At 42.7% G+C, this 288358-nt stretch overlaps 1 protein-coding gene and 1 long non-coding RNA gene across 8 annotated transcripts; one reads left to right on the top strand and one right to left on the bottom strand.

Moving 5' to 3' along the window:
• Positions 1-235: 235 nt before the first annotated feature.
• On the bottom strand, positions 236-37314 carry LOC112544788 (uncharacterized). Of its 2 annotated transcripts, XR_003088115.2 has the most exons (4): positions 37178-37314; positions 36626-36721; positions 7450-7507; positions 236-1078 (listed from the first exon to the last, which is right to left on the bottom strand). It is a non-coding gene; the product is annotated as an uncharacterized LOC112544788 (long non-coding RNA). The 2 variants fall into 2 exon arrangements; XR_012905141.1 differs by lacking the exon at positions 7450-7507.
• A 12-nt stretch (positions 37315-37326) lies between these two features.
• HNMT (histamine N-methyltransferase) lies at positions 37327-136399 on the top strand. 6 transcript variants are annotated; one of them, XM_025181642.2, is made up of 9 exons: positions 37327-37476; positions 40000-40112; positions 41655-41778; positions 42855-43001; positions 48302-48354; positions 58146-58253; positions 63082-63212; positions 66233-66326; positions 135760-136399. In XM_025181642.2, the coding sequence occupies exons 4-9, from the start codon at positions 42865-42867 to the stop codon at positions 135870-135872; spliced, it is 636 nt and encodes a 211-aa protein (XP_025037427.1). In that variant the 5' UTR covers positions 37327-37476; positions 40000-40112; positions 41655-41778; positions 42855-42864; the 3' UTR covers positions 135873-136399. The 6 variants fall into 6 exon arrangements, with proteins under 6 accessions (XP_025037427.1, XP_075789422.1, XP_006117106.2 ...); XM_075933307.1 differs by lacking the exon at positions 135760-136399 and adding an exon at positions 70519-72604 and having other exon boundaries at positions 37329-37476; positions 41650-41778; XM_006117044.4 differs by lacking the exon at positions 135760-136399 and adding an exon at positions 70519-72604 and having other exon boundaries at positions 37329-37476; positions 42793-43001.
• Positions 136400-288358: the final 151959 nt, after the last annotated feature.

Genomic DNA, 288358 nt, shown 5'->3' on the forward strand with positions numbered 1-288358 from the left:
TGCCAGGACTGCCAAGGCCCTGTACATGAGGTAGTGGGACCACCTGAGGCAGGCGCCACTCCTGAGTCAGGTGCCACATAAGCTAGCCCCATCGCTGAGCCTCTACTCTCCTCTTCTCTCTTCCTCCCCCCTCCTCCTCACTCCCAGGTTCTTTCCCCAGTCCCTCCCCAGTTACAATTACTCCAGTTAAACAAAAAATAGATTTGCTTGGTTCAAAGCAAAAGGTCTGGTTTATTTTATCAAAGGAGAAGGGGAGGAGGAAGGGTGCCAGGGAAGGCAGGAGTGTGGAAGAAAAGGCACAGAGGGGCAATGCACAGGCCCATTGTGGGGAGGCACAGAGGAGAACCTTATCGGTGTTCTTGTCTGAAATTCTCCCTCAGGGCCTCCTGGATGTGCATAGCCCCCTACTAGGCCTGCTGGATGGCAGCCATGCATAGCTGCTCAAATGATCTGCCAAGCTGCTAGGCCTCTGCCTCCCACCCGGGAAGGAATGTCTCCCCCTCATTCTCACAAACATTGTGAAGGACACAGCAGGCTGCCACCACTTGGGGGACATTCTGCTCACTGAGGCCCAGGAGGGTTAGGAGGCACCAGAACCTCCCTTTGAGATGCCCAAAGATGCCCTCTACCACAATGAAGGCCCTGCTGAGCCTGGTGTTGAACCATTCCTTGATTTGGTGAAGGTGTCCTGTGTAGGGCTTCATAAGCCACGGGAGCAGAGAGTAGGCAGCATCCCCCACGAAGCACATCGGCATGTCCATGTCCCTGACCCTGATGGTGCGGTTGGAGAAAAAAGTGCCAGCTTGCATTTTTTGGAAGAGGCTGGAGTTCCTGAAGATGCAGGCATCATGAGCCTTCCCTGACCACCCGTGATGTCAGTGAACTGACCTCATTGGTCCACAATGGCCTGCAAGACCATGGAAAAGTACCCCTTCCAGTTCATGTAGTCGGCTGCTCAGTGGTCAGGGTACTGCTGAGGATGTGGGTGCTGTCAATGGCCTCCACCACAACTGAGGAAACCCATATCACTCTGGAGGATGATCTGGCAGAGCAGGATGGTGCTGATGGCCCTCACCACCTGCAGAACATAAGAACGGCCATACTAGGTCAGACCAAAGGTCCATACAGCCCAGTATCCTGTCTGTGGACAGTGGCCAATGCCATGTGCCCCAGAGGGAGTGAATCGAACAGGTAATGATCAAGCGATCTCTCTCCTGCCATCCATCTTCACCCTCTGACAAACAGAGGCTAGGGACACCATTCCTTACCCATACTGGCTAATAGCCATTTATGGACTTAACCTCCATGAATTTATCTAGTTCTCTTTTAAGCCCTGTTATAGTCCTAGCCTTCACAACCTCCTCAGGCAAGGAGTTCCACAGCTTGACTATGCACTCTGGGAAGAAGAACTTCCTTTTGTTTGTTTTAAACATGCTGCCCATTAGTTTCATTTGGTGGCCCCTAGTTCTTATATTATGGGATATGGGAAATAACTTTTCCTTATTCACTTTCTCCACACCACTCATGATTTTATATACCTCTATCATATCCCCCCTTAGTGTCCTCTTTTCCAAGCTGAAAAGTTCTTTATTTTGATAGCCTCTCTAATCTCCCTTAGCATTTCATAGTAACTATTACTGTCCTGATCAGGTGGTCGATAATAGATCCCTACTGTTATATTCTTATTAGAGCAGGGAATTACTATTCACAGCGATTCTATGGAACATGTTGTTTCATTTAAGATTTTTACTTCATTTGATTCTCCACTCCCTCACCCGCATGACCTGTTTTGTACCCCGGAATGATTGTGTCCCATTGAGTGTCCTCACTCCACCAGGTTTCTGTGATGCCTGTTATATTAGTATCCTCCTTTAACACGAGGCACGCTAGTTCACCCATCTTATTTTTTAGACTTCTAGCATTTGTGTACAAGCACTTTAAAAACTTGTCACTGTTTATTTGTCTGCACTTTTCTGATGTGGAGACAAACAGGGAAGGGGGACTGTGCCACATGAGCAACATGTGGAGAAAAAAGAAGAGGAACCCTGCAATGAGCTGGGGGTTCAGATTCTGCAGTGCCATGAGAGCAGCCTACAAAAACTGCACCACGAGGTACAGCATGAGGTTCAGGAGCTGGAGACTCCTTGGCAGCAGGACTTGCTCCATGGTGGGCATGCTGTAGTGTCTGTAAAGGAAACCAGAGCAGGCAGTGAGAAGGCTTTGCTGTCCCTCAAGGAGGTAGGCAAAACAGAGGAGCCTTAGTCATGACTGTACAGGCGGGTCCTTTTAAGCACACGTCTCAGATAGCTTCAGGAAATAGCTACGGGAAGTAACTACTTTCCTGATGTCCTTCTCAAAGTGCTTCTGGGAGGGCTTTGAATATGATTGAGGCGCCAATCAGTGTAGATGCTCTGTTTTGAAATAGCTCAGCGCTATTTTGATGGGTATCTGCAGTGTAGCCATGCTATTTCTAAATAAGGGTATGTCTACACTACCCCCCTAGTTCGAACTAGGGGGGTAATGTATGCATACCGAACTTGCTAATGAAGCCCGGGATTTGAATTTCCCGGGCTTCATTAGCATAAAGCCAGCTCCGCCATTTTTAAAAGCCGGCTTGTTCGAACCCCGTGCCGCGCGGCTACACGCGGCACGGGCTAGATAGTTCGGACTATGTAGTTATTCCGAACTATCTGTATTCCTCTGGGCAGCGCTGTTGCCTCCCGCTATGGTGCTTGGCTGACTTCTGCGCCACTCAGTTGGGCCACCACGTGGGAGCAAGCGGCGCAAATGGCCTCTCTCTCTCTTCTCCTCCTATTGCCTCGCCCTTGCTCTGGCTCAGCTCTTGTCCACCTCCTGCCTCTCTCTCTGTCTCTCTCTTTCTCTTCTCCCCCTCCCACCTCTCACCCCTGAGCTGCATGGGGAGTGCGGACCCCAAACGGCCGCTTGCGCTGCTTACTTCTGCGCAGCGGCCTGGCTGAGCAGCACAGAAGTCAGCCGAGCACCACGGCGGGAGGCAACAGCGCTGCCCAGAGGAAACAGCCAGCGTTTCAGCGTTACAGAGTCACAGACATTGGGCTACTATAAATATGATGTATAACGCTGCTATGTAGACATATCCTGTGTTCTTACTGTTTTCTCCCTTATAGGTCCAAAAGTCTTTCTTTAAGGACCTAAAATGGGAGTGGCAAGTAGAATTACCCATCCCCTCAGTGTTGAGGGGTTCCATACACCTACTTTGGTTAATTAACTTCTGGGTTTCATATCAACTGTTTTTAACAAGCATCATTTCGTTAGCCCTTGGATTATATTAATGGCACCTTTTTGGTGTAGACTAATCTAATTTAGCTGCCTGGCACTTTTACATTTCTTTATAACATTCTTTACTGAAAATAACTTGTCCTATTTTCCACGGTAAATTTCTAAGCAAGCAAACTTAAAAACCAATTCTCACAATAGCATCCTGCAGCTTAATGGATTTCACAGCCTCAAGTTAGGTGCCCAATGAATGGGGAGAGTTAGCCCCTCCTCCCCCCAAAGAGACTCCCAAAAGTAGTGTTCCCCGTAAGTAGAGTGCTTTCGTGCAACTGCTCAGGAAAGATTCAAATGCTGCCTAGCTGATTAGCAGAGCACCCACAGCTGGGTTTTGTTTCTATTCATGCCTCGGTGCACATAAACAAATTTATTCCATGCATGAATGGAAAAAAATCTGCACATGGATGGAAAACATTAGAGGGAACATTGCCCAAAGCCACTTATTGGGGAGTTTCCTAAGCTAGGCAGTAGACAATGCCAAGGAAAGTGGTTATGAGCTAAACTGGCTCTGCAGAGGGAGATAGGTGCCTATCTCCAGACCAAGGAAGGCACCTCCTTCCTTTTAGAACTGACAGTCATATATCCTTTCTCTCCTGGTGTTAGGTGCCTAAACCAGGTCAGATCTGTCTCATACAAACAGACCGTGGTGGCTCTCTTTCCTGCCCTCCCTTACCTTCCCCTCCCCCTGCGCTGTACCCTAGGCTATGTCTAGACTGCAGGCTTCTTTCAGAAGAACCTTTTTTTGGAAGAGATCTTCCAAAAAAACTTCTTCTGAAAGAGAGCGTCCACACACAAAAGTGCATTGAAAAAGCGATCGGCTTTTTCAAAAGTTAGCGTCCACACAGAATGGATGCTATCTCACGTGTAAACTTTGATTACTATGGACAGAATGGCCACCAGCACACTTCTGCTTTTTTCTCTTTCCTATTCTTTCAAAAGAACTCCCTTTTCCCCATCCACACATGCCTTTTTCCAAAAGAGCTCTTTCGGAAAAAGGTTTCTTCCTCATAGAAAGAGGATTACCAACTCCAGAAAAACCCCTCTGTCCTTTTGATTTATTTTCAGAAGAATGCAATTGCAGTGAGGACATAACTCAGGTTTTGTTGGAAAACTGGCCGTTTTTTTAAATAAACTCTGTAGCAGGGTTTCCCAACCTATGGATTGAGACCCAAATATGGGTCGCCATTACATTTCAAAAGGGTCACCAAGTGTCTCCCCAGGTGGCTTGGCCCTCCGTCTTCCCCCTGTTTTTGAATTGCCTTGGATCACCAAGTCTTCCTGAATTGTCAAAATGGGACCCATCTGGAAAAGGCTGGGAACTGCTGCTCCTTAGGGTAGCCATATCCCTAGTGACTAGAACAATCATTTGGAAAGGGGGAAACACAAGTTCAATCTCCAGTCTACCTAGTTTGGTGGAAGGACTCAAAACAAGGTTTTTTACCTCCCAGGTGAGTACCTAACCACTAAGCTACAGGGTATTCTGGATTGTTGGTGCACCTCTGTCCTATTGAAGCTTCTCCACTTTTCATGAATTACTTAAATAGTCAATAGGGACACAGAAAAAGAGAGAGGGTGGCTCTGTAGCCCAGTGGTTAGGGGAATACCCATTTTGTGACTCCCATAGAGGGTTAGGCATGATTTAGGTCCTGAGCAGCTCAGCAGAATCAAGAGGACTAAGATTTCTGCAAGGTCAGCAGTTTTTGACACAATGGGGACTCTGGACACTTATTGGTTTATGCAGAAGCTGCCCAATGGTTTTGTGAAGGCCAGTGGTGCTTAAACATTGGACTTAAGTACCCAAATCCCTCCTGTGAGTTGAGCCTCAGTACTATAAAATACAGAGAAATAAGATCCTAAGAGCCAAGGTAAACTTTCCAAAATCATCTCAGCTTTTGGGTATTTTAACAACCAAATTCAAATCAAAATCCTTTGTCTGCTCTCCCCAGGCCTAACTTGATCTCCAAGTCTAGGAAGGAGGCACAGCCTTCCCAAATAGCAGTGACCTTCCATATACAGTTTTGATGTTCAGACCTGAATACTAATGCTACGTCTATACTATGATCCTCTTCCGCAATAGGAAATGCAAATGGAGTGCTCATTTGCATACATTGTGCTCTCATTTGCATTTCCTCCTCTGATCCTTTTTGCACAAGAGGTTTTTGTGCAAAAAAGTGCTGTGTAGATGGCTCCTTTTTGTGCAAAAACCCCCTTCTGCAAAAGAGCCATTCGTTCTCATTTTTTGAGGAAGAACGGCTCTTGTGCAAAAGGGGGGTTTTGTGCAAAAAGGAGCCATCTACACAGCGCTTTTTTGCACAAAAACGTCTTGCGCAAAAGGGATCCGAGGAGAAAATGCAAGTGAGAGCGCGACATATGCAAATGAGCGCTCCATTTGCATTTCTTCTTGTGGAAGAGGATTGTAGTATAGACGTAGCCTAAGTGTGTGCCATAGTTTCACAGCGTTTAGAGCCTATACAGTGTTGCAACAGTGCCAGTGCTGTGTGTCTAGTTTTGTCCACATTTCATTCCAAAAGTCTTTTTCCTCCGTTATTTTTCTCTCACCTGTGAAAGTTCCCATCTGAATGAGCTTGATGTACAGAGCACCAACCCAGGATGGGTATCTTATTTTTGAAAAATCAGGGATAGGGGTATGGCACAAATCTCACTGATTTTTAATAACAGGAGAAGCAATTGTTCATTTTTTCTCATACCTCTGATCTCAAAAATACCATTGTTTATCAAGCTAAACTTAGGCAGCCCAATAGTCTTTATTGTGGAAAAGTGCCCTTGTATTGAATATATTTGGAACACAATGTGAAACAAATAAGCTATTTTGTTCCTTTAGCACTGAAATTGTGTGTATATGGCTGGCAGCTGTTAAGTCCATATGGTCAAGAATACACAAAACTCATAAGGTAAATGTCCTCCAATATGAATTTGCACCACAGACTGTTATTGCTCTCCTGAAGGTGGTGATGACTTTTCAGAAGGATCATATGCATGTTTATAAGTATCCAAATAAGTTTAATGCAGTAGTCCATTGCTATGGCAAAGCACTGTTATGGTATGTTGGCATAATACCCCATGTGTAAATATCCTGGGTGAACAGAATGTACATACTTTCATGGGCCAAGTTCTGTCACCCCTTTTGGTTGCTTTGTGGACCAACCCCATTTGAAGATTCTCCCTTGCATGGAGGCATCTGAGAGGAGCATGAAGCCATCATAGATGCTCATGTGACACTGACATAACATAGGAGGCTTGGAGAACAGAGGTGTAGCAGTGGTGTCCCTTATGCATTGGTGAACTCCCTGAAGTCAGCCAGAACCCTCGCCTCCTCCCTCCCCACCTCCCGAGACTGTGGTGGCAGCCAATGCAAAATTGATGCAGCTTTGAGGCTTCTCCTGTCTGTGGCAGAGTGACTTAGCAGAAGCTGGCCAGCACTTATAACTGGGGATGAGGGAAATGTAAAAGTGGCTTTAAATGACCATTGTCCCCTTGCTCCCTCATAGGAGTGCATAGATGGAATCAAGCATCTGAATTCAATTCTTTCATATAATTCTATTAGAAGACTTATCCTAGGTTGCTTGGGGCTGGTGGTAGGGAGGGTGCAAGAGTCAGGGCTTTGGGAGGAGGGAGCGCTTGGGATAAGGGATGGATGGTTCAGTGCAGGAGGTGGGGGGTGGCCACCAGCTTCCCTCTGGGGCCAGCCTTGGGCTGCACACCCTGCCACTGCCTGGGCTGCGCACCCTGGCTGCCAGCTTTTCCCTGGGTCTAGCCAAAGGGGGAGGCCCCATTCACCAGCCATCGGCTTCTCTCTGGGGCTGGCCTGAATCCAGGCAAGGCCACACACCCTGGCCCTGGTTTCACTTTGGGGCCACATACCCTGGCCACCAGCTTCTCCCCAGGTGCTGCTGGCTAGCAGTTGGGGGGTTCTTGCTGCCCCTTGTGGTCATTTTTCTCTTGTGCTTACTGCCCCTCCTTGTGGTCATGATTGAGTATAACTGTCCCTGCTCCCACACCCCTCTCTTTCTGGTTGATATGAAACAATTACATTCCACGCACATCCCAAACCCTGGCCTTGCTTTAAAGCATGATAAGAGGAAGCTGCATATCAAATATGGTGGTCTTGGCTCTTACCATTTCGGAGTTGTTCTTGAATAAACCGACTCACAGATGGATGGACAGACGCACATTTCTAAAATATACAGATAGGGCTACTGTTATTGTGTGAGTAACTTGAAAGATTGGTCACAAAGTGATAATGGTAAGGAAAATTGGAAGGAAAGTTCCATCACAGGCTTAATTTGGCCTTAGAAATCAGAGTGTGATATGACATCTGTATATAACAGCATGAGATAGCAATTAAAATTTAGGGGTTCAAATTCACCTTGCACATATCTTATCACTATTATTTTTAAATTGGTCTAATATCTGTCTAGGGCACCCAACACTGCAGAATATAAGATGCACAGCCTTGCAACAATTTTTCAAGTGCCGTACACTGGGAAATGTTAAATGCTTGCAGTCTCATGTATTTTTGTGTGTGTTTCCCATGTCATGCAATGTAATGTGACAACATGGTCTTATGAAATAGATGTATTATATCAGAAATTACAAGAGCTGACCAGGCTGGATGGATAGAGGGTTACTATAGAAACTTTTGCTCTCTGGAGATTTGGAATCACATCCTTAATAAGTTTGGTTGCCTTATCTGTGTCCCTAGTGGATACTTATCCACATCACGAAACCACTACACAATCTGGCATGATTGATAGTCCGTGCTCAGGAGATGCCTAGAAATAGCTTAGTAGGAATGCAAACTGAGCTGCCTAGCTTGGGAAGAGAGAAGTACGTGCCAGCACTATGCTTCGCTCTAGGCGGTGAGTGCTTTTAGCCCCACATTTCTCTTAGTGCCAGCCTCACCCCTAAGAAATAAGGTGAAACTCTCAGTAAAATCCCCACAGACCCATGAAAGCTCTTGACACAGAGTTTAAGTGCTGTAGGTGACCCTATGCACCATGGGGATTTTACCTTCTAGCAGAAAAGGCATGCCTACATGTGCCCAATAGGTTGGGGTGAATTCCACCTGTGTAGCTGTTCCTTTTGTTTCATTAGCAATGCAGTGCTGTAGGGGAGAGGTCTGTGTTCAGTGCTCTGTATCATAGACCGAGGCCTAGAGTCTGACAGCTGATAGAATCACTGAGGACTCAGAAACACAAACTAAGTCCAGACTAAGTCCCCCCTGAAATCTTTTCTCTCAAGTTCCACTTGTCATACCAGTGGGGCTGACAAATGCCAGGACCCTGAGCTAGGGAGGGGTGGGACTTAGCAGCCCCAGAAGGGGCAGGCCTTGGGTGGAAGGGGTGTGACTGTGAGCGCAGGCCATTTTGAATCACCAAGCCCTGGGGTAGTTGCCTCCAGTGTCTCCCCATCGGAGGGCCTGCATCATACTATACCTCTTACTGATCCCTTAATTTAAGGGGCTTCTTCATTTTCATCTTCATTTTAGCCCAAAGTTACTGTTATTTCACAGAGGCATGGTGCCTATCTATGACTGTTAAAAATAACTTACATGAGAAATGCAAGGTCGTAACACGGATTAGAGAAAGTCATGAAGGCTCAAGACATGAGTGCCACAGCATTTTATATTTCCTGCATGATTCATTTTTGTGCCCCGCATTCCTGGCCTTTGTCTCATTATGCCCACATTTAGGCCTTGGGAGCTTGAAAGGTTATGTAGCTAGTATATTTTTTAGCTGGATGTTGGGGTACAGTGAGTCTTGGAAGTTTGTAAGCCAATGTCTCTGGATAGCAAGTGGAATGTAGCCTGCCCTTGAGACTCCTGTACTTTTCAGCTTCTCTGCATGAAAAGAAACACTATTTAGAATCCCCGACACTGCAGCATTAGATTAAATCAGTCTCAGCCCATTACTTTAAATAATCAATACCCATAAGTGCCATGATGCTGTCTCTTGCTTCACTGTGAAAGCTGACTAGTTAGTGGAGTAAACACATAACGATAGTTTTCATAGATTAATTTTAGGAAAATTAAGCATTCAGTGTTATGATACTTTGTTCTCTCAGCACCCCCAGCACAAATACAGACTGGGTCAAAGATCAGAGAGTGAATAAAGCAAATTTTTACCAAAGATTTTCACTGTCACTTTTACGATAAACCCGGGAAGCCTTATATATCTATTCCACATGCCACAGCTGTCTCACTGGTATGTGCATAATGTTCCCTCACACTCTGTAGTGATCATCTCAGATACCACCTCCTAGCACAGAGACACGCAGCTGTGTTTGCAGAGTAACTGAAAGTTTCTATTCATTGCTCAGGGTCAAGCAAATCCTAAAGACAAGTCAAATAATCTGCAATACAAACCCAAAGCCAGACCCTTGCTTCTGATCTAATCTACCTCACGTTCCATCAGACTGTCGGGCTACACATAATAGTGCCAAACATTATCATTTTTTGAGGTTTACCGGATCTTTAGAAAAAGCACCCCATTTTCAAAATAACCACATCTAGACTGCGGTTTCAATTTCAAAATAGTGCTTTTTTGAAAGAGCGCCATTACGTCATTATGCAAATGAAGCACGGGATATTTAAATCCAGGCTTCATTTGCACTTTTGAAGTGCATCCCTCTGCCGTCAGAGGGATGTAGTCTAAACATAGCCTTAGAGAGCTACTGTAGTGCAACAAAAATAATTGCTCAACGGTCTTATTGCAACAGCTCGGAGCTCTGTGCAGTGGGGTGATGGTCATGAGGTACTAGCCTGAAGCCTGCTCACAGACTAATGAATGTTATAATCAATTGTTATTGGTGCCAGGCAAAATGTTTCTGTTATCAAACAGATGTTATCTGATTGTTGTTAAATGCCACCTACTGTACTTTAAATTCACTGATGTCCGCTTCACTCCCAAGAATTCACATAATTAACAGCACCATTGACAGAAGAAGAACATTTCCTAAAAAGCTCTCAGGGACCAATAAATCCAGTATAGGTATTTAATTTTACAACTTCTTATGGGGGTTCTGAGTATTATGGAGGGGAGGAATCTCTCAATATGGCTCTTATTCAGACAATCGCATGCTAGGGAGGAGACTACCACCAGCAAAAAGTGCCCCTAGAACAAGCACTATATCTTAGCAAAGGTATGGGAAGAAAGATGGGGCTCTACTCCACAAACATCTTTGAATCCTGAGAGCCCTCATCTGTTTTGTACAAGAAGTGGTTATTCAAGTGAAACACAGCACTCTTAGAGACATCTTCTAAGCCAGAGAACCCACTTGAGACGCCTTTCCATGCCTGGTATCAAGATGTCTCTTGGGCGGTTATGAAGCAAAATGCACTTCCAGTTTACAAGTGCTGAAAAGACCTTGTAGCAGAGGATAGTTGTGATTGTATCTTATTGACTGAGAGCCACCCTGAGCTCTATGACGGTGCTATATTTTTTTCCATAGACAGAGGATTCAAAACAAAAAACACCGGATCTAATCATCTTCCTGGCAGGGGCATAGCTGTGTGTGGGCTGAGTGGGAGATAGCCTACCCACTTTGTATCCAGTCTTCCCGACCAGCTCTCCTCATGCCCCAGCTCTTGCACTGCTCCTCCAGCCTGCTCTGGGCTCCAACTGAGGAGCAAGATCAACATGTCGGAGCTTACCCCACTCTGCCAGGCACTCCAGCCAGCGAGCAGCGATCGCCCCACTCCATCTGCCCATCAAGCTCTCCAGCTAGGGCATGGAAGGAGCAGGGATAGAACCCATGTTTGGACCCCACTCCTGGGCTACAATGCTGGGCAGGTGTGCAGAAAAGGGCAAGCCCCTGTTCATGAACCTTGCTCATGAACACCCCAGGGCGTCCACATACACCCCCCCCCAGCTGGTTGGGGGCAGGCAGCCTAATATCTCCTGCCCCAACCCTTCTTTCCCTCCGTACCTCATTATTACCCACCTACCTGTCCCCTTTTAGCTATGCCATTGCTTCATAGTCTATGGACAGCTCTCCATTAGAAGGAATATAGATTTTACTTCCCTGCTTCTCCTTGTACTCTCAATTCACTGTAGTTGTAGAGTCTGGAACAATCATATAGCTACTGTAGAAAAAATGAATAGTCTTGCAGTACCTTAAAGACTAACAAAACATGCAGATGGTATCGTGAGCTTTTGTGGGCACAACCACTAAAGTGCAGGAAAGAAAACCCCATTGTTCAAAGTTCCAACTGCAACAGCTTAGAGCTCTGTGCAATGGGAAGATGTTCATGAGACACTGGCCTGAAGACTGCAGTAAGTAGAACTATCCATGACCTCCCAAGCTATGCAAGCTGCACAATGTCACAAAGCCTGGCTCTGCAAAAAGCCAGCGTGCTGTGGAACCCTCAGGATCAAAAAGCTGTGTGTGGAAGTCCTGGGACTGACCAGGAAGTATAGAATTCACAGAGATGAACTCTCCTCTTTCCATTTACTAAGTATGGAATGTAAATAGGATCTAAGATAAATAGAATAATATACCAGCATATGAACAAGAAACCCATGTGTTTATTTTAAGAAGGCTGCTGCCATAAATTAACAGTCCAAGTACTAGGCAAAGCCTGTACTTTGGCAAAGCCTGTTCCTACTAGGCAAAGCCATGAAGATTGCCAATACACAGCAATCAGCATGCCAGAAGTCTCAATTCAGATCACATCCATATGTGTATAGCAAACAGGATTTTCTTCCTTTCTAGACAGCAGGGCTACGTCTAGACTACATCCCTTTTTCGGAAAAGGGATGTAAATTAGACGCATCGCAATTGCTAATGAAGCGGGGATTTAAATCTCCCCCACTTCATTAGCATAAAAATGGCTGCTGCTTTTTTTCCGCACGGAGCTTTGTCGGAAAAAAGCGCCAGTCTAGACGCTGATCTTGCGGAAAATAAAGCCTTTTCCGAAAGATCCCTTATCCCTTAGTGGGGGAGATTTAAATCCTCGTTTCATTAGCAATTGCGATACGTCTAATTTACATCCCTTTTCTGAAACAGGGATGTAGTCTAGACGTAGCCCAGGACTTTGGGTGGATAGAATGCTTGGGAAGAACTGGCCTTCAAACAGGCCTCATTCACAGCCCAGCAGGGCCACACAACTATAGATTAGAGTCCTAGTAGTTTTTCATTTTTTTAAAATATCTCATTGCACAGAAGAGAGTATGGGAAGGGTGGGAGCAGGCAAAAGCACTGATTACCATTTTAAGAAACAAAAGAGTTGTACATCCATAGGCCTTTCTTGTTCTCAATTGGCCAACAGGTTCTCTTAAAGGTTACTCAGGGAATATTAGCTATCAGTTGACCTCTCTGGGTATGTCTACACTACCCCGCTAGTTCGAACTAGCGGGGTAATGTATGCATACCGAACTTGCTAATGAAGCCCGGGATTTGAATTTCCCGGGCTTCATTAGCATAAAGCCGGCGCCGCCATTTTTAAAAGCCGGCTAGTGCGAACCCCGTGCCGCGCGGCTACACGCGGCACGGGCTAGATAGTTCGAACTACGTAGCCATTCCGAACTATCTGTACTCCTCGTTCCACAAGGCAGCTGCGCGGCACGGGGTTCGCACTAGCCGGCTTTTAAAAATGGCGGCACCAGCTTTATGCTAATGAAGCCCGGGAAATTCAAATCCTGGGCTTCATTAGCAAGTTCGGTATGCATACATTACCCCGCTAGTTCGAACTAGCGGGGTAGTGTAGACATACCCTCTGTTCCTGTCTGAGCAGAGTAAATATCTGGCTTGGTGTGGTAGCTCTGTTTTACAAGGAACGATGCAACTGCAGTGAAAAATTGAGTCTTCCAAATCTACAAGCTCTTATGGTAAGTCTTGTCTTAATTTTTCCACCATTGCAAAATATTTTTTCTGTAATTTCAGATTATTTCCTTCTATTTGCCAAGAGATAACAAAAACTTGTGAAAAGCAAAAATTCCTTTGGAATGGCAAAAAAACTAGAGAGAGGCCTGGCAAACCAAATGTGGGACATGGCTATTTGATTGTGTGCACCTCAAAATGCTCCCTAATCCAATCATCTACATTAAACCTCAAACCACAGTTCTATTAAGATTACTTGAGAGAGGGTGTAAATTGCGTATTTTATTTCGATCTTATTTCAAAATAGCTTCTTTAGTAATTTCCCACTATCTACATAGCACCAGATTTTAAAATAACCCTCTATTCTGAAACCTCTATTCGTGGAATGAGGTTTACAGGGACATCAGAATAGCAACCCTGAAATAAAGGGCTTGCTGTTAAGATATGGGATACCTATTTCAAGATACTCCAGTATCCTGAAATAGCCTTGCAGTGTAGACATAGCGAGAGAGAGCAGAAAAATAATTTTTCCTTGACTCTTCTTTCTCTCCATTTACCTCTCTTCTTCTACCCATTGTCCTTTTTCCTTCTTGGTGATTGTAAAACAGTGACACTGATCTTTGCTTAAAATGAGCAGATCTAACTTGGAAAACCAGGGCCAGATCCCAAGCTGCTTGAAATCCACACACTAAATGCACATACCTTAGTTTGGAAGGTATGTACTCAACCTTATTATTAGTAGAAACACCAAGTGGAATTAGTACCCCTTTGTGGTATGCACTGTATAGTCATATTATAAAAGGCAGTCTGCCATTTACCATCTAAATAGGAGACAAGGCAAAATAAGGACTATCATCTCCATTTTAGCGATAGGAAAATGGAGGCAAACAAATGTAGGTAATTTGCCTAAAGGTGACACTGGAATTCTGTGGCAGAGCCAGGAAGTAACTTCAGTGCCCCTGAGTCCCAGTTTTGTTCCTTAACCTCCATTTCACCTTCTCTTCCTATCCTGTGTGGTGATAGTATAGCTACATTTTATGGGCTTCACATTTTGACTTATTTCTAGGTGACATTCATGGTAAAAACAGATCCCAAATCGCAGATGAGGGATTAACTCAATGTGCTGTATTTGTCTTGTGGTTCTTCCTCTTGTAAAATATTTCCCTATCAAGTTTTTTTCTCTCTCTCTGCACTGTGCTACTAATACATTTAGCTCTCTCCCACTTTCTCTGAGTGCCTTTGTCTTGGAGTTTTGAGAAGGGGAATCTCTTAACTGAGAACTACTGTGAGATGAATCTAAAAACACATTGCCAAAGTTGTTGCTTACACACACGTTCATCAACAATAAAGCATCCAGGAAGAATTCTACATATCCTGAATTCATAAGGAGTCAACAGATTCCGGGCTAAAACTTTGGATAGTGCCTACATCAGCTGTGGCAGTGCATGTGGCAAGTTATGATGGTGAAAATGCACTGGATCTCAATTTCAATAGCTTTGCAATTTGTGTGGTCACTGAGGAGATGACCACACTGAAAAAAAAATTGTCATGTTGAGTCTGAAAGCCCAGATCAATTGTCTTGGGTGCACAGGGCTCAGGTTGCAATGCTGAAACTAGCAATGCAGAAATTCCCTGGGGCTAGAGCCGGCTCTGAAACCTGGCCCAGGGGGAGAAGCTTGGAGACCAGGTGCAAGGAGGGATGTCTACACTGCTATTGTTATCCCTGCAGCCAGGGCTGGCTCAAGGCCTGTGCAGTCAGTTCCCCTGCAAATGGCCCCATGTTTTATTATTGGGCCCACCCAACCAGGCAGCACGTCCTACCTGAGGTATGCCCTGAAGCTGTGGGCTGGGCATGATGGTGGTGCTCCTCACACCCCGACTGGGTCTCCAACCCACAGGAGAAGAGGAGGAGGTTGCTGTGGGTGCCAGTGGTGAGGGCGCCCTGAGTATCTCAGCTCCCCAAGCTACCAGCCCCAGTCCATGGCGACTGTGGCGTCTGTGGAACGTGCCATGTGCGGCCATTTGCAGCCTGAGCCACAGTGCCCCATTTGAATTAGGCCCACAAATAATCACGCCAACTCTGCCCACAGACAAGTCCCACAGGCCCTACAATCTCCATGGACTCTGAGACTCGGTGCTGCCGGTTTTTCATTGCTGTGCAGATATTCCCTAAGCATCTGTCTAGTCTAGAGTTTGGCTATGCCTATAGCACAGCTGATGCTGGCATAACCTGTCACTCAGGGGTATGAAGAAACCACTCCTCACAAGTGACTTAAATTACCCTGACAAAAGTGCACAGTGCTATGTCTCCTGCCCACACAGCATCTGCCATGGAGGCAGCTGTTTTATGCCAATAGGGGAGCTCATTTCTGTCAGCATACAGGTATCTTCACCAGCCATACTGCAGCAGGACTGCCATAGGGATACAGTTGCACCACTGCAGCCCTGTAGTTGCAGACATGCCTGTTGTGACTGTTTTAACTTGAACTAATTAATTGGCAGTTAACAAACATGACAGTGCATGCTAATTTAGATACTACAAAAACCTTTGCCCCCTCTGGAATATCTAGATTGGCATTCACTACGGGCTTTATCCCTTAGAGAAATGAGAATCACAGGCCACCAGGTCAGTACACGTGCTCAAAGGTTACAATTTTCATTCATAACATCAATTTGTCACAGTGGGGCTTGTACCTGTTCTAGCTTAGCCATGCATGTGTGTATGCCGCTATGAAGTACAAGTGCTGTGACGTTCCGTTGAAAATTTACTCCAAGGGACTTGCTCAAGGTCACATGGGAAATCAGTTAAGGAACAGGAGCCAGGGAAAGAGTCCAGGTCTCTTGGCCCTGTGCTTTAACTCTCAGCAAAATTAACTGTATGGCGTTTAACATATACTGATAATAGCAAGGCACTAATTTATATTTTTTAACTAGCTGTGACATGGCTGATACTGTTCTAGGGAATCAGACCTTCTCACCTGACATTTGCAGGCAAACAACTACATTGCAGCTGTGAACCGACCTGCCACACACTCACGCACTCACCTTTGCCTCAGAGAGTTTGGAAGAACTAACCATGATATCTTTGGAGTAACCAGACCGCCATTTATGTAATCAAGAAAGTAGCTGTGATTTTAACTACCTGAAATACAAAGCCTACATGTATGATAGTGGTAGAAATGTAGCCGTGTTAGTCTGGTATAGCTGAAACAAAAAACAGGAGTGACTTAACAAGAGAAGTTGGGTATTGTAGTAACTTTGGAAGGATATGATGCTTGCAAAAATCAATGATATATGCAGAATGTCTACAATGGCAAACACTGGACTGATGTGAGAGATAGTCATGTTATAAAAAATTATAAAAATCAAGACCAGGAATTCAAAGAATGACTGATTGGAAAATGCTGATTTCTATAGATGGCATAAAGCCACTTTCTTATAGTATCATTTGCTGGCAAGCCAGTGTTATCATTTATTCCACATTCAGACATTCATTACAGCTCCTGTTTTCATATGCTCATAGCTTTCTGAAAAATTCTCCTTTTCAAAGAAAATCTTACGTTCTTGGCCTCAGTCCACATGTGCCGTTAGACTAAATGCCATTCATTCTTTGTGACTGCTGGTTAAAAAGAAGGGAAAAGAAAACATTTTTAGTCTAGAAAAGCTTTTAAAACATTTTGAATACATTATTCAAAAAGGGGTGAACGTTGCAAATGTGAACTTGTGTTAAAGCTACTGTAGCTTCTAGACTCACTTCCAATTAAAAAAAACAGAGTTATATAAAAATTGACTGTAGTACTTTACAGCTATATTATACTACTGATAGGATGATCTATGTACATACTACCAATAAGTGATAGCTATGGAGGTTTGTGTTTGAGCTGATATGTCATTGTGAAATTCTGTATGTGTGGACACTTTTATAGAAGTACACAGTGAAATCAATTGTGAAACTAGTGTTTTAGGGAATTGGTTTTAATCTGACCTTATCTAGGGAAGCAATTTAAGCTCTTTAGATGACTGACCCTAAATTTGTACTTAGTATTTTTCTTATTGTGAAAAATGAACATCACTGGGGATGGGTTTCACTCTTTTGAGATGCAGTGTCACTTGCAGGTTCTTAGGACTATAAAATTTGGATTTCCATAAAAATGACCAATAGTGCATCTATCCAAGTATCCTGTCTTCCGAGAATAGCCAAGGCCAGGTGCTTCAGAGGGAATAAATAGAACAGGCAGTGATCATGTTTCAGATACTACATCACGATATTTGTATAACATATATTCCCTAGATTTAAAAAAAATATATTTGTGAACATATTAGTAATTTCAGGATTTTATAAAATCTTATTTTTGTTTGTTTGACATTATAAATATGTTTGGCGCGCGCGCACACACACACAAATTGGCTGTGTGCCTTTAAATCTTCATCTATTAAAGACTGCCTTTTGTTTCTTTTAGACTTCAACTCCTACTCATTCTTGAGAGGCAGAGGGTTAAGCAGAGGGCTGCAGTGAGAACACCAGATGGACAACAGGCTGCTGCAAAGTCTGGGCCATGTGCACCACGTCTATGAGGTGGCCCCCCGGGCACTCTTACAGGCACATTTTTGGAGCCTGAAGTGGTAAGCCATCTTGAATTAACTATTATCTTTTTTTATTCTTTCTAGTGATATTATGTGCATTCAGCTACTCGGGAAACACGTGTAAGTTTATTTGTCCTCTGTTGCCCATTGGTCAGAACAGCGGCTGATGGTACAAGTTACAGCTGTGACTGGGAGTGAAATGAAGACCTGTGGTATCACTAATATTGAGAAGGAGATATCGTACTTATTTCCATCTGAGCACTGTGAGAGTTATGGGTAGATGTGGAAAATGAGGAAGGTATGCAACTGCATTATATGAATTTTAACAGCTGACTTGGAATTGATCGGGGCTGAGTTAATTTGTTCAGCAAAGGCAGAGGCCCTCTAAACTTTTGTTCATGGCAAGAACTGAGCTTGAATTAGGGCCATTTCAAAGGTTCTGGAGGGGCTCCCTCCCCACATTCCTAGCACTTTGCCAAACCTGGAAGTAGAAATATGGAAATAGCAACAGAGACTGGACACATATTTCCAGCCATGCCCAGAAGCAGAGGGGCAGGCCTCATGGATATCTCATGGGAGTGGTATGCCTAGCCTAGTTTTGAGACCCTTGCATCTGGATACATTTCCAAATTCCTAGCCAATTCTCCTCTCTCACTGGTATAAAAAGCCATTCTAATTCCACTGATGTCACTAGTATCAATGGGAAGAAAATCAAGGCTATTGGATGCTTATCTAAATGAAACCTGATCTCCCACCCTCCTGGGATGCACAGTCTTCAGTGCAGCTCTCACAGAGTGATTAAAGGTTAGCAAACATGCCTGAGACTAATAAACTCAAGGAGCTCCATCTATTTAATTTATCAAAGGGAAGGTTATGGACTGATTTGATCACAGTCTGTAAGTACCTACATGGGGAACAGAAATGTGATAACAGAGAGCTCTTCAATCTAATAGACAAAGGTATAACAATTTCCAATGGATGTACCTGTTAAAGCTAGACAAATCAGGCTAGAAATAAGATTCGGGGGGGGGGGGGGGGGGTTAACAGTGAAGGTCAATAACCATTGGAGCAATTTACCAAGGGTTGTCATGGTTTCTCCATCACTGAGCATTTTAAAGCCAAGATTGGATGTTTTTTTTTAAAGAGATTCTCTTGTTGCACCAGGAATTAATTCTGGGGAGTATTATGGCCTGGGTTATACAGAAGGCCAGACTAAATGATCACAATGGCTTTATAATCTGTGCATTCTATAATGTGTGGATTTCCTTATATTCCCCACCCACATGGGAGAAGGAATGGGAGAGCCTGGCAGGACTCTAGAACAGGGCCCACTCAGCAGCATGTATATGTGACCCACACACCTAGGCTATGTCTACACTCGCAGCTTCTTGCGTGAGAAATATGCAAATGAGGCTAAGCGTGGAATATCGCCGAGCCTCATTTGCATACCTAATGCACCGCCATTTTTGCAGAAGAGGCTCTTGCGCCAAAAGGAGCTGTCTACACTGCCCCTTCTTGTGCAAGAAAAACCCTCTTGCACAAGGGTAGAGGCTCCTATACTCCACTTCAAAGGTCCGAGGTTCAAATCCGCCTAGTGGCAGTTACATATACATGCATTTGTGTGTGTAGGTCTCCAAGAAGTTTGGCCTTCTACACTCAGGACTGCTGATTTCCCTTATTTTGTGCACCTCTCCCTTCTCCGCTCTTGGCATATTGCTTTCTGCAGAGGAAATGAGGCAGAATCGGCTTTGTAAATAGCTTGTGAAGACAGCAAAGTGGACTAAAACACTTAAAAATCTAAATGTCCTATGGTGAACACAGTGTAGGGGAGGGGCTAAAGCCCATCAGGGTTCCTGATCCTAACCCTGAGGACAGATCAGAAAAAGGCCTTGGTATTCATATACTCAGCAACTGCTTTATTTACATATAGGGTTTTTAATCATCGGAGCACAAGAGAATCGCACTGATAGGCATGAATTTACTTCACAACACTTCTGTGAGCTAGCAAAGTAGTATTATCCCAGTTTCATAGACGGGATCAGTAAGGCAGGGGTAGGTTACAGGACTTGCCAAGGTCACAGAAGAAGACAGTGGGAGAGCCAGGCATGGAACCTAGATCTGAGAAGTCCTAGTACAGTGCTTAACCACACAAATTCAGCATAAGTGCAGTTGTCCTCTTACACCAGTATAATTCAAAGTAACTCCTACAGTCTAAAACCAGTGTGAGGGGAGAACTGGGCACAATAATAACTTGTCTTTTTGCCAGTTTACACATTATTCTCTCACTGTAAAGGGAAATAATATCTAAACCCAATAGCTTCTTGCCCTTTTTATGCCTGTCAACTTAAAGATATTTAAACAAGTTTTGTCAAGAGAAAATTCCCTTCCAGGCTGAGACAATTTTGTATGCTGAGATTCAGCCCTGAATGAATTGTTATGGGTAACTGGAATACCCCTAATATGTGGTGTTATAATGACTCTAGTGCATGTATGAATGATATTGCCAGAGCCTCTCTGGGCCCCTAGGCAAGGTGTATGGGGGGGGAGGGTGGACCTGCTCCATGCACCTGGAAGGGGCAGGGTCACAAGCAGAAGAGGCAGTGCTGGGTCATGCGTCCTCCAGCCCTCAAAACCGTCCGGAGCATGCTGCACAGTGATTTAAAGGGGCCCAGCATTCTGGCCACTGCTGCCGTAGCCCCAGACTCTTTTGAATTGCCATGCCCCGGGTCAATTGCTCCCTTCACCTCTTCCCCCATCAGCATGCCTGCTGCTATAATAAGAAAGAAGCCAACTTGAGAAGCCATCACATAACCTCATAATGAGTTCTGAAATACTAAGGAAGCTACTAAGAGCACAAAATATTAACATTTCCAGTAAAGAGATGTAGAGGGAAGCAAAATGTAGCACAGAAATGACTGGAATCAAATTGACAGAAGATGTCAATGCAACTTTCTTGGGATAGTTAGTCAATGAGTGAATATGCCTGCTTAGAAAGATGGTGTTCAAATTCCTGTATTTTATTTTTAAAATATGGCTTCTAATACGATTTATATGATGCAATCTAATTAGCCAGTAATTAGATGAGGCACAGAAATTGCTGGCTGTGAATGTATAGGTATGGGAAGGTCAGTGAATTTCTGAACCTGAAAGATTTGTTGCAGGCAACGTCAGATGTGACAACCTATGAAAGGAAAATATTTTGACATACACGGCTTGTGGCTCTCCCTGGCTTTACATCTCATGTAGTCATGTAAAGCTTGTCAACGTGAGTGCTAAAGGATGTCATTCTAATCCAGTACACCTTCACACCAACTTTGCTACGGTGCGGCTGACTACTCATGGTGCAAGGTGATGCAGATAGAAGCCTGAGGAGTCAGGGGAAGAGAGTATTTATTGCCTGTAAAAGAATTGAACAGATGTTATCTGCAGAGCCTGAGCAAAATAATATACTTTTACTGAGTCTGATAATAGCTTGAAGAATCTAGCCGAGAGCTGTTAGTGATATGGGCCATGCACAGTAACAGGACTGTTAACACATTTAAACAAAGGCATTCAGAATACACATCAAGTGACATATTTTAGCATAAATCTTAATATTACAGAGTGGATTGAGAGAAAGTGAGTACCTGATGATGTACTGGTATCAATCTGTTAGCTGCATCACTTTGAGAAGGCTGCAAAAACTCTTCACAGGTGATGAAGCCATATGTGAGTTATATGTGCTGATAAAAATGTAAAACAATTGGGCACTTTCAGGCATTTTGATAAGATGTACATTTCACTGCTAAACTATTAGAGCAGTTCAAAAGGATTATTAGTGCTCTTTTGTGAGCATGTGTACATATACCTGAAACAGTGGCTTTCATACCATTAGTTCAGCTCTGCAGGCATCAAAAGAAGAGGATTATACAGATACTTTGTAGCAATCTCCTAAAACGATCTAAACTATCTTTTTCTATGCAGAATTTTTGTTACTCCTTTAAGTGTTAGTACCTGGGTAAGAAATTAAAGTCTCGTGTCTTTAGAAAAGAGAGGAAATCTCAACTCCGACTTTGTTAGAAAGGAGCCATTTCTAGTCCTTATGCTCCATGAGATAGATATTCTGGGCTAAATCCTTTGCTGTGCCTTTTATGCTCCCCAGTCCAAGGACTAGTCCCCCAATGTGGGTTAAAGCAGGCTTTAGGCTTAAAGTTGCTTCCTAGATTGTATTCTGTGCTCCATAGCTGCAGATGGAGATCTGAGCTATTTTTGCTTGATTCGTTACGGCCATAAATTCTGTAGAACAGTAGCATTAAAACCAGTCAGGTCTATAGCAATCAAATTCTGCAGGACTTTTCCATCAGTTCTGTGTATTTGTACCCTTTTAGTTGTCAATTGCAAACATTAGTGAAATGTGAATTTCAGACTGCAAGTCAAGATGTGTTTAATCAAGACAGAATTTTTGTCTTAATCTGTTTTAGGGGGAGGTAAGAAGTAGTTTATGGGAGCTAGGTCAGTCAGACTGGGAAGAGAGCATTTGATGTGCTTTACCAGTCACAAATCACAAATTTAGAATGCTGTTCACAATCCTCAGCTCAAATAGACTCATAAAACTATTTGTATAATGATTTTTAATAAGGAACAAATGTAGTGATCTATTCATGGGTAACACACAAAGGGATAGAGTTAGACATATTTATTGAATAAACTGTTCACAATGAAAAAATGAATCAGATCTGAGTCTGGCCACGTATTATTCAATATAGCATGATTCTTTTGCATAAGAGTAGGGCTGTCAGCACTGGCATATTGAAATTCTCTGAAGATCAGCAATATAATTGATCAACCTAAATTTCCCATGATGCAGTGTGCTTTTTCACTGGCTATCGAAACGGCTGGTTGGGGTCTCTGTGAGCTGTTAAGCAGTTGCTACACTCTATCCTGGCAGTGGCTCTGTTCCAGTAGTGGGGGAAGTGGTGATTTCGGGTCTGGGGGCATGAGACAGAGTAAAAGATGAAGCCAGTGCTGTCCATTTATTTTCACTATTTTAGCAGATCTGAAATCTGCTGAAGTAAATTGAAATCAGTCTTCTTTTTATTCTGTGCTGAGGCTAGCAGTGCTGCTTCCCAATGTCCCCCCTCTGAGGGAGGCCTCAGCATGTGGCTCAGAAATGAGCTTACAGAGCAAGTGCAGCAGCAGCGGCAGCTGGGGTGAGTGCAGGAAAGCGTGCTGGTTGACAGGAAGTTAGGGCTCTCCCTCAGTGCTGACCAGCATAAAAATTAATAACCACAATCCAAGTTCAGTTAAGTGCCCCAAAATCCCATATGCTGCATTTGTGGGGGGTACTGTGAATTCTGTGACATACTGGGAGCCTTCCAACTGAAAGGCATTGCCTAAATGCAAAATAAATTAGAAAAATATATAAATTGCACATTGGAAAAAATAATTCCAACTATACGTCCGATATGATGGGGGCTACATTAGCTACAATTACTCAAGAGAGAAGATCTTGGAGTCATTGTGGATAGTTCTCTGATAACATCCATTCAGTGTGCAGTGGCAATCAAAAAAGCAAATAGAATGTTAGGAACGAATAGAGAATAAGACAGAAAATATCTTAATGCCTCTATATAAAACCATGGTACACCCACATCTTGAATACTGCGTACAGATGTGGGCTCCTCATCTCAAAAAAGATATATTGGCATTGGAAAAAGTTCAGAAAAGGGCAACAAAAATGATTAGGAGTTTGCAACAGGTTCCATATGAAGAGAGATTAAAAAGACTTGGACATTTCATCTTAGAAAAGAGGAGACTAAGGGGGGGATATGATAGAGTTCTATAAAATCATGGTTGCTGTAGAGAAAATGAATAAGGAAAAGTTATTTACTTATTCCCACAATATAAGAAGTAGGGGTCACCAAATGAAATTAATAGGCAGCAGGTTTAAAACAAACAAAAGAAAGTTTTTCTTCACTCAGCGCACAGTCAGATTGTAGAAATCCTTGCCAGAGGATGTGGGGAAGGCTAGGACTTTAACAAGGTTCAAAAAAGAGCTAGATAGATTCATGGAGGTTAGGTCCATCAATGGCTATTAGCCAGGATGGGCAGTAATGGTGTCCTTACTCTCTGTTTGTCTGTAAATGGTTGAAAGGAGAGGGCTCACATGAGGATTACCTGTTATGTTCTCTCCCTCTGGGGCATCTGGTTTTGGCCACTGTCAGAAGACAGGATACTGGGCTGGATGGACTATTGATCTGACCCAGTATGGCCGTTCTTATGTTCTTATATATTAATGGCACTAAAAGAGTTGCACAGGAGTCTATACTGGGACCAGTACTATTCAACATATTCATAAATGGTCTGGGAAAAGAGGTAAACAGTGAGATGGCAAAATCTGCAGATGATCCAAAATTACACAGGATAGTTAAGTTCAAAGTAGGCTGAGAAGAGCTACAGAGGGATTTCACAAAACTGGATATCTGGGCAACAAAATGGCAGCTGAAATTCAATGTTGATAAGTACAAAGTGCATACTGGAAAACATAATCCCAATTATACACAAAAGGACAGGGTCTAAATTAGTTGTTACCACTCAAGAAAGAGAGTCATTATGGATAGTTCTCTGAAAACATCCACTCAATGTGTGGGGTCAGTGAAAAAAGCAAACAGAATGTTGGGAATCATTAAAAAAGGGAAAGATAATAAGACAAAGAATAACGCATTGCCTCTCTATAAATCTGTGGTATACTCACAGCTTGATCGCTTCATGCAGATGTGGTCACCCCATCTGAGAAAAGTTATATTGGAACTGGGAAAGATTATGTAAAGGACAATACCAATTATTAGGGAAATAGAACAGCTTCCTTATCAAGAGAGGTAGATGAGATTGAGACATTTCAGCTTGAAAGTCTTGAGCAAGTCTTGAGACTCTTCAGCTTGAAAAAAAGAGATGACTAAGGAAGGATATGATAGAGGTCTATAAAATCATGACTGGTGTGGAGAAAGTAACTAAGGAAAAGTTATTTACTCTTCTCATAACATTAGGGCTGTGTCTACATTGGCACCCTTTTCCGTAAAAGGGATGCTACTGAGACACTTCAGAATTGCAAATGCCGCAGGGGATTTAAATATCCCCTGCGGCATTTGCATGAACATGGATGCTGCTTTTTTCCGGCTCGGGGTTTTGCCGGAGAAAAGCTCCAGTCTAGACGGAATCTTGCGGAAAATAAGCCCTTTTCCGGAAGATCCCTTATTCCTACTTGAAAGTACTTTCAAAAGTACTTGAAAGTAGGCATAAGGGATCTTGAAAGTACTTTCAAATGGAATTAATAGGCAATAGGTTTAAAACAAACAGAAGGAAGTACTTCACACAATGCACGCTCAATCTGTGGAATTCTTTGCCAGAGGATGTTGTGAAGGCCAAAACTGTAACAGGGTTCAGAAAAGAATTAGGTGACTTGTCCATCTATTAGCCAAGATGGTGTTCTTAGCCTCTCTTTACCAGAAGCTGGGAATGAATAGCAGGGGATAGATCACTTGATGATTACCTGTTCTGTCTATTCCCTCTAAGGCATTGAAGACAGGATACAGGAGTAGATGAACCTTTGGTCTGCGCCTGTATGATCATTCTTATATTCTTATATATCAAACAACATAGTTCAAAATTAAAGTGATCCATATTGTAAAGAAAGCAGTAAAAATGATGTGCAATGAAGAATTTAAAGGGCCTAATTTTTAAAGTAATCTTGACATGGTCTTACTTTTTAGGATGCAGGAAGAAAAGAGATCCACAACTTCATCTGAAATTGCACGGGTATGATTATTTGTGAGTGCTGGAAATCTAGCTACCTCACCTACAAATGCAGATAGAAATATAAATGCAATCCTATTTGCACCTACAAAGAACGGTGTCTGCAAAACCACACACAAAAGTATTTGTGGGTAACAAAACAATTAGACTGAAATTTTAAAAAATTAGCCCAAAATCTTTCACTGATAGGTTAGAATTAAATACCAGCTCACTGCTAATCTGTTATAGGGCAAACTGTACTAGTCTAAGGAGCATGTAGTGATGAGCAGGGAGGAAAAAACTTCAGGAGCAGTCTGTGTCTGCATAGAGACACCTGCTGTGTCCAGGTGCACATCAGCTGGAACTGCATTGCCAAAATGATCCATTTTGGCTGGCTTGGGTTACATATCACTCTATTTGAATGCAGAAGTAATAAAATGGTTTTATCCTTATTATATGCATCAAGAGCTGCATAACTACTTAGCATGCCCTGACTCAGAGGAGGGTCATCTTCAACTGAACCTCACTTGCTAAGCAGAGTGCAGGGGTGCCAAATGACAGTGGCTGGGGACATGTGCACCTACCTGGACATGTGGACTCTCTCCAAAACATCCTAAACACCATTAGACCTGCCTGTTTCTAGCGTTTAGTGATAGCTGCTTAGATTTCTTTCTCGATAATCCCTAGAGCTGCCATGACTGCCGGGCAAGTGTAGGAGCTAAGCCTCAGATCTTGCGCGAGTTCAGTGAACAGAGATGGTGCTGGTTGTGAGACTTCCCGCTACTTGCTGAAATGACTGAGGGCTAAAACTTCCGAATGTGATATCATGGGAGGAGCAAGTAGAGGCAGCGAAGGAGCGGGGGCCACTGGGCCAGCGGCAGCAGCTGCAAGCCAGTTGTAGTAGGAGTAGCTGAGGCATTGCTCAATTCCTCCTGGAGTGGGAGGTGAAACCAATGACTGCACCTCTCACCACTGGGTCTTCACTAACCAAGGACTGCCAAGCAGGGCCGGCCCACAACACTTTGGCACCTGAGGTGGGGAACTCAAACGATGACCCTATGCCCCCTCGCTGCACCAGCAGCAGACACAATTTTCTACACTCTGGGTCCTAGTGGTGTCCCCCCCCCCACACACACACACAGTCTGGCACCTGAGGCGGCTGCCTCAGTTCATCTCATGGTAAGGCCAGCCCTGCTGCCAAGTGTGTGTGAGGTGCAGTGGAGGCAGAGGGGGGTGTTCCGCTAAATGGCCATTCATTCATTGGACTTTCCCCCCCACAGGGTGGGAAACTGAGGCAAAGGCCACTGCTCAACATGCTGTGGGGTCTGGTTTGCTTATGGTCCTATGTTGTTGTAATGCTCCCCAAATTAATGCTGGGTTCTCTTTTCCTTTCATTAAGAGTTATCTTTATTATACACAGACTCAATGCCGATGAGTAGGCAATACTGCCACACTTAGAGTATGTCTACACTGCGTCCAAGGAATGCATTTGCTCTTCTGCTTTATTTTGTGGAAGAGCAAACACGCTCTTTCAGGGAGCCCTGGATCCCTTGTTCTATGAGGGCTAAGGGCTCTGCCAAAAGAAGAGGCTTTTCCACCATTTGGCCCCTTCTAGACTGGGCCAAATGATGGAAAAGCCTCTTCCGGAGAAGTGATCGGAAAAAAAAATTATGCAAATTGTGGAACGTTTTCCGAAAAAAGCCTAAAGTGTAGACCTAGCCTGAGGTGCCCCAGGGTGATGTTAGGTTTTCTGAGATCACTGGGTAGGGTTGGCTCTATTTTGTATTGTTGGGAGGAATCCAGATATTAAACCTGGTCTTTGTTGCTGCCAGAAGGGTTATTCTAATACCATGTTGATCTTGGTCTTATTCAGTAAACTATCTATCTAAAATAGAATGGTGAGGACCAATTTAATAAATGAGCTGCTGGAATTAAAACAGTTGAACCCTTCTGAGAGAGTGCACATATGTACAAAACTTGGAAAATTTCCATTTTAATAAAAAGAACCTGGGAGAAGCATGATCAATAACCTGTCTGTTTTGCAATGGACATTTCAGTTGTCCTGTAAAATGAGATTTTGCTAGCCTAATACAGAACTCTTGTTATCAAGTGTGGCTTATATCAGAGTGCTTTATTAGAAGAGAGCAGAAGTAATTTTGCAAACATTAAACAGGGTCTAGTTTCTCCTTTTATCAGACTAATAGAATAAGATTAAATCAGATTGGAGGGAAGTCAAATGAACGGATCTAACTGTGGGCAGAAATGTCTGGTCTCATCTATGAATGCTTTTGAGTTTGGCAACATGCTAGAAATATCCACGTATGGCCTTTGTTCTAATGCCTTTGTTCTAAACACCATCTCTTGGAAGATCTTCATCCCTTCGTAGTGTCCTTTTTTGTTGTTGGTTTTATTAACATACTCAGGACATTGCACAAGACATCTTCTTCCTGCTTCCATAGCTCAATCTTTTCTCTGAAGCAACACAGATTTCAGTTCCTCACTGATGGGATGTTTTTCAGACTAAGTGGAAGTGTCACTTTAGCTTGATGCAAATGTCCAATGAGCTAATCCAAGACTGAGTAATTCCAAGATAAATTCACTATCACACCTCATTTTGCTTGTGATCACTCTTCCTTTTCACAGGTAACTAATAGTTGATCCCAAATGTCCTACTTGTATTCTGGCTTTTTGTTAACTGCTCAGTACTTGGATAGCACTTTTCATCTCTGAAGCACTTTACAATGTTAACTAATGAATTAATCCTCAGAACACTCCTAAAAGGTTGGTAAATAAGTTTATGCTTTTGTCCACATTTTACAAATGGGAGTAGGGAGGCATAGCAGTTAATGATAAGCCTAGGTGTACAGAGAGACTCATCATTAGAGCTCTGAGAACAATCCCAGTCACAACAACACTGTCGCAGAGTATGAGTTACTGAATCAGCAATCAGAGGTTCTTGGGCAGCTGCTGGAAAAACTGTACAGAGTGACATGAAACGTGGCCTATCTTAATAAAGGGCAATCTCTTGCATTCCAGATACCTTTTGGGAACATAGGGCTTCACCTTCTATAGTTACACATCCCCTCCCTTTCTCCGCAGGAAAAACTTACATGTTTGGAAGGGAATTACTACAGTCAAAAAAACTTTAGTTAGTATGATTTGCAGCAAAAGTCAATGTGGCACAGTTGGGAGCAACCTGCTGATGTTAGCTTCTTTCTAGTTGTGCCTTACCCAGTAATCCAATGCCCTGGTGCTCGTCCTACTTAGCTCTTACTCGGTAACTTTTCCCCTTCTACTTGTTTGCAAGCCCCAAATATACTGCATCTTGAATTTTAAAAAAAGGAATATTAAGACTCAGCAGCTGAAATTAAAAAAAAAAAAACTGGGAACATTGTCTGATCAGCTGTGTTGCTTTCATTTTCTTCTCTGACTAGAGGATTTACAATAACCCCTCAATTATTATAGCTTGACAGGCTTATTGTGAAACACATAGAACTCAGAAAAAAATTAAATAAAGCTACTTTGCAAAGGATATTGTGTAAGTGCATAGGGGAAAATATACCATTCCTCTCCCCCCCAGCAGCTGTGATAGCTGCCATTTCTTCATATTTGTACTTTTAGCAATGCAAACTTTGTTTCTGTAACAGGGTATTGTGTGTGGATTTTTTTTTCATAATTGCATATGCTTTATAAACATCAGGATTCATATAGAGGTAGAAATTTAACATTGGAATTTTTTTAATTTACAGTGTATGATAAAATACAGAATATAAAAATAAAAAATTAAGTAATGATACTGATCCTAAAATGTGGGATTTACAGTTTTCTTCATGCCTGTAATTATTTTTTCTTTCCTTTTTCTTAAGGTTAAAACAAAATTTTGGGGAATCTTTTAGCCTGTTCCCTCATGTTCATTTCAGCACCAAGCCCTATGCCTGCCTAACACCCTTCTCTGGACCAAAGGGGAGGATGTGCTGTGATGCTATAAAGATCTTCACTGGTTAATAGGTTAATAAATCTAGCATGCGCAGAAGTGATATTCAATTGCTTTTAAAAGTCTAAGAGTTATATCTACCATCCCCCAGATAAGGCAAACTGTTCATTCTCACTGAGGACTATGTCCAGGCCAAATTGCAAGCTTCAGCCACTTTTAATGGTCCTTAGTATGACCATGACTACACTACAAGATAAGTTTGAATTTACTAAGGTCAATTTTTTAGCACCCAATTTTGTAAAGTTGAAGGTGCATGTTTGCAGTGTGTGCAAGACTTCAATATAGTTAGAAATACCATGTTCCCAGTATGGTGGCTCCCATTGACTTTAGGTAGCTATCCCACACTGCCTGCGCCCCTTTGCATTCTGTGTTATGCTCTGAGGGCATGCTGGAACCCAAACTGTGCATGTTGTCAGCAGTCCTCCCACCCCCACAATGGCAAACAGTTAATTTGCACCTTTTCATCTCTTGCTAGTTATCCACGCAGATGCCATAGCAGCATAAGCATGGACCCCATTGTGTATCTTATTCATCATCAAACCTTTATGATGACGGTGTCAACCTTGGTATGCCTAATGTTGGAGTATGTCCAGAGTAGATCTAAGGTTTGTTGGAACAAGGAAGCATCTCAGCATGCCATGAACATACTTTTCTGTGAAGCATTTGAGTTGAGCAAATTGCAAATGGTGCCAGCATTTGATCCACTCCATTCTGGTGCCATGAGACAAGTACAGATCAGTGGGACCGCACTGTGATGAAGTTATGGGATTAGAAGTTTTCCGCACCCTGAAAGAATATACAAGAGTTGAAAGTCATGTCCAAACTAGTTATCACGGGGCACCATGGGACACCTCTTGGAGGTCAAGAACACCAACTTCCACAGCATTGCGTCTGCATTACCAAAAAGACAACCATGCATCATTGAATTTACTTCTCATGAAAGCAGGAATACAGAAATAGACTTTAATGGCCAAATTTTCATTGTTTAGAAAATTGACTTAATGTGGCTAAGTTCAACCTCAACTCCCAGTGTAGACTATTTTGTAACAGAAAGATTTTTTTTTAGACTCCTAAAATGTAAATGTGGCTAAAAGGTTTTTGATCAAACTTGTTAAAATAATTAATCTTGCAGTAGAGAAAACTTGGACCATTTAAACTGAAAATGTGAATATTTTGTAGTTATGAATGCTTGAACTCAAGAGTGACGTTGACACTGGGTACATTTTTTTTTTACATAATTGTCTAAATCAGCGGTTCTCAGCCACTAGTAGGACCAGCATTATACTTGCTTGGGCTCGGGGCAGAAAGCCAAAGTCCCTTTGCATAGTGCTGAATTCGGGGGGGAGGGGAGGGACTTTGAGCCCCTCCAGTTGGGGGTTGAATTTGAAGCCTGAGCAGGGTTCCTGTGGCGTGGGCCTGTTTGTTGCCCCCTAATGCTGGCCCTGGTTTTTATATGCAGAAAAATAGTTGCGCCACAGGTGGGCTGTGGAGTTTTTATAGCATGTTGGGAGGAGGAAGGGGAGCAAAAAGTAAAAGGTTGAGAACCCCTCGTCTAAATCACATAGAAGCCTAATGTCAATGAAACTTTTAACAGACACTTTAAAAATATTACCCTCTGTTTATAACCTTAAACCAGCACATGGTATAATAGTGGAAAGAAATGCTAGACTATAACCATTACTTGATAGGCTTTATAAAAGCAAAAAGTAAACAATATTGTATGGGACCATGAGCATACACGACAAATACCACAGCAAACTGCTTTTAATTTCCCTGGGGCAATATTTCTTATATTATTACTGGCAGGTTTCTTCTGTTTTTCATCTGACCTTTTATTAGCTCACTACTAGATGGCTATGTCTAACTGTATCTGCTGCAATAGTAGTTTTTGTGTGCAATGCCATGTCTAACTTGGGAGACACCGTGAATAAACTCGGTTGAGGAAGTGAGGGGAAAATAGATTGTACGGTGCGCATACAGATTTGCCATTGCTATACGGTTGTGAACTGATGTCCCTAGTGACTTAGTTTGACTATTTAAAACCCACCCACCCACATCTGGGGGCTTGGGAAAATGTTGAGTAACAATTATTTTCATTAAAAGGGAAGATGGTACTGGATTGGGTTTGGATTTCTGTCCTCCCTCTGTTCCCCTCAAGTGTGGCTGGTCAAATCTGAGATTAGTCCATGTGGGGAGGAAGACGAGAGTAGTATTCAGTCAGGACCTGGCTTAAGTCCCAATTTCACCATCACCATCTTCTACTGAAGTTCTGGGGTGCTCAGATTTGGATCACTTCTAAATAAATCATACAAAAATAAAATTAAGGGGAGAGAAAACAATGAGTCCTGAGTAAAAGTGTTGAGCCTTCCTAGTTGTAATGATTCCAGAGCTCTATGGATGGGGCGGGGGGGGTGAACCTAGGTCCGGGGGAGGCAAGACCCCAGACCCAACCCCTTCTGCTGGAGACCCTTGTCTATCACCCAGGGTCCCATGGGAGCCAAGCTCCCTCAGTGTAGGGGAAGCACCCTAGCCCACCCCACCCACCAGCAGAAAATGCACGGCTCCAGCCTTCCCACCCTGGGAGCCTAGGGAAGGAGGGTAACACAGGGCCTCAGAGGGGCTGAAGCCTGGGCAACTTTGGGAGACAAGGGACCAGGCTGAAGGGGAGGGTTGGGAGCACAGGATGGAAAGGCCAGCATGGAAATTTGGGAAGGCATTGCCTTCCTCTACCTTCGATACCTACCACCCATGGCATGGAGGGGGCTCTGCCTGTACTGCTTCTGAATTGTGGATGATTTTATGAGATTATGGTGCCAAGAATCACTTCTGTGGATCCCCGGAATTTATGAAATTACAGTGTCAAAAATAGCTTCTGTGGATCCCCAGGAATTAACATTGTTGTGTCACTTCTCCGCCAGGCCAGAAGGAGATGATGGTGAGCGATTCTCCAGCATTCAATGAGTGTCTAGTCAAAGTAAAGCACCTTGTGGCAATGGGTTTGTTCTAGGTGAGAGAAGATACCTCCTCTTCTTTTCTGGAGGATTTGGGAGCAATGAAAAGGTATCAAAAGGCAGAACAAAAGAAGCAGGTGACCACCTCACCAGCATGAGTCTATACATGGATTTACTGGGGAGAGAAGATAGGTGGGGATGGAGAGCCATTTTGCACTGGATTAAGATGAAGCAGGATGCTGCAGGGCAAAGTTGCCAACCATCAGTGAATTTAAGGACAGTCCATAAAAAAGAACTAAAATTGGACCTATCTATATGTAGCTCATCAGAGCTCATGGAGGGGCTCTTTCCCATCTGGATCAGTGGGTGGCCACTCCGCCTCAGCTCACGCGTCCCTGTAGTCTAGGTCTCGGGCCTTTGTGTTCAGCCCACTTCAATGGTTAATAAGCCAGTTTAGGTAGTTAGAAGCCCAGGCCATGGTTCAGGGTGGGGCAGTATACAAACAGTCCCAAGATACACAGTGAATAGTCCAGGCGCTCAAGCAAGGCAGAGCAGCAGAAAAACAGTGAGGCCCTGGTTCAGGTGGGGTGGCAAAATAAACAGTCAATGGCCCAGCCCTGGTTCAGGGTGGTGCAGTAATACAAACAGTCACGGGATATAGTTTGTAGCCCAGGCCCTGGTTCAGGGCGGGGTGGCAAAACAAACAATGGCCCCGGTTCAGGGCAGAGCAGTAACACAGGAAAGCCCAGGCCCGGTGCAGGGCAGGGAAGCAATACAGTTAGTCCCTACAGTTAGCAGTTCACACTAATGATCGGATCTCCTTGTTCAGGTGGAGATCCGGCAAACACAGGCATTTGGCCTGAAGTGGTGGAGAGGGAGAGACTGCTAGCCCGGGATTGGGTGACAGGGGGACGCAGGCCCACCCACTCTACTGCATGCCAGCCCAGGGCCCTAACAGCAGCAGAGCAGTTTGGTGCTGTGTCAGCAGGGATCCTTCCTGCAACATGCTGACCCTGGCTCTGACCCAGCCAAACGATGGGCTAATCCCTGGGCTAGTTCCATTCTCCCCCTCTGCGCATACCTGGTTTTCCGGCAGGTCTGCTGGGGTGTTGGGGCTTGATAGCTTTGGCAGAGGTCCCAGTGGTCCAGGCCAGTCCTCAGGCTCCCAGCTGAGGAGCACAGGGCAGGCATCTGGTTCTCCTGGTGTCTGGGGCCTGACTGAGTTCCTGGGCTGGCTTTTTATAGACCTAGCCACATCTGCTGACTTCCGGTCAGATGAACACAAGGGCTCATGGAGGGCCCCCCCCCTTCCAGGTCAGTGGGCAACTACTCTTCCTCACTACACTAAAATACATAAAAATATTTAGATATCAGTTAAAATCACTGAGCTTTGCCACGGAGCTGAGATATCCTCCCCCTGCCTTGGCCCTGGTGTAAGCCCTACACCATGGTGCAGCTCCAGGAAATCTACAATTCCCAGGGCAGGGGCAGAGAGGGGAATTCACCTGCCAGGGGTTCCTGCCGACATGCTGCTGGCTGATAGGGGCTGCTCTACTCTGCCTTTGAACTCTTCTTAAGCGTCACTAGTGTCAGCACAGCTGCAACTTTTGGTGGGTGTGCATGCAGCACACACCCCTGCAGGGCCCTCCATGGTTGGAAGAAAGGAAACAAGGTACAATGAGCTGGGTGTAGTAGCCTCCCACAGGATCCCTGCTATAAATCACAGCAGGGCAGTCGTAAGAACATAAGAATAGCCATACTGAATCAGACCATCTAGCCTAGTGTCCTGTCTGCCGATACTGGCCAGTACCAAGTGCCCCAGAGGGAGGCAATGCAATAGGTAATCCTCATGTAAGCCCTCTTTCATCCATTTACAGAAAGACAAGAGGCTAGGGACACCATTTCTACCCATCCTGGCTAATAACCATTGATGGACCTAACCTCTATGAATCTAACTAGCTCTTTTTTGAACCCTGTTAAAGTCCTGGCCTTCAGCACATCCTCTGGCAAGGAGTTCCACAGGCTGACTATGCACTGAGTGAAGAAAAACTTTCTTTTGTTTGTTTTAAAGCTGTTGCCTATTAATTCAATTTAAATGTAAGAAATAAACCATTCTCTCCTATGCTGGAAGGATTATATCCTGTCAAAAATGGGACCTGGAAAAATTATTAAAGCACTGGTTGACAGTGTGCCTGATGGAATGTATGATCACAAACTGGAGAACCTGAAGGATGCTGATGTGGCTACTACGTAAGTTAAGCTAGCATAATAACAGTGTTGTTGTGATGTATGAATAAAACCACGCAATATTGTTCACTTTTGTCCTCTTGAGCCATTTTTATGTAAGATTATGTAAGATTGCGTCCCTAAAAAAGTTTGGCTTTCTTTTTTTTTTCTAGATTGTCCATTAAAATAATTTTCAGCAGTTGACAAGTTGGTTGCAGGGGCTGGGTAGGGTGGACCCTGCCTGCATGCCAAAGGAGAGATGATCCCAAGGGAGGGTGACATTGCATTTAGGATGTTGTATTGTTGTATGATCTATAGATTCTATACGGTTGGTGCTTTCTCTTGTAGAGCAGAGGCATTAGAATTGGCGCAAAAAACAGCCTATCAGCACATGCTAAGCATTCACAATGACCATATTGACCCTGAGAGAGTTCAAATGTGAACCAGAAGCATCACACCTTTCAGGGAGTGTTCTAGGAGAAAGGGAGGGTGGTTTATGTGGTGGGGAGTCTGAAGAGTCTGTGTTGGACTCAGAGAGGATAGGCAGATGCACAGCAGGTTCCAATGCTCACAGAAGGGTCTGCTGTCTGGGAGGGGGCCTATGGACCCCATTGAGGGTTCAGATGCATCATACATATAGGGGGATCCAGAGCAGAGAGGCTAGGATTCCCTTCAGAGCATCCTGGTCGGGGGCCAAGAAGAAGAACTTGCTAGGATGTGTGATAGCCATGTGTAATGATGGGCAGGGGTTCAAATGAACCGCCTTATGTAATTTTTGCCAGTACTTACGCAGGCAGATTTGTATGGAAGCATACAGGGATCTGAGTACGACTGATTGAGGCTCTGAAGATGGCATTGTAGGAGATGTCAGTAGCTTTCCTATGGTTTAATTGCGTAATATTCTGGCATGTCCAATATGTACAAGGTTATTACAGTGATGAAATACAGCATTCTGTTTGAAAAGTAGGAGCAGTATCTTATTAAAACTACTGCTCTTAATTACATTTCTGTTTAAAGGATAAAGGTCAAATTCTACAGTTACACTAATGGAAATCTGAATTACTCCAGATTTACATGTAACCCTTCTGCCAGGTAGAGCCAGCAGCAGCCAGAGCTGGGATCAATATCTAGGAGTTTCTCTCCATCCATCCAACAGAACTGGCTCAATACCGCCACCCCCCCCACCCGCCGTAACCTAGGAATCCCCACTCGCAAGCACAGAGTCTGAGTGTAGAAAAAAACCCTTTTAATAAAAAGTGAGGGAAATAACGTGGCATTAATTTGGGAAAGACCACAAACAAAGTTAATAAACAAAACCATGAGGAAAAGCTCCACCGAAAGCAGGTTGGGCAATGTCCTTTTCCATCTCAGGTTCTTAAGTCCAGCAAGTAAATGGCCCCTTCACATGCCCAACCCTTCTCTGCATCCCACTCACAGTTGCTGCCCTTTGTCAGGACAGACCCAGAGCTCAGAGGTTCATCCACAGAGTTCACTTCCCAGCCTGAGCGGGGAGGTAAAGTATCTTAGGGTATGTCTACACTAGCCACCCTAGTTTGAACTAGGGTGGCTAATGTAGTCATTCGAACTTGCAAATGAAGCCCGGGATTAAAATATCCCAGGCTTTATTTGCATGTTCCTGGGCGCCGCCATTTCCCTGCCCACGGCTAATTCAAACTACCTAGCCCGTGCCGCGTGTAGCCTAGTTCGACCTAGGGTGGCTAGTATATACATACCCTCACTCACTCTGCTGGTCACTCACCTTATGCCTGTTCACGGCTTTCTGCCACTGCCCTGCTGGCCATTCGACTCACCTTTCTGCAGCTGGCCACTCATTACACTACTGCATTGCCACCCTGTTGACTGCTCATCATGCTGCCACCGCTCTACCAGCTACTCGTCATGCCACCTCCACTTTGCTGGCCACTCGTCACAACTCTCTGCAACTGACCTGTTGGCTCTCAGTCACCATCTGCTGCCATCCAGTTCTTGGCTGTGGTTTCTGCCCATCCATCTCAAATGATTCCAGCTCCCAGTGATTTCAACTCTGAGTAAACAGGGTAGTAAAAACACAACTTTAACACAGTTAACGTAAGAAGAGAGACAGCTAATAATGCCTGTTTAGCTCTCTTCTTTGAATGAGGGGAGGGGGAGGTCAAGCTAGTCCAAGCAGGGGAAACCAGATAGATTTCATACCAGAATTACCTTCCCTCACCCCTTACCTCTATGGAGCTCTGAAAAGTCAAGCCCTTGCATTTGCAAGATTCTTTCTGCTAACTGAGCCCTTTCACTTGGAACAATGTAGCACAGTTCTACTTTTCTGTATTTCCACAAAACTACAAACATTGGTAACCATATTTTAGCTATTCCTACATTCAGTGCAAATATACCTGGTATTAGGGCACACATTAAGTTGATTACTATGAGCAAAATACCACTTCATCTGAGAAATATCTATCACATGTAAGTAAAGCAGGAGCAAACTGTAATTACATAGACACACCCAAGATTTGTCTCCCATTCCAGATAGCTGTAACGGAAGCATTACTTCAGATCCTACTTATATCCACAAATGAAACAGCAGAATTTGATTCACCATTGTAAACTGCATTAAAGGTTGTGTTGCTTCATTCCTGATCAGGAATACTGTAATGGCATTATGCCAAAACCTGATTCTATGGGTGGGGACATAAACTGCCTGTAAGAAACAAGCTGATTGAATTCAGAGTCCATTTCCTGAACATTGTAACACTCAAAGAAACTGAAAGGAGACGGCCCTCTTAAGGCACAGACTTTATACATGTAAGTACAAATACTCTCAGGAAAGGCATAGTATTTTTCATTAAAATTTTCTCAAAAGGGAAGGCTAATGTCTTCCATATTTTGGTAGCATTCAGCAATACTCAATAAACCTCAAGCAATAAATGCTTTCCTGCATTTTACAATGCATTTCCTGCATTGTTTGAGGAGTGTTTCCTTTGCTTACTGATTTCATTTGAAGAGTTTAAAAGGTTTTACTGTATGTCTCAATGAGGGTCTAATTCACACCAGTACATTTAAAGTAACATCAATTACATTCACGTAAATGAGACTCAGGGCCAGAGTTTACAAAAACCAATTAAACATGTTCAGGATAATTTTTGATGATCAGTTAGTGTGACTTGTCCAAATGAGCATTGTTATCATTAGTGGTCTGTTTTATAGAATTGATTTCTTCTTCTTCTTTCCCTACTTGTAAGCTAACGGATTGCAGATCAAAATGCAATCAATCAGTAAAATGAACGAGATAAATTCCTTAAGCTGCATCTCATCTGAAATGAATTTATTCTGTTCTTATCACTGTGTATGTACAAATTAAATCACAGCAACTAGTATGGTTATTAAACAAATAAAAAACCTTGACTATTTAGATGCTAAACCATTAAAAGATTAACAACTGTAGTCTATTTTTAAATGAGTGAATGTTGTAAAATGTTTTAATGCCAAAGGGTATGCACCTCTGTTATTTCATTTACACTACAGAATAGGCTGTTGGACCGAGCAAAGGAATGTGTAAACATGGAATGTACCACTCTTTCTTATGGGGGGTATTCAGGGTGTTTCATAACGTATGGACATTCAAATATTACTTTGCTTTCTTACTAACGTATCGAGTTCTGACAACATTTTAATGTGTCTATTTTGAAATCTTTCCTAGTTTTCTGATTTGGTTGGAGGATTTCAGTGCTGAGCCTCTAAGAAAGAAAATAATTGTCAGTGAAACTGATCCATTTGTGAGTCCGTATGTCTGGATATGTGGCACACTGAACAGTTTTATAGTTCCCAGTGCGTAAATGCATTTTATTCTGCATTTATTCGCTGCAAATTTCACTTGAGTGCACCAAATACATACTGAATTGTTGGCCTGAGGGCTGGTAATTCATATAATAGAGTCAATTTAGCTTCAATTTGTTAGTCTGTCTTTCTAATACATAGGCAAGATTACAGCTCTTATCTAACAAAAACAGGCTCATTAAAATAATCCCCAGCAACATTGAACAGAGACTAGGTGCTTCACAGCTGTAATTTTATTATGTGAGGGCCAGATTTTGGAGCCCCTATTCACACCTGTGACCCCTTAAACACATGATCAGACCTTTTGTTTTCTGTGAGACTGAATAAGGTCACGTCAACACAGCACATCGACACAGCTACGTCAATTGCGTAGCTTAAGTTGAAATAGCTTATTTCAGCTTTTGGCCCTGTCTACACAGCAGGAAGTCGAAGAAAGAACACAGCATAGACATGCTCTTTGTTATTTCAGAATAATGTCAGTTATTCTGAAAAAATGCTGCTGTGTAGACATACTGTTAGTGCTGACCAGGGCTAGGTCCAAACTACATCCCTCTGTTAGCAGAGGGATGTAAATGAAGCACTTCAAAAGTGCAAATGAAGCGGGGATTTAAATATCCTGTGTTTCATTTGTAGAATCGCATCATGGTACTGTTTCGAACAAGCACCATTTCGAAACTGAAACCTCAGTTTAGACGGAATACTTTCAGGAGTATAGGATCTTTCGAAAGGTGCCCCGTTGTCGAATAAAAGTGTCTAAACTGTGGTTTCAGTTTCAAAATAGCGTTTGTTTGAAACAGCACCATGATGCAATTATGCAAATGACGCACGGAATATTTAAATCCCTGCTTCATTTTCACTTTCAAAGTGCTTCAATTACATCCCTCTGCCGACAGAGGGGTGTAGTTTAGAAGTAGCCCAGGGTGAGTAAGAGCTCCACAGTATTGTCCTGACTATACTTATTTAACGGTTTTCTCTGAATACTATTGGGGTACTTGAAAGATTCAAGAGCCATTTCAGATGGATTGAGCTATTTGTCCTGTGTCTAGGTAACTTCCATGTGCAGGGACAAATTCTTAGACCCTGAGAAAAACTCAGTTACTTTCAACAGTTTCTGGTGTCACTGATCCATATGCGTGTCTTTAACTGAGATCAGAATCTAGCCCAAAATACTTTACCCACCTAGGTATGCTGAACGTATAGTCATTGGTGGAGTTGGTCCAGCTCTTACACAACTGACAGACTTGTTACCTCAAATACACTTACCTTGCCCTATGCAAGATGCAAGGGCATCATTTCCAAAAATAAGTGCAAAATGTTGTGATGAATCTGACATAGGTGAATGAATGTAGCCATAGGGTAGTAGGAAGAAGATCTTTTGTCCAGAGTGGGTTGGTGAGGTAAAGGGTCTTGAGGTGAACTGGACTTGAAGGAGACTAGAGCATGAAGAGTTGGGCAGCTGTCTGAATTTTTGCATTTTGTTTTCTAAATTAGCTACCAGTCAAGCGGAAGTGCAGCAGAAACTATGTGGGAACCACCATTTCAGCATGGATAAACAGAACCCAGAGATGCCCATACAACAGATGTGAACATTAAGTATCCTGAAGGTCATTTGCGCAATTATTACTGGTGGAGGAATGGACCAAGAGCTGTCAGCCAGGGTTTTAGGCCTTTGGACTTTCTCCGAAGGTTTAAAACTATCCCAAAGACTACATTATGATTGTTAATTTAAACTGTTTAAGCTAATTATCCTAAGGAATTTGGGATCTAATTAACCATCCTTTCATTTGAGCGGTTTGCCTGAATGCTTATTGTGGGGGACCAAAAAATGGCTGAATGGGCCTTGCAGTTTAAGTACCATAAATGTTTGTTCACTATTTCTGAAAGAGTGCCTGTCCCACAACACCTGTGAAACCCTATCATTACTGTCCAATCAGAATGGTAGCTTTTTACAGTTACTGGGGTCTAGTGAACATGGCTCTCCAAGCTATCAGACATGGAGAGTCAAGACCTTTGTCTGTTTTCTCCATGGCTTGCTAGGGACTGTCAGTGAATACAGTTTATGGTGATGGTCTTTACTAGTCCATTGGGGACTGAAGTGAGACCAACAAGCCTATTTCACCTCAACCATTCAACAGCAATAACACATCCAAATATATATTGAAATTTCAAGACAGGCCTCAGTTGTGGGGAGCTGGCAGCTTTGGGGATACCAAGTGAAGTTAATAATATTTTTTGAAAGAAGCCCCATTGTCTGTGGCAATTGCTGGTTTACCCAGGGAACAACAATTTAGCATTCCAAGAAAAATCTGGATATATTTAAAAACTGGCTTCTATTCCTGTTGATGAACTAGAGGTAGGCACTGAATGAGGCCAGAAAGGGTGACGTGGCAAACCCCAAGAGAAAACCACAAACAGAGCAATAGGGAGAGCGTCTGCCTTCTCTCTGGTGAAGTACTGGGGCTGTGAAGGTACTATAAAGGGCCAGGGACAATTCACCACTGCAAATTCACAGCATGGTGCCACTGCAAGCACAGAAACAGATCCATGGTCTTTAAGATAAGGGAGTGGAGAGAAATCTGGCCCATAAATTCCAGCAGGGCAGGGTTGGGGTTCCTATTCTTTAGAGTGCAAACCACTCGAAAGCTCTCCACAGGGTGCCAGATCAACAGCACTGGGGAACAGGGTGGAGCAATCTCCCCTTAGACGTGCTCTGCTGGACACTTCCCTTCCAAAATACCCTCAGATCACAGCGGCACAAGTTGCTATAGACCACTTATGCAGAAACAACATAGGTTTCTCTGTGCTGTGGGATCTTCCTGTGGAAGTTCCAGGCTTGCTCCCGGCCACCCAGCTCCTGGAGACAAGTAGTACATCACTCCTCTCTGATGTGTGCTCCAGCAGCTTTGAGAACAAAATGGCTGATGAACTGCCAAAAATACAGTCTGGGGAAATGTAATAGCACAGCACCCTGAAAAGAAGAGAATCCCAGTTTCACAGCACATTCACTAGCTGAACCTCTAACTTCATCCAACAAAGATTTACTTAATACAAATTCTGCTAACACCCTGCAGATCGGCGGGCCCAACACATAGAAACACCCAGCTTAAAACTCTGCATTTTGCTTTTCCCTTTTATGCTGAGTGAAGGTAACAGAGTCTACTCTGTTGAAGCCCATGGGCTGCTATAGTGGTTGCATGGCAACCAAGTCCAGGAAATACGGCACTGAAGCTCTTCAGCTGGCTGCTCTCATTCTAGAGCTCATAAGACAAGGTGGGTAACTGATTTGACTTTGTTTAACTGTTCTGTTTGGGGGGAATTCAGCTCAGGGAATTAGAGAAAGGTTTAAACAACATGTAGGCAAATGACTCCACAGCCGGATAATGGAGCAAAGAATTGCGGGCCAACTGGAAAAAGGGTCAAGCATCTATTCGGTTCCATTTGATCACAGACATAAACCTATTCATCCTGTGTATTTTGCCATAATATTCCCCACCACACAAAGGAGCAGAAGAGGAGCAAGAAAGCAATATATATTAGTTAAAACATAGAACTAAGGTCTCAATTCCTACATTTTCCACTGACTCTCTGTGTGACTTTGCCAGGTCCTCTTTTTATGTGTCTCCATTTTTTCAGTTGTAAAATGGGGTTAAAACTACTTGCTCTGTTAGTAGCTCATATGATTTTTGTGAGACTTAATTAACCAATGTTTGAATAAAAGATGCTACATAAATAAAATGTTGTTTATTAGATTGTTGTACTTTTCACTAATCTATCTGTAAAAATACTGCTACTCAGAGGCATCTATAAAAATACCAAATGGTAGAAAGCAAGAAATAACAACTCCTAGATTCTCTGGGAATTTATACCTTGCTTCCTTACAATCTCCACATTCAAATACTATTATTTAGATACTTACCCTGCCTTGCAAGTATCCTGTGTAGATTTTAATTGAATCCTAAACCACTACTGTGATAAAATGGTGACATTTTGTCAATGGAGACTATGCATGATTTGTAACTGTTACTCAAACCTGAACCAGGCTGATTATTGTAGAATAGTGTCATGCACTTCGTAAGGGAAGCTCCTGGCATAGTACTGTTTCTAATCAAAAACCACAGGCCAAAGGTCTCCGAACAAAGTCCAGCAATAAGGTAGTTATACTGATTATACAAGCAAGCACATTGTCAGTGTTCATACAAGATACCGCACTGGTATGGCATTCTGAAGCAGTCACATGTTGAGGAACTTTTAACTGTAGTCTTTGTGTGTTTGATTTATTACTAGGCTGAAGAAAGTAAAAAAAAGGGGAGGAAAAAATCTACCCCATTTTTTCGTGTATTCCACAGAAAACCAAATATGGCATCTTCTATGAGGAGCTTGCTCTCCGACCACAGCCGATATGTGGAATCTTTTCGTCTGTTCCTTGAGAACTCGACGGAGCACCAATGTATGCTGGAATTCATTGACAGGAAGCTGCCGGGCATAATATCGAGGTAACAGAGTTAGATGTTTTATCAGAAGGACAAACCCTTGATACAATTCTGCACAAGTGATGAATGCATGCTTTGGACTGGGCTTGCAAGGGCTACCTGAGAGTTATAGAATGCCCCCTTTTTTCCCTCCTCCCCCTCTGTAGATCTTTGATAGTGTTTCAGTTAAAGATTTCATTGAGACACTCCAGTAAAAGGTCTCTCTTTGGGTGCATCTACATAGCACCCTTACCTCAAAATAAGCTAAGCAATTTGCACTGTGCAAATTGCATCATTGCTTATTTCGAAGTGATTTCTAAATAAAGTGTTATTCCAAAATGACCCCTCGTGGAACGAAGGTCGTAGGGATGCCAGAATAGCGCTGTTTCAAAATAACACTCTGCTTTAAAGATGCAGAATAGCTATTTTGGTATACTTCCGGTATCCCAAAATAGTTCCACAATGTAGACATAGACTTTGTGATGGCATCTGACTAGCATGGAAATAGATTTAATTATTTTATTGTATGCAAATATACCTTAGATTTAATAAACCCTAATGTATAAAAAGGAGATTAACAAACTGCATAGGATTTTAATTATTTTATTTAAAGTTTTATACTTTAAAAAAGCAACATTTTCACTGTAATTTAACATTCTTTCTGGCTTTCATACAATCCATCTACTCGTCAAATAACCCTACCGACCACATTCCTTTTGTGGGGAGGAGTAATTGCCTCACTATTTGGACAGATCAGTGTGTTTTCCTGGAGTAGGGGTCTGGACATGAGAAGACCTAAGGTGAAATCCTGAATACATGGAAATCAATAGGAGCAGGATTTTTAGCCCTGGTTTATGTTTCCATCTTGGCCTTGTAATTGGATTTCAAACAAGTTAATCTCTCTGGGTGCTTCAGTTTCCCCATCTGTAAAATATAAATATTTTTACAAAGTACTTTAAACACTAAAAGTGCTTTTATATTATACATGCAAAAGGCAGCTGGTTGAAATTTTTCCAGCAGAAGTTTTCAGTTCTCTTGACTCAGCATTTTCCAGTGGAAATGTTCCACAGAAATGTGTTGATTCCATCAACTTTCCTGCCAATCTGCTCAATTCCCTGGCTTCCTGGCTGCCTGCCTGGCACAGAGGGGTACCCGCACTTGCCAGCAGGCTGGCTTCCCAGCTGTTCAAGCAGGCCAAGGAGCTGGAAACCCCAACAACCCATGCAGTGGGCAGCTGGCAAGTCCAGGAAGTGAGAATGTTTTGTTGTTTCTGGAACAATTCTTTTGGAATTTCAGTTCCAGGAAAAAAAACTAGTTTTCATCCTGATTTTGGAAATCTCATTTTCAAAACCTCAAAATTCTTCACGGGGTAGAAGTTCCATTTCCTGGCCAGGCTCTGATTCTCAAAGTTCATTCTCCTGCAGACAGAAGGAATGGCAGGGATCATGCTTCAGGACCATTTTGGTTGTCAGCCCTCTGGCCCATAACCCAAGAGACAAGAGTGCTGTTATGATGGTTCTCAGGGTACACAGGGCTGTGACTCACGTTCTTACCCGCTTTCCCCCCACCTCCCTCTCAGTGACAGCTTCCTAACATTACCATCCTTCTAGCCACTCAAGTGCTCTTATCTGGGCTATGCCTGCCCTTACATGTTTCCTTGCAGGGTAACAATATGTGCGCACTTAGACCCAGAGCCCTTTTAAAGCTCCCCCTGTTATATCCAGGCCTACTCACTGGCTACTCACAAAAATACCAGGTCTGCTGTCCCCCATGAATCACATACACACCAGGCTGTAAGATTCAGCTCTTGTCCTGAACTTGTAATACCATGTCAGTTAGGTATATTTTTAGTGTAAACAAGAACAAGTTTATTCTCAAAGATTCAAGTGATAAGGAGTAAAATATTAGAAACAAAACATTATATGTAAAACAATCATAATAGGTTTTCTAGAAACTAATAGATTAAACTCCTGTTAAAGAAGTTTTCCTTCAGGGTCTTTTGCCGCTTTACAAGCAAGGTTAGCTGAAATCCTTTTTTCATGAATGTGAACACACTGCCTATTCACTTCCAGGATGAGAGACTTCTTTGCCTGTTTATACTGCCAAATTCAGTATCTGGCTTCCAGTGCTTGTTATTCTGTGTGCTGCTTCCCTGTTTGCTTCACATCTCTTGGTGGGCATCCTACCAGACTTGATTTCCATACTGGCAGAGAGAGAAAGAGAGAGGTGAATAAACATTTCTTATTGGACAGAAGGCCTGTTTTTTCACCTCAACTGATACTCTCATACTTTCCTAGGGTATGTCTACACTACAGTGCTATTTCGAATAAACTTAATTCGAAATAGTTCATTTGAATTAAGCTAATTCGAATTAATGCATGTACACACAAAAACTATTTTGAAATAGCATTTTGTTATTTCGAAATGGTGCGTCCACACTGAGTGGACCCTGAACCGAAGTTAAGGCTGGCCAGAACCAGTGCCAGCAGGGCATCATATTAGGACTTAGTGTGTGGGGCTGCTGCCTGAGGCTAACTGAGCTTCATGCTTAAAGGGACCCTACCCCCACTATGGACAGACAGTTCTCAGGGTTCCCTGCTTCCTTGTCTACCTTGATGAGGGACAGCAAAGCAGTCCTGTCTTGGAGTGCCCTGAGTGCCCGCACTTGGGACACTACAGTTCTCGGCCACATGGAGCCAGAGCTGCCTTTGGGCATGCCGGTGCATATCGGTGCACTTGCTGCAGGCTGCCATCCCGGGGGGTCCATTGGGGGGCTGTCAGGATCCAGGAGGCCCTGCGGGAGAGAATCCACCCCAAGAGCCCTCAGAGACACCCTGGTCCTCCCCACCGGGGGCTTGTGCCCCATTCCACCCTCACGTCCTTCCACTTACCCCTCCCTAACTCTCCTTCCTGATGTCAAACAAAAGACACGTATGTTCAAAAATAGAAACTGGGTTTATTGAACAAAACTGGGGGGAGGGAATGAACCTTTGGGGAGACTGGGGAAAGAAGGTGGGAGAAGGGAAGAGAGAGGGTGGGAGAGGGGAGGGGGAAACCTGGGAAGAGGGAGCTGGAAGGGGGAAGCAAGGGGAAGAAAGGGAAAGGGAAGCTCAGGGCCCAGGGTTGGGGGTCTCACCGGACCAACTTGATTTTCATGCAAACCTACTCCTGGGTTTGCATGTGGCCTTTGGTGACCAGGCTGGCAGCAATCCTGCCATAGACGGTCTGTCTAGTGCAGAGATCATGGACATTGGGGGCATCTCCCCCAAACCTGAATAAGGTCCATGATCTCCACCCTGGTCCTGGAAGGCGCCCACCTTCTCTGGCCCCTGGCAAGCTCCTGGGAGCTTGCAGACTGCTCCTGGGGAGTGGTGAAGGGTTGGTTGCCAGTGGCTTGCGGGCTCATGTTTTGGGGCTACTGGGTCAGGGGCCCCGGTGTTCACTGCTGACTCTGGGCTGGCAGGCTTGGAGCTGGCACAGGCACTGTGGCCAGAGTCTACACCTTTTATGGCTCCGGGGCTGGGGGAGAGGAGTTTTCCTGGTTGTGCCCAGAGTGGCCACCAGGGCTCCCTGGGAAGGGCTGGAGGCCCCCTATTTCGAATTAAGTGTCTACACAGCACTTAATTTGAAAAAGCTATTTCGAATTTGGCGTTACTGCTCGTAGAATGAGGTTTAACTTTGCAGTGTAGACATATCCATAGAGAGTCTAAGACTCTATCTTCAGTGTGTATCTTTATACACAACTCCTTGCATAGTATTTGTTTGTACATTTAGCAATGATGACAATGACCAAAGTGACCCACCTTACATTTCAGACCTCACAGACATTCCCCATTGAACCAGAATGTACATGTCAGGATCAATATTCTGCAGTGACTCCCTCACTAGGTGTCATTAAAGGGTTCTTAGGTCACACCTCCCCTCTTACAATGCAGTAGGATCAGCCACATAGCTCTAAAAAGAGGTAAAACCCTGGTCCTCTTGATGTAATTGATTCCTCACTGATTTTAACACAGAAAGAATGTCACCCCTGTATATTAATAACCTCCTTCTAGCTAATGTAAAAGGTGTACTGCTTTATTATTTTACATCTCTCTGCAGCATTTATCACTGCAGATCATTCTCTGCTCTGCCGCCTTCTCTCTTGGTGGCTCTGAATCTGCTGGTTTCTTGTGCCTCGGTTTCCCATCTGTAAAACTGTGCCATCAGTTTCCCAGTAGACCATCTGTAAAACTGACCGCCTTCGTAAAGGGCTTTGAAAGCTAGAGATAAAAAATACCATACAAGATTTAGGTATTAGTATTTTTATTCAGTGGATTTACACAAGTATAAATGGAAGCAGAACATAGACCTGTGTGTATATGTGCTTTGTTTACATACAATAAAACAAAGCTCATGCTCTGAATAACTCGTACACCAGAGCTGTGATCTGATGGAATCAAGTGCAATTCAACATATACATAAACAGATATTCTGATATCCATATTATGTGTCTGTTGAGAAAGTTTTGCATAAATTTGAGGACATACTCCCCTTTAAGCACAGGTTGGACTGCCGTGGTCCAGCACCCTTGGGACCAGCCAGTCCTAAACAAGGAAATTTGCTGGACCAGCAGAGGTTCCCTGTCACCAGCCTCCCAGGCACCTGCTGACTCTGCTTCTGGCCCGAGCCAGCCCCCACTGCCTTCAGCAGGCTGTGCTGGCCAATTCCCCTGCTATGGGGCTCTCCCCATACTGTGGGACTCCCCACGCTGCCTGAGCCCCCTGCCATGCTCCTGGCTGCACTGCTGGTGGCTCGTACAGAGCTGCTCCCTGTAGCGATGTGGTACCAGCAGAACCCTAAGTTCTCCCTAAGTAGCACATTCCTACAGGGAGCAGCTCTATATAAACCACCGGAGGTCTTCGCACCATGGGACTCCCTGCACCACCTGAGCCCCTCCCGTGGGACTCCTGGCTGCACCACCAGAGCTCCTTTCACTGGTAGACCCTCTGCCGTGGAGCGCCGTATGCCACCAGAGTCCCCTGCTGCAGGGCTCCCCGCCACAACACGTGATTCCCCGCACCACCTGAGCCCTCTGGTGCTGAGTTCCCAGTGTTGCCTGAGCCCCATTGATGGATGGATGAATGACTGATTAAACAGAGGGCATAGATCCTTAGCCTGACTCTATGCCTGCCATGTACATTTCTGGCTCTATATTAGTATAAAGACACACATTATCTGTGTACAGTTTCATTGTGGGGTGTGAGAGTGACTTGCTAAGGGTGTTGAATCTGTTCACTATTGAATATGTAGCCTAAAATATGCAAACCTATTTTTGTTTTCAGCATCGGAAAAGGAAAATCTGCGATCAATATTCTAAGTGTAGGTGGAGGTTCAGGTACTGTAAAACCTTGCTGCTTTCAATATATTTATTTTTCCTGTGGGTGGCAAATGACCAATAAGAATCAGCACTGTGGGTGGGAGGACCATTCCTTGAAAAATAGGTTCAGATCCAAACTTGGCTCACTAGTAGATACAAGCCTGATGATCTTGGCCACTGTCCACAAAGCAAAAGTATTTTGCAGCTGCCAGTCTGTACTCAGAATAAATCCACAGGAATAGCAGAGCATATAAACAGGCTTATCAAAGTTATCTTCATAAAGCAATCTATAGCAACTGGCTGATTACTCAGCTCAAAGAGTGTTACTACTTAGGGTACATCTAAACTACACCCCTCTGTTGGCAGAGGGATATAAATTAGACATATCAAAAGTGCAAATGAAGCTGGGATTTAAGTATCCTGCATTTCATTTGCATAATGGCGGCTGCCGCTTTTTTTTGAAAAGGGGCTTTTAGGGAAAAACCCGGCAGTTTAGACGGGGCATTTTTGTCAGAAATACCCCATTTTGAAAGATCCTGTACTTCTCATTGAGGATCCTGTACTCCTTGGACTACAAGTCTCTTTCGAAAAAGTCTTTTACGAAAGACACTTTCAAAAAAGCCTCTTTTGAAAAAGAGCGTCTAGACTACAAGCAGATTTTTCGAAAAAGGGAGCCGCTTTTTTGAAAAAGAGTCTAGACACTGTCTTTCAAAAAAGGCATAGTTTGCCTTCAATAGCACCTTTTTTCGAAAGAACATGGCTGCAGTCTGGACGCAAGTGAAGTTTTTTCGAAAAAAGGCTAATTTAAAAAAAAAAAACCTGTAATCTAGACACAACCCTTTTTGAGGAGTACAGGATCTTTCGAAATGGGGCATTTCTGTCAAAAATGCCCCGTCTAAACTGCCAGTTTTTTTCTAAAAGCCCCGTTTTAAAAAAAAGTGGCAGCCACCATTATGCAAATGAAGCACGAGATATTTAAATCCCAGCTTCATTTGCGCTTTCGATGTGTCTAATTTACATCCCTTTGCTGTCAGAGGGGTGTAGTTTAGACACGGCCTTTGAGACCTGTTCCTGCTCACCTTTACTCACTTGAATAATGGCTTGTCAGTATGCAGGGAAATCCTCTGCAGCCCAAATTGTCCCTTTACACACTGCCACCCCCATTCCCATTCCACCCGTGGATCTTCACAGAGCCCTGCAGAGATTCTGTGAGACTGAGGAGTGAAGGGAGACTATGTTCCAGTTGAATTAGCCCCTGCACTCCCCAAATTCTAAGGGCCTGGCCTCACCACTCAGTGTAAAGCAGAACTCTTGTTGATTGGCTGAGTAAGGAGTGAATACAAAGCAAGCAAGGATTTGAGATTGAGCTCTATGCCTGCCATATACATCTATGGTTCTGGCAGGTACTAATTAGTATTTTTAGATAAGAAGAGAAAGGGAAAAGGAAAGAAACCAACTCTGTAAATTCTCTTACTCTTCTGTATCTCGTCCACCTTCATAAACATAATGGGGGACAGTGTTTGATCCTAGCATGTGTACCCATACCTAGTATATGTGTCTAAGCATTGTACCAGAAACTGCCTCCTGCCCCCTTGGGTGTCTCTCAAAAGAAATCTCTCCCTGAGCTCCTTCTGTGGCTCTATTCTCTACTCAGGACTATGCCTAGCTGGCTGAAGTTAGCCCAGAGTGTTGACACCCCAAAACCATTTCACATTGCTGTCCTAGCTACCCTAATTTTTTAATCTTGCCAAGCTCATAAAATCCCATGAACCTGCGCATAAATTTGTCTCTCCTGTAATGCATTCAGTTTTACTGTACTTCTGTGCACTACCTACACATGACTCATACTTTCCAGATCTTTAAGTGACAGGGACTGAGCGGATCACAAGTAAAAATAAACAGACCTATTCCTTCCTGATACATAAACACCCCTGCATATGAATCCTTTGTTTCCATGTCACATTACATTACAAGTTCATATGAATGGGCACTGACTATGCTCACCAAAAAGATTGGTTCTGAAGAATCCCTTTGCTTTAAAAGTTATAACCACATCCACATGCATCTTTGAATCCCCATTTGCTGATGGGATATTGTGGCAGGGCCAGACACCCTGAGCTGGGTCACACAAGGTTTTTTCCCCATCATTCCACACTATTGTTGCAACCAATACTGATCCACTAGTGGTAGTGATACTAAGGGTTTGTCAAGGTATTGAGAGCCACCATCTTTTCAGCCACTGTGGTTTCTTGCTGTACTGGGTGGTATTGAAAACATGAAGGTACATATGTAGATAAATAGTGCTAATGGAATAGGGAATAACCTTCCTATATGACATAATACCTCCTAAATACTGCTTACGTAAGTCTCCTCCCTTAATATTCACGCCCCATAGTTGTAGTCTTCCCATTAAACTCTATTATATCAATATCTTTATAGAAAGCCTTAATGTAATTTAAATGCTTTAGTCATGTCATGTCAATCTTTCCTTATAAGTAAGACTAACCATGTGAAAACACCAAGGGTATGTCTACACTACAAAGTTAATTCGAACTAACAGACATTAGTTCGAATTAACTTTGATAGGCGCTACACATACAAACCGCTAGTTCGAACTTAATTTGAACTAGCGGAGCGCTTAATTCGAACTAGGTAAACCTCATTCCACGAGGACTAACGCCTAGTTCGAATTAAGCAGTTCGAATTAAGGGCTGTGTAGCCACTTAATTCGAACTAGTGGGAGGCTAGCCCTCCCCAGCTTTCCCTGGTGACCACTCTGGGCACCACCAGAGAAACTCGTCTGCCCCCCTCCCGGCCCCGGAGCCCTTAAAGGGGCACAGGCTGGCTACGGTGCCTGTGCCAGGTGCAAGCCTGCCAGCACACAGCCAGCAGACCCTGCACCTGGCACGGCTTGAGCCAGCCACCCGCTACCACCCAGCCCTCCCCCTCTTCCCGGGACCAGGCTGGCGGCTCCCAGGAGCCTGCCCGGGTCCGCAAGAGGCGGGCGCCCACCTGGTCTAGTGCAGACATCGTGGACCTCATCCACGACCTCCGCACTAGGCACAGGAAAGTAGCCGTCTAGGGCAGGATAGCTGCCAGCCTGGCCACCCAGGAGCAGGTTTGCATGAAAATCAGGGTGGTCCAGTGAGACCCCTGACCCTGAGCCCTGAGCTTAGAATGTCCGTACTGGGTCAGACCAAAGGTCTATCTAGCCCAGTAGCCTGTCTGCCGACAGCGGCCAACACTAGGGACCCTGGAAGGGATGGACCAAAACAATGACCAAGCCATTTGACTTGTGCCATCCATCTCCAGTCTTCCACAAACAGAGGCCAGGGGCACCATTTCTACCCCCTGGCTAATACCACTCCATGGACCCAGCCTCCATGAATTTATCTAACTTCTCTTTAAACTCTGTTCTAGTTGTAGCCTTCACAGCCTCCTGCAGCAAGGAGTTCTACAGGTTGACTATTTGCTTTGTGAAGAAGAACTTTCTGTTATTAGTTTGAAGCCTGCTACCCATTCATTTCATTTGGTGTCCTCTAGTCCTTCTTTATGGGAACTAATGAAGAACTTTTCTTTATGCACCCTTTCCACGCCACTCATGCTTTTATAGACCTCTGTCATATCCCCCCTCAGTCTCCTCTTTTCTAAGCTGAAAAGTCCCAGTCTCTTTAGCCTCTCTTCATATGGGACCTGTTCCAAACCCCTGATCATTTTAGCTGCCCTCCCCTCTCCCACCCTCTCTCTTCCCCTCTCCCACCTCCTTTTCCCAGTCTCCCCGAGTTTTGTTCAATAAAGAGAGTTTCCATTTTTGAACACACGTGTGCTTTTGTACATCAGGAAGGGGGGCTAGGGAGGGGTAAGTGGAAGGAGGTGAGGGAGGAATGGGGTACGAGCCCCCAATGGGGAGGGCTGGAGTGGCTCTGCGGGCTCCTCGGAGTGGAAACTCTCCTGAAGCCCCTTGATTGACCCCCCTCCGGATTGCAGCCTGCACTAGTTCGAATTAGCTTAGTTCGAATTAACTAATTCGAATTAAGTTAGTTCATATTAGTGCTGTAGTGTTGACATGCCCCAAGTTACTAGTTATTACCTACACAGGGAGATAGAGATGGGGCTTTTATTTCTAATGCCAGGTGTACACTTACCCAGAGATCCATGCTCTGGATATCGATGTTCCAGGGTTCGATTTAGCAAGTCTAGTAAGGACATCCATGGGGTCACAAGGAATAAGGGAAGATGATGGGAGAGTCATCCCTCCCACAATGAGAATGACGCAGATATTTGACTTAAGATAAGTCAACTCCAGCTGCGCTATTCTTGTAGCTGGACTTACGTATCATAAGTCAACTTTCTGCTCGAGGGTAGACCTGGATAAAACAAGGGGGATTTTTTTTGCCAAAAAGAGTCTTGTTTCTCACAGGATCATTTCAGTCAGTTAATGGGGCACATAACCATCTCATCAGGGTGACGCAGCTCAGTGTGACAGACAGGGTTTCAATAAAGAGGCAATTGTTCATTTGACCATAACTGAAAATCTTGGACTCTCATTGGCCCTGAGAATGGATTAAAATCATATGCTACACTCAAGAAAACTCATTCACTCAGCTACAGTTGTACTTTAAGAATAAGTTGATTTCTGGTTTGCTGAGATTTCATTCTCCTCCTTCTCCCTCCCACTTTTCTGGAGTGTTTGTGAACCAATAAGGAAGATTCAGCTGTTCATTATTTTAATGGGCTTGCACCATTTTCATTTATAAGTATGCTGTAGCCTGAGTCTGAGGTCCATATTCAGACCAGTATGAAACTATAACCCCCCCACCATCAGAGTTCAGGAAAGATTGTGCTTCCTGGGGACTCGTCCCTTCCTGGGATCTCCAACATGCAATGGAGTACGATTGTTACTGGTCCTTGGTGCAGAAAGTACAGGTGAGAAGATGATTCCATGCACTCATCCTGTTTCTCTCATCTCTTGTGCACTCCCACTAAGGCCAGCCATTCAATATAACTGTTCAGGCCCATTATGCCAGATGATCGAGAAAATCTGCTGTTGACTACAGCTAATGTCTTATTAAGTTTCCGCTTCCGTGCACAACTTCCTAATATTGCTGTACCTGTAAAAAACATAAAAGGCATCAACTGTGCTGTAAACTATCCCTTTATTTAAATTTTTAATTAGAAACTTGATGGTGAACATTGTGATAGCCTTTAAAAGGTAATTGTATTAGAGAGTTTCAATACTTCCAATAGACTAATTGCCAAATTGTTGATAATGCAAGCTGCCACATATTTGACTATAAAATGCCTCAGGACACCTGTTTGCAAATAAAAGAACTAACTAAAGTTAATTAAGGCTGTAGATAAAGTCATGGCTGAAAGTTTTTGTTTGTGTGTTAGTCTGTTTGTTTCAAAACAATGTAAGGTCCGTGTGGCCATGGCAGAGTGGAAATGAATATGTTAACTAATCAAAATATGGACAGGTAAAATGCAGACTCTTCTTTTACTGAGACCGGCACAGCCTTTCCAAAGGTATAATTCATTGTACATAAATTTGATACAGAAAATGGATTCTGTAGTAGTTAACAATTCCATGTTCTCAGATTTTCCCACAGCAGACTGTGAACAAATTAATTTGTTCTGATCTTCAATAAAAAGCAACTTTTGTGGTAACAGCAAAACCACAGCTATTTGTTCCTTCTGAAATTCTGTTTCTCTTTCTTGAAAGAACATGAATGCCAGGTAAACATTTGTTTTTAAAAAGATACAGTAAAACTCCAATAGTCCGGCATCCAATAGTCTGGCACTCCTGATAGTCCGGCATCAAAATGGCAAGAGCCTAGTGAGTGAGCTTCAGCAAAAAATGAGTCACAAGGCAACAGCGGCAGCAGCTGAACTGAGCAAAAAGGGTAAAAAAGGCTTAAAAAAACTAAACCATTACAGTATACTGTATACAGTATGTACAATAAAAAGGGTTAAAAACACTTTATATACAGTATATAATGTATACAGTATGGCTACGTCTACACTGGCATGATTTTCCGGCAATGCTTTTAACGGAAAAGTTTTCCATTAAAAGCATTTTCGGAAAAGCGCGTCTAGATTGGCAGGACGATTTTCTGGAAAAGCACTTTTTCCGGAAAAGCGTCCGTGGCCAATCTAGACGCGCTTTTCCGCAAAAAAGCCGCGATCGTCATTTTCGCGTTCAGGATTTTTTTGCGGAAAACACTACAGTGCTGTCTACACTGGTCCTTTTCCGGAACAATTTTCCGGAAAAAGACTTTTGCCCGAACGGGAGCAGCATAGTTATTCCGGAATAGCACTGATGATTTTACATTAGATCGTCAGTGCTTTTCCGGAAATTCAAGCGGCCAGTGTAGACAGCTGGCAAGTTTTTCCGGAAAAGCGGCTGATTTTCTGGAATAACTTGCCAGTGTAGACCCAGCCTGTATATATAACCAGCTTATAGTACCTCCTGATAGTCCGGCATATCTGATAATCTGGCACCACCTAGATCCCATAGGTTCTGGATTATCGGAAGGCTACTGTACTTAGTTCTGAAAAGATTAAACGGTTCCTCATGTTTCTATGTACCTTTAATAGGGTCTCACTCACACACGAGTAATAGTGCAAGTTTTCATAGAATCATGGAATACTAGAACTGAAAGGGACTTCGTGAGGTCATCAAGTCCAGTCCCCTACCCTCATGGCAGGACCAAATACTGTCTAGACCATCCCTGATAGACATTTATCTAACCTGCTCTTAAATATCTCCAGAGATGGGGATTCCACAACCTCCCTGGGCAATTTTTTCCAGTGTTTAACCACTCTGACAGTTAGAATTTTTTCCTAATGTCCAACCTAAACCTCCCTTGCTGCAGTTTAAGCCCATTGCTTCTTGTTCTAGCCTCAGAGGCCAAGATGAACAAGTTTTCTCCCTCCTCCTTATGACACCCTTTTAGATACCTGAAAACAGCTATAATGTCCCCCCTCAGTCTTCTCTTTTTAAACTAAACAAACCCAATTCCTTCAGCCTTCCCTCATAGGTCATGTTCTCTAGACCTTTAATCATTCTCGTTGCTCTTCTCTGGACCCTCTCCAATCTTTCTTGAAATGCGGTGCCCAGAACTGGACGCAATACTCCAATTGAGGCCTAACCAGAGCAGAGTAGAGCGGAAGAATGTCTTGCTCACAACACACCTGTTAATACATCCCAGAATCATGTTTGCTTTCTTTGCAACAGCATCACACTGCTGACTCATATTTAACTTGTGGTCCACTATAACCCCTAGATCCCTTTCTGCCATACTCCTTCCCAGACCGTCGCTTCCCATTCTGTATGTGTGAAACTGATTGTTCCTTCCTAAGTGGAGCACTTTGCATTTGTCTTTATTAAACTTCATCCTATTTCTGTCAGACCATTTCTCCAGGTCATTTCTCCAGGTCATTTGTCCAGGTCATTTTGAATTATGACCCTATCCTCCAGATTAGTCGCAATCCCTCCCAATTTAGTATCATCTGCAAACTTAATAAGGGTACTTTCTATACCAATATCTAAATCGTTGATGAAGATATTGAACAGAACCGGTCCCAAAACAGACCCCTGTGGAACCGTACTTGTTATGCCTTTCCAGCAGGATTGTGAACCATTAATAACTACTCTCTGAGTACGGTTATCCAGACAGTTATGCACCCACCTTATAGTAGCCCCATCTAAGTTGTATTTACCTAGTTTATTGATAAGAATATCATGCGAGACCGTATCAAACACCTTACTAAAGTCTAGGTATACCACATCTACCGCTTCTCCCTTATCCACAAGACTTGTTATCCTACTAAAGAAAGCTATCAGTTTGGTTTGACATGATTTGTTCTTTACAAATCCATGCTGCTTGGTCCCTATCACCTTGCCACTTTCCAAGTGTTTACAGATGATTTCCTGAATTACCTGCTCCATTATCTTCCCTGGCACAAAAGTTAAAGTAACTGGTCTATAGTTTGTGTATACTTACAAACTGTAGAGGCAATAGTAGGACTGGAAACAAGACCTGGATTTCTTCATATCTTCAGTGGTATGAGAAGAAGGATGGTCTAGGGATTAGGACACTAGACTGGGACATAGTGACCTGAATTCAGTTCCCTATTCTTTTGCCAATTTCCTGTGTGACCTTAGACAATTCAGTGCCTCAGATCCCAATCTGTAAAATGGGCATAATAATACTTTCCTACCTCACAGCGTGTCATGAGATTAGATAAAATGAAGCATGGATAATGGGAATCCTAAGTACTACGTGTTCAAAAACTAACAAAAAACAACAATCCAAGCTGGTGGGGAGGAGGGCAGGGAATGAGCATGGGAAGAGGACATTCTAAAATACATTTGTATCTCTTCAACTTACCAGTTCACCACAGATACCCATTTTTGCCTAAGTACAGTGAAAGCTTTGTCAACGAGTATTGCCCCAAAACACAATACCTCCGCCTCTTCAGGGGTGCACACCTGAATCCCACCTGTCCAGCTGGCTGTTGCAGGGCTTCTGACAGCTAGCACTACCAGCTGATGCAATAGCAGGTGCCTATTTCTCCCTCAGCCTGCCTTGAACTGCTGGGAGCCAGACCTGCTGGTAGCAGGAGGAAGCAGAGCAATAAGCTCTGTTATCCAGTACATTCAATTAACTGGCAAGCCCCATTCCTCATGAGTGCCAGATAACAAAGCTTTCATTGCACATTAATGCTTCTTGACTCCACTTACCCAGTTGGAAGTCCATTGCAAATATTCACCACCCTTCCATAAATTCTTCTTGCATACATTCCATTATCTTCTATCTCATCCCATAGTTCTACTCTTGTCAACAAAATTACACTTTAACATAATTTAAATACTTCAGTCTTGTCTTTTTTTCATGACTAAGTTCAGCTGCTCCATAGAAATAAGACCCTCTATTTAATTGTTCATTTTAGTTTTCCTCTGTTTTCACTCTGTCTACCACAATGGAATGGTTATACAAATAAGGTGACCAACACTGGACACTAAAACTCTACAGCCAGTACAGTTCAAACAATGCCTTTATAAAGTATTCAGCGCAGTGTTCTTGGATTCCTTTGCCATGCAAACTAACATCCTATTTTGTTGCTTTCCTGCTGCTATATATTGGGCTAGGAATTTATATGTTAGGTCTAACAATAAAATCACTACAGCAGATTTGAATGATCCCTTGTGTATAGAGAGTCAGTGCTGTTACATTTGCTTTACACGGTAAACACATACACACAATATTCAGCTTAGTCAGTCACAGAAAGAGCAAAGCACTTTAAGCACCAAAAAAGAAAATGGAGATTTACTTCAGCTTTCAAATTAATCTTATTTTTTCTTTGCTCCTCATGTGTCTCATTAGCCAATTAACCTTTGGGACAAAATCCTCCTAATTTACTCTCCAAATTAAAACATAAAAGACTTTGTAAATAGCCTTGTGAAATGCAAATGGAGGAATGTTGTGATGGCTTTGGGACTTGCTAGTAGGATACACAGGTTCTTACTTCTGGTTCATTGGATTGACACCAGCCTGAGTTAGTATTGACTAGAAATGCCCTAGATTTGCAGTGTGGATCCAGAGCTAGACCCAATATGTGGAAGCCTACACTGTGTGAACTTGTGTGATACCTGTCCAGTACATAAACAGTGGATTTAATCACCAAGGTAGTTGATCTGAGACCTATATTAAAGTTAGGGATTTGGGGAAGGATGATTGCTAGTAGAATGCTCACATTTATCCTTGAGCTAATCTTTTTTATTGTGTCTCATATTTGTGTCCCAGGTGAAATTGACCTTCAGATTCTCTCAAAAGTACAGGCCAAATATCCAGGAGTTGCCATTAACAATGAGGTGATAGAACCAAGCAATGAACAAATCCTCAGCTACAAAGGTATCTGAACTAGCAAATGCATTTAACAAAGTTGACTACGGGCTAGCATGTTATCTTTATATGGCTTTTTGTTCCAGTTTCACCTTAAAAAGAGAAAAAATGTTTCTATATTCATTTAAGATTGTTAATTTGTCAGCTATATTGCAGGCTCCTGCCTTCTTAGCAGTGTCTTAGGAACTGATCCTGCAAAGAGCTCTGCATGAAGAAACCCTATAACTACACAGATGCCTTTGCAATATCCCACTCTTATGATACGTCTAGACTACATGGTTCCGTCGATGGAGCCATGTAGATTTGTTTGTTCGGCAAAGGGAAATGAAGCCGCGATTTAAATAATCGCGGCTTCATTTAAATTTAAATGGCTGCCCCGCTCTGCCGATCAGCTGTTTGTCGGCAGATCAAGGCAGTCTGGACTCTCCCCTGTCGACATGAAAGCCCTTTATCGACCTCCCCGGTAAGCCTCATCCTATGAGACATAACGGGGAGGTCGATAAAGGGCTTTCAGGTCAGTGTGGGAGCGTCTAGACTAGCGCGCTGAGCCGACAAACAGCTGATCAGCTGTTTGTCGGCTCAGCGCGGCAGCCATTTAAATTTAAATGAAGCCGCGATTATTTAAATAATCGCGGCTTCATTTCCCTCTGCCGATCAGCCTAATCTACATGGCTCCATCGGTGGAGCCATGTAGTTTAGACACACCCTTATCACAGTTTTTATCAGTATGTACGTTGTTATAATGTTGTCTGGAGTCACATCACCTTAAATTGTTAAGTGGTCAGATTTCATAAACTAGACAAGGTCCAGTGACTGGATGGGAAAGCTGTAAATAAAACCTTGACGTTTTAGAAGGCGTTTGTGATTTAGTGATATGGTGCTCTTTCCTAAGACGGTACTGACTCAGTGTCCCAGAATGGCATTGAGGGGTCTTCTTAAGGTTGTGTTTAATAATAATGCCAAGAATTATTTAAGTGATTTGCAAATATTAACTAACTAACCCTTATAATACGCTATGGAATTAAGTATAGTCCTTACAAATTAGATAGCTGAGGCATGGAGACTATTTAGCTTGCCCAACACACAGAGGTGGTGTACAAGGTGGAATTCAAAATATCTTTGCTTAGAACATCCCTCTATCCATAAGCCCCAGAACTTCGTTGATTGTTTTGTGAAAAAATGCCCTGGCATGCCTAATACAGTGTGAGTATTTAGCTTTTGTACCTGGCCAAGTTTAAATTAAATTATTTCATTTTGATTTCCAATCTTAATCAGTTATGTACAGTCAAACAACTACTGGGTTCCATCCATAGGTGGCTATACATATTTTGCTAATGGGTGAACCAGTTCCTACATATGGATTGCACGCATTTGGGAGAAGAGACGGCCAGCTTTGCACCACATGGGTGCAGACTGCTACCAGATCAAAATGTGTAAGTGACTACCCAAACTGTAAGGCAGTGGAGAATCAGGCTCTGCGTCTTCCTCATAGAGAATGCTGGAATGTGTAGGATGCCCTCAAAGAAGACACGGTTTTCTTCCATCTAAAAAGGCTAACATTGAATATGACTGTCTCGCTGCTGTTAAAACCCACAGCTGGCCTGTGCCAACTGACTTGCGCTTGTTGGATTTGGGCTACACAACTGTCTAATTGCAGTGTAGATGTTTGAACTCGGGTTGGAGCCTGGATTTTAGGACCTACAAGTTGGGAAAATCCCAGAGATTGAGCTGGAACTTAAGCCCAAATATCAACACTGCAATTAAACCTTAACCTAAGCCTGAGCCTGGTGAGCCTGAATCAGCTGGCCTGGGCCAGCCATAAGTGCCAATTGCAATGTAGATATACCCTTAGGCTACGTCTAGACTGGCCCCTTCTCCGGAAGAGGCATGCAAAGCAGGCAAGTCAGAATAGGGTAATCCGCGGGGGATTTAAATATCCCCCGTGGGATTTAAATAAACATGGCCGCCGCTTTTTTTCCGGCTTGGGGAAAAGCCGGAAAAGAGCATCTAGACTGGCGCGATCCTCCGGAATAAAGCCCTTTTCCGGAGGATCTCTTATTCCTAACTTGCAAGTAGGAATAAGAGATCCTCCGGAAAAGGGCTTTATTCGGGAGGATCGCACCAGTCTAGATGCTCTTTTCCGGCTTTTCCCCAAGCCGGAAAAAAAGCGGCGGCCATGTTTATTTAAATCCCGCGGGGGATATTTAAATCCCCCGCGGATTTCCCTATTCTGACTTGCCTGCTTTGCATGCCTCTTCTGGAGAAGGGGCCAGTCTAGACGTAGCCTTAGAGGACATCTTTAAAAATACAGCATTCCTAACATGAAAGAACTTGGAGAGAAAGTGGATGAGATAATACTTTTTATTGAACCACCTTCTGTTGGTTAAGAGAGACAGACAAGCAGGTGACCTGAAGAAGCACTCAGGAGATGCTCCAAAAGTTTGTCTCTCTCAACAACAAAAGTTGATCCAACAAAAAATGATATCACTTCAGCTATCTTGTCTCTAATATCTTGGGACCAACACAACTACAACAATGCTGCATACAGAAACTTGTGCAGTCTGAAATGCTCTCCAGGAAATCCTAGAGACATCGCCATTATTTACCTCAGTGAGTAAGTTCATCACCTGGAGAAACCTCAAGACACTTGCAGGAAGCACACCATTTTTTCACTAGCTGGCTCTATCACCAACAGCTTTCTGTTCATTATAAAAAGTAGTGTATAGTACATGTAAGGACATAAGCACAAAATATAGTGGATAGGCAACCTTTAGTAAAAAATAGTCTATCTTAGAGCTGTAGTGCAAGCTTACCCATTAACTATTAGCTTGCCCAGAGTTAGACTAGTGATGGTTGAACAGTGAATGATTGGACAGTTTGCTTTGGGTATGCATCCAATAGTTCTGATCCTTCTGTCAACTCTCATAACTGTCTGAATTTTTGGGAGAAGCACAGTGCATAAGACGGCTTTCATGTAATTTTTGTGTATTTTGTGACCATTTCTAATCTCTAGCCAGTTAACTGGCTGTATAATCATCTTTGGGGCACTTTTACAGGAAAGGTAATAAGGAAAAAATTAGTTGTTACATTTATGCTTAAAATTCTTAAATTAAAAATGAAATTCTAAACTGGATTTCTAACTAAAATTCTGTTGATTTATAAGGGATAACCATTTACACAACACATATTAACCTAGGTTTTTAGCTTTATTCTCTCTTCCTGGAGAATTGGTAATGCACTCTGTTTGGTAATTCAGAAGTCACAACCTTGTCTGCTATTCATTCTCTGGGATAGACAAGTTAGTCCTCTAAATTAATCCACATGAGTCCATTACCCTAGATGAACTTGTGTCTTTGCTGTGATTCCAAGTAAGTCTCCACCTAGATTGCAATGACTGACAGTCCCTCTGTGGAGGAATTCTAGAGTGGCTACTTTCTGAGTTTGCTTATCAGTATACAACCATTGAACATTGTGGGTCTGATTCTAGTTTACACATTAAAGGTCCTTTGTACTGCCAAGAACCTTGTATGTCCAGCTTCAGTTCAAGCTACAAGAATTGTTCTCTCTTCTGAAACCAAGAAGAGGACCCTAGCAGAGAACTGCCATGCAAATCTGGGATAAACTAGGAAACGAATCAATAGAACTTTGCAGAACTGCTAAAGGGAATGTTTGGGTTTCAGATGAATTTTTAGGTGGAGACTTCTATTTTATCCAAACCAGTTTGACTTTTCTGGATTTTTACATAAAGGAACTACACTGTCTGGGTTAGCCAGTAATCCAGTTTTGTTAATGTCTCCTTGCAGATTGTCTAGTTATGAAATTGAACCAGATTGTACCAGATTTGTGATGGTGATAGGGATTGCTGCCAGATGGTTGATGAGTTTAAAATAGCAAATTAGATTTGAACTGTGGGCATGGAGGCCAATAACTGGTAAATGGAAGAGACAGAGTAACAGCAGCAGCAGTAGCATCCAAGAATGGTGGCTCATCTCCACAAGTAAAGGAGAGAAATACAAGTACTGTTGGAGCATTTCTCATCTATTCTGCACAGATATATCATCATCTAATCCGTCAGAGAGAAATACTCAGTTTAGCAGTGTGAAAGTGCTGATTTTAACAAACTATCCTGAATAAGTGTTGCACATTTTAGTCTGAGTTTACCACCGGGATACTGCTACTGTAGGCTGATATAACTACTCACAGTACTGTAGTTATACATAAAACAGGATTACTGCAGTGGTGACTCTTGAATCAGAGGGAACCCTCTTTAAACACACTTCCCTCTTCCTAATATTCACTCTTCGTACACACATTAAAACAATGCTGCAAATATTTCTTTTATCACTCTTCTGTAATTAGTATCACTGTAAAATACCCTCTTTTTCTTTCACTGGTAAATATAAGACCCTGAACAAAAGGCCTGGCTCTGAACACACTTATAATTTAGATCAGTTGGGGTGAGGACCTAAACGTTTCCCCTTTCTGTAATGAATCAGACTAAAGCATGGGTCTAGGATTTTGAGGAAGTTGCACCCAGATGAAGCTATCAAATTTTTACTCATCTCTACAGAAAAGTCTCCACAGCTAAGAGAACCCAGTGCAAGTCTTGCACAGCATCAGCTCCCATTTGTACTTCATCTCATAAAGGTCTGACCAATCACTCTCCCACTGGGCTTATTTATTACCTTTATTTTTTCATGTACTATCGGCTTAATTTTTAATATCCTTTTATTCCATTAACAATGATGCCAATGTGTCATGTTCAACAATTCTGAATGGAATTTGTTTCCATATTTGCAATTGAGATCAACTAGACACTATCCTCTCTGTGTTTTAGAACGTGTCGCTAAGACTTCAAAGCTTGAGAACATAAAGTTTACCTGGCATAAGGAGACGTCGTCTGAATATGAAAGTCGAATCAAGGAGAAAAAAGAGTTTAAGAAATGGGAATTCATTCACATGATACAGGTAAAAATTATGCAGAGTAAATGTTGAGGATCCAGCTCTAAACAGTATGCCTTTAAGGTATGTGACCTCACAGTGCAATTTAATCTGGAGAAGGGTGAGTTTATTTCTTTATAATTCTTTAAAGTACTTAAAGCATAACTGAGCTGCAGAAATGAAAACTAAGGAACATCAAGGCCTCTTTAGTGCCCAATAGCCTCATTACTCAGGCTAAGGGTGGCAATCAAAGAAATAAATGGTAGCTAATGTTTTTTAAAAATTTCCTCTCTGTGAAATTCTCTTTGTACTTCTATTTTCACTGAAGTTATCATAGACTGTGTCATCACTGTTTAAAATGTGTGTATTTCCCCCCTTAGGGTAACTAATATGGGATCTAATCCAAGGTAAAAACACAGTGGTGACAAGGCACCACAATCAGTTAAACTGGGTGAGGTAAGCACTGTATCCTCGCTTGAGCTTGACCTTACTTGATGGTCAAATTGCAGTGCCTTATCTCCACTGTATTTTTACCTTGGAATAGCTCATCTATATTAGTCATTAGTAACTTCTTATTATATTAGATAAAAGACAAGGTGCTAGGGAAGATAAAGCCCAAGAATGATTAGTGATGTCACATGAAGAGATGTGTGTGAACCAGACATTGCCATAAGAATCTTGGGGATCTTAAAAACATTACATTAAACACTTCCGTGATGAAATCACCACACAACCTGGTTAGTGGTGTCATTCAGAAAATTACAGAACCTTAACACCATTTTCCTGGAGTGTGAACTATTACACAGAGGTTCATTTGAGGGGCAACTTTTATTAAATAAAATGCCTAACCTGTACTACTTCTGTGGCAGTCAAGTGAAATTTTACTGCTGATTTCAGTGGGAGCAAAGTTGGACCCAAAGTGTGTTGGCACCTACTTTGTTTTCTAAGCACGGTAATTAGATAAGTAAGAAGGAAAAAGCAGGCCTTTTAGGTTGTCAGTGCTTCTACACTGATGCCCTAGCAGACATACTGAGAATGAGATAGAATCAAAGAATACTAGAACTGGAAGGGACCTCGAGATATCAACTCCAGTCCTCTGCCCTCACAACAGGACCAAGAACCATCTAGATCATCCCTGATAGACATCTGTCCAACCTTCTCATAAATATCTCCAGTGATGGAGATTCCACAACCTCCCTAGGCAGTTGATTCCAGTGTTTAACTACTCTGACCCTCCCTTGCTACAATTTAAGCTCATTGCTTCTTGTCCTATCCTCAGAGGCCAAGGAGAACAATTTTTTCCCTTCTCCTTGTAACACCCCTATAGATACTTGAAAACTGCTATCATGTCCCCTCCCCATCTTCTCTTTTCTAAACTAAACAAGACCAGTTCTTTCAGTCTTCCCTCATAAGTGATGTTTTCTAGACCTTGAATCATGTTTGTTGCTCTTCTTTGGACCTTCTCCAATTTCTTCACATTTCTTGAAATGTAGTGCTCGGAACTGGACACTATATTCAAACTAGAACATAAGAATGGCCATACTGGGTCAGACCAAAGGTCCATAGCCCAGTATCCTATCTGCTGACAGTGCCCCAGAGGGAGTGAACCGAACAGGTAATGATAAAGCGATCTCTCTCCTGCCATCCATCTCCACCCTCTGACAAACAGAGGCTAGAGACACCATTCCTTACCCATCCTGGCTAATAGGCATTAATGGACTTAACCTCTGTGAATTTATCTAGTTATCTTTTAAGCCCTGTTATAGTTCTAGCCTTCACAACCTCCTCAGGCAAGGAGTTCCACAGGTGTGTGTGTGAAGAAGAACTTCCTTTTATTTATTTTAAACCTTCTGCCCATTAATTTCACTTGATGGCCCCTAGTTCTTATATTATGGGAACAAGTAAATAACTTTTCCTTATTCACTTTCTCCACACCATTCATGATTTTATATGCCTCTATCATATCCCCCCTTAATCTCCTCTTTTCCAAGATGAAAAGTCCCAATCTCTTTAATCTCTCCTCATATGGGACCCGTTCCAAACCCCTAGTCACAGCAGAGTAAACTCCCCACACTGTGATGGAGATCTCTCAGGTGAGCAGAAATGCTACAGTACTCATAAAGTCTGATCCCGAAGTCACTCTGTGTATTGTACATAACTTACATTATTCTGGACACATCCTATTTTTATTGGCTAGAAATGGTGTCACCAGTAAAACTTTCAGCAATTATATAGAAGTTCTTGTTTTGTTTTTTTTAAAAAGATATTCAATGCAAACCTGAACAAAACACTTTGGGCAAGATCATCACTTGCCCAACACACCTAGGTAAGGTGAAAGAGGGCATAGGACATCCCCTCACTCCTCTGTCCAGGGTACCCATATTGCTGCTGAATGAGAGCAGCCACTTCCTCTCATGCAAATGCATGGGACGTGGGAAGAGTTTATACACTGCACTCCCCCACATCATGTTGGCCCTCAGAGTTGAGTTGGAGCTGGTAACTTCCTCCTCTGCACCAAGTTAAGGGCTGTGGCAGCTTACTTACTGGAGCAAAGGGGGGACCAGGGACTAAATTGTGGATCTAAGCAACTAACTGATGCCTCTTTCTCAGGGCTTGTAGTAAACCCACTTGAGTTATTTATGAGCCAACTTTTAGGGTTGCTAACAGTCCCTTATTTCAAGGCATTTTTTTCCATCTCTATACAACATAACAGGAGTTGCTGAAAGCTGCTCCTGCCAACATAGATATTGCCGCTTGCCAGGGCTGGAGTAATGAAACTGACAGAGCTCTCTCCCATCCGCTTAGAGTGGCCACATTGAAAACTGCAGTAGTGCAGCTTCATTGGTGCTGTAAGCTCTCTAGTGTAGCTACAGCATCAGTTTCCTCTTAGGGGCACCCTCCCATGGCTGCTTCCACTGTCTGCTCATTTTCTGCCTGCTTTCTGGCTTCACACAGGGGCTGCTCACACCTCTGCATTTGCCATCAGTCTCTAAGGAAAGCTCTCAGGCTTGGAGTATTTGCTTTAAAATATTTCTTTTCCTTTCCAGATGCTCTACTATGTAAAAGATATCCCTGCGACTATTCAATACTTTCACAGTCTCCTGGAAGCTAAAGCTAAGCTGCTCATTATTCTCGTCTCAGGTAGGTGATTTTAAGTGGGTTCTTTCCACACTCAGTCCAGAACTGAATGCACATCTCTGAGGTCTGTGCAAGTTCATGTGTGCATGCATGTATGTTCATTACAGACCAGTTCTCCATTACTTTAATTTCTGTCCTGTAGATCTTAAGCTTCTAGCTTAGTGAACTATCAGCCCACAAGACAGGCATTTATGGGGGGGAGGGGGGAGCTTCTGTGTGTATATGAGATCTGTGTTTTATATACAGTAGACTGTATGGCTATGTCTACACTTCAGGCTTGTTGCACAAGAACAGCTGTTCTTGTGCAAAAACTTGCTGGGTGCCTAGACTTGCACGCACATTCTTGCGCAAGTAAATTTACAGTACAGCGTCACAAAACAGGGCTTCTTACGGAAGAGATATTCCTCTTCCCATGAGGAATAATTCGTCTTGCGCAAGAGCTCTTCCACAAGAAGGCAGTGTAGACAAGCAACATGAATTTCTTGTACAAGAAACCCCTATGGCTAAAATGGCCACCAGAACTTTCTTGCACAAGAGAGCGTCCACACTGCCATGGACGCGCTTGCGCAAAAGCACATCTCTTGAGCAAAAGCACAAGGCAGTGTGGACGCGCTCTTGTGGAAGACCTTTTGCACAAGAACTCTGGTGCAAAACAGTTCTTGAGCAAGAAGCCTGCAGTGTAGACGTAGCCTATATGTCAAAGCCCACAAAAACAGAGTTTTTTGAAATGCACAAATCAGAATCTTGGAAACGTTGTCAATTTTTTTTCTCTCTGACCACAACGTCTCTCTTTGCAATACCTTCTATGAAACCAACAAGGATCATGATAAACTCATAATAGACAGACAATGAACCAAACAGGCTTGATCCTGACACCCTTACTCAAGTGAATCATGCGACTGATATCAAGGAAGCTATGCATGCATTAGGATGAAGCAGAGAGACTGGTAACTCCTAGATACATGTGGCATTAAGTAAACAGCAGCAGTGGTGCTCTATTGTGCCATATAACAGGTGTTGGTGGACATATGGTCTATTTTCCCCTTTAACTGCCCATTTCCTTAATATCATCATTTTGTGGAAAAATCTCATCTGCAGAATTAGATTGGCCATTTCACATAGAAAATACCGTATGATCGATTCAGTAGCAATCTGGTAACATAGAATAAATTAGAATTCTACAGTACGGTGACATAAGATGAATATGAATATGTTAGTGTTACCATGACTGGAGTCTAACATAACTCTCTGGGAAATTTTCCCACATAGGTATATGGGATTTTATGATGCTAGGATATAGTAAGATGTAATCAATGCTAAGACATGTAAATATTAATCTACGATTGCTTCAGCAGGGCCCCTAGGCAGCTAACTACCTTTGAGGAACTGGACCTCTTTAGATTTGAGCAAACTTGTAATATATATTTTAAAGAATGGTGCTCATCCCTTTTTGTGTTTGAGAAAATTGTGTTTTTACAGACAATACAGAAATTCACTGTTCAAAATTGTTTGTGAAACATTTTTGGCTGGTAGCTTGTTAGCAAGCTGTTCCATGTAAGTATTCCATATTTAAAATTACAATAGTTTTGATTATGCACACAAGTAACACGTTTCAGCCCCCTGATTCCGTAAGAATAGCTCTTGAAATCAGGTTCCGTGCAGATACTCACGAATTTAAATTTGAAATTTCTTGTCCATGAATGTTCTGGGATATTTACTTGACTCCCTTCAAGTTGCAAGTGAACATGTTCACTAGAACATTCATGGGAGGCAGACACAAAATGGGGGCTGAACACAGTCAAAAGAAACTTTTACAAATTTGAACTAATTGCAGAAGATATTTGCAGTCCTCATACATTGTTGCAGTTTTGTTCATGGTCTAATTCCTTATTGAATTTCTCTTTGAAAATGCAACTCATAATTCACAATTGCATGAGTCAATCCACATCCATAATTAGTACTATTAGGCCTACACTACCCTCATAAAAATCAATCTAACTTACCTAGCTTCAATTACGTGAAGAATGTAACTGAAGTCGACGTATTTAGAGCTACACATTGGCTATATTGTGCTGTGTCAGCGAGCGAGTGTCTCCCATTGATTCCTTTACACTTCTCAAAAAGGTGGAAAACACAAATGGATGGGAGAGTGTTCTCTATCTATTTAGCATGTCTTCACCAGACCCACTAAATCTCCAGCTGCTGCATTGATTACAGCTATGTCGATCTGCCAGCATGTGTAGACTGCCCTCAGAAAACTATGTGCATGGTAACGATTGATGTTTCTGCAATCTGAGTTATGTCACACAATTTTTGATAGGCCAGTCCTCTAGCCTAAGTCAGAACAAGAGTCTCTAGGGTGGAATTACAAAACTAGAGTGGCCTGTTACTCCAGAGAGGCAAACTGGTGGCAAGGAAAGGAAGAACAGAGAAGAGCAGAAAACAATGGAACCAACAAGGAAAAGAAAAAAACTGAATCAGAGGCAGCTTAGAATAGCAGAGAATAATAATAATAATAATAATAATAAAAAAAAAACTAAGGGAAGGAGAAGAACTAGAGAGGGAATGAAACAGATAAGGAATGGTGAGATGGGAAAGTTACAGGACAATAAATAGGCAAAAGCATTTATAAAAAGGTCACCCCAGGAAGGTTTCAATTTTCCCCACTCTGTATGTTTTGAGAGACCGGGAGAACTACAAGAGCTAAACTGTAATTTTTTTAATCGCAAATCAAAAAGCCCCCATTCCATTTACATTATCTTGAAAACAACAGTAGTGCCATATGTTGCACCTACAGAGAGCTATTAGAATAATGCTTCACTCAGGTAGGGTATAATTGCACAGCTCAGAAATGGCACCAAGTCACTGAACACTGAAAGCAGCAACTTTTCTGCAATTAGTGTTCTACACTCATTTTCAAACAGGTGAAAAAATATCATCAGAGTCTCCTCTAAAGCACTGGAGTATTTATTATACTGTACGTAACTTCACCGATAAAGCCAGTTTTTGAGAATGGTTTATTAGTTAAGGGAGTTTAGAGTCCTGTCTCTCAGCAGGTCTTCAATTAGACCTGTATTTACTTCCAGCCCACCTACTCAGGGTAGTGTCATCCTTTTTATAAATGATTTACACTGGAAATGCTGAATCATGGAATTGAGACTAGAGAGAAGAAAGAAATCAGTCCTGCATTGTCTTCGGCTTCCCTGGCTGTTCTTTTTCTAATGTCCACTGTCTTGGTACCTTGTTCATTGAAAGTAGGTTGTTGCTGTAAAAATGTATGTATGTACAAACTTGTGATCACTATGGGCCATCCTGTGGCTCGTCCTTACATGCATGTGCAGGATTGGGGAAGGCTATAGGAGCCTTTCCTCCCTTCCCCTTATACAGTCTGAATAAGACCCAGCCAAAATTGCAGGACCCAATTTATCTGTCTACCCTGCAAAGGGGAAGTGGGCAAGGACCAGCCTTTGTCCCCTGCCTGCCCATATAATGGGACTGAAGGGATGTAGCAGCAGCCATACTCACACTGTACCGTAAGCAGCTCCAAGGAAGAATTTTGCCCTAGCCATAAATGGTGTGGTTCTGCACAATCCTTTACTCTGGGCTCTCAACAACTTGTACAGCCTAACCCTATAAATATCAGATACAACCCAACATTTAAAAGCCTTAACATTAATGGATAATCCTTATATTTTTTCAGACACAAGTCTTCTAGATAGCCCTAGTAAGGACCCAATCCTGCCTCGTAGCAGTTTTGTCATTGATAGTAGTAGCAACAGGATCAGGCCTTTAATGAATTTTTGCATAAGGAGGTTCCCAGCTGAATCCTCCCTGAGGCCTCACAAGCTGCCTTGTGAGTGGGGATTTTGCGGGTGAATCCATCCTATGCTTTCCTTCAAGCCCCACTGTGCATTGATAAAAGGGAAGCAGAGTCAAGGGGTGTAGATCTCTGTGTTCTGCATTTTTCCTTTCTCCTCCCTCACCCCCCCATTACCACCAAGACTGCATTGGCTCCACTGTGGTTCCACCCATTTAGTTTTCAATATAGCATCTGTGCTCCCATGTCCTGAGCTGTATCTCCTAGGCTGGGCCTCTGAAAGGTTCAGCTCAGAGTTGGGACTATAATGCTTAGAATAATACATCTGAAACTAAATACTCTTCTTTTTAAGAGGTTTTAATATGATTTCTCTGCCAGGAACCAGCGGCTGGGCACAGCTGTGGAAGAAATATGGACCTCGCTTACCTCTAAATGATCTTTGCTTATATGTTTCATCTGCTGACATCAAAGAGCAACTTGATATAATAGGGCTGAAGTATCAGATCTATGAACTTCCATCCACTATGGACATAACCAGTTGTTTTATTGCAGGAAACAAAGAGGGGGAGCTGCTGTTGGATTTTTTGACAGAAACCTGCTATTTTAGTAAAACTGCTCCTCTTGATCTGAAAAATGAAATAATGGAAGAACTCAAAAAACCTGAATGCAGCGAAGAAAAAGGTGGAAAGGTTTTCTTTAATAACAGCTTGAGTGCAATAGTGATAGAACCATGACTAAGTTCTCCTGGATTTCTCAGTCCAAAAACAAGTGCTCCCATACAAATAGCTAACCACTTAAATATCTGTATGTGTTTCATACGCTGAAAATTAAGCTTACTGGAGTATGTCCTTAGAAACAGGAAATTATTATTAATAGCTATGATTACAAATGCACACTAACACTACTAATCCTTCAAAAATATATTAATACATAACTGGTTATTTAGCAAGTTATACTTTATTATATGGCAGTTCTATAATCAGCATATATGTAACTGGCACCATTAATCAAAGCCACTCAAATACAAAACAATACATTTCTGATGGATGGGTAAGGAGTAACAATGACCTTGGACTGCTTTCATTATGATTTAAATATACTATCCAGCCACAACATTTCTTTAAAATTAAGTCTGTTTGGAAATCCCCAGTACCATCCCTCAGTGTAGCTTACAAAACTCTTCCCCTATCACTATTGATCCTGGGGTTGGTTCCTCTGCTACTGATGCGGTTTTCAAGTTGTTATGAAAATGTCTCAAAACAACATATTTCTGGTTATCTTTGGCAGGCATTAGTTGCAAGGGTCTGCTGCCCTCTAGTAGGCAACACCATCTCATACCACTGCTCTCCTGTTCATGAATTTCCACACTTAGGGTGTGTCTAGACTACTGAGTTTTGTCGACAAAAGTGGACTTTTGTCGACAAAACTACACCAGCGTCTACACTACCGCTGAGTTCTGTCGACATAACGTCGACAGAACTCAGCAGTTTTGTCGACGCTGGTAAACCTCATTTTACGAGGCATAACACCTTCTGTCGACAGAGTTCTGTCGACAGAAGGTGTTATTGCCTGTAGGGTTGCGTCTAGACTACAGGGTTTTGTCGACAAAGAAGCTTGCTTTGTCGACAGAACTGAATGTGTCTAGACGCTCTATGTCGACAGAAGTTTTATCGACAGTATCTGTCGACAAAACTTCTGTCGACAAAACCCTGTAGTCTAGACGTACCCTTATTGGCTATGTCTAGACTACATCCCTTTTTTGGAAAAGGGATGTAAATTAGACATATCGCAATTGCTAATGAAGGAGGGATTTAAATCTTCCGTACTTCATTAGCATAAAAATGGCTGCCACTTATTTTTGGCACAGAGCTTTGTCGGAGAAAAGCGCCAGTCTAGACGCTGATCTTTCAAAAAATAAAGCCTATTTTGAAAGATCCCTTATCCCTTATTTCATAAGGCAGCCATTTTTATGCTAATGAAGTGCGGGAGATTTAAATCCCCGCTTCATTAGCAATTGCGATACATCTAATTTACGTCCCTTTTCCGAAAAAGGGATGTAGTCTAGACGTAGCCATTTTGTTTCACTTGTAACTTCCCTTCCCTATGACTCTGAGGCATATACACAACTGATTCTGGAGAGGAAAAGCTGTAGTCCATTTCTCAAAATGAAGAAGCTCCATGGGCAATGGCAGTTGTAACTTCTATGCACGCAAGCTGCATTGACTCATTATATTGGATGCCCAGATCTCTGAAGCAGTGGATCAGAGAGTACGGTAGCCTGCACCTTCTCCATAGGGATGAGTTGCTGCTGATCTTTTAAATTAAAACCGTCTCTCATATTTACATTTTCACTTTTCCTTATTTGTTTTTATGTGTTTTTACTCTTGTGTAACAAAGACTGTGTGTGTGTGGTGTCCTCCATAACTCACAAAATGTAAAAATAAAACTTAAAAGCCCAAACAGATTTGACCTCAGTGGGGTTCTTCTTGTTTTCAACAAAGGTGCACCAGGACTGGTTCTGGCCTAATGGCAGCTACGTTATAAGCTATTCATCAAGAAGGGGCTTTTTTTTTTTTTTTTGAAGTTGTCTGAAGACATAGAGCCATGTCTGACTTGAAATACATCTACAAGGAAGCTAAGAAAATGCTTCCCAGCTCGGGCAGACAGACATGCACTAGTTCTGCTTAAGGTAGCCAGGGCTGGCCTTACCATGAGGCGAACTGAGGCAGCTGCCTCAGGTGCCAGACTGTGGGAGGGCACCACTAGGACCCAGAGTGTAGAAAATTGTGTCTGCTGCTAGTACATATGTATTCTCTCTGCAGTACCATGAGAGGAGTAGACCAGGAAGAGGACAGAATTGAGACCTTTCAAAGTTTTGGCCCATGTGGGCATGGGGGTGTCATTTGAGCTCCCCGACTTAGGTGCCAAAATGTTGTGGATCAGCCCTGATGGTAGCAGGCTAAAAATAGCCGTGTAGCCCAGGCACAGAGGCTGAATATGTATCTGGGGGGTTGGGCAAGTTTGTATGCCGAGGCCAAATCACTGCCTAACTCCCCTCATCTGCACGGCTATACAGGGCTTCCAATGGGGGAGGAAAGCGGCAACTGCCCCAGGGCCCATCAATTCAAAAGGGGTTGAGACTCCCAGCCACCACTATCACAACAGCTGTACTGTCCACAGCCCTGGGCCCTTTAAATTGCTGCCAAAATCCTGCCCGGCATGGGCCAGGCAGAACCGAAGTCTGGTTGGAGAAGACTAGCCCCCAGCCTTGTCCCTTCTGGAGCCCAGAGCTGGGGTGTCCCTCCTTGCTCAGGGGCCTGATTCTGTCAGCAGTCCTGCTGCTATGTTTGTATTTTTAGCTCAAGCACACTCCTGGCTATAGTATAGACATATCCTGGAGGACTTTTCCATGCTTCCCAATGCTGACAAAGTGATTTCATCCTAAATCCCGTCCCTGAACATCACTGTCTTCACTTCAGTAGTTGATTAATTTATTTTGCTAAATGATTTCATGGTTTCACTAGCTACTGTGCTATATAAGGCATGGTGCTTAGTGGAATACAATATAGTTGCATGAGTGAATTTAATAGCTTGAATACTCTGTTCATTCAGTGAGGCAGGTGAACTTGATTCAATATTGAAATGGTTTACAGTAGATAATGTTTTAGCTGCAAAATGGGATCTTTAATTTTGTATATACAGCCAATTCAATATAGCTATATCAAATATTTGAGGTGATGGGCGATTTAGTAGGAAGTGTATCAGGCATTAACAGCAATTTATAGTCATGTCGGTGTGAATTGTTTTACATCTATACATCTAGTGATCAAATATTAATCCTAGTGTATTTTAGAATGTGCCTACTCTATTTCTCAGCTGCTGGACTGAACAGAGACTACTACCAGTTTTATATAGCAGAATGTACACAAGATGCTGGTGTTAGCAGATCTAAATATATCCCACAACACTATGACATGCTAAAAGAGGGGGGGAAGGAAATCTCCCCTTGAGAAACAATGCAGAATGCATTGCTAATGTACAATAGTTGAAAGATTTAAGCCAGTTGTCATCTGTTATCGGTGGTATGTCCACTTCAGTGATACATTAGGTGGAACTCGTGTGTGAAAAAGTACTTCCTTTTGTTTGCTTTACACTTGCTGCCTAGTAATTTCATTGGGTGACCTCTAATTTGTTGAGGAGCTTCAGGGGGTAGCCGAGTATGTGAAGAGTAAATGATGTTTCCCTGTTCACTTTCTCCAACCAGTTCTAGATTTTATAATCTCTTTCATAGCCCTCCTTACTTCTTTCTTCTCTAAGATGAAATGTCCATCTTTTTCATCTCTCCTGTCCCATCCCCCCTCACCATTTGCATTGCCCCTCTTTGCAGCAAGTGGTTTTTTGTTTTTTTTTAGATGCAATACTGAAACCAATAAGATGGGAATGAAAGAGAAGGGGTTAAGACAAAGCAGAAGAGAAGAAGAGGTTAATGAACTAAGTTTTTTCTTAAGGGAGTACTCCAGATGACATGGCCTTTTCCTGTTTTGGTTGGCTGGTTGGTTGGTGGGTTTTTTTGTTTGTTTGTTTGTTTGTTTGTTTTTGTTAAAGTACTTCCAGAAGAACTCTAGGGCTACATCTAGATTGCAGCCTTTTTCCACAAAAGCTTATGTAAATGAAGTGCAGAGTAGAATATTGCGCTTCATTTGCAGAATTAATTAGGGGTCATTTTTGTGAAAGAAGCTTTTGCGCAAAAAGGAGCTGTGTTGACGGCTCCTTTTTGCACAAAAACCCCCTCTTGTGCAAGAGCCATTCTTTCTCATTTTTCCAGGAAGAACGGCTCTCGCGCAAGAAGGAGGTTTTGCACAAAAAGGAGCTGTCTACATAGCTCCTTTTTGAGCAAAAGCCTCTTGTGCAAAAACGGATGCTAATTAATTATGCAAATGAAGCACGGTGATAGTCTACTCTGCACTTCATTTACATAAGCTTTTGTGAAAAAAGGCTGCAGTCTAGATGTAGCCTATGTGTAAACTGATCTGTAGGCACAGGTTTGGAGAGAGGCACAAAGTCCAGTCTGTTGAGTGTATGCCAGCCAGATTGTATGTATCTGGCAGGGTAACAGGCTTTGTTGATGAGGGAAGGGGTAGATGTGGTATATTTCACTGGCTTCTAATTTTCCCCAGGGGTACTTCACCCCCACTCCACTCTTTCCACCAAGCCTCCACTCCTGTCCTGCCTTGTCCCACCTCTTCCTGCCCCAACTCCACCCCAGACTCCAGCCTCACCCCACCTCTTCCTGGCACTATTACACTCCCACCTGACCTCTTTCCCACCTCTTCCCACCCTCTCCCCCAAGCGCACCCCATCCTTGATCATCTTCCTCCCTTGATGCCTGCTGCATCCCACAGAACATCCACTTCACAGTGTTGAGGAGGCATGGGGAAAGAGAGGGAAGAGCTGATTGCCAGGGACCACTGGCAAGTGTGAGTGTGGGTGGAGAAGGTGCTGCAGAAGGTGCTAAGCACCCACTCATTTTTTCTTCGTGGGTGCTCCAGGGCTAGAACACCCATGGAGTCATCATCTCTAGTATATTTTGACTTTAGTTCAATTTTTACACTGTCTTGCATGACCATCTCATAAACAAACAATGGACATACCACCTCCTTGGTGCTCCTACAGGGCAAGTACATAATTAATTGGAAAAATCATTCCACGAGAGTAGTTATCTGTGCTTCACAGCTAAGCTGAATGGGCATATCAAGTAGGGTCCCACAGGAACTAGTTTTGGGTCTGGTTCTGTTCAATAGCTTCATTGATGATTTAGATAATGGCATAGAGAGGTCATAATAGATTACAAACTAAATAGGAGTCAATGGTGTAACACTGTTACCAAGAAAAGTAAACATTATTCTGGAACGTATTAGCAGGGGAGCCAATAGCCTGCCCGGGCCTCTGGGCAGCGAGGCGGGGAGGAGGGGCAGATCTGCACTCCTGGAAAGGCTAGGGCCTCATGCAGAAGGGGTGAGGTTGGGGGCAGCCAACCTTCCATGCCACCCGGAGGTGGTGTGCTCCCCGCCCCCCGCAACTCTCAGAGCTGCATGGAACATGGGGCATGGCCCTCCAGCGACAATTTAAAGGGGCCGGGGCTCCAGCTGCTGCTGCCCCAGTAGCTCTGAATGACTGGGCCCCAAGGCAACTGCCCTCTTTTGCCCCCCTTTTGTCAGGTCAGTGATTAGCAGGACTTTTGTAAGCAAGACACACGAAGTAATTCTTCTGCAGTATTCTGCAACACTTAAACCTCAACTGGAATACTGTGTCCAGTGCTGGGAACCACACTTCAAGCAGGATGTGAACAAATTAAAGAAAGTCCAGAGGGGAGCAACAAAAATGAATAAAAATTTAGACCTATAAGGAAAGATTGAAAAACTGGGATTGTTTAATCTGCAGAAGAGAAGACTATAAAGGGGCACAATAGTTTTCAAGTACACAAAAGGTTGTTACAAAAATAATGAAAATTGACTTTCTTCAGACTCTTGAGGATAGAAGCAGCAATGGGTTTAAGTTGCAGCAAGGGAGGTTTAAGTTGGACATTAAGAAAAACGTCTTGTCGGGATAGTTAAGCACTGGAATAAACTGCCTACAGAGGTTGTGGAGTCACCATCATTGGATATTTTTAAGAGTGGACTAGACAAATGCCTATCATTTCAGACGGATAGTCTGTCATTGGAAAAACTTAAAAAACAATAAATAGTCTAGCAGCACCTTAGAGACTAACAAAACATGTAGTCTATCATGAGCTTTTGTGGGCACAACCAACTTCTTCAGATAACTGGAGTTATTAAAGGTCCAGTTTCTAAATAAATAGAGGATGGGAGAAAAGAGTGAAGGAAAAAGAAGGATAAAGAAAAGTGAAAAAAAGGGGAAAGAAATAGTCAATTAGGGTATGTCTACACTAGCCCCCTAGATCGATCTAGCGAGGCTAATGAGGGTGACCGGAATTGCAAATCAAGCCCGGGATTTAAATACCCCACGTTTGATTTGCATGTTCCTGGCTGGTCGTCATTTTAGAAATTGACTAGCCCTAAGTAACTGCCCGCATCTACATGCGGCAGCGAAACAGGATTCCGGAATAAAGCTCTAAATCGAATCAGGTGGTATTCCTCGTGGAATGAGGTTTACCACCTAATTCGATTTAGGGGCTTTATTCTGGAATCCCGTTTCACTGCTACATGTAGATGAAGGCAGTTACTTCGGGCTAGTCAATTTCTAAAATGGTGACCAGCCGGGAACATGCAAATAAAGTGTGGGATATTTAAATCCCGGGCTTGATTTGCAATTCCGGTCACCCTCATTAGCCTCCCTAGATTGATCTAGGGGGCTAGTGTAGACGTACCCTTAGAGTGTCCATGCTACATGAAGATAAAGAAGGTAGTAATTGTTCTTAAGTATCCATTGTTTGGTTTTTTAAGTCATTAGGATATGGAATGTAGCAGGCCATCCAGCCAGTCTTTATTCATACCTCTGTTAGGAATCAAGCTTGTAAATGAAGTTAAGTTCTAAAGGTTCTCTTCTGTCCTATGATTCTATGGAACTCTGATGGATTTGTTGAAGCAGCAGAGAACTGATCCCTTTGACAGACTCTGTGGAGTTCCGTTCCTCCCACAAACACAACAGAAGGGCCTATGCTGCCTCTTGCCCCCCAAAGCCTCCCTGTTTGCCCCCTCTTCACTCACCCTAATGATCAGGAAAAGGGGTGGAGAGCAGTGGCCCCTTTCAATTCCTACATCCACCTGAAAAGGATGCGACAACTTTCTTTTCTTCAAGAGACAAGGAAGGAGTGTGTTTTGTACAATCTTGCCTTTTTTCTTTGGTTCTTACTTGGCAGCAGAATTTACTCAAAAAGAAAGGACTCTCTAGGATGGGTCACTTAACGCTAAGAAAATTCCTTGCAAACAGGAATACAGTTTCTGGCATGTTCCATTTATTGAGGAGATTTCAGGGTTTGTTTGTTTTTAAATATAGAGTACATTACATTATTAAACTTCCATCTATATTTCCAATCACCTCTGTTAACAGGAACAAGTGAGATTAGACCCATTGAGCATAAAGGGGACTGTGATGGGGTGTACCAACCCCACACTGGAGCTGACAGAGTTACCTTGTCCCTGCTGGCTGAGAGGGCCCTACCCCACAGCCCTGCTGTACATGCTCCAACAGGAGACTGACTTTAAAGGCTTCCGGAGCAACTCAGTGTGGGCTGACTGCTAAAAGGGAAGGAGGTGCTGAGGGAACTCCAAGGGAGGAAGTGCAGCTGGACCAAACAGTGGCCGCTGGGCCGAGAGGGGTTACAAGAGAAGCTGCAGGACAAATACTGCTGGAAGAGAAAGGAACCCAGGTTGGGACTTGCTGTTTCGCTAAAGTTGGAAGTGATTTTTCATGCCTCTCAAACTACATCCCATTTCTGCCTAGAGGCAGACAAGTGGGGCCATTAATTGGGCAGCAGAATAGTACTGTTTTATTACACACAAGACGACATCCCGCCACTTGAGATTTATGAGGAAATGTTAACTTAGCTGAGTTCCGTTCTCTGCCATGTCTAATTGTTTGCCTTGGGAATAGAATAGATTGTACCAAAGGACAGGTATTTTTTTCCAGAATAGCTTTGCAGAGGAAGATTCTCCTGCACTTTCTTCTGTTTACACTCTCACTTTGGCTTAAACAAGTTTGCAGAGTAGGCCCTGATCCCTTTCTTACGCACACAAATCATAAGCACGTCCACGTCAGTCAAAGTAGCTACACGAGTGCAAAACTTAGTATCACAGAACAGACTAATAGAAGATTAGGGATGGAAGAGACCTCAGGAGGTCGTCTAGCCCGAACCCCTGCTCAAAGCAGGAGTACCTCAATTTTGTAAATCCAAGGGGAAACAGACCCCTCCGTTATCTATATACCTAGAAGAAAGGGGACCGACAATCTTGCTGGGCCTCTGAGCAAGGTGCGGGGGGAAGAGGGAATGTTGTTGCACATCCAGAAATGGTGGGCTCTGAGGCAGAAGGGGCAGGGCTGGGTCAACCAGCCCTCAGTGCCCCCCCCCCCCCCCAGAAGTGCATCATGTGGGTCTCCAGCAGTTATTTAAAGAGCACAGGGCTCTGGCCACTGCCAATGCTGCAGATGCAGATGCAGTGCTGATGGTCAGGAGCCCTGGGCCCTTTGAATCTCTGGGCACTGGGGCAGTTGCCCTGTGTCCCCCTCATCGAGGTTGGCGGGCCTGCCTAGAAGGCACAAACTTGCACTCCCATTTATTTGGCCAAGTACATTTTTCGGAAACTAAAAGCAAATATTTCCAGCCAAGTGTAGCTTGATACGTCTTTCTAGCAGGTTCCTCTCTGATTGGCTGTGGCTCTGCTGAAGCATTTTGGTTAAATAGCCAGATTTCTCCCCACCTTCCAGAGTTTATGCGTTTAATCCCAGAAAGGGTAAGAGTTAGTGGAATTTCTTTCTCATAATATTGGCAAAATGGCCAACTGTCGGGCCCCCTCCGGCCAATAACCAGGCTTGGGGTATTTGTGCTGTATGATGTGATCATTCCCAGAAATGGCTCCTACCACAGGTTTGGTTTTTGGTAAGAAGGATGTTACTGGGTGGCAGTAGCTCCAAAGGAACTTGTACTGATTGAGCAAGACATAGGGAAAGAGCAAAAAGGCTGGTTCCAAATTATCCTTCCTTCCAGCTGTATTTGGCCTCCAAAACACTGCTCCTGCTTAAAGGGACCTCAGCTCCCACAAATTGGCTCAGTTCCATTCCAAATCTATTTGTCTGAGCATCCTCATGTCTGTCACTTTAGAATATTTTCATGTATAATTTAAGCATGCTAGTTAATTACAGCTGCAATTTGAACAACTGCGTTTGCATCTGAGATGCTATCGTCATTTTCACAACATTCACGTAATTCATGCTTGCAGCTCATGATGAGATTTTTAATGTCATTACACATAGGGCAAAGTCTTCATATTAATAAAAATACAAATGCGAAAATGAAATGGATTAATATCTAATTTTATATCTTCATTTACATGATGTGCAAAATTATCTTAAATATTTGTTATGGATGAAGCAGCTTTCTACCAATTTAGGCTTTTTCATACTGGAGAATGTTAACATAAATTGTATCATAAATCATTGCCTTGTAGAGTACCAGAAGGCGCATATAAAAACCCATATCTTTACTGCACATATTTCCCATTAACCATAATCTATTAGTAATTGAAGTTCATTACAAATTCTTGTAGACTTTATTGCTATCATGCTGCATGACATACTGAACCTGGCTTGCATAACAAGTCGTCCTTGCTGGGAAATATCCTATTAACAATGACAGTGCATTTGTCATAGTGATAATAAACCCAAGAGCTGCCTGTAGATCATAAATTATTGCAGCGCCATTTGCACTGCTGTAGTTTAAAGTTTTGTCAGCACTTCCGTTTTAAAGCCCTGTTTTTCAGGAAGTTCTGACGCAACTGTAAAAATATACAACAAGCTGAAGTGTAGCTTTCAACGTCTCAGCCTTGATGCATTGGACGTTTGTGTTTTTGAGAGATTTGGTTCATTCACAATTAAGTTCCACAAGGCAAGGCCTAGCAGTTATGTTATAGAAATACAAAAGGAAAAAAAAGTTACATCTTAATTGATTCTATTGGAAAACATGAAAATTGACAAGCAATGGCCTTATTAGCATTAAAAATAAAGCAGGAAGAGGGTTGTTGCATGACTGGATGAATGATCACAGGATTAGCATAAAAAATATTGAGTTCTAAGACCAGCTATGACATGAGATTGCAGCTCAGCCCAAAATTAATCCTATAATTATTTGTCCTTTGTAATGTGGGTAAATATTATTATCCCAATTGTACAGATGGAAACAGAAGCAGTCACCTTTATTCCTATACAATGCTTTGAACATACAAAGCTCTAAATAGGCAATAAGTATTAAAATGTTACCAAGGAGTTATGACGAGTAAATATTACTTATAGCCAAAAGTAGAAATGGCATGGGATCCAAATCTTATTTTACTTCATAACAGATTACTTCAATCTGAATGCATCTAACATATTTCAGAAGAACCACTTGTCTAACTAGCTAAATTGATAGCTATGTTTAAAATATTATAGGATGAAATATTGCCCCCCACTGAAATTAATGGCAAATTCCCCGAGTCCAAAAATGCTAGAATTTCACCCCATGCCTACAGTGTGTATATAGTCTTAAATTACAATACATATCTAGATGGGCTACATAACAGAGCTGATACTAACAATCTTTCATGTATATAGCATTTTGCATCTTATTGTCCCAAATGCTTTAAAACACACACACACACACTTCCTCTACTGCTGAGATACAATAATCTCTGGGGTCAAAATTAGCATCTGTTTAATGGTTCGCAGTACCATTATACAACAATTTATGGTAGGAAATGTAGAATTCTGTAAGCAGTTGAAAATGAGGAAGCTTAAACAAGGAGACTGTAATTACTCAAATTGGAATTTCACCAGGACACTGGAGTTAACACCTCTCCTCACCCATCCATTTTGGGGCAATAGCAGGAGTCAGTTAATATAGCATATTTTGACTTTCAGAAAGTCTTTGACAAGGTCCTTTAGAAAAGGCTTTTAAGCAAAGCATGATGTCATGGGATAAGAGGGAAGGTCCTCTCATGAATCAGTAACTGGTTAAAAGATACAAAACAGAGGGTAGGTCAGTTTTCATAGTAGAGAAAGGTAAATGGTGGGGCCCTAAGAATTGATACTAGAACCAATGCTATTCAATAACATGTTCTGGAAGAGGGGTGAACAGTTAGGTGAAAACATTTGCAGATACAAAATTACTCTAGGATAGTTTAGTCCCAAGAAGATTGTGAAGAGTTAAAAAGGGACCTCATAATATTCGGTAACAAAAATATATATTATAAAATGTAATCCCAACAATCTGTATAAAAAGAAGGGATCTAAATTAGCTGTTACCCTCAAGAAAGGTCTTAAAGTCATCATAGATAGTTCTCTGAAAACATGTGGTTAACAGAGTACAGCAGTAGTCAAAAAAATCAACAGAATGTACTCCAGAGGTCTTTATTTAGATTGGCAAAGCTAATGAGGTCACCGTTTTGCCAAGTCAGGCTGAGGTTTTACACAATATTTAGAAATTAGGACAAATAACCACAGATATCGCTATCCACTTAATAGACTTGAGACCGGATTTACAATTATGCTCCAGACTATTTGTATTGCCCTGAGCAAAGGTCATGGCAAAGTTCTGTAGATAACATTGGAACTTATGCCAGTTGTGCATCAAAGGATCCATTTGCCAGTAGTGTATGTTAGAGCAGCCTCTGGGATGCTCCGACTAATGCTGTGTCTGTAGCTGGCATAAACTAATCCATAGGTTCAGGGAACCACAACTGGTTGCCCAATATCTCTTCTGCTGAGCAGGACATCCCATCTCCTGTGCCTCTCTGTTGAGAAGTTTATATAAGAAACAGTCTCTCTCATCATATGCAACAGGCGACAAAACAAATGGGCTCTGCTCATTTCCCACCCATGTCCATATACATGTCAATGGAGCAAGGATAAGGTCAAGGGCCCATCTTGCCCATCGGGCTGAGTTCTGCACATATGTATCATTATAGTGTTCATAGCATGTTAATGCAAAATTATACATTTTATGCAATTTAATATTCATTTATAAAACCCATAATAAGATAAGATCCTTAAATTAATTTTAATATGCTTCATGTTTTGTCAGATTCTGGTGTAGTTCAGGGCTCTTTCCTGAGAGAACCGATGAGGACTAGAACCGAATTTTTGATTTTTCAAATGCCATAGAACTCAAATGCATGGTCATGATACATGATGCATCATGAGAGATGATAGCTAGCTTCAAGGCTCTAGTATTGTCCATCCTGTAATTTGGGAGGGGATGAAAGTGTTTCTCTAATAGGTTGAGTATATTATCTTAAAGGAATATATATATATGTATATAATAGCTTGTTGACGCTTTTTCAAAGGATTTAGAAAGTTGGAATAAATTCCAATGGAAACGGATTTGTGGTTAGAGTCGGTGATGTCCAATGCAATTTATCTCCTGGCTATATAGATTACATTTTATAGAGAAAGGCAGACAGATATATGTGATTAGATGGAATGGATTCAGCTCAAAGGCTAGAACTTAGTTCCACAGATGCTGATAGCAAAACACACATTCGCATCACTGATACCAAAATTTGATCTATTATTATTTTCGTTTGAAATATGAATTTCTATCTAAGAACAAAAAACAGTTTAATTTGACATTAAAAAACCAGTAGGCTTGTTTGCTGTTTTATTCTAATTGACATGTTTTGATCTTTCTGCTTCTATATTTAATATTATGCTATTTTTAAACTGTAAATTATAAAATATTTTATTAGCTTAAAACAATTTTAATAAGCTGTAGTCAGGCAGCTAGAAAGTAACCTTTACTACATAACACACTATTTTCAAATTAACAAAACAATTATTTATTTTGTACGCTTCAAACCCATACTTCAGAATCTACTTTTCATACTAAATCGGTCTGTCTGTGAAAGACAAACTGTCTAATGCATAGAGTGTTTACCTACACATGGCAAAAAGATGTGCTACATTAACTTCAAATTCTATAATATGACTAGCTGCTTTCTTTTAGTCTCATTGCTAAAAAGTGATGGATATCTGTTCTCCCGCATTGCTTTCTTCTCATATCTCTTTGTCCTGGTCATATAATCGATCATAGATTTTTCTATCACATTTCATGTCATATTAGAATAGTGGACATGACTTGCTCAGAACAAACTGTATCAAAATGTACCAAACTAAACTAAATAGTTGAGCTGCACTAAAAATTATTTTGAACAGGTTTATGAAGAAAAGTAATAAGCTTTTATTTTTAAGTAGATTGGATAGGCATATGCTAGACACTGACATCAGCTCTGCTATATAAAAAGGGAAATATTTGCATATCATATTCCCAATATAGAAAGAAATCACTGATTCAGAATCAAAGGAAATAAGACATGCTACTTGCACATATATTTTATCTGAGAAGGATTCAAGCAATTTTTCCATGCCATCCTTTGTTGTGCGGTTCTTGTCCATGTCCTTCCATGAATCCTCCATTCCGGATCCACCCAATTGCTGGAGGCCTTCTTCTTGTTCTTGTTATGTCTTGTGGATACACAGAAGCAAAGGAGAGTGAAGCATGATTCTTTAAAAAACAACAACAAAAAAATCAAACCATGGACAGAGACAAACATATGTGGGACAGGAATAACATTAGTGTATTCATACTTAGGAAAGAAGCATAAACTTTGGTGGCAAAAAAGAGTATGAACAACAATCCTTAGTACAAGGAGTCCTGGACTTGTGATGTCCGACTTACATCAGATGCCACTTATGATCCTTTTCAATTGATTGCCCATTTCACCTCTACAAAGCTCATTTCGCTGTTATGACGAAAGTTTGTAGGGAGAACAGCATATATCCCTGGCTGAGGCTCAGCCAATCACTGATTTCATAGTTCAAGCTTTCTGACTGGCTTTCTGATTGGCTTCCAGCCCCAAGCTCGCCGAATCAAAAACAAGAATCAGGGCTACTTAGCAACAAACTACCCTGACCATGGAAGCCAATGAGACAAATGACTGCAAGGCACCCCCTCTACCTCTGTTCTGGAAAGCTGAGGCATATGTGATTTTATAATGTTTATTTGAATGTTGTTTACCAAATCTATAGATTGTTCTTGTTACATCAGTCATCTATAATTAATTTAGTACAAAAATATGTGTTATTGCAATAGTGCATCAAGTCTTGGTTCAGGAAACAGTCTCCCTTTTGTACCATTGTTTCCTATGGGAAAAGTGGTATCAACTTGTAATACAATTCTGAGGAACGCATTATGTCATAACTCTGCGGACTTCCTGTAATTTCTTCCAGAAATGAATACATAATCTTTCCATATTAATAGTCACTGATGAGGCAATCAGTCAATAAAATAAAAGGTTAAAACTCTACAGGTATCGGAAAAGTCGTCTCTGTGACACAATGTAGAGTTTGTTCTAGTCCAAATTTGAATGGCCACACAGCAGGGTTACTATAGGAGACTGTCACATTCCAGGATGCAAATCAGACTAGTAAGAGATTGAGTGACTGCCTAGACAGCCAAGCTATGTGCCTTGAACTGCTCTTTGTCTGGATACTCCCATTCAGCATACAAGCATGCACTAGGCATGTGAAATCCCATTTAATTGGTTAACTGGTTAAACATTATGTTTAACCAGTTAACTGATTAAAGGGGATGTGGGCTGGAACAGCCCCTGTCCACTGTAGCCTCCTTCCACCCCCACACATAGGGCTGGAGCAGCTCTCTGCCCATGACAAGTGAGGAGCTGCTCCAGCCCCTACTAGTTAACTGTTAACTGGAACTGGTAAGCAGCACCCGTTAAGCATCACTGGTTAACTGTTCACACCCTTAGCATGCATTGAATGTCTGTGTGTGAACCAGCCCTAGTTTAGTAGCTCTGACTCCAGCAGCCTGCCTGTTAAAACACAAACACATTCTGGTCTCCACCTGCCTTTGTTACTAATCATAGAACACTAGAACTGGAAGGAACCACAAAAGGCCATCGAATCCAGTCCCCTGCCCTCACGACAGGACCCAGTACCATCTAGATCCATCCCTGATAGATGTTTATCTAACCTACTCTTAAATATCTCCAGAGATGGAGATTCCACAACCTTCCTACGCAACTTATTCCAGTGTTTAACCACCCTGACAGTTAGAAAGTTTTTCCTAATATCCAACCTAAACCTCCCTTGCTGCAATTTAAGCCCATTGCTTCTTGTCCTATCCTCAGAGGCCACGGAGAACAATTTTTCTCCCTCCTCTTTGTGACACCCTTTTAGATACCTGAAAACCGCTGTCATGATCCCTCTCAGTCTGCTCCTTTCCAAACTTAACAAGCCCAGTTCTTTCAGTGTTCCTTCATGGTCATGTTCTCTAGACTTTTAATCATTCTTCTTGTTCTTTTCTGGACCCTCTCCAATTTCTCCACATCTTTCTTGAAATATGGTGACTCCAATTGAGGCCTAATCAACGCAGAGTAGAGTGGAAGAATGACTTTTCATGTCTTGCTCACAACACTCCTGTTAATGAGTCCCAGAATCATGTTTGCTTTTTTTTCAACAGTGTCACACTGTCGACTTATATTTAGCTTGTGGTCCACTAGATCCCTTTCTGCAGTACTCCTTCCTAGACTGTCGCTTCCCATTCTGTCTGTCTGAAATGGATTGTTCCTTCCTAAGCGGAGTACTTTGCATTTGTCCTTAATAAACTTCATCCTATCATGTCCAGATCATTTTGAATTATGACCCTATTCTCTAAAGCAGTTGTAACCCCTCCCAGCTTGGTATCATCTGCAAACTTAATAAGCGTACTCTCTATGCCAATATCTAAATCGTTGATGAAGATATTGAACAGAACTGGTCCCGAAACAGACCCCTCAGAACCACACTTGTTATGTCCTACCAGCAGGATTGTGAACCAATAATACTAGTAGCCAAATGACCCCATCACTCCCCCAGGCCAAATTTCCCCAAATCTGAAGTGTCCAGCCCTCTCCTGTAAGATTCAGAGGTGACAGTGACAAGATGCATGGCTCCTTTAAAGAGATAAAAAGCACAGCAGTTTTTTGCATTAGCTGTAGTTAAATCACTTTCAAAATGCTGGGCTGATTTAAAATTAAAATAAAACAGAGTTCATTTAATCAAAGAGAAAGGTTTGAAGTGAGTTCAAATATAAAAGGGAAAGCCGGAGATGATCACGAACAATAAAGGTGAAAAATGATTCCTAGCGACTAAAAAATAACAAATCTGCAGTCTTAGTTCAAAGGATATTCTCACTGCACCTCCTTCCAGCAAGAAGGCTAATGACTCCCTTGGCCATGATCTCCTCTGTTTTACATTTTCTTCATCAGTATTTCTAAACCGATTCTATGTTTTAAATATACTCCTAAGCCTTCATAAAGTAATCATTCCACACTACTACATGTTTGAACTCACAGAAACAAAGATAATATTTCAAAATTAATCAGTCAGAGAAGTTTAGCATGTTCAGAACAAAGTTCATTGCTTTTAGGAAAATGGAACACTAAATTCTTTTGTAAGATTTTCATAACAAGTTCATGTTTATGAAATTTCACTATAAGTTTATGTTAAAATATATTTCCAAATATTTCAGGCATATCAAAGGATTTTATACTTTAGTAAGGTACTGATTTTGGTGGAGGATTCTCTTAAAACTAGTTCTTCAAATAGTCAGAAAGGGGGAACTCATTTGTCCAGTTATCTGGAAAAAGAGGAATGTTGACCCTTTAAAGGGCTCTCCTCAGCAGCAGGGGGTGAAAAGAGAATAAGGATGGCTAGAAAGCACAGGAAGACTTTGGAAGCCAGTTTTTGTACTATAGTAATTAAAATGTGTATTTAGGATAATGATGGTTTTTTGAAGAATTTATTGTAAAAACTATATGTCTGAAGATCTAAGCATTTAAGGCTAAAACTGAATATTTAGACTATACATCTAAAAATCTATGCAGGAATCTTTTAGAGATGTGATTTTATAAATCTTCAGCCACAAGCTAATGAAATATTTAAAGCAAAATTTTAACTAAGGTCCTGCAACATAGTAATGCACAACTGTGTGTATCAGTAAATACGGCTGGCACATGCCTATTAAATGGTTTCATTACCAATAGGACTGGCAAGCTGGAAAGGTTTTCACTTTTAAGTTAATAGATTCCCTTTGGGGAAAGAGTCACCACTCTGCAAGCTGCAACAGCTTGCTGTGGGAGCCTGCAGGAACATCAGAATAGGGCAGAATTCCTCAAAGTGGATGAGGCTCCCCTTGGCTGGAAACCATGAACTGGAGCCAATGGGAGCTGCTAGGCTCCATGGCTATGGAACCTTTAGGTTAACAAAGCTGTGTGGGCCTGCTCTACACCTACTTTGAGAATCAGTGGAAGAAGGATAAGCAAAGGGAGATATTGAGCACTAAGATACAGAGGAGGCATTGACTGCCCTTGCCTCTTATACCCGCCGCCCATGCTGGAGTGTACCTAAATCCATGTGATAGCGGAGACCATTCTGTAGCCTGCATTAGGAATGCATACTTGTCTACACTACACAAAGATATCTTAGTGTAGATCAGAGCTCCAGCTGGGGATGTAGAGGAATGGATGAACCCCTCTTCTAGTTCTCCTTGAGTCAGCTTCAGAAATTATGTTGCTATAGCTCTGAGATAGAAAAGAGTCACCCAAAAGAGACCTCCCCTCCAGGCTGGAGGCCAAGAGGGCAGTTGAGGTTGCAATACAGTAACAAGATGTCACTCTTTTTTGACATTGTTGAGCAAGTCTGTGAAATCCTGATACAGTCTCAGGTTCTCCTGCAGGGCTGCAGAGGACCTCTGGTCTGTTGCTGGAATCTGCAGTATAAGATGCCAGCACTTTAAGATACCAGTCCACCAGCAGATGCATGGGTTGTGGTTGATGCACCATGAGATTCCAAGAACAACCAATGAGCCTGGTGTGCAGATCAACCCAAGCTGGAGGACTTCCTGTTGAACTTGGAGGATGATTATGTCTAAAAGGATTTTTTGGAGACTACGAAACACCAAATCTCAGTGGAATATTTAGCAAAGGACCAGCATCCCTGCTGCAGAGTCATGAGTACAGCTCAGCCAAGTGCACACGGCTCAGGTTATGAAAAATTACTGTCATGATTTGAGCAAAAACCTCAAACTGTCTCAGGAGAGGGCGAGACTTTCCAGAAATGGGGCGCCTCAAGTGAACAGTTCCCTAGTCAGCAGGCTAATGCTAAGACCCACCCAAGACTGGTCAATGGGAAAAGACTACAGGTGGAGCAGGAATAGGAGTCAGAACTGGATCATAAAACTGTAGAGCCAGCTGTGGTCAACACCGAACTTATCTGGCAGGAGAATTTTAGATCCCTAAGAGAAGGAGTTGCAAATGATGTAGCCTGTCCCCACCTGTTGTTTTCTGCTCCTTTCTTTATTAATATGGAAGCTATTGTTCCTTGTCTCCAGAATTTCTCTACTATCTCTGCAGAGGAGGCTTACACCTTTGTGTCATTGCCCTATAAAATATAATGGAAGACCATGATTTTGCCAAACTTTGCTATATCTCCTAGAGAATTTATCAGGGAATTAGGCCCCATTAGAAAAATCAACATGTTGGGTTAAAAAAAGGAAAGTCATATTATTTCTATAGGACCATATTAGCTCAATTCAGGGGTTTCAAACTCCTAATCTGAGGGCCAGTCCTGGCAGAGAAATTGTTCAGTCCAGACCATGACTCCCAGTGGGCTGCGAGGGAGGCCTGTCCATTACTGGCCCCCAAGCCTTGCCTCTTCCTATCATTGCCCTGCCCTCTCCCTCCATAATGTCCTGTTCCCCAAGCGTGCAGCTTTGGGGAGTCACTGGAGGAGGGCCCAGGTGCCATAAGGCAACAGTGTTTGCACCTCCCTCCCACACTCTGTGGCAGCAGGAGCTTCAAGGAAGCAGATTGAATGCACCCGTCCAGTGCACTCCACTTCCCCTGCAGTAGGGGAGCATGCCCATTGCTACACGGCACCCCACCCCCATAGTTCTCCAAAGCTGCATCCGTGGCGGGTGGGGTGCCATGTGGCAGAGAGAGTGGGGCAATGGTGCAACGGGGTAAGGCTTGGGGGCCCATAATGGACAGGCTTCTCCTCCTGCCAGGAGTCCCAGGCTGTACTGCACTATCGCTCTAGCTGGGACTGGCCTGTGGCCTGGGAGTTTGAGACCCCTGGTTTACTTCCTATTTAATTCATTAGGGTATTTCCATAACAAAGGTAAGGCCTAACTCACTTCTTGTCTATGCTAGGAAGGTGAGGGTGACCTAGGGTTCACTCTCTCTTTCTGCACCTCCTCCCAAAACTCACTGTGACTGCAAGGATTTGGGGCATGACTGTTGGGGTGGGTGAGAGGCAATTTGAGCCTCAGTCATGGAGCCTTAGAGTCTGCTGGGGGGAAAGGGATCTTGCAGGGGAGAGAGTGGACTAATCCACAATTCAAATCCAAGAGTTTCAGAGGGGCAGCCAAGGTAGGGTATGTCTAAACTACATCCCTCCTTCGAAAGAGGGATGTAAATTAGACAGATCAAAATTGCAAATGAAGCTGGAATATGAAGCTCGGAGTGCAGGATCTTTCAAAAAGGCTTTTCTTTTCAAAAGAACCGTGTCTAGGCAGCTGTTTCACTTTCGAAAAAAACTTTTTTTGAAAGAACGCCATGACGCAAATATGCAAATGAAGTGAGGGAAATTAAAATCTCAGCTTCATTTGCAATTTCAATATGTCTAATTTACATCCCAGTAAGCGGTTTGGCAAAATCAGGATCTTCCATTATATTTTATAGGGCAATGACACAAAGGTGTAAGCCTCCTCTGCAGAGATAGTAGAGAAATTCTGGAGACAAGGAACAATAGCTTCCATATTAATAAAGAAAGGAGCAGAAAAAAACAGGTGGGGATAGGCTACATCATTTGCAACTCCTTCTCTTAGGGATCTAAAATTCTCCTGCCAGATAAGTTCGGCAAACCGCTTACTGGGATGTATTAACAGGAGTGCAGGAAGCAAGACATGAGAAGTCATTCTTCTGCTCTACTCTGAGCTTGTTAGGCCACAGCTCGAGTAGTGTATCCAGTGTGGGCACATTTCAGGAAAGCTGTGGAGAATTTGGAGATGCTCCAGAAAAGAGCAATAGAAATGATTCAAGTTTTAGAAAACATGACCTATGAGGAAAGACCGAAATAATTGGGTTTGTTTAGTTTGGAAAAGCCTGGGTAGGGAACATGATAACAGCTTTCAGGTACCCAAAAGGAGGAGGTAGAAACATTATTCTCTTAACCTCTGATGATAGGATAAGAAGGAAGGGGCTTAAATTGCAGCAGGAGATTTAGGTTGGACATTAGGAAAAACTTTCTGTCAGGTTGATTAAGCACTGGAATAAGTTGCCTAGGGAGGTTGTGGAATCTCCACCATTGGAGATATTTAAGAGCAGGTTAGATAAACAACTGGTAGGGATGATCTTGATGGGGCTTGGTCCTGCCTTGACTGCAGGACACTGGACTTGATAACCTCTTGAGGTCTCTTCCAGTTCTAGTATTCTATGATTGTATGAAAAAGCAAAACCAACACAGTATCTATATATCATCATATAAAGTACTCTTAGTGCATGGGGCCTTCACAGAAAAGGTGGCAGAGTAGGTGAAGTGCTAAAAGTCCAGCTGAGCATTCTCAAGGAATGGTTTCCTTACAGGTGTTATCACTAGCATGAAAAGCAAACTAACAAGCCTTAAAACAGGAGGGCCTGCTCCCATTTGGAGCTTGATTCTGCATTCTTCACACGGATAAGGTTCTCCTGGGCCTACATCAAGGCTGGCTTAAGCTCTAACTTATTATTTATTGTTTGAATGATCATAGCTCCTAAGAGAGCAGAACTCTACTGAGTTTGATGCTGTACAAACACAAAAAGGACAATCCCTGTGCTAAAGATCTGACAATCTAAGTATAAGACATGAAACACTAGATGGATACTGACAGGCAGATAGGGGAGTACATGCCTGCAATAAGCGATCTGTCCATAAGGAACCCCTCTGACCTGGGATCTATATGAGCACCACCTGTGGGTAGCTCATTACAGCACTGGGCTTAAGAATGCCCTACTGGCCAAGATGAGAGTTATTGTAATTATAATTATTAGTGATTTGTATTGTCTCTGATTGAGGATAAGGGCCCCATTGTGCTAGGCACTGGGCATACATCTAACACATAGTCTACTCCTGCTCCAAAATGCTTACAATTTATGTACGTGGTGAAAGACAATTGGTGAAGCACAAGGCAACAGCAAGATCATATGAGTGGTGTAACCAGCAGCAGTCACAGTATGCCAGCTGCCCAGGCTTGTCAGGTGTTTTGTAAGAGGCGGCAAGCTTCAGAGATTTGATGGGCAGTGTGTTACACACACAGCCACCAACTCAGAAATGCTAATGAAGAAGCCCAGAGGGGAATCTTTAAAAAAAACCTAATTATTCCAGATGGGATTAATAATATTAAAATAAAGTCATGCAATAGGAATTTGTCCACCAAGGAGGAATATGTACGATACAGTCATTAATTTCTTTTACATTGTCTTTAAAACTATCAAAAATTATGATGCACTCATATACCTAAAGCTTCCCAAACCTTCCAGCTGGTTACTTCAGTATTTTCTGTGAATCTTAATTTGTTACTTTCCAGCTAGTAAAATAATAAATAAAACCAATCTCATCATTTACATTTATTTTGACAATAAAAATGGTGGCTAATTAAAAAGGTTAGCTAGAATCACTGGGAAACTTTGATTACCTTAATTAGCATATTTAAGTCTAGCTTAGAAATGGTTTCTTCTCTGAAGCATTGCATTCTTAAAATCTGTTTAGTACCTATAACCATTCTGCTGATTTTCTCAAAATATGTTATCCTTATAGGCTAGTGCTAAACTGTGCATATGAAATGAGTTCAGCTTAATGTTGTGTTAAAAGAGTTTGGTCTCTAGAGCTGTCTCTCTCCTCTTAATAATATGTAATCATATGCCATCTATTTAGTTTTCATTTAACTTGCCCCATGAAGGCAATGAATCCAGTTTAATTAAATGTTCCTTTAAATAGGCAAATGAACTAGTTTGCACCTATAAAAGCTATATACCATAGGCCTAGGGTGCCCTCAAGATACAAAATCCTAATAAAGAGACCATGTAAGACGTACATCTAATAATCCAGAGGAAGTTTGACATTTGCTATGTAATTTAGTGAAACAGGCATTTCCTTATGGGCTTCATGAAAGCTTATGGTGGGAGCAGAACCATTTTCGTGGCTGCTGGAGAGCCATATTCTTATTAATCTTAATAAAACAATTAATTTAAACACTATACTAGCATGTTTTAGAGGGATAGTTGTACATATAATAAATTATACCTAGCTGCTGTTGGATATAATGCTGTGGGCTAGATGCTGAGCCCTGCTAAGCTCCTCAGCTTGAATACATTTCATTCTCTTTCCTGACCCCAAGGCATGTGGCCAAGGGCAATCCTATGAAGTAAAGGAGCATGGCTAAGAGAACTCCTCAACTCCCGTAACCCCCAGTTGATAGATGACCCTGACTTACTCTCCCAGGCTTCCTATGCAATGCATGGGGAAAGTTAGTAACCTAAAACATGGAGTCACAGAAGCCAGCATGCAAAGTGGGGAGCTGCCTAATCTAGTCAGTAGGAAATGGGGTAGAGAGGGCTGTGGCCTACAGCCTGCCCCTCAGAGGGAATTAGGTGCTTAAATCTGGGCTGTTGCAAGGCACCTAACTCTATTAAGGAAACTGAACACCCTGCCCCACCCTTTCCCTGAGGCCTTGCCCTTGCTCTAAGACCCTGGCCCCACTCATTCCATCCCCCCCCCCTCCATTGTTCGCTCTCTCCCACCCTCGCTCAGTCACTCATTGTCACTGGGCTGAGGCAATGAGTTGAGGTGCAGAGTGTGATCTCTGGGAGGGAATCTGTGTGCAGTAGAAGAGTCAGGGAGGGGACAGGAGATTGGGACATGGGAGGGAGTTCAGGTGCAGGCTCTGTGGGTGGCGCTTACCTCAGGCTGCTCCCATAAGTAGCTGGCATGTCCCTCTGGCTCCATGGCAGAAGCAGACCATGAGATCTCTGAATGCAGCCCCCTCCACAGGTACCACTCCCGCAGCTCCAGCTGAGCCCAGCTCCTGGCCTATGGGAGGTGTAGAGCTGGTACGTGGGATAGGAGCAGCATGCAGCACTCACTGGCCACCCCCCAGCTGCAGGGACAGCCCTCCCTTCTGGGAGCCACACAGCACTGGATAGGGATGAGAGCCAACTTGCCCTGCTGCACCTCGGACCAGCCAGGTGTCTTGTCAGCTGGCTGTTCAATGGGGTTTGAAAACAGACACCTGGCAACCCCAAATTAGGCATGTAAATCATGTCAGCTCCTTTTCAAGGAAACCTAAGAAGCAGCCGTCCAGTATTAGCACACGCACCCCAGCTGCGAGACAGCCACGCTCAAGTCACTATTCTGCCTGATGAGGAGTATGGAGCATGGCCTACAATTTGGACTTCTGATGAGTATGCCCCAGCCATTAGATGGTGGGGTGTTCTATGGCATGACTCTCCCAGTCTCTCCTGGATGTGGACCTTAGCCAATACCCATATAAGTCAATGGGATTCATTTCATGGAGCTTTGGATCAGGCCCTCACAACTGTTCATGAAATTAAAGTCTACTTTTTCACCAGCCATATTTCAGTGCTATGTAGTGCTTTGAAAAGATTCAGGTTTTAATTTAATGTAGTCCAGTACTTTCTCACCCCTATTCTTCTCTAGATCAGTCAGTTTGGCCCACTGCTTCAGGCAAGTGATCTAACACTTAAAGTTTTCAGAGGGGTGGAGTGAAGTAGAACAGGGAAATGAAGCAGAAATTCATGAAAACTTTGTTTTATCTGGAAAGATTTGGGGCCTTTTTAAGATTACTAAACCACCAAGAAAGGCAAAAGAGAAAAACACCAGGGAAACAAACAAGCATGAAGACAATGACATTAGAAACAATATTAAATTAAGCACTCCCCTCAAGATCTACAAATGTGCAGATTAAATTGTGCATTACATCCCTGTCTTGACATCACTTGGCTTTACTCCTGGAGGGAACTTTGGAAATTTTAAAAAGCATGTTGATTTGTATTGACATACAGTTAGAGATTTTTTTTAAAAAAAAGATGGAAGAATCTTTTCTTTAAGCACCAACTTTCAGAAATCAGCATAATGCCTCAGTCTGAGCTATGAAGAGAGTCATTTCACCAGTGTCTTTAGGAGAAATAAGAAACCTGACCAGGAGTACATTGTGTGGACGTGTGCCACGCCAAGTGGTGCATTAATGTCTACCTTGACCTAATGCAAAGCCCATATAAGTCAGCGGGAGTCTTTTTGTTGCCTTAATAAGCTTTGAATCTGGCCTTTAGTGAATGTCTCAGATAAGACTGACTTTGTAGATATGAGAAAATAATAGGGATCTATAATTGCTAGCACATTTTAAATGCTATTTTCAATATATGTATTGTTTTTGTTTACATTTTTTCCCTCTAATTTTGTTAGGTTTCATGGCTATTTGAAATCTTTCTCTCTGATCACTTAGAACAATCAACCAATCACTTAGAACATTAGAACATAAAAACATACGCAACAGAGCAAAAGTTGAATTAAGCTACGCAACTTGAGCTTGTCAATTGCGTAGCTTAAGTTGAAATAGCTTAATTCGGCTTTTTGTGCTGTCTACGCAGCAGGAAGTCAAAGGAAGAACACTTTGCCTTTGACTTCCCTCACTGCTCATGAAATTAGGCTTACAGGAGTTGGAGTAAGAAGTCCTCCAGCTCGCCATTATTTTGAAATAATGGCTTGCAGTGTAGACGCGCTCTTCGTTATTTCAGAATAACGTTCGTTATTCCAAAATAATGCTGCTGTGTAGACATAACCTTAGAGCTCTGCTACCCTTCAAAATTGGCTTTTAGCACAATACTAACTTTCAGCTTACTCTATGATATAAACAGGGGAGCAATCAGGCTCACCAAACCCTTACGCAATGGGATGGGAGGTGCGGCTCTGCACTCCCAGAAGGGTCAGAAACTTGAGTGAAAGGGGCGGGACTGAGGGGAACCAGCCCTCTGCACTGCTTGGACTGTGGCACACCTCCCTCAGCCCTCAGCACTGCCCGGAGCATGCTGCATGGAGCTCTTGTGGCAACTGAAAGGGCCTGAGGCTCTGGCTGCCCCCTCTATCACAGTAATGGCAATGGTCACCAGAAGCCTGGGCTCTTTGGAACTGTTGGGACCGGAGGCAGTTGTCCCCTTTGCTTCCCCTGTTGGCAGGCCTGGATATAAAAACTCTATTTGCAACACTGAATGGTTCTCCGGTCTCTAGGAAGTGGTTTGCAAGTGGCCAGAGGCCCCAAAGCACTGGTGAAATGGCGGCTTGGCACTTCAGAAGAAGCTGGTAATTTAAAGAGGTCACTCTTTCCCCTCCAGGCCGCCTTTGGTTCTCCCGTGCTTTCAGGAAGAGGGGCAAGAAATGGAAACCAAAACATAGAGGCTCCCATTTATCAACAATCATTGCATGGAACACTTAGAGCACTGATTAGTTGTGGGACTGGCTACGCAATGGAATAATGGAACAATAAGACAAGACACCCTGATTGTGGTGAACTTCTGTTAAGAAATTATTTGGATTAAAAATGAATAAATATCCTAATGTGTGTGGGGGGGGGAGGAGGGGAAATCGGTTTGTCAAATCCCAAGCAATGAACATATTCAATACAGTGGCTTTGTGTGGGCCATTTTATACTTTACAATTATGAGAGGAATAGTCTATAAAGTGACACGTAACATATTAAACACCTTCTGTGTCTTAGAATGTGCGATCTACGTTTTACTAATGGACATTCATATGGCCCAGCTGCTGTAAGCCATATGGCCACTCTGCTAATTGTGCTACCTTATATTCAGAAATGTACAGGGCTCAAATTGGATCGCCCAGGGTATGCAAAGAAGCATAGGCTGTGTGGGGAGTTAAAATTATGTTGGTCGGATAATGTGCTATTAGATGTGGTTCTCATTTTAGCATTTGTGGACTTAATTCTGCTTCCCTATTTGTTATATGTAGAGTAGCCAAAATAAGGCCATAAAAGCTAAGCAGCTGAGAACAGATGAAAACAGAGCTAATAATATAGTAATTAGGAACAGAGCCAAAGCAGCAATTACAGATGTCTAGGGTGAAAGGAAAAGTCAAAGAAGGGAAAGGAATTTGAATACTCTGGCAAACAAGAAGAACTAAATACTGTCCCCTCATGGAAACCATCCATACCAATGGGATTAGCTTATGCAGCCAAACAGACGAGTCTAGCCATTGAAAGCACATCTCCCCTTTACCCCAAAGTCCACATTTAACTCTTGGTCACTTTATTTCCACCTTTACAGTCTACTTAATGGACTGAGAAGGAGATGAGGGAGGTTTCAAGCAGGCATTCTTTGGAACTTATAAGACTCTCTGGGTATGAAAGAGCAAGTTTATGTCACCTCGGAAGATCAGGGCAAGAACTGCTCAGCACGCTTGATAACATGGTTGCATAAGTATGTACATTTTGGCTCAATGAACTGCAGGTATTACAGTAAGTTACAATGAGGGGGACAGCAACCAGGTGATTGAAAGCAGCAAACAGGCTGCCAGAGGAAGTCCAAGGACTAGAAAGCGGAATGTCCACACCTTAGAGAGTATTGAGTGAATGGTGGCATTGGCTTTAGAGCAGGAGAGCAGGCAAGAGGCAGAGTTGGTGGTGAGCAGCACCCCTCTCGCTGGAAGTTTCTGGAGGAAGGAAGGATGGCTGCACAGCTGGTGAGAAGTAGTACTCTGAAGGGAAAATCGCCACTTCTCTCCAGCTACCAGCTGCACTGACACCTCCTGCTTCTTCAGAGTCCTCCAGCCCGCACTCGTGCTGCTCACCACTCCTGGTGAGCGGGTGCTGGGTGCAGCCCACAAGGGGAGGCTGCTGAGGGCTGGAGCTACTGGAGTGATTGCTGAGCTCGTTTTGAGGGGGAGCTGGTTGGGGGGATTGGGGTTGACTGAAGGAGCTGACTCAAAGCCCAGTGGCTGGGTGGTCATGGAATGTCCAGGAGTCCCCTTCAGAATCTCCATCTACCACCTCATCCTCCTCTAATTAAATTTGCCTTTCCTCAAGCACCGGCATTTAGGATTAAATAAAAAGCTATTTCTACTATTTTTCATTGCAAATACATGGTTACATTATGGGTTAAATAGGCCCTTGCGGGCTAACCTGGGAACCTAACCACCATGTGTAATATTTTTCCATGGGAAGATGTGTTCTGAGTTCCAAACAAGTGACTTACAAATGGGAACACAACCTGTTTGTTAAGTTGGGGACTTGCTGTATCTTGTCATCTGAGAGTAACTGCTGCTAGATGCTTCAGAGAGAATGGCCAGAAGAGAACAATTATTTTATTACTTTTCTTTTGAGATTACAGAACCAGAAACTGGGCTTATTCTATACAACAAAATGTATATTTTATATGCCAATCTCAGCACTAGAAATGGCAAAGCATCACAAAGCACTCAGCAGATTTTCAGTGCTGTTTGCTTAACAGCCCAACAATTTGGCTTCTACCATGGTCAGAGAGCTTCCATCTGAGGCATGAACAATTGTTCCACCAGAATCACAACTTCTTTATTCTAATGTAGCACTCACAACGCTTATTTTCAGGCTGTGCTAAGAGGCTGTGCTATTGCACATCCACTTACAGAAAACTTAAAGTGGCTTTTATCAGGGAGCGTGCGAGATCTGCCTCCAGTACAGAAGAGGGTTGCAGGGAGCAAATATGGGGTATTTAAAATGTTTTGCTCTAAGGACAAAGAGAGTTCTTTGGCCGTAGCAGAGGCTTGCCGTGATAAAAATGCTGTCCAGTAAATGGTACAAGGTCATATTTCAGATATATTAATTAGAACGGTTCTATTGGAGAGGAGGGGAGGTTTGTTTTTTCTTCTGTTTTCTTCAGAGTTCTCAGACTCATTCCATTCAGCCTCTGAAGTTTTTAATATTTCGAAAAAAATCCTATTTCTTAAGAACATAAGAACAGCCATACTGAGTCAGACCAAAGGTCCATGTAGCCCAGTATCCTGTTTGCCAACAGTGGCCAATGCCAGAGGGAGGGATCACAACAGCCAATCCTCATGTGATCCCTCTCCTGTCCCCCACTTCCAGATACCATTCCCCACCCATCCTGGCTTAATCACATATTTTGAAATTATTCTGATTTACCACAGTATTTCCTGTTACCCCTGGGGAAATATACTCACTGCCTGTTTCTGGCATCTGTCTTACATAATCATCTGTGCACACCAACACACAGGATTTACTTACTGGTTTAAATATGTCCACCTTTTAAGTGATTTTTGCTTGCTTTGTTCTTAGTGGAAGGAAGAATGCTAAAGATCTCTCTTTTTTTTTAAGGGGCACTGGCAACTTAAAAGTCCACTTCTGTCTGAACAGTGAACATAATGAGAGAAAATAAAGGTTTGGTCAGGTTGTTTACTTTCTGCAACTGACAGCATAGGGCCCATTAATTTCTTTATCTTATGCATTTGTATGGTTCCCACGAGGCTAGTACCTGAGTACCTCTTTAATGCATTTATAGGGAAGTGCCATTATGCTGTTGTACAGATAGGGAAGTGACACTCTGAGTCTCTCTGTGCTGTCTATACTGCCCTGCACTTTGGACTGTGAGGACATGAATACCATGAGTACCAAACTGCTTCACTGTAACTCCCCACATGGAGCCTGGAGGTACAAACTAAAAGGCTGAATTTTAACTTTTTAGTTTGCCCCTAGTGGCTATGTCTACACAGCAGCATTATTTCGAAATCACAGAGGGTATGTCTACACTACAAAGTTAGTTCGAACTAACGGACGTTAGTTCGAACTAACTTTCCTAGGCGCTACACTAGCGCTCCGTTAGTTCGAACTTAATTCGAACTAACGGAGCGCTTAGTTCAAACTAGGTAAACCTCATTTTACGAGGATTAAGCCTAGTTCGAACTAGCTAGTTCAAATTAAGGGGTGTGTAGCCCCTTAATTCGAACTAGTGGGAGGCTAAGGCTTCCCAGGTTTCCCTGGTGGCCACTCTGGCCAACACCAGGGAAACTCTATTGCCCCCCTCCCGGCCCCGGAGCCCTTAAAGGGCCACGGGCTGGCTACACAGTTTGTGCCAGTTGCAAGGCTGCAAGCACCTGTGCCAGCAGACCCTGCACCTGCCACAGGATGAGCCAGCCACTCGAGGGCTCCCAGCCCTCCACTGCTCCCCAGGACCAGCCTGGCGGCTCCCAGGAGCCTGCCCGGGGGCGCAAAAGGCGGGCGCCCGCCTGGTCAAGTGCGGAGATCGTGGACCTCATTGAGGTTTGGGGGGAAGCCTCCAATGTCTACGATCTCCGCACTAGCCACAGGAACGCGGCCGTCTACAGCCGCATGGCTGCCAGCCTGGCCGCCAGGGGCCACCAGCGCAGCCGGGAGCAGGTCCGCTGCAAGGTCAAAGACCTGTGGCAGTCCTACTCCCAGGCCTGCCAGCCAGGGGCCGACCCAGAGGCCTGCCCCCACTTCCACACCCTGGACCACCTCCTGGGGGCTCATGCCGTCCCTGCCTCCCGGGACGTGATTGACCCCGGGGCAGAGGGCTCACTCCTGGAGACGGAGGAGGAGGAGGAGGGCTCTGAGAGCCAGGAGCCTGCCGCCAGCCTGCCCGGGACCCGGGACCTCTGAGGCACCCCACAGAGCCGCTCGCCTGCGTCATCTGAGGCCGGGGAGGCGTCCACCTGTGAGTACCATCGTGTTCCCCTTATGTGTACGGGGGGCTGGGGCGAGAGGGAGCCCCAGGACCGTGCGCCTGGGCCTTGCCCACCACGGAGCAGCAGCTGGGGATCCTGCAGGGGCCCTGGCCTTGCAGAGGGGAGCTGGGTTTCACACACCTGGGCCCCTGGGGTAATTGACCGCTGGTCTTGTTGCACCACAACTGCAGCACCTGGGCCTGCAGGGTGCACCACACCGCCTGCAGCAGCTGCCCATGCCCAGGCAAGCAGGAGAGCCAGGAACGAGGAGGAGTATCAGCGGCGGCATCTCCGGTTCATGGACCACCAGCTCCGCACCCAGGACCACTGGGTCCAGGAGGACCTGAGGCTGCGCCGGAGGAGTCTGGAGGCCCTGGAGGAGCAGGGCCGTGCCCTGCGAGGCCACCTCCAGAGCCTGCTCGACCGCTTCCCATTTCCTCCTCCCCCTGCTCCCCCTGCTCCTCCTGCTCCCCCTGCTCCCCCTCCTGCTCCCGCTCCTGCTTCCGCTCCTGCTTCCTCCACACCCCCTGTCCCTCCTGCCCCCCCCCTCCACAACCATTTCCCACCGATGCCCCCAGACCCGCAGTGTGGCGAGACGGGAGAGGCAGCCGGACTCCCACCCCTGAGCTTTCTTTCCCTTCCTCCCTTCCCTCCCCTTCCAGCTCCCTCGTTCCAGGTTTCCCCCTCCCCTCTCCCACCCTCATTCCTCCCTTCCACCACCCAGTTCTGTGAAATAAACAGACATTTTGGTTTCAAAAACAGGTGTCTTTATTTTACAGTAGGTAGGGAGGGGAAAGGGGAAGGGGGTAGGGTGGAAGAAGGCCCCAGTGGGGCATGCAGGGAGAGGTCAGTCCTCCTCCTCCACCAGGAAGCTCTCCTGCAGGGCTTCCCGGATCCGGACGGCCCCCCACTGGGCTTCCCGGATGGCGGCGGTGCGGGGCTGACCGTAGTGTCCAGCCATGCGGTCAGCCTCAGCCATCCAGGCTGGCAGGAAAGCCTCCCCCTTCCGCTCACACTAATTGTGGAGCACACAACATGCTGCCACCACGGGAGGGATGTTGTGCTCGGCCAGGTCCAGACGGGTGAGGAGGCATCGAAAGCAGGCTTTCAGTCATCCAAAGGCCCCCTCCACCACGATGCGGGCCCTGGTCAGCCTGGCATTGAAGGCCTGGCAGGAGGGATTGAGGTGCCCTGTGTAGGGCTTCATGAGCCAGGGCTGCAGTGCTATCTAGCCTTATAATCTGTGCTGTGGGGCAATGTAGACATAGCCTTAGTGACTTGCCCAAGATTAGGCAGGAAGTCTGTGGCAGAACAGGAAGCTGAACCTGAATCTCCTAAATCCCAGGATTATATCCAAAGAACTTGCTGATCCTTCATATCAGGGGAGAAAGAAGATATTTTAAAGTTCAGGTAGTAAAAGCCCAAACATTAGCAGGGACAGGTGTAGCAATTAGGGGTATTTAATTCTTTTTACATATGAATGTGATTTCAAGTATCCCTTTAACCACTTGTGTCATTTTGTTTGTCTAGGTACTTTCTTCCTATTATTTATTTTATAAAAGAATCATATTTTAAAAGGAGGTAAGAGGGCATTTTTAAAAAGCTGCCTTGAATCCAAGTTTTGTGAGAAGAGAGGAAGATTTTCTTTTTTCTTCACTTCTTGAGTCATGCAGAAACCTCTCATCCCAAACCGGTTCATTTCTTCTATCTTTATTACAAGCCTTAGGGTTGCATTGCTCTGGACCAGTTGCAATTCAATCTGGCCTAACTAATACTTCTAATATAATATTTATAACAAAACCCTTTGAACAAAGGGTGACTTTTGCCGACAAATGCCATGAGCTATCTCTCTCCTTTCCATTTTATTGTCTGCTGCTTCTGGCAAAGAAGGAGAAGATCTGATAATGAAATTCTCCTTTGCTGTTTTAAAGGCACAAGCCCATTTGGTGTACCAGTCTATTCATTAGACAGTGATTGCTGATCAGATGCTGGTAACTTGTAGAGCAGCAAAAATGGGATGGCAATGGAGGTTGTGATATTTCTGAGTTCATAGCATATCAGTGTCATCATGCTGTTGCACATTGACTTATTCATGTGTTCCTTATTTAAGACATTTTGGACTTAGGGGAGTTAGGGTATGTCTACACTACCCTCCTATTTCAAAATAGTAGGGTAATGTAGGCATACCGCAATTGCAAATGAAGCCCGGGATTTGAATTTCCCGGGCTTCATTTGCATAAGCCGGGCGCCGCCATTTTTAAATCCTGGCTGGTTCGAACCCTGTGCCGCGCGGCTACATGCGGCACGAACTAGGTAGTTTGAACTAGGAAGCCTAGTTCGAACTACCTAGTTCGTGCTGCGTGTAGCCGCGCGGCACGGGGTTCGAACCAGCCGGGATTTAAAAATGGCGGCGCCCGGCTTATGCAAATGAAGCTCGGGAAGTTCAAATCCCGGGCTTCATTTGCAATTGCGGTTTGCCTACATAACCACGCTAGTTCGAACTAGAGGGGTAGTGTAGACATACCCTTATTGGGTGTTGTAACTGGAATAGGAAAGTACATTCAATTTAAGTACAAACACCAAATTTCATAGGACTATAAATAGGTGTAGAACCTTCCTACAGGTGAGCAAGTGTCCCTCCTGTATGTGGTTACAGCAGAGCATTAGAGCATATCCTATAGGGAACAATTCCCTGTTGGCAGGTGGATGGACTAACTAAACTACTAGACCTTTTTCCCTGTTTACTTCTATGACTGAAACACATTCAAATGATTCACTCCTGCAAAAGTTGTTTTTTGGGGGGTGGTAGGTTTGGATATTAATCCAGATAATATGGAAACAAATACAATGCTTGCAAAAATAAAGTATCCACCCTGGTTAGAGATGTTGCATAAAGCCTCTGCCAGAGCTATTACTTGATTTACACACAAATTTTCTGGAAATGCATTAAACTGTACGGTCCTGCCAACATATGACTTAGAGAATGACAGACCCTGCTGCTGACTGCCTTGCTGTGAACACTGTTTAAGGGGGGCAGTTGTCTTCTAAGTTACTTTCTTACTGATGATTTCTAGATGGAAATTGTTCTCAGTCAGTTGTGCTTTGTAAGGTATCTTTGTAACCATTGAGTTTTGAAGCTTTGTAATTGTTTCTTTGTAACTTTCAGCTCCCTTTCCTTTTAAATTCTGCACCTTGTTGAGCTTTGCAACTTTGTAATCCTTGTAACTCTCAGGCCACTTTGCTTGTAACTTGCTCTAAGCTGCACTCCACCCTGTGATAAGAGTGTGTGTGTGAATGGAGCATGTTTGGGGTGAGAGAAACAGCATGGCTAACCATGTGGAGCCAAGAGGTGACTAATTAGAGACAACTGCTCTAAGCAAATAAAGGACCCGAATTGAGGGAGGTCTGGGCATGCACTTCGGTGAGGAATGTGGAGGTAGGAACCCTGCGTGACTGACAGGAGCTTCCTAGTTCTTCTAAAAGGAGGGAGCACATGGCAAAAGCCCTTTTTCTAATCAGCTCACAGGCCTTGATCCATGGCTAGAGGCAAACCTCTGGCGTCAATATGCCTTGGCTCTCTCTGCAACCTTTTGCCTGTGTAAGTGTGTGAGTACCTTGAAGGCATGAATGAATGTGTATGAATGGACTATGAATGTGTGTGTTTGTATTTGTGTAGGTGAGAGAGATAGCACAACCCTCTTCTATGTAGCCTTGTAATTTTGTAGGTAATAAGTTAGTTAGTTATAATGAACGTATGTTATAGCAAAAGGTTTGGATTAAACCTAAACACAAAATGTAGGCCTCGGACAGGCCAGGCAGATTTGTTAACTTAGCTCTAGCTCTGTTTGATGTTAGCATGTTCTAATGTTCAAGTGAAGGAATGAAATGTCATAATGCATAGTGATATCAGTATTAGACAAAGCCTTGTAATAGACAGAAAGAAGTTTAATGTTGAAAGACTTTGTAACTTTTGTTAAAGTGACTAGAAGTACCCTTTTGTCCTATGCTGAAATTGTGTAAATGTATTGTTTGTGTGAATGAGAGAGGGAATGTTTTAGGAGAGATAAGCATGAAGGCCACTGTATGCCCAGATGGCCGGAAGAGGGGCCGAAGACTCAGAAGCACCAAATAATTATCAACTAAGTGAAAGCACACTGAAGATGCAGGCTATGGGGGCAGATTGACTAACCCTGATGTTAGTGGCAAGCACCCCTTGACAGAGAACTGATAACAAATTTAGCCAGAAGACAACACCCAAGAGGGTGAATGACCGATTAATGTCTGACAAGGCAAAATGCATAGACTTTCATGGAAGGAAAATCCTATAAAGGATGGGGGGTCTTGAATGGTTCTTCGGGTTCTGTCCTGCTATGACCCTGGAGCATCAGTCCAGACTGACAAGAACCTGGCTCCCCCCCCCCCATACTCAACCTATCTGGCCAATAGGTTAGGTCGAGCAACAGACTGGTAACTATTCTATCAGCAGGACGTGTGTGTGTATGTCCATGTGAGAGAAAGAGATGCATGTGCTACTTTGTTATATTATTTTTAGTCTTATTTGTCATGTACCCTTAAGATCCTATATGAAGTAAGAATGGAGACACTAACATTCATTCTTTTGGGCTTGACTCTCATATGTTAAGTTAAAAACCTGCCTGGTTTGTCTGAAGTCTCCATCTTGGCTATGTCTAGACTGGCATGATTTTGCGGAAATACTTTTAACGGAAAAGTCTTTCTGTTAAAAGTATTTGCGCAAAATGTGCATCTACATTGGCGGGACGCTTTTGCACAAAAGCAGAAGACTGGAACCATTTTGCAGAGGGCAAAAGGGCACCAGCCCTTTCCGGGGGCGGGGGCTGGAGCTCCTTTGAGACACGTGCTTAAAGGGATCTCCCTGGACAGCTGTTTCTCTCCTGCTCCCTGCTTTAGGACCTCTTGTAGGGACTGACAGCTGTAGCAGTTTTGGTGGTTGCCCTCTGCCTTTTGGACACCACTGCCTTTTGCCACCTAGTGCTTTCGCCTGGTTTTTTTTCTTTTGCCTTGTTTTGACTGCCTTGGAGCCAGGGGTGGCCATGTGCCTGCTCTGGCCCCTGCCGGCCATTTTGGAGTACCTGCAGCTGGTGCTCCAGGCTGGTGCCCTCCTGTTCCAGGACCAGGAGGTGCAGACCGCTTTGGACTCCCTCACCAGGGAGGCCATGGTGTCCCTGTGGCATCCCCACCCCAGGGTGGAGAGGCCACTGTGGAGACTGGACACCAGTACGGACTGGTGGGACTGGCTGGTCCTGGGGCAAACGTTCCTGGAGCTGTGTGCCTGGCTCGCCCCTGTGCTCCAGAGAGCCACCACCCGGCTGCGGGCACCCATCCCTGTGAACAAGAAGGTCGCCATCGCACTTTGGAAGCTGGCCACCCCGGACAGCTACCGATCGGTGGCACACCAGTTAGGGGTGGGCAGATCCACCATTGGTGTCATCGTCATGGAGGTAAGTCCCAGGGGGAGTGGGGAGTGGGCAGGGGGGAGGGTGCTGCACTCCATGCCCAGGGGCAGCCAATACCCAGGCTGGGTCACCCAGGTTTTTGGGCCATCCCTCCCTTGCACAGGCCTGCTGGTGGGGGGGGGGGGGAGCGTGGTGTGTGGTGTGTGTGTGTGTGTGTGTGTGTGAGAGGACAGAGGGCATCACGGGGGGGTCAAGGGAGCACACACTCACCCCTGCCTTATGTGATGTGTTCCCTTGTGTTACTCTGCAGACTTCTGCAGGTCGTCCACACCATCAACGATGTCCTGCTCCCGAGAGTGATCCACCTGTGCAACGTGGACACTACACTGGCTGGCTTCTCTGCCCTCAGATTCCCCAACTTCGGGGGAGCCCTGGATGCAAACCACATCCCCGTCCGGGCCCTGGAGCATCGAGCAGCCCATTTCACAAACAGGAAGGGGTACTGCTTGATTGTTCTCCAGGCCCTCGTGGACCACCGGGGCCGCTTCCTGGACATCTATGCGGGCTGGTCCGGCAGGGCACACGATGCCCACGAGGCTGGAGGCGGGCACCTACTTCCTCTGGCGGGAGTTGACTGTCGGAGATGTGCCTATGCCCATTTGCATCATCAGGGACGTGGCCTACCCCCTGCTGCCCTGGTAATGCGGCCCTACATGGGGCGGCTGGACCAGAACTGGGCCCGGTTCAACGACCACCTCAACCGGGCCCGGAATCTAGTGGAGTGAGCCTGCGGCCTGCTTCCAGTGTTTGCTCACCCGTCTGGAGATGGGTGAGTGGAATGCAACGGAGGTAGTGGCCGCGTGCTGTGTGCTCTACAACGTTGTGGAGCAGAGTGGGGAGGCCTTCCTCCCCACATGGATGGCAGCCGAGGCACAGACTTATGAACAGCCCCACACAGCTGCCATCCGTCAGGCGCACCAGGATGGGGTGTGCATCTGAGAGGCCCTGACGGGCATGTTCGCACAGGCCCCATAGTAGGGTAACCTCAGTCTCCCCATACAACTCCCTCCCATCCCCTTCTCTTCCCCCTCCCCTCCCAATAAACAACAACACAGTTTGGTTTGAAACAGAAAAACTTGTATCGTTTTATTTACAAGGGAGAGAGGGGGAGGAGACCTTCAACTGGGATGGGGAGGAGACCTTCAACTGGGAGGAGGAGGAGCTACTCCTGGGAGGGGTGGCCCCTGTGACCGCTCCTGCGGGGGGTGGACCTGGACATGGGGCGCAGGGCGCATTGGGGCAGGCTGCACGGGGAGGTGGGCAGGAGGGGCAGGAGCAGGGGCAGGAGGGGCAGGGGCAGGAGCAGGGGCAGGAGGGGCCATTGCAGGAGGGGGCAAGGGCAGTGCTAGGGGAGGGATGGCAAGGGCGTGGGGCAAGACCATACCATAATGTATGGCATGGCCATTGTGGGCGGTGAGGGTGGCGATGGAGTCGGCCATCCTCACACACTGGGCCTGGAAGGCGGCCCAGGCCTCCTGGCGCCACTGCATGTCTGCCTCCACACGCCGAGTGATGGCTGCCTCGACGTGCTCGATGGCCTGCATGTGGCACCGAAGGAGCTGGACCCAGCGGCGGAGCCACCGCCTTGGTGGTTGGGCGGCTGGGGGTGCTGCTGCTGCCAGACTGGAGGGTCCCCGGCTTGTGCTTGGTCCCACTGCAGGAAACAGAAGAAAGGATGGGTCAGTCAGGCAGGCCGGCCACTATGCCCACACCTCATGCCCTCCACCCCTGAGCCCAGGTGACACCACAGTAGTGTGGGTTGGGCCCACTTGGTTCCCCTCCTGCCCCCCGTGTTGTATGTTTGCATAGAGAACCGCCCCTGGAGTAGGGTCCTCCTCCATGTATTGTAACCACCGGTCTGTGTCCTGGCCCCGTGGAGAGTGGGAGGGCGCTCGTGTTGTGTTAACCTGTGGAACTCCCTGCTGGTGGAGGCTGTGAGGCTTTGGGATAATCACTGGTGTTTGACAGGGAGCGAGATGAATCCCCACACAGTGCCTGGGAGCACATCTGGCAGACGTGGTCTGGGCTCTCAGATCCCCATCGCGTGGGATGTCTCCTGGATGGAACCAGGGTGACTGGGGAGTGTCCCATCCTTGCAGTAAAACTCAGGCGGCCCTAGAGCTGGCCTGAACACCTCCCCCCCCTTCCTCCTGTTAGCCCTCACACACGTAGCCCAGGGTATGTCTACACTACCACCCTAGTTTGAACTAGGGTGGTAATGTAGGCAACCAGAGTTGCAAATGAAGCCTGGGATTTGAATTTCCTGGGCTTCATTTGCATATTGCCGGGCTCCACCATTTTTAAATGTCCGCTAGTGTGGACTCCGTGCCGTGTGGCTACACGCGGCACGAACTAGGTCATTCGAATTAGGCTTCCTATTCTGAACTATCATTACTCCTCATGGAACGGGGCTTCATTTGCAACTCCGGTTGCCTACATTACCACCCTAGTTCGAACTAGGGTGGTAGTGTAGACATACCCCCAGGGACATGTGTGGCCGCAGTGGGGACTTCCCTTGGGGAGCCAGCCAAGGCACCGGGAGCAGGCGAGGGGCTCAGTGGGGGCCACGTTCACAGGGCTGTGACGCTGTGGTTTTCCCAGGAGCAGCTGGCTGTGCCTCACAGCCAGGCATGGGACAGTGGGCCATTCTGCGTGCTGCACCCTTGTGGAGGTGCGGGCTCTGGGCTGAGTCCCTGGGACCCTGGCTGGTTCCAGCTGGCATCCACCCTTCCCCCCTGGTCCTGCTGGATGTGTTTGAGCAGCACGGTCCCAGGCGTGCCCTGCAGCTGCCTGCTGTGGCCACATGCCGCTCGGTCACCAGGCTGCACGTGGTTGCACGTGCTGCTTCCTGCCTAATGTTACACAGCGTGCAGCTCATGTGGCCTGAGTGATGTGCTGTCCCCCTCCCTCCTCTGGGTGCCTGGCTCCCCCCTCTCCCCCCGCCCTTGTGAGTGCAAAGTGCAACACTCACTGGTGGATCCTTCCCCAGCCTCCAAGGATGCGCGGGAGACATCGGGGCTGCCGGAGGGGGCCTGCAGGGTGGCGGTGCTGGCCTCATCCTCCGATGCACTGCTGGTGTCTCCTTCCCCCGCCTCGGTGGTCCTGGTGACAGGGGGGTGCATGCTGCTGTCCACCGGGTCATCCAGTGCCTCTGGTGCTGGCTTGTGTGGAGCCGTTGGTAATGGGGGTAGGTGTTGGCTCCAGCCCTTTGGCTCTCGCTGGCCCACACATAGCCCAGGCAAAGTTCTTTTACTTTAGCCCAGACTTGCTCCAGGGTCCGGGCTGGATGACCCTGCTGGGCGAGCGCCTGGGCCATGCGGGAAAAATGTCAGCATTGTGGCGCCGGAAGCGAGTCTTGTGCAGGGCCTCCTCCTCCTGCCAGAGGTCCAGGAGGGCTTCCAGCTCCCCCAGGGGCCAGGATGGGGCCCTTCTTTTTCTGGCCCTAGGGGCCTCCTGTGCTGGGAGTACGGGTGACTGATCCCCACCTGCAGCTGCCATCGTGCTTGGGGGGTGTCTGATGGATGGCAGGGGCCACGTGGCAGAGCTGTGGCCAGAGGTCTGAAAATGGCTCCTACCTTGTGACCTCAGCAACCTTCGTCTGCTTTGAGGAGACTCGGGTTACCAGGAAGTCCGAGAGCTGATTGTGGCTACGGAGCCTCCGAGCGTCCATAGGGTTTTTTTCCGTTTAGCTTGCTAGTGCGCAAAACGTCTTAGCTGCCTGTCTACACTGGCCCTTTTGCGCAAAAGCGTTTGCGCAAAAGGGCTTTTGCCCGAACGGGAACGTCAAAGCATTTGCGCAAGAAGCACTGATTTCGGACAGTAGAATGTCAGTGCTTTTGCACAAAATCAAGCGGTCAGTGTAGACAGCTGGAAAGTTTTTGCGCAAAAGCGAGCACTTTTGCAGAAAAACTTGCCAGTCTAGACGCAGTCCTTGTGTTTAAGTTTAATCCAAACCTTTTGCTACAACATATATTCATTATAACTAACTTATTACCTGAAAAATTACAAGGCTACATCAGTTTAACCCGATAGTGGCATTCAGTGACAGTTCAATCCTCTTGAGTTTTACCCTATAGTGGATTGTTCATTCCTCATTTAATAAATCTGTATGAGTGTAATTCTGACGTGGTCTCCAGTGAAATTTGGGGTAAAAAAAGAGAACTAACATTTCTAAACTCTTCAGTCCAATTCAAAACAATCAAAAGAAGACAGTAAACCACAAAGTCTGGTTTGCAAGCAACCAAGCAACACACTAGCCATATCTTGATTTTAGTGCTGCATCCTTTCAGCCATCCTCTGCCTCGAGTTTATCTAATTAGATTACAACAGTGTGAGGGAAAGATTTGTCTGATTCTATAAAATAGTGTAAGGAAGGTCTTTCAATGCATATGGGCAGCACTGAAGACAACATGAAGATGTTCATGGGGGCAATGGACAAGTGGGGAACAGATATTTGGATAACAGGTCTTTTCAATCCCTTCCTTGTATGATTTAAAGCCAATGGTCAACACTCAGTTCATATTGTTACTCACTGCTGTAAACCAAGCCGGTTCCTTTAAGCAGACAGGTTCACATGTGGTAGAGGTGACCCAAAGTGGTGGTCCTTGGATTGTCTAATCTCAGTACAGCGCAAGAAAAATTCATTCTAAAAACAGGGCAAACAGAAAGTAGCTTGATACTTGCTTTATTTCAATTGTGCACTATAGTTACATATTTTCTTGGCTAGAAAGAGAAAACCCCACAAGAACCAGAGTATCACTGCCTGTCAGAACCCTCATGGTGCATGTTGTAGAGTTTCAGCTCTACAAGGCAAAGACAAATTCCTTCTTTCCTTCCTTCTTTGTGCCTTCCTATTGGGTTCTCAGGGCAAATTTTTGGGAGGCCTCTGAATGCGGCCACCAAATCTTGCTCGTGGCTGCTCTCACACTTTTTTCCTAAAATACTTAATTAGTATTAGGAAAACTAAATAAATATAATGACTAGTCTTGTAGCACCTTAGGGCACATCTACACAGCAGTGCTAAAGCTGAAATAAGTTCCATCACTTGAGCTACATCAATTGCATAGCTTAAGTTGAAATAGCTTATTTCAGCTTTTGGCAGTGTCTATACAGCAGGAAGTCCAAGATAGAGCACTCTTCTTCCAACTTCCCTTACTCCTCATTAAATGAGGGTTACAGGAGTTGGAGTAAGAAGTCCTCCAGCTCAACATTATTTCGACGTTATGTTGAAATAACTGCTTATAGTGTAGACACAGTCATTAGTTATTCCGAAATAACACTGGTGTGTAGACATAGCCTTAGAGACTAATAAAAATATATATAGTATCATGAGCTTTTGAGGGCAAAACCCACTTCATTAGATGAGTTTGAATGGAGAAAAGAGAGGGACCATCAGAATTATAACTGAAAAAGAAGGAGAGGAAGAGGTGGGGAGAAATGTACCTGTAAATAGTAGTATAGGTGCTAATGAGGCCAATTGAGTGGGCTGGAAGTGTCCTATACTTAATTTTTCCTTACATTTAACATGTCATTCACATCAAGATTGATTTTATAATGGGCCATTCAGTTAGTGTCTTTGTTAAGCCTGAGAGAAACAGTGTCACATTTGCATATGAAGGTCAATTCCACACTCTCTGTAGTTGGCTTGAGAAATTTCTTTGTAGAAGAATTGCTACTTTTAAATCCATTAATGAGTGCCCAGGTCACTTAAAATGTTCCCATATAGGTTAATGTGTGTCACCGTTCCTGATGTCTGACTTATGTCCACATCCTTTGTACATATACATCTCCAAATGAGTGTAATTTATTGATTGATAGCTAGTAAGTCTGTTTTGAAAAGTGATTCTAAAAACATACAAGAATCATTTTTCACAGCAGAAAAGAATTCTAGGGACAAATTAAGCCCTGGATGGAAGGTCAGGAGAGGAAGAGGGAACTAGAGAAAAGGAGGGTCGAGGCAAGGGGAGAAATCAAGGTCTGGAGCCTGAAGCCCTGTGGACACCGAATGAAGCTTTGCAGCTGGGCAATGGGGTCCAGGGACCAAGTTTGAGGCTGTGTGGCTGGAGACCGGAGCCTGCTATCGCACAGCCAGAACCCAGGGCTGGAGCCTCAAGTCCCATGTCCAGAGCCTACCATTTCACCATCCTAGGGCTCAAGCCCAAAGCCTGAGCCTCCCTTAATCAGGAGGGGAACTCATTGGTTGCCTGCTCCTCCAAGGTTGTTTCTGGGGTGACTGCAGAAGGGGGCAGGGCCCAATCTCTGCTGGCGGCCATAGCAACCAACATCAAGGTAGTGCATCCAGAAGCAACGGGGGGAAGAGGGGAAGCACCATTGGGCCTCTTCCTCTTTTCATAGCTCAGGAGGCTGTGGCCACAGGAAAATCCCCACAGTGGCCGCATTTCAGATACACTGGCCTAGCCCATTATGATCACTAATAGACAACAACAATAAAGGTTTTCTGAACAGCAGCAGGGTCAAACCTACAGCTGATTGGCATCACTCAAGTGTAACTGTTTGAAAGTGGGACAACTTGCCCAGCTCCAACCCTCTAGACCAGGGGGATAACAAACAGGGCAACTGCTCATGGCCCCATGCCACAAGAGGCCCCATGAAACTATGTTACTCAAGCTTCACCTTCAACTCTGTGTGTCAGGGCTCACACTTCAGGGCTTCAGCCCTGTGAGGTAGGGCTTTAAAATTCTGCCCTGGTCCCCAGCCAGTCTAATGTCAATCCTGCTTGGCGGCCCCCTGAAACCTGCTCGCCTGTTTGAGAACCACTGTTCTAGTTGATTCTTAATAAACGACAAACCAAATGGCAAAAAGACAAGACAGCAGGTTCAGACAGTTAAGCTCTCGATTGACTTCATAATGCTTTTTAATCACTCTCTGAACAAAAGATTTAGGTTTCATAATCCTCCTTTTGCTCAGTTTGCTGTTCCTCATTTACTTGGAACCTACCATGTTTAATTTCCCTGTTTTTTTTTTTCCTGAGTGACTTTTTATACAAAAAATTGTGACTATCTCAGGACAAATGATTGTTAAGACCCATCATCTTTGCAATGCCATCTTCTCTCATGCAGTTCCTCTTTGGAAAGCAGCAGCCAAAACCACACGTATTCTTTTTCAGGGTGTAATCTGTATGCTCTTGCTGTGCCCATGTTATTCTTTATTGCACTGACGTGCTGCTACTGTGCATTTGTCTAACAAAAACCATATGATTATAGCGAGTTTGAAGAAGAACAGTGTCTGCCAGCCCTTCTGTCCCAAAATTCTCAAGTACCAACCTTTCAATTATCCTTTAAACATGCACAGTGAGTGTGATTTTCAGAGATGCCTAGTGCCTGCAACTCCCGTTGACTTTAATTGGAGCTGTATGTACTCAGCACTTCTGTAAATTTGCCCCTTTATGTGCATTTAGTCACATCTGCCAAGCTTTTCCAAAATATATATTAGAGCCCTTTCAGTTTTCCATGCACAGCCCCTTGACTGCAAAGCTCTCTCACCTGAACAAAGCAAGAATACATTTATTACATTCTAAAGCTCACTGTTGGAATGCTTAAATCTAGGGTCATGTCTACAGAGCATGAAAAGCCCACAGGCACTAGCATGCTAAACTCCCCACACACATACAGGCTTGAGATCCTGAGCTCCAGCTCCCCTTGCAACATCAAAGCACTATCTCCATAGCTATTTTTAGTACACGAGTATGGGCCCTACTAATTGGAGTCTGTGGATGTGGGCAGCAAGGCTCACTTTCAGGTGCAGTGTAGACATACTTAGGAGGACCAGAGCTAAAAAAGTCTAGTAGATTTGACAAGTCTCAGCGGGGTGGTCGTGTTACTCTGTACTTGAAAACATTGAGGTTATGTCTACACTACCCCGCTAGTTCGAACTAGCAGGGGTAATGTAGTCATCCGCACTTGCAAATGAAGCCCGGGATTTGAATTTCCCAGGCTTCATTTGCATGAAGCCGGCCGGCTCCATTTTTAAATGCCGGCTAGTTCGGACCCCGTGCCGCGTGTAGCCGCGCGACACGGGGTCCGAACTAGCCGGTATTTAAAAATGGAGCCGGCCGGCTTCATGCAAATGAAGCCCGGGAAATTCAAATCCCGGGCTTCATTTGCAAGTGCGGATGACTACATTACCCCCGCTAGTTCGAACTAGCGGGGTAGTGTAGACATACCCTGAGAGTCTTGTGGCACCTTAAAGACTAACAAATTTATTTGGGCATAAGCTTTAGTGGGTAAAAACCACTTCATCAGGTTTTTACCCACAAAAGCTTATGCCCAAATGAAACTGTTAGTCTTAAAGGTGCAACAGGAATTCTTGTTCTTGCAGTTGACTTGAGTCCACATATTTCTTTTTGTGCTCACTGGGACAAATTCTCCTCCAATGAATACCCATAACTCTTGATTTTATGCAAGTCTCTGTGTTGGGGATTGTGTGGCATGACAAATACAGTGATCTGCTACTACAGCAGGGGACACAAAGGCACTTCAGCTATAAGAGAATTTTGTCATACTAGAATTTGCAACATTTGTTTTTTTCTCTTTCTGTAAATATTATGGGCCAAATTCCAATCTCAGCTACATCTGTGCAACCTCAATAGGCCAGATGCTGAAATGATGTGAATTATGGCTGTTTTATACCAATGGAGGATTTGACCAAATGAACAGAAGGGTTGAATTTGACAAAAACATTGCCCTTTCAGACAGATACTGTGAGTGTGTTCACTTTCTATAGTATAGGTTGAACCTCTCTAGTCTGGCACCCTCGGGATCTGACCAGTGCCGAACCAGAGAATTTGTCAGACCATGGGAGGTCAGTATTGTCTGGCAGCATTACCAACACTTCCACTGCTTACTGGACCTCTGAAGGGCATTTAGGGATAAATTAGAGCTAACAGCACAGAACACTGGGACCTAGGACTGGTGGCTGTAAACAAACTTCACAGAACTGTGGGAAACTTGGCCATACCCATGGTAAATGGACATTTGGCTAAGTAAAATCATGCTGGACCATGGACATTGCCAGACTAGAGAGTACCAGACTAGAGACTTTCCACTTGTATGACTGTACCCTGTCCTTCCCATCTTTCAGATTTATTAGGGAACAGAGAGGATGGATGATGCGTCAGTCAGCGGTGACTTGACATTCAGAAGCATAGACCTGCTCAGACTCCCGTTACAGTTAGCAATAAAACTATCACTGGTTTCATTGGAGGCAGCTGTGGGTCACGTATTTCTTGGGCTATGTCTAGACTACAAAGATAAATCAGAAAAAGAAATGCAATTTGCAGTATACAAATTGCACATCTTTTTCCAATTTACTTCCAAAAAAGGCTTTTCCAAAATTTGGCCCATCTACACAGGGCCAAATTTTGGGAAGAAAAGCCCACTTTCAGAACATCCCTTCTTTCTCGTAAAACAAGGGTTACAGGGATGCCGAAAAACCACATCCACTTTTCTGACTTTTTTTGGAAAAGCAGACACGTTCCTTGGATGCAGCAAAGCTTTTCTGGGATACTGCAGTCTAGACATAGCTTTGGTCAAATTAACAGGCAGGCTGACCAGCTTAAATCAAACCAATGTTCTTGAACTTTTAACTAGCACAAACATTTACTTCCCCTCTCCTCCAAACTAAACCAAACAAAAAACCAACCAACCAACCCCCCCCCCCAAAAAAACACCCCAGCTACTCCCTAGCATAGTTTTTTGTATCTGAACATAACACAAGTAGACTATCTGGACACAGTCCTCTTATCCAGTCAAGTCCTTTCTTTCGTAGTCTGAGGGTACATCTAGATTATAGGGTTTTTTCAAAAGTAGATATGCAAATTCAATGTTATTTTGCATATCTTTTTCCGATCGCTTTTTCAAAAGCGGGTTTTTCGAAAGTGAAAGTAGTCTGGACGTGGTTTTTTGGAAAAAAAACTTTTTCAAAAAACCCACTCTTCCTTTAAAAAAAGGAGGTTTACGTGGTTTTTCAAAAAAGAGTTTTTTTCCCCAAAAAACTGCCTCCAGACTACTTTCACTTTCGAAAAACCCGCTTTCAAAAAAGTGATCGGAAGAAGATATGCAAATTAATGCCAAATTTGCATATCTCCTTTCAGGAAAAAAAAGGTAGACTAGACATACCCTGAATGTAAAGGCTTGCATTTGAAAGATGGGAAAATTTAAGAGTGTGGGGAGCAGCTTCAGCATCTCTTGGTTGTCTCTGATATGTAATCAAAAGGGCTCCTTTGTTAGCCCAATGGCTTCTTATAGTAAAGGTCAATGAAAGGAAACAATGTCACATTCTGAAGTATCAATTAAGACAGGGCTGGGCAAGATGTGGCCCGGGAGCTGGATCCCGCCCGCCTAACACTTTGATCTGGCCCGCAGACTGCATCTGGCCATTTTCTAGTTATATCCTGCTGCCCATGCCACCAAATTTCCAGGTGGTGGCTCAGGCAGCAGGATCCTGTTTACATGACTCCCAGCTCCTATTTGTGGCCAGACCTGTGAGCCCTTAAAAAATGCTGGGAGATTTAAGAACATCTTAATCCTTTGGGCTCCTGGAGGTATTGGCTGGTATCCTTCTGGTGCTAGGGGACAATTCCAACTACAGAACTGTATTGAGATTGGAGCTTTGATGATAGTTTTGAGTGAGACAGGAGTTTATTTTTGAAGGGACTGTTGTTAAACAAATAGGGTAGTGGGTGGGCACCTTTGAAAATATCATTATCAGTATCTGTGGACAAATCATTTAAAAGTTGCAGCCTCAAGGATTGGGTCCATCTGAAGAATGAATCCAAAATGTCATAGCAACTGCAGAGAAACTCTGTAAGTCCCATTTTTCAGGTAGGTTGCCATGCCCTTAAAAGTGAAGTCATTACAGGCCTGATGGTTTCCTTCATGGTCCAGATATGAAGGATGCCTATTTATTAATTTTGTTTTGGTTTTATGCTGTCTGCTACCTGACATACATTTCTGTGATTGATGCTGCCTTAGATAGGGCTCCTGCTTGCTTCTATCCACCTCCCTTAATTTCTCTTTTCTTCTGAACAACATTGCACATTCTGTAAACTCTAATATTCACTTGCCTAACAATCTGTGTGTTCCTTCTGTCTAAAAACAAAAAAAAAATACATTTACTTAAAAATCCTCTTTATTCCTGGGCCCGAGACAGCAAAGGAGTACAACTGTGTATAGTTCAGCAGCTTTAGTTCAGAGAAGTTGACATGAACTTTTGATATGGTTTTGAACTCCCTGAGTTTGCATCCCCTGTGAGTCACTGGAGTGTCAGGTTCAGAGAAACCCAAAAACTCAAAGTAAATCACTTGGGTTCATGTCAAAACAATGCAAACCCATGAATTTCACATGCCTGCAATGAAAAGTTATAAAATAGCTTTCCTGTACTGTACTTGAAACAGGAGACAGGTGTTTTTAAAAACTCAGCAGTCCTTTTGACAAATTTGGGCTGTGTTATGAGTTTGTCATTGACCAGCTGAGTTTCATGTTTCAATACAATACGTCCAAGACTACAGTTATGTACATGGTAAGAGTCAGAATGGTTATGTTCATATTGTGTAACAAAAAAATTGCACTGATTCTGATCTAACATTGGTGTAAGTTAGGAGTGGCTGCATTGATCTCAACACATGTATGCCAGTGTAAAACGGAGCGTAGGGTTAGAATTATGCCCATTGATCTGAAAGCTACTGGAGCTCTTGTTTTGGAAGGTTTTTTGTTATTGAGAAGGTGTTCTTAAGTGAAGACTACATTTTTTACATGACTAGTTCATATTTGGGCCCGTTATAGGGCAGGACATCTCCCCAGCTTCCAAACACCCACTACCATACCCAGTCTACTTACTTTCCAAACACAGGCAAGTAAGGCAACAGAAAATACTTTTAACTCACTTCTCTCTCTCAGGTTTCAAAGCCACCTTTCGCAGAGTCTCTGGCACTTTTGGCAGCTTCCCCTTCTTGTCAGCTCTGCTCCCTTCATGTAGCAATAGTGCTAGGTTTGCAGAGCCTCTATCCTCTTGTTCCAGAGATGTACCCCAAGAGTTACCAGTACTCCATTCCTCATGGCTTCCCTCCCCTGCCAGTCTCAAACACTCTTTTTTATGGTGAGGCAAATTTGACTGAGTAGTTTACAGCCAGCAACAACTATAATTGTTTTATACTTAGCAGTTTATGTTCTTTCACTCTGCCCTGTGTTTTTCAGGTAATATGACAAAACTTTTTTTAATAATATCCCATTTCCCTGATGTTTTTACTAAATAAGATAATGTGATTTTTGTTACCATCAGACATGGATTCCTTAAAGAGCTTTTTCCTTCCTTTATTCAAGCCCATTCATACCCATAAAAGGTGATCAATTGTTTCTTCCACCTAAGTGCACATAGTTCATTTTTGTGTCCATTTATTCAGGACAGATTTGTCCTTTAAGCCACAATGTCCAGTTAGTACTTTAAACAAAAGCACTTTGTCAGCCTTAACCGGGCCCTGAATGGTATCATTATTCTCAGTTCTAGAACACAGTTCAAAAATTCTTCTTCCTCTTTTTTCATTAATCCACTTTTTTTTTTGGCATTCCTTTTTACATGTTTCTGTAATGGGCTTTTGAATTCTGGTTTAATCAAGGGTACTTGTGTGTCAATCCTTCCGTTTCTTACAGCATTTTTAGCTGCTTTGTCTGCCATTTTGTTCACCATCATTCCAATATGCACTTGGATCCCAGCTAATGCTACACATATCCCCAGCTACACACTAACTCTGTTATTAGAAATATAATTGTATTGATTAAATCACTTCTGTATACTGAAATACCCCTTTGCTTGCCATAAAGTATCAGACTGAATTGCTGGGCATACATCCCAGCAATTGCTGGGCATACATTCCAGATCCAGTTTAATGCTGGTGTTATTGCTACTGGTTCAGTTATGACAGTTACATACTAAGATTTTTTTAAGATGTGCTAATTCCTAATTTTGGTGTGCGATGTACTGTCCCTGCTATCCCTCGTTTTTTTTATTTTATTTTTTGGACACATCCGTATATAGCTTTCAAAACCAACTTCACTTTTCACTGTATACTGATACACTTACATTTTCTTATTGTCTCTTTTTTACCCTCAAGTTTTTAAAATTAATCTACACCCATGTTTGGACATGCAGCTTTCCATCCATAATGAATTTTCCCATTACTAAGACTTTCAACTTCATTCAGCTTTTCATTGTCATTCAACTCCTGCATACACACTTCAACTCAAAGAGCACGTGGCATTCTCTGTCCTAATATATATGGTTGGTCCTCTTGTCATTGCAGTTCCCATTAACCTTGACCCAGAAAGTTAAGTCCAGCAGCAGTTTCATTCGTACTGAAACTGGCATTTCCCTAGAAGCTGTGTGTCGTGCATATATGCATTATAAAAAATGCACTGCACACAATTCCTAGCGGCTGGGCTTGAATTAAATCTAATTTTTTAAGTTCTGATTTTGATGGTGATGCAGAAGCTTGGCAGCCATAGTCAATAACTGGTCTGATGAAGGCTCTGTGTACTATCAGCACTGGTTTCTTATCCCTATCCCCCATTAGTCCTATCAAAACTTTTAAGCAGGTTAGTCATTCCTGCACATGTATTCTTAACATAGTTTGTATTATCTTTTCATTGTAATTTAGTATCAAGTATTACCCCTTTAACTAAATCTATTTGTTCTCCATAGAGATACCGTCTGGATTCTTTCATAATTTTCCTTTTTGTAAAGATCAATCCTTTGGTTTTAGGATGGGAGAACTTGAAACCTCATGCATTTCCCCAGTCAGAGGTTTTGTTTACCACCCCAGAGGTCCTGTGGCAGTGTTCTTTAATTGTTAGCAATTATTGTTATTCTGAAACACCACATTTTTGAGTCCACAGTTAGCCTGCCTATAGTTAAGTTGTACAAAGCCTCATGGGAACACAGGAATTTCCACAGCAAATCTGAACAGTGGTCCATCAAGTCCAGTATCCTGTCTCTGATAGTGGCCAGTACTGGATGCTTCCGAGGAAGATGCAATGCATCTTGTTGTGGGAAGTTATGGAATAACCTTCCCTTAGGAGTAGTTTAATTCTGACATCCATTAGGTCAAGGCTGGCTTATGCCCTGAAGCGTGAGTGTTTATATCCCTTCCCAATCATTTCCTCTTTGACTCACCAGGTCCCCAAGTAAATATAGAAATACAATTCAGTGTCCATATCTTGAGATTGCCAAGAAGGGCACTGATGGTGGTGATGTGGACGCTGTCCATTAGGAACTAGAGTGAGTTCTACACCTTATTTCACAGAGGCCACCTATCAGATACCTGAGCATCAACAGAATGTTCAGGTCTGGGCCAACTTCAATGAAAGTGCACTTGAGCGAAAAGCTCATGTTACAGATTGTAACAACTTTCAGCGAGAGCTCAGAGACAGTTAGATATCACAATACAAAAAAATCTTCTGGGGTGATTCCTTCTTTGCCCACTGTACATCCTCTTTGAATTGCTCTTGCTTCCTGGTTTTCACTACAGGAAATTCACCTGGCCTCCGGATTGAGTTTGAATTTCAACTGATAACTCTGAAGTGAAGATCTCTTTTGCCCATTTCCAATGCCCCCAACCATCTACTCTTTCCAGGGATACACAGCTAAGGTCTGTAATACCTCTCTCTATCTCATAGGTATCACAGACCCATTATGTGAATTCAATTGAAAAACCAAAAAGCATCCTTTATCTTCCTTGTAATTTTCAGAATTAAAATTTAGCACATCTTTCATTACTTTCACTTTAAGTATAAATTAAATCAATTAGATTTCACTATTAACATCTCCCATGCTAGAAAATACAGATGGCATATTTATCCTTTAAATTGATTATAAATGTTGATGCACTTAGGTATATGTGAAAATTAATCTAGAGCATTCCATGAGATTTCTCTCTCAGTTAAGCAATTTCAGTGAAATTTCTTAATGAAAATACCTAATGTGTTTCCTGCCATTGTGTACAAATCAGACAAAGGTGATCAAATACTCAGGGACATATCTAATATATGCAAAATACTGTCCCAATAGTTTTTACTGGTGAGAGACAAAGAATGTGCCCTAAAACCATGTGAAGGAGAGAAGGCCAGATGACTAGATTGAAATTATATCTTGATTCATCTGGAAAACTGAAACATGGTTTCTCTGAATAACAGACACAGAGCCCCTGGCATTTTATATGTTCAAAAATTAAACTTACAACTGGCATGCATCTGGCAATGATCCTGTACACTGAATCCATTTGGTTGGCCAGATGGCCTGAGAGTTGCAGCTTTTTAATCTCATACACAAAACACTTTAGGCTGGAAAAAAATAATAAATACAGCATAACACAGCATTGTGACACAATGCTCCCTTTATTGGTTTTGGAACTATAGGTACTGAAAAATATGAGCAAAACAAATGAAGCTTTCACAACTTACTTTCCAAATATGACATATTCTGCCACTGCTTCTCCTTTTCTTCTGTTTCCAAATGTTTATTTGCCATCAGTCAAGGATGAACAATTCCTTATCTAAGGGGCCGCACACTGTACAGAGGGAAACTGCATGATTTGCCACTATTCCTTTGCAGTCAGAAGAAGCAATTCTTAATACTCCTCTAATTCCTAGTCTCTTCAGGAAAAAAAAAAGTCTGTGATGACTGTCTATTAAGAAGGAAAACAGTTTTAAGATGTGAACTTCTCTGTAGTCAATATCTTCAAACAGCCATGGGCTAGAAACACCTTACACTTTATTTTCATTGCTCAGGATCTGAGTTTTTCAACTGAAAACTTTTTGGATCTCAAATCCAGTTAATTCTATTTCTCCTAATAACTTGAACTGGAGCTTTCCCCCCCACCCTAAATATGATCTGAATTCCACTGCTCTTTCCTTCTCTGAAGTTTCTCATATAGGACTTAAGAGACACCTATTGACTTCAGTGGCATGTGATCAGGTCTTTATTAATCCATCATAGCCCTATTTTAACTTTCGCAGTCTGTCTCTTAGCCCTGGTCTACAGTAGGGAGTTATTTCAAAACAATCCCCCTTACTTTGAAATGAGCGGAGCATCCACACTACCAGACCTATTATTTCAAAATAATGGGCTGCTTATTTCAAAATCTGTACTCCTGCTTTCCTCGGGGAATAATGTTTATTTAGAAATAGTTATTTCGAAATAGTATTAGTGCGGTGCTGCTACTTCAAAATAACTACTCCCCAGAGTAATTCCAAGTAATTGCTTCCTGGGGCTCTAAGTCAAGGTATCACATCCACAATAATAAAGCCTGCTTTGGACTAATTTCGAGGCTCCCCCGTAGTGGGGACACACTATTTCCAGAATTATTTCATATTTAGTTATTTCAAAATAATTTCCTAGTGTAGACATGCCCCTAGTCAGTTTGTACCACCAAAAAGGGGAGTACAATGAAACCTTTGCTATCCGGCACTCTGTTAACCAGAAAACTTTGTTAACTGGCATTGCCCCCAGCCACAAAATTGTCACATCTTCAGGAGCACAGGCCTAGCTTGGTTTACCATGATCGGCTTAACAATTTTTTATTTAAGAAGTACTAATCATCTTTAACTCAAAATAGAAATGTGAGACCAACTGCCTCACACTACAAAACTACCAATGTTAAAAACTTGAGTTTTACTATTATTGTCCATTGGTTTTTCCTAGGTTGATGGGACACTCAGATAACCGGAATTTTTAGATAACCGGAATGCCCTAATCCCCGAGCGTGCTGGATAAAACAGGTTTTACTGTACATTATTATGAGTTTGGCTTCATTCATCTGGGTTTTTGGTAGAGCTATATAGAAAAGGTACAAAGACTGCATGTCTGAGTAAAGGAGGAAGAAATCCAGACTGGCCATCCAATAGAAGTTCTACTCTTTCATCCTAAATTGCATTTGTGTGTTGAAAAGTCTACATATTACACTTAGCTGATTGCTTGTCATAAATGTTACTTGCCTTACTCTCTGGTTAGTGATACTATTGATATGTAATCTGCTCTGAATTCTGCTTACTCACTGTCCACCTATGCTTTGGTAAAAGAGTTTAATCGTACAACAGATGTCTTAATTCATTGGTGCACCCTACCAATCAAGTGATGTCTTTTTGGGTTGATTCTTTATGTTTGCAGCTTTAGAGACATATTAGCGGATAAACTATTTGACCTACTAAAGTAAGTATAAAGAGAATCCTTCTCTCAATTAATTCCTCTGCTCCAAAAACTCATTTTTTTTTCCTGAGCAGCTTTCAACTTCATTAATCATTTCAGACATTTTATTTTTTTGGTCCCTGGGGTGATGGTTTGGCTGTAGATTCCTTTCCCTGCCTCACTTACCCTCAACATTTCAGAAACATTCCTACCCAAAAAGTGAGGCCCCACAGCCTCAGCTGGTGGAGATCAATTCAGATCAGTGCATTTTAATTCATTGAACCTGAGAATCTGAGACAGTGGCTCCAAGCTTCAAATGACAGAACTATAGCATGTCTTTTCCTTAAAAACTGGTCCAAAAATGCTGATTTTCACTCATACTCATGTATTTACAAAACGGTATACAATTTAACTTCTTAAAGGAAAGGTGGGTTGCAGGGAGGGTGTCTGCCCATTTCACAACAATCTAAGGGTGTGTCTAGACTACATGCCTCCTTCGACGGAGGCATGTAGATTAGCCAGATCGGAAGAGGGAAATGAAGCCGCGATTAAAATAATCGCGGCTTCATTTAAATTTAAATGGCTGCCCCGATCTGCCGATCAGCTGTTTGTCGGCAGATCGGGGGAGTCTGGACGCGATGCGCCGACAAAGAAGCCTTTCTTCATCGACACAGGTAAGCCTGGTTTCACGAGGCTTACCTGTGTCGATGAAGAAAGGCTTCTTTGTCGGGGCATCGCGTCCAGACTCCCCCGATCTGCCGACAAACAGCTGATCGGCAGATCGGGGCAGCCATTTAAATTTAAATGAAGCCGCGATTATTTTAATCGCGGCTTCATTTCCCTCTTCCGATCTGGCTAATCTACATGCCTCCGTCGAAGGAGGCATGTAGTCTAGACACACCCTAAGTGCTACACAGATATTATATGAATATAACTAATACTTTCCATGCACGAGCTAAATAGAGAAAGCCATTCCCATTGTACAGCTGAGAAAAAACAGAATCTCAGCGGAGGTTTACCCCCTCACCTCCTCAGGCCACAAAAAGAATCCATAGCACAGGTGGGATAAGAGATTAGGAGTGCTTAGGTCCAATCTCTGAGTTTGGCTTGCAAGATCCTGCCTGTCTTGAAAGTTTTCTTAAATAGATGTAGGTCTGAGGTGTGGTGAAGGCCCAAGGGTCATAGTCTAGACATGGATTATGGATCTGGAAGAAGCGAACACACACAATAATGAACTTATGAGTCCATCAGCAGCAGTGACCAGTTAGTCTGTTTGAAGCCTCTAAGCAAAGGTTTGAGCTCCAGGCTGAATCCTGTAAATATCAGTCTCTTCAATGAGAACTGCACATGCTCTGCACCACTGAAAAGAAGAGAATTTTATTTCAGGGGTTTTTTAGGTTCTTTTATTTAGACACCCGGGTCTTTAAATGTTATTAGTATTCTGATGAGCCCTTTGGTGATTTCATGCCAAATCAATTTTGGCATATTACAGTGATTTGTCTGAGTTCCAGCAAAAGAGATTTTCTAATAATCTGGCCCCCAAGGTCTGAAATGCCAGCACTGAGGTAATATTTGCTAGCATAGGTGAACTCCATCTGTTTTAAAAATTTGAGGGAGCTTTTATTAGAACTGAAAGCACTTTAAAGTATACACATCCTTGCTAAAACTTCTCATTTATTTTCTCCCTGGGACCTTTATACTTTATGGAAATTTTTTTTAAAAAGAGACAAGCTACAACAGTCATTTAAAAAATGCAAAATGTATACCTTACCATGGTTTCTTAATTGGCCTCTACAATTTTGCTTCTGTGTTTATTTATGATGGAAAGAATGCACAGTATGCTGTCAGGATGCACCCTTTCAGAATAGCACTGAATGTGCATAATACAATGTTTTCCACTTTTGTAGGCATGTACTGGGGCAGCTGCCCCACATAGGGAAGAGAAGGGGTTAAAGCAGCCTACGAAGGGCTTTGCAGAGTTTCTACCAATAAGAGGAGATCTTGCAGAACCAATCAATAGTGGGAAAGCTTGTTAGGGTGTCAATCAGGGCCAGAAAGGGACATATAATAGAGCAGGGAGTGCAAGGGAAGAGGGCTGGTTGTCTTGTGAGGAGTACCTTTGACAGAGCAGTGCTGGGCAGGATCAGGGGAAAAACAGGGAGCTCTAGCCTGCCAGGCTGCAGCTCTGAGATATGAATGGCAAAGAAGCTGTGGGGCTTTGGAGAAGTGGTCTAAGGAAACAGGCAGCAGAGGTTGAAGGAGGGGCAATATGTGGATGCTAGCTATCGGGTCCCTGGGTTGGGCCCCAGAATAGTGGGTAGGCCTGAGCACCTCCCCTCCTTTTACATCTATTTGTCATTGAGGGAAGTAGCTAGAGCACAGACTGCAGCTTGTTACTGAGATGAGTGGCTAGGCTTGAGACTAGTTTGCCAGGAAGATAAGTGGCTGGATTAAGGACTGTGGGTCCCCTGAAAGGGGAGAGAGAACTAAGTGGGGCACAAGTGGAAGGCTGTGTGCAGAAGAGGATGCTATGATCTGGGGGGTGAGGCAGGTCCCAGAACAATGGAAGCCACAGTAATGGCAGGTGTGACACCACTAGCTGAATGTGGCCTGGAGAGGCTGAGAGCTAATTTTGAGCATGGCCAGCAGGAGGCACCACAGTGGTAGGTAAACAGAACCTGTGGATTATGACATAAAGACTGATGGGTTATATGAAATAGTTTGCTCAAAGCACCTTTGAATTAGGTATATTTATGTCCATAAGTCCATTTCATAAAGCATTGGGGTGGGCGGTGGTAAGGAGTTCCATCACAGGATGCCTTCTTGCTTTCCTGACTCGTTGGAGCATGGCTCCTAAAACTAGCCAGAATTTTCATTACTATCCTCTGGGGCAGATGAACCCAGACAGCAGACTGACAAGCTAGTCAGCCTGTTCTAGTGCCATCAGGACCTCCTCATTGGCTCTGTGATTTGGATACTAGGGACCAACTCATCCACACCTATAAATCAGCATACTTCCATACAAATCACTGAACTTCAATGGAGAGATGCCATGAACTACATCTGCTAAGGATCTGACACTAAGTATAAACTAAAGAGCTGAGTGCAGCTCAGGGTGATACTTAAGTGGGCTTTAGCTAATAGTATTTGGAGGTAAATAGCGTTTGGTCATACAGAGTAAAACAAGCCCTCACAGTCTAACATTTTCCTAGAGCCTTATGAGACCAGGGGTGTGTTAATTGTCCTGGATATCATATGTGAAAAAAGATAAACACATTTTCAACAGATTTTGACACTCTACTCTGGAGGTGGGAAGAGAAGTGTGTTTGTTGCAAGATGAGTCACAGAAACAGGCAGACAAAGGAATCTTTAAATGCTAAATAAATAAATGGACAGCACAACTTTTGTTGCTCTGGAATGCCTCAGAAAATTACTTTTTCCCTACCTTGTGACTGAATTTCTATGTGCTTCAAGTTCATGGTTAGGTTTCTGTGGGAAAACCTCTCCAGATGGTCATCAGGGAGGAGTTTCTTGATTTCTCTTGACATTTATGTTATAACTGAAGAAATTGTTTTCTACCATGTTCTTCTGTCTTTTCTGTTATTGCTCTCCACATTGATGAAATAAGCTCCTTTTCTTGATTAAGCTCTGTGAATCCCATGGAACATTTAAATCCTATCAGAAGGTTCATCTTTTTAGATGTTCTTTTAATTTCTTTAACTCTCTATTTCCCTTATTCCCCTTACTGTTTCATACTTTATGGATAAACCTCTCATGCAGATTTTATATGGTGCTTGCAATTTTCATAAGCATTTTACACAATACACATGAACTTGAAACTAATATCTATTATGACTTGTGTATTGTATATGATTCTCAGAAAATTACACTGATGTAGATATTATAAATTCAATGCACAAATGATTAGATGCCTGCTGCTCTACTCATTACTCCTGTTTTCAATTCTTTGCAATACAAATTAGCCAAGTCTTTAACACAAAAATCTATTTTTTCTTTCTCCATATTGCTTAAAATATTCATTCTTTTCCATCCCACTGTTCTCTTCTCCTGTTTTAGAAACAATCACTCTTCTGGACTGTGGACACTTTATCTTCTGCAGGCTCACTTGTCAAAGAAAGTACATGCTGCTTTCTTCCTTGGCTAGGAGTAAAACCCAGCAGGTAAAACCTGCCACTTAGTGCCTGAATATAATCACAGCTCAGTCCCTAAATTGTTACGTTGCTGAGCACTATTATTTTTAACAAAGAACTTTATAACAAATGACATATATAGTTTCAGGAAGATTCTTCATCCCCACAACATGAACTCTAGAAAAGGGTCTGTGTGGGGGAAGCAGGAAAAGTAGTAAGCTGTGCTGGCTATATTGTCTGCAGGGAACTCCTCCATGCTGATAGCCTGCTTCTTTTTGCTTCATTTGTAGTAGGGGGATGTATGGCTGAGGGAAATTTGCCCTGTATTTTTTGAAAGAACAATATGGTCTTTAAGAAAGAAAGTCAAGTGTGGTGTTCCAAGTAGGGGAAGTATGGGACAGAGTCTGTAGGTTAGTGTGTGAAAAATACACAAGGCTGGTAAGAATTTGTCCTGAAATGATACTTTCCCAATCCTAGTTCATCAGGTCCTTTTAGTCTCTTTACATATGTACTCCATTGACTTCCCAGGAAGCTGAATACAAAAGAATGCTCAGCACTTCACAGGATCCTGCTAAAGACTAACTTCCTCCATGTGACTCACCTAGAATAACTCATTTCAGTCCATTGCTGCCCCCATGGTAACCTCAATATAAGTCTGTCCCCCTTCTCCTTCCCCACAGGAATCTGAAATCATCAAACCATCCTCGGGGTTTCCTAATGCATTTTGGCTTCCTTGGGTGAAATTTTCAAAAACATCCAAAAACATCCAAGAAATTTAGAAGCACTTCAAGCCAATATGATTTATGCTCTTTTGATATCTAGTCCTCTGAGTAGCATTTAGAATGTAAATTCTCTGATAGGGACTTTATTTCTATTTTGTCCAATGCCAAGCACATCTAACACTTGCTGCAAAAGGTTAGTATTATCATTATCTTATTTTTTGTCTTAGTACCAGGTTTTAAAAGGTATTTAACCATTGCTGCAGTCAGCATTGCAAGGCCTAACTGATTTAGAAGCCTAAATCTCATTTTCAAATGGGATTTAGATTTTAGAAGGCAAAAATCACAAGATTCCAAAGAGGTTAAAATCCCTTTTGACAATTAGAATTAGGCTCCTAAATCAGTCAGTTTCCATACAGGGCAACACCTAAATGTCTTTTAAAATCTGGCCTTTAATCTTTAGAATGGTTTATGCCAAGAAATGCATATTTTGTTTACATTAATTTGAACATAGAGCAAAGCATAAAATAATGAACCTTTACCCTAGTCATGCATGCTATAAAATATTCCCTGAATTGATGGTTTAATCAAACATTTCAGTTCTGAAGTAAGTATAAGCCCTTCTTTATAATTGCTTTTTAATGTGACTTCCCTCTTTCCTTTCTTAGTGAATGTGTTTTCAATAAATTGGATGTTCCAACTAGTTAAATGTATGTCATATGCTCTTGCATGCCATTTAGATCTATGATGTTGGATTAAAGAATTTCAGTTTTTTGATCCCAAAAATGTATATAGCAGTCAGCAAGGTGTTAACATTCAGCATCCAAGACTTTCAGAGGAGAATAAAAACATTCTGTCTCAAAATACATTTCTATCTATGTGCGAATAGGCCTGTATATCTGAGAAATGTTATCAAGGTTAATTAGAAAAATTATCTCATCAGAACAAAAAAAATTAGGTGTGTGGAATCTCTGTGCCTGAGACACACTAATCTTTCCTAGTTCCGTTTCAAGTGGAACTGTGATCCATCAAAGTCATTTCCTATGCAATCCCAAGGGAACATCAAAAGTGTAGCAAGCACGGTAATACTGGAATTGCACCTGTTGTACTAAAGAAATTGTTTAAGGTATTCCCTAAAGCAGTATGCAATCAAATAGACACATATCATTGCAATTAAGTAGTTGTGGATCTATCCATCTAAATACTTACATTGTCTTTGTCACCATAGTATTTAAGCACCTCCCATAGTTATAAAAAATGCCTGACATCTAGAGACAATTTTAGAGGTTTTGGAGGATTTGTCATTTGTCTAATTTTTTTCCCATGAATTGGTGAGAGTGAGGCTATTATTATGCAAAAGCTAGAAGAATTAGTGTGCTTTTTTCCCCTGAGAGTAGAGTCCATATGAAAGGTTAGTGATCCCAGTAAAAGAGCAGCCAAAACCTTTGAATTTCCAGTTTGTGTAAAATTTTGACATTTTCTGCAAACTTCACTGTTTCATATAGGAAAAAACAAAACACTGTGGTTTTAAAACAAAATATGCTCCCACCTTTCCCTGCAGGATGGGAGAAATTGACATGATTCTTGTCAGTTTCATGGCTACACACCATTGAGTAGCAGCCATTTACAGAATCAATGGCATTCAGCACAGATACTGGAGACTCCAGGACTTCCAAACTCCTAAGTTAGCTGACTCTTTGAGCACCCAGTCTCCTGTAGTTTGGGGACTCAGATGCCCTTAGAGTTTGGAAATCATGGGGTACCTGACCCCAAAGCAGTCTTCTTGGTGGAGCTGTTGCAGATTCTGAATGCCCATCCTGTCTTGGGTTGACATTTCTAAGTCTTCAGGGAGCTTGGAAGTGCTGAGAGCTGCTGCATGAGCCTAAATCTGCAGGAGAGATTCTGGAAACATGAGGTCCCCAAGCCTGAGTAAGGTGTAGCTCAGGTCTACCTGGGAGCTCTGTACCCTGGAAGCTCAGAGAATCCCAATAATCCTCCAGGGAACAGACATACCCAGTTATTGTTTGTGGAAAGTTCAACAAACCTTATTCCAAAAATCCTTTTCCTAGAAAAATTCATAACCAGCTCAAGTCACTAGCCCCACAATTGGGAGAGCAGATGAGTATGGACTGCCAATGCTCAAAAGGGGAAGGAAGTGGTGGAGAGAGGTTGGGAAATTACCCTAAGTCATGCTTTTGTTTGTCCTCCAGGACTGATCGCTGAGGACTGGTATCTTGCTCAACTTACCAGAATGTATTTTAAGAAAGTCAACATTAGAAGCTACTTCTGCAAATTCTTACCCATACAAAGAATCCCACATAAGGGAATTCACTACCCATTTCCCATGCAAATGGGATATTATCTGGGAAAACTAGAGTGGAAACCAGTAGCTTTTATTTGTATTTATAACTTTACTATTAAGCACTCTTCTTTGCCAAGCCAGGGTGGAGAAAGATCTTTATCCGTAGCTGTATTTCTCTGCATTCACATGACTTGTCCCTTTAACTTCAGTATCAGGAGAGCAGGCTTAGGCTTCTGTGTTTCCATCAATAGAAATAAACTGGATTCTTTTATTTGATTTTCTTTATATTAGATTTGTCCTGCTCAATGGGTTCTGTCCTTTTTACAAGATCTCTCTAGTAAGGCACAGCCCCCCCACAGATGCAACTGAAGTGAACGCCTAAGTGCCAACTTGAAATTAAGAAGCAAAAAAACTGTCAGACTCCGAAATCTATTTTTATATTTTGTTAGAGGATGTCATCATAAATAAAGGGAGGTATCCCTTATGGGGCTCTCTCTACCAGTTGTGGTCCTTCCCACTACAGCAATACAAGGCAAACACAGAAGCAAAATATTCTATGATACACAGAAGAAAGACGCCATTTTATCCCAACACTCCTACTAGAACTGCTAGTTTGCAGTTAAGGGGTGGGAGGGAGACCCACTAATATCACTGCTACTGTGAGCGTGAGAGAGGCTATTGTAAAGAGAGTACTTGTCCTAAAGTACTTTTGCATTTGGAAAGGCACCAGCCTCTCCTTCCCCTGCCTTCACAGATACATCTCTGTGCTGGTGGTCATGTGGGGTCACTTCAATGTAGTCAGAACTGCTGAGAGAATTCTCAGAGGCAGAACTTTCTAGGGCTCCCAGAAGCACCAGGGGAGCATGCCCACTCTTACATTCAACAGGATGTGTTGCATCCTTTCCCCCTACATGGTCCAATGCACAGGGGGATGAGCCGCAGCCCCACCTAGTCTTCTGAGGAACATGACACCTCAGTTGTGCCCCGTAGCTCTCCATGGAAAAAGCAGCAACATTTATTCCAAAGTCTAAGTCTAACTCATTTACACACTTTTTCTTAAAACAGCCTCTACATTTTCAAAGCACAGAAAGGTGTTGGTGCTAAGCCCTTTGTTATAGTTGTCACCATGCTTTTGTGGTCACAACTGAGCATACCAAATTCAGGACAAACTATTGAGAAATAGGCAGACACACCCAACACTTATGGGAGAGTAACCACCATATACACCAAACCAGAAACAAAAATAAACTTCTGTTTTACCACACTTGCTAAGAAATAAGTCAGAAAAGGAGTCTCCTTTGGCATTCCAGTACTCCAGCCCAACACACTTAATAATGAGCAGTTATTTTAAACCAATTTCATCAAACAAAAGGGTTCTTCTGGCCCCAAAGGACCAGCCATAAACTCATATATAACTCTTACCAATAATCACATTGCTGCCAATCCTTTAGAATCTAAAGTCTAAAGGTTTATATATATATGACTGGAAGGTGAAGCTAAAGCAATCAAATACATACAATAATCGACACCTTACTTGACACACTTTGTGCAAGATATGTTGCACTTATATAACAGTAGTAGCAACACTGACCTACATGGTCACATTTTAATCAAGTAACATTATGATAGTTACCTTTGCAATAAATGAAAAATAATTCAGGCCTGTTATGTTAATAGAATTTGATAGATTTAAATGGATACTAATAATTAATGTAGCTGTGAGTAGAAATAATCCCTGGTACATATCCAGCACCCTCCATCTGAATATCTTAAACTGATTCCTGACTCATGGATTCATAAGTTAAAAGCACATCTACATGCCAAATCTACACTGTCAGGGTGCACTTATCCAGTAAACATAGGCCTTGTTCCAGCAAAGTGGTTAGGCATGTGCTTAACTATAAGCATGAGCGGCTCCACTGAAGTGAATGAAATCTGGTAAAAGATCCGGGCAAGAATGTAGTTGGGTATTCTAAAGGATATTATAACACTAAAATTATGTGTGCCATATGAATGCAGCACTCCTGCCTTCCTCTATACCAATACCCCATGTATATGCTGTTTTGGATTACATATGCCATGCATGTGTGGCACTTTTATACATGTACACAAACACCTATATAAGATGTCTTATGCCTAAAATGAACAAGTACATCCACACTGTATATCAGAGACTAATGTGTGCATGAGAGTGAATACTTTGTTTTAACTAATTTTCTATAAATGCAATCGCTTGGAATTCAGGCTACTGATTACACACATAAGGGCTTGATTTGGAGCTCACTGAAAAAGAGGGAGAATACTAAAGTCAATTTAATTCTACCAGTGTAACACTGGTGTGAGCATAACACCAACAGACCGATTTGAACCTCGGATCTCTGGAGCTTAGTACATGAGTCTCAGCATGAGCTAAAAGCCACCTGACTCTCAGCTAAGGCTGTAGAACAGATTCATTATTCTCCCTGTAAGTAGCCTTGGTGCCACTAGGTGGGACAATACATTACACTCAGTAGGCATGTGGGTTACATGAGTCAGCTCCATACCAGGCCTCAGTATACTTTATAGTGAGGCAATTAAAACATTTAAACTTCTGGTTTATGTCACCTGACACTACTATTGGCTTTTTATTTTTTTTTAAATTACATTGGGTTTGTTCTCAGTGCAATGCACCACTAGAAACCCTCCCTTCTATTAGAATGTGTTTATTTTCTTCACTGATGATTTTCAGTGCCCCTAATGAACAGTTAACACGCTGCCAATTAATCATGCAGATGAGCAGGCATATATATTAAAATGATTACGCTATCTAGAGTGAAAGGACAGGGCTTCACAATGTTTGCTATTCCCTAGTAGGTTCATTTGGTTTTTTCGGGACTTTACTCAATGGGTTCGTTCATGTGCTTAGAGATAAGCCTAAGCATAAGTGTTTTGTTGACTAAAGCCACAGTAATTGTGAGTTGTGCTTGGATCTGTCAGTGACAAAAGGAAAAAGCTAACCAGGGCCAATTGCAGTGCTTCTGCCATCAGGGAAGGAGATCCTTAGCACTTTGAATTAATGTATCGGACTACAGTGGAGATTCTATTGATGAGGGACTACCGAACAGTCCCCAGAAAAGTTATGCCTGTTCGTAGCACAGATGTCAGGGGGGCATTGCTAGGTGTGAAGACGGCAAATAAAATGTAGAATACTCAAGTATATGCAATCTGAGGCTTCAAGGCAGCTCTGCAATGTAAACCCAAGAAGTCAGTGTTTATGAGGTTTCTTCTACAGGCCAACCTGCCATAGGGCCAGGATCTGTAGTTTTTGAATGGTGCAGAGATTTTAGGCTGGCTTGGCTACTGGGCCATAGCAAGAAACGTTTAAGACTCTTGGGCTGTGTCTACACTGGTGCGATGTCGCGCAAAAGCAGCCACTCTTGCACAAAAACTTGCTGCCTGTCTACACTGGCCATGTGTTCTTGCACAAGTAAACTAACATTCTAATGTATGTAATCAGGGCTTCTTGCGCCAGAACTCTGATGCTCCTGCTCAGGAATAAGCCCTTTGTGCAACTGTTCTTGCGCAAGGGGCCAGTGTAGACAGGTGTGATGGGGTACTGAGACCCCACACTCAACGCCCGGGATTCTGCGCCCTCTCAGAGGCACCGCGAAGCGCATACCGGCTGTGTGCTGGTTGCTCCCAAGCCGCGGCTCAGCTGAGTGGCGCCACGGCTTAGCTGATCAGCGCCGCCGCAAAACAGATCTAGACAAAAATAATAAACCTTACACACGTTTTTCCCTGCCTCTGTTCCTTCGCTACTGTAAGCACTCTTAGGACTGGGGTCAGAGTCCCTAGTTTGATTTCTGAAGCATAGAGCCTCTCTAAATCAGCTTATTTTCTCTGCCCTTATTTGGGCCTTCCACTAAACCAGTGTTTCTATTGCTATGAAATCATGATGGTCTTTTCCTCTGCCCATAATTTCTTGCATGGCTTTGAATTTTCTCCTGGCTCACGTACCCTCTGTGATTTTTAAAGGCAAGCATCTATACATTAGTGTCTTTGTTTTGCAGTTCAGGATTTTCCACACTTTTCCCATCACTAATCCCCTGGTGAGAGATGGGGGAAAACAGTTATTCTAGGCTTGAGATAACCAATTTCTCTAAGGTACTGCCTCTTGAATTTACAGCAGTTCTGTTCTAATAATCTCCCATTGTACCTAGTCTGGGAGGCCAGGACACGTCCCTCATCTGCAATGGTGCAAGCCCATATGCATACAAAGGCAATCCAAACTACAGCAGTTTCATAACAATTTCATAGCATCAAGTGACATTCATAGGCTGTAGGACTCAGTGCCGCTGCATATTCAACCATTAGCCCCACTCCTCACCGATTCTGGAACACTCTACGCTGGTGCAACCCCTCTCATCTCAATTCATGCCCATTTCCCACCACCAGTTTCCGACTACATACAGGCTGCTGACAAACAGCTCAGTCTCATGCAGGCCTGGTTAAAGCACAATAACAGGCTCCGTGTTCTCCTTGAGCCTCCCTTTCACTCTCTTCCCCAGCCAGAGTGCCTGCCTAATGAGACGGGCAGGCGCAGTCAGTGATTAGCCAAACAAAGGCTACTTCCCCAGCCCCAATCCATTTCCCCTGAGTGGGGCTGGAGTGGCAGGAGCAGACTGAGGCTTCCGCAGCCACAGGCTGTCCAGACTGACTTTGTAGATCATTGCTTCAGGCGTGTGAAGCAGCTTCTGACACAAATGCAGCTTGAGGTTTACAAATGTGCCCTTTCTGCTCTATCGATGCTCCATTGTCTTGCCTACAGAGGGAGGGTACAGCACTCTGTATTATTTATGTGTAGCCCATGTACCCTGGCATTGGACAGAGGGAGGGTACATCTTTCTGTATTATTTATGCACAGCTTGTGTACTCTGGCATTGGGTGGGGGGGAGGAAAAGGGTGCCTTGTATTTGTGAACTTAATTTGATTTTGCAGTTTTGTGTTTTCTTGGCTGTATTTATTGATTTTACTCTTTGTATTTCTGGCAACCTTCGTCCAGAGATTATTTGAAAGGCTGCAAAGGCAGCTGGGGAGTTACTCTTTTGCTGTTATGATTTAGGCTTGAAGTTGTTTAATTGGTGTTCCTGTACTTCAGTTCTCCCACATGACTGTATTATTTTTCTCCCTATTATTCCCAATGACAGGGCAGCATTTGAGACACTTCAAACTTCCTTCCTACAAACTGCAAAACCCAAGACCCTGCTTCCGTCTCCAGCCCCCTGGTGAAACAAGGCCTGCGGAATGCTTGCTAATATGACATGTGGGGAGGCATTATGAGGCTCTAGCTAAAACCTTAGCTGAAGGCCACTGAGCAAACTCAGAATTAAAGTTGTTTTATAACTTCTTCAACTTAATTAATTAGTGCTGACATTTTATTGACTTTCTTAGAGGAATTACAGTAACTACAAGATAATATAAAACTTCAGCAAAATTCATAGGAATAAAGACAAGACAAGAATAAAAGAAGAGATGGAAAACAAGAGAGAGGGGATGAGGAATAAAAGTGAAATCAGCAACTGATACAAAAGGGAAAATGTTAGGGTCTTGTTTCAGTTCAAAGTTATATTGCTGTAAATTAGGATTGACTCCATTTCAATCAATCGTGTTATGCTGGTGTAAAAATGATCTTGGAGAACAATCACCTCCAGTGAATGCTTACACTTTAGATATTCTTAATCCTGGCACATTCATCTTACATTAGCAGATTTGCCTGGTGTTGCCTAGGTCCAGCCCAATGGGGGAGGGCATGCAGGCACTGGTGATCAATGGGTCAGACTCGAGCAGAAAGCAGGATCAAGGGGTCAGGGGAAGCAGGACCAGGGTTTGGGGAGGGGACTGGACTGCTGTAGGGGGGTGGGAGAGGGGATCTGGACCACACCAGGGACAGGGGTTGGAACCATATGGGCCTCCTCCACTGGTGCTCCCTGGGCCAGCTGAGAGGAAAGAAGAGGGGGCTTGCACACTGGTCCATCATGGCCACACTGGGCAGCCCAGAACTGCAGGCAGGGGAGGGCCCACTGATGAATCCTGTGATGGGTGGCTGGGGCTGAACTGCCTGGACTCAGTAGTGCTCTGAGACAAGATGGCAAAACTCATCCCCAGCTGGCCACTCTGTTGGCGGTGCAGCTGTCCCCAGCAGTGACTCTACAGCTAGCTCTCCCCTACACTCGCTGCCCCCAGTAATGACTGTGAGAATTGAATCCCTCCTCTCTCTGCCTCCTCCCTTTCCATGTTATGGAAAACAATTAAATTCCAGGCACATCCCATTTTCCTGGCATAACCAAACCTTGCTTCATGTTAGGGTAAGAGGAAACTGCATGCCAAATTTGGTGGCCCTGGCTCTTACAGTTTCCGAGACGTTCTTGAACAAATGGACTCACAGACAGACACACAGATAGATGCACAAATCTTAACATATCTATTTCTATATTTTATATGTTCCTGCATACTAGGCGAAGGTACTAGTTCTCAATGAAGACTATGTTCATAAGAAAAGTTTGCAATTTTGATTTCAGCCCTTTTTGATTGGTTTTTATTAAAATGTAGCCAGCAGGATACCCCCATAGTAGTAAATATTAAACAATAATCTCATCATTAGAGAAAAATACATGTATTCTCTGTTTTTTGATTGCTAGCCCAGTTTTCAAACATAGGTAAAACTATAATTATGTGCCCAGATGCCTGTTTCAGACTTCCAAATGTATAATGCACCTCCTAACGTAGGCTGCCAGGTTTGGACTGAATTTTCCCAAAGAGTGTGGGTTGTAATGTATTTTCTAATGTGCATGTTTATGCACCAAATATGTCAGGTTTACAGGGCTTATCTCTTTCACCCATTGCTGGTCATTCCATATAAATCAGTTTTTCTCCTTCCATGTTACTTAATCATTTATAAAACTATGGTTCAGAGACAAGATTAGTGTTTATGAAATATATGGGTATAATTAGAATGACTATGGGCAAAGTAATTTAACAGATGCACAAGCAACTTTAATTCTGCCATTTCCGAACTTTTGAGTGCTTGACCTTGTCCCTGGCTGGTAATGTTCTTTTCATAAAGTGTTCTGTGTGTCATTTCTTACTTTTAATTTTTTTAAAAGAGCAAACTGGAAAAAACAAGTTCCATCTGTGGCTTCATATCGACACCCACATGATTCATTTAGCTCCACCATACAGACCTTTGCCACTTGAGCTAGCACAGTAGGACAATCTCGTCTGGCTAATCATTTAGTGCCAGTGGCAGTTATTCCCCTTCACTTCAGAGCTCCTAGCCTCTGTTTGCCCTCCTCCATCACAGCTCCTAGTCCAGCCCTTGCCAACCAACCAGACCCAGACTTCTCTTCCTTCCCGTTCTATTGCTGAATCAGTCCCCAGCTGTCCCCACCAACTCTCAGTCATAGTTTCTTCTCCCATCCTTCATCCCAATACCAACAGACTCTGTTCAGCCTGCATCTTTCCCTCCCTGTCTGTATTTGAATCAGATCACTTCCTTCTTCGCTTTGTTTAGATGACCACACAGGGGGCTCATCTAGACTGCAGGGAACGCTCGAAAGAAGATATGCAAATTCTGCTTTTGTCAAAAAGCCGCATAAACCTCCTTTTTTGAGGAAGAGCGGCTTTTTGACAAAGGGGGCAGTTTGCCAAAAAAGCTGCGTCTTAATTACTTTCACTTTTGAAAGCTCTCCTTTCGAAAATGTGATCAGAAGAAGATATACAAATTCCCGCAGCATTTGCATATCTTCTTTCGACTGTTCCCTGTAGTCTAGATCAGCCCAAGGAGGGGAGCACAGAAAGCACAGGAGAGATAGGCTTCCTGCTCTCAGTTCCAGTGCCTGGCCCTACCCTGGCTCAGAGCAGCCATTACAAAGGAAGCCATTTACTGTAATGCCACAGATAAGGTTGCCAACTTTCTAATCACATGAAACGCCATGATCATGGCACCACCCCTTTCCCTGAGACCTCGTCCCTGCCCAACCCCTTCACAAAGGCCCCACTCTACGCTCACTCCTTCAGAAATTTTTGAAGTGGCCCCTGGGCTGTCTTGGAAGGGGAGGGGCCAAGACACTTCTGTGCTTCCCTACACACAGACGCTGATTGGTCTGGGGGTGGGGGAGCTGTAAAGTCTTTGCCCACCCCACAGAGAGAACTGCCAGGCGGTTCCCTCCAGATAGCCATGCCCCTGGCAGTGGGAGGAAACTTCACATGCTCCCTCCTGCTGCCCCCAGGTCAATCAGGGCCCGGGGGGGGGTGGGAAGGGGTGGGAGAGGGAGCACATGAAGTCTCTCACTCCCTGCCCCCACCCTGCAAGGGAGCATCATGATTGGAGTCAACCACCAGCTGAGAAACAGCTGGCAGTTGACTTTAAGTGCTGAGCCCCTTGCAGAGCGGGACGAGACTTCACGCATTCTCCCCCACCCCAAGCCCTGATTGGTCTGGGGGTGAGGAGAGCACACAAAGTCTCCTCCCACCCTGCCCCTGTCCTTTAAGGAGTGTGCAGTGCTTGGAAGCGCCACACCCCTCGCAGGGTGGGAGAAGACTTTATGCACTTCCCTCCACCCCTGGTCCAATCAGGGCTTGGGGGTGGAAGGAGCACGCAAAGTCTCCTCACACCCTGCCAGGAGTGTTCATGTGCCACATACTCCTTGCAAGCCAGGGACAAGGTGGGAGGAGACTTCAAGCACTCCGCCCCCCTCCCCCCCCCAGGCCCTGACTGGCCTGGGGACAGGAGGAGCAGCAGGGCCTCCACAGGCCAAATCAATTCTCTTGGGGTATGTCTACACTACCCTCCTAGTTCGAACTAGCGGGGTAATGTAGGCATACCGCACTTGCAAATGAAGCCCGGGATTTGAATTTCCCGGGCTTCATTTGCATAAGCCGGGCGCCGCCATTTTTAAATCCCGGCTCGTTCGAACCCTGTGCCGCGCGGCTACACGCGGCACGGACTAGGTACTTCGGACTAGGCTTCCTAGTCCAAACTACCATTACTCCTTGTGGAATGAGGAGTAACGGTAGTTCGAAGTAGGAAGCCTAGTCCGAACTACCTAGTCCGTGCCGCGTGTAGCCGCGCGGCACAGGGATCGAACGAGCCGGGATTTAAAAATGGCGGCACCCGGCTTATGCAAATGAAGCCCGGGAAATTCAAATCCCGGGCTTCATTTGCAAGTGCGGTATGCCTACATTACCCTCCTACTTCGAACTAGGAGGGTAGTGTAGACATACCCTTAGTGGGGTGGATCTGGCTTGCAGAGGCCCTTTTGCTCTCCTGTGTCCTAGGCACATAGGCAACCTGGGTGTTCCAGTCAAAATCCAGACACCTGGCAACCCTAGTCATGCTAAGTCATTCAAAGGGGTGCTGCATACATAGTCCCATGGCTTGCAGGAGCTGTGATGTTTGGATCATGCACTCACTCTGTGGTGATGGTGCATGTATAGAGTCTCCTCAACATTAGGAGCTGGGAGAGGCTGGAGCATGCTCAGGGAGCATAGAGCTCAAGACATTTGAGCAAGATTTAAAAGGATTACCTCTCTGTCACATTTGGGCAAATTGTAATGGGAACAGAAAAAGCACAGATCCAGCACAAAGGCCACTGCCCTCCCAAATTTGTAGTCCATTCCAAAGGGAGCTCTACAGCTCTTCTAATAAAACAGTGTCCATATTCTTTTACATGGGTAAAACAACATAGCCTCATTCTCAGAAAAAGCCAAACCACTTTTGCTGAAATGAAAAAAATGAAAAATCAGCCTAGGGCAGACACCTGGAATGGAAAATGTCGGTTCATGTTTGGCAAAGTTAAAACAATTGAGAACAGGGGCTGATAATGGGAAGTGTCAGGCAACCTTAACAGGCTGCACTACCAGCGCCACATATAATCCAATGTAATCAATAGCAGTTTTTGCCATTTCAGCAGGAGCAAGAGCAGGGGATAGCACATAAGAAATATAATTAAACCAACAGCAATACCACATGTACCAAAATTCACTTCTTAATGTCCTTTGGGTATTATGTTAATTAAGACTATTTTAGTAGTTTAGTATTTATAATACTGATCTGGCTGTGAATGCAGTCAGCATACCAGATCTGCTTATGTAAAGTTCATAAAAAAAGGTAGTGGTTTTGATCAACCCCAGTGAAGCATTCTTTTTTAAAATCAATGGTACAGATAAATAATACAGGATGTTCCTCGTGAGCCAATATTCTTTTGTAAGCTTTTTCTTTTCTTTTTTTCCTTGTCTCCTACATTGTTTCTATGCCAACTTGTCAAATCAGCCATGATTCTTTACAGAGTCAACTCAGACAGCAAAAAAATGATCTTTCTTGCCTCACAGAAGTCAAGAGCACCCAACAGGCAGGTGATTTTTCTAGTGTCCATGCTGCGAGGTAATTCACTGCTTCCATACATGAACGTTTTGATTCAAGCAGCAGCAGCAATTGTTATTTTTTATGTATAGATTCCCAGTAATGCTTTTGTCTAAGCAATTCAAAATTCTGAGATGATCTGAGATTGTGGGAGTAACCTGTGGACGGACTTCAAAAAGCATATTCTATGGCATATCCTACAGAGTGGCTAATCCTTCAAATCGGCATTTGTTACATACAGATTTCTTTCTTTCAGAATGTAGCAGGGTTGACTCTAGTATTTATAGAACTTAACAAGGTAATCAGCATTTCTGAATATTCATTCTTTATTATTCTTGTATCGTGATAGACATTCTAATTAAACCTTACTTACTTACTTGGGCTAGATTCTACTGGTCAAATTTGCTTGGCTATATTTCCAAACATGGGCAGTCGTAAAAATAATCTTTATTTTTCATAAACTAAATTAGATTAAACTAAATTTTAGCCAACAGACATCATATGGGACACCTGCCAGAAAGTGACAAAGGGTAGCCAGTGTGATCTTCATCATGCTGGGAAGAAGATTCCATTCTGTTCTACATGCCAATTTATTTCTGTTTTGATACGTATTGGTGTCGTCCCAACATATGTTCTCCTAAGAAAATTGCATGTGGTTGAAAAAATATGCTAATGACTCTGTCATAAAATCCATTGTTTCCTCAGTGGAGTGAAGTCATTCTAGCATTTTCAAGACTTAAATGTCTAGCTGAGCAACACATCATTATAGGAACTACCAAAATTACTGACACACCAGCTAAATAACAGGAACAAAACAATATAAGATCTAATAAACACGAAGTCTCATCATGAAACAGATGGCTACCTAAACACCTTTTACATTAATATTGTTAAAGTGAAAAAATCCTGGAAAAACTGTGGCCTTTTTGCAGATTATTCAAGATATTGACTAATATATGTTGGTTAGTACATATATATCACATTAATAATATGCATTATCCATATATATGTGTGTGTGTGTGTGTGTGTGCATGCGCATTATGCAACAAAGACATTAAGCCCAAATATTGTAACAGACTAAATTGGCCTATACCATAATCTTGTTAAGTATGCTAAATATCCCATGATCCCTTGCACTTCCTGAAGTAACCATCAGACATTAGAAGATGGAAAACTCGGCAAAATCTAAATAAATTACTTCTGTGTCTTAGTACAAATGAGGAAAATACTTTCATGGACAAGTACCCCAAAAATATCCAAAACAAAGATAAGGAAGGGCTAGAGCAACAAGTTAGGGAACTGAAACAAACTCCTTAGTTGGATTTTAGTGATTTGCAACGTGTAAAACCATTGGGGTGGGCAATAAGACAGAGGTGGTTCTCCAGGATTAGCCCCTGATGGCTCGTTGCCACTGTATTTACCTGCGCCTCTACAGATTCAGGCACTTGCAGCTCCTCCAATGGGAGGGCAGGAAATGATGTGGACTGGGATACTGCTTCCTGCAGCTCCTATTGGCCAGGAACGGCAATCCACAGCCAAAAGGATCTGTAAGCGCTCATACCTGTGGAGCACAGGTAAATGCAGAAACGACAGCTCACCAGAGGCTAACTCTAGAAAACTGCATCCAGTGCACAGGCTAGTTATTACCCATGGCTGGTATAAATAACACCAGCTGAATTATGTTAATTTTGGAAGCATAACTTCTGCATAAGGTGACTATAACATCACTGCATGAGTTGGCTTCCTGGAGACTGATGTTGTACAGAATCTTTTCCATGAACAATATATTAGTATTGGCTTAGAGCAATAAACCTGACTGACATTGTTGGACCTTTTGAATATACTTAATAATAAACCAAAGTGTGGTCAAGCAACTGACTATTCAACTTATCAACAATGAACAAAAATAGATTGTTGCAATAAATTAATAGTTCTGCCTAGATTGTCTTATCAGATAACCACAAGTCTTACCCTCTTTTCATTCTTCAGAAATATATGCTTGATTTTCTAGGAAGGCAAATGAGGGGCATTTGAATCTTTATGTATGTTTGGATGCACCATGCAGAGCACAACAAACACCGATAGTCATATGGGCCCAATTTTACTTGCTGGGGAATGAGTCATCACAGCTCCATACAAACAGCCTACCTGAAGAACTACAGGTACCTGAGAAGAAGCTTCTTGGCCTATGACATAACATCAGACCACAATATGTCTCATAACCCACCTCAATTTCTCATAATATTCTTTGCCTCTTATGATATACACATACAGAATGGGACGCGACTGTCTAGGAAGGAGTACAGCAGAAAGAGATCTAGGGGTTATAGTGGACAACAAGCTGAATATGAGTCAGCAGTGTGATGCTGTTGCAAAGAAAGAAAACATGATTCTGGGATGCATTAACAGGTATGTTGTGAGCAAGACACGAGAAGTCATTCTTCTGCTCTACTCTGAGCTAGTTAGGCCTCAGCTGAAGTATTGTGTCCAGTTCTGGGCACCGCATTTCAAGAAAGACGTGGAGAAATTGGAGAGGGTCTGGAGAAGAGCAACGAGAATGATTAAAGGGTCTAAAGAACATGACCTATGAAGGAAGGCTGAAAGAATTGGGTTTGTTTAGTTTAGAAAAGAGAAGATTGAGGGGGGACATGATAGCCGTTTTCAGGTATCTAAGGGTATGTCTACACTACAATGTTAGTTCGAACTAACGGACGTTAGTTCGAACTAACATTCATAGCCGCTACGCTAGCGCTCCGCTAGTTCGAATTTGAATCGAACTAGCGGAGAGCTTAGTTCGAACTAGGAAAACCTCATTTTACGAGGATTAAGCCTAGTTCGAACTTACTAGTTCGAATTAAGGGGTGTGTAGCCCCTTAATTCGAACTAGTGGGAGGCTAGCCCTTCCCAGGTTTCCCTGGTGGCCACTCTGGCCAACACCAGGGAAACTCTATGCCCCCCTCCCAGCCCCGGACCCCTTAAAGGGGCTCGGGCTGGCTACGGTGCCCGTGCCAGGTGCAAGCCTGCCAGCACCCAGCACCTGGCACGGCACAGAGCCACCCACCCGATGTTCCCCAGCCCACCCCCTCTTCCCGGGACCAGGCTGGCGGCTCCCGGGAGCTTGCCCTGGACCGCAAGAGGCGGGCACCTTCCTGGGCTAGTGCGGACATCGTGGACCTCGTCCACGATCTCCGCACTAGGCACAGGAAAGTGGCCATCTAGGGCAGGAGAGCTGCCAGCCTGGCCACCCAGGAGCAGGTGTGCATGAAAATCAAGGGGATCCACTGAGACCCCCGGCCCTGAGCCCTGAGCTTACAATGGCCGTACTGGGTCAGACCAAAGGTCCATCTAGCCCAGTAGCCTGTCTGCCAACAGTGGCCAACCCTAGGGACCCTGGAGGGGATGGATCGAAGACAGTGAGCAAGCCATTTGTCTCGTGCCATCCCTCTCCAGCCTTCCACAAACTTTAGGCAGGGACACCACTCCTACCCCCTGGCTAAGACTACTCCATGGACCCAACCTCCATGACTTGATCTCACTTCCCTTTCAACTCTGTTCTAGTTGTAGCCTTCACAGCCTCCTGCAGCAAGGAGTTCCACAGGTTAACTATTTGCTTTGTCAAGAACAACAACTTTCTCTTACTAGTTTCAAGCCTGCTACCCATTCCTTTCCTTTGGTGTCCTCTAGTCCTTCTTTATGGGAACTCAGGAAGAACTTTTCTGAATGCACCCTTTCCACCCAACCCCTGCTTTTAGAGACCTCTATCCTGTCCCCCCTCCATCTCCTCTTTTCTAAGCTGAACAGTCCCAGTCTCTGTAGCCTCTCTTCATCTGGGACCTGTTCCCAACCCCTGATCATGTTAGTTGCCCTCCCCTCTCCCAGCCTTTCTCTTCCCCTCTCCCACCTCCTTTTCCCAGTCTCCCCCAGTTTTGTTCAATAAAGACAGAGTCAATGTTGGAAGAAACGTTATCTTTATTTTGTACATCAATAAGAAGGGGGGCTAGGGAAGGGTAAGTGGAAGGAGGTGAGGGAGGAATGGGGTATGAGCCCCCGATGGGGAGGACTGGGCTGGCTCTGCGGGCTTCTGGGGGTGGAAGCTCTCCTGCAGCCCCCCGATTGCCCCCTCTCCCCAGATGGCAGCCTGCGGCAAGTGCAGCCGGGCTGATGGCCGAGTGGTGTGATGTGCCCAGTGTGGGCACTCAGGGCACTCCAAGCCAGGACTGCTTTGCAAGCGGGACACCCCTTAGAACTGTCTGTCCGGGGTGGGGGTCGGGACCCTTTAAGCGCAGCCCTCGGCTAGCCTGAGACAGCATCTCCACACTCTATGTCCTCCTCTGATGCCCTGCCGGCACTGCTTCCGGCCATCCTTAAGCCCTGTTCAGGATCCACTCAATGTGGACTTGCTAGTTCGAATTAGCAAAATGCTAATTCGAACTAGTTTTTAGTTCTAGACGCGTTAGTTCGAATTAGCTTAGTTCGAATTAACTAATTCGAACTAAGTTAGTTTGAATTAGCGCTGTAGTGTAGACGTACCCTAAAGGGTGTCATAAGGAGGAGGGAAAAAACTTGTTCATCTTTGCCTCTGAGGATAGAACAAGAAGCAATGGGCTTAAACTGCAGCAAGTGAGGTTTAGGTTGGACATTAGGAAAAAGTTTGTAACTGTCAGGGTAGCCAAACACTGGAATAAATTGCCCAGGGAGGTTGTGGAATCCTGTAGCCAGACACAAAACCCCATCTTGTTTTTCCACGAGCCCCATCTTGTTTCCCCCCCCCCCCCCCCCCAGAGAGCAAGAGAAAGGCAGTCAGCCTTTGATGCCCTGGGAACACAGGTTTGCTGCCTGTCCCTGACTCTACCATAAACAGAAACCAGACAGTAAATGGGCTAGCTGACGACCCGGGGCCTCCCGTCGCCCTGATGGCTAGTACCAGTAATTGACACTCCTGCACTGTCCCAGAGAGGAATCTTCGCCCATCACATACCAGAGGTGCCCATTGTCTGCATTTTCCCAGGTGTGAATTATGCTTTGCACCCTTCCTGGGAAACTTGGCATTCAAAGCCATTTTTCCTAATTGGCCACTTGAGCCCAGGAAGAAGCCTACATGACCCAAGGGGTATAAAAGAGGTTCAGCAGCCCACCCCATTTGAGCTCCAATCATCTATACCTGCTGGCAGGTATTGATTGTCTCCCGAGGTCTGTGGGATGCCCAACCTCGCCCTACTTCTTCCCGAGGGATTGAGAGAAAGACGCTGGCCACGCCAAGTCTGGAACGCAGGGGTGAGAATATATACCTGCTATGTGTCTATTTTGCATGCATTTAATAAGAGCTCAGAGAACCAAAGGGTTTCATGGTACCTGTAAGTGACTTATTAGTGTAATTTCTGTCCTGTCCTTTGTAGTGTCTGTGTTATCTGTAACACAGTAGTAGCATTTAACAACTAAGTTTACCCTGTAACAATAAATAGTAACTGTTTAAGCTTTAACCTGACTCCTTCAGTTGCTGTAACAGAACCAAGCACAATTTAAAAGAACTTCAGCCAGTCATAAGGGACTCACTGCCCTGACTGTCGGCTGACAGAATTGGCGTAGTCGGCAGGATTGTGCTACTGGTTCACATACAGCAACATGAAGCTTGTCATGATAGACATGGATTTTAGTGGTATAGAGAAAGGGTTTGCCCAGGAAGGTTGGGGCAACCCAAAATGGGATAGAGAAATGTTAGGAAAGGATTGGGGAAATCCTGAGGAGTTGTGGGTACAGTTCTGTAAGTATAGAACTGCCTGCAAGCTAAAGAATGGGACAAAGCCTGAGTCTGTGGAAAGGAGCCACTTTTCATTTAGCAAGGAAAACAGGATCAGGCCCAGACAAGCAGGCAGAAATGAGAAAACAGGATCAGGCCCAGACAAGCAGGCAGGTAACAGATAAGATTGAAAGCCTTGTGGTAGAACTGAGAAAAAGGCAGTAAGTACTGGAAATCTAAATCCTTAAACATACTTACAAGAGTAATATCTGAAACAAGGCCAGTTTTATTTTAGAGATAAGAAAGTGTTTTAAGAAAAGAAAAACACAAAGAATTTAAACTCTGCAGAGAATGGAGAGCAAATGCAGTTGTGCAAATGCTAAAATGGTGTAGATAGAAAATTGTGGTTTCTTTACAGTCATTCTGAAGGAAAAATGGGCCCTTTTTCCAAAGGAATGTCTGTAAATAACCTAGGCAAATTTGACTCAAATCTGAACATTTGATTAGAGAGACTGCTAAAAGAACTCTAAAGGGAGGGGGTTCTATTGGAACTGAACTACCCCAATGAATAAAAAGGGAATGTAATTGTTGTATAGCTATGTAGAAATAGTGTAAGAAAGGTTCAGAGAGAATGTATGTGTATCTGTGTGTAGATATATATATATATATATATAGTGTAAATAATATGAAGTTTTCAAGGTCCAGTAATCTTGTTTGTTTGTAGGTTTAAAACAAATTGGTTTGGTAAGACCATTTTAGTCCAAGTTGTTTAATGAAGGAACAGGAAAACTGTAAGCATAAAGAAAGAGTTACACTATATGCAAAGTTTAATGTGGCTAAGTAGTGTTGTAAACAAAGATTGCACATTTTCCTGTAAACTATAGAATGAGTAAAAACTGCAAACAGACTAAAATGCTGTGAAAGCTCCAGGAGCCACACCAGGTTGTGATTCCCTTTGTGGTGCAAATGCCCTAGCTGGCAGCACAAAGAAGCTTTGCAGGTAATAGCTAAGTTTGATTAGCAAACTACCTGAGACCAGAAAGTTCAAATTGTAGCCCTCCAGAAAGAAAGAAAGAAATAGGAGGTTGGGTATACTAGAAAAGGTTTAAATGTAAGCAGTCTTTTAAGAAGACAGAGAGAAGACTGAGAAATTGGCATTTGTAAAAGATGTTATCCCTTTTGAACAAAATCTTGCAAAGGTTCGGGCATAGCCCTTGGTCTGATCAAGTGTTAACTGCTTGTCCATACAATTTCAGACCTAAAAGACAAAGTGGCTAACTACCTGTAAATATGTAAATCCTTGGCTCCAATGGAGAGGGAAACAGCTGCAGCTTTTGTCTTCTATGGAAAACCTGTAAAGAGGTGTTCTTCAAAATTATCTGAATATAAGAATCCAGATATGAAACTGCAAAAATGTAAAAGCCTCTGCTGCAAAAGTGGAGAGGTAGAAATGCATGTCCCTCAATACCCAGACAGAGCTAGATTCCCTTAAAGATGGGTGCTGAGAGTTAAAGCACCTCTCAGATTTTTTTTTTCTCTCTTCCCTCAGGAATATGTTTAAGAAAAGGACCAGGAGGTATAAGGCTTAGTAAACAAGCTCATCCTCCTTACCAAATTAATAGTAGACAAACCTGTCTCATTGGGAAAAGTCATTTAGCAGGAATTAGGATGGACCATAACAAGGGGAAGGCAAAAAGTTTGGAGCCCTATAGGCATAGTTGAAGGAATAAGGAAAGTAAAGCAGACATTGGAAAGTTACTAGGAATGAGACATTTTCTTTGAAAGGACAAAGCAAGTGATTTGAGGGAATGTGAAGATAAAAGGTGGACTCCGTGGGAGTGTGGAAAGAATTAAGCAATGGTAGTAATATGTGAAGGGAAATCTTGTTTTAAAAATGACACCTTGTTTCTTTGCAGCCTCTTAACAATGTGCAAACCATCTATGCAAAGAAACAATCAAATGTAAACATTTTGTCTATGGACACCTTTGTTAAATCTGCAAAGGACAATTAAGGATTCTACTGAAACTTAATTGGTTAACTGCATAAAGGAATGAGCTATATATATTGTAACTCTATTTTGTGGATTTCAAATTAAATAGTTTTATTTTGTTTTGGATAATGTCCTCTTGCTTAAAATTGCAAACAGACAAGGCACAAATTGGTTAGTGCTTCTGTTGGGCATTCAACTTTTAAGGTTAAATTTAACTTTCTAGAAACCAAATTATTAGTTTAAAAATTCAAGCTTTGAAACTTAACTGTCTCTTTCAAGGCTGAGTTAATAACACTTTTGGCTTGCTTTTAAATTCAACATTATATGTGAATACAGGCTGCCTGGCTATTTCAAAGGAAAGTGGACAGGGAAGGCTGTTGCTGTCTCAGCAGACACATCCACTGCACCCCTGTCCACAAACATAGAAGGAACAGCTCAGCTTGCAGAGCTGGCAACAATCAATTAGCTTGTGAGGCAGGGGCCAGTACCATCTACACTAACTCCTATGCTGTATGGGCTGGAGCCACCCAGTGGATAACTAACTGGGAAATAGGGGGAAAGCCTGTTTGGAGATTGGAATATTGGAAATGGTTATACCAGCATGCAACCCAACATGCCTCAAGCATAAGTCATGTGTCCAAAAGAATAACACCCTGACTGCATAGCTAAATAACCTAGCAGATGCAGCAGTACAAATTTTTGCTGCCCAGGTGGATTGGGAACGCCTGCACATTTGGCTACATGAAACCTTGGGACACACAGAAAGCGATGAGCTGGTGCGGCAGTCACATGCCAGGGGGTGGCCTATCACCCACAAACAAGCCAGAAATCTGGTACAAGCTTGCACCCTATGTGCTGAACTCAGAAAACATATAACAGAAAGGCAATGATTTGCCAGGCTAAAAGATAGAAAAATACTATGGGCAACCTGGCAAGTAGAGTATATTGGTCCACCGCCCACCAGTAAGCAAGGGTGGGAGTATGTTTTAACTGAAGTAAAAATTGTTTCAAGAATTGGTTTTGCTTACCCAACCTGATGGACAACAGGGTTGTCTACGATCATGGGACTAAACCACTTAATAGCCCTTGTCCCAACACCCCAGTTTGGGAACACAAACCCATGTACTGCACTCCTATAAGGGAAAAGGAGTCTGGACAACTGCAGATGCTGGGCTAACACCAATAACCATCACTGAGGCTTGGATTGTATCCAAGACCGGCAAACCTTATGTTTTATTACAGGAAACTGAGGCAATATCCCTGAACAGTGCTCCAGTGGGATGAATCCCTCCCAGTGCTGGTGCGAATCCGGGAAACCACCATGAACTTTTTGTATATATATACCGCTTGCTGTTGTGCTTGCAACCACTGTTGTTAGTTACAGACTATTGAAATAAGACATGGTACTCCAACTCGCCATGGTCTTCTTCCTCATCCCAACTGCTACTGCTGTACCAGAACACCTTACTTGACTCCTCTACTGGACTGGGAATCGAGTTTGTCCCTCTCAGCCCAAATGACTGGTGAAACAAAGTGACATCTTCCGATGGGGACCGGTATGGTTCGATGACAGCGACTACCGCAATCCTCTAAATAACTCTGGGGGGAGATTAAGGGGGGAGGCAAGGGAAGTGGCAACAAACGGTATGGGATAAGACATGCTGTAACTAAAAATGTAAAGCCTCATGGCTAGATTGTCTAGCCCAACACCTAGGACTTTCGTTAACTCCCTTCCTTCACTCTATTGTAAATACTATATTAACCATTTTACTTGTTGTAATTGCTTGCTGCATGTTTCTACATATTGTTAGGCGTTTTGTGTACACTGCTACCTCCTCTGCACAAATCTGGTATATGGCATTGGGAAGCGATCCTAATCAATCCCTTGATCCAAATTATCTGATCAGACCCTGCTGATAGGGCGATTTTAGCTTCCTCCAAGGAGGGCAAAGGGTGCTGGCATCACCGCCATCTTGCATTCTGGGACATAGTGAGGCGTGTCAAGGGGGTGGAATGTAGCCAGACACAAAACCCCATCTTGTTTTTCCACGAGCCCCATCTTGTTTCCCCCCCCCCCCCCCAGAGAGCAAGAGAAAGGCAGTCAGCCTTTGATGCCCTGGGAACACAGGTTTGCTGCCTGTCCCTGACTCTACCATAAACAGAAACCAGACAGTAAATGGGCTAGCTGACGACCCGGGGCCTCCCGTCGCCCTGATGGCTAGTACCAGTAATTGACACGCCTGCACTGTCCCAGAGAGGAATCTTCGCCCATCACATACCAGAGGTGCCCATTGTCTGCATTTTCCCAGGTGTGAATTATGCTTTGCACCCTTCGTGGGAAACTTGGCATTCAAAGCCATTTTTCCTAATTGGCCACTTGAGCCCAGGAAGAAGCCTACATGACCCAAGGGGTATAAAAGAGGTTCAGCAGCCCACCCCATTTGAGCTCCAATCATCTATACCTGCTGGCAGGTATTGATTGTCTCCCGAGGTCTGTGGGACGCCCAACCTCGCCCTACTTCTTCCCGAGGGATTGAGAGAAAGACGCTGGCCACGCCAAGTCTGGAACGCAGGGGTGAGAATATATACCTGCTATGTGTCTATTTTGCATGCATTTAATAAGAGCTCAGAGAACCAAAGGGTTTCATGGTACCTGTAAGTGACTTCTTAGTGTAATTTCTGTCCTGTCCTTTGTAGTGTCTGTGTTATCTGTAACACAGTAGTAGCATTTAACAACTAAGTTTACCCTGTAACAATAAATAGTAACTGTTTAAGCTTTAACCTGACTCCTTCAGTTGCTGTAACAGAACCAAGCACAATTTAAAAGAACTTCAGCCAGTCATAAGGGACTCACTGCCCTGACTGTCGGCTGACAAATCCCCATCTGTGGAGATATTTAAGAGTAGGTTAGATAAATGTCTATCTATTAGATAAATGGTCTAGACAGTATTTGGTCCTGCCATGAGCACAGAGAACTGGACTCGATGACCTTTCAAGGTCCCTTCCAGTCCTAGTATTCTATGATTCTATGGTATGGGATATTTGAGGACCTGAACAAGCTACAATTTAGTCTGTAATCCATAAAGACTGCAAAGAAAACAAAAAAGTCAAATGGCTATTGTTCAGAAATGTTACCCGGCAAATCATGATTTTTGCCCAATTTTATTCCAGTCATTTTATATCTTTGATGTAGCGCAGTGGGTCAAAATATGCGCCATGCACTTTTTGTTTTGTCTGAGACATGCATTTGGAATTAACTTAGACAAGGTGCATTACCCTTGAATTATTTTTGTGAGCTAAAGCAAAGCAGATGCTGTAAGAATGTGATTATCTTGATAATGTTTGTGAAGCAGATGCGAATGTGAAAAGTAGAATACAGCACACCCCTCTGTTATTAATGTTGCTGCCATTAGGCTGACAATCCGTTGCATCTCAGCTACCTTCTTACTTAACTTACTGAATAAATATGCAAATAAATATAGTCTGGAGAGTTTCAACAGGAAACCTATTTTGGGTAGATAGGCAGGCATTAAGCCTGCCTATCTACCCAAAATAGGTTTCCTGTTGAAACTATAAACCAGTGGCAAGAGTCAGCTTTCACTAAAGGACCATGTCTTGACAGAAGAGGGTCAAGAATCATATTTATATTCACCCCTCATTCACTCTCAATATTTAGACTTATTTTTCTGCAAACTAGTCTCTACCCGATATATGGTGGACCAAGAAGCCTAGTAGGACTATAGCAGCCCTGACACTGGGATTAGCCCAGCTCCACCACCAATTGGTCCAAGCACATTATGCAAGGCAGAGGGAGGCACCAGAAGTCTGCTTGAGCAAAAAGGTGATTTTCAATGATGGTAACATTGGGCCCTGCATGTTCCTTCCTCCTGTATCCAACCCTGTTTCTGGTTCCTGCTGTATTCCTGGCTCCTGCCTCACCCCTGCCTTTGCTCCTATTCCCATTGTGGTCCAGCTCCATGCTCAATCCTGGCTTCTCCTCCAGTTCCTTTCCTTACACCTTGCCTCCAATAATCAGTTACTAGTCCTGGCTCTGACCCCAGCCACCAGCTTCTGATCCTGACTCTGGCTCGATCTTTAGGTCCGGCATTTGGTTTCTGGCCTCAGTTTCAATTCCTGGTGCTGACTCTGGCTTGATCCCAGCTCTGGCAACTGGTTAGGGTAGTTGACTCTGGGGCTGAATTTCGGCTTCATTCCTCAACCTGGATGCCTGTTCCACCTACCAGACCTGACTTCTTCTCTGGTTACTAGGCAAGACTGCCTACATCCTGGTTCACAACAGAAGACACATGACTGCCTGCCCATGTGGTATTCCTGTCCAAATGGAATGAAAGACCCATAAACAGAATTATTCTCTGCTCTCATTAATGTACTCTTGTGACATTAAAATGTAAGTCTTTCTCCAGGTGGCACTGACACAACAAGGACTGGGTTCAGTCTGATTAGTATAGTTTTCTAAATTAAAACTGTGGCTTGAGTCGCCTACTCCTAGATTTGGGAAATTAAAATATAACCTCCTTGGTCATCTCTTCAGGAGGCTTTTCCCAACTTACAAGCGCTCAGAGTCGTTTGGAAACATGGAGTAGTTTTGTTGTTATTGCTGTTTTGAGGAAAACAGTAAAAAAGCACATAAAATAGCCAGTATAGATATTTGAGTGTAAGAAATTAGTAACCTAGAGTAGCACATCAGGAGTTTGGTCAAGCCTTTTGATTTGAGTGGTGAACAGCCAAAGTGTGAAGTTCCAGAGTTCTGTCTCACCACAGACCTCAGCCATCAATAGCATAGGTCATGTTAGTTTTACTGGTAGTCAAGTGGCATCCAAGGATGGAACTCTTCTGCTCCACCAAGTACTACTTCAAAAGAGGCTTTTTCAAAAGTATCTTTCGAAAAAGCCTCTTTTGAAAAAGCGTGTCTAGACTACAATACGCGGATCAGAAAATCGATCCGCTTTTTCGAAAAAGAGCGTCCTGACTGCTGGATGCTCTTTCGAAATTAAAAGCCACCCGGAACCGCTTCTGCCAGGGCATGGGGGCAGCATTTCCTTCCGGGTGCTGCTGCCTGCCCTTTGCAGAGACGCATGGTTAAAGGGACGCCCCTGAACACCCGTTGCTCTGCTTCTGCAGCTGTCTTTGCTGTCCCTCGAGGAGGTAAGCAAGGCATTGCAGTGCTGGTTTGGAGTGCTCAGCTTCCTGGGACACCCCAGCAGGTTTTTTGTTTGGAGGTTTTTCTGTTTTAGACCCGTTTTTTCACCATGGAGCCAGAGCTGCCCCTGGGCAGGCGATGGCCCCACGCCATCATATTGCAAGTGTTGCTGCATCTGCATGATACAGTCATGAGGCTACTTCCCCATCTGGACCCAGACCAGAGGTACGAAGGGATCATCCGTCATGAAGCCCCACTGCCCTTGCCTCCAAACTTCTTTGTGGACAGGCGTGTTTGGAGGCTTGACACCAGCTCTGACTGGTGGGACCGGCTCGTGATGGAGCTCTGGGATGACCAAGAGTGGCTACGCAACTTCCGGGTGCGAAAGACCACTTTCCAGGAGCTGTGTACCTGGCTCGCCCCTGCTCTGCAACGGCAAGACACCCACCTGCAGCCCGCTATCCCCGTGGAAAAGAGGGTCGCCATTGCCCTCTGGAAGCTGGCAACCCCCGACAGCTACTGCTCCGTGGGACACCAATTTGGAGTGGACAGGTCTACTGTTGGATCCATCCTGATGGAGGTAAGTCATTGTATGGGGACAGTCACAGTTTGGGGTGGGGAGAAGGGAGACTGTCAGGAAGGGCAAAGTGGAGTGTGAGTGGGAGGGAGCTCCTCCACTCACCCTGAATTGTTGGGGGGGGGGAGTTCTGAGGAGGGGATTCCCGGGGTGTTTGAGAGGGAAGGTGGGTGGTGGGTTCTCCTCCTAAGAGATAAGGCACCCCTTCTAACATTTTGTTGTCTGTCTCTTTCTGCAGGCGGTAAGGGCCATCAATTCGGAGCTGCTCAACAGGCTTATCTGTCTAGCAGATCTGGACAGCGTCATGGCCAGCTTTGCTGCCCTTGGCTTCCCGAATTGTGGAGGAGCGCTCGATGGGACACACATTCCAATCCGTGCACCGCCTCATCAAGCAGCCCAATTCATTAACAGAAAGGGCTACTTTTCTATGGTCCTCCAGGCCCTGGTCGACCATCATAGCCAGTTTTCTGACATTTGTGTTGGGTGGTCAGGGTGGGCACATGATGCCCGCATCTTCAGGAACTCGTACCTCTACCGGAGGCTTCAGGCAGGAACATTTTTCCTGCATCACGACTTTGCGGTTGGGGATGTGCACATGCTGGTGTGCATAGTGGCTGATGTTGCCTACCCCCTGATGCCGTGGCTGATGAAGCCCTACACCGGCCACCTGGATGTGAGCAAGGAGCAGTTTAATGCTCACCTTAACCGGGCTCACAACCAGGTGGAATGTGCGTTCGAACGTTTAAAAGGCAGATTCCGGTGCTTGCTCACACACCTAGACATGTGGGAGAGCAACATCCCTGAGGTGGTGGCCGCGTGTTGCGTTCTCCATAACCTGGTGGAGAGGAAAGGGGAGGCCTTCCTACCGGGGTGGGGTACAGGTGCTGATGGTCAGGAGAGGCACTTTGCCCAGCCCCGGACAGCTGCCATTCGCCAGGCTCACCGGTCTGCTGTTTGCATACGGGAGGCCCTACGGGAGCAATTCTCAATTGGAGGCCACTGACTCTACTGAGGGGCTTCTGCCTGGGGACAGGGCCCTGGCCCAATAGAAGCTTCCCTCCACAACCCATCTCCTGACTCTGTTTGGAGAAATAATAAACACCAGGGTTTGTCTCAAAATAATAAATTCTGTTTTATTTTTTTAAATATCACTCACTGGAAAATAGTATAACTGTTGCAAACATAAAAAAGCTTTTGTTCATTTTTGATGTAGAAAATATACTTTCATGCCAAACTATGTACAATAAACATTTTGTTTAACACATTCCTTGTCATTTAACTGAGGTGATGGGGGTGCTTGAAACCTGGAGGGGGGAAGGGGATCAGGTTGCACGGTGCTTGCCTGATCTCAGTCTCCTGCTTGGGCCTCATGTTCGGGGTCCACCATAGCCATGGGATCGGGTGGTGCGCCTGTCGGTTGGCTGGATAACAGCGGGTAGGTGCTCTTGGGACTGGGAGGCCTGGGGGAGAGGGAGGTCCAAGGGGGGAAAGGGATGCTGCTGTGGAAGGGGGGTTTGGTGGGGCAGGGTCATGGGGTGCTGGAGGAGCAGGACCAGGCACAGGAGCAGGCAAGCCGCAGACCTCCCTGAGAGTGGCACTCAGGGACGTGCGCTGCTGGACCAGCTCCTCCATCAGCCGGTCACGCCAGCGATCCTCTGCCTCTGCCCTCTCTCGCAGGATGGTGTTGAGCTCCTGCACAGCCTCCACATGCAGCCTCAGGATGTCCGCATACACACGCCTGTGTCTGCGGCTCCCATGTCCCTGAGATGGAGGTGGGGCTGAGGTGCTGCGGCCCTCTTGCACGGCTGGTCCGGCTTTGGAGGAAAAGAGGAAGACACAATCAGTCATAAAAAACTGGACTATGTAGCACTTAAAATACTAACAGGATGGTTTATTAGGGGATGAGCTTGCGTGGCCCAGACCCACTTCCTCAGATCAGAGTAACACGGCTACATTTCTATCACAATCAGTCATGTGTGCAACAGCTGTCGAAAAGGGCATGCCCTCTCCTTGAGACAGGGGAATCAGACATTCTGAAGGTAACACCGTGTGTGACCTGGGCATCAGCCTGAGCATGACAGGTTTCCCTTGTGCATCATCCACTGTGCACCCACCTACCCCCCCCTCCCCCGGGTGTTACACAACCTCACTGCACTCACCTGCTGCTTCATCTCTGGCATCAGATGACACCTGGGAGGCCTCTGGGGTCTGTGTGACTGGCTCCAGGGTGAGGGTCGCCGTCTCCTCACTGTCCTCCTCTGGCACCATGTCCCCGTCTCCAGACTGCTCTGGGTCCTGCTCTGGCACGTCCACCACAGGGTCCACCAAGCCTGACTGCACGAGACGCCATGGTGTGCGTGCTTCATCATCACCCAGGATCTGGACCAGCTCAGTATAATAGGGGCAGGAGTGGGGGGCTGCCCCAGAACGGGAGCTATCCTCCCTGGCCTTCACATATCCTTGGCGCAGCTCCTTAACTTTGGAGCGCACCTGGTCCTTGGTGCGGGGGGAGTGTCCTTTCTGGGCCAGGGCCTCTGCCATGCGGCCATAAATGTCCACATTTTGCCGCCTGCTTTTTAGGGCTTGTAAGGCCTCCTCCTCTCCCCAGAACTCGAGAAGGGTCTTGAGCTCTGGCCCAGACCATGATGGTGCCCGGCGTTTGGAGCCCCTGGTTGGGTCCCCAGAAGACTCTCTAGAAGGGCCAGGAGGGTCTTGGGGCTGGGACATGCTGCACTTAACCAGCCGTGTGCTCTGGCTGCTTTGCTGCCACAAGTGGCTGTGAGGGTGCCTGTCCCTTTAAGAAATGGCTGCAGACAGGAACCAGAGACATGCAAGGCATGCCCCAGATTGTCCACCAGGGCGTCTTCCTGGAGGCCATTATTTTCGAAAAAAATGGCCTCCCCGCGTCCACACTCACTTATTTTCGACGGACCTCTATCAAAAAAGGTGTTCTGCCTCGTGAAATGAGGTTTACCGCCGTCGAAAGAAAAGCCGCGTTCTTTCGATTTAATTTTGAAAGAACATGGCTGCAGTCTAGTCACAGGTGAAGTTTTTTCGAAAAAAAGACTACTTTTTTCGAAAAAACCCCTGAGTCTGGACACAGCCTTAGTGAGGAGGGCTTTAAAGTGGGTTCAAAGGGGGCAGGTGACAAAAGCCCACCAGTAGATATAAAAAGATACCTTTAACATAGGGAAATGGTAATGTATAATAGGGTCATAAAAGCAATGAGAGAGATGCCAGTAGGGGAATCTGTGTGACATCTTAGATATTTATATAGAAATAATAGGGTTATGGAGAAGAAATGGAATTATTAGTACATAAACTTAATAGGCATCAAAGAGACTTGGTGGAATAGATCTCATGACCAACACAGGAAAGACGGGCAGGAGCAAAAAGGAGAAGATATTGCATTACGTATCAAGAATTATACTTTTTCTGAGGCCCAGAAGGAGGTATCAGCCAGACCATTTGAAAATCTCTGGGTGAACATATAAGGGGGAATAACAGGGGTGGTGCAATGATAAGGGTCTACTATCATGCCAAGTAGTAGAAGTTATGGTGGACTTTATTCAGACACATGTTGAAAACATAATAATAGAGCAAAACACAAAATGTTCAATAAGTTTTTATACTGTATCTAGGATAACTTTATGTTTCAGAACATGGAAGGAGTAACTAAGGGGAGCAGCAATTTTAGATTTGATTCAGAGGATTTGATTGCAAATCTAAAAACTGAAGGCAATTTGTCTGAAAGTGACCATGAAACGGAAGGAGATAGCGTTGCAAAATAAGGAAAGTGGACTTCAAAGAAAAGCAGACTGACAAACTTAAAGAAGTGGAGGTAAGGTCTGCTGGGAAAGAAATCTAAGGAAAAAAGGAGTTCAGGAGAGCTGACACTTTTTCAAAGGGACAATATAAAAGCCATGACAATATCTTGCTGTGAAGGTAAAAGTGAAGAACAGTGAGATACCTCTCTAGCTGCTTCAGGACCTTGTAGTGATCTGCAAATCACAAGGAATCCCACAAAAAGTGGAAACATAACAATTGCTAAGGATGTATACAAAGGAAATAGCACAGACATGTAGGAACAAAAGAAAAGGGCTAAAACACAAAATGAGTTACATTATCAAAGACCATAAATGGCAATAAAGAAAGGTTCTATAGATTCACTGGGCATGAGAGAAAGACAAAATAAATGGTAGCCCTCTACTTATCAGGGAAGAAGAGCTAATAAAGAATGACGTCAAGAAGACAGAGTACATTTAGACTGCACTCTAAAATTGATTTTATTTCAAAATAGGCTATTTTGAAATTTGGTACATCTACACGGCACCAAATTTCAAAATAAAGCACTATTTCGAGACATCCCTTATTCCTTGTGAAATGAGGTTTACAGGGATGCCGAAAAAGCATGTCTGTTATTTAAAAAATTATTTCAAAATAGCGGTCACGTTCCTTGGATGCAGAGTACCTATTTCAGGATACCTCTGGTATTCCTAAATAACCTTGAAGTCTAGACATAACCTGAAGTGCTAAATGCCTATTTTCCTTCAGTCTTCATTAAAAGATAAAGTACTTACAGGCAGTCCCCGAGTTACGCGGATCCGACTTATGTCGGATCCGCAGTTACAAACGGGGCCTGTCTCCCTGGTCTCCAGCAGACCAGGGAGAGGAAGCAAAGCGGTGGAGCACGCGGGCAGCGGACAGCCCAGACGCGTCTGGGCTGTCCGCTGCCCGCATGTTCCGCCACTTTGCTCCCCGTCCCCCTGGTCTGCAGACCAGGGAGACGGGGAGCTAAGCAGAGCAAAGCCGCGGAGCCCGAGGGCAACAGGACAGCCACGGCGCATCTGGGCTGTCCCGCTGCCCCCGTGCTCCGCGGCTTTGCTCCGGACGCCTGTGGTACAGCAGCTGGGGCGCTGCCGGTTGGTCCCGTAGCGCCGCTCTGGGCACTACTGGACCAACCCGGCAGCACCCCAGCTGCTCTGCCCCAGGCGTCCTGATTCAGCTACTGCTGGTCAGTTTCAGCAGCGGCTGAATCAGGACACCTGGGGCAGAGCAGCTTGGGTGCTGCTGGGTTGGTCCAGTAGCACCGAGGAGAGACGGCGCTACTGGACCAACCCAGCAGCACCCCAGCTGCTCTGCTCCAGGTGTCCCCAAGTCAGCCGCTGCTGAAACTGACCAGTGGCTGACTACAGGAAGCCCCTGCCCCGGGCTTCCTGGAATCAGCCGCTGATCAGTTTCAGCAGCAGCTGACTTGGGGATGCCTGGGGTTCATAAGTTGAATCTGTATGTAAGTCAGAACTGGCGTCCAGATTCAGCCGCTGTTGAAACTGATCAGTTTCAGCAGCGGCTGAATCTGGACACTAGTTCCGACTTACATACAGATTCAACTAAGAACAAACCTACAGTCCCTATCTTGTACGTAACCCGGGGACTGCCTGTACTGCAATTAAAATGAACTATAGGGAGGAAAGACCAAAATTCAAAATAGAGAAACAAAAAAAGTTGATAAGATTTGATCACTTAGATGTATTCAGATTGGCAAGGTATGATGAAATTCATCCTAGTATACTAGTGAACTAGGTGAAATGATCTCATACTATTAGCAACTATCTCTGAGAACTTATGAAGGACAGGACAGGTCCCAGAGAACTGGAGAATGTTATACCTATATTTACCTAGCTTTAAAACAGGAAACAAAGAAGGCCCAGAGAACTCTAGATCAGTCAGTTTAACTTTGATACTTGGAAACATACTAGAACAAATTATTAAACAATCTGCTTGTAAGCACCTTAAGTATTATACGATTAAAAAAAAAGATAGCATGGATTTGCCAGGAACAATTTATGTCAAACTAACTTAATTTCCTTCTTTTTGGGCTGTAGTCTTTGCGAATGGCGGAAAGTGTAGAAGTGCTATATCTTGATTTTATTAAGTCTTTTGACACACTTCAATGTGAAAATCTCATAATCAAACTAGCGAAATGTGGTCTAGGTTAAATTATTATAATAAGGATTCAAAGCTGCTTGAAATCCATATGTAATGGTCACTGGTCTGCTGTCAAACTGTGAGGACCTATCTAATGGGGTTCCACAGGAGTTTGTCCTGAGTCTGTTACTATTCAGTATTTTCAATAATGACTGAGAGTATGCTTATAATATTTTCACATTATAAAAAGCTGGGAGGGGTTGCTAGCACTTTGGAGGATAGGTTTAATATTCAAAACAATCTTGACAAATTGGAGAGTTAGTCTGAAATGAACAAGATGAAAGTCAATAAAGACAAGTGCAAAGTACTTCACTTAGGAAGGACAAATCAAACGTACAACTACAAAATAGGAAAGAGCAGGTTAGGCAGTAATACTTCAGAAAAGGATCTGGGATTTATAATGGATCACAAATTGAATATGAACCAACAATATGATACAGTTGTGAAAATGCTATTAACATTCTGGGTTGTATTTACAGAAGTATACTATGTAAGATACTCAAGGTAATTTCATTCTTCTTCCTGTTTCTAGTTCTCAGCTGGAGTACTATGTCCAGTTCTTGACACCACTGTTCAGGACAGATTAGATAAACTGGATGGAGTTCAAAGAGGAACAAAAGAAATAATAAAAGGTCTGAAAACCAACCTATGAGGAAAGGTTAAAAAATTCTGGGCATGCTTAGGCTAGAGAAACTAAGACAGAGCAGAGGCTAGAGAGGTTTTCAAATACATTAAGGGCTGTTACAAAGAGGATGGTGAGAAATTGTTCTTCATGTCTGCAGAAGGTAGTTATCAGCTACAAGGGAGATTTAGGTTAGATACTAGAGAAATCTGTCTAAATATATGGATAGGTACACAATGGAATAGGCTTCTAAGAGAAGATGTGGAAAACCCATCACTGGAGCATTTTGAGAACACCTGTGAGGGATTATTTAAGTATATTTGGTCCTGCCTCAGTGTAGGTGATTGAACTACATTAGCTCTCAAGTTTCCTTCCAGTCCCATATTTCTGTGATTCAAAGTCAGCTGTGCCCATCAGGCCTTGTTCTGATTTCACTGTTATCACTGGGCTGGCTGCGGTGAAATCAGCTCTGCTCTTCTCTCCTGGGCTCAGCTGGGCCAGTTCCTCCAATTCCTCCTCACAGGGTGTAGAATCTCCAAGGGGGTGAGGGGAGCCCAGAGTGAAGCAAGGCCCTTGGACAGTCTCTGGGTTAGTGCTCCGCATTTCCAAAGCCCTTCCACCTGCTTTCTTATGCTGGCCTGAGATTCATTACCCAGCCAATGACCTTTTCTCATAAAGTCAAGGTGACACCTCACCTCACCTGCACAAATCCTATGCCCAAACCCTGTGCCCTTGCATCCATACATCACTGACAATGATCTATTGCCACTTTCACTCACAGAAATATAAATAATTCCAACCAATGCTACAATGCTCAGTAGGCAGAATAATGATCAACCAACATTGTAAATCAATCTGGCCAGAACAGACTATCCTCTCTCTCTGCCTAGTCCCGCTACTGGTTGTCTCCTGGAGTTGCTCTCAAGTGGCTGCCTCCTTCATCCATGCTGATTTCCCAGCAACAACCCTGAGAGATAAGGGAGCATGTATTTTAAGAGCCCAATGCTATCCCCCTTTCTCAGCATGCTTTTCCATTTGCCATGAAAAGAGTGACAACTAGGTCTTCTCTCTCACCACCAGAATGCCACCAGAATAGCTCAACCAGAGCCAAGGGACTTAGTCCTCTCTGTTGCAAACTTAGCCTGCTCTGCATTACACCCCAAATCCACTTTTGAGGTAAAAAGAATAAACATTTCAGGGTCTACCTCCTGGTGTTCCCCGCCAGAGCCCTGAAAATAGGTAATCCTAATTTTACAGCTCTGGCCCACCTTTCTCTCAGTCTTCCAAGCTCAATGATGATAAACTTTTGGCTGGGTGTGTGAGGGGGTTCCCCTGTCTACTGCGTTAACCAGGCAAAACTGGTCAAAATGACAGACTTGGAGAGAGCCCCCAGAGACCACAAATAAGATAGGGATCGGAACCCCCCAGCCAACTTTATTGCCAAGCAAAGTACAGTGATAGATGTCTGCGAACAGATTTGTCACTGCACCACTGTGCATATGTACATCTTAACTTAGTCAATACTATGGATCTAGCATTGTCCCCTAGTTCAGACAAAGACCACTCTTTGGGGTCCACTTTTATACACAGGAACAAACAAGTTACATATCGCTCCTGCATATTAGATTCCCAAGCTCTGTTAACTAGTCACCACCCCTTACCTCACACAAGGGAAGTTCTATTATTATCCATCATGCTGTCAATTTAGACCCCGTCCTGAACCTGGGTCGGTATATAAAGGTATGTCTACACTACCACCCTAGTTCGAACTAGGGTGGTAATGTAGGCAACTGGAGTTGCAAATGAAGCCCGGGATTTGAATTTCCCGGGCTTCATTTGCATAAAGCCAGGCGCCGCCATTTTTAAATGTCCACTAGTGCGGACTCCGTGCCTCGCGGCTACACGCGGCACGGACTAGGTAGTTCGGACTAGGCTTCCTAGTCCGAACTACCGTTACTCCTCGTTTCACGAGGAAGCCTAGTCCGAACTACCTAGTCTGTGCCACGTGGAGAAGTACACATCTTCTAGGAAAGCTCTCATTGTACCCTGAACCTCAGTTAGTATAGGTCAGAAAAACAAGCCCTTAAAGAGGAAACACACTTCATTACCATAGTGCATTGCTATTGTAACGCTGTAGGGAAGAAAATACAGGAGATATATAATATATATACTATATTTCCACTGAATAAGTATAGCACTCTTGATTCTTCAGTACTGTGTAAGAAACTGAATGTGAAATTCTTACTTGAAAGCCTTTGGCACAAACAACTATTATGCACTATTTGTTTAGAAATCCAATGGGAACTCAATGAATAAGAGTTAGTATCTTTATACCGGTAGTTAAAATAAGAAGTCATTTCATGCACAATTGACAGTGCATAAGAAACTTCCTTAATATCCAAAATAGCAAAAGATTTTATGAGGTTGCACATGCATTTATGATTATTTAAGATTCTGTTATAATGAGGATCCTTTAAGGATCGGAATATTATATTTTCATTTGCATAAAGACAATAAAACTCTTTTAGTAGCAATTTCCCAATATATAAAAAGTGAGAACATAGCACCTTAGTGGCATAGACATCTGTTACTTAAGCAGCTGCCACCATGTAAACTTAATCAAGCAACACTATTCACCAATCAGAGACTACCCAAATTATATCTGAAACTAAAATTCAACGGGCGGTTGGGAACCTCAAAAATGGATTGAAAAATGATGTGTTTTTTCTTCAAAGTCCTCGCCTACATTTATCAGTTTGCAAACTCTACTGTATTGGATAGCTTAGTAGCTGGTTTTTTGGTTTAATGTTAATCTCTAAGATCTACAGTGTCCAATTCTTACTCATGGATCATATCAAACCAGCATTAGCCCTTCAACAGATAAGATAAATAGCCACTTCTTTGCTTCTCATTATAAATATAGCATCATGTCTTCATTCTGCAACTGATGTATATCAATGTCTTGTGAAAAAGATTATAAACATTGCTTGCTTAAGTGGTATATACAGTGATACAAAAGCAAAAGGCTGCATTCCATTGTTACACAGTGTCTAAAAAGTCTGAAACTTATAAGCCCTTTCCAGAGTTAGCTTACACTTCTAAATCAGCACTTCATGAAAGGCATTAAGAAAAACTATTATACTGTGATAATGGATGGCAGTACAGTTTTATATGTTACACCTTGAAGTAAGCATTGGATTTTCAATCACTTGATAACCTTGAAACTGCTAAGGTATCAAATTGCTATCATGAATATTGTGCAAGAGCAGAAATAACTCAAAAAGCTGCCTTTGTGAATAATAATCTGGGAGAACACAACATTTTCATGGAGAAAATGATCTGGAGTTGCAGTAGCATCAACAATGGAATCTACATGAAACTAAGGCATATATTTAAACAAGCATATTTGCATTTGACTATATATCAATCAGTTACCATCAGTTTTGTTACATTTTACCTGTACCACATAGAAAATGAAAATCTTGCCTGATAACTTGCCATGCTGGAAAAAAACAAAGAAACTCAGTTTTACATATGAAATAAAAAACAATTAGAATAGAATATCCTGCAATTTGATAAGTGTTGCATCATGGAATGGGCATTTTAAAAAAAATGATAAAAATTGTGATATGAAGGTATTTAAAAAATAAAACAATAAATCCTTATATTGTCAATGCTTAGTGTTTATCAAATCCAAAGGGCCTGATTCAGATTTCATTCATACTGGTGTCATTCCACAGATTTACACAGGGTGAGAGATCAGAACTGACCCTCTAGACTCATCTGAATCCATGGGTTTTATAGCAAACTCTGCCTTTGTTCTAAAGCAAAACACAGCTTTAGTCTTTTGGTATTTGCAGGTGACACAGCCTACTGAGATCATTTGACAGCCATGTGAAAACTCAATGTTTGGAGTGATTCATCATTATGTCAGATTGTCCTGCACTTTGTCACAATGACTGACAATAGAGGAAACTTGGAAATAATACAAAGATTCTACGTTCACTGATAGTGCCTGCATTGTGATTAGAGAAGAAAGCAGAGGATGTGAAAAGAATCTTAATTTCCCCCCCCACTTTCCCGACAAAAGAAAAATCATAGTGGGTTCCACCTATACAGCAACAGTTTTCATTTTGTCTTTTCTACTGTGAGTCACTAGTGAAATTTTTTTAATTCAGAACTATTTTCCAGTGAATTAAAGAGCTATATTATTGCAAATCCTAAAAGACAAATTGTCAGGTAGAATGACAAACACTATTAATAATATTAAACCATTCCTTGCAGCAATGTTTTCTGTGTGGTCATTTCTTTCTTTCTTTCTGAAGTTTTATGGCATTTTACCATTGCAATTATAAAGAAGGATTTTGCTCAGTAAATTCCAATGCTGTTGTGAAATGCTACCTGTGTGTTTACAGTGCTTTATGTGCAGGGTATTGTGGAAGATCAGTGATCAGTGAAAAGTTTTCTATTATGCTATATTAACTTTCAACAAATTTCAAATAAGCTGCTGAGCTAAAAGACTCAGTAGGATAGTGACACACAAACAATGAGAAAAGCTGTTGGCTTCAACCTTCAAGCTCTAAAGCTCCTCAAGTTTTATCACTGTGTTTGCAGCAACAACATCAAAGACCACAAGCTCAACTGCATAATTAATAGGGAGAGAAGGAGAGGGCATTCCTGAGAGCTCTGTGCTACTAAGTTGTTTCTCTGTAAAAAGGATAGAGGAAGAAGAGGAGACAACTACTGAGTGTCAAAAATCAGAGCCCCTATCAAAGTAATAAAGGCAGAAGAGTCTCTTGAATGTATGTTTATGTCAGTACATTAGTAACAAACTATTAAAGTACTGAGGTCATTACGTGTGGCCATTGCTTCAGACCAGAGGGTCTGGCTCCACTTATGAACTCCAACATATGTGAGCTGCCAGAACAATACAAGAATTCCACTAGCCAGGAGCAGTGTAGACTCACTGTACACCGTTCTATGCAGCCCCCTTCCAGTTCCAGGAGCAGGGGGCATTTTAGAAGAAGTGGTCAGACTGTGAAAGGTGAGGGTCAGAGCACAGGGGAGAGGGAAAGTCCTCACATCACTATAGTGATTCGGGGCTACTCTGGACTGCAATATGGCACATAGGCAACCCAGGTAAGACCGTTATAATTTCTACTCATTGGATGAGCCGCAAGCTGGATCAGAATCCAAATGATGGATGTGTAGCATAAAACAACCTTTGCCTTGAGTTACACTATTTTTGCTGTCTCGCATAAGGAGATCCATAATGGAGGCTGGTGACCTTCAAGGATAGTGGAGGAAAGCAAAATAACCTTTTGAATCTATGCACAAAGGCAATTTACATGAGAATAAGATAAAGAACACATTTTATGAAGCATTTTGAGTTTTTAAAATTTGGCTGCATTACAAACTGGGGTGAAAACCAAACATTTGAAAATGCTCTGTGAAGGAAAATTCCAAATCAACTTCCATTTTGGGTCATCTGAAGTATTTTGCTTCAACAAAATCAAAACAACTTTTAAAAATGTTGTATTATGTTCTAATAAATCAATACATTTAAAAATTGAATTGAGAGGTCATTTCAAAATGAAAAATGGAAACAAAAATGAAATTCTGGAGATATTGGCAAGATTTTTTGTAGCATTTCAGTTTAGCCAGAATCATGCATAGTGTACTGTTCCTCTGGTTAGTTTCTCTAACTGGAAAGTCTGCTCAGTGTATCCCACCACATGAAGTCTCTATTGATCTTTTTGGTTCACAAGTTGTAACATGAACTCTTAAGAAACATAGATTACAAGTCATTTGGTTGATAAAAGTCATAGTGTTCATGAAATAGACTACTTCAGGTGTTTGATTTGGTAGCACACAAAATTTTGGTTAAAAAACTGGAAAGAGATCACAATAACATGGCATACATGAAATGAATTAAACACTTGTTACTGATAGTTCTTGGTCCTATGCTACTTAATATTTGTATGATCACTGATAAAGTTTCAGAGAGTACAAAAATTGGGGGAGTAGTAAGTAATGAGGAAGACAGGGTATCAGTTTGGTAAATAGCCACAAGAAAACAACCTACGTTTTAATATGGCTCAGTGTAAATGTATACTGCTAGGAATTAATAATATAGGTGATATGTAGAAGATGGGGACTCTATACTGAGAAGCAATGACTCTGGGGTAGTAGCAGACAATCAGCTGAACATGAGCTCCCATGTGACGTTGTGACTAAAAGAGCTAATGTGATCCTGTGATGTATAAAGGGAAGGGAATCTTGAGAAGGAGTACAGAGGTTATTTTACCTCTTTAATTGGCACTGGTATGACTGCAGTTAAAACACTGTGTTGAATTCTGGTGCCCATAATTCAAGGATAATGATAAATTAGAGTGCATTCAGAGAAGAGCCACAAAAGTGATTAAAGGGTTAGAAACCAAGCCTTACAGTGATACACTCAAAGAGCTCAGTCGTTTTAGCTTAACAAAGAGGATGTTATTGAGTGACTTTATGACAATCTATAAGAATTTTCTTGGGAAAAATATTTAATAATGGTCTCTTCAGTCTAGCAGAGAACAGTATAACACAATCAAATGGATGGAAATTGAAGCTAAACAAATTGAGACTTGAAAGAAGGCATAAAGTTTTAGTGGTAAAACTAATTAACCATTGGAACAATTTACCTGGGGTAATCATGGCTTCTCCATCACTGACAATGTTTAGACCAAGGTTGGATGTTTTACTCTAATATCTCATCTAGGAATTATTTTGTGGAAGTTTTATAGCTTTTGTTATACAGGCCAGATTAGCTGATTACACTGGTCCCTTCTGGCCTCACAGTCTATGAATCCATAACATCTAAACACGAGAAGGATTTGGCCATGCTGGAAAATGTCTATGGGTGAGAGAATACTTCAGAATGAAAGAAAGAAGCACCTGTGATAGACAAGTAGGCTCATATTGTTGTAACGTCATCAGAAACTTTGCAGAAGACACTTGAATTGAATGTCCTGACATGAAAGCTTTGCAGAATAGAAGCTTGGGCTTCATCTCTTAAAATACGTAAGAAGTCATGCATTGATAAGTATCTTCATAATCTGTTTCAGTTGAATTTTCTATGTCCTACCTTGTGTATTATTTAAAGGTAATTTAAAATTTCTACATACAGTATATTGAAACTTTCATTTCATCTACTGTACAGTCTGTTTTATCAAATCCATTCAGTCCCTTTTGAATTAAACTGTTGCATTTAAATATGAATATAATCATAAATGACAAGGAAAAACTTAAGCCTCAGCAGTTATTAACAGATACCTAAGAAATGTGAGCATTTTCAAATTCAAGATGCTGATATTAAAGTCCTATATAAAAAGTATAGTTAACTATTTATACCAGTTGTTACCTGGTACCAAGCTACTCCATGTATTCCAGCTATCAGCAAAAATTGCCTATAACTCACAAATGATATTTATAACTTCAGACCAGACATTGCACGAGTAGTCTCATTAATGTGAATTTCTCTGCCATGAGTTAGGGTTTGCAGATTAGGCCTTTAAGTCGTTAAAAGAAAAAGTTGTAATACCTGTTAGTAAATAATTATTATTTCTCAATTCTTTTGTTATTTAGCACCCACAATATAATACAAACTTTGTTTAAATAAGTGATAAGGACTAATGGTTCCTTTTGGCATCTCCAGTGCCAACTCTGTGTGGAGCCTCAAAGTTCACATGCAACTTTGTAGCCTAGCAAGATGATTGGCCCAAAAGAACGATTTCTATCTTAATTCCACCCTCATACACAAAAGGGAAACACGGGCCAGATGAGCTGATATAAATTGGTATTGCTCAATTGAAGTTAATGGACCTGCACAGATTTGCACCAGTTTAGGATCTGGACCACTGTATCCCATACAGTTTGGAGGCAGAAGGTCTCAAACTCTTCCAGATTACTGGATGCCAATGAAACAGGCATAGTGGGCTCCATTCTTCTCCTTCCACCAGTAGTAAACCCCAAGCCAACCTTCCTCTTCTGAGTCCCGTTGGTCAATGCCCCATCCCCAAAAGGCAAGACCACAATTCCTCCTCACAATATAGGAGTCTCCCTCTCATGAAAGGAAAGTATCCCATTCAGTCTCTGCCAGAGATGGGAAAAGAGAGGCTGGAAAACACAAATCTAATAAGCTTCCCAATCAGATTAGATTCTCTCTCCATAGGAAATAAATCAGTGATGATTACAGGATGATGTTCAGAGATGTTACCAGATTTGCCCAATACTATGGGGTATGCTCATTTATTAGGGTTACTCTTATGAGACTGGGGAAGGTTATCAATTCTATCAATGTGCTGCTTGTCTTACTTGTGCTCTCATACGGAGCTGAATTCTCTCTCTGCAGCCAATTCCTCCTCCCACTGAAGCTCTCCTGCAGGAACTAGGTTCCTCAGGATGGGGTTCTTACCACCATAGCAACACACACAGACACTCACACCCACTCATAGAGCACGCCTGAAAGGACTGGGTAATCAGCATTCACAAGCTGACCCCTTATATGTCTCTGGATTCAGCAGGCTGGGTTTAACAGCAATGCCACACTGCATACTCATGTGCCTTTGGACTCAGTGGGCTGGATTTAACAGCACTTTAAGCTGCCATCCTCATATGCCCCCTGGTTTAGCACCCCGTAATCCCCACTTTCACACCACAATCATTCACGAGTAAACCACATGATGAGCAAACTCCACAGGATTTTGGGCACTACAGGGATCTTTAGCTTGGGTACAAGAAGTGTTGTTGCAGAGCGAATGGGGAAGGCAAACCATATAACAGTTTACATGGGGCAGAGTCAGGAGGCTCCTCGGGGTGGATGCTCTCCTTCAGTGCCTCCTGGATCCTGACAGCCCCCTGATGCCCCTTCCACCTGGATGGCAGCCTGCAGCAAATGCAGCCGGGCTGATGGCTAGGGGCAGCTCTGGCTCCATGTGACCACGTGCTGTGGTGTCCAGAGTGCGGGAACTCAGGGCACTCCAAGACAGGACTGCATTGCTGTCCCTCATCAAGGTAGACAAGGAAGCAGGGAACCATGGGTACATCTAGACTACATGCCTCTGGCGACAGAGGCATGTAGATTAGACTACCCGGCATAGGAAAATGAAGCGACGATTTAAATAATCACCGCTTCATTTAAATTTACATGGCTGCCGTGCTGAGCCGATCAGCTGTTTGTCGGCTCAGCGTGGTAGTGTGGACGCGCGGGGGTTGACATCAAAGGCATTTGTCGACCTCCCAGGTATGCCTCTTGGGATGAGGCATACCTGGGAGGTTGACAAATGCCTCTGATGTCAACCCCCGCGCGTCCAGATTACCACGCTGAGCCGACAAACAGCTGATCGGCTCAGCACGGCAGCCATGTAAATTTAAATGAAGTGGTGATTATTTAAATCGTCGCTTCATTTTCCTATGCCGGGTAGTCTAATCTACATGCCTCTGTTGCCAGAGGCATGTAGTCTAGATGTACCCAGGGTTCCCTGCTTCCTTGTCTACCTTGATGAGGGACAGCAATGCAGTCCTGTCTTGGAGTGCTCTGAGTTCCCGCACTCTGGACACCACAGCACACGGTCACATGGAGCCAGAGCTGCCCCTAGCCATCAGCCCGGCTGCATTTGCTGCAGGCTGCCATCCAGGGGGAAAGGGCATCAGAGGGCTGTCAGGATCCAGGAGGCACTGAGGGAGAGCATCCACCCCGAGGAGCCCTCAGAGTCTCCCTGGTCCTCCCCACTGGGGGCTCGTGCCCCATTCTTCCCTCACGTCCTTCCAGTTACCCCTCTCTAGCCCCCCTTCCTGATGTCAGATAAAAGACACGTATGTTCAAAAATAGAAACTGGGTTTATTGAACAAAACTGGGGGGAGGGAATGAACCTCTGGGGAAACTGGGAGAAGGAGGTGGGAGAGGGGAAGAGAGAGAGTGGGAGAGGGGAGGGAGAAACCTGGGAGGAGGGAGCTGGAAAGGGGAAGCAAAGGGAAGAAGTGGGAGGGGAAGCTCAAGGCTCAGGGTTGGGGGTCTTACCAGACCAACTTGACTTTCATGCAAACCTGCTCCTGGGTTCACATGCTGGCCAGGCTGCTGGCCAGGCTGTCAGCTATCCTGCCATAGACAGCCATGTTCCTCCATCTAGTGTGGAGATCATGGACATTGGGGGCATCCCCCCTAAATCTGAATAAGGTCCATGATCTCCACCCTAGACAAGGAAGGCTCCCACCTTCTCCAGCCCCTGTTGGATCCTGGTAGCTGGCAGACTGCTCCTGAGGAGCGGTGGAGGACTGGCTGCCAGTGGCTTGCTGGCTCCTGTTTTGGGGCCACTGGATCAGGGGCCCTGGTGTCCACTACTGGCTCTGGGCTGGCAGGCTTGGAGCTGGCACAGGCACTGTGGCCAGGGTTGACCCCTTTAATAGCTCCAGGGCTGCGGGAGAGGAGAGTAAGTTTTCCTGGTTGTGTCCAGAGTGGCCACCAGGGCTCCCTGGGAAGGTCTGGAGGCCCTCTATTTCGAATTAAGTGTCTACACAGCACTTAATTAGAAATAGCTATAGAATAAGGTTTAACAAATTCGAAATAAGGGCTCCACTATTTCAAATTTATTTCGAAATACCAGTTTGCCTGTGTAGACGCTATTAAAATTAATTTGAAATAAGGGCTATTTCGAATTAACTTTGTAGTGTAGACATATCCTCAAATTGTGTTTTGGCACCATCAACGACCATTGATTTCCCTTACTCCTCATGGGGAGCAGGTCTACCGGCACCGACAGGAGCTCCCTCTCAGTTTGAATTAGCGGATCTTCACTAGACCTGCTCATTTGAATCCTAGAAGATCGACTGTGGCAGCGTCAATTTTGTCTGTAGAGTAGACAAGCCCTTAGGGAGGTCCCCAATGCCTTAGGACAGTGTTTATCAAAGTGGTTCACAGACCCACTCTGAGAAAGCTGCTACTAGGCCGCTCCGGTTTGTTCACTTACCGGCTCCGCAGCCACAGAGCCTTGCAGCTCCCATTGGCTGTAGTTCACCATTTGGAACCAACGGGAGCTACAGGAAGCAGTGTGACCTGGGCCGCTGCTTCCCGTGGTTCCCTTTGGCTGAAAATGGCTGACCACTGCCAATGGGAGCTGCGAGGCTCCGTGGCTGCGGAGCTGGTAAGTAAACAAACCAAAGCAGCCCAGTAGCAGCTTTCTCAGAGTGGGTCCACTTTGAGAAACACTGCCTTAGGAGATGGGGAGTCAGAAATCTGAGGTAGCTACAAGACGGTGAGGTTTCTTGTATTTTTCATGTCTTTGGTTTTTTTAAAAAATCCAGCAACTTTGACAAAATGCTTGAACATATTTCACAAGCCTTGCAAAACTGTGAACTTCACAACAGCCTTTCCCCACCACCCAGTAGTGGTATTGTGCTATGAAAAAAATGTATAACAGTATTTGATCAATGTGTTTTAATTCAGTATGGTAGCAAGCGGGGTTTAGGATTTTTTTTTAAATTTTAACCATCACTATAAGCAGTCCAAATATAAGAAGCATACCAGAAATTAGCTTTTAAATAAAACCCCACAAGCATTAGAAGCTGAAAGAAAGAATGACTTTACTGACATTGAAAAATATCATCACTGCCTTTGTTTTCCTTCAAATCAGCAGGAAGACAAACACATGCATTTCTTTACTCTGTATCACTGGCAAGATGAGTTTGAAATATCAGTTTAAGGTCTCTGGATCTCTGTGACATTGGTTATGGAAGATGGGAGTTTCCTGAATTGTCTTAACAGCCCCAATAACATCTGTCTATGTAGATATTAAAGATATAGTTGGTGAAATTATGGTCTAAACAGCTGGGAAACAATTGCTAGTCTCAATCATTCTAGTGAAATTGTTTCAGGACTTTGTGATATCTAATTCAAATAGTTTTCCCTTTGTTATTGCTTTCCTTTAATTAACATGTCATTCTGAGCACTGGATCTAAAAAAATCCCTCCAATTCAAGAGGGCCCAGAGCTCCCGGCTGCGACTGCTACTGTAGCAGTAGCCGGGCCTGGAGCCCTGAGATCTTTAATTTGCCACTGGAATGCCTTGCAATGTGCTCTGGGTGACTCTCAGCGATGGGTGTGAGGGAAGAGGGCACAGTGCTACACACTCCAAGCAGTGCTTAGGGTTGGCTGCCCCAGTTCTGACCCTGCTGCATGGGAACCCACCCCTTCTAGGAGTGCAGAGCCAGGATCTGCACCACCACCACTACCACCACACCCAGGGGCCTGGAAAGGTGGTCAGACTCCCTGCTCTCCTTGCCTCACAGTCATTAGTGTAATTATCCTCACAACATCCCTGTGAGATACACACAGATGTCACAGATGTGACCTGAGAAAGATAGTAAGTACATCTATCTAGCAAACAGGGTGTAAATTCCAGATCTGGGAAATGTACACACACTAGCTTTGGTCAAGCAAGCACACTAAAAATGACAGTGTAGTCTCAGTAACCCATGACCATCAAAGCTAGTAAGTGTGCATTTATTTGAAACAGAAATTCTACCTGTTGCTGCACCAAAGACATACGCTAACAGGCTTCCCCGCTGTGCAGGATAAAGCTTGTGGTTGAGCAGGTGTTTGAACATGGGGCTCCCAGGTCATAAGTTAGTGCCATAAACATACAACTGTTCTTTCTAGGCCTGGGGCACCCACTGATGCTAAGGTACGTTTTCTGTTTAAGAAGAACCCATTATAACTTAGATTAGTGCTAAAAGACTAAGGGTACGTCTACTCTGCTCGCTTATTTTGAAATAAGCTATTCCGGAATAGTTATTCCCAAATAGCTTATTTCAAAATGGCACGTTTACACTGCAGGGAAGCCTCAAAATTAGTCTGAGGCAGCCTTCCCTAATGAAGATGTGCTACTTCTAATTAGAGCCCCAGGAAGCACTGGGGAGGAACAACTTAAAATGGCCCTGGTGAGGGGCTATTTCAAAATAGCAGCAGTGGAGTGTCTACACACATTTTATTTCAAAATAGCTATTTTGGAATAGGCATTATTCCTCAAAGAAAGAGGTCTACAGATTTCAGAATAAGCCATCCGTTTTTTTCAAAATTATTTCAAAATAGTGAATGGCTGTGTAGATGCATGCATTGTTATTTCAAAAGAATGCTAGTTATCTCGAAATAACAGTGCAGTGTAGATGCATCCTCAGAAGTATGATTGTTGAGCTTGACTCTCAAGGTAGCATTATTTTAAATTAATCTGCTCCTTTCATTTGCCAAGCTAACTGGTAGCCTTCTTCGTATATTAACAACAGGCAGGGTGCAAGGTATAGACCATATTCAACCACCGCTGAAATAAGTAACTTTGATACACAATTATAAAAATACTTTGCCAAAAATACATTAGGTGAAACTTTCAGTAAATCCATATGGTGAATCTTGTTAGCATTAATCTGCTCTTCCCATGTGCATGGAATGCTCAACTTGGGATACAAGAGGAAATGTACTCAGTTTTCTAGGCTAAAAAAAGTATCTTCCTTCTGCCACATAAAATTAAATCTGAAAGCATCTTAAAGTCCTGGTCAGCTAATTAAAAGTTAAATTCTCTGGGAGCTCTAGCTGCTTTGCAATGCCTCATAAAGCTAGTATCCAATAGTGCAAATCCTTATACCATGAGCTGCTTTTATTTGTGCATATAATTTCATTGACAAAATAATCCCAAATAAATAGTCCTATTGGAGTATCTGGTCCATAATTCTTAAAATGAGAATAATAATTATTTTTAAAATCACAGAATCTGAGGCCAGGTTTACATTAGCAGAGAAAATTGAGGTAAGATACGCAGTTCCAGTTATGGCAATTGTGTAGCTGGAGTTGACGTACCTTACCTTGATTTTCTAGGGTGACCCCACAGAACCCCCTACATCTGCAACTTGTAGCCCTCTATAACATCACCTTTTTCATATCTATCTGTAGGCTTTTGTCATCTGCCTCCTTTTAATCTGGTTTGAAACCCTCCTCACTAGGTTGGAGAGTTGGTGTGTGAATATGTTCTTCCCCATCTTGGTTAGGTGGACACGAGCTTTTCTCAAGTGTCCTCTTTCATGAAACAGCATCCTATCGTTCTGGAAAGGAAAGGGCTCTTGTTGACACCTTCTGCACAGCCACACATTCATCTCCAGGTAGCATGTGCCCCAGGTTGTGCCTGAACCTTCAAGTGGAAGAATGGACAGAACACCACCTGTGTCCCCTGCTGCTTCACCTTCACTCCTAGAACTCCATGGTCACTGCTAATCTGTTCTGTAGCATTACTGCCCATGTTGAGGAGCAACATGCAGTAGTAATCGGAGTAAGCCTCATTAACCTTTCTAAAACTTCCCAGAGGCAGGCAGCACACTTCCTGGGATGTCAGATTACCAGATGGATGCTCCATCCCCATGAAAAGGGAGTTCCTGGTCACCTCCCAAAATTATTTGATTATTTATATAATTCCACATCTGTCCTACACAATGTATCATTTCAATGTAATCTAAGGAAGAAGTGCGGCAAGTTCAGAGGCATCAATAATGTGGACATAGAAGTAGTTCATGCAGTATCTACTATGAGTGTTAATAGCTGCCACTGTTTTGGATGGCCAGACATCCTTTGATAAGCAGAAGATAGATTTCAATATCTATTTAGATAATAGTAAAGATCATTGTGAAGCAGATAGGCTAATTACTAAAGTGAGCCTTTTATGATCAATTTAAGGTGAATTTTTTACATAATCATAGATCTTAAGTCTGCTGGGGCAAAGTCATGCTCTTTCTTAGGTAGGACACATTGATCGGCAAGAAGCACAAAATGTATTGTGACCTTTGAATTAAGTGCAAATACCACCATCATTTCTTCATTATTGAGTTAAAAGGGGTGGTCTATTCTGTCCAGAAAAACTATAACAAAATGTCAGGATTCCTCAATGAAAGAGCCTTTCTGCAAGAAATCAGCTATTGGTCCAAAGCAATTTAACCTTTCTTTAATGCATGGCCTATACGTGTACTTTGGAGGAACCTCTGGGGGAATCTGATATCACATCTACTGAGTAACACTTAGCTATTCATAGCTGAGGAGTGCAGAACATTTGCTACCACGAAGTCCAATCTTATGCTTTATGGGCCTGCTCTCCAGCCCAAGGGAGTCAACAGGTATGATTTTAAAACATCTCTGCTCATGATCAGAGCAATATCTGAATGTATTATATTCTTTTTTTGCATGCAGTTATTTATTTGGCAAACACAGGCTGGTCACATCCTTTCTGTGAAATGACATTCTGTTTTTTTGCCCACTCAGTTTATTATGAGATTGGACAGTTGAATAGACAAGAATAAAAAGATAGAGGTATAGAGCAACTGTTCCAAATTCCTTCCATGAACCATACACTGCCCACAAAATAAATCCCTTGAGATGCTATTCAGGTTGTGCTGATCCTACGAGCTTTCAAGCCTCTAGAGGGATACTTGAGTTTAGTTCCTTGTAGTGGGGTTTGACCATACCATGGAGCTTTCCAAGGCATCTTGAGCTTGGATCTTAAGCTGAGATGCCCTTTTGGAGTTGTTGGGATTGGTTCCTTCTAGACTGGGGGTGGGGGAAGGGTACGGAATAGTGTTATTTTCTCCCGGCCAATCATTTGTGGTGCCAAAATGAAACTATATATGGAACTTCCTTATCTGGTACTCCCATGCTTTGCTCAGCAGTGAAATAGTTTATATTAGCATTTGATTATCATCACTGGGCATCTGAGCATTCCCTAGAAATTATTGGGGCAGCTCCCTTGTTTCAGACTCATGCAAAGTTTTCTGTATAAGTCACTATTGTTTCTCTTTCCAAAGGGTTTCTACACAATCATAACACCTAACAGCTGCCACTGGGACTATATCAGTTCACAGCAACTGAGGATTTGACCCACTGTCTCCATTATTAGAGATGGCCACATTTTTATTGAGATCAAATACATCAAAATTACCCATTTGCCACAAAATTATAATTAACTTTATGGGCCTCCAGGGGAAAAAAAATCTGTGTGATAGTTCATAAAAGGAAAACAAAAAGACAATAAAGGCCAAATTCTATCCTAACGTACACATGCATGGAATGGCTTTAGTGGAAGCCACATGCATAATTTAGCACCTATGTATAGTTTAGCCCTTAATGGCCCCGTCTGGACTTAAACTCACTAAAAGAAATGAAAATCAGTACACTTTCTCAAACCATACCCTCTTTCAGGTAGCATGAAAACAGCTCTCAAGGAGAAGGTCTGGATCTCCATGACTGCATAACACTCCACTAAGTTGGATCATAACTGGGAACGCTGGGAGTTATCATAACAATCAGCAAACAGCGATGTTTCTTTCTAACAAAATTATGAAACAAGAAAATCATAAAAAGAAATCTTACAATCTATAGTCTGAAATAGGGAAATTTATACTTTTGAGTTTTCCACCACTGTCTAAGTTTCTGCATAGATTATTCTACTTTTATGAATTCTAGCCTGGGTCAGTGGTTCTCAACCAGGAGTATGTGGCTATATCTAGACTACGCGGAAGATTCAAAAGAGGATATGCAAATTCTGTGGGAGATCTTCCAGGGGACACATCAGTTCATCTAGATATTTGTCTAGTTTTACAACAGGCTGTATAAAAAAACACTAGTTAAATCAGTACAACTAAAATTTCAGCCAGACTTGCTTATACTGCTCTTTATATTATGCACTGAAATGCAAGTACAATATTTATATTACAATTGATTTCTTTTATAATTGCAGGGTAAAAATGAGACTAATCCGTTTTTCAGTGGCAGTGTGATATGACATTTGTATTTTATGTCTGATTTTGTAAGCAAGTAGGTTTTAAGTGAGCTGAAACTTGAGGGTATACAGGACAAGTCAAGATCCCTGAAAGGGATCCTGCCATGGGGATAGGGGACTGGACTCAATGACCTCTTGAGGTCCCTTCCAGTTCTAGTATTCTATGTTCTATAATTCTATGAAAGGGATACAGTAGTTTGGAAAGGTTGGGAACCACTGACCTCAGTAACATAGAAAATAATACACAGTGCAGATATTTTCTACAGAAAGTTTACCCAGCTTAAGAAATTTAAAAGCCTTGGGCAAACAGGCTGAAGCAGAACAGGAATGCCTAGGAATTATTTGTATGCTTGATTTGTTTTACTGGGCTTTTGGTCTTTAGTTTTGATTGGATTGTTTTACTGAAACATGAAGGGCATTTAGAAGGCAAGAAAAGGAACAGGATACATTTGCAACAGTGTGCCCAACAGCAACATCTTAATGTCAGAAGTAAATTATAACAACTTACATTACTGATGACATACATTATAATTCAAAGCTTGGCAAAGTACATCAAGGTTGTTCTTACTAGATAATAAGAAAAAGTGCCTTTAAAGTCTGCCACTTAAGTTTAGTGTAACCAGAATTTTACTTATGTTAGTGCTGACATAAAGTAGAAAACAAATAATACCCAAAGTAAATATGAATTTCCTGAATGCTGCAGTCTCAAAAATGAATACATGCATGCGTTTATTCCACATGCATGTACCAAAAAAGGAAGGACTTACCATTGGTTAGGGTGCTAGCATGGGACTCAAAGCACCCACTTTAAATCCCTCCTTTGCCAAAGACTTGTGTGAGTGGAGGCAAGTCACGTAGGACATGTCTAAACTGAGGTGCTATTTTGGGATACTTCAAGTATCACGAAATAGCTATTCTGTATCTCTGATACAAGCCCGTTATTTTGAAATATAACTGGCTTTCTATTCTGATGTCCCTGCAAACCTCATTCCCCAAGAATTGAGGGATGTTTTGGAATAGCAGTTCATTTCAAAATTTGGCACTGTGCAGACAGCGCCGAGTTATGACATAAGGTATTAGAAATTCACTTGAAATAAGCTACGCAATTTGTGTAGCACAAACTGCATCGCTTATTTCGAGCTAAGAGTGCAGTGTAGACACATCCTCAGCCTCTGGCCTACAGCCGCAAAAAGCATTCAGGTTTCTAACTTCCATTGATTGCAACTACAATGCAATGCAAAGTATGGGCACAGCAGCCATGCTGCCCAGAGCTCTCATGCTGACCACCCAGCGCATAGGAGTTCGGGGTGCTGCAGTGGTGCCAGCTTGAGCACCAGAGGTGGGCATACTGTGGTTGCATTACCCAGCTACCTGTCGCACTGATGCTGGAACCTTGTCCCCTAGCCACCCAGAGCTGGGGCTGGAGACTGTGGTGGGGGTACTGTAGCATCTGTTGTGGGGAAGGGAGGCTAAAAGGAGAAGGAGAAAGAAGGGAAGAAGCTGGAGGCTAGCCTCCCCCAATGGCCAGGTCACCAGCTGTCCATACCTTACTACTGTAGGGGCCTATATCTTTGGTAGCACCTCTGTCTCCTCTACCTCTGTCATAGTTTAGTCTCTGAGAATTGAAATATTTCAGTGTAACTAAAGTCTTTGGGCTTGATATGGATGTATCTAGATGAAAATTAATGTCTTGGGATATACAGGTCAGACTATATGATCTAGTGGTCCCTTCTAGCCTTAAACTCGATGAACCTCTGAAATGCACAATGGAAAATGGCAATGTTTTATACCATTGTACTCCCATCAATTTCAACTTCATTATAAATCTGGAGTCAGTGGCAATCACTTCAGCATCAGAGCCACCAAAAGAAAACCAAAACAGAAAGACGCACAGGTTTTAGAAATAATGGACCACATTCTTCTCTCATTGTTATTAAAGTAAATGTGAGATAACATCGCTGAAGTGTAAAATTGCTAAGTGAATGGAGAATCAGATTAACTGTGTATTTAAATAGTGATGAGATCAAATTGGTAAAAAACTGTTTGGGGTCTGATCAACAGGGATCCATATTGGAACTCTGACATGATTACATTGCATCTCTTGATGAATTGTCTTGGGCAGCACAGTAAGGGGAGGAGGTAGCAGCTCATAGTGGTGAAAGAACAGGTTAAGGACTATTTAGAAAAGATGGACATGCACTAGTCTGTGGGGCTGGACCAAATGCATCTGAGGGTCAAGACTGTCCCTAGCAGTTTTGGTGCCCTACACAGCCCGAGCACCTGCACTCTGGCTGCTCCATGTGGGAGGAGGAGCTGAGCACTAAGGCAACAGGGGTCAGACCTGCCCCTGCTTTCACCGGCAGTGGTAGGAATTGGAGCAGCCAGGCACCAGCCCATTCTGCTTCTCAGGCTTCCAGCTGCATCACTCGGAGAGGGTTGGGCCTCCCCCTACACTCATTGGTGGTGGGATTTGGGGTGCTGTGTAGTTTGTAAGCTTTGTAGTTTGTGAATTGGTAAGGACAGTCCTGCCAAGGATGAGGAGAGAGTTGGCTGATGTGATTGCAGAGCCATTGGCCATTTTCTTGAAAACTCCTAATAATCGGGGAAGGTCCAAATGAGGGGAAGAAGGCAAATATAGTGTCCATCTTTAAAAAAAAAGGAAGAAGGACAATCCAGGCAACTGTAGCAATAATTATGGAGCAGGTCCTGAAAGAATCCATGTTGAAACACTTGGAGGAGAAGAAGGTGATTAGAAAGAGTCAGTACGTATTCACCAAGGGCAAGTCATGCTTGACCAACCTAATTGCCTTCTATGATGAGATAATTGGGTCTATTAATATGGGAAAAGTGCTGAACATTGTATACTTGACTTTAGCAAAGCTTTTGATATGGTTTCCCATGGTATTCTTACCAGCAAGTTAAAGAAGTATGGTTTGGAAAAAATTGACTAGAAAGTGGATAGAAAGCAGGCTAGATCATCAAGTTCACTGGATAATCAATGGCTTAATGTCTAGTTGGCCGCTGATATCAAGCTGAGCATTTAGGAGTCAGTCCTGGGACTGGTTTTGTTCAATATCTTCATTAATGATCTGGATGATGGGATGGATTTCACTCTGAGAAAATTCCTGGATGACACTAAACTAGGTAGAGAAGTACATAAGCTAGAGGGTACGGATAGATTCTGGAGTGACCTACACAAACTGGAGGATTGGACCAAAAAAAATCTGATGAGGTTCAACAAAAATAACTGCAGAGTCCTGCAGTTGGAATGAAAGAATCCCATGCACGGCTACAGGCTGTAGCCTAATTGGCTAAACAACAGATCTGCAGAAAAGGACCTGGAGATTACAGTGGTTGAGAAGCTAGATGAGTCAACAGTGTGCCCTTGTTACCAAGAAAGATAATGACATATTAGGCTGCATTAGTAGGACCATTGCAAGGAGATTGAGCTGGGTGATTATTCCCCTCTATTCAACAGTCATGAGGTCACATCTGAATTTTTGCATTTAGTTTTGGGCTTCTCACTACAGAAAGAATATAGACAAATTGTAGAGAGTAGGGTGGAGGATAACAAAAATGATGCAGTTCTGAGGTCTGGAAGCAGGGTAGCATCATGCTCTGAGCAGAATTGAGGGCTGGTGGTCCCTGGCGGTCCCATCCTTTCTGCCTGAGGCACTGCCTCTTCTGTTGGGGACCACCTACACCTTGCCTGCTAGCCCATGGAAGCTATCAGACCCCTGGGAAATCCAGAGAAGATGCTGCTTCATATGCTAAACTCAAGGAACTCAATCTATTTAGTTTAACAAAGAGAAGATTAAGGGGTGACTTGATGACAATTTATGAAAACCTACACATGAAACAATTATTGCTTTTCACTCTAGCAGACAAAAGTGTAACACAATCCAATGGCTGAAAGTTGAAACTAGGCAAATTCAGACCGGAAATAAGGTATACATTGTTTATCTGTGAATGTAATTAACCATTGGAACAATTTGACAAGGGTCATGATGGATTCTCTATCACTGCAAATTTTAAATCAAGACAAGATATTTTTCTAACATATACATTCTATGAATTATTTTGGAGAAGTTCTGGGGCCTGTGCTAGACAAGTGGTTAGACTAGATTATCTCAGTGATCCCATTTGATATTGTAATCTGTGAATTTATCCTCTGGAAGATGGACTAATAGAGCATGAGATGTCTAGGGTTGTATTGGAATGCAGTGATGTTGTGCTTTGAACCTAAGCCACAGGGGTTTTGGTCTGCTGAAGTTGGTTTGAAACTGGCTAGTTTTAAACATTTCATAATTTATTTTGAACTTTTTACACTCCCCAAATTAAAACGCACTATATAATTATATTCCTAAGGAAGTGGAATTATTCTATAGATATGCATATGCCAAACCAGATCCTCATTCTCTTTGTGTAGCAAAGAGTTTACATTCTTTTTTTTTAATATATTCCATTATTGTCTTCTATATCTTGGAAACTCCATAAAATCCAGTGGGAAGAGTAAAACTGGAAACAAACCTCTTAGAATATTTTTCAAATAACAAAAAACTTGTTTTAGTTCGGCATTTTCCAGTTTTTACTTGCCAGATATTTTATTATATAAACACCAACTCTGTAACCATTTCTCCTGAAAGTGTGTCTACTGAGTCAGACCAAGGTTATTAAGATCAGATAGTTCCCCTAAAATCAAGAGTTTCAGAACTGGCCACAAACTGGAATATTTCTGTGTAGCATTGAGCACCTAGTATGATGAAGTCCTTTGTTTCTAATATGAACAAAACTTGTTAATGGAACAGGACATCCTACTTCAAATTAGGGTGGGATTAAAATGCTTCCCTCTGAGGCTTTGTCTACACTATGGCTTTTTCCGGAAGAGGCAATGCAAATGAAGCACTGATTAGCATTTTGCCACACTTCATTTGCATAATATATTCTGAGACATTTAAGGATCTTGCGCAAAAAACGGCTCAGAGTAGATTATGCAAATGAAGTGCGACTGTTACGGGGCCCGCGATAGGTTGGAGGCGGGCCCCAGAGTCACTTTCCATGACTAGGGCTCGCTCAAGCAAGTCCCCACATGAGGGACCTTTATTAACAGAAATACGGCCTTTACGGCTCAGGATCCACAATCAGAAGTTCTATTTAATAACGTAAATACAGCTCAACTTGGCCAAGTCCACAGATAAGAGTACTCTATTACAAGCAAGCTGGGCTCCAGGGCTCTGTGTCCTCATGGATCTCCTTCAGAGCAGGTGGGAGGAAGGGTAGGGTTATGGATAGAGGGACCTGGGCCCTCCTTCTTCACCGGGTTCTGACTGAGGGTCCAAGGGCAGGGGAACTGACCAGGTTGGTGGGGCCGACTGCCAAAAATCACCAACCCCCCGGGTCCAACGGTCCCACCCTGGGTCACTTCCTATGACCACCCGGCTGCCTACTTTTAGCCGTCTTCCTTTGTGGGTGCCAGAGTCTCTGAGTGCAGCAACGGAGGTCACCCTTGTCAAAGCTAGAGCCGGGGTGACGGACATGCCGGCACGGCCCAAAGAAGTTCCCTGTGGCAAAGCATAATCCTTCGGGCAGCAGCAGCGGAGCCCCCGGCAAATCTGGTGGCTCCAGGCATGCTGGTCCCATCCAATGTAGCAGCCCCTGTGCCCCTAAGGACAGACAGCCAATTCCCCTGTCAGTGCGCCAGCCACTCTCCTGCCGGACGCCCCCTCCCTTTCTGGTTCGGGGCCTCTTATGGCCCCAGCTGTTTGGGCATTTCCCCCCCACTCCTAGTGTGGGGTGGGTTCACCCCACACACCTGGGAGCATGCACAGCACACCCACCGTGGTGGGGCCGTCTCGCCCCAGAATGCAGTGCTCCCCCTAACCACAGTGCAGGGTGTGGATGCCCCGACACAGCAACAATATGCTAATCAGTGCTTCATTTAGCATACTCTCTGCTGGCAAAAGCTGGCAGTGTAGACAAAGCCTCACTGGTCATCAATGAGCTTTCACCTCCTGATAAGAAATCATACAATCCGATCGTAAATGGCATTGTTCTTCCACAACTACTTGCTTGCAAATGGGAGTGATCTTCTTTGCTACACAGGATAGCAACATGATTTGCAGGATAATTTTGAAGCTGATCAGTAAAATTTAGATGGTACCATTTTCTGTTATTTTCATTTTCACTTCATGAAATTGACAATTCTGTGAAAGTTTCATTTTGCCAGCAAAAAGGGGGATACAGTTTTGGAAAGGACATTTGTCAGAACACATCATCTGTGTTTTGACTTCATCTTTATTTTTCAAAAAAATTCTGGTTGTAATTTTTTGTTTGTATTATATTATATTTTTATATAGTACACAATAACATCCAGAAAGGAAACATAACATTCTAATTTTGTCGAGGTGAAAATGTTTCAGTTTATCACAGAAATTTTCATTTTGTAAATTTTCTTCCAAAGAAGAATTATATTTAATTCTAAACTGAAACTTAATAAAATTCCAAAGTCTCAAAGTGCTCAGTACAATGGCATTTCTGTTCTGCACAGCTCTAGATAATTGTTACCCTTTACATTGGCACTTGCTTAAAAAGTACAAAACCATAAAAAACTCAATATTGCAATGGGGGAGCTATTCCTTTAAGGTCAGGCTAGATGGCATTGGTTATAGTGGAGACTCCTACTAATCAACAGGTGATAATTTGTCATGCAATCGGTCCTGCTTTTGTTTTACGACCATTAGTAATACAGGTTATAGGGAGGTTATTTACTGATCAGCAAGAAACAGCTTTTGTGTTTCATCCCTCTTGCTTTGTTGAAAAATGTGGGCTGATAGATGTGTTATTTTCAAATATATAACTATTCATCTGGAAAAGCTAGAAAATGACCATTAATCTTTGAATGCCTGACTCCCTCTTGCAACCAGTGTTGCATCCACTAGCTATTATGAAGAAGAGCTGGAATTCTAAGGGAGGGTCTTTGAAGGGGTTGATTTTCCTGTTTGAATTCTGCGTCACTGCTGCCACATCAACATTCAACAAATGCTTTTCTTCATCTGGAAGCTACCATTACCAGCACCACAGATCTGGTGTTAAGGCGCTCTCTGAGGCCACATCTACATTACACAGAAGATCAATGCTGCAGCAGTCGATCTTCTCAGATTCAATTTAGTGGGTGTAGTATAGACCCACTAGATCAAACTCAAAGGGTGCCCCCATCTGCATTCATAATCCTACTCCTCACTAGGAGTAAGGGAAGCTGATGGGCACAAACAAGATATGTCAACTCCAGCTATGTAATTTAAAGTTGTGTATCTTTCTTCAGCATTCCCATGTAGTGTAGACCAGGCCTGATAGACTGAACAGCTGCTTAGTATACCATTCCATGACTGAACAGCTAGGGTATATTATCATTGCCAAATTTCTCACCTGGAAATGTACTCAAGATCGTTGGAGTCTCTTTTCCTTTATACATAAAGCCTGGGAATACTAACTTTATGGTTTTGCATTGTAGTATGGCACTTACTACCAATACATCATCCACAGTATTTAAAAGGCAATTTTTTCAGTGAATTGCTTCCATAAAATTGTTCATGGAAAGCAAACATTGCAAGGAAGAGGGAATACTCTTATAGTTACGAAAGAGAAGTTATACAAACACAGAACTCACCACCACTTGTGTTCAGGCAGATTATATTAAAGGCGAGACATAAAGATATATTCACTTGCACCTCACTCCATAGTCTCTTGAAAATAAATTAAGAGGAGTATTATAGGCACCAACATGTACTGATATTCCACAAAGTTCTTAATACTTGCTATTTAAAAGATCAATTGATAAGGCCATTGCATTTTTGCACCAGGCTAGTGCTAAAAATTCTAACACTTTAGAGATTGCTTAACTAAGCACATGTATTCGCTAGGGGCTGGGTCAATGGGTCAGCGATCAATTCAGTAGGGGTCAATTTATTTCATCTATAAATTGACTGCTGAGTGCTCTCCTGTTGACTCCAGTACTTCACCAAAAGAAGAAGAAGAAGTGGAGTCGATGGGAGAGAGTCAGCTGTTGACTCACTGCTGTGAAGATACTGCAGTAAGTAGACCCGAGCACGTTGACTTCACCTATGTTTTGCAATGTTGATGAAGTTGCGAAAGATAGGTCGACTGCCCATGGTAGTACAGACAAGGAATAAGATGCAAGAATCCTAGTTAACAATATACCATATGCCTCAGTATAACCCCTGTATAATGTGATAATCCATATTGCATAATAGCACTTAGCAATCTTACTAAGGACACATCTTCACTCACCATGCCAGAGTTCAAACTTCTGGCATTCGATTTAGTGGGTCTACTTAATACCCATAAATCGAACACTGAGAGCAGCTCTGGTCAGCACCTGTACTCCTTGCAGTTGTGAGGAGTAAGGGAAGCCAATGAGAACGTTTGCTCCCATTGTTCTCCTACTGTAGGAATGCCACCAAGCTCAGCTTAAGGTAAACCGACTCCAGCTACATATTTTACATAGCAGAAGTTGTGTGCCTTCAGCTGACCTTTCAGGTGTAATGTAGACCTGGCCTAAGTGTTAGAGATGTGAGCTGCTATTTCTATAAGGATGGGTTTGAAGAAAGGTATCTATCCATTAGATTCACTCTTCAAAGAAAAAGGACACTTTTTTGTTAATCTGGGGGGGAGGGGAGTTATGTAAAATGTTCTTATATGCTGTTATAGAGGGAACTAAACTAATCAAGTTCCACAAAAAGAGACCTTTTGGCTCTCTGAATAACAGAATGTACATGCCAGGAAAGCACGCTATGCAGTATGGAGGCCAACTCCAGCTTTCAAACACCTTCTAGATATAACTGGAACATGATAACAAAGTGGATGAGCTTCTGGCTTTTCTTGCTTGTGACTCAAGCAAGCAATTTCTAACAGTTCAAGGAAGACATGAGTGCTAGGATATATTGTGTGCATGTATTGTTCTGACAATGTATATAAATATATATGCAAATGAGGCATGATGTTCGCACTCAGTGCAAGATATCAAGGAGACAACACGGTTTTTGTCCCAGCTCTTTTTTGTCTTCTGTTTTTGTCCCAGCTCTTGATGATAAGCTGAGACAGACACGCATTTCTAAAACGTACAAGCAGAAACATATAAAAAATATACCACAGTTCTCCCAACAGTGAGAAAGTGGCTAGCTGCTCTCTCAGGCAAGTTCCCACACAAATCCAGGGACTTAAAACATGACAACAGTTTGGTTAGGAGGGAATTATTTGTTCCTCTAATTGCTAGCGGTGCACCTGAACTAATGCTTTGGACTCAAGCAAAACACACTCAAACTCTGGTAAGTGAATCTAGATCTGGATCTAAAATTTTAGCAGCCCTGTTTTTAATAATGAGCCACACTTTATCCAAATGTGCCTCAACTTTAGGATTGTCAGCAGGATCTGAATGAGCATTCTCCTGACATCTAGGAATGAACTGGAGAAAAAGACTTCATGTGTTTGCATAGACACATCTACTCTGGCTAGGTGTGCAGCAAATAGATTTTCTTTTCCAAAATGATCAATTTTGGCTGGTGGTAGATTACACATCATTCTAGTATTTGAATGAAAGACAATGAAATGTTATTATCCTTATTGTATGAGTAAATGGCAGCAGAACTGTTCTTAGCATGTCTTGGTGGATGGGTTTTCCCTAAAATGAAACCTCTCTAACTAAGCAGGGAGTTGATATCCCAGATCTCAGTGAAGATGAAAGGGGGTACAGACAGATTTTTCCACTCCTGGATGTGTGGGTGCTTCCTAATGAATTCTAGACACTGTTTGACCTACTGGTTAGACTCAATTGGGAGTGATTGTTTCAGGTTAGTTATTCCTAGATCTGTTCTCACTGCTGAGCAGGTCTAAACCTTAGACTTTTTGTGGGAACAGTGAAAAGCAACACAAACTACACTGGCAGTGAGGTTCCCCACATTCTGCTGAATTCACTGAGAGCTGGACTGAGTAGTGGAACCTCAGAGTGTGATGTTTCTGCAGTAACAGGTGGCGGCAACTGGAGAGAAACAAAGGTAGCAGAGGGATGGTGGTAAAGACAGTGATGGTTGTGAGCCAATTGCAAAGCTAGCAACAGCAGAGGCATTGCTCAATGCCTCCCTCTCCCCCCAGGTAAGAGGTGAACATCCAGGAATGCACCTCTGAACTGTGGATCTTTATGAACCAAGGAAAGCCAACTGTGTGGGCTGCTGCAGAGATAGAGTCTTTTAAGGGACAGTTTTCAGACTTTCCCAAAGTCTACCCAATGCACGGTGGGGTAAAGTTTATTTATGTCACATGCTTTTGAATTTAGTTATGGTATTTTCCCTAATTAAGGTTTGTTTTTTTCCCAATAACAATTCTTTTCTGTTACTCACAGACTCAGTGCCTGCAAGTGGGGTATCATTGCTTGCTAGAGGCACCCAAGGGCAAGAGGCAGGGGGGTGACAAACAGGGGGGAGGTGGGGGAGAGAGGGCTGGAGCCGCTCAGGAATCTCCCCTCACAGGAGAACAGAGGGCAAGCACTGTCAGTGCCCAGAGGCTGGAGCCCAAGGAAGCCTCAGGGGGTAGGGGGCAGACCTGGCAGAGGAACCCCATGAGTAGGTTTTCCCCGATTACTCGAGGGTGACTCAAGTTAGTTCTGCTTTGTTTTCTTAAGATTAATCTCACAATATTGAACTCTGCCCTTGTTATTGCCAGCTCCGTCAGGCAGAGGGGGTACTGGGGGGTTTCAAGGTCCAGATGCAATCTCCGCAGTTCATCTCTATTAACCATGTGGGTTACTACCAACATTAGGTGCTAGGAAGCACAGTGGACTAGTATAAAAGCCTTTTATTTCTGAAGACTTGGATTCAGATCCTCATCTTACGTGAAAATTAATCTGGAGCTCTCATAAAAAAACAGAGTATATTTTCTCCTATACATACTGCTATTATTCAATTCAACATGACTGTCACTCTCTCTCTGAGAGACACAGAAATGGAACAGCAGCAGGTCGGGGATGAAGTACTCTTACAGCCCTTCGAGAGGAGCTTAAATCATGCCTCCTAAAGTCATGCCTGCAAGTAGCTGGCACATGTTTAGTCCCTTGTTTTGATGAGCACCAAATTCACAGGAAAAATTAGAAAAAGTGGAAGCTATCCAGCTGTATTTTGAGCATGATGAACTTTTGTATGCAAATTGGGCAGCTGCCAGCACCCTTATATAGTTGCTAACTGCATATTTTGCTCTTTATTCTTTTGCAGAACCAGTAAGCTGCCAGTTTATTTAAATGAACTTCAGGCCCTGTAGATTTCAGATGATTGACATAAATAACTGGCATATATTTTCTTGTTGTTTTTGTTAGAACAAGGATAGATTAGGGGCTAATGTGAGGAACCCTTCCTTGCAAATACTACGAATCTCCTTGAATTGTCATCAGTAGAATGTGGCTTTCAGATCCTTGAAACTGTGAGACTCACATGCCTCCCCTTGTTAATAAAGAGTATGGTCCTAAGTGCTCAGATATGGAGAACTGTACTAGTGAAATAACATCTCTGTCAGCCTGAAAAATGAAGAAAAAAACCCAAACTTGCTCCATTTCCCAATTACATTATGACAACATTAAATTCTCGGACCAGAATGTATTTTTAGGAACATCTGTTTAAAGAAAGAGTAATTTGACCAAAATCAATGGTTTGATAACTGTATAAAACTGATGTGAACCAGAATCAGGCCTTTGAAGGTTAGTCAAAATGTATTCAAGTGCAACAGAGTTTGACCTATTGACTCAAGAAAGATCCTATTCCAGATCCTAAACAAATTGAATCAAAGCGCTTCTGGTGGCCTTTCTCCACGTTTATATTTGTAATAGGATTTGAACTATATCACTATCAGCATATTTATTAAGTTCATTACAAGGGGAGTCAAAACAAAAACATAGACCCTTGGCTGCACTGCCCTTTATTCCTAAATCCCTTTGGTTAGCTTCTGATCTCAGTTACATCAGTGAGATTGCACATTACATCCCAAGAAAACTCCACTGTTATCACACTGGTATAAATAAAACCAGAATCCTGGCCAAAGTATATGGGATTGGGACCATTCATAGAAATGCAGCTGGAGTGAAATGTGCAACCCCCATTGAACATTCTTGGCCTGATTTAGCAATGATGAAGCTGTAATTTTGGTTAGAAAATGGGACTTAGTATTAAAACAGTAATATTTACTCATGTGGCATTCAGTAAGCAACCAAAATGACTATTGCTTGTGGACTAGTGGAGGGGAAGCATTTACAGCAGGAAGAGAAATGAATAGGAAGATGTTAGCAGAAATGGGCCTCTTAGCCTCAGACCATGTCTTCTTTATACCCAATGGGCAGGAAAACTCAAACTTGAACTTCTTTCCTTTTGAAAATCCATCTTTGATACCCATGACCTCTAGCTCTGTAGAACTATGTTAGTGACCAACATCAACATGACACTTATCAGCTCTTTGCTAAACTACAGTGCCCTCAAAAAAGCAACATTTGCTTTCATCAACTATATGTTGGTATCTGAAACAACAGTATTTCTCATTACTTAGAACAGGAAATAACGGCACTGTTTCACAAAGCACAAAGAGGGCAAGTGTTTACTTTTAATGGCTACTGCCGTATCTGCTTCTCTACTGTCTACATCTTCACCTAATATTAATAAAGTGAAATCTCACTAAAATCTCTATTAATTCCTCTTCTAAACCACTGCACAAAAGCTGGGTATCAGAACACAGATAGCAAACTGTAATTTGTCTTCTCTCTTATTACCTGCTGTCCTGTCATTTGATTCTTCATCTCTCTAATGAGACCTGTGGATTAATATTTTCAAAGTTTGAAGCTAAACAATGTCACTTTTAAAAAAATCTTTTCCAGGCCAGTTCAGCAACCAGCCTGTTGGACTCAAATGAGGTTGCTCAGGGAATCTGCTATTGCTCAGATAACAGGGAGAGCTCTCAGAGTCTATCACCAAAGATCATTTAACTGAATATAATGTGTTTATTAAATGTGTGAAATATATAAAATGTGTGAAATATATAAAAAATAAATGCATTTCTGGAGTGTTTAGCAGTGGCCTGGGCAGTAGATTCATCCCATTGCTCACTTCTCGTAACCTTTGAAACTTTTTATTAAGGCAAAGTTTAAATAAAATGTTAACATACTATGTTGGCCCTTACTTGTTCAGGATCAAGTTAGTATTCAAAGAACCTGACTAAAGAGTCTGGCTTCCTGGCTGAGGAGCTCTTATCTTCTTCCTTTGAAGGAAGGTTTTAAAAGTACCTATCTTCTTTTTAGAGAAACAAGGTAGATGAGGTAATATCTTTTATTGGACAGACGCTACTTGGTCCCCTCAAAAAAGTATTATCTTACCCACTTTGTGTCTCTGATATCCTGAAGCCCACACAACTACACCACCACCACCACAAACAACAGTGGAACATATAACCTTTTGGGTGCTTGACTTGTGTACATACTTGCTGTGAAAGCTCTCCCATTACAAAGACATCCATATTTTACTACACCACAATACTATGGATGGAAAAGTTACATTTATCCAATAATGTGCAATATAAAATCTTGCTGATAAAATAAAAAAATCCATGTATGGTCAATCAGCTAGTTAGTGAGCAAGGCTGACTAAAAATATAATTATATATTTTTTAATTTCTTAGCTCAACCTGAAAAAGCCAAAAGGAAACTCCAGCTGTTCAGGGATCTGCTAAAGCAAAAACTAAACACAGCCCATAACAATCACATACTTCCTAGCCTGCATTTTTAAAAAGACAAATAAGAAAAGTTAGTCCAATTCCATCAAAACACTATTATCCAGTTGTACTTGATCTAATCTTTGCTTTAAAAAAATCCAGAAATAATTGTTATTTTTGTGACTAGATTAATTCTTTTGCACAGCTTCAAGTGCCACTCACATGGTTAGAAAAGGAATCACTCTCCAGATGTAGAGCATTGCTTCATTTGCTGATAGCACTGCTATTTATATGGCAACAGACAGTTGTGCCAAGAACAGATGGATATCTTGTAGTATTAAAGAACTGCCTAATTGTCTGCTGCTGTTTTGCTCAAGTTCATGGGGGGCGGGGGAGAACCATTGGTATTCTTCAGAGCAAGACATGAAGAAACTGGTTCAAATCGTACATTTGGCAAAGTGACCAAGTGTCTCCTGTGATGGTATAAGAAAGACCCTGAAGCAAGAAAATACATGGCAGATGCTATTTTAACAGCCACTAGTAAAGCATGACTCCAAATAGTAGCACTTTCAAAATCTCCCATAAGGTCTTTACAAAAATTCTAAAGTTAAGGCAGAAAAGTTCACTGCAGAGATTTTGAAGTGAATGTTTATCAGCATCATTGTATCACTTAGTAGTTGATATATACACATAAAAACATTCTTATTCACCCAATCCACTTAGTTATCTGTGTCCCAATCTATGTTTTATCAACATACATCCTTACAATTCCACATAAATTCTTCCCTTAATATGTTGGGTGGTGTCTACTAGATAACAAGGAGAGACCTGTTTATTGCTGTGTATCTCTACTTAATAAAATGATTTCAATATTACCATGTCTTCATAGTAGAATGATGTACACATTGTATGCTTATGACATTAGGCATCACAGTTCAGTGAAATCTAAATAATATAAAGTAGAAAAAATGCTGCTTGTAAAACTGAAGTGTTCTTATCTAACTTTTGAAAAAATGGAATTTAGTATCATACTTATATGTCCTGATTTTTATATAAGCACTAAAGAAAAATTTAGTTAGCTTAAAAAAGTCTCAAATCTGATTTATCTATGAGACACACTTCACAACACAAACCAATTTTGCTGTAGTAATACCATGTCAATATTTCCTGACAGAAGACAAATGTTGTTATTATTTTGCCATTTCTTACCTTTGTAAAAGTTTAGAATTTTACAAAACAACTCTTCTTTACATGTCAAAATGGTAAGTTGGTGGAAATAAAAAAATTGAAGCCATTCTTATAGCTAATGACAGTGATGGATTCTGCAGTGAGGTTAAAAATGATTCTGGCATGATAGTGACATTTTTAAGAGAGAAAAGTAAACAATATTTTAATGGATACATGCATTTTCCCCTTGTATAAAAGGGGATAGGTACAGTAAAAAGAATTTTAACAGATTTTTTTATTGTTTCAGTTCGCTGAAGGCGAAGGTATCCTTATACTGTCTGCTAGAGATACATTTATACTACCATGTACAACTGAATGCTCCTTTCCATATTGGAAGTTCTTTCACCGTTTCAAAAAAGTAGTCCACCTAAAGAAGTTTGTTTTCTTACCTTCATAGTAAATACAATTTTGTTGAAACTATGGGGGAGGCGTTAAAAATGAAGCACCAACTTTAAATTCCACTTAGGAGATTTTCAAAAGTGCCTAAGGAAAGAATAGTCTTTTAGCACTTGTGTTCCCAAGTCACCTGAAGCATTTATTAAAAATCTCCCTTTTACTATCTAATATATGCTATGCAAATGAATCATGTCCAGTACCTGCAGGCATATTTGTTGAGTCATTCTAATGGGTATTGTCCAATTCTGACTACTATGATTTCTCATGGCAAACAATTTTGTCCTTTCAGAAACCTGGGAAACTGCCTCTGCCTTTGGCTGGGGGCAGAGAAAGTTGTCCTATTTCTTATCTTGTGGAGCAAATGCCAAGAGTGGATGACTCCTCCCACTGATGCTCTGGTGCTGGCAAAGGCGCAGGAGGCCATGCACATGTCTCTTACAGTGGGGAAACAGGTCCTTATCAAATAAATGAATGTAGAGTAGATAGGGAAACAGTCTACTACAAGGGGGCACAATGTAGGTGGGAGTAGATCTATTAGGCTGGGCATATCCAGAGTTTAATATTGTATGAGGATGGAGGTCTTCAAGAAAGGAGATCATCACAGAGCATACTGGACTTTTTAGGGAGTTGGACTTTGTTATTTGTCTCTAGGGGATGGAATTGTCTTGAGTGGGTGGGACAGCTGACCAAGCTTCAAGTGATGGTAACCTAGGGCAGTGCATGCTAGAAGTGGGATACTCCCTCAGACAGAGAGGGAGAGTAACTTGTGGGGAATCCAGAGAAGACTGGGTTGCCAAGCTGTTGAGCCCAGCAATAAGATGACAGAATTTTGGAATGAGGGGAAAACTTGTTTTGATGCATGCTGACATTTGAATTGTGATGTTTTAATACACCAGACCTCAAGAACGGCATTATGTGACTCAGAAGTGGCTAAGTACAGTAAAGCCTTTGTTATCTGGCACTCTGTTAACCAGAAAACTTTGTTAACCGGCATTGCCCCCAGCCACAATACTGTCACATCTTCAGGCGCACAGGTCTGGCTTGGTTTACCATGATTGGCTTAACAATTTTTTATTTAAGAAGTACCAATCATCTTTAACTCAAACTAGAAATGTGAGACCAACTGTCTCACACTACAAAACTACCAATATTGAAAACTTGAGTTTTATTATTATTGTCCATTGTTTTTTTCTAGGTTAATGGGACCCTCAAATAACCTGAATTTTTAGATAATCGGAATGCCCTAATCCCCGAGCATGCCAGATAACACAGGTTTTACTGTACCATTTCAGAGACACCTATGACGGGACAATGGAGACAGCAGCAAAGTATAATATTGGATCAGGCAAAAGCCTGTCACTGATGGGGTGTTTCTTGTGTGAATAATGCACTGCACATTGCTCTCTAACAAAGGCTGGGAACAGTTTTGTGTCTAGAAGGAAAGGTTTTTTGTATAAATGATCAGCAATAGCACTGTATCCAAATGATGGAACTTTAAATTAGCTCTACTCTGATCAGTATCTCAAAATACATGATTTTTCTTCATTTACTGTATGACCACAATATTTTATGAATATTGTTGCAACATACTCATATAAATATTCTCTATTTTGATGGACTGGATACCTGGAGTGTGGTAGGAGGGGGGAATAGTAATTGACTATATTTAACACTTTCAATCCACCCCAAGTCAGTTGTAACCAAATTTTCCCACCCAATGGCTGTTTTAGTGATGGCTCCTATGTATAAGTGTTCCAAGTGCATCTGGGATTAACTGACACCCATGTTGCTTGTGTCAGTAGAAGCCAAGTATTAAATGGTCTAGGAGATTGACCTGAATATGGAGGAGAATGTAATTCAGAGTTTAAGAACAATGCATGCATGCAGACACCAACATGGTACTTGCTCTAAGAAAGCTAAATGGTTTCATTCTTCTGATCAGGTCAAGTGGTATTTGCCAACTAAAATAGCTATTTTTGGCTCTCTCAAAATATGTATATACTAATTCAATTATTTGCAAATCTCTCCTGTCCTTATAGGTATTCATCAGCTATCAGAAACAAACGGAATGTATTGTTTACTTGTGAAGCATCTAATGTTGTCATTTGGTATTTAAGCTCCAGAACCAAATGCTCAAGACACTAACGAGTTAAAGACACCTATTTTACTTCACCTATTGAATCACAAATACAAGTTTGAGCAATTTGATGCTTAATATATTTGACTAAATTATGCAGTGATGATTTGAAGCTTTGTGAATAATAACATTCTCAAAGACCAATAAAGTTAAATCTAACCAAAGCCACAGCACTCACATGCCTTTGATTTTAATATTTCACATGCTCTAGTCATAGATTTTTTTTAATTGCTAACAGTTATAGACACATAGAAAACCAAGCACCATGCTGTATCTTTTCTGAAATTTAGGGATGATAGAATGAATGCAACAGTCTTTTCACCTATCCTGATGTAAATCAGCAGTAAGTAGATGTTCTAAAGTCAATAGAATTGCATCAGATATTACTACAGTATTATTGCAGTAGATACATTGATGTAAAATTAAAATAAATAAGGAAAGAATTGGTATATTTAACTGCAACTTGTCCTGCAGTTCAGTTTCAAGCTGATTAGTTTGATTCATTTCCTAACTCTATGCTGTGCAAATAATTGTGAATATTATTTTATTTCCCTGAAACTAAAAGAATAATCTATGATATGTAGTATGGCATTAGGTGAAGTCTACATACAGAAATGTTATTGAAACAATTCTGTTAATAACTTATCTTTAACTCAGGCTAATACATAAGATGATTACAAATTCTTGCCTTAAAAACAAGGCTTCTAAAATAACCTCTCTCAATTTTTGTCTACTGCTACTATAAGTAATATATAAGATTCCAATAATCGAAGAAGTTTAGAGAAATATTTGTCTATTTATCCAGTTTGCACACTTTGTATAATTGGAAGCACATTCTCTATAGATCATCGCATAGTTTTTATGTATGTTTGATTTTTTGAAGAGTTAGTAAAAAAAAAAGTCACAATATTTTTTGTAATAAGGTTGACATTTTTGCCCTCCTTTCCATCCCAAAAGAGTGGCAAGCCCTCTTAGGTCCTTATATTGCAAAGACCAGCATGTGAGTAGTTCCACTGATTTCCATGAAATTGCCCACTTGCTAAAAGTTAAGAACCTGTATAAGTGCTTGCAGGACTGAGGCTCTAGCTTGTACGTTGTTCCATTAATATTGTGACATTTTCAAAAACAGGTCATTATAAAAAAACAAAAATTGAAAACAAGACTCAGGAACAGGTAACTGAAACTACCTTTAAATGTTTGAAAAAATTGACTAGATAGTAAGTTGTTGGGGTTTCTTTTTGAATTCCCATTTGAATTGAATTAACATTATTTGCATATAATAGGCCAAATTTTATATTGGCATAACTCCACTGAAGCATATAGGGTTATATCAGAAGAGAATTTGACGGAGTAGTTTGGAAGGATGTTTATCACAATTTTTTTCTAAAGAAGTATTAGCATGATTTTTTCATGCAACTAAAACATGGGGTATACTACATTTTTCATTGTATCTATAATATCTCATTAGAATTAGATACCATATGTCAGATTCTCCAGTCTTACACCAAATACACCAGTCTTATATTGTTGCACCACTGCATACTTCAGTGGCAATACTCCTGATTTCAGCCAGGAAATCTGAGAGCAGAATTTATGCTCATGTGTAGAAAACTGTTTAGCAGCACTTATTTGAATACAAAAGGTACCTGGTTGTCTTTGAGATGAGACAGGCATATGACAGATTTAATTTATTCAGTTATGAATATATTATCAAATTGTTTTTCTAAAACATAATTGCAGTTAAATTTCCCCCTTCTAGATATGTTGAAAGGTGTGTGTGTGTGTGGGGGGGGGGGGGGGGGTTTGTTTCTTGTTTTTACAAAATGCACTGTAAAAATCAGAACCATATAAGGGAAGAAGAGAATTTAGATTTTAAGAGGAAACCAAGGTTTGTAGTTTCCATTAGCTGAAATCACAAATGAACTGAGATCAAGTTCTCAAAACCTTTCTAAAGTTTGATTGTGTGTGTGTGTGTGTGTGTGTGTGTGTGTGTGTATGTGTGTGTGCGCACATATATCTAACGATAAAAGAATATCCATACCAAGTATCACTAACATAGAACTTGACGTATATTAGCAATTTCAATACTACAGTCTGTATTTGCAGTAAGTAACTCCAGCCATAATCCCCCACCCTGAGTTAATGTTCATTCCCCAACAACCTTAGCCCATTGTTACACAGAAGCCTATTCTCTACGACACATGAAGCAATTAATTCACCCTGCCAAACACAAGAGGAATGTAATGCTTTTTCAAATATCAAATCAGTCCAATTTCATTTAAACTTAAATGATTTTTCTGGTCCCTCTTCATGTAGATACCTCTGCAGTCAATTAGCATTGTCACTTTTAATCTGTAGTATTCAGATACTGGTCATTTCCCATTAGAGTCTCATTAAATAAATTCTTATGGTCAGACAGAACCTTCTGCAGTATAATACCAGAGGAGAGAAAGATGACAGTCATTATGCAGCTGGCATTTACTAAAAGGTTAGATATTACTGATAACCTTAATCCCAAATTACTTTGAACATCAGTGAATTAGCTCACAACTTTGCATATCCGCAGAAACAGCTAAGTTTTCACCCAAACACTTTAAGGCTATTTCTCAATTAAAGTTAACTAGCTACATGTTGTGTTTTCTAATTTTTAATAGTTTATGGAATTTTTGACAAGATCTAAGGATCCTGGACATTGCAAAATGGCAGGCAGTCTCAGGAATATTTGCAGCTTCTTCATAGTGCTGTTAAAAAACAGCTTTCTTAGTTAAAGTGAATAGAAAAATACCTTCAGCCATAGCCATTTCTGGCTGTGATTGTGGCTTAGCCTTACCAAAGGATGCCATGACTAGAAAATTAGTGTTTATAGCAGAACTACTGTTGGGATATGTAAAATGAATAGGGATCAGGGATAATGGTAAGGAGTTCAGCCACCATAGGCATTACTCTTGAACATGCTCTTTCCCTTCATTTTTGCAGCCTATAAAAATAGATAAGCATGCTGCTGCTCTTCTTTGTTGTGTCTTTTACCTACCCTCACTGGCACTGTATAATAATCTCAGGATTACTTTTCTTGCAATTTCTGTAACCTGCTGGTCCAGAAAGTTTGTAACATAGGAAAGTGTTGATTTAATTAGAAATTCTGTAAATTGTAATTAGGGATAAGTATATTAATATTCATCACCTGTTTATTAATATTCATTTTATGGGAGTTAACATTACTAAATAAGGATTTAGAGGAAAGTAGCAATAGACATGTGAATTAACATACTAAAATAAATAAAAGGGTGTGATAAGTGGCAATTTTTTTCAACTTGGACACTGTGTTGAATGTCCAAGGTAAATGTGCATGGGCAATAAAGCAGTTCCATGTACCCCATCTGTTCCTGGGTTACCTGTTTCTTCTCTAACAAATACCTGATGGTGTGATGGTATAAGGCAGTAGTTTTCAAACTTTTTTTCTCATGACTAAGTTGAAAAAACTTGTTGATGCCTGTGCCCAACATAATTTGGCTAGAGTGTGAGCTTTGGATGAGTCCGATGATGAGAGCTCAAGGCCCCAGCTTGGGCGTGGCAGGGTGAAGTAGGAGGAGCTTACCTTGAGCAGCTCCCCATCAGCAGTCCAGTGGGAATGCTAAGGCAGCTTCCTGACTCTCCTGGCACTGCAGACTATGCTGCACCACTGTCAGCTGATGGTCAGGGCAGTGCGTGGTATGTGTGTGTGTGCATGTGTGTTATACACCCGAGTCTTCAACTGCTAGGATTGAGATCCCTTCACAGCGGGCAGCCTAGGGAAGGCTGACGGGCACCCCAAGGGTGTGCAGAGAGAGCTTATTTCATCCGTGTCTTTAGCTGCTAGGACTGGGGTCCCTTCGCAGAGGGAAGCCTAGGGAAGTCTTACGGATGCCCCAAAAGGGTCTGTCCCATGGAGGCGACAGGACCCAAATGCCCAGCTCTCCCTCACTGTGTCTGCCTTAATTCCTAGGAAAGATGAATACGAGGTGGGCGTCCCCATGGAACCTTGGGAGGCCAATCACCTAATCCGACCAGCAGATAGATGGTAGATTGACGCTCAGAGTGAGTGTGCTGCTGGACACATCTTTATACCCATAGGGGCCCGTATCCTCTTTCTTATCTAAGATGCCAAATTGTGTTGGTCCGTCTTTGTGATGCCAGTTCTTACAAGGGAGTTTCAACTTAATTTACACTTGCAAGAGAGATAACTAAATTGTGAGTACTGGACTTTCTTTTCTGGGAGTGAGATTCCTTCCCCCGTGTGTGTGTGATTGTATCTATATGGGTTTCAGTCAAGGGCACTCCTCTGCAGCCTTTTGGTCAGTGATTACCTCGATCACCCTAATATCTCTGCTTACAGTTGTCCAGGGTCACTGTGAGCTAGCCTATCCAAGCCTCCTGTCAAGGCTTCAAAGACTATGCTGATTTTACTGCTCTGCATTCCCTGTGTGCTCCAGGCATCTCAGAGAGGGGCAAGCAAGATGGATGTTACAAGGGGGGGTTCCTGTCTGGCTACAACCCCAGCAGAAGCCAGCAGCATGTTCCCAGCCAATGAGAGTGCGGAGCTAGTGCTTGGGGCAGGAGCAGTGTGCGGAGCTCTGTGCCCCCTCTTTGCACACTTCCTCCCCTCCCATTGTGGAGCTAGGACTGCTGTGCAGTCTGCAATGCCAGGATAGGCAGGCAGCCTGCCTTAGCACTCCCAATGGTCACCTGATCCCGTGCAGTAACGAGACCCAGTGCCTGAAATTCCATGACCCAGTAATGGGGTTGCAACCCATAGTTTGAAAACCACTGGTATAAAAGGTTTAAATGAGCATATTTTTAGAAAATTGACTGGTGAAGCCCTGAGGATGTTATGCTGATCAGCACCAATGAATGTTAATAAAAGTATTAGAGGGCACTGGATTTTCATGTATTATGTCCATGCTATACATTATGCAGGGAAAATTATTTTAGAACTCTTTAAATATGTTTATTAGGACCATTTCTGAATACCTTTGTCTATGAAACCAGGTGCCTTTGTGGCCTCTCAATGGCTCACAATGAAGCCACCAAAACCTCTAAAAGTGACCTAAAATAGTTTTCCTAAAAAGTTAGAACTTTGAAGCCAGGACCTTCCAGGGATAGAGGCATATTCCAGGGATAGAAACATATGAGCTATTGAGCCTTCAGTCTCCCATTGTCTCATGCTGAATGTTTTCCATCTTGGCTGCCACACCCAATGTGTAATTTTTGGAGTATTATATCAAGTACTGTGTTGGGAGGGAAAGGAAATTGGGGGAGCGTAGGAATAGGTGGTAGACACTGAGGCAGATTTTTTTTAAATAGCAGCTGTGTGAAGCTGCCTTGGACTATGGAATATGAGCATAAGCCTAAGGGGTATGATTTAGTGGATGGAATGCAAGTAAGGGAATAAAAAGTGCATGACAGATATATGTCATGTGGCTCCACAAAACTAAAGCTACAGCAGAATGCCTGATTCATTGTTATTTATGAACATCATGGAGACATCTGCACACATGTGATCTAATAGAGACATGACTATCTGTACTTTCCTTGTAAATGTTATCTATTGCTTGATCAGTTTAGGATAGTCACATGAGCATGATTAAATGTGTACTGTTGGCCTCCCAAGCAATTTACATCTGACATGTCTAAACAAGAGCAAACTATTCCACTGTGGAGAAAGGATAGGAAGTATGGCAAAAGACCACCCTTAAGCAGGAAGTCTTAGAAAGACCAACACAAATAATGAGATCAAACAAGTCTTGTAGATAGGGGGAAGCAGTGGATGTGGTGTACCTAGATGTTAGTAAGGCTTTTGATAAAGTCTTGCATGACGTATTTATTAAAAAACTAGGGAAATACAACCTAGACGCCACAACTATAAGGTGGGTCCAGAACTGGTTGGATAACCATTCTCTGGCTATGTCTACACTGCACAGTTATTTTGGAATAAGTTATTCTGGAAGGCTACGTCTACACTGGCCCCTTTTCCAGAAGGGGCATGTTAATTTCAGCTATCGTAATAGGGAAATGCGCGGGGGATTTAAATATCCCCCGCAGAATTTAAATAAAAATGTCCGCCGCTTTTTTCCGGCTTTTAGAAAAGCCGGAAAAGAGCGTCTATACTGGCCCCGATCCTCCGGAAAAAGCGCCCTTCAAAGTAGGAATAAGATCCTCTGGAAAAGGGCGCTTTTTCCGGAGGATCGGGGCCAGTGTAGACGCTCTTTTCCGGCTTTTCTAAAGCCGGAAAAAAGCGGCGGACATTTTTATTTAAATGCCGTGGGGGATATTTAAATCCCCCGTGCATTTCCCTATTGCGATTTCAAAAATTACCATGCCCCTTCCGGAAAAGGGGCCAATGTAGACGAGCCCATAAAGTTTGTGGATAATACCAAGCTGGGAGGAACTGCAAGTACTTAGATGGATAGATTTATCATTCCAAACTATCTGGATAAACTGGAGAAATGGTCTAAGAGAAATAGAATGAAATTCCGGAAGGCCAAATAAAAAGTACTCCATGCAGGAAGAAACGATCAGTTTCACATATACAAAATGGGAAATGACTACTTAGGAAGTAGTGCTACTTAGGAAGTAGTACTGCTGCAAAAAAACCAAACACCATTCTGCAATGTATTAACAGGATTGTTGTAAGCAAGACATGGAAATAATTCTTCCTCTACATTTTGCACTGATTAAGCCTCAACTGGAGTATTGTGTCCAGTTCTGGGCACCACATTTCAGCAAAGATGTGGACAAATTGGAAAAAGTCTAAAGAAGAGCAACAAAAATGATTAAAGCGTATAGAAAACATGACCCTATGAGAGAACAATGAAAGAATTGGGTTTGTTTAGTCTGGAAAGGAGAAAATTGAGAGAGTATTTGATAATAGTTTTCAAGTACCTCCTTAACCTCTTATGATAGGACAAGAAGCAACGGCTTAAATTGCAGTAAGGTTTAGGTTGGACATTAGGAAAAACTTCCTAACTGTCAAGGTGGATAACCCCAGAAATAAATTGCCTATGGAGGTCGTGGAATCTCCATCATAGAGATTTTTAAGAGGCTAGGCAAACATCTATCACAGATGGTCCACGTGGTGCTTGGTCCTTCCACGACTGCAGGGAACTGAATTTAATAAGCTTTACAGTTTCCTTCAAATCTTATGATTTTATGAGGCCTCTTCAAAGAGACAAACATGGCAGGTGACTCTTCCAAGTCTCCCTTTAAAAGATGAAACAGTCTCTGACCTGGGGAAGGACTATTGTCTTGGCTGAGATTGTGATATTGCATCCCAATGCCCCTAGCTGGTGGAGTATACATATGGATTTCTCTTTACAAATTAATACATGCTTTTAAATAAAGAAAAGTGCCCAGGGCCTAAGAAAAGGCTCAATGCAATTATAGATTGGGAAATGGAGAACAGGGTGACACTAAAGGCACATCTAAACTACATTCATCTTTCGAAAGAGGAATGCAAATGAAGCCGATCAAAAATTCAAATGAAGTGCAGATTTACAAATCTTGTGCTTCATTTGCATAATAGCATGAGAGCGCTTTTTCGAAAAAGGGTTTTTCAAAAAAGAAACCGCGGTCTAGATGGAGTTCTTTTGGAAAAAACACCCCTTTTTCAAAAGAACACGTATACCTCATTTTTTCAGGAGTATGGGTTCTTTCAAAAAAGTTTTTTTTTTAAAGAACCCCCATCTAGACTGCAGTTTCTTTTTTAAAAAAACCTTTTTTTCCAAAAAAAAGCGCGATTATGCAAATGAAGTGCGAGATTTGTAAATCCGTGCTTCATTTGAATTTTCGATCAGCCTCATTTACATTCCTCTTTCAAAAAAGGAATGTAGTTTAGACATAGCCTAAATGACTTGTTCAAGGTCCCACAGGGACGTCTATGGCAGAACAAAGAATTTAACCTCGATCTTCAAAGTCCCAGACTAGCCCCTCAATCCTTTAGACCAGGGGTGGGGAACCTAAGACTCAGGGACTCGATGCAGCAGCCGGCTTGCCTGGATCTGGCCCGAGGCTCAGGGCTCCCTGACAGCATTGAGGAGCCTACACTGGTGAAGGATGGTAAGGAGTTTTTATTTGGTTAGTTTCTCACTTGTGTGCAGCCCCCAACTGATTTTCCTGTGGGTCAGTGGCCCCAACCCAAAAAGGTTCCCCATTCCTGCCCTAGACAGTGGACCATCCTTCCTCCAGATTTTTTTTAAAGTAATCTATAAAATAAATTGAGAACCTAAGCAAAAGGTCTCCATTATTTATGTAATTTGATGAAAATATCTCAATGTTTCATAGCTGAAGGTGTGTGCAATTTGTTTTTACACTTCAATTTATTTAATTGATTGCCTGTCTGATTAGTCTTACAGATTGTTTCTCTAGTGGCATAACAGCATACAGAGTGCCTAAGTTGTGATTGTGACAAGAGATCTCACTGTATGGAATAATACAATGGCTCATTAAAAAACAGAATTAGGCTTTGTTTCAGGGACAATCTGACAAGAGATTTTTTTGCATGTTTATATTCCTGTTGGATTTTCATTAATTAAGCACACAGGTCAATGTAAGTTAGTTTACTGATGATTTGCAGAGGTCATGGAACCCTGTGTCTACCTATTTATATATGTAATTCCGTGCAACACACCAGTGTTCACAAAACATTACAATTAAATTATTTTAGTCCTTGTGTTTACATGTTATAACTTCGCAATATATCTTTATACATTCTTTATCAGACATTACAATATGACATTTCTTACATAACATTATTTCTGTATAATTCACAGCTGACTATACAGTCCATAGACTGACTTTGTTTTAGGGGGGAAAAGATCAGAATAGAAATTCAAGCACTGTCTGGGTCCTTTTCCCAATCCTGTAAATGATTGGCTGAATTAACTGAAGGTAGTCCATGCTTCTCTTTGGCGCAGTTTTCCCATCAGAGTATAGTAATAGTGGGGTTACTCAGAGAAGAGCTGTAGGGTTTATCTCATTCATATTTTGAAGTCATAAGGTAGAAGACACTATATAAATGTAAAAAAAACATTTACCATATCTGTATGTATAAGGTCTTTTATTGGAACTAATAGTAAGCTACCAGAATATGATACATTTTTTCAAGAGAATATATTTATATGTGTGGGTATTAGGAAAAAATATAGAGGGAATATGTATGCTTTATTATGTGGCCTTTAATTACATGATTTACTTTCACAAGATCGCTACCGCATTCTGTGCACATGTTGTGAATGAGGAAGGGTTGCAATATTTTTTAAAAATCATTTATTAAAAGTGGAGTGAAGAGGAAGATTTGCATGAAGTTTTTCATTAGTAGAGTGGGATGAGAGATGGGTTTGACCCAGAGAGAGCATTGGGTGTGACCATGCAATGCAAACCGCAAGCCTGTGTGTACATTTTGAGGAATGTGCCAGTGGCCACGGCTATCTCTAACCTCCACTCTACCTCATGGAACCCTGACATTCTCCCCCAGCTACCAGTAGGAGCCCATGAGGAATGTACTTTTCCATCCCTGAAAGTGAAGTTCCACAGTACTGAGGAGGCTCCACACAGGCAGGGTGGCTGACAGTCCTTTCAGCAGAGGCAAGGGAGATTCAGCGGCAGGGTAACTATAACAGCCATTTAACGGAGTTGGGTAAACACATGATACACAATGAGCAGGAGATTTCCTGACCCTGCGTACACCACATATGTGTCCCACACAATACCCAGTAGTTCTATACCAAAGCCTAACACTTTTCCTAAGAGCCCCACAAAATGTTTATACTAAGTCAGTTGCAGCTGCTCTGTCAGGAGCTCACTAGGCGCTGCAGCCATCAAAGCAATTAAAAAAATTGCACAGAAGGTAATTAAAAGCCTTACTGGTTCTTGCTATTAGACTGACATTTTAAATGCCTCTAGATGTTTTATTGCGCCAATAACCTATTTCCCTAGTCTCCAAGAAAAATACAACTGACATCAGTAATTTACCAAAATACTTTACAGGTACTGCAACATGTGCCAAATAGAAATCTATATTAAATCAGCTACAATAGTCTACTCTGTGGAAGTCATTGCATACCTTAATGGAACAAGTTATTGGTTAATAGCTTTGTGTTATATTTTCATTCCCGCTAGCCAACTTGGTAATATTTGTGTTTGTGCCAAAAAAAGGGGTAGGTGAAAGTGTGCAGTGGAGGTGGGGGGAGGGTAGAAGGTAGAGAATGTATTTTCCCCAACACACCTGGACAGGAACTATAAACAAAATATCGAGTATTCTGAAGACTTTTAGGTTAACCTGAAGAGATGCATAGGCCTTGAAGATGAATTTCATCCTAAGTGAGGTAAGTTTAATGCTTCTGGCTACCCTCCATAACCCAGGTAAGGACAAGGTAAGTTTGAGGAATTGGGAAATAGCTGAATTTCTTAATTAATGGGATTCAGGCCTCTGTATGTGTGGTTATGAGGGGTTACTTGCTATGGAGTTAGATCAAAATGGGTTGTGAAAGGAATCAAGCAGGGAAGATAGAACAATGGCTGAAATTATACATCCTGTCGTACACACACAATCGCCAGGTTAATAGCCATGAAGGGATGACTCCTGGGTCCCAACACTGACAAGATGACTGTTTTGCCATGGAAAAGGGAGTGGGTTATATGAATGGCCACAGAAGGCCTAGGAAGTGTCAGTAGAAGTGTATAGGATGACAAGGAGATACCCACATGCTGTGATCAGGACGGTCTGCTTTTCCTAGCTATATATATATATATGGACTTTTGTTTTTGTTTTGTTTTACAGCTTCGGGGCAGGACCAAAAAATGTTGCATATTGAAAACATTTAATGTGCTTGCAGGTCATAGGTGCCTGGAGCCAAAGTGCAGCCAGGCACAAGACATAGTGGGTCTGTTGTGCTCAAATGGTTGGAAAACACAGGGATCACCACCCAGAGACCCAGTCTAAGAATAGTTGGACCATGGCTCAGCCCAGAATGAGGCACAGGAAGTCACGCCTCTCACTCCAGAGTACACACAAGTCTAAAAGGGGTCTAAGGTGCAACTCATCCCTCAACTATGACAAGCAGCTAACTGAAGTGCATGGCCAGGCCTCACTCCCAGAGGCCTACTAGTGTACTCTTGCAGGTGTTAGAGCTGATACAATTCAATGCTTTCTGTGCCAGAAATAAGAGCCATTGATTTTTTTTCTTTAGGACTCTCCAATATTTATAAGTTAGTAAAACATTATATAATAATTTAATAATACATTATTTTGCAAAATGATTGATGAATCCTTGAAATAAATTATTTTTACATAATCTGTTATATACTCTATGGAGCACGGGAGGTCAATAATTTTTGGCCGGGGGCCACTTCTGGCTGTCCCGGAAGGGGTGGGGATTCAGGTGGAAGGGGTGAAGCTAGGAAACTACCGTGCTTCCCCACCTACAGTCCCTGATTGGCCTGGGAGCCTGTAAAGCATGCAAAGTCTTTGCCCCCCGTCTAGGGTGATTCCCTCTAGGTACTCATGCCCCTGGTGGTAGGAGGAGACTTCACGTGCTCCCCCTCCTGACCCAAGGTCAATCAGGACCTGGGGAGGGGGAGCACATGAAGACGCTCAGTCCCTGCCTCTGCCCTGCAAGGGAGCACGTGCTTAGAATCAACCCCCAGCTGGCATTTGACTTCATGCGCTTCCCCTGCCCCCAAGCCCTGCAAGGAGTGCAAGGTGCTTAGAAGAGCCACACACTAGTGGCAGGGTGGTAGGATACTTTGTGTGCTCCCCCACCCACCCCAAGCCAATCAGGGCTTGGAGGTAGGGGAGTACACAAAGTCTCCACCCGCCCTGCCAGGAGCGCATGGTGCTTCTAAGCACTGCACACTCCCTGCAGGGCAGGGACAGGATGGGAGGACATTTTGCTCGAATTAACTGTTACTCCTCATTGTACAAGGAGTAACAGTTAATTTGAGGGAAGAGTTTTGGATCAGACTACCGCATCTACATGCGGCAAGTTAAATCAGGCAACTGGCATTTTAAAATGGCGACCATCCGTGAATATGCTAATCAAGCGCTGGATATTTAAATCCCGCACTTCATTAGCAACTTTGGTATATTTCATTTGCCTCCCTAGTTCGAACTAGGGGGCAAGTGTAGACATACTCTATCAGATTTCTTTGGGCATAAGTTATCATGGGCAAAACCCCAGTTTGTCAGATGCATCAGGCATAAGAATCTGAAGTGCGGGTTTGCTCACAACAGTATATATTCAAATAAGTCTATTAATCTTTAAGGTGCCAAACTCCTCATTGATTTTGTGGATACTGACTAACACAGCACTCTCTCTGTCAGAAGATTTTATATTCCCATAATCTAAAAACATATCTTTCCAAATGCATTTTCATAATTTTGGATCCCCACCACTGACTTCAACTGCTATGCAATCTGCCCTGCTCCATTGAAGACCTGACCCATAACTTTAGTTTAAATCAGAGTGCTTTGACCTGTACTATTTTATATTTTTACTCAGAAAGGGAGGAATGTATGTATGCACCAAAGAAAAAAAAGTAACTTAGTATTGCTTCATATGCTCCCATACTAACTAATATAAAGTAAGGACTCAGAACATGACAGAGTTTGTGTCTAGTATGACACTCTCTTCTATTTTAAATATAATACACGCATGAAAATGTGTGAAAAAAAGAAAATCTAATGGCAATGCACAAATAAACCTCACTTTCTATGAGTAAACAAGGATAAGTGACAAACTAAGTAGGAATTTTGAATGTTGTATTGGTCCACAGATGTCTGTTCTTAACTAGTGAAAAAGTAGAAATGAACCAAATAAAAAAAGTTGGAGTATAATTCTATTGAAGTCTGAGTGTCTATATGCTTTTATGGGTCTCATCACCACAGGTATCTTAGCTTGGAGAACAGTTTAACTATATTCAATTAACTCTAAACTGAATGGGATATTTTTTCCCCTGCAAAAATTTGTTACAGTTTTTCCTCAATTTTTTAGAATCATAGAAAATGAGAACTGGAAGGGACCTTGAGAGGTCATCGAGTCCAGTCCCCTGCCCTCGTGACAGGACCCAGTACCATCTAGACCATCCCTGATAGATGTCTATATAACCTGCTCTTAAATATTTCCAGAGATGGAGATTCCACAACCTTCCTAGGCAACTTATTCCAGTGTTTAACCACTTTGACAGTTAGGAAGTTTTTCCTAATGTCCAGCACAAACCTCCCTTGCTGCAGATTAAGCCCATTGCTTCTTGTCCTATCCACAGAGACTAAGGAGAACAATTTTTCTCCCTCCTCCTTGTGACACCCTTTTAGATACCTGAAAACCGCTGTCATGATCCCTCTCAGTCTTCTCCTTTCCAAACTTAACAAGCCCAGTTCTTTCAGTCTTCCATCGTAGGTCATGTCTCTAAACCTTGAATCATTCTTTTTGCTCTTCTCTGGACCTTCTCCAATTTCTCCACATCTTTCTTAAAATGTGGTGCCCAGAATTGGACACAATACTCCAACTGAGGCCTAATCAGCACAGAGTAAAGCGGAAGAATAACTTCTCATGTCTTGCTCACAACACTCCTGTTAATGCATCCCAGAATCATGTTTGCTTCTTTTGCAACAGCGTCACACTGTGACTCATATTTAGCTTGTGGTCCACTATGACCCTTTAATCCCTTTCTGCAGTACTCCTTCCTAGACAGTCGTTTCCCTTTCTGTATGTGTGAGACTGATTGTTCCTTCCTCAGTGAAGCACTTTGCACTGGTCTTTATTAAACTTCATCCTATTTACCTCAGACCATTTCTCCAGTTTGTCCAGATCATTTTGAACTATGATCCTATCCTGCAAAGCAGTTGCAACCCCTCCCAGCTTCATATCATCTGCAAACTTAATAAGCCAATATCTAAATCACTGATAAAACAGACCTCTGCAGAACCACACTTGTTATGCCCTTCCAGCAGGATTGTGAACTGTTAATAACTACTCTCTGAGCATGGTTATTCAGCCAGTTATGCACCCGCCTTATAGTAGCCCCATCTAAGTTGTATTTGCCTACTTTATTGATTAGAATATCATGCAAGACCGCATAAAATGCCTTACTAAAATCTAGGTATACCACATCCATTGCTTTATACTAGGATATTTGGGTGTGTCTAGACTACATGGCTCCATCAGTGGAGCCATGTAAATTAGTGTATTCGGCATAGTCAAAGAAGCGGAGATTTAAATAATCCCCGCTTCATTAAAATAAACATGGCCTCCGTGCTGTGGCGACGATCAGCTGATTTGACACAGCACGGTAGTCTAGATGTTGCTCTGTCGGCTGGGGAAGCCTTTGCCGACCGATCCCTTATGCCACGTCTGCACAGCACAGCGGCCATGTTTACTTTAATGAAACGGGAATTATTTAAATCCCTGCTTCTTTGACTATGCTGAATATACTAATTTACGTGGCTCCGTCGATGGAGCCATGTAGTCTAGACACTCCCTTTGAGTTTTTGTTAATCAAAAACAGTTTCAGCAGCCAAAAATATGTTCAGTTTTAATTTTGACAAATGTTCACTTTCCACAAAACTCTTTTTTAGGGGGGAGACAAAAAAGGATTTATTCTGACCAAAGTTTAGATGAAACAACAATTCAGCCACCTTAACAATCCATGTGGAGTGAAAACTCAGAGGAAGAACAAATAAATATGATAGATAAAGGAAAGAAAATAAAAGAGGAGAAATAAGAGTGAGTGGGAGATACATTCTTCTTTTCAATGAGGACTTGCAGTAAAATGTGACAATGAAGGTGCTTTTGTGGTATCTAAAATGTCTTGCAACAACTCCCAAGACTGAGAGATCAAATGCCACATGCTCCTCCAGGAGGGAGTCATTCATTTTTGTACTATAGCAGATGCTAAATTAGAGTTCCACTCTCTCAGTGGGACAAGAGGGAATCTTTCCAATCGCTAAGCAAAATCTTTTTTCACAAAAATAAGAGTTATACAGACACTTTAAAAAAAAGATAGGATAGTTTGAGGTGGAATTATTTATAGGGTAATTTCTAAAGCTCTTTCAAACTCTGTAAAGATTTGTCTACACAGCAATTATTTTGAAATAAGCTATTCCGAATTTATTTTTTCAAAGTAACTTATTTCAAAATAGCACGTACACACTACAGGGAAGCCTCAAAATTAGTCCGAGGCAGGCTCCCGTAATGTGGATGCACAATCTCGATTTAGATTAAGATTTAATTACTCCCAGGCAGCACTGGAGAATAATTTCTTTCAATGACCCTGGGGAGGAGCTATTTCGAAATAGCAGCAGTGGAACGTCCACACTGCTGCTATTTTGAAAGAGTTGTTATTCCACATGCAATGAGGCTCACAGATTTCAAAATAAGCCATCTGTTATTTTGAATTTATTTCAAGATAACGGAATTGCTGTGTAGATGCTAACATTATTATTTCAAAATAACGGCCGTTATTTCAAAATAACACTACTGTTCAGACGCACCCTAATTGATTATTATATTGTTAGGAAACGTGTTTTATCTGGAATTATGAGTCTCATTCATTATCTATCAATTGCTATTGATTATCAGCTTTATTTTATGGAGTCTTATTGGATCATTGAACAATACTTTCTGCTTTCCTCTTTTTTACAGTGTTCATCAATGCAAAAAAGAGAAATTCATTTAGAGAATATAAACTAGCACACTGAACTTAGTATTAGTGCCAGTTACTTTACTGAAATTTCTACAAATATGTGAGGCAAGTGTTTTCTATTTCTCATTTAGCCACTGGAGTCCAAGCATTATATGTGTGATCCTGTATGCGACAGAAAGAGACTTGTAATTATCACATTAGCATCAGGTTCCATTAGAATCATGATATTGTATTTTTGTGGAGATATTTTAACTGCAATCTCTCAGCATTGTCATAATGTTTTAATTTCAGCTAACAATCAGACCTTTCATTTTGCTTTCTGAGATAATTATTAACTATACTGAACAATAATCAATCTTATAATGGATCCCTAGGGTATCCACTATTAACTTCTCTCTGACTGACAAATGGCAATTTAGTCCTCTCAGTTTGCCATAGTCCATCCAGCCTTTAATTCAGGTCAGGATTACACGTGTCCCAATCTCAGTTTCATAGGCCACGTCTACACTACCTTTTAAACTAAATTCTGTAGAACTGTGTTTAAAAAATCTTCTTGCTACCAAGATGCTTATATAAGGCCAAATCATCCTTTCCATGACAGAGCATGTGATCTGGAAACACCACCAATTTCAACTCACTCTTTGTGACATCCACCTGTCTGGAAGAGAAGGTAGAGCGTATTGGCACCAGTTTCCTCTGAGATTTGATGAGATAATTTAATCCATAGCTAGTGGCTGCTCATCAGCAAAAGGGCTCAATCCCCATTGGTACAAAGAATGGAGAGGGGAAAGCTGGAGCAGTGGATGCCAGGGGTATTGTTCAAGGGAGGGAATGAAAAAACAGATTAGCAAAGTAAATGTCTTGAAATATTACATCCTAAATGGGCTACTGTTAAGCAATGAGAGATTCTTGCTCCTTGCCTGTTTTCAGCCTAGAGTCTAAGACTCCATTACCATTTGGTGAGATGTATGAAAATGTACTATAAAATAGCCTTTACAGCAGGTTCCCTTCTCCCCTCAGCTCAGCTTCAGCCACCTTTTCACTGACCAGCTGTGCTAACACCTTCCAAGCAAGGACAGATAGCAAGCTTTGATGGTGGTATAGACAGGCCCTCTGTGTCCTTAATTGGTTTTGTCAGGGACCATTGGTTTCCTTTTATTTACTGCTCAGTTGAGTGTAAGAACTGTAACAAACTTGAGAGAGACAATTTACCCTTGTATACTGATTGTCCCCATCAGCTGGTGATTTACTCTGTCCTTAACTATTTCTCTGTGGGCCCTCTAGATTACTTGCTGTGCTGCCATCTTTTCATTAACACCATGCTGACGTCAATAAAACTTCAGAAATGACACTGATATAATATTTAGCAGCACAGCAAATGCATCCTGTTGGGAAGTTTGGCAGCAGTCAAGGAATTAATGTTATTCTCAGTTCCCAGAACATAGGAGTGAATCTTAACTAGTTATACTTTCTTAGATTGCTCACATGCCTTTTTACAGGTGGGCACTACAATGACCACTACTTTTCAGAAATAATTGGTTATTTTATGGGTATGATCATCAGTGGATCTGTGCACTGTGCGGTTGCATGGCAACACAACTGCCTATTTAGTGCTGCACAGGTGTTCAGGGAAGCTGTGCAAAAACAGGCACATGCAGCCAGGAGAGGGTTACCCTCTAACTTAGCATACTCTCCAACCTGCCACAGCCAGTGCCGCTGGAATCCAGCCCAGCCCAGACTATATTAAGGATGGGACAATTCTGCCCCCTCATGGCCAGAATGGCCTTGGTTCTGCCACAGCTGGGGTGGTCCAGACCCTTGCCATGGTGGCCCAGCCCCAGTCTTGCCACAGCAGCCCAGCACCCCACCCTGCCACAGCGGTGGTGGTCTGCCCTTGACCCAGCCCCCATCCTGCCATGGCCAACCTGGTCCCCATCTTGCAATGGCCATGAAAGCCCATCCTGCCATGATGGCCCACTCTGGTCCTGGTCTTGTGGCAGCTTGGGTGGCCCAGACCCAGAGCTGCTGTAGGGGTTGCCCAGATGCTGCAGTGAGGAGAGAGAGCTCAGGGGGGAGGGAGTCCTCTCTCCTCAGAGTAGTCCTGGAGCATCCTCCTTCATGCCAAACCTCTCCTGAACCCAGCCCAACCCCATAGCCTGTTCCACCAGTCAGAGCCCTCATAACCCTGCATCCCAAACTTCTGCTCCAGCCCTGAGCCCCTCATCTCCCACCCCAACTCAGAGCCTGCACCCCCACCTGGAGCCCTCATACCCGTGTATCACAACCCTCTCTCCCAGCCCTAAGCCCTTCATTCTTGACCTCACCCCATAGCCCACACCCTCAGCCAGATCCCTCGCATCCTTATACCCAACCCTCTACCCCAGGCCTGAGCCTCTTCCCACACTACGAACTCCTTAGCCCCACCCCTACCAAATGAATTTTATGTGCACCAATACCAAGGTGATATGCAACATATTTAGTGCACATAACAAAATCAATTCTGCTCATGGGTGGGAAAATCTAGAGGAAACACTGCAACAGACTCAGAAGGGTACTTGTCATGATTCCATTTTTTCTCCACTCCATTAGTACCATTATAGAAGACCGGTATTCAGTTAAATGTTAGTTGCTTACCAGCAATTGCAGTGCAGTGAAAGCAATATTTGTATGTTGCTGGCTACCATCTAAAATGGTTTATAACAGAATAAGCCAACAATTGCTCCAGAGAGGGTGGAGCAATTGATATATTGATTTTATTATAAACCTGATAAATTGACCCCTGATCTCTTGATTGATTCTGGTACTCCTGCAGAATGAGAAGCACAAGAGCAATCCATGGAGAGCATCTCCTGTCAACTCAACACACTGAAGACACCATGGTAAGTAGGTGTAAATACATCATCTTCAGCTACATTATTCACACAGCTGAAGTTGTGTAACTGAGGTTGATTTCCACTCCCCTCTTCTGCCACCACTCCTCTCCCCCTTAGTGTAGACCACTCCTAAGAAGCGTGTTGGGTTTTTTTAGATCTTTTCCAGTTAGCTTTTTCTGTTGCTGTTTAGACATGTTGGCATTGCAAATGGTTTGAGTATGTCTGCACTCTTCATAAGCTCATAAAATGGGATAACAAGTGCTATTTCAGATGTTTATTTGTTTTGTGAGGTAATTTTGTCTACACTTTCCTTTAGCTTTCCACTTTCCTCAATTTTTTTTCAAAGTGTATCCTCTTGCTCACTGAGGGGAATTTGTTTGAACTCTTTTTTCACATATGGATAACTTAGAGTATGCTCATCATGGTTTCCTCAGTTCCACTGCAGATAAGATTAACCAGTATTTTGCTCTCCTCCTCTCTTACGTCTGGTTGCATTGTGACCAACCTTCTCAAAAGCAATTATAGTATATATTTTCTACTTTGCCATGACTAGTACTATCAACTGTGCTTTAAGTAATGCCCAGCTATACCTGATGGAGCAATAAAATTCCCTGTATACCCCTTGAATTTATTTTATATTTGGCTAGTAAAACAGTCCAGGTCACTGTTTTTGTTTTTCACTGCCCCTGCACCCTGGAATGAAGATTGTAGGGATTTTCCAGGATTGCTTTAATTAGCTGTATCAGCACTTTTTCCTGTTTACAGACACATTTTGTTTTTATTCTTGGTTCTTCAGTTACCAGGGCTGAATTTCATTTGTCAGAGATAAACATCATTTACATTATCTTGCTCTTGTCTCCAGTGAACTATTCTTGTTCTTTTACAGTAGCTCTCAATCTACTACAGGTTGAACCTCTATCTGGTTCAACACTATCTGGTCCAGCAGCATCCATGGTACAGCATGATTTTCATTAGCTGGATGGCCACTTATCATAGTTGCGACCAAGTTACCTGTAACACCAGTCCTGGCTCTCAGTGTTCTGTGCTGTTATTTAGCTCTAATTTACCCCTAAATGTCTTCTGAGGGTAGGGCTACATACACTGCACAGCTATTTCAAAATAAGTTATTCTGGAATAGTTATTCCAAAATAGCTTATTTTGAAATAGCACATCTACACTGCAGGGAAGCCTCAAAATTAGTCCAAGCCAGGCTTCCCTAATGTAGATGTGCTATCTCAATTTAGAACCCCAGGAGGCACTGGGGAAGGAATAACTTAGAATGGCTCTGGTGAGGGGCTATTTTGAAATAACAGCAGTGGAGTGTCTACACACACCTTATTTCAAAATAGCTATTTTGGAATAGGTGTTATTCCTCGTGGAATGAGGTTTACAGAAGTTGGAATAAGCCATCCATTATTCTGAATTTCTGTGTAGATGCTCATATTGTTTTTTCAAAATAATGCTAGTTATCTCGAAATAACGGTGCAATTTAGATTCACCCTAAGAGTCCAATAAGCAGTGGAAATGTTGGTAATATCACTAGATGATATTGACCTCCTGTGGTTCAGCAAATTCTCTGGTTCAGCATTGGTTAGGTCCACAGGGTGCCGGACTAGAGAGATTCAATTTTTATTCTCTATATATTTAGAATTCTTTTTGGTTTTTCTCATGCCCTTGGCATGACATGAGACTTTGAGAGTCAGTTAGGGTATGTCTACACTAGAAAGTTAGTTCGAACTAACGGACGTTAGTTCGAACTAACTTTCCTATGCGCTACACTAGCGCTCCGCTAGTTCGAATTTGAATCGAACTAGCGGAGCGCTTAGTTCGAACTAGGTAAACCTCATTTTACGAGGACTAACGCCTAGTTCGAACTAGCTAGTTCGAACTAAGGGCTGTGTAGCCCTTTAGTTCGAACTAGTGGGAGGCTAGCCCTCCCCAGGTTTCCCTGGTGGCCACTCTGGCCAACACCAGGGAAACTCTATGCCCCCCTCCCGGCCCCGGACCCCTTAAAGGGGCACGGGCTGGCTACGGTGCCCGTGCCAGGTGCAAGCCTGCCAGCACCCAGCTAGCAGACCCTGCACCTGGCACGGCACAGAGCCACCCACCCGATGCCCCCCAGCCCACCCCCTCTTGCCGGGACCAGGCTGGCGGCTCCCGGGAGCTTGCCCTGGACCACAAGAGGCGGGCACCTTCCTGGGCTAGTGCGGACATCGTGGACCTTGTCCACGATCTCCGCACTAGGCACAGGAAAGTGGCCGTCTAGGGCAGGAGAGCTGCCAGCCTGGCCACCCAGGACCAGGTGTGCATGAAAATCAAGGGGGTCCACTGAGACCCCCGACACTGAGCCCTGAGCTTACAATGGCCGTCCTGGGTCAGACCAAAGGTCCATCTAGCCCAGTAGCCTGTCTGCCCACAGCGGCCAACCCTAGGGACCCTGGAGGGGATGGACCGAAGACAATGACCAAGCCATTTGTCTCGTGCCATCCCTCTCCAGCCTTCCACAAACTTTGGGCAGGGACACCACTCCTACCCTCTGGCTAATAGGACTCCATGGACCCAACCTCCATGACTTGATCTCACTTCCCTTTAAACTCTGTTCTAGTTGTAGCCTTCACAGCCTCCTGCAGCAAGGAGTTCCACAGGTTAACTATTTGCTTTGTCAAGAACAACTTTCTCTTACTAGTTTCAAGCCTGCTACCCATTCCTTTCCTTTGGTGTCCTCTAGTCCTTCTTTATGGGATCTCAGGAAGAACTTTTCTGAATGCACCCTCTCCACCCAACCCCTGCTTTTACAGACCTCTATCCTGTCCCCCCTCCGTCTCCTCTTTTCTAAGCTGAACAGTCCCAGTCTCTGTAGCCTCTCTTCATCTGGGACCTGTTCCCAACCCCTGATCATGTTAGTTGCCCTCCCCTCTCCCAGCCTTTCTCTTCCCCTCTCCCACCTCCTTTTCCCAGTCTCCCCCAGTTTTTTTCAATAAAGACAGAGTCAATGTTGGAAGAAACGTTATCTTTATTTTGTACATCAAGAAGAAGGGGGGCTAGGGAAGGGCAAGTGGAAGGAGGTGAGGGAGGAATGGGGTACGAGCCCCCGATGGGGAGGACTGGGCTGGCTCTGCGGGCTTCTGGGGGTGGAAGCTCTCCTGCAGCCCCCCAATTACTCCCTCTCCCCAGATGGCAGCCTGCGGCAAGTGCAGCCGGGCTGATGGCCGAGTGGTGTGATGTGCCCAGTGTGGGCACTCAGGGCACTCCAAGCCAGAACTTCTTTGCAAGCGGGGCACCCCTTAGAACTGTGTGTCCGGGGTGGGGGTCGGGACCCTTTAAGCGCAGCCCTCGGCTAGCCTGAGACAGTATCTCCATGCTCTAAGTCCTCCTTTTATGCCCTGCCGGCACTGCTTCCGGCCATCCTTAAGCCCTGTTCAGAGTCCACTCAATGTGGACTTACTAGTTCGAACTAGCAAAACGCTAGTTCGAACTAGTTTTTAGTTCTAGATGCGTTAGTTCGAACTAGCTTAGTTCGAATTAACTAATTCGAACTAAGTTAGTTCGAACTAGCGCTGTAGTGTAGACGTACCCTTACTAATTAAACCTCATATTCTGCACATGTTGAATAGATTCTCCATCCACTATTAGTTCCATAAATTTCAGTGGGAGTGATGGAGGAGTAAGAGCAGCAGAATCTGGCACTGAGTTATTTGTATTTCACTAAAAACCTTTCCCCAACATTCATTAATAAATCTAGATTTACACCTGCAGTATGATCAATAACTGCCCCTCAGCCAAGTTCTAGTTTGACATCAAATTCCCATATTGACTACTAGGAAATTTCTTCTTAAAAATCTAAGTACAGTTACTATTATGTCCTCCTTAATGACTGAGACAGCAATAACTTGAGATTTGATTTTTTTATTAAGCTACTGGACTAGCAGCTACTATCCCTGGAATTCATCTTACTAAAAGAAACACTCAAAAACACTCCAGAGGCACTTAAATTAAACCTACTGTGCCTTGTTTTTTGTCATATGCAGTAAGTATGCTCAAAACCCATTCAATTCTTCATGTATACACACACTTAGAATTGTCTTAAGGATGATTTTCCTAACAAAATTAAACCCCAACAGCCCCAGCACACACACACACACACTTAATATATGTTTTCACAGCTCCTCCCTCTCCAACCCGATTTTAACATCTTCCAATCACACATTATGACCACGTACAATTAGTCAGAAAATATGGTTTTTGTACTCTCAATAACGTCTCTTATAAAGATGAGAGAAAAATTCGGAAAAATTCTACATTTCCCTGAAATATTTAACTGAACAATTGAACTTCATAAACTGTAAAGATTTCTGGGGCTGTGGGAAATCCCCAGTTTCCCTGGGGGTTTTCCTCAGAGTTTTGGATAATAAGTCAGATTTTCCAACTCATACTGAAATCCTTGACTTCGTAGTTTTTGGGTTACTAGCAGTTTCTATCCACACAACCAGCCAATGGCATATATTGTTTATGTGGCAGGCAGGGCTGCTCTGTAGTGTGGTATTACCAGTGCTCCCTGTCCTAACTTATCAGGCTATGATTTTGGCATCACTCTATACCCACCTCAATAACAAACCCAGCTTTGGCTGTCTGTGTCTTTTAATACACAAACAAAACAAAAACTCCAAGTCAGATACTTATTTGCAATGGCTCAGGGCAAGGCCCTGGCCTGGCTTAGCCTGGCCTGGAGTTCTGGGCTATCACCAAGGAGGTCCTGCTTTGACCCTACATGGGCCTGAGAAGACGGCAAGCCTTCTTAATTGGCCTACTAACTCTTTATTGGCCAGTATTTCCTCCTAGCCTTAGCAGGCTTCTGGAGGACTATCTTGCTGATAACTTAGACTGAGTGGGTTTTCTTTGAGGACGAGCTGTCAGGACACCAGGATCTCCAAAAAAGCTGTTTCCCACATTAGCTGCTGGGAGTGAGACTAAGTTTTCTGCTTCATACTGTGAATGTGTAGAGGCTTCAAAGGAGAAGGTATGGTTAAAATGGAATTTAACTATATGATTAAAACAAGGTCCCCAATCCTGCAAGCCAATGTGTAGACAAACCCCCAGGATCTTACTTTACTGAGGGCTTACTCTACTTACAAAATTCTACTGGTGGAAATGGGGCCAAAGGAAGAAAAGGCAGGACCTATCTGTAATCATCACTTATAAATGGAAAATGAATCCTAAGCTCATAATGCTATAAAGCTTAAAATATTTAGTGGATGACCAATGGTAAATAATATTAGACTATGCAATGAATTTAATTTCTTATTTTCAATACAAATCTTTTAAAAAGGGGCTCACCACAGCATAGATGTCCACCACCTGACATCTATATATATATTTATTATTCTAAACATGACCTGTTGCTTGCAGAAACTGAGATTGGAATAGCTGCTGATTTTTTTTAAGTTGTTCAACAAACAACATGAAGAATCGGCACTGTATTACTGTTACAAGTATGTACTCTTAGTCACTTGCAGTTCTTAGTCTAGTCAATGTCAGGGTATTTCATATGACCCCTTGTTAATAAAGAACAGTCATCCCATTTGTTGCTATGAGATTGATAGCTCTGCAAGTTATCAATCCCAAGAGCTCTGATGCAGGCCATGGACCTCAACCAAAAGATTCCTCTTGTACTATCAATCTCATAGCTCTGTACTCTCTCCAAGTCTTAAATCAGGCTGGTTGATCTGTTTCCAACTTCTGCACTCCTGCCTCAGCAGTCTGTCTAAATATGGCCATCACTCAGTACCACTGTTTCAGCAACGGTTACAAATAAAGTATCATTTTCTGCAATGCTCCACTATTATTGTCATTATTATTTATATCATAAAAGCATCCAAAATGAGATTAGTACTTTCTAAGTACAGAGGAACATACAAACTGTGTCCAAAAGAGTAAACAACTCAACAGACCCTGGTGGGATTTTCTGTCACAGAGTGCAATAGAAAAACATATAATTCAGGGGACTGAATTAGATGACCTTTCAAGGTCCCTTCCAGTCCTACTCCTCTGTTGAATAACACATTTGTACATTTACGTGTATTCTTGTCTTTAATGTTTGACATTGGAGGGAACACTAGTGTCTGCTATGTTTTTCACTCTTGTGCTGGTCTTTCAAATTTCTGAGGAACATGTTAATATATTTGACTTTCTCTGTTCTGTGTAATGTTTCTCTAGGTTGCATTCTTTTTCTCCTGGCAGGTGCTGTTCATATTATCACTTGCCCCGGAAGTCATGTTGGTGGCTTCGTCAAAGCACTTCCCTAATATGTCCACTACTTTGCTCTAATACTTTAGGTTTGCTCTATTTAGAATTTCAGATTTGCAAGAAACAATTTCCACTGGACTCTGAAGATATTCCTTGGGCATTGATTTTGGAATGAGTTGATCTTATCAATTTAATGATCTATGAAAGTCTCTTTAGAAGGGATCACTTTTAATATGTTCAATGAAGGATATCATTCTTCTATCACTATTTCTAAAAATCATTAACTTCTCCCCTCTTCATATTACAGGATTTGATGCATTGGTTAAATTTGTCTCAGCAGTTACATGTGTAGCATGAAACTTTTGAAAGTAGGCATCCAGTTTTTTTAAAAAGTGTGTCAAGATCGTATTTACAACTTGAATCTCGGCAAGCATAAGAAATCTTTGGTCAGAGGCTTTTGGGCTGCATGAAAAAAGGCTGTAAATGCCCTCATGTATTCGACTCTTAATATAAGCTGATTAAGAAACTGTCATTATTGTTGAGTGTGAATTTAAAATCCTTAAAATTCTGGGAAATGTCAAGTCACCTTTCCCACTGAGATAACTTAGCAATTGAAATTTATGAGTCATATCCTTCATTATTGCTTCCATTATGTAAGGGTCTTAATTTTAAGCCCACTCCAATTTCTATAGCAGGTTCATGACATTTTCTGAGAGCTTTGCTTTGATGGAGCTTGCCTATATGAAAACAGTTATTCATAGAATCATAGAATCATAGAATAATAGGACTGGAAGGGACCTCGAGAGGTCATCGAGTCCAGCCCCCCGCCCTCAAGGCAGGACCAAGCTCCGTCTACACCATCCCTGACAGATGTCTATCTAACCTGTTCTTAAATATCTCCAGAGAGGGAGATTCCACCACCTCCCTTGGCAATTTATTCCAATATTTGACCACCCTGACAGTTAGGAATTTTTTCCTAATGTCCAATCTAAACCTCCCCTGCTGCACTTTAAGCCCATTACTCCTTGTCCTGTCCTTAGAAGCCAAGAGGAACAAATTTTCTCCTTCCTCCTTGTGACACCCTTTTAGATATTTGAAAACCGCTATCATGTCCCCCCTTAATCTTCTTTTTTCCAAACTAAACAAGCCCAGTTCATGAAGCCTGGCTTCATAGGTCATGTTCTCTAAACCTCTAATCATTCTTGTCGCTCTTCTCTGTACCCTTTCCAATTTCTCCACATCTTTCTAGAAATGTGGCGCCCAGAACTGGACACAGTACTCCAGCTGAGGCCTAACTAGTGCAGAGTAGAGCGGCAGAATGACTTCACGAGTTTTGCTTACAACACACTTGTTGATACAACCTAGAATCATATTTGCTTTTTTTGCAACAGCATCACACTGTTGACTCATATTCAACTTGTGGTCCACTATGACCCCTAGATCCCTTTCCGCCATGCTCCTTCCTAGACAGTCGCTTCCCATCTTGTATGTATGGAACTGATTGTTCCTTCCTAAGTGGAGCACTTTGCATTTCTCTTTATTAAATCTCATCCTGTTTACCTCTGACCATTTCTCTAACTTGCTAAGGTCATTTTGAATTATGTCCCTATCCTCCAAAGAAGTTGCAACCCCACCCAGTTTGGTATCATCTGCAAACTTAATAAGCGTACTCTCTATGCCAATATCTACATCATTGATGAAGATATTGAACAGTACGAGTCCCAAAACAGACCCTTGCGGAACTCCACTTGTTATCCCTTTCCAGCAGGATTTAGAACCGTTAACAACAACTCTCTGACTATGGTTATCCAGCCAATTATGCACCCATCTTATCGTGGCCCTATCTAAGTTATATTTGCCTAGTTTATCAATAAGAATATCATGCGAGACCATATCAAATGCCTTACTAAAGTCTAGGTATATGACATCCACCGCTTCTCCCTTATCCACAAGGCTCGTTATCCTATCAAAGAAAGCTATCAGATTAGTTTGGCATGACTTGTTCTTCACAAACCCATGCTGGGTATTCCCTATCACTTTAGTACCTTCCAAGTGTTTGCATATGATTTCCTTAATTACCTGCTCCATTATCTTTCCTGGGGGTATGTCTACACTACCCCGCTAGTTCGAACTAGCGGGGTAATGTATGCATACCGAACGTGCTAATGAAGCCCGGGATTTGAATTTCCCGGGCTTCATTAGCATAAAGCTGGCTCCGCCATTTTTAAAAGCCGGCTTGTTTGAACCCCGTGCCGCGCGGCTACACGCGGCACAGGCTAGATAGTTCGAACTACGTAGTTGTTCCGAACTATCTGTACGCCTCGTGGAATGAGGTGTATAGATAGTTTGGAACAACTACGTAGTTTGAACTATCTAGCCTGTGCCGCGTGTAGCCGCGCGGCACGGGGTTCGAACAAGCCGGCTTTTAAAAATGGCGGAGCTGGCTTTATGCTAATGAAGCCCGGGAAATTCAAATCCCGGGCTTCATTAGCACGTTCGGTATGCATACATTACCCCACTAGTTCGAACTAGCGGGGTAGTGTAGACATACCCTGGGACAGTTGTTAAACTGACCGGTCTGTAGTTTCCTGGGTTGTTCTTATTCCCCTTTTTATAGATGGGCACAATATTTGCCCTTTTCCAGTCTTCTGGAATCTCTCCTGTCTGCCATGTTTTCAAAGATCATAGCTAAAGGCTCAGATACCTCCTCTATCAGCTCCTTGAGTATCCTGGGATGCATTTCATCAGGACCTGGTGACTTGCTGACATCTAACTTTCCTAAGTGATTTTTAACTTGTTCTTTGTGTATCCTATCTTCTAAACTTACCCTCTCTCTGCTTGTATTCACTAGGTTAGGCACACCTCCAGACTTCTCGGTGAAGACCGAAACAAAGAAGTCATTGAGCATCTCTGCCATTTCCACGTTTCCTGTTACTGCTTCTCCCTCCTCACTAAGCAGTGGGCCTACCCTGTCCTTGGTCTTCCTCTTGCTTTTAATGTATTTATAAAAGGTCTTCTTGTTTACCTTTATGCCTGTAGCTAGTTTGATCTCATTTTGTGCCTTTGCCTTTCTAATCTTGCCCCTGCATTCTCGTGTTGCTTGCCTATATTCATCCTTTGTTATTTGTCCTAGTTTCCATTTTTTATATGACTCCTTTTTTATTTTGAGATCATGCAAGATCTCCTTGTTAAGCCAACCTGGTCTTTTGCCATATTTTCTATCTTTCCTACACTGTGGAATTGTTTGCTTTTGGGCCCTTAACAAAGTCCCTTTGAAATACTTCCAACTCTTCTCAGTTGTTTTTCCCTTCAGTCTTGCTTCCCATGGGACCTTACCTACAAGTTCTCTGAGCTTATCAAAATCTGCCTTCCTGAAATCCATTACCTCAATTGTGCTGGTCTCCCGTCTACCTTTCCTTAAGATCATGAACTCTATTATTTCATGATCACTGTCCCCTATACTGTTTTCCACTTTCAAGTTCTCAACTAGTTCCTCCCTATTTGTTAAAACCAAATCCAGAACAGCTTCTCCTCTGGTAGCTTTTTCAACCTTCTGAAACAGAAAGTTGTCTCCAATGCAGTCCAGAAACTTATTGGATAGCCTGTGCCCCGCTGTGTTAGTTTCCCGACATATGCCTGGATAGTTGAAGTCCCCCATCACCACCAAATCTTGGGCTTTGGATAGTTTTGTTAATTGTTTAAAAAAGGCCTCATCCACCTCTTCCACCTGGCTAGGTGGCCTGTAGTAGACTCCTAGCATGATATCACCCTCGTTTTTTACCCCTTTTAGCTTAACCCAGAGACTCTCTACACAGCTATCTCCTACGTTCATCTCCACTTCAGTCCAATATTCAATATTCTACACTAGATTTTGAGTTAAATATGCTCCAAGGCAGCAATCACCCTTAGTTGGACTCATGCTACCTACTTTGGGCACCATGTTAGTTGGCATAAAAACAATAAAAAAGCAGATAGATTAACTCTAAATCAGTAGGGGTATGTCTAGATAGCAGTACTATTTTGGAATAACGGATGTTTTTTTCAAAATAAGAGAGTGCGTGTCTATTTTGGAATAACTTCAAGATGGCAGACTTCTTATTCCAACTTCTTTAATCCTCATTTCTCACTGCGCAAACAGTGCCAAAAGCCAAATTAAGCTATTTGGACTTCAGCTATGCAATTGACGGAGCTGAATTCAATTTTTGCCCTGCATGTAGATGTGCCCTAGGATTGCCAAGAAATAATTAACAAAAGCAATAGCAAATGAATCAGGGGTATTTCTTCCACAATGACTTTACTAGACAGTGTGACAAGTCACAATCTTGCACCCATAGTGGATCTGGAGGGAACCATGCTCATAAAATAGAGATGGTAGTATAAAGAAATTGGCTACGTCTAGACTACATCCCTTTTTTGTAAAAGGGATGTAAATTAGACATATCGCAATTGCTAATGAAGCGGGGATTTAAATCTCCCCTGCTTCATTAGCATAAAAATGGCTGCCGCTTTTTTTCCGCACGGAGCTTTGTCGGAAAAAAGCACCAGTCTAGACACTGATCTTGCAGAAAATAAAGCCTTTTCCGAAAGATCCCTTATCCCTCTATGAAATAAACCCCAGCTCCATAAGGGATGAAATTCAGCCCTGCTACTGCTGGAGTGGCTGTGGGCAGTTTTATAGAAGCTCTTCAGTAAGCCACTGGAAATAATCTGTGAAGAGGCACAACAAGCTAATGGCAGAAATAGTAGCATTGAAATAATGGGATAAGGGATGAAATAAGGTATAAGGGATCTTTCAGAAAAGGCTTTATTTTCCACAAGATCAGCGTCTAGACTGGCGCTTTTTTCCTACAAAGCTCTATGCGAAAAGAAGGCGGCAGCCATTTTTATGATAATGAAGCGGGGGAGATTTAAATTCCCGCTTCATTAGCAATTGCGATACGTCTAATTTACATCCCTTTTAAGGAAAAGGGCAGTAGTCTAGACGTAGTCATTGTGTGTCCAAATCAGAATAAAGGCATAGGCTAAAGAACAAGCATAACGGCCTGGGTAGATGATTGTTACATTTTTTATATCAGTCCACATGTCCCTTGTTATTATTCAGAAGAAATATTTCAGAATAAAGAGTTGTGATGGTATTACAATGAGACTGTAATATCATCTACTTCTAGTAAACATCTAGTTTAGCAATAGTGAAATCTTCCATTACTGTTCTCAGTATTTATTATTTTATTTCAGTAGAGCATAGAGGTCCCAGCTAAGACTGGGGCTTGATTGTGCCAGGTACTGTTCAAAGAGGCTTGACTCTGAAGTTTATAAGTCTAAGTAGGCAAGGCAGATAGAATGGAAAAGAATACAAATAGATGAAAGTCATGTAGCAAGTTACTGGCATAGTATCCAGGCAAGGGAACCAACAGCCCTGCTGAACCCCTGGGCAAGGTGTGTGGGAGGGGTGGTTGCGCACTCCCAGAAAGGGCAGGGCCTTAGGTAGAAGGTGTGAGGCTAGGACGCTAGACCTCAGTGCCCCTCCCATCCTCAGCACTGCCTAGAGCACATCTGCCACACCTCTGCCACCCCAGGCAGCCCTATGAGCCACCTGGAGCACACAGGACAGTGCTTTGGTGGCAATTTAAAGGCCAGGGCCCCAGAGCAACTGTTCCCTCTGCCCTCCCCATTGGCCTACACCTTCAAATCCTCTCTCAAAGCTTGTCTCCTGAGTCCCAGTCCAATGTCCTGGGGAAAAGGGCCCAGTTGAAGAAACTGGCTAAGGCCATATAGCTGTCTGAAGTTATACTTCCAGCTCCATAGAGGACACTGGGGGACACCTGCCGTGAAGGGAGTGAGATTGAGGCACTGCCTTGAAGCACAACCCCATGCCAGCCGACGGTCAGGGCAGTGTGTGTGTGTCACACCCAAGTCTTCAACTGCTGAGACGCAAGGTCTCATCGCAGCGGGCAGCCTAGGAGGCTGAAGGGTACCCCGAGAAGTTTAACGTCCGTGTCTTTACCGCTAGGACCAGGGTCCCATCACAGAGGGCAGCCAATAGGCTGACAGACGCCCCAGAGTTTATAGGAAGAGCTTATTACATCTCGGATTTTAACTGCTAGGATACATGATCCCTTGGCAGTGGGCAGCCAGGGAGGCTGAGAGATGCTCCAACGGATCTGTCCTCTGGAAGCGACACAATCCAACTCTCAAGCTCCCCCTATACTGTCCCTTATGACCGGCTGAAGTTCTTTTAAATTGTGCTTGGTTCTGTTACAGCAACTGAAGGAGTCAGGTTAAAGCTTAAACAGTTACAGGTTTATTAAAGAAGCTTATAAATCATATGGTTACAATGGCTATTGCTCTATTTCTTAACTGCTAGCAAATATAGATCTTTAAAATGGTTACAAAGAAGATAAAGATAGAAAATAGAAATAATGGTACCAAGTGACAGCTTAATCTTTAAAGAGCTCTAAGTCTATGTGTACACTTAAAACAAAGGACCACATCCAGGTACAATTTTTACCCCCTTCTGTGCCTCTTGACTCCAGCGGGTCAAGCCAAGGTCGGTCCCTCAATTCCTAGGAAAAACGAATACAAGGTGGGCGTTCCCATGGAATCTCAGGAGGTCAAACACCTAATCCGACCAGCAGATAGATGGTAGATTGACACTCAGAGTAAGTGTGCTGCTGGACCCATCTTTATACCCATAGGAGCCTGTATCCTCTTTCTTATCTAAGATGCCAAATCGTGTTGGTTTGTCTTTGTGATGCCAGTTCTTACAAGCAAGTTTCAACTTAATTTACACTTGTAAGAGAGATAACTAAATTGTGAGTACTGGCCATTCTTTACTGGGCGGAAGATTCCTCCCCCCGGACAGTGTGTGTTCGTATCAATATAGGTTTCAGTCAAGGCAGTTCTCACAGCCTTCAGGTCAACAACTAGCGTATCTCTGATTACAGTTGTCCAGGGTCACTGGGTGAGCTAGCATATCTGGGCCTCCTGTTCAAGGCTTTCAAAGACTATGCTGTTTTACTGCTCTGTGTGCCCTGTGTGCTCCAGACAAGCAAAAATGGATATCACGGGGGGGGTGGGGTCCTGTCTGGCTACACCCCAAATCCATAAGCAGTATTGCAGGGGCCCAGAAATATTGTTTGAAATTCAGCCCAGATACTGCTGGAGTAGCTGTGGGCGGTTTTAGAGAAGCTTTTTAGTAAGCCACTGGAAATAAGCTGTGAAGAGGCACAAGTTCATGGCAGAAATAGTAGCATTTACAGACCTATGGAAGATACTGACAAGCAGAGTAAGATAGGAGCAGCCCTGAGAAGCAGTGGGGGGGATTGAAGGAATACCACTGAACCCAGAGGAAAGTATGGTCCTGGGTTCCCCTAGTTCTCCCTTACACCAAGGGGAGAAAAGCAGGCGTCCAGGACAAAGAGGAGCAGGAGCCCTGAAAGAGGACAAAAACAACAAGCTCCACTTGCCACAGGCCAACAAGCTGATGGCCTGGCCGCAAAGCCACTAAACTGAGATTTTCCTGTCTTTTGGACTTAACTCTGAATTACCCCAAAAGGAGTGAGACTCAAGAGTGTCCTGGCTGGAAGGGAAAGTCAGAAAAAATGGGAACCAACAGCAGACTTGGATGACTGATCAGTGGAACTGTAGGGGAGAAAAACCATGCAATGCCACATCCAGATCGGAGGGGGCAGCCCTTGCCTGGTGAGTCATTTTATCACAGGGTCTTAAGGGCGTGGACTGTGCTTCCTTTCCCTGGATGGAGAAATCAGCTGCCAGCTACACAATGCAACTCAAAAGGCTTGTCTCTACTACGGGGTGGATTGACACTGCGGCGATTGATCCACCAGTGGTCAATTTAGCAAGTCTAGGAAGGACCTGCTAAATCACCTGCCAATCACTCTCCAGTCAACTCCAGTAGAACGAGATGGGAGTCAATGAGAGAGTTTTTTCTGTTGACTTTCCCCCATCCCTTCTCCCCCGGTAAGTAGATTTAAGCTATGTCAATTTGAGTTATGCTGCTAACATAACTGAAACTGCATAGCTTAGATTGACCTGTCCTTGTAGTCAATCTTTAAAGTGTAGACCTGCCTGCTGAGACATCCTCTGGACACAGATGTGCTGGGAGAGTGCTGATAAGAGCAACGCTAGAACTAGTTTTGTTTCTTTCTTCAGCAAGCCCTATTGTGCCCATTGATTACATTTTCAAACACACCTTACTGCTCTCTCTCCTTGTTCCCCTCAAGCTGTCCATAAACATCCACAAAAGAAATCCATATCCACTTTCAAATCCTCTCTCAAAACTCTCCTGCTCCACCATGCCCACAAAAGACTTAACAATGGGTAGGTTACTTGTGTGCAGAGACCATGGCCTACCTTGCTGACCATTATTATTTTTGTTTTACTTGTACTCCCTTATCCGTCTACAACCATCTGTTGTCTTTTGTCTTGAACTTAACTTGTAAGTCTCTTGGGGCAGTGTAGCAGCTTGGACTTATCACCCTGGCCCCTCCTCCTGGCAAGTCTTGGGAATTAGCTCTTTCAGCCCCAAACCACCCTCTTCCAGCTGAGGTCTGACCTGCTGTTACCTGCCTTTTTGTCTCCACCCCTTCAGGCCTCACATCCCTCCCAGACTGTGGTTTCCCTTTCCCTGGATAGTGCCCCACATCAGCGTCCATGCTCTGGGGTCCTAGCCTCCTAGGGAACCCAATCATACCTACATCATCACTTGCCTCAGAGATCCCCTGCTGTTCATCCTTTAGCCCCTGTCCTCAAAGGCTGCAGTTTGAACTGGTCACTCATCATTGGTAAGAGTGATTGAACCTGACGCTATTCCTACCCTGGCTGCCCCTCTGCAGCCTGAGCACTGCCCCAGGCTCCTGTCCCTGGGAGTTTCTCAGGCTAGAACTCCCCTGACTCACCCTACCTTTCCCCATCTCTGCTCTGTCCTAGGTACCTCTTACTCGCAGGCAGCGAGGTCCATCCCATTCCTCATCAGGAGGGAGACTGAGCCGCCTTTACTTGGCTACTTCTCCTGATTGGTCTCAGCCTCAATCTTCTCCCAGGGCTGTTTTAATCCTTTATGTGCCAATGTGGGGCAATTGCCCTGTCACAGGCAGGGACTGCCTTTTTGTTCTATTTGCTAGCTCTGGTCTATGACTAAGGCTCCTAGGCATGTCAGTACCGCTAATTAATTATTATTTATTATTCTTATTACTACTACTAATAGTAGTAATAAGAATAGGTGAAAGTGTGGAGCAGCAAACTATAAATGTAACTGCCAGATGCGTGATTATCCAAGTTCTTTCAGGATAGGAGAGACCACCATTCTAGTGCACTGTACTTTCTAGCCACAAAGAAGGAAATAATTAGGTATCTCTGCAATAAGATTTTTGCAAAATTCTGGGATCAAATTGAACAGTCTCTATGGACTTTTCTGGAACCAGTATATATGACTTGGGAAAACAAAGTTTCTTTTGATTTGCAAAACTATTTACTAGTCCATAACCAATAAACTGATTTTCTACTGATTTTATCAATAGAGCCCATGTTCCCTTTAATACCCAGAAATGATGTCATCATATCTGCTGTAAATATTGAACCATTTCACTCCTTGACCTTTTGAGGACAGATCTCCATTTAAAATGGAATTTTTTACATTGCAGTAAAGATCTCTTGGGGTACGTCTATATAGCAGTGTTATTTTGGAATAACTGATGCTATTCTGAAATAAGATAGTGCACATCTACACTATAAGCAGTTATTTCCACATGATGTCAAAATAATGTCGAGCTGGAGGACTTCTTACTCCGACTCCTGTCACTCTCATTTTACAAGGAGTAAGGGAAGTCGGAGGAAGAGTGCTCTTCCTCAGACTTCCTGATATGTAGATAGCACCAAGGGCCAAAATAAGCTATTTCGACATCAGCTATGCAATTGATGTAGTTGAAGTTGCGTAGCTTATTTTGAATTTAGCCCTGCTGTGTATTCATGCCGTTATGGACATAACAACAAACCACAATACATTTACCTGGTGAACTAATTTATTCCTCTATCAAAAATATAATTACTCGTTTTTATGTAAACTGTTCTTCGTGCAAAAATAATTTAACTTTTTTTACAGTGTATGACAGAAGAAACCTATGACTCTTACAGTAGTAACTTTACAGTAGAAAAATGAGGATATAAAAACCTGAAATACAGTTCACTTAGATTGCAGTTTAGTAGAAACACAGCTGCTAGAGTGTCATGTGCAAGACCTTCTAAGTAAATTATGTTGTAATGATGATGCTATTAATCGCACAATAGTAAAATATATCTCATATACACAGTCCTAACTGAAGAAAAAATAAGAGCTCATTTATCATCTATCGAAGAAAAAAATGGAAGCAAGTTAATTACTTGTATCAGTGATCTGGAATCGAAAACATTAGCGCATGCCAGAAACAACAGGAAAAAAAGCAACTGGTAATTATAGCAGTAACAGCTCTGTTTATTGGCACTAAAACAAACAAACCCTGACTCATAAAGTAGTTAATATGTGTAAATCAAGGCCTGGAGAACCAAGGTCAGGCAGAAAATTGAACTTATGGAAGAATAAGGAACAAAGTAACATCTCATGTCCTATAATATATAACATTTATAGCAATGGTAGCTAAGGTGAGGTGAGAGGACTCTGCTCTGCACACACACACACACACACACACACACAAAATCTGTTTAAGGTCCAGGATAATGTAAAGATTATTTCAGCAAAGGTGGGAGTCAATTGTTCTATGTTCAATATCTCATTCACTGTTACAATCAGCACTAAATATTATTAAGATATGCACGTTAGCAAGTAGCCAATATATCTATAGTGCATGTCAGGCTGGATCACAAACAGTTTAGATGAACCATATAAAAAGGGTTATAAGTTTGACTCAAAGAATTTTCATAGTTGCTTATTGATTTTACAAAAGGTTATTTTTTTCTTCATTGCAAGATGTGATGTTCTCTCTCTGACTCCTCACTACTATCCTTAAACCACGGGTGGGGAACCTTTTTTGAGTCAGGAGCTGCTGATCCACAGCAAAATCAGTCGGGAGTTGCACACAATTGAGAAGAAAAAAAAACAAAATCCCTTACTGATGTGGCCCCTGAAAGAGAAGAAAGCCACTCCCTTCGAACACCAGCACTTAAGAGGCCCACACTAGTAGATTTTGTATGCTCCAGCCCCACAGTGGACTCCTCAGTGCTGTTGGGGGAGCTCCAAGTCACAGGGGCTAGATCAAAGCAAGCAGGGGGCTGCATCTGACCCTGGGCCTTAGGTTCCTCACCTCTGCCTTAAACCTTTAATTCATTAGTAGGTCTAGACTTCAGTTGTATTGACTGAAAAGGTATCAATTTTAAAATTGAAGTAGCTGAGATAGTGTTCCCACATGACTGAAAAAAATAAGGGGGTAAATCACTCATGCACATGCCTGAGGTAACAGGTCTACTTTCCTGCAACTCACTCAAAGGGGGAACTGCGCAGTCCAACCACACTTGGATCATATTTTCATGTGGCAGCCTCCTATTTCCCCCCTACCACCACTGTATTAACACGGCAGGTCCAGATGTGCTGGTACAGGTCAGACCTTTTCCTCTGGAGACCTGTAATGAGATAGCTGATTAAAATGACCCAAAACCAGCTTCTTCAAAATAAACCTTTTTTCACTCACTCAATGACACAAAGCAAACACAGTAAAAAAGGTTAAAAAAAAAAAGAACTAAACACTGCCAAAAAAGTAAAAACAATAAAGGCCTAAACATCTACATCCCCTTATCTGAACCTTAATCTGCCTTGAAAGCTTTTGCAATCCTTCTGCCAGGTGGAGCCAGCAGCAGCCAGGGAGAGGCTCAAGGTGTGGGGGTTCTTTACCATCGATCCAACACAGAACCAGCTCCCACCCAGTAATCTTGGAAATTCACACACCACCCTTAGGCACCTGTGAGAGGCAATACTGCCTCACTCACAAGCACAGAGTCTGAGTGTAGAAAAGAAAATGTAATAAAAAGGGAGGGAAATAACTTGGCATTGATTGGGGAAAATACTGCAAACAGAGTTCATAAACAAAACCATGAGTAAAAGTCCCACTCCGAGTAAGGTGGGCGGGGTCTTTTCTCTCTCAGGTTCTCAAGTCCAGCAATGTAAATGTCCCCTTCAGATGCCTAACCCTTCTCTGCACCCCACTCACAGTTGCAGCCTTTGGTCAGTGCAGACCCAGAGTTCAGAGGTGTATTCACAAAGTTCACCTCCCTTCCTGGGAGGGAAAGATGTAAAAAGGCATGTTATTCTCTCCACTGGTCACTTACCATCTGCCTGCTCACTGCTCTCCACTGCCACCTTGTTGGCCACTCATTACACCACTCCACTGCTGCCCTGCTGGTCACATGTTGCACCTCTCCACTAAGACCCTTGTGCTGATCATCCACCATGCTTCTTCATCGCTGCCCTACTGGCTGCTCGTCATGCCACTGTCACCCAGCTGGCCACTCATGCTCTCCACTGCCACCCTGATGGCCGTCAGTCACCATCCACAGCCATCTGCTTCTTGGCTGTGACTTCTGCCTATTAGTCTCAAGTGATTTCAGCTCTCAGTGATTTCAACCGTTAGCAAGCAAGATGGAAGGATCACAGCTCCAAAACAATTAACATAAGGAAAAGGGTTCCTAATGATGCCTATTCAGCTCTGTTCTTGGAACAGTAGGCAGGTGAGAAGGAAGGGGACAACAGGTCAAACCAGTCCAGGCAAGAGAGAGCCACCAGCCCAGGATAACCTTCCCTCACCACTCTCCTTTCGTAGAGCTTTGAAAGTCAAGCCTCTGCTTAACAAGGTTCTTTCTGCTAACTGTGAGACCTTCCCTTCAGAATGGATGGCACACACTCCCGCTTTTCTGTATTCCCACAAAATTACAAACATTGGTCACCATATTTCAGCTATCCCTACATTCAATACAAACGGAGCTGATGTTGGGACACAGTGAGCAAAATACCATTCCATCTGCTGAATATCTAACAAGTCTAAGAAAAGCAGAAGCAAACTGTATTTACATAGACATGCCCCGGGTCTCTTTCTCCCATTCCAGCCAGCTGTAAGGGGTGAATTCCTACAGATCCTGCTAATCTCCTGGTAAATTCTGTTACACCCAGTTACCTCTGTCTCAGATGGGAGAAGAAAATTCTCTACCGTCCAGCTTCCAGGCTATCTGAATTCTATTCTTTTCAAATCCAGGGAGTTTCCCTGCAGAGTGTCCATTTATCCAGACTTTGGAATGGAATCCAAGATTCTGCTTTTCATGAATTTATTGTTGATGAACAGTGTTGAACTGCCAAACCTAAAACTGAATTATTTGCCATACAACTTGGTGCAATTCATATGCTGAAAAGTTATGAGAAAGTGTAAATGGAAGCACCTCTCACCTTTTGTTGTTGTTGTTTGCTCTTACAGCTACTTGACATGTAAACACTAAGGGTGTGTCTAAACTACACCCCTCTGCTGACAGAGGAATGTAGATTAGGCACATTGCTATTGCAAATGAAGCAGGGATTTAAATATCCCATGCTTCATTTGAATAGAAATGGCCACTGCTTTTTGTCGACGTTGCACTTTGACGGCAAAAAGCGGCAGTCTAGACGGGGATCAGTCGACAAGGAAAGCCTTTTCCGACTGATCCTGTAAACCTCGTTGCACAAAGCATAAGGGATCAGTCGGAAAAGGCTTTCCTTGTCAACCGATCCCCATCTAGCCTGCCACTTTTTGCCGGCAAAGTGCCTCTGTCGGCAGAGGGGTGAAGTTTAGACACACCCTAAAGGAGTGAGTAGGATTAAGGGTACATCTACACTGCAACTAGCGCTATTCCGAAATAACTTAGTCCATGTCTACTCAGCAGGCAGTTATTTTGAAATAGTGTTAAAATACTATCAAGCTGGAGGACTTTTTACTCCAGCTCCTATAACCCTCAGGCTGTGTCTACACTGCACCCCTTTTTCGGAAAAGGGATGCAGATGAGACAAGTCGGAATTGCAAATGAAGCGGGGGATTTAAATATTCCCCGCTTCATTTGTATAAACAGGGCTGCCGCTTTTTTCCGGCTCAGGGCTTTGCCGGAGAAAAGCGCCAGTCTAGACGGGATCTTTCGGAAAATAAACCCTTTTCCAAAAGATCCCTTATTCCTGATTTTAAGAGGAATAAGGGATCTTTCAGAAAAGGGTTTATTTTCCGAAAGTTCCCGTCTAGACTGGTGCTTTTCTCCGGCAAAGCCCCGAGCCGGAAAAAAGCGGCAGCTGTGTTTATACAAATGAAGCGGGGGTATTTAAATCCCCCGCTTCATTTGCAATTCCGACTTGTCTCATCTGCATCCCTTTTCCGAAAAAGGGGTGCAGTGTAGACACAGCCTCATTGTACGAGGAATAAGGGAAGTCGGAGGCAGAGTGCTTTATTTCAAACTAAGTGCTATGTACATGCCCCCTATTTCTAAATAAACTATTTCAAAATAAGATAAACAGTTGATGTAGCTCAATTTGTATAGCTTACTTCGAGTTAAGCCCTGCAGTGTGGACACACCCTAAGAGACTCTCAGTTAGTATATGGCCAACTAATTTACACATCACTTCAGAATTTATAATTCTAAGGACTTGTCTATACAGAGTTGTTCAAGAACAACTGAATAACTCCATGAGTGGACATTTTTATTCAAGAAGAGTGCCTTGTTCCTCTTGAGCTTAATCCACTTTTAAAGGGTTACAGCATCCTTATTTTGGAATAAGAATAAGCTAATAAATCTACTTGGAGCATGTCAGTGTATTCAGGGGAGCCAGAGAAAAGCATATGCCACACCAATTTATATTCCCTCTATACCTTTCTAAGCTCATGTTTGTTGAATTTCTTCTGTGTAAGTGTCTTAAATTAATGGATAAGGTATCAAATTCAGTAGCCATCATTTGTTTTCAGAATTTCTGTCAATATGCAGTTGTACTTATACACTACCGTGCACAGAGTAGCTGAACTATTTTGGTAAGTACCACTGTTTGTCTATTTACACTGATGCATTGTGATTCAGAACTCACTGATGTTTTAAAAAACCAATAATGCCAAAACAAACAAACTAAAGGCCAAATTTTCAGGCATACAAAATAAAGGACAGATGCTTTGCTAGCCATTTATCCCGCATAGATAAATGAAATCCTGACGCGAACCCTGACTTCTCTGCACAATCTCCTTTCACACATGCATCAGGATTATTTGCAGGCCGAAGCTGGATATACACAAAAGTGCACATAGAGTATGCACTTGGCACCAAAACAATCAACTGAGATGAATAAAGAACTAATACCACAGTATGACCCATTTTTTCTAATTGAACAACATTTGTGCACCCACATGTATATTTCTAACAGCTAAGCTATCAGCTTGATAAGGAGCAAGAACAGAACAAAACCTCAGAACCTGAAACTCCATTTATCACAAAGGAAGAAATTGAATTTGCTTAAGATGGTAAAAGAAGCCAGTTCAAAGTAGATAACATCTCACAGTAATGACTCCCAAAGCTGCAGTTTAACGAAAACCTAGCAATTTGATTATACAACGTACCCAGTTCATTAAAAACAACAAACCAGCTTGTATATGACCTGTATCACCATAATCAAATATTGGACAAATAAGATGCTGGGAAATGCAAGGTCTATCTTTTTTTTTAAAAAAAGTACATATAATCCCTTCTGAAGACAGCCTCTTTAGATTCAACATTTAGATACAAATATTTTTAAGGAGTAGTAGTATAAAGGTGAAAATAGGTCTCATCCTGTAAACTTAAAAATCTTGTCTAAGCCTGTGCAAAGTCTAATGCTAGCCACAGAATTAATGATTAAAAATATTTTTGTGTTTATGCTGTTAACCATGTGACACTTGTTAATGAGCATTCATTCCTTTACAGCAAATCAATGCAGAAGAGAATGTAAATCTACTTGAAAATTATAGTTGAAATAATTTGGGACTTGATCCTTGATTTCAAGAAGTGCTGAGCACCTGACAATTGCAATTGTCCTTAATGGGAGCTAAGGGTGCTGAACACCTCCTCTAAACACTTAGGCCATGTCTACACTACGTGGAAGATTGACACTGCCACAGTTGATCTTCCAGGGTTTGATTTAGCGGGTTTTAGTGAAGACCCACTAATTCGAAATTAGAGGGCCAGTACTCCTGCTCCTCATAAGGAGTACAGTAATCTGACGTGAGCGTTTGCTCCCTTTGACCTCCCACTGTGTGGACAGTGATTTAAGATATGTTGATTCCAGCTACAATTAATGGAACAGCTACATTCCAAATGAAGTCCACCTTTTAAATGCTTTAGAGACTCAAAACCCCACTCTGCTGCTGCCTGACTTAAGTTCCATAGGCACCTAAATTTCCACCGTTAAAGTCTCTTGGGCAGCTATGTTTCACCCAGCAAGCATGCGCACAATGCCTGTCTAGATACTCATGGCTTGGCAGGAGACTCAAACGAAGCACTACTCTGCCTCCCTCACCTGCAAAGGCCAATCCAGTAGCAATTCTCAGAGCTAACCCACCCCCTCCGCCAAAGAACAAGAGGATCAGGTAGTAGTGCCCGTATAAAATTTTGTCGAGTGGTTAGACCATTCCCACAGGAGGTGGGAGACCCAGATTCAATTCCTTTTCCCTTTATGTGATATGGAAAAAAGGGCTTGAACTTTTTGTCATAGTGTCCTAAACACAGAACTCTGGTGTATTCTGCAGCAAAGGTCCCTCATGCTTTCTGGTTGAAGCGTCTCTACAATGTAGAAATAATTAAGCATTTTGGGGATCCAACAGACTTGAACTTGGCTCTGTGACATCTCACTAGACAGACTGCCCTATCTGCTGTGCCATGTTTCAGAGATAATAAATGCAGACCAGATTTAACTATACTTACCAGGCAATTTGCTTCTTTTAGCCAAGTGATTATGCTTGTCACATTAATACACTTTGTACCATGTGCTGGAAAATAAGTTGTGGCATCTATCAAAAGTCCTTTTTGCTGAACCATTTTCTTTTTATTCTGTCATTTTATTCCTGTTATCCAGCTCTGTCCTTTGATGATGTAAACTGCTTCTGCATCCATATTACTTAACCTGAGACTTGATAGATTCTGCAGCCATTTAGCTGATGGTGAATTGCTTTAATGCATGTTACACTTGCTCTATGGGCCTTTACATTATGTAAATTAATTTACATTTCATTAGGAAGCATTTGTAGAAACACTATTTACAATGTGTTTATTGAAATTGATCAATAACAATAGAAATGATTATATTTAATAATCAGTTCATAAGGAATAATTACAAGAGGAATAGTAGGCAATATATTTTTTTTTATTTGTTTCACATTATAGAGAAATGCTAGTTCTGCTAGGTAAGGTTGAGAATTATATTTATTTCCTTAGTGTGTCCATCAAGGCTTTGAAGCATCTAAGTTAACAGTCAAGCTACAGATGTTAAAACAAAAATGTTTTAATATTATAAATATTAAGTAAAATAATGAAGATAATACACATATCAAAGAGGGCTTTTTATATTGCTACTTAACATGTGTCCTTTAAATTAATTTGATTTTTTGTTTTCTCAGAAATGCTTTTAAAGTCAAATCACTTCATATTTTTTCCTGAAAAAACATTCAAAACTTTCCATAAACTCTTCTTGTAATAAGGCCATCTGCCCCCTTTAAGAGCTAGGAGGCCAGAGCTAGCCAACCTTATTCAGTCAGCACTGGCTTTCTCTTAATTAGTTGCATCCCAGCTTGAGAGGACAGAATTAATTGGGGTTGGGGTGACAGCCTATTAAACATCTGGGCCTGATGGAAGGGCACAGAACTCAGTCTACAGAAGCAATGACAGGGAACAATCTGGGATCCTGTTACTAGCAGAGCTGGTGACAGACTTTGCCAGGTCTACGTCAGTTTGGTAGGAGCTTGGCTCTGCCCCAGGAAGGGGTGGGCCCTTGGGCAGAAGGGGCAGGGCTTTAGTCAGCCAGCCCTCACGTTGCCTAACCTGTGCCACGCCTCCCCCTTCCAGTCCTCAGTGCTGTTCCAGATCCCACCACCGGGCTCCAGTGGTGATCTAAATAGGCCAGATTTTCAGATGCCACTGCTGCCACAATAGCAGCAGCCCAGAGCCCTGGGCCTCTTTAAATCACTGAGTCCTGGGGCAAGTGCTCCCTTTCTTCCCTTGTTGGTGGTCCTCATGTTTGGTCTGGAAAGACTCCTGGGAAGCAGCTTGGGAATCACTGCTCTACCCCAGAAAACAGAAAAAATAAAGATAGCCTGGAAGAGCTGAGACTGTGAGGGGAGTCAGGGCTTTATCCCCGAGCAGAGACTCAAAGGGAACCCAGAAGGCAGGATGAAGAGAAGCCCAAATGAAGCAAAGAATTTTTTTATCTGGACTTTTGGTACCCTAGTGAAGGACCAAAATGTAGGGAGAACCCACTGAAGGGCTGAGACACATGAATCCCCAGGAGAGAGAGAACACAGAGGAGAGGAAACTAAAGAAGGGAAAGCCTGCAACATCATGCTCAGCTAGCAGGAGGTGCCATGGGGCAAACACCCCTCTCCCCTTATTCTGTATGGGTACGTCTACACAGCAGCATTACTTTTGATTACTGACATTATTCCAAAATAACATAGTGTGCATCTACACAGCGAGCTGTTATTTTGAAATAGTGTCAAGACGGAGGACTTCTTACTCTGACTTCTCTAACTCTCATTTCATGAGGAGTAAGAAAAGTTTAAGGAAAAGTGTGGTTCCTTTGACTTCTTACTGTGTAAACAGTGCCAAAAGCCAAATTAAGCTATTTTGACTTCAGCTATGCAATTGAGCTACTATAAGGTGGGTGAATAACTGGCTGGATAACCATTCTAAGAGAACAGTTATTAATGGTTCATAATCATGCTGGAAGGGCATAACAAGTGGGATTCCACAGGGAGTCTGTTTTGGGACCGGTTCTGTTCAATATCTTCATCAACTATTTAGATGATGGCAAAGTGAATACGATTATTAAGTTTGCAGATAATACCAAGCTGGGAGGGGCTACAAGTGCTTTGGAGGATAGTATAAAAAAATTCAAAATGATCTGGACAAACTAGAGAGATGGTCTGAGGTTAACAGGATGAAATTTAATAAGGACAAATGCAAAGTACTTCACTTAGGAAGGAACAATCCATTTCATACATACAAGAATGGGAAGCAATTGTCTAGAAAGGAGGACTGCAGAAACAGATTTAGGAGTCATGGTGGACCACAAGTAAAACATGAGTCAAAAGTATGATGCTGTTGCAAAAAAAAGCAAACATGATTCTGGGACGCATTGACAGGAGTGTTGTGAGCAAGACACGAGAAGTCATTCTTTCACTTCACTCTGCACTGATTAGACCACAGTTGGGCTGTGTCTACATTGGCATCCCTTTCCGGAAAAGGGATGCTAATGAGACACTTCGGAATTGCAAATCCGTGGGGGATTTAAATATCCCCGCGGCATTTGCATTTACATGGCTGCCACTTTTTTCCGTCTCGGGGTTTTTGCCGGAGAAAAGCGCCAGTGTAGACACGATTCTCCGGAAAATAAGTCTACTTTCAAGTAGGAATAAGGGATCCTCCAGAAAAGGGCTTATTTTCCGGAGAATCGCGTCTACACTGGCGCTTTTCTCCGGCAAAAACCCCGAGCCGGAAAAAAGCGGCAGCCATGTAAATGCAAATGCCACGGGGGATATTTAAATCCCCCCGCGGATTTGCAATTCCGAAGTGTCTCATTAGCATCCCTTTTCTGGAAAGGGATGCCAATGTAGACACAGCCTTGGAGCATTGTGTCCAGTTCTGGGCATCACATTTCAAGACAGATGTGGAGAAACTGAAGAAGGTCCAGAGAAGAGCAACAAGGATGATTAAAGGTCTAAAGAACATGACCTATGAGGGAAGACTGAAAGAACTGGGCTTGTTTAGTTTAAAAAAGAGAAGATTGAGAGGGGACAGGATAGCAGTTTTCAAGTATCTAAAAAGGTGTTACAAGGAGGAGGGAGAAAAATTGTTCCCCTGGGCCTTTGATGATAGGACAAGAAGCAATGGGCTTAAATTGCAGCAAGGGAGGTTTGGGTTGGACATTAGGAAAATTACCTAATGGGCAGGGTGGTTAAACACTGGAATAAATTCCCTATGGACATTGTGCAATCTCCATCATTGGAGATATTTAAACAGATTAGACAAATATCTATCAGGGATGATCTAGATAGTGCTTGGTCCTGCCATGCAGGCAGGGGACTGGACTCGATGACCTCTCAAGGTCCCGTCCAGTTCTATGATTCTATAGGAGTGTCTATGGAATCTAAAGTGTGAAAATGAACAAACGTAGATCTCAGTGTTTCCTATAGGTAATCACTCTCTGAAGGAACTAGCTCATTATCAGGTGTAAAGGAGAAAGAATTTTATATGGGGCTCAGGAACTGAACAGACAACAGATTTCATACAGAGAGATTCACAGCATAGTCCTTAGAGAATGTTGTAGTATATCACTCATTTTCAAGCAGCAGTGCCATTAATTAGCTTTTATAAAGTTAGAACTACATGCTTTCTCAGTATCTTAGCACTCTGCTCTGCTTAGCATTTCTTTCAACAGAACACCAGGCCTTTATAGATTAAAGTGAAGTGAGACATATTTATAGCTACAGAAGTTCATAAAACATTTCCTTAGATGACATAAGATCACTGTGGAAATTAAATGGTAATTTACTAGTTTTCTTAATTCTTCACACTGAAAAGCAATTGGCTGTACAAGACATCATTTTGCAGCTAAAGAAACAGCTCCAGCCCTAGGATGCTATACCATGACTTCCTTAAATGAAACATATTTGCAGGCTAGAGCAGCAGTGGGCAACTGCAGCCCACAGGCCCCCTGACTGCTCCCCTCTTCCCCTTGCCTCTTGTGCACCGGGACACCAGAGCCCCACACCTCCTCCTTCCCTCCCAGCACTTTTGGAGAAGCCGCAAATCACCAGATTCGTACTCTGTTCTCACTCCTCTCCCTGCCTCCCAGAGTTGTAACACTGCAAATCAGCTGCTACGGCTAACTGAGGTGAAGAAGGGTCACTTATATAGCCCACACACTATTCATGGTTGTAGCTTGTTCCTGCAAAAGGCCTCAGGGTAGAAACATAATGCTGACTTTATTTTCCATTGTCATCATGAATTTCAGATGCATATATTCTTCCACTTGCAATTGAGACAGTGCCCTCTGGTTTCCTGTTTCCATAGAAGTAAAGTCAGTGCCTACAAATACTGTTCTTTCACACAGGTGGCCATTGCTATGTCACAGCAGGTAGCCTAGTCTTCATGTTAATTTAGGATTAGAGTCTAACTTTCAGGAGTATGTTAGGTCAGAAGAGGAGATATGAGCAAGTATTCCTTCCAGCAATCCCACATAACAGGCACCCAGGATGAGGCAACCTGTAGACCCAGGTGCAAATTCTTGCCATTTTATTGATTCCTGTAGACCAAAATGGTCCCAAAGCAGCCAGATGTACCGGGTTGTAAATTTCTATTGTGCAGGGAATTTCAGAGGATGGTGCAGGGTTGGCATGACCACCCTACACAGCTTCTCCCCCTTGCAGTCCCAGGAATGACATGGGAAGGACTAGTGGTCAGAACACGAGTAACTACTCTGGACTGCTAGGTGGTCTTTTGTGGCCTTTTTTTTAAAAAACTAAAGCCGTATTATAACAGCCCTCTGCAAAGAGAACATGACCAGCTGGTTGGATGATTACCTCTGTAGGCACAACCCAACAAAGCTGCCTCAGAAACAACAACTTTATCCAAAAAACTATGACATCTGGGACCATGTTGCACCTGTGTGTAAAGCATTTAGCACTTTAATCATATCAATGAGGCTTTGAATTTTGTATTTGTCAGCTCCAGCCTTCTTATATCTAGTTCTGAAGACACCCCTTCCCAACATATCTCCATTCCCAATGTTTGGGTTTACATATTCCAAGCACTTCTCCTTTGCTGCTTTCATGCTTAGTGCTTTAGTTTTTCCATTATCAATAAGTACATCAATGAAACTAGGCATATTATCAGCCTGGGCAGAAGACATTTTCAGTGACACTCCCGGAGTGGCCATCAAAAAAACAAAAGACCAGCTAAGCATAGAAGTATGGTGGTACAGCAGCCCTTGTATGTTGGAACCCAGGGCACCCAACCTGATAATTCACTCCTAGAATGGGCCCTCGCTCCGTAAATTTTGATACTAAGGAATTTATTCCTATTTCAGGTCATTTAGACAAATGTCTTTAATAGGATTGGTCCAACCACCAGGGGACCTCACTAATTCTCTTCTGAGAAGTTGACTAGTTCTGCTTTACCTTTTGAATTTTTTCATTCATTCAGTGACCTACCACTATCATCTTTTATTGATTACTATTAGAGATGGAGCTAAACCGAAACATTTAAACAAGTGCTTAAAGTTTTGCATATATTTCAACACATTGCTGGACCAGGTCCTATATTGCCTAACCTTTGTGAAGATCTTTGTAATCCTAACCAGGAACCAAATTTTGCAGCTGGCCAAGTGTATAATGGGCCAAACCAAAACTACAAATCCAAATACCTCTGAACTTTTGGGTGTTTGTAATCTTAATCCAGATTTTATAGCTAATTTGTCAGCCCCATCTCCAAAACTGATCTATTTATCTGCATTTTAACTTCTTATGCACATCTCTGTTGAAAGCCATGCTGAGTTAAGAGAAATTGGTATCCACTGCCTATAGGCAGAGGATGAAAGTATTCTTTGGGGCTATGTCTAGATTACTGAGTTTTGTTGGGAAAACAGCTGTTTTTCTGACAAAACTTGAGTTACATCCACACTGAAAGTGCATTCCTTTGACAGTAAATCAAAAGAACAGAGGATTTTTTGCACAATTGGTAATCCTCATTCTATGAGGAAGAAGCCTTTTTTTGAAAGAGCTCTTTTGAAAAAAGGCGTATGTGGATGGAGAAAAGGGAATTTTTTTGGAAGAAGAGGAAAAAGCACAGGTGCCCTGGTGGCCATTCTGTCCATAGCAATCACTGCTTAGATGCAAGATAGCGCCTCGGTTGTCTGGACACTATCTTTTGAAAAAGCACATCAGTTTTTCAATGCCCTTTTGCAGTGTGGATGCTCTCTTGAGTGTTAGAGTGGTGTTATAATGTTGATTGTTTATAATGTTTATAATGTAATGTAATTGTTGTAAATAGGATGTAGGTAAGGTGCAAACTTAAAGGAGCGGTTGATGCCATCAGAAACTGAAAAGAAAATGGAATTTAGGAAAACAAAATGGAGTTTCTGGAAACTCAGTTAAACCTTTCCCACCTTGAGTGTCTGCACTCAGTACCAAAATTGCACCAGGTACGCAGATCCTTTGCACCCAGCCCGGAATTGTGCACACCACTCTACACAAGTTTACAGTTTGCCTGCCAAAGGTTCTAAAAAGGAAAAAAAGCCCAGCAGCCCGAGGGTGGCTGGTCAGTGTTCCGGTCTGTGAGCATAGCACAGCGCCACAGAGGGAAAAGGCACAGGGATCCTTCACAACTGCAGTGGGTTCCCACACCACGCTGTGGGGAAGGCTCAGCACTGGTGATCTGGGATACACCAAGCAGAGGTGTTTGATCTCTACCTGCCTCGGACCATCACATCATCACCATCCCTGAAACACTCCTTTGTGGTGAAGGCCCAAGGAGAATCATCCCGGAACTGCGAGGGATCACTTGCAGTTCCTCCCTAAGGGCTAACCTGAGCCCAAAGGTAGAAGGTCGCAAGCAACAGTACCGCCATTGGCAACGCAGAGGCTGTTGTAACGTATAAATACCTTACCAGTATTGGTGTATTTCTGTCTTCCTTCTCTTCTGTTTTGGGGTGGGGGTTAGATTTGTTGGTTGTTGGTTTTGTTCTTGTTCATGCACTTGTCAGTTTAAATTCTTACAATATATTAGTGAACTCTAATCTGGACTCTAAGTGTGGTTTTTTTGGGGGGGGAGAAATCACTGGTGATCAGATAAGGTGTCAGGGACCTCCCTTCTGGTAACCAGAGCATTTAACATCATCAATCGGATCCCTTATCCTAAATTCTAAATTAATTCAAAAGATTATGCTTGTTACTGAGACTCTGGGGTAACATGCGCAAGAAGTTTTTCAGAAGATCTCTTCTTAAAAAAGCTTCTTGAGCAAGAAGCCTGTAGTCTAGAAGAGGGAGCCCTAATAGCCCAGTTCCAAAGTCTGAGGGGAAGTGTAATCACCAGTGGGTGGATTTGAACCTGGGACCTCTGAAACTTAGTCTAGGAGCCTCTACAGGTTGGGGCTCCAAAGCCAGATGGCTCATAGCATAGATTGTAGAGCTTCCTTGTTTGTATCTCTTGCTCTAAGTGATCTAAGTGCCACTGCAGAGGACAGTGAACCACACTAGGTGTGTGGGTTACAAAAGGACTCTCTAGATGGGTAGCAACAGGTCCAGTTCTCTGGTGTATGCAGGGGCAGAGGTACCCCTGTGCAGTCTCCATCTCTGGCTAAGTGCAGAGCTGAGGCTCTTGGAGATACAGATGAAAGGAGGCATCTGGAAAGTCAGCTCTCCCTGCATTGACCAAAGAGAGCAGTAGCTCCTGTCCTGTGGGTGTTGGCCCAGGAATTGAGAGCAAGCCAGCCTCACACTCATTCCAGACAATGGTGGTTCCTGCCCATGGCACTAGACCTTCTGGCTTCATCCTATGGACTCATAACACTAGGGGGAGCCCACAACAGCATAATGTGCATGTTTGCACACAGGCCACCCCCTCTCCCATGATACCCTGTCCCCTTCCTGACTCTGGCACTGCTGGATGTGCTGCTTTTCCCACAGGAGGTTGTGTGTGAGCTGGTAGATTTTGCTGAGCTGAATTCCATCTAGCTAGTAAACCATTGCCTACCGCACTGCCTCGTGGAATTCAGCAGTTTTCTCTGTTATGAATTGTAACTCATAAACATGTGCTGTAATTTTTTCCTCTCTTAAAGTTATATTACTCTTTACTCAACAATATCTTTCTTACCCTCTGGAGTTAGGAGAATCAAAACTGGGTGACTGAGCAACAAAATGTCAGATGAAATTCAGTTTTGATCAATGCAAAGTAATGTATGGAAAACATAATGCCAACAACACATATAAAATAATGGGGTCTAAATTAGTTGCTACCACTAAAGAAAGAGAACTTGGGGTCATTGTGGATAGTTCTCTGAAAATATGCACTTAATGTTCACTGGCAGTCAAAAAAAAAAAAAACAATTAGCAGGATATTAGGAACAATTAGCAAAGGGACAGATAAGGTAGTAAATATCATAATGCCACTGTCTAAATCCATGACACACCCACACCTCAAATACTGTGTGCATTTCTGTTTACTCCATCTCAAAAAAGATATGGAAAAGATACAGAGAAGAACAACAACAATTATTAAGGCTATGGGATTATGGAACAACTTGCATATGAGGAAAAATTAAAGAGACTGGGACTGTTCATTGTAGAAAAAAGAAACTAAAGGAGATATGATAAAATCATGAATGGTGAATAGAAAGTGAATAAGGATGTGTTATTTGCCTCTTCACTAAACATGAGAACCAGGGCTCACCCAATGAAATTACTAGACTACAGGTTTAAAAACAAGGAAAATGAACTATTCTCATAAATCACAGTCAACCTGTGGAACTTGTTGTCAAGGGATGTTGTGAAGGCCAAAAGTATAACTGGTTCAAAAGAGAATAAGTGTATGTCTACACTACAAAGTTAATTCAAACTAACAGCCGTTAGTACATCAGGGTACTATGGCCAATACCAGGTACCCTGAAGGGGATGGACCGAAGACAATGACTGAGCGATTTGTCACATGCCATCCATCCTCAGCCTTCCACAAACAGAGGCCAGGGACACCATTCCTACCCCCTGGCTAATAGTACTCCATGGACCCAACCTCCATGAATTTATCTAACTTCTCTTTAAACTTGTTATACTTCTACACAGCCTCCTATGTCAAGGAGTTCCACAGGCTGACTATGTGCTGTGTGAAGAAGAATTTTCACTTATTAGTTTTAAACCTGCTGTCCATTCATTTCATTTGGTGTCCTCTAGTCCTTCTATTATGGGAACTAATGAAGAACTTTTCTTTATTCACCCTCTCCACACCACTCATGCTTTTATAGACCTCTATCATATCCCCTCCTCAGTCTCCTCTTTTCTAAGCTGAAAAGTCCCAGCCTCTTTAGCCTTTCTTCATATGGGACCTGTTCCAAACCCCTAATCATTGTAGTTGCCCTTTTCTGATCCCTTTCCAAGGCCAAAATATCTTCTTTGAGGTGAGGAGACCACATCTGTACACAGTATCGAAGATACGGCGTATCATAGTTTTATACTTCCCCTCCTCCTTCTTCCCCTGGCTTCCCCCTTCCAGCTCCCTCCTCCCAGGTTTCTCCCTTCCCTCTTCCACCCTCTCTCACTTCCTTTTCCCAGTCTCCCCAGAGGTTAATCCCGCCCCCCCAGTTTTGTTAAATAAAGAGAGTTTCTATTTTTGAACACACGTATCCTTTATTTTTTACATCAGGAAGGGGGGCTAGAAAGGGGTAAGTGGAAGGAGGTGAAGGAGGAATGGGGCACGAGCCCCCGATGGGGAGGACTGGGGTGGCTCTGCAGGCTCCTCGGGGTGGAAGCTCTCCTGCAGGGCCTCCTGGATCCTGATAGCCTCCCGATTAACCCCCCCAGATGGCAGCCTGTGGCAAGTGCAACCAGGCTGATGGCCGAGTGCTGTGATGTGCCAAGTGAGGGCACTCAGGGCACTCCAAGACAGGACTGCTTTGCTGTCCCTCATCGAGTTAGACAAGCAAGCGGGGAACCCTGAGAACTGTCTGTCCGGGGTGGGGGTCTAGATGCACTAATTCGAATTAGCTTAGTTCGAATTAACTAAGTTAGTTAATTAACTAAGTTAGTTAATTAACTAAGTTAGTTCGAATTAGTGCTGTAATGTAGACAAACCCTTAGATAAGTTCCTGAAAGATAGCTTCATCAATGGCTAGACAAGATGACTAGAGAAGATGGTCAGGAATGTAGCCCTATTATCTGGGTGTCCCTCTGGCTCTGACTGCCAGATACTATGACTGGACAACAGAGGATGGTTAATAATTCCCTCCAATCTGTACATTTCCTCTGAAGAATCTGGCATCAGCCAATGTTGGAAGACAGCATACTAGGATGGACCATTGGCCTACCCAATATGATCATTCATAAGATCTTATGGACCTGAGCTAGAGAACTACATCAGAACTCTCTAAAACTTTGGATCAGATTTAAACTGAAAGATTGTGGGAGACCATTTCTATTTAGAGAGTGTTGTGGGCTTAAAAAAAATCATAGATTGTAAATAAACACTACTTTATGTATTGTACTAGGGACGTCTTAGAGAACTGAAAGGTAGAGAGAAATTTAAAAATCCAGGGTATTTGTATGTAATCCAGATCATCATAACATTTTATGTAGCTTCATCCATGAACATCAACCCTTCCAGTTCCAATTTTATTTATAGTCAGTTTCATTTTCAGGCTCCCATAGCTGCAATTCCAGGGTCTCATTGTTTACTTGATTTAAAATAAGAGTTTTCAATGGAATTATAAAACAAATTGTGGAAACATTTCTATTGGTATTAGGCTGTACAAAGCTTGTTCTTCTTCTCGTTACCGCTCGCCCCCAAATCAGTGCCCAAATTTAAATAAACATTATCCCTTTAAAAGGGAAGTACTGTGTCATTTGCCATCATCCCATGAATCCTGTTAGTGTCCTCACTGTAATGGCTTCCCTACCGAGAGAAAATTACTTTTGTGGGGGATGAAATTTTTCCAAAAGGGTTTCCTTTTCACAGCCAATTAGATTAACATAGTGTCATTATTAAGTGAAAAAAATCAAGGAAACTTAGTGTTGTAAATATTATTATACAGGCAGTGAAAATGTTGTTACAATTCCCAACATTCAGCTGCAATTCTATCAGAGACATTTTATAGCTGCAATATATATATACTCTTGCTATATTATGAGATCTCTGTCTTGTTTATGGAATTTAAATGGTCTTGCTTCTGCCTACTCCACGTCCATAAGAGAGCGCAATACAAATTCTAAACTTGTATTTTAGTGGCAATAAGGCTAAATCCTGCATACTGATCCTATATCTGTGCCTTGACAAATATGTTTAATACCAACCAACTGACCAACACAGAACTGAAAATGGTTTCCACTTGTGGAAATCCTAGTTATTAAACACATCTATTTAGCCCCAGTAGACCAAATTCTTCCCTGGTGAAATTCACTGATATTACTGTGGATGGGGGTAGAATGGGATGTCACAGTAGGGGAAATTTGGTCTGCTAACTTCAAGATCTAGGTTCTGTTCTAAATCAGAGTTTCAGAAGGGTGTCATATGTGCCATCAATGATACTCTGCCATGTATATTGGCCAAACCAGACAGTCTCCATGTCAAAGTATAAATGGACATAAATGTGACATCAAGAAAGATAACATACATAAATCAGTACCACTTAACAAACACCAACCCTCTCTCTAGGGCTGTGTCTAGACTCGAGGGTTTTTTCAAAAAAAGTAGCCTAAAAAAGAAATTAAATCGAAAGAACGCGGCTTTTCTTTCGACGGTGGAAAACCTCATTTCACGAGGAAGAACGCCTTTTTTCGAAAGTGCTCTTTCAAAAAAAGGCGTTCTTGAATGCAAACAGGGCTTTTTAGAAAGAGAGCATCCAGACTGCCTGGGTGCTCTCTTTCGAAAAAGCGGTTTGCTTTTTCAAAAGTACTGCTTGCAGTCTAGACGCTCTTTTTTGAAAGAGGCTTTTTCAAAAGTATCTTTCGAAAAAGCCTCTTTCGAGAGAGGCTTGCAGTCTAGACGTAGCCTAAGGGAGGTCAGAGTTAACCTCCTGAAAATAGTATCACACTTAAAACTTGTATCTAACCCAGGTGAGTAAAATCAGGGAAGGACTTCTCACAGGCTCCAGATACACAGACTTCCTTTCCACTGTACAGCATACAGTTGCCCACATGTCTAGCTACACACACACCGACTCCCTGCACCATGTCAAAGCCAACCCCCTTACACTAACCTGTCCATGCACTCTGATGCAGGTATGTTCTGTAAGCTCACAGTGGTGAATCTGACTGTGTGGTCTCCACCATCCTGGAAGCTCTAGACTCCTTGTCCTTTTTTGGAATCCCCAACGCACCAAATATTTCCCCTCTTGCAGCTCCTAATCCAATCTCAGCATCCCTGGGCTTTGGTATCTGTCTGCTCCTTGATCGCTTTGCTGCTCCCGGGATGGCCATTGCCTCTTCTGTTTCTCTCCAGAATTCTTTGACTTGAGTTTATTCCTGTCCTCCCACTCTACATCTGGTTGTTGGCTTAAACCCTCCCATGTAGCCAGTTGTGTCCTAGTTTTCACAGAATCATAGAACCAGAAGGAACCTCAAGAGGTCATCGAGTCTAGTCCCCTGCCCTCACAGCAGGACCAAGCACTGTCTAGATCATCCCTGACAGGTCTCTGTCTAACCTGCTCTTAAATCTCTCCAGAGATTCTACAACTGCCGTAGGCAATTTATTCCAGTGTTTAACCACCCTGACAGTTAGCAAGTTTTTCCTAATGTCCAACCTAAACCTCCCTTGTTGAAATTTAGGCCCATTGCTTCTTGTCTTATCCTCAGAGGCCAAGGAGGATTTTTCTTCTTTCTTCTTGTAACACCCTTTAAGATACTTAAAATGCACTATCATGTCCCCTCTCAGTCTTCCCTTTCCTAAACTAAACAAGCCCAATTCTTTCAGTCTTCCCTCATAGGTCATGTTTTCTAGACCTTTAATTGTTTTTGTTGCTCTTCTCTGGACCTTCCCCAGTTTCTCCACATCTTTCTTAAAATGTGGTGCCCAGAACTGGACACAATACTCCAGCTGAGGCCTAATCAGCACAGAGAACAGCAGAAGTGGCTGTCAGTCATGGTTGCTTGTTCTATTAGCTGTGAAGGGATGGGGGAAGGGAGAAAGAATCAGGAAGGGAGAAGGGGTCCGGCCGTTTTTGCACAAAAACCTTTTAGTGTAGACATAGCCTAACTGTATACACTCACTTGAAACCTAAGTTTTCCAGGGTAGATGATCCTTGGTGCTTATTTTCCTATCTCTGGGCATGCATGCTGCATCCTCACAGAAGGTGTCCACATGCCTATGTCTTGCTTACGCCCTAGAGCAATTCACGAACAGGGAAATAGGTATTTGGCTGCCTCAGTCACATGCATGTCCCACACAGTAGCAGCTGTTGAGAGCACCTATCAGATCAGGTCCCAAGCTCTCCTATTTTCACCCAATCCCTCTTTTCCTCCCAACTGTTATTGGGCTATGTTCTAAATATTTAAACACAGTGGAACCAAGTTGAGAGAGCCAGAATCTGCTCCCCCACTCCAAATTCAATCACTCTTTCATTATTTGGCCCAGAGTGTTACAGCTTCAGAGTGTTACAAGAGAGATTAAGGGAAGGCCATATCAAAATATCCTATAGTGTGAGGATTAATGTCTCAGGTAGCATCAAGAATTGAACTGGAATGTCCTACATCCAATGCAAAGGGGGGCACCCTTTCTTCCTCCAGGATTTTTGTGTGGAGCAAGCCAGACACCAAACTCATTCCCACAGTAAACTACTTGGGTGCCTAAGCTACTTGACTTGCTGTGATGGGGTCCTGTTTGTGAAGTGCTTGGAGAAATAGTTGCATAAGTTCGGGGTGCAGGTATGTGCCTATCTCTGAGAGATGGTGGATGGAGCTTAGCTTAGATGACTCTCTAGCTAGCCAGCTGGCTTTTGTGGATCCTATTCTAAGGTGCTTTTCTCCTCATGCTTTGCAAACACCTAACTGAGTTTTTGTGAATCATGATGTTTTTCTTATGATTTTATAGGTGCTGTGACATTTCTGCATTACTATATCTAAGTCCCTTCATGGATCCAGCCCTTAAACCAGGGGTGGGGAACCAGTAGCCCCTGACTTGCCTGGATCCAGCCCCCGAGTCTTGGGGCTCCCCTGATAGCATAGTAGAGCCCGTGCTAGCACTCCAGCTGCCCCTCCCCCCACTATCCCACTGTGGGGCTGGAGCACACAAAATCTACTAGCCTAGGGGTCAGCAACCTCCGAACTAAAAAAGATTTCTCCATTCCTGCCTTAGACGCTCTGTGCCTCAGTTTGTTCTTCTGTAAAATGGGGATAGTGTCCTACTTCATGTGGTGTGAGAATAAATACATTAAAGACTGATATTTATGGGATGGGTATAAACACTGTTTTGTTCCCCAGACATTTATGCTATAGCACAAGTGGCAAACTGCACAGAATGCTGAGTTTGCAAGAGTGTAATTAGATCACACCAGAGAGACTGCAATGGTAAAGAGGTAGATAAAAGCTTTTACATTGAAATCTTCTCTGAAGGAGACATGAAAACATATGTCTGTCATTATTAATACTTATCTATAAGCTATAGTGTGACAGTTTTAGCACTCACATTCACAGACTCACTGACTCACTGTTTTTCTACAAGTTGGTAGAGATAGACATTACCTCTAAAGGGAAACTTAAAACTACACAATAAAAAGAAAAACTCTGACAATAAAGAATTGATTTCATTTGGAGAATAACTGAGCAAAGGAAAAATGAAATAAAAAATGATGCTCATAAAAACCCAAGAAAAGTTCAAGGTATATAGCAAAGTCCTTGTTCCTGCTGACAGGAGCAAATTCATAACTGTAGATGGAAGAGAGAGAAAAGATGGAAGAATCCAAAGCACTGTTACAGGTTGGCGACCGATTAGCAAAGCATCAGTTCAGCAGAAAAAGACCTGGGGATTATATTGGATGAGAAACTGGATGAGAGTCAACAGTGTACCTTTGTAGCCAAGAAGGCTAACAGCATATTAGGGTGCGTTAGGAGGAGCATTGCCAGCACATCTAGACAAATGATTATTCCCCTTTATTTGGCACATCTGGAGGCACATCTGGAGTACTGCATACAATTCTAGACTCCCCTCATAACAGAAAGGATGTGGATGCATTGGAGAAATTCCAGCAGAGGGCAGCAAAAATGATATGGAGGCTGGAGCACATGACTTACGAGGAGAGGCTGAGGGATTTGGGCTTATTTAGTCCACAGAAGAGAGGAGTGAGGGGGGATTTGATAGCAGCCTTTAACTAACAGAAGGGGAGTTCCAAAGAGGATGGAGAGAGGCTATTCTCAGTAGTGGCAGATGACAAAACCAGGAGCAATGGTCTCCAGTTGCAGTGGGGGAGGTGTAGGTTGGATATTAGGAAAAAAATATTTTACTAGGAGGGTGGTGAAGCACTGAAATGGGTTACCTAGAGGGAGGTGGTGGAATCTCCATCCCTAGAGGTTTTAAATCCCAGTTTGACAAAGACTTGGCTGGGATGATTTAGTTAGGGTTGGTCTCTTCCAGCCCTATGATTCTATGATTCTAATGTTTCATCAAAATGATTTTAATGCAAAATGCAATATTTACAAAATGTACATTTTCCCTCATTGGTATGGGCTGGGCTTGTTGGTCAGGTTTCAGTGCATCATGGAAGATGCAGTCTCCCCTCTGAGCCTGGTTGATGCCTCCTGTGAGCCATATGACTGTGGTGCATCATGGAATACATAATCTACCCAGGAAACCATCCCACAGGGAAGAATAAGGTCATGAGGCATGCAACTATGATGAAGTTGTCTACAATGGCATGTAACTGATTTGCATCGACTAGTAACAAATATCCCCAATGGCCAGTCATGGGACACAAGGTGGGGAGAGCTCTGAATTAATACAGAGAACTCTTTCCCAGGTGTCTGGCTGGAGGGTCTTGCCAATATGCTTAATGTTCAACTGATTGCTACAATTGGCATCAAGAAGGGGTTTTCCCAAATTGGCAGAGACCTGGGGAGGGAGAAAGGTTGCCTTCTTTTGCAGCATGAGTCATTTAAACTAGACTAAATGGTGGATTCTGTATAACTTGAAGTCTTTAAACCATGATTTGGGACTTCAGTAACTCAGCCAGAGGTTATGGGTCTAGCAGTGGGTGGACAAGGTTCTCTGGCCTGCAGTGTGCAGGAGGTCAGGTGAAATGATCATGATGGTTCCTTCTGGCCTTAAAGGTTATGAGACAACTCCCACAGCACCTTTAGCAGATGCAGTTTAATGTTAAACTGACTCAAAATGAAATCTTTCCATTTAGTTCTGTGCATCAAGATGAAAGGCTTTGATTCAAGAATGTCAAAATGTTTCATTTTGACCAAGAATGTCAGAACATTTCACTTTGACATTTCCAAATTGAAGTTTCTCAGAACTTTGCTTGCTAAGAATTTTGATATTTTGACTATTTGTCCCAATTTAAGATGCAAACAAATGTCAAAACATCAAAATTTCCCATGGGACAGAAACTGATTTTTGCTCTGCATTAAGAAGAATAGTGCATCTGCAAACAATACTAATTTGTTATATTCCCAGAGCTGTTCCCAATGGGGTATGACTGCCACCCACTAATAATTCTATAGACAAAGTGTCTGTACTTCCCTTGTGAAATCAGGTCTCCTAGCTTCTACTCTTTTACATTTCCAATTTACAATTCAGAGTTTAATTGCAAATAGCTTACAATTTTTTTTAAAAAAGTTCATTTGATTTGTTATTTGAAATTATTCCCTGAGCATTTGTTGTACTGATTCTTGGTCTGCACATTGCATTCTAGTAATTAGTTATACGAATTCAGCATTCAAAATTCAAAAGCTAGATTTTGCTTTAAATATGCCTTGGTCTACACTACAGTTATGTCAATGCAAGGCTTATATCAACCTAACTCTGTAAGTGTCTACGCTAAAACATCATTCCTAGCTATGTAACTTGCAGGCTACGCTGACTTAACTCCACCTCCTTATGAGGCATGGCACTTAGGTCAACACAGTCTCAGTGTAGACCAATGGTAGGTAACCTGCAGCCCACGGGCCACATGAAACCCATTGGAGTTCTATGTGTGGCCCACAAGACATTCTGTTTACTGTTTCCATGTGCAGGGTTGCCAAATTTTGCTGGTTTCTGTTCATGTAGTTTCCTTCCTTCCAGTATGACAATCTTGCGGCTCACTGGGATGAAGGAGGGCTCATGTGGGCCATTCACTAAGGTAGATTTCCCGTTGCTGGTGTGGACACTGTGTTGCTTACATTAACTTTAGTGGCCTCCAAGAGGTATCCCACAATGCCTCAGTGTGATCCTTCTGGTCACTCTCTTGAACTCTGCTGCCTAGCAGATAAGTAGAGAGATACACACTTCTCCCTTCGTAAAGCCCCGATAATAATTTAAATTCCATTTCCTTTGTGTTCACCTATCAGCTGCCAAGCTGACTATGCCAACTCCACATTCAGTGCTTAATTTCTGCCAGCGTGGCACTTCATAGTGTTGGAACCATGACCCCTGAGATTGCTGCATTAGTTGTGAATATTAAAAAAATTGCTTGAGTCCTGCCACCTCTTTTATTACAAATTAATGAAACACACTAAAAACACACTCCCTCCTGTAGTATGCTGGTGGTGGTGGATCTCCTGAGCCTGCGGGGAGAAAGGTCTGATCTAGCCACAAATACATCAATATCTATGAGTAGATTGCTTGTGGCATGGGGGAGAAGGGTTATAAGAGGGACAGTGGAAGACAAGGAGCTGTGGCAGGCATATCAGCGGGCAAGGAAGGCTAATAGTCACTCTGGTGGAGCACTTTACAAAGAGGACATGCCATCCTTGGGGGAAATCCCATCGCCATCCCCAAGAGTCTTTCGATACCTCAGGGACCTGGAATCACAGGTCCCCAGAGTGAACAGAAAGTGTTAGACAAGGAAGGGAAGGGAAAAAATGGGGGAGACATGATTGGGTGTTCTAGTAGCAAAGGGATCCAGGATCTGTTTTTGACTCTGAAGCATGTGATCCAGTCCCTAGAGTCCAGCATATGCAAGCCTGAGGCAGGGGAAGGCACTTTTGGTAAGTATGCATTTTGGTTTGATATTGCAGGGACACAGCTCATCATTTATTCTTCTTTAATCATTATAGAGGAGTCTCAGAGGGGTAGCTGTGTTAGTCTGTATCTGCAAAAACAATGAAGAGTCTTGTGGCATCTTAGAGACAAACAGATTTATTAGGGCATAAACTTTCATGGGTAAAACTCATTTCATCAGATGAACTGGAGTGGAGGTAACAAAAGTAGAGGTATATATAAAGAAAAAGTTGCTTGTGTTAATGAGCTTAATAAAGTCAGGGCAGAAATGGCTCATTCACAGCATTTGATGTGATAGAAGAGGTAGTGAAATAATGAATAGAGGCAGAGTCACTATCTACTTCTCATTCCCCTGTATAGTTAGGGAGAGGGGATCTTGCAGCATAGTGTATGTGTACTGGAATGTCTCTTGATTTCTCCACAGGATGTCTATAAAATGTTCCTGGATGTAGTGTGCAATCTTCTGCTAAGGGTTTCTTGGGAGGCCTACCTTATTTCTTGTGCCACACTGCGACCCTTTCCCATGCCACTCAACAATTACTTCAGCAAGTACCATTGCAGCACAAGCTAGCAGCATACAGACCCAACTGCAGACGGACAGCTGCAGAAGTGGATCCCTTTCAGACTCCATGAGCCTCAGGACTGGGATACCAGCTGAAAATTACCACTGCCTATAGAAAACAGTGCCAGGATTCAATTTAACTGCACTATCCACGTATATTCCTGCCTGTGAACTTCCCTCTCTTTATTGTACCGAATCACCTTCACAACCCTGTCCCCCAAGGCTGTATTCACCATGACTGAGACTGCTGCTGTCTGAAGTGAGAATGCAGTGCTTGTGAGCATGTGGCTCAAGGGGAGTGAGTTCAGTACACCGAGTTTCCATTTGTCTTATCAATACACTCACAATGATACTTTTGTGCATTTTATCTTTTGCAGTGGGAAATGTGGCTTTGAGAGTCTCTCCATCCACACAGCAGAATGGCTCAGCCAGATGAGGAAAAGAAAGAGGACACAAGATGACATGTTCCAAGAGATCCTGAAAGCTTCTAGTGTTTCAGATAATAAGAACAGGAGTTGGAGGGTCATCCTTGTAGACAGAATGGACAGGGAAACACTGAGAGGAGAAAGGCACAGGGAAAGGCGAGAGAGATGCAACAGAAGATGCTAATGCTTCTCAAGCAACAAATGGACGTGCTGGAGACTTTTCTTTTTACCTTTAGGTTCAAAAAAACCCACACTTACCTCCCTCTACATCCCAGACACTTCCTAAATTCTATGTGGCATCCTGGCTGCTGTACTACTTCTGCCATTTCACCCCACAATCACAGCTGCACATACACTGACAGCTGGTGTATATGTTTGTGAAATGGAAATCACTGTTCTTTCCACATCAGAGGGTCTATCCCCATCAAAGTTTCATTCGGTTGTAAATAGATCTGTTGGCATGCGCTTGAAATAAAAGTCTATTTATGGAAACCTAATTAATCTTGGTGGTGATGACATCATTCACAGATAATAGCAATACACATAGCACTCAGTATAAGGTTCATACCGGGCTGCAAAAAACAAACAAACGCAAAGCCATGCAGTGACCCAGCCTATAGCAACACAATTACTGTGGCTCACTAATAAAATAGTCATTTAAAGCCTCCCTGAGCCATATAGCTCCCTGTTGAGCTCTTCTTATAGCCTTGGTATCTGGGTACTCAAAATAAGCAGACAGCTGTTCTACCGCGGCTCTCCATGCCATCGGAAATATCTCCCCCTTTGCCTCACAGATATATGAAGCACACTCCAGGCAGCAATAACAATTGGGAAGTTTTTTTTTCTCTGACATCTAATTTTGTAGGTGGACAGCACCAGTAGCCTTTCCAGTGGCCAAATACACATTCAACTGTCATTCTTCACCCACTCAGTCTGGAGCTGAAGCACACCTTGCTGCTATTGAGGCAGCTGATGTACAGTTTCATGAGCCATCAAAGTAAGGGGTAGGCTAAATTTGGGCTTGTAAATTTTATGAGAAGCTCACATTCTGCTTCAGGTTTGACAAGACCACGGGTCAAACACTGCATGGATAGAAAGATTTACCCATGGATGCAGATATTTGCCAATAGACATCATTATCTGCAGATCCGCAGGGCTCTTGGAAGTAAAGCCCTGAGGATCTGCGAATCTATCCATGGATATCTATATCGGTGGATAGACATTTCTGTCTATGCAGGGCTCTAACCATGGCCAGTTACAAGTTCACTCACTGGCTGATTTCACTGAATGTGCATAAGAAAGAGTATACGATCTAACAGTAATTACCTGTGAACTAGTGAAAGCAGATTTCTCTCGGTCTTATGAATACTTGCTGGTTTTGTGAAGGAAGGATTTTATGAGCGTTTTAGTAACATTTGATAGGGGGTAAAGGAGGAGTTAATTTTATGATGTGTCAAACTGAGTTGTTTCTACTCCTTGTATGTGGACAATATTTGCCACAATCAAGCTCCTGATAATTGAAGCTCCTCTTGTCATACAATTCAGTGTCACACACTGAAGTAACAGGTTATATGATATGGCGGCAGGTGCAGCACTTCTCAAAGGATAAAAATGCTGATCATATTGTATTATCCATTAGCAAAAGTTAACCTGATATCTCAAGCTCTTATCATAGAATCATAGACCCATAGAGCTGGAAGAGACCTCAGAAGGCCATCAAATCCAGCCCCCTGCCAAAGGCAGGAACAATACCAATTAAATCAACCCAGCCAAGGCTTTGTCAAGCCGAGACTTAAACACCTCTAGGGATGGAGACTCCACTACTTCCCTAGGTAACCCATTCCAGTGCTTCACCATCCTCCTAGTGAAATAGTTTTTCCTAATATCCAACCTGGACCTTTCCTACTGCAACTTGAGACCATTGTTCCTTGTTCTGCCATCCATCACTACAGTCTGTTTGGAACCTCCCTTAAGGAAGTTGAAGGCTGCTATCAAATCCCCTCTCACTCTTCTCTTCTACAGACTAAATAGACCCAGCTCCCTCAGCCTCTCCTCATAGGTCATATGCTCGTAATCATTTTGGTCACCCTCCGCTGGACCCTCTCCAATGTATCCACATCCTTCCTGTAATTGGGGGCCCAGAACTGGACACAATACTCCAAATGTGGCCTCACCAGAGCCAAATAAAGAGGAATAATCACATCTCCGGATCTACTGGCAATGCTCCTCTTAATGCAACCTAATATGCTATTAGCCTTCTTGGCTACAAGGGCACACTGTTGACTCATATCCAGCTTCTCATCCACTGTAATCCCCAGGTCCTTTTCTGCAGAACTGCTATTTAGCCAGTTGGTCCCAGCCTGTAACAATGCTTGGGATTCTTCCATCCCAAGTGCAGGACTCTACACTTGTCCTTGTTGAATCTCATCAGATTTCTTGTGGCCCAATCCTCCAATTTGTCTAAGTCACCCTGGACTCTATCCCTGCTCTCCAGCATATCTACCTCTCCCCCTAGCTTAGTGTCATCCGCAAACTTGCTGAGGGTGCAATCCATCCCCTCATCCAGGTTATTAATAAAGATGTTGAACAAAATTGGTCCCAGAACCGAACCTTGGGGCACGCCGCTAGAAACCGACCGCCAACTTGACATCGAGCCGTTGATCACTACCTGCTGGGCCCGACCTTCCAGCCAGCTTTCTATCCATCTTACTGTCCATTTATCCAATCCACATTCCCTTAACTTGATGGCAAGAATATTGTGGGAGACAGAATCAAAAGCCTTGTTAAAGTCAAGGTATATCACATCCACTGACTTTCCCATATCCACAAAGCCAGTTACTTCATCATAGAAGCTAATCAGATTGGTCAGGCATGACTTGCCTTTCGTGAATCCATGTTGACTATTCCTGATCATCTTCCCCTCTTCCAAGTGCTTCAAAATTGATTCCTTGAGGATCCCCTCCATGATTTTTCCAGGGACTGAGGTAAGACTGACTGGCCTATAGTTCCCTGGATTGTCCTTCTTCCCTTTTTTAAAGATGGGCACTACATTTGCCTTTTTCCAATCATCCAGGATCTCTCCCGATCTCCACGACTTTTTAAAGATAATGGCCAAAGGCTCATCAATGACATTTGCCAACTCCCTCAGTACTCTTGGATGTATTAAGTTCGGACTCATGGATTTATGTACATTTAGCTTTTTTAAATAGTTCCTAACCTGTTCTTTCCGCACCAAGGGCTGTCCACCTTCATCCCATATTGCATCACTTAGCACAGTCTGGGAGCTGACCTTGTCTGTGAAGACAGAGGCAAAGAAAACATTACGTACTTCAGCTTTCCCCACATCATCTGTCACTAGGTTACTGCCCTCATCCAGTAGGGGCCCCACAACCTCTCTGATCACCTTCTTCTTGCTAACATGCCTGTAGAAACCTTTCTTGTTATTCTTTACATCCCTTGCAAGTCGCAATTCCAAATGCGCTTTCACCTTCCTGATAACTCTCCTGCATTCTCGAACTATACATTTATACCCTTCCCTAGTCATCTGTCCAAGTTTCCACTTTTTGTAAGCTCCCTTTTTGTGCTTAAGTTCACCAAGGATTTCCCCAGTAAGCCAATCTGGTCTCCTACCATATTTGCTTCTCTTGCTATGCATTGGAATGGTTTCTTTCTGTGCCTTCAATAAGGCTTCTTTAAAACACTGCCAGCTCTTCTGGGCTCTTTTCCCCTTCATGTTAGCATCCCAGGGGATTCTTCCCATCAGGTCTCTGAGGGAGTCAAAGTCTGCTTTTCTGAAGTCCAAGGTATGTATTTTACTACTATCTTTTCTTTCTTTGGTCAGGATCCTGAAATCTACCATCTCATGATCACTGTTTCCCAGGTTGTCACCCACATCTACTTCCCCTACTAGTTCCCCTGTTTGTGAGCAGAAGGTCAAGCTGCTCTTAAGTCCTTTGATTCTTAATATCTCCAGTTATAGGATAGTTTTCCTAGGGGTCATGGGGAATTCTCACTTAAACACCTGTGGTATGTCTACTCTGTACTCATAGATCAAAATAAGCTCCACAATATGAAGCTCAAATCAATTTCAAAATAGCTTATTTTGTAATTTGACAGTTTACAAATTTTGAAATATCTTGCTATTCCAAAATGTCCCTTACTCCTCATGGAATGAGGTTTACAGGGAAGTTGGAATAGCGAGCCTGTTATATTTTGAAATCACAGGCTTGCTGTTAAGACATAGGATAGCTACTCTGAGATACCTCTGGTATCCCAAAATAGTGCTGCATCTGATCTCGTTTACACAGGTGTTAGTCTGGATTTACCCAGTGATCCTGAGATCAGCATCTGTCCTTTGCCATCAATAGTGTAAGACTTCAACAAGATGCCATGGAAGGGCAGCTTTTGTCTCTTAAGGTCTGATCTCTCTGTAAATGATGAAGCCAATGGAGGTACACCAGCATTAAGGACTGTTCCAAAACCCACTGAAGTCCCTGGCAAGATACCCAATGAATCACACCCCTATGGAAAGTAGAATGAAACCTTTGATGCTGTAATGTAATAAGATAATTCACATAACTTCATGAACTATATATTATGGTCAGCACACTCCTTCTCAGGCAATGTCAGGGATGAGACATAGTGCTACACAGCTTGGCACCCATGAGGCTCAGGCAGCTTGGGGATGAGTAGGTTAGGGTGTCAAAGGGCACTTGGATTGCAGGGGGAAATGGATGGATATTGGGATGTCTGTCTCAGTGGATGCTAGAGGGTAGGTTGAGACTGGGGCTGTCTGGGGTAGCTTGGTGCTCTTAGGAGGGGTGAGTGTATAAGTAGATGAGAGCAGTGCACATAGAGTTGGATGGGGGTTAGGATGTCTGGGAGCACTAAGGTAAGTAGATGAGGGCTGGTAGCTATGATCCCTTTGGAGGACTGAGATCTGGAGGCGTGTGTCTTGGGTTAGTCTTGGGAGAAGAAGGATCAGAAATCTGGCTACGGGGTTGAGTCTGGCTGGGGAGCTTGGGGCAATATTGGACAGCCTCACCAGCTTCCTTCATACACTCTTGCTGACCTACTAATCACTGCTGTTGCCACTTCTGTAGCATCCCCTAGTTTCACTGATGGTGCTGTGACTGGCTGCTTCATTCCTTGGATCTAGCAAGGGAAACATATATCATGCCACTTAGCCACTTGAAGCTAAACTCAGTGCACTCTAGCAACTGCAAAGCTGCAGCTCAACAAGATGTGACATGCTGGCTAAGCCACAGGCAGGTGTGACAGGATGTCAAATATTTTACAGTCACACAAGATGAGTGATACTTGACAGTCTGGTTATATATTGAATATACAGATGTGTTTTCCCTTTGCCCTCTATATATTTCTGATATTGGCCTTGATTCCCCTGCTACAGAGAATATTTTCAAATAACTGTTGGAGTTCATGCAATCATTTGCACTCTGGAGCTATTGCTAATTCCACAATAAATCTAGCCTAGCTTTCCACAACCACTGTTCACTTTTATCAAATAGCTTGCCTGCTTCAGTATCCAATTTGCAGCTTAAAAAAATATAAAATTCCCACAAATAACAATTAGTTGTATTTCCAACTAAGCTTAGACTGCATTTCTAAATTACTATAATGAATAGAATGTCCAATATTTTAAGACATTTATGGTAACCAACTTAATTAAGTACCATCAAACGCAAATTGATACATCTTATGTCTTAATCTTGCTTCAGAAATGTGGTTTTTTGACAACAAATACATGACATTACATTGCTTGCCATCTTCCTAAAGTTACTGTTGAGCCTAGGAATGGCTTTTTGGTGTTGCTATGCAGTAGCCAGATCCCAAACTGTGTCAGAAGTGCAAGAGGTGTGCACCTGGAGGTAGGGTAGGGAGTGCACTTTTGCATGGTTTCTTACTGCTCCATCATTGAGTCCTAGGGCCACTTGGTTCTCCAGCACAACAAGACCAGGCAAAAGGTCCATTACAGTAGCCACAGATCAACAGAGTACAGGAATTCAACAGCAAAATTTGTTAGGGTACAGTTAGACTGTGGGGGTATCCCAAAAAAACTCTGCCATGTCCAGGGAACGCGTTTGCTCTTCTGCTTTTTTTTTGCAGAAGAGCAAATGCACTCTTTCAGAAGCCCCTGTATTCTTCGTTTTACAAGGAAAAAGGGGGCTTCTGAAAGAGGGTTTTTTTTTCCAAAATTTGGCCCAGTCTAGACAGGCCAAATGTCGGAAAAGCCTCTTCTGACAAAAGAATTGGAAAAAGGTACACAAAACACAGAGGGAGGGAGGTGATGTAGGAGCTTCTTCTGTGGTTCTACGCTCCTCAAGAGACAAGCATTACACAAGGGAGCTCCTCTAAAGGCTGAGTAAACTGAATATCCTATTCCCAATAGAGCCACTGGGCAAGTCACTTCAACTCTCTGCCTTAATTCCTACCTATCCCCCACCCCTATAAAAGTCTAAAAGTATAACTGAATACAAAAAAAGTATAGATAAGTTCACAGAGCACAAGTCCATTGATGGCTATTGTCAAGTTGGTCAGGAATGTAATCCAATGCTCCAGTTGCTCTAAACCACTAACTGCTGGAACCTGGGACTTGATGGCAGGGGATTGATCATTATGTAATTGCCCAGTTCTATTCATTCCCTCTGAAGCATCTCACACTGTCCATTGTCAGAAGACACGATAGCAGGCTAGATGGACCATGGCCGTAATGGAATAGACCACTCTTGTGTTTCCATGTGACATACTCAAGGAAAACTAAAAAAAGTGTAGATAATATGGAAATAATGTTAAAATAGAAACACAGTGAACTACAAACATTGGAATACTGATTGGAATCATTCTATATCCAGCATGATGTTTAGAAGAGGTGACAAGTGCAGTTCTGCCCCAAGGGACAATATTAACTTAATTAAACACATTAATTTAGGGCTGATTTCACCATCTATATGCATCAATGAAATTTTATGAAGGCTGCAAAATTTTATGGTGGCTGTTACCTAAGGTACACATTATGAAAATCAAGTTATCCAACAATGCCTCCCTTCTGACAGGATGGGTAAGTATGGCAAATTGGGAAAGGCATTTCTTAGCATAGATTTCTAGAGTTCACCTACACGAGAGCATCTCAGTTCTTACGCAAATGGATGCTATAATTTGTCTACATAGTTCCAGACAATATAATAATTATCTTGCAATCAGAGTGTAGATTTTAAGAGACCATGTTTACCAAATGCATGTCTCACTTAATATTAGTATCAAGACATATCTTACTAAATCATGGTATGTTTCTAAGGCCTAGCCTCTATAGTATCAAAACAGATTTACTCAGATTGTTAGTTTTCTCTAGAGATTTGAATGATTAAGCAGACCAAATCCTAAATTTTGAAAATGCTGGATTCCCTTGCAGTTACTTTACAAATAAATTTCTATTTCAGTGCTGTTATAGGGAACATAAAATTTTCATATAACTGAAATGAGATATGTAGGGTAAAAGCAAATGCCAGAAGGCATCTAAATGTTGTAGGCTCTGTTATATTTTACACACAAATCACAAATGTTATAAATCTTCCTTGAATTTTAGACTGTATTCTTCAAACTACTGGTGGCTAGTGTAACTGACATTTTTAATATACCAAACCACTGGAACTGTCCCCTTGCTTTCTGTTATCAAAGTCTGTCCATCTTATTTCTCCATAAGTATAAGTTGTCCCAATAGAAAGTTACATTACCTTCTAGTAATATATTTGCATGTTATAATTATAAACGTTACCTTACTTTTTGGGTCACAACGTTCATTCATGTCTATGTATATATATTAAAAGCATATTATAATGTGTAGTACTATACAGCATGACCTTTGATTTTTAGAACATTATTTTATTTACTTGAAGGAAATAATTATTTTTTCTTATTTTTGAGGAGGGATTATCTGAGATTTTAAGATAAGAAGACAGGGCTAAGCAGAACTAGGCAACACTGGTAAAAACTTTGGACTGCAATTTCAGTATATTTTCATATAGAGTCAGACAAAAAAAGGTAGAATGAAAACATTCACACAAGAGTTTGGAAATGTGAGTTTCTAGTTAAATTAAAACTTATTTGTTCTATATCTGAAGATGTGGCATCCTGAGCACAGGGCTGAAAGCCCCTAGATTCTCAGTTCTAGTGCTGCCTCTACCATTTTGTGACCATCATACTTTTGCTCTTATAAAGCAGTAGAAGAATATAATTTAGTGATGGTTCACATTATTTTTATAAGGAAATAAATATCATCTTCCTTGTTTTGTACATGAGGAAAATTAGGGCATGTCTACACAGTAGGGCTTAAGCTGAAATAAGCTACGCAACTTGAGCTATGTCAATTGCATAGCTTAAGTCAAAATAGCTTATTTCGGCTTTTGGTGCTGTCTACACAGTAGGAAGTCCAAGAAAGAGCACTCTTCCTCCAACATCTCTTACTCCTTATAAAATGAGGGTAACAGGAGTTGGAGTAAGAAGTCCTCCAGCTCAACATAATTTTGACATTATGTTGAAATAACTGCTTATAGTGTAGACATGGACTATGTTATTTCGGAATAACGTCAGTTATTCTGAAATAACACTGCTGTGTAGATGTATATCTACACTCCCACCCTAGTTCGAACTAGGGTGGCTAATGTAGGCATTCGAACTTGCAAATGAAGCCCAGGATTTAAATATCCAGGCTTTATTTGCATGTTCCCGGGTGCCGCCATTTTTAAATGCCCCGTAGTTCGAACTACCTGCCCGCGGCTACATGCAGCACGGACTAGGTAGTTCAAATTAAAGCTCTTAATTCGAACTACCTTTTCTCCTCATTGCAGGAGGAGTAACAGTAGTTCAAATTAGGAGTTTTAATGGAATGAGGTGTACAGATAGTTCGGAATGGCTTGCTAGTTCGAACTATCTAGCCCGTGCCGCGTGTAGCCGCGCGGCACGGGGTTCGAACAAGCCGGCATTTAAAAATGGCGCCGGCCGGCTTATGCAAATAAAGCCCGGGAAATTCAAATCCCGGGCTTCATTTGCACGTTCGGTATGCATACATTACCCCACTAGTTCGCACTAGCGGGGTAGTGTAGACATACCCTTAGAGATTAAGGGATACTCCTAATATCATACAACTGAGTAGAGTCATAAGGATAAGATGATACAGGAGCAATACAAGCAAAATATGTAGTTTTTATACATGCTGTCCACTTATATACACACAACAAAAAAATGCCTATAACTAACTCGACTATCCTTCCACCTATTCTTGCTTAGTTGGTTTATGACTTACTACTGTATATGCATCAAAAAAGAAATGAGTCTTGAGAAATGAGTAGTGGTGCATTACAGATCACTTCAGGAAGCATCCCACAGAGAAAATGATTGTGTATAGTTCACTTTCTAGTTGACTCATAGCTCTAAAGTACTGACATAAATCATCCCAAACCTGTCCTAATACTACAAACAGATATTTGAAGAAATTTTAGTGGTATGTCTGCCTCAGTTTTAAGGCACCTTTTAATAAAACAAAACCTTTTTTTCTAGTGTGAAAGGACATGAATAGTCTCTGAACTAGCCTATCTTTTCATTTTACTGCCAGGAGAAAGGTAAACTAGGTTGCTCAAAATGAAAACCTATATGCAATTTTGACACACTTATGGGATATCACAGAGAATAATTCAAAGCACAATCTGGTCTTCTATTAGACTCTCTGCAGTTACAGAATACATTAAATATGGATTTTGGTAACATACCAACATATTATGGACTTCTGGTAACTAAGGAAAATGGCAGCATTGGGGACCTATCTACAAATTTGTGCTCAAATGAGTAGTTACATTGTTTACAAGAGTAGGTTCATGTTCTTTTCTTGAGATAATCTATTAGACATTTTCCATTTAACACATTCAACTTACAATTGGAGGCATGCAAATATAACTTAGAACTCAGAGTTGCTAATATATTAAAATGCAAGATGGCATCTTTTGCATCCTATACTATTTACAAGTGTAGTTTTTAACAAGTTGTAGATTTAATTAACTGGAAAAAATCAAGACCGTTTTAGAAGCAAAGAAATATTAAAACAGTGAACATCTGCAGAGACATGTTTAATGAGCAAACAACAATTGAAGGCATTCGCTGTCCTAATTTCCACTAAGTTGACAGACAATGCCCCAAAAATGCCTTTCTGATCAGAATTAACAAATAAGTTAATCAGAGCAGAACAAACCTTATGAGTGACTTTAAAACAAAGAACCATGTCTATATCTCAGCAACATATATAGTGGGTTGGGTTTGGGGAGGGGAGTGTTTATTTTGCAAGATGATATTTTACTTTGCTAAAAATCACATACTTATGCTTAATATTCTGTTCAATATTATTATCCTGTTCAGTATAAAAGTGACAAGATTACAATATGTAATTTGTATCATAAAGCACTACCTTTTAGCCAGTGAGTTTGTTCTCTATGGTGAACCTCAATGTACTCAGTCTTGCAATAATGAGTGCTTTACAAAAACATCCTACTAAAACATGATGCAGTTTGAGACCATTTTCTATAGAAGAAAAACTTGCCTTCCAGGGAAAGGAAAATTCTATATCCATATTACAGAGGGTGTTAGTGACTCCACAGAAAAAATATATTGGTAACTGAAAGTGTGGCAATTAATTTGGTGTTCCTCCCTATAACAACTTCAGTTTAAGGCCAAAAGGGACCACATGAGACCATTTGGTCTGACTGTATATCACAGGCCATCACCACCACATAGCACCTGCACATAACTAACAACCAAAAGTAAATATGTTTGAAACAGTAAGTATGGAGCTACCATGATGTCTTCCTGCCATCACCCTGATTACTTGCTTGTCTTTCTTTTCAGATGCTTCTATCTTAGAATGTAAGCTTTCTGGGGCAAGTATTGTTTCTTTCTCTCCATGTCTGCAGAGCGCATAATTAATGAGTCCCCAAACAAGACTAGGGCCTATTGCACTATAAATCATAAATAAAATCATCTTAAAATAGCTAGTACTTATATAAAATGCTGAACAATATTAGATTATGTCATAAGTAACGGGCTTTTTAATTCTCTCTCTCTCTCTGTCTCTCCATAAACTGGCTGTTTATATAGCTAATGAGGTTACCTCTATTCTATCTAGGCAACAGGACCAAAGAAGACTGGACTGGAAACAACTTATTAAAAAGAGTTGGGCTGACAAAAATGGAAACTACAGTTCTCTTTATCCATGAAATACATACAGATAGAGCTGGGTGAAAATCAAAATATCTGTTCTTCAAGAAATTCAAGGAAATTTGTTTTCATCCCAATCAGGATGAAAAGTCAAAATATTAAAATTTCTCAAAAGAGATCATTCTAAGACATTTCAATTTAGAAAGTGCCAATATGTTTCACTGTAACATTCATTACAACAAACACTTGACATTCCCAAATCGAGATGTTTCATTTTGATATGTGGAACCAAATCTAACCATTTTCCTTTATTCATTATTGAATTCTGTTTGCATGTGCTTCCACAATGTCTCATGGCACTGTGGTTTAGGTACCTTATGCCCTCTATGAGCTGGGCTCCTCAGCCAGCTCTTCTATGATTTCTCATGGTCATGTATATGCCATGTTGTACTCCTTTGGTTCCTCATGGTCATGGGTATGCCATGTCCAGACTGGTGGGAGACTACTGACCATTCTGGAAGATGTAGACTAGACAGGGAAACCTGTTCATGGAAAGGAATGAGGGCTTGAGGCTCCTGAATTACGGCAGCTCGGGTGGATACAGGTTAATAGGGCTGGTGACAGATTTTGCGTGGTGGGAGAGGCTTGACTCTCAGCCCCCCCCCCCCCCCCCCAACTATTTGTTTCAATCATCCAAATGGAAAAACAGAAAATATCCATCATGAAAGTCAATTCCCAATCGCCATTATGTTCTTAAGGTAAAATTAAATAAAATATTTTATTCTAATGAAGTTTAAATATTTAAATAAATCTAAGATTTTATAGATAGATAGATAGATAGATAGGGCTCGACACTCTATGTAATCTACTCGCCCGTGGCGAGTAGATCACATCCCGGAAGAGCCGGGTTTGGGTGATCTGCGCATGTGCAGAACGCCGGACAGCGCAGCTGGCGAGCGGGGCTCGCCGCACTTGGCAAACCCTGTGTGTATATATATCCCTCTAAACAGTAACCCCTCCCTTTCCACGTTGTAGAAAACAGTCCCATTCCTCCTGCTTCTGGTTGTCCTGGCACAACAAAAACCTGACCTTGCTATAAATTAGGAGAAGAGGAAGCTGAATACCAAAGTTGATGGCCCTAACTCTTACCATTTGGGGGGCTTTCTTGAACGAATGGACTCACAGACAGACAGACAAAGAAAAGCCAAAACATCTTTTAAGCAGTGCCAGATCTCAGATCCCATATCCAATCCTTAAAACAATAAAACCTCATCTCGTGGAATGTGTACAGCTAGTTCAGATTAGGAAGCCTAATCCGAACTAGCTAGTCCATGCCGCGTGTAGCCGCGCGGCATGGGGTCCGAACTAGCCGGCATTTAAAAATGGCGCCAGCCGGCTTTATGCAAATGAAGCCCGGGAAATTCAAATCCCGGGCTTTGTTTGCAACTCCGTATGACTACATTACCCCCCCTAATTCGAACTAGGGGGGTAGTGTAGACATAACCATACAGACCAGGGATTCAAACATGGGGCTCCAACACTGTAGGTGAGTGATCTAATCACTGGATAAAAGAAAAGACAGGGGTATTTCTACTTCCTCTTTAGATTTGTCCACTTGTGACTCTAGGCCTAAAAAAGAAAATGTTTCCTTTAAAAAATGAACCATTTTAAAATTTCTAATCTTCACCCTGTAACACATTACCAAGTTATATCCTCAGAGATTTATGGGTATTGCTGTTTTTTTAGAGAAAAGTCTGGCTCTGGTTTTTATTCAAGGATTATACCTTCAAATAGGTATACTTATGAAAACGGTTCATGTTTATGGCTTTACCAACTAAACCAAACATTTACTGGACAGACAATATAAATATTATACTCACACTGATTTATTAAATATAAACTTGGTTTTATAAAGATGTAGATTGCTTTTTCATAACAGTGTTTTCTAACTAATAAAATCCAAAGAGAATTAGGAGTTAAGCTGTGTTAAATAAAGTAATAAAGTCCAAAAAGAGTTAGGAGTTAAGCTGTCTCAAAATGAGTAATGCATGAATTCTGTTTAAATTGCAATAGATGAAAATTATTCAGACACATATCCACGTTAATTCATTGTGTCATGAATGACAAGCTTGGGCAAAGATATGGAGCCAAGTTTGCTACAGGAGGAAAGCCACTGAGTGAATGGACCTACCCCAGGAATGGCTTTCACCAATGCAGTCCTGTGTATCTGAAGAAAGCCTGCAATGGCCAATTGAGAGAGCTCAGAGCAGAAACAAAACTGAGGTTCATCTTATCAACCTCTTGGTGTGTCTTCTGGAGACATGTAAACAAGAGTAGCTGACTAGACATGAGACACACACAGATGGTTTTTATACAAAATGTGTGGACAAGTGAATGTTGCATCGAAGAAAAGATATTTGCGGACTGTTTAGGTGAGTAAGGAGATGTGACAAGCATTCTGGCAGTGTACGGATACTTTTTCTACCTCACTGAAGAAGGAAACTGGATTACTGCACTTTGGGCAGTTTACATTGGGCAGTTAATGTCAGCAAGCTAGGATGTGAATTTAAAGCACATTAGCTATTCTGCACTACCTCCCTGGACATTCTTACTGACCACTACAAGTACATTGGTGTGCTTTACCTTACTACACTGTAAAGTGTACCTAACTTCCCCAATGGTACTTTTAATGCAGTAAGAGCACAGGCAGTGGGAAAATAAATCAGCAATTAAATATGGCCTATGCTGTAAATTCACACCCTAACATCTCAGTGCTGTCAAGCCCTAAGATTATGATCCTGATTCACAGTTCTATTCCCAGTCTGCTGCTGGGCAAGTGCATCTCCTTGCAGCTCCAAACATGGGGCTTGTGGCAAAGACAAGATTAAGTCCAAACATTCTCTTTGGAAGCAATCCATCAATTAAAATTAAAGGCAGGGTAACAGTAGGCTAGAAGAGTGAATTTGAGCATAGCGGCATGGAAATTCTAATGTCTAATCTCAGGTTAGTCAATGGTGTTGGGCAAATCATTTAACCTCTGCACCTCCGTTTCATCATCTGTAATGTAGATAAAAACTATGAACCTTCTTCACCACAGAATTTTGACAGTTAATGAATGATTGTCAGCAACACACTTCAATAATGTAAATAATGATGGACGCCTCCCAGAGGCTCAGATTCAGATTCAGGCTCACAAGCCGCAAGTAGCTCTTTAATGTCTCTCCTGTGGTGCTTTCCAGCCATGACATTAGAACACTGTGTGATTTAATTTTTAACTAATCAGGACTCTTTTACTATGTTATTAACAAATTGTAGCTGATGAAATAATAATACTTGGTCAGTCATTTTGCATAGGTAAATATCAAAATGAGCAATGCTATATATATATATATATGGTATTTTGATATCATCTAAGGAAGTGGTTGTTGCCCATGAAAGCTCATGATTTTATATATCTATATCTATATCCATAGATATATATAGTTAGTCTCTTAGGGAATGTCTAAATTACGGGGGGGGGGGGGGTTCAAAAGAGGATATGCAAATTCTGAGGGAATTTGCATATCTTCTTCCGATCTCACTTTTGAAAGATTCCTGCAGAATTTACATATCCACTTCCGAAAATAGAACGTAGTCTAAACATAGCCTTGGAGCATGTCTACACTAGGGAAGTATTTCAAAAAAACTAAATTTGAAATACTATCTCCCAAAATAACAAAATCAAAATAGCATGTCCCCTCTACAGGGAAGCCTCAAAATTAGTCCGAGGGAGGCTTCATTATTGTGGACACGCTACCTCAACTTAGAGCCCCAGGAAGCAATGGCTGGTAATTACTCTGAATTACTCTGGGGAGTAGGTATTTCAAAATAGCAGCACTAAAGCGTCTATACTACCACTATTTTGAAATAACTATTTCCCCAAGGAAAGCAGGAGTTATTCCTGAGGAAAGCAGGAGAACAGATTTTGAAATAACCAGCCCATTATTTCAAAATAATGGGCTTGGTAATGTGGACGCTCCACTTATTATAAGTGGGGTATTTTGAACTAACTCCCTAGTGTAGACCAGGGCTAAGGTGCTACAGAGAGAGAGAGAGAGAGAGAGAGAGAGGGATTACTTAAAATATCTCAAAAAGCTGATATATGTTAGATAGGTGTCTTGACAGCTAAAAGTCTTACTGAAAGCAGTAGATCTCATTATAATTCACTGGAGAAAGGGAGGCTACACGAAGACCTTATTTACTCAGGTACATCATTCTGCTGGAAGATTCAGCAGCTGTAGTATTTCAGTTGGCTATGATTAGTCTTATGGGTGACAATCCATTACCCTGGTAGAAACCACAATTTGGAATGGGGCTCAGACACAAGAGGGAGAGCTTAAGACATGAGAAGAAAACAGTAAGAAGAGGGACATTTTTTAGACTAATCTAAAATCACCATGATAATTCCTGTGGGAATAAAATACCTCTGACCACTTGATGTCAGACTTGACCTACAATTCAGTCATCTTTCTGGGTAATAGGAACTTTCAAATGGGTTTCATGCTGACCAAATGCACATTCAAAATATGAGACAATTCTTTTGAGAGACAAGGACGGTCAAGGCCAACAAATGTAATAAAATGGAAAAAAATATTAAAATATTAAAATATTCCAAAGAATCATATTGGGAATAAAATATTCTGGTGAGAGAGATCACACAATACACAAACCTTTGCTATTTTTATTTAAGATGGATCTGGACAAAAACACTGGCTCCAAAGACCCCTAATATTTGTGAGGAAGGTTGCAGGATACATATCCAAATCCAAATTTTACAGCTTGCCCTGCTCTCCATAATCTTCTGAAGTGAACCCCCTAATTCAGATGTCTCTCACACCCCAACATTTTGTGGAATTCAAAATCCAGATCTAGTCTCCCTTCCAAATTTTGAAGGTCAGTGTATCATCATCATGAAATACTAACATCTCATGCTGCTCTTTGTAAGAAAGAATGTTGTAAGACACCAGTTCAAGAAATTACCTAAGTAGTGTTTACGCATATGCCTTAATTCTGTTGAAGTAAAAGGAATTTAAGCACGCACTTAAAATTAAACACATGCTTAGTGTTTTGTTGAATAGGCATACACATAAGCACATACCAAAGACTTCATAGGATCCTGAATAATCAAAGGCAAATAGATTGGTCCATATGAGAAGTCATGAACACAGTAGTTCATATCATCTTGTTCAGCATACACAGAAGGAAAGTAAATCAGGAATTAAGCATTAAGTTTATTTATGTATTTAGTTTGATTCTGCCTTATTTTACTCACCAAGACACCAGTTCAACAAAGAAGCTAAGCACTTAAAGTTAAACATACGCGTAAGTTTCATTGGCTTCAATGCAGCTTAACATGCTTAAAGTGCTCTGCTATACCAGGGCCAATGTCTTGGACCTCTAAAGCCATACAGGGTTCCACAATGCATTCCTAGGCAAGACTCTAGATACCTGATGATTTGTGTCTGTTTCAACAGCGCTATCATCATCTTTATCAAAGCATTCAAACCCAGAAATCATTACCCTAGCCTCAGTGACTACAGTTACTATTTTGATATATGTAATGCCATTTCCTATCCTGTACACTGATTTTCAGCAATCATGAAAGACAGGTCCATCTAGCATCCAACAAAGCAATACAATAATCTGTATTCCCTGTGCTAAAGTGGGGAAAAAATCCAATTATTAAAATCATACAGTGTCGGCACAGAGTACAAGGCATTAAAAAATAAAATAAGTAGAGAAGCATGAGGGATGGCTAGGTAATTAATAATTGTTGTAGTAATATTGTCAGAATAATTTTGAAACAAAGAATAAGTATGAAACAAAGTAACAGGTATCTGATCATTTAAAATTTAGAAAGTTATGATTTTTTGAGTTTTTACTTACTGTCTGTAATTTATTATTTAATTAAGGTAACCTTTTATCTTTCTACTTCTAGCAAAATTGGACAATGAATTCTTGCGGCATCTCCCCGTCTAGATTTAGAAAGACAGAAACTGCATGAACACATTTTTGTGTCACCTAAAAAGGAGTTGTCATGTCTCTGAATTTAGATGACTAAAAAAGAATAAATGGATTATCATAGTAGAACAAAGCAATTGTCTTTCTAGTCCTCTGTCCTGTCTGACCATGGCCAACTCCCTAGGCTGAAATATCAAAATGCTTACCATTCAATGATAGACTATGGGTGAGAGAAGAATTTCTTCCTAAACCAGGTGATAAGTCAAGGTTTTGCTAACATAATTTTCACCCTCCCTATTAAAACTGTAGTTTCTATTATTATTCCTCTAGTATCTGCTGCTACACCCTTTCCTAGATATTAAAAAACGTTACACATTTTTCTCTAATGGGATTTCTAGTATAAGTTTACGTTCAACCACCTCTTATTTTACAGTGTACTTATTAGAGGCAGGATATGTGAGGGAGAGGGGAGTAAATCAACCCAGCTTTCTTTCAAGTGTAGCTGAGATCTTAATAGCAATCTGCCTGTGGGCCCACTCCAATACTTTGCTGTGTTGTCAACAATGTCAGTGGAATTCTGGGAATGTTTCCTGTTATTTATTGCTCCTTCTGCCAGCTGGCTGCCTCATCAGCAACAAAATACAGTGGGCCCTGATTCTGCCCTTAATAAAGCTTTTTTTGCACTGTTCTAGAATCCATGTTTTTAAGATAGCTGGACTTTATCAGGTTTTTACCAGGTTTTCAGAGTCTCCTACCCTTCTAAAGTTCTTTCTCCTTTTGGGGACCTAACTTCAGACATTCACTTTCTGATTCTCTTAAAGGGAAAATCAATAAAGATTTGATTTGTTTATAGAGGATAGATACCACTAAACCCCAAGTACCACTAAACCTCCACCCCTTGCCTGAGGCAATCATCTTGTACCTGGTCTGTTGAGTCTTTGGATATGTCTACACTACAATGTTATTTCAAAATATCTTATTTTAAAATAGTAAATTCAAAATAAGTTATTTTGAAATAACGTGTCTACACACAAAATGCATTTCAAAATAGCGTTTTGCTATTTTGAAATAACGCGTCCACACTGAGTGGACACTGAATCACATTTAAGGCCAGCCGGAACCAGGTCTGGCAGGGCATCAGGTCAGGAGTTACTTTGTGTGGCTACTGCCTGAGGCTATCTGAGGCCTGTGCTTAGAGGGACCTCCCCTGGACAGCCGGTTCTCAGCTTTTCCTGCTTGCTTGCCTACCTTGTGAAGGACAGCAAAGCATTTTGTCTCTGCATGCTCTGGTTGCCCTCACTCAGGACACCACACTTCAACAAGGAGTCAGAGCTGTCCCTGGGCACTCTGGTGCTTCTCTTGGACACATTGCTGCGAGCCTGGCTGCACTTGCTGCAGGCTGCATCTGGGAGGTCCATCAGGGGGCTGTCAGTATCCAGCAGGCCCTGCGGGAGAGCTTCCACCCTGAGGAGCACTAAGAGCCTCCCTGGTCTGCCCCACTGGGGGCTTGTACCTCATTCCTCCCTCACATCCTTCCACTTACCCCTCCCTAACTCCCCTTCAGATGTCAAATAAAATACATGTATTTTCATGAACACACACTCTATTTATTTAACAAAACGGGGGGAGGGGAATGAAACTCTGGTGAGACTGGGGAAAGGAGGTGGGAGAAGGGAAGAGAGAGGGTGGGAGAGGGGAGGGGGAAACCTGGGAAGAGGGAGTTGGAAGGGGGAAGCAAGGAGAAGAAGGGGGAGGGGAAGCTCAGGGCTCAAGGTTGCGGGTCTCGCTGGATCAACTTGATTGTCATGCAAACCTGCTCCTGGGTTCGCATGTGGACTTTGGTGGCCAGGCTGGCAGCTATCCTGCCATAGATGGCCGCATTCCTCCATCTAGCACGGAGATCATGGCCATTGGGGATATCCCCCCCAAACCTGAATAAGGTCCATGATCTTCACCCTGGATCAGGAAGGTGCCCACCTTCTCCAGGCCCTGGCAGACTCTTGGGAGCTGGCAGACTGCTCCTGGGGAGGGGTGGAGGGCTGGCTGCCAGTGGCTTGCTGGCTCATGTTTTGGGGCCACTTGGTTGGGGCAGCGACTGCTGGCTCTGGGCTGGCAGACTTGGAGCTGGCACAGGCACTGTGGCCAGTCAATCCCTTTAAGGGCTCCGGAGAAGGGGGAGGGAGAGGAATGTACTTGGTTGAGGCTGGAGTGGCCACCAAGGCACCCTGGGAAGGCTAGAGGCCCCCTGTTTCAATATAAGTGTCTACACAGCACTTATTTCAAAATAGCTATTTTGGATTAGGCGTTATTCCTCATGGAATGAGGTTTACCAAATTTGAAATAAGCGCTCCGCTATTTCGAATTAATTTTGAAATAGCAGTTTGGCTGTGTAGACGCTAGTGAAGTTATTTAGAAATAACTTTGCTGTGTAGACATACCCTTTATGAGCAGCAAAGGTTTCTAAGATGTCTCTCATCAAGGGTCCACTATGGCTACACTATAGCCTATGTCAATATTATTTATGTTGCTTAGGACTGTGAACAATGGTGATAAAAGGAGGCAGCCCAGTTCAATTTGGATGTGTGAAGAAGGAGGAAAGGAGCCTGCAGCATGCATTTAACAAGAAACCATCAACTCTGCAAGCTGTACAGTATGGACCATCAACCCAGACCACACTGGGGACAAGTAGATGACTGCATAAACCATCTGGGATGCCAAGCCACCAGCTGAGGAGATGGGCTTTTTGATAGGAAGTGACCCAGAGGATATGTCAAGAGCCAATGCCTGAACCCTTAATAAGCAGTTTACTGCTGGAGTAGGGTTGGCCTGGGATCCCCTTGTCCCCCTCCCCTGCACTTGCCACTAGTCATGACTACTAGAGGCTCCAGCCAAAAACTGAATGTTTACTCTGCTCTGTCCCAGGGGTTACTGACTGATTGTTCTTCCCTAACCATGGGGCCAGCACCCAACCACTGCTCTTGCCTGCCCCAGCCAGCAGGCTCAGACATGGCCCACACAGCAGTCTTCCCCTCCATACACACTCTTCCTGAAGTTCTCCCTTCTAAGCTTGCTTTTTCCAAATGGAGAAGACTCCGAAGTTGTGCCAGTTTAGAACTGGATGAATCCAAAGAAGCCTTCTCCTGATTGGGATGGGGGCATAGATATGTATATAAAATATTACCTCATTCAACCACAACACCACTGACAATCAGAACACTTTGGCTACGTCTACATTGGCCCCTATTCCGTAATAGGGATGCTAATGTAGCACTTTGGAATAGGCAAATCCGCGGGGGATTTAAATATCCCCCGCGGGAGTTGCATTTTCATGGCTGCCGCTTTTTTCCGGCTTGTAGATAAGCTGGAGAAAAGCGCCAGTCTGGACACGATCCTCCGGAAAATAAGCCCTTTTCCGGAGGATCTCTTATTCCTACTTGAAAGATTTTCTGTGCAGTAATGACAGCCCTTTGAAACACAGGACATTGTACTTGTGTTTGGCCATCATCTATGACTTCCCTGGACTCCCCTCTCTACATAACAATGGAAAGATGATTTGGAAGAGATCAAGCAGAGATGATGACACAACTTCAACTTGTTTAAACTTGTTTCACCAAATGTCTCTGAAGCAATTGAGTTGTGCCCTGAAAAGTGTGTGAGAGAGGGAATTGAGAGGTGGCTGGGAGGGTTTGGAGGAATCCATTCAGGAATGTTAATGGCTGTTACTGGCCAAAACAATGTATTAATTCAATGGGGGGTGGATCCTATGAGACTGCATTCACTACCACTTGAGTCGTTTTATTCAGGTTTCTGTTTTACCCCCAAACAGATTAAAAACCAACATGCAAGTTAACATGCTCTTGGAAGAGGCTGGAAGGGCTTTCAGAGCAAAACGTGAGCCCCTTGCAACCAAGCCGTCTCACTAAAACAAATAAAAAACAAAGCCAGGTAAATGAAATACACACACACACATATACACAATGGCTATGTCTACACTGGCGCGATCTTGCGCCAGAGCTATGCAAATGAGGCTAAGCATGGAATATCGCCGAGCCTCATTTGCATATATAATGAGCCGCCATTTTGCGGAAGAGGCTCTTGCGCAAGAAGGAGCTGTCTACATGGCCCCTTCTTGCACAAGAAAAACCCTCTTGTACAATGCCATTATTCCTGAAAATAATCAGCGTAGCAGCATTGCGCAAGAGGGTTTTTCTTGCACAAGAAGGGGCAGTGTAGACAGCTCCTTCTTGCGTAAGAGCTTCTTCCACAAAAATGGCAGCTCATTATATATGCAAATGAGGCTCAGCGATATTCCACGCTTAGCCTCATTTGCATAGCTCTGGCGCAAGATCACGCCAGTGTAGACAAAGCCAATGAGTCTAGTTCTCTTCTAACACCACACGAGGCACCAGCTTTGGCAGAACAACTCACATGGCCACAGAACAAATCACATGGCATGTGTTTAAGTACCTGGCTGAACTGGGGCCCAAACCAGAAGTAACTCTTCCAATGTCAGTGGGGTTAATAGTAGTAAAAATCCAGTGCTATGTACACTCTACAACTCAGGCCACATATGTCACTCAGGAATAAGCCACCTATTCCCCATCCCTCCCCCCAACCACATAACTTGCATCAAGCTAAGTGCTGGTGGGCACAGCACTTTATCCTACTAACATAACTACTGCCACTCATGGGGGCTGGAGAAAATAAGTTGATGAGAGAACTATTATCTCAGAGTGACCACACTAAGCCACACTACAGGGCTACGTCTACACTGGCCCCTTTTCCGGAAGGGGCATGTAAATTTCACCAGTCGTCGTAGGGAAATCCGCGGGGGATTTAAATATCCCCCGCGGCATTTAAATAAAAATGTCCGCCGCTTTTTTCCGGCTTTTAAAAAAGCCGGAAAAGAGCGTCTAGACTGGCCCCGATCCTCCGGAAAAGTGCCCTTTTCCGGAGGGTCTTATTCCTCCTTCAAAGTAGGAATAAGACCCTCCGGAAAAGGGCACTTTTTCCGGAGGATCGGGGCCAGTCTAGACGCTCTTTTCCGGCTTTTTTAAAAGCCGGAAAAAAGCGGCAGACATTTTTATTTAAATGCCGCGGGGGATATTTAAATCCCCCGCGGATTTCCCTACGACGACTGGTGAAATTTACATGCCCCTTCCGGAAAAGGGGCCAGTGTAGACGTAGCCCTGCAGTGTAACTACATCAGTGCAGCTGTGCTGCTATAAACTTGGTAGTGTAGCCATAGTAACCCAGTAGAACTGAGAGGTGAAAGGGGCTGGCTAGGTTCTGTTTCTGAAGACTAGGAGAAAGAAAGAAAAATATCTGTCTTCAAACACACTAGTTTTGTGAGTGGCTGAGATATCACAGTAATGAGCACAATCCTTATTGCTACGATGTAAACAAAAAGTCTGGAAAATTATATTTACTGGCTCTCCACCCCCGATATCATTTCCCTGATTCTCATCTGCTGTCTCATGGGAATATTAGCATGTGAAGAATCAGACCCTTGCATCTTGGCTTCCTGGCTATACAAAGTGAGCACAAAACTGGGGGCAAGAATGCTATTAAAACTGTATAGTAATGTTTTCTGCCCATTTTTCACGGGCCACACAAGGTGTAAACCAATGAAGAGTCAGACCCATGTTTTTTCTTTCTATACACTTCATTTAACAACATAGGAAAAAAGTTCTGTAACCAGATTTTAGCTGATGGGCTACATTAACCAGAATATGACCATCCAATCTTGATTATTTTCAACCATACTCATTGTTCTTAAGAATTCAACAAAAACCTTTTGTCTCAGTAATTTTCTGATTATTGTTTATTTCTGAATGGTTCACTTTTACTATTGGCTTTTTCAGTTGTGTGGCTTGTCCAATAAGTTACGGGATATCGGCCCTTTTCTTCATTGGCTGACAATTTTAAAGAGGGGAATAATAAATAATAATCAAAACCATACTTCCACTGTACTGTTTTGGAAGGACAATCTTTTGTGCTCAAATTCATGAAAGTCTGAGGATAAATTAATTATTTTTCAGTTACCAGGCAAGTACCTTAACACTTTCAGTAACAAATTATATGAACCCATAAATCATAGCAAATCTAACTGTTCACAAATAAATTTTCTTTCTAAATAATAAAAGCAGAGCAACTATATTCTGTCAAGTGGGATTCTTATATTAAAATGATCATTTAGTTCTAGAATATATTTGAGATATCAGCTATTTTTAGTGGTATGAGATTTTTACAACCTTTGACTCAGAACCTCCTTCTAAAAGCCTCCTTTCAGAAGAATGAAATGCTTGAAGGTCTGTCAAACCTATTCAAACCAGCAATTAGAACCAGATGTTACTGCACTTTATATTTAGACACGAAATTTCAATATCTCAAACAGAAAGAACACTCATGAAGGACAGAAGGAATAATTTATAAATGCAATTACAGCATATTGTTTTGATTCCATCTCATTAATTTACCTGATTGCAAAGTAAAATTAAATGAGTTTTTATTTAAATTTAAAATTGGACCTGTGAGCAATTTAATGTCTCTTTGCTTGAACTAAGTGTAAAAAGAAAAAATAGTTTCAGTGTATATTTAATGTTTCATTAATCAGCCTTCTATCATAGATAAGACAGACATAAAAAAAGGAAACTTTACAACATACTTTTATATTTCATTGCATAAAAGGTACCATACATACTTGGTAATTCAGAAATAACTATTACTATTGTTATTTAGAGGTCTGAAAACTCAAAGCTATTTTTTCCTCATGAGCCAGATTAGTAGAGTCTTGTTAATGAGCAGACATCTGCCTTTTTTCCATGGGTATTCGCATCTGCTGATGTGGATGCAGTTATCCGTGGATGATTTTTGAAGATGGAGATGCCGAAACCAATTTTGCATTTGTGCAGGATTCCACAGATTAATTGCAAAGTCAAATGCATTATAAATATATACATTACACAAATGCACATATTAATAATAACAGAGAGGTCACATGATTTTTCAAGATCACACAGAAGGTCTGTGTCAAAGTCAGCACTGACCTCTCCCTCAACTTCTAGTTCAGTTTGTTAGCTGCATGACCAATTTTCTTCCCTCTTTTACTGTCACACATTGTCAAACATTTGACAAGAAAAGGTGAGTAAAATCTAACACCATGCACCAAAATCTACTCCTATATCAAATTGTTGTTCTGTTAAAATGGGACCCATTTCTGAGCTCCCCCTTGATTTGCTTTTGTGACAAATGAATCCCTACAAAATTAAAAGAAAACCTGGATTTCTATTTGAAACAAGAAAGACCACGAACTAAAAACAGTTATGTAACAGGGATCAGGGGGAGCAGATAAAATGGGACCAAGATACAACCCATCTCCACTTAGGTTTTCAAAACAAAACAAAACCACTTTGCTTTTCATCTTCTGATGAATCTATCCTGGGATTTCAGGGCATTTTTATAACTTCCATGACTAAGTGTTTACATAAACAGAGGTGAAATGGGACAGAATGTGTTATCACGTATTATCACCAAACATAGCTTAGCATTCAAAACAAATTACTTAACAAGATAATTCCAATTAACCAAAATACCTAGAGACATTTTCTCTGGTTTAAAGGCATGTACTCCTCAGAGTCTTATTTCAGATTCCAAAGGAAATCCATGTAATGACCTAAATTTTCACCAGTAACTAGTAATTTTGGAAGACTCTATTTTTGATTCCCAAACTGATACATGTGGAAGGAGAGTGGATTTTCAGAAAGTGCTGAATCAGGCACTTTTGGGGCCTCTCATGTTGAACATGAAAAATTGAGACACATGCAATTACTTACTTCTCTTCTCAATTTTGACCCATTCAGGCTGCTACATTTCTTTATTTTTACTTTTCACAGTGGAATTTCTTTGATTCTTTCAACCTACTTTCCTACTTTTCCTTAACCTTAGGCTATTTCATCACGACACATCTTGGTTATTGCTAGCTAATGGCTGAGCATGACCCCATGAATGAGTCAAATGGCATCTCCAGATGCACACGGAAATTCCTGAAGTGATTCATCATGATGCAGCATGTAAAACTGCCCAGTGCCACAGAAAGGAACTGCCTAACAGTTGTCACCTCTGTGACACTCAGCGAGGCACAGCTTTTTAATAACAAATTTGTTACAGTTCTTACTGAAAAGTATGTCACATGGTTCTCCCACTTTTGTGTTATAGATAGAAGGCTGCCAATAACAGCTGAAGGGGTGAGATTGAAACTAACAGTCTAACATGCTTGCTCACTGCCAAACAGGGAGCACTTGCCCTTAAGCTTAAGGGAGGGAGGCAAAAGACCCCTTTAAAAAGATGTTGGTGAGCATAGGCTCAGAAACTAGCCAGAACCAGAGGAGAAGAGGTCCTATCTGTGCAATCAGAAGATAACTGGATCCCTAGCTGGAATCAGGAGTCTGTAAAGTATGGCTCCCCTCTCTCTCCCAACCAACTGGTAGAAGCATTCAGAAAGAGGACAAATATCAGAGGGGTAGCTGTGTTAGACTGAATCCGCATAAACAACAAGAAATCCTGTGGCACCTTATAGACTAACAGATTTATTGGAACATGAGCTTTCGTGGGCAAAGACCCACTTCGTCAGATGCATGTGACACATGCATCTGACGAAGTGGGTCTTTGCCCACGAAAGCTCATGCTCCAATAAATCTGTTAGGGTATGTCTACACTACCAGCCTAGTTTGAACTAGGGTGGTTAATGTAGGCAACCGGAGTTGCAAATGAAGCCCGGGATTTGAATTTCCCGGGCTTCATTTGCATATTGCTGGGCGCCGCCGTTTTTAAATGTCCACTAGTTCAGACTCCGTGCCCGCGGCTACACGCGGCACGAACTACATAGTTCGGATTAGGCTTCCTATTCCGAACTACCGTTACTCCTCGTGGAACGAGGTGTACCAGTAGTTCGGAATAGGAAGCCTAATCCGAACTACCTAGTTCATGCCGCGTGTAGCTGCGGGCACGGAGTCCGAACTAGCGGACATTTAAAAATGGCGGCGCCCAGCAATATGCAAATGAAGCCCGGGAAATTCAAATCCCGGGCTTCATTTGCAAGTTCGTATGACTATATTCGAACTAGGGTGGTAGTGTAGACATACCCCTAGTCTATAAGGTGCTGCAGGACTTCTCGTTGATTAGAAAGAGGACAGTATATATGCTGACAATCCTCTCAGCCCAGGGAGCACATGTATAGAGAAAGGAAACTTGAGCAGATGGTTAGGTTTTTGCTGAGCAGAATAAGGTCTTTCGGGAACAACAGGGGTGTTGGAGATGGGTATGAACTATGATGGGTTACTTTGATGGACCTTGAGGACTATTTTGAATTACTTAGGGATACTGACCAAACTTTTTAGCCCTTGGTCAAACAGACAAACTCTCTAAAATATATAGTAGATATAGAAAATCTCTGAATGCAGGAGGAACCATAAACAGAAAAATAGTTTCTTAGTTTACAACGCAGCCTCTTTAGCCAAAAGACTCAAAAACTCACCCTCACTTTTTCCAGAGTCATTCACTTGGCTTTTTTCCCTTTTTGTCTCGGCTTCTGTCTCTATTCTCCTACTCTTTCTCACTCACACACAGGGCAACCTTAGGGGTTGCAGGATCTGGGGTAACTCCCTCCCCCAGAGTCCAGATGCAGGATCTGGGGCAACCCCCACAACAGACTCTGCCCTGCCCCTGCTCCACCACTTCCCCAAGCCCCGTCCCTGCCTGGTGCAATGCAAACCAGGGATTATTGAGTGCAAGACAGCAGCAGGGGTCCCTTCCCCCACACTTACCATGGCAACAGGTGCTACTGCTCCGCACCACCACACTGCCCTCCCAGCCCACTGTGCTTTGCCTCCCCACGGTGACAGGAAGCAGAGTGCTCTGGGGACAGGGCACTCTGCTTCCTGCTGCTGTAGAGAAGCGGAGCGCAGTGGGCAGAGCAGTTTAGACTGCTAAGCTGCTCCGGCTCCCATTGCCATGGTGAGTGCAGAGGGCCAGGGTGACTCCAGCTGCCACCCTACACCAGGCCAATCCATAGGACAGATGAGGTGGCCACTATGGGCTCCCTCTCAAAGCATGGGGCCTGGGGCAACTGCCATAAACCCTCCTATGGATGGGATGCCTCTGCTCATATACACCCCACAACCAATACTTAGCAAAAAGCAGACTAACACCCCTGGATAGGCTCATATAATCATTTTATTTTAGATTGGGGATTGCTAATTAACTTATCCTTTATAATTATGTTAATTGAAAGGTGCATTCACACCCATCAACTTCAATGACATTTTAACTCAGCCTGTAATGAGGTTTCATAACAGGCTTGTTAATCTCATGGCTTTTTGTCATTTTCAAACCTTCAGGCTAAAATTCTCAAGGAAGAAAATGGGATTTTATCGCCCAGTTCCAGCTAAAAATAATAAAAATTGAGTGCCCAAATCCCCTAAACAGCTGCAAATTCTCACAGTGAGTTTTTTCCAATGATGTGTTTGTAGAAGCGCCATTTCTACACAAATATCTGCAGACCAATGCAACAACATTGTCTGTACCATGGCAGAGAGTTTTAATTTTCAAGAGCCAACGTTAGTTTCCAAATTATTAGCAAGATTGTTTCTATCTCCCTTAGGCCTTTTATACAACCACTGCTGGATTCTATATCTAACCACGCCTAACAATCTAGGTTCAAATTCTGTGGTCCTTAAATTCAGCAAAACTCTTACTACCTTGAAAGGGAAACTTTCCCCATTAAGGTCATTAATATCTGATCTTTACTACAGAGTTAGGTTGATGTACTTAGGCTATGTGCACAGTTGGGGGTTCAGAGGTCTTCCAGGGGGGCGCTCATCTAAATCAATGTTTCTCAATCTAGTGGTTGCAACTTCCAAGGTGATCATAGGATGAGTTTACAGCTCTCACAAGTGCACAGCCAGTATTAGGAGGAGCCATGAAGGTTGGTAGGCTCCCTGCTGTGAACCCTGCACAGCACTCACAGCTTGGGCTGTCATGGCAGAGTGCATATGGGGCTGGATCTGAAGCCAGGTTTCCCCCTCCCCAGCTCTCAGCCCCCCATCTTACCTGGGCTGCTGCAGCTGGGCTCAAATCATGGAACTGGGAGACACAGCAGCAGCCCGGCCTGCAGCAGGAAGCATGGGGGTAACTGAGCTTTCCATGGGGAACTGTACGTGGAGCTGAGAGTTTCTGCAGCTCTCTGCACTGCCTCTTAAATCAATGGAAACGCTCTTGGTGAGGACACACTTCTCTGGCAAGAGGGAAGTGTGGATGTGAAAAAACACAGTAAATACTGTGGCAGCTGTATGTTGTCTTAACTCAACTTAGGACATGTCTATGCTGCATACTTAAGTTACTCTATTGGACCTATCCTGCACCTTTATTTGGGTGTGAGGTGTCCTGCCGATAGTAAAGGGACAAATCAAATACGTTTACAGAATTAGGATGATTGGGCCCAGTTCTTCTCTCATGCCAAAATAAACCATAAAAAACTCAACTGGTTTCACTGCTCCAGATTTACAGCAGTGTATGTGAGCGCAGCATATGAACTTTTCTTGTAACTCAATCCATTCAATTATATAGGAGAGCCAGAATATTTTGAAGTTCTTCTACCCTAATCAGATTTGCCAATATACTTTGGCCTTTGAAAACTGAGAGTCGTCATTACACATTTTGCTCAGAGCATTGTTCGGACAGTTCTGTCAGTGGTTATCTGTTTCATTTATAGGCATTTCTTTGGCACTTTTCGCTGTAGTGCCTTAGGGCCTCACATGCATTAATAGATTTAGCCTCCAACGTCCTGTGTGGAAGGAGTTATCACTGTGCTGCATTTCTGCTCTATGCTCGATGGGGGGATGATTTTCATCCTTATTCCACAGTTCCAGTCTGCCCTGTCCTCTTCCACCACTCCACCCCTATATTCTGTGCCCTAATTGAATCCTAAAGACAATGCATTGAATTATCTTGGTGAAGGGAGGAACCAGATGCATCACTATTCTGCACCAAAGGAGCAGATTAACACACAGTGGATCCCCCTATGCATGCATCATAGGGGCACGTTCAGGCCCACAGTAAGTTAAATCATTAGAAAATGTAAGTGCAGGTTTTTTGATAAAATACCATCTCATCTACCTAGTATATTATAGATATGTATGGCATGCCCAACAGGTGCAGTGTGACCTCAGTGATAAGTGAGGAATTCCTATGTGGATAAAAAAGTAAATGAGCTGGGTATGGCGAGTATGAACTTCATGGATTCCTAATTTGATTAAAGGTCCCAAATCTCACTGGTCTCATTGGGAAGCCCCACATGTAAGATCAGAACCAAAGCCTGTCATTTTGTTGCAGATTTTATTATCCTTTTTATCGAGGTAATAACCAAAAATTGTTTCAAGTCATTGGCAGCTCTGATAATTTGATAATTTGTTTCTCTGTGATCTAAAGTATCCAAGAAGGATCTGTTTGTATTTTTCTATTGTACGGCAATTTCTTCATCAATGTGCAGCAAACAAAATTTAGGAACCCAAACCTTGCTGTTTGTTTGTTCTCTTTGTTTTTTCTTTTTAATAGGATGGAGAATTTCAATAATCTCCCTTACTGCACTTATACATTTATAATCAGTCTGTCCTTCTTAATTATTTCTAACTCTCTTCTCAGATGGGTTTAGAGTTATTTCTGTTACTGTCTTTCATTTTATGTTCTCCTACCATCAGGACAAAGAAAATCTGCCTGGATTACTTATAGGCTTGTTTCCTCCTTAACATTAATCCATGATCTTTTGTTTTAAATTAGTTCATGACACGGAAACTGTATGTTGGCACCAATCCATTTTCATTTGTTCAGGATTGTATATACCTATATAAAAATCACTCTTTAATCTCCTGTTCCTTAGCTATAGAGGACAAATATGAGCAATCGTTCTTCATAAATCATATTCTTGTTACTAAATCATTTTGGATTGCCCTCTGCTGCACCTTTTCAATGTCTTTCTATAGAAAGGTAGCTAAAACTGAGCATAGTATTATTTTTAATGAGGCCAGTGGCAGGGCAGAATAATTGGACACGTAGAGATATATTTCAGAAACTTGTTTGCTCTTTTTTCATTGTTATTGTTGTTTCCAGAAAATAGTGCTAATGGTTTATTTTATTATCTACAGTCCCTTCTGGGTCTCTTTCTCATATGAATGTGTTGTGCTTCTATTTACCCACTTATTCACCCAAGGGCCAATGTGTTTGTATTGTGTTTGTGTTCCAGGTAATGTCACTATCATCACTGCTTAATGTATTCTACCCTGGAAAACACCTTTGTGCAGTAGAACTATCTGCAGTTAAATGGGCCAGTTGCTACTTTTGCAAGTAGAGGGGCAGGGGATAAAGAATTTAACTTGCGACAGGATGGATTCTCCATGCTGGACCATTTAACTGTAGCCACTCACATTAGTCACTGGAGCTCCTTGACCTGTTGGCTGCTTTCAACACTGTTGACCACACTCTTCTTGAAATCTTGTCTTTCCCTTTTATGACTCTGGTCTCCTCCACTAGGGTATGTCTACACTACCACCCTAGTTCGAACTAGGGTGGCTAATATAGTCATACAGAGTTTCAAATGAAGCCCGGGATTTGAATTTCCTGGGCTTCATTTGCATAAAGCCGGGCGCTGCCATTTTTAAATGTCCGCTAGTGCAGACTCCGTGCCACACGGCTACACGTGGCACGGACTAGGTAGTTTGGACTAGGCTTCCTCGTTTCACAAGGAGTAACGGTAGTTCGGACTAGAAAGCCTAGTCCGAACTACCTAGTCTGTGCCGCGTGTAGCCGCGCGGCACGGAGTCCGCACTAGCGGACATTTAAAAATGGCGGCGCCCAGCTTTATGCAAATGAAGCCCGGGAAATTCAAATCCCGGGCTTCATTTGCAACTCCGTATGACTACATTACCCTCCTAGTTCGAACTAGGGTGGTAGTGTAGACATACCCCTACTTCAGAGGGCCCTCCTCATCTGCCCCTTCCAATTTCTGTGTGGTTGGGTCCACAGGACTCTATTCTTGGTCCCTTTCTCTTGTCTCTTGAAACAATATTTCTAGGTAATTTCATCTGCAAACACAAATTCAACTTCCATCTCAATTCCAGATCTGTCTCCTATCCAGACTAAAATCTCTGCCTGTCTCTTTGAGATTTCCTCATGAGTGTCTAGAAGTCAGTTCAAGCTAAACATGGCAAACACAGAGTTCCTGACGTCCCCGCCAAAACCTTCCCTTGCACCTCCTTCATCAATCACCGTGGACAACACATCATCCTGTCACTCTTGTCTGTAACCCGTATGGCATCTTTGACCCTGACCTCTCTCTAGGTCCTTGCACTTAGCCTATGTCTAAGGGCATGTCTATAGTACAACATGATGTTAATCTATGTTAGGTTGACTTATAGCCACTCCAGTTATAATTAACATAGCTGGAGCTGTGTATCTTAATTAGACCTTCCTCTGTAATGTAGACCATGCCTGGTAGTCTTGTAATCGTCTAGCTTACTGACCAATGTTTCTTTGTACTCCCTTGCCAGTTTGTAACCATTTGTTGTCTCTTGTCTTAGACTGTAAGCTCTTTGGGACAAGGTCTGTATTTTTGTGCTGTGTTTGCCAAGTCCAATGATATCCTGATCCCTTACTAGGGCTCTGACGTGCTACAAATTCAAATAAGTATTAATAATAACTAATAACAACACCACAAAAGGCAGTAAGGGAAACGATGATGAAATTCACTGCAATAAGTAAGCATGGCAGC

Source organism: Pelodiscus sinensis, chromosome 7 (assembly GCF_049634645.1).
Source record: "Pelodiscus sinensis isolate JC-2024 chromosome 7, ASM4963464v1, whole genome shotgun sequence".
Taxonomy (NCBI): Eukaryota; Metazoa; Chordata; order Testudines; family Trionychidae; genus Pelodiscus; species Pelodiscus sinensis.

Excerpts from the sequence above, each read along its gene's own strand:
- HNMT (XM_075933307.1), top strand. The coding sequence starts at position 42,865 with ATGGCATCTTCTATGAGGAGCTTGCTCTCCGACCACAGCCGATATGTG. Across the intron at positions 43,002-48,301 it reads CTGCCGGGCATAATATCGAG|CATCGGAAAAGGAAAATCTG; the intron begins GTAACAGAGTTA and ends TTTTGTTTTCAG. Across the intron at positions 58,254-63,081 it reads ACAAATCCTCAGCTACAAAG|AACGTGTCGCTAAGACTTCA; the intron begins GTATCTGAACTA and ends TCTGTGTTTTAG.